Genomic DNA, 250,423 nt, shown 5'->3' with positions numbered 1-250,423 from the left:
CCCGAACCTGGGCAGGTAGGTTACTATACCAGTTATCCAAGTAGTCACTGGAGCACAGAAGGAGCTGTTGAAGTCAGGCATATAAGGGGGTTCAAATTGTCTCACTGTATTTTGGGGATGCCATCATTGTCCTCTGGTCCTAGTTGCTGACGTCCCTGGAGATAACTGAAGTTCCAATTCACAAAATAATTCCAATGGTTGAAATGATACTAAGAATGGGTTGCGATGACTTACACAGTATCCATAATTCTGATCCCAATCAGCATGAGCCTACACCCTTCATAGAAGACCAAGCTTGAATGATCGGGCTGGGATTTATGCACTTGATGTTCAGCAAGGTGCAATTCCCCCCATTCACGATCATCGTGAATCAAATCTACCTCCGGTAGACCCACATCAAGGTGGGGAAGACGTAACTCGTATCCGCGCCCATATTCCAATGACTGTGGCAGACTAAGAAGTTGTTCATAATTTATGACTTTTCTCACCATGAGCTTGTCTAGAAACACAGTCTCAAGTTAGTTCAATACTTATGTTTAAAATTACTGCAGCTTAATTACCTTGAAAAAAAAGAGCCCAGAACACCCGAACCCTGGAAGAGAGTTCCTGCTGCGTAATCATTTTTGTTCTCACCAACTCAGTCCCGTTGATACATATACCAACTTTGTGGCGTCAGTGATTCTTTATCAACCAATTTGGAGAAAGAACCTACGAGCCTGAGCAAGCCTACAGCTCATACCTATTCAATCGGCTCCAATTACCCCTTGATGCAAGTGTATGCTTAATACATACCGGAATATAAGTAGGCCAATACTCGCTCCCCCAAACTCCCATGGTATTCGGATAGGAACACTAAACCTTGGATGGCGGTGAGAGTAGGGCGCTCGCACACACCCTCCAAGAGCTGTTTCGCGCGGTTTGCAAACTGCTCACGCACATGCTTTGATCTTATTCTCGGGTCGTTTGAGAAAATTGTAGCAAGCGCCACCAACGCGCAGTGGAGAAATGGACTGTAGTACGGAGAATATTCGCCAGTTCTACAAGCAATTTCGATCTCGGGATCGGATACTAGCTCCAGCAACATATCACGCAGGAAAAGATCGGGCTCCAATGGATGAAGCCAGTGGGTGTGATACTTGAAGCAATTATAAAGGAGTGTGTCATGTTCTAAGCGAGTAAACTCAAAATCAGCATCAATCTTAGGAAGATACCGGTCCCATTTGCACTGCGCAGACATTTGAATATCCTTCGATTGGAATTCCAATGGAGTTGAAGGAATCTGTTGAAATGTGTACCGATAAATTAGCTCTGGGTGAGGCATTATTTTTCCTTTCAGAGGTATAGGTTCATCGGGGAATGTAGACCACATCGATGTAGGCCCGCTCGCACTGATATTTCCTTCTCGCATCTTCATATTCAAGCATGAGATAAGCTCAAGGTTTCATCAATGGTGCGCACCTTCAGGTGAGACCTTCGTGGGTACTGATCCTTACTATCATTCAGTGCCGTGGAGAGGCCGACGAAGGATGCTGTGCCCTGTTCTTTCTGGTTGGCACCTTCTCCTCTTTCACCTATGGGCTCAGCCCTAAGTCGAGCTACCTCTAATTCCAATTCTCGGATACGTATTCGTAGACTCTCTACCAGCTGCTTGGTAGCTGGACGCTGAGAGGCATCTTCTTGGCCCCAACTACACTTGATTTATATATGTTAATCAATGTGCGAGCAGAGGAATAATGAAGGAAAGAACTACCTCATATCCCTACGAAGGGTTACTGGACCCACCCTCTAAAGAAGCAAAACAGACGTACATAGAAAGAGCAAGCTCCACAAGTTGGATGTAATCCGTCACATTTACATCTGCGACGGCGACAATTGTTGCAGGCTATACTGGTATATGGCGCGCGCCGCTTGGATCCTGCCACGGAAGACGACATGATCGCAGCTCGAGGAATGGGGGTTCAAATCAGATAGCGATGATATAACATCAAGCAACACAGTGGGGTATCACAATTGCAAGCCACCGGTACTCTCGATTTTCGCCGCACCAACCCGTTCCCAATTGAAACAGACCACAAAAAACAGGATATAATAGGAAACCCTTAGATTTCAGGGAAGCAGATTTACTTCTTCGGAAATCTTTCGGAATGCTCCCCATGAATTTGCTCTACCTTGTATTCTCGTGTGCTGTCTACGTTGACGAACACATCGACACCCCTGGAGATTGACGATCGGTTCATGTGAGCCCAGAATTACTTCAATTAAACGGCAGCTTTGTTCTATAAGCCATAATTACTGATCAAAAGGCATTGATAAGTATTACAGTGCCTATGTAGCATGTACAAAAAAAAAAAAAAAAAAAAAAAAAAAAAAGTGCCTATGTAGCACGTATTGAAGAGGAAAGTGATCGTGCAACGATGACGTGCATGATGCACATCCGTCAAGTATGACACGTGATAATAGGAAAATACGAAATACAGTAAACGACGCATCCACCGCCCTCCATTGCTCACGATGCACCCTATATTAAAACAGTAACTCCCGCGCTAAGTGTGGCCAAAGTTTGCTCATAGCTCAACTGGTCATTCATATGGACGGTTTGGTAATGGGATAGCTTCCTGCAACGAGTGAAACCAAAGCTAAGTTAAGGCCTAAAGGTGGGGCAATTACAAAGTGGAGTAGTCGGTTATTAATAAATAATGTCATCATCCAGACTCTGACATGCTTGAGCTCCAAGTTGGATCAGCTTAGCTTTACACTTTACAGAAGCTATCCATGTCCGTATGGTGGGCCTGTTCAAACCATTTCATGATTACTGTTCGGGGTCTCACTGACCTATTTAAAAGCTTAAGCACCAGAAAATTATTCGGACAAATGGAAGGAATCGAAGTAGTTTCTGAGCATCTATCAATCTAGCATCGGGCTTCGTACTTGATTGATTCCGTGTAGAAACTACTGGGACCTATGTATTTCAGTAGCTCCCTCTTCTCAGTTGGTCTTGTAGAGTGATTCGCCCTGTTGGTATGTAGTTTCCGTTACTCGCCCGATAGAAATGTGTTTACAGGGTGGTGGTACACGCCAGTTAAGCGGAATACCCTGCTCTTCATGGACCGTACTCATTAATGCCTAACAACTTTATTGAACAATCTTTAAGGGTTTCTGAGATCAAACGCTTTATGTATAATACATCGCATACATCGATTCAGCTTATCCAAGTTGTATCAAAGAAGAGCTAGTGGAACTTGATTGATGTTCAGAGCGATATTCATACGTCCTGTTTGTAGGCCTGATGTCACTTCGTCAATATATTGAATATGTAACTGAAGCACCCTGTAGATCTAGTCAATTTCTGAGTGCCGGAAGGTGGGAATGCTGTAGAAGCCTTTTACACATTAGGCACGTAGGCAAGATCAATAAATAACCACAGGCGAGGTGTAAGTAGTAGAAAGAAGAAAAAGAAAAAGGCCAATAGATTTCGATCACAGAGGGTTGTTAACGTTGTTTCGACACCTAGCTTGTAGGTATGCATTTTAATAACAAATATTGAAATATAATAACAACTGCTCCGATACTCGGCACTTTGCTATTGCACATAGTGATCTCGGGAGCCAGCTCATTAAGATAAGTATCCATGAACTTAGCTATGATTCGTAGCGCAGTATGAAGCATGCTCAACCATATTAGCGAAGGCAATTAACATATAGCATAAACACAACGAGTTATTACAGTAAATCAAAACGAGAACAAACGAAGACTCCGCTGAAATTACGCTGAATCTCATCTTTATTCGCAGTGCATTTATGTGATAGTCTATGTCTGCTCGAACGATCTAGTTGTGTCCGAGTAAGTTCGAGGCATGTGCAAGCTATGCTGAGGCCGTCAAATCTCTCCACTCAAGATGCCTGATAGTCTTGGTCACTCAAGCACTCGACTAAAGGGAACTCTTTTGCTGCCGATCAATCGTGAGGAACCCGGAAATATACTAAAAGCTGCTTCGCACAGTCGTTTTCTGCCATTTCTTTTTGCGAGTGTTGCGATTGGGCAACTGTACGTCCATTTACTGAGTTACTCAATGAGTATAATATAATGCCCTCTGTTTGTAAAGTCCTACCGCTGGCCTCAATAATCCAAGCGTTCTGTCCACGCTGATTAATAGCCTTTCCGCTCCACTGAACTGGCGGTGGACATGTCTGCTGATGGAACCTGGTCATATATTGTTAGTTATAAACCCACTATCACGGATGGTTTTTTTGGACTTACCAACGGTCATAGAGCATCTTGTGAGGACTCATATTCGTCAGGGACTTAAAGGCGCTGAAGCAAGCTGGCAGTCTGATTGCTCCCATTCGCATACACCTATGTTTTATTCATAGTTGTGGTACCTCTCTAACGGTGGCGATCGGTGTCTTCACTGGACCCATGGGCAAGAATTCTCAAAATGACGGTGGCAAGCTTTAGGAGAGGCGAATTACGCAAACTTCAACGTTTGATGCATAGAACGGCGGAGAACGAGAAGAGTACAATACTGCTAAATACTACGTTTTGGAAGCTAGTCGCAAGCAAGTAAGCTCTTGGGCGCCTATAGTTGCCCCCAAAGCTGCGCGTATAGCATGATCGTTGGCGGAGAATGATGTCTGCTGTTGTCTGCTATTCGATGCTGATATTTGCTGTGGCACAATATACTAGGCTCAGGTTAGCTATCAACATAACCCATGGCGTACAGCCACGGAGTTTAGGAGCTTGGCTGTGTACAACAGACGTTCGTTCATTCCAAGAGTTTGCCGTCTTCCTGACAATTAAGCTTAATTAATTCCTCCAATACTTTCTAATAACCGCTGAGAATCCCAAAACCAAAACCACTTGATTAGGGGTGCTTTGCCACTTGATGCAACTATAGTACTGGGCCTCTTCGCTCCACTCGCTCTTGAACTGAATCTCCGCCGGAGTCTTCAAATATCTCTTGCTGGGCTATTCATTTAAACATATCACTTGACTTAGTGGGATCTGGCGTTGTCATATTTGACCTCTCCCGTTTAGATATGATTTTCTCTACGGGGCCCCGAAAATCTCGGGAGCGCTCCGGGACTCGCTTTTGTCGGCGAGCACTCCAGAGCGTCTGGTATGACCTTCGGAAGTACTTGTGGAGTGCTCCCAAGTGCTCGCCGAGCAATCCGGATCAGTCGGATCCTAACGAGGACGTTCCCAAAACCGGAGCACTCCAGAGCGCCCCGGAGTTTTTGAGGCCCCCGTAGAGTTGGCGAACGTTGGCGTCCCCATTGGATGCCAACCAATAACTTGAGACTCACCAGCACTTCTTTCTTCCAGAGAGGATATTACCACAAGAGTTTTCAGAGAGCTTCTGGTAATTGAATTACTGGGAACACTGTATGGGTACAGGGCACCTCGTTTTCAGAGCTGGCAGAATAGCCGGCATTTCAACTTTGTAAGCGGTACTCTCGTCCATGAGGCGATTGCTGCTTGGTTAGGAATAAGACTTACTGGTCTGAAGAAGCCGGCTTTACTTAGACTACACACGGCCACACCCTCCTATGAGTATACCTAGCTAAATGCATACAATTACATCCCGTGACCGGATTTTGTTCGTATAAAGCTTATAGCTAATATGTCATGCGCCTCTGAATTCTTGAAAGGTCAAATTTTGAATTTTACGAATGGCTTGTTTCAGTCGGAACATCGATATATCATTCACGAATCACAGTATTTAACTTGGCGCGAGCGCGGGAGTACAATAACATACGAATTGAACTGGGGGGTCGATTTATCACACATGAATAACCCATTTTTTTCTCAAGGCTAAATCCTAACATGTTATTGAAATCTGCCATCTACACAACTTATCCTAACACATGGGCATATATTATATAGTTGCGGCAATTCTGGTTTATTTGTACTCGAGTTCTCACGGCTCACGGCTTGTGCTCGCATGGCTCGGTTCCAGTGCCGGCCCCAGTACCGGTTCACCAGGAACCATCCAAACCCCAAATTCGCGCTTGGTCCAGCACGAGAAATGATGAAATCATCCGTCGATGATCCACAGTACTGCACCTCAACGGACTATTCGGTTACCTACCTTGATGTCTTGGTATTTAAATCACCGGCACTGAGCAATTAAGATACAAGGCTCTAATTTGAGAATCTTAGCGGTATAGGCTTGTGCTTCTGACCTACGATGAGTGTGCCTAAACTGAGCACCGGTCTCAACCACCGTGTCCAATTGAGAACAATGACGTTCACTTCTGGACCAAGAGTCTAGTCTATTAGACGAGTTATATATGATCATGCTGTGTCAAAACAACGAATAAGTATGGGAGATGGGCATGCTCCACACCCAGCCCAATGCTTGGGTACATTTATCATAAGATGTCAATAGAGGGCCATGTACGAGAACTCGTTCGCTTGAAATGAATATCCGATCTAGCAATTCAGTTGGTATTCAGGACCTTACGCCCTTAAATCGAGGCCATTAATGACGTATTTGGTGATCTGCAGATTGAAACGCCGGCTTCTTGAAGTCGAGCTGGCTAACAAGAACACAGCCAAGTCACCCTTGTGAGCTCACTCGCGTCGTCCCATGCGCGAGACAATTTATGTGGAATTTTAGCCCCCGAGGTTGCGTGTGCATTTATCTGACTAGGCCACCAATAATGCCAGCGTTACGATCTACAGGTCGAATCAATGAGTTAGTTGACTAGGGATTCAACTTCTTTCCCATATGCCGGCGGCTCGCGGCCTAGCCCTTGAGCGAAGGTCAGCCCTCGAGAATCGTGTTAGTATATGTGACAGCGTAAAAAGTCAATGGTAACCGATATACTGGTTCTGGCTTAATCGAAGTACCGACATGGCCTATCGAGATCAACAGATCACGGGCCACTAATAAATTTGATCACCGGTGTCCCAGGGACACTAACTTACCGATGGTCTCAATTGCTATTCCCGAGCATTAGATGCTCGCACACTCTGCGTAGTTTAACATCACGCCACGCTCAATCAGGCATAAAACGCCACACATGGCCGTGGAACCCATGCATATATCATTACTATTACTCATAGGATGGGTAACTTTTGTCCTGCTGCCCGCTAAAAACGTGTATTAATCTACACCTCAAACGCATGTAGTCGAAATAAATACCATGTTGACTCGTCCCGGCGACCGGCATACCTCAGGCCAACTGGACGCGAGTGAGCTTCGATCGCCGTGGGGTATGTTAGGCGTTGGAATATTGTGGAACCTGCGTTCCGGAATTTTCATCGGTCAACGCGACTATGTTATGAGTTCTAGGCAGAGTGTCTGTAAATATGTGTGGTATGTCAACGACTTAAAATATCCGGTTTCGGCAATATCGTCGGAATTTTACGTATAGCGTGTATTTTCAGCATAGATTCCACGCTCATGTCCGAAAATCCTTGATTGCTTTGGAGTAAAAGATTGATCAAGCTTCAACATCGACTGAATCGTAATTCTTTGTATTGGTCAGTTAGGTAGAGAATGTTCTTTTGAGTCAGATCTCCATAACGCACCTAACCTATAAATAAATTCAATGTTATAAACAATTCGGTCAAACACGGGCACATGCAATCGAGCCGGACGGGTGATGGGAATATGCCTGTGGCATGATACTGTCAATGAAACGTTCGAACTAATGCTTCCAGGCTGTCTCATCATTACTAGTAGCCGACGTATGCCGCGGAGTATCGAGTCGGCTTCTCGAAATAGAGCGTGACATTATCCATATTGTATGAGTCACTGTGTACACCACGCAGAAAGCCTTGTGATCACGCCGCCGTGCGGAAGTTCTCCTCGCAGCTAAATTGCACAGACAAGCCATTCGTATATGCCTAACATTTGATCGGTCCTCATAAAGTTCGCGCCCCTATTTCGTAGCTCCTGACTTTGATCTATATACGTATTTGCCCTAATCAGAAACAGGCAAGATAAAGTTCAACAACTACGAAACATCTGGAAAACAATCCACTCGGTATCTGGTTAGAATGCCCATATTCCAGTGAATGCCGTGCAACTGCACACACGTAACTTCAGCCGATGTCAACGTCTCCTAGCTTCCCAGCCCATGTCCAATCCACACTCGATTATTAGGCCCGCTTGTCAAACTCAGAGGTATCGGTGATGTCATGACGGCTGGATAGCCAAAACTGGATCCATTTGGGGAAGCGTCCAGGGGGGAGGGTTAAATCTGGGGATATACGCTTAGGCCCATGCGATTCGAAAAAGGTCCACTATAGACAGGGACGCGTGTGGGCCTGTCTTCGCAAATTTTGACAGATCTGACATCGATGTTTTGTGCAACATAATTCCACTTCTTCTGAATCAAGACCTGAGATTAGCCTTATTAGCTACAGCCGAGTATATGCGTATCGTCAGGGCCAAACGCACGTTTAAGTTATAGTTGTTGTGGATCATTTAACAACAAGCTCTGTGTAGGCGTCATAAACACATAAATTGCCAGGATACCCGATACCGGTCAAACATCCGACGTATTACGTTTCCCCAGGGTTTCTCAAGCGTATGATCCTTCAAGGGCTTCTTTCACCCCCACAGCGACCGCTCCGGGCAGATCGCAGGTTTTAACCTGAAGTAGTCCTCATTATACAACCTGAGCAGAAAGTCGATCTTCCCAATTCACACGCATGGATCAGGTGATGCAATCGTTAATTTTATACGAACTGTCATGTCGATGTATCGCCAGCTGAAGCGAGAGATGCTGTACATGGCCAAACAAGCGCTGATCGCTAGCTATAATGGGCTGATCATGATTGGGTTTCTTCAGAACTAAAGGCTAACAAAGACTTGTATATTTATGATACGTGGCAATCCATTCGAATGATATTAGGCAGTTTAAGTCGAGATACGTTGGGGGGGGCGATCGACGCGTGGCACATTTGCCCGTTCAGGACCGGGCCTAGCTCTTAAACTTGAACATCACCAAAGCGGACATGGGGTAATGCTGTTAAAATCTCGAAAGTTGTGCCGGACATTAAGGGGGAAGAGGTCCCAAGCGAGTTCCGAACGCGTAGCAGAGACAGGAGAAACGTCATGCGGGGTATTAGTAGGATTTAGAGACAGACACTGCGGACATGGGAAAAGTAATGACAGATCTATTAGAGGTACATGATGAGTGAATACACACGTGATACTCGTTAGCATGTGCGGGATATTGGACATGCTCGAAACTGATGTCAGATTGGGATATGATTAGAAAGTATAGTTACACTCCCGACGGAAACGTCAACCAGGGCTAATTGGGTGGCGTTTGCATGTGTAGGTATAATACGAATTAATGCAACTTCCGGTCAATGATATATGGGAGCGCGAGGCAAACGCAGGCTCGGATTGGCTAGTACCATATCCATGTGGGATGGCCATGTAGAATGACCGGACTTGAGGTGAGGCGAGTGCTCGAACGATCTGAAAAGTAACTGAAAATGCTCTGTTAGTGTCGTCTCGACACAAAGTAGAGAGTGGTGGTAAACGTAGGGGGTGTCAGGGGCGCTCAAGGTTTGGCACCTCTAGCTTGGGCACTGCTTGTGTTATAGAGTGTGGTTCCGAGCTCGACTGCGTTGAGGTGGGAACGGAATTTTGGGTAACTCCCTGAGGGTAGACCCTTTGCTCCACTAATTTGGTGGAGCCGGTGAATAATATGGAGGGCGAGGGATTGCTGGCATGCGGCAACACAACAGCGCCCGATCGTGACCAAGACGCGATCCCGACGCAGCGCAGAGGCCAAGGGAAGACTCAAAAGCTCGAGAAATTAGTATTCATCAAGCTTGTACTACACTCGCCCCTGCCCCCTTATGTTTGAGTATACCGAAGCCCAAGGACAACGTAGACCACCTATGCAGAGATCGTATACCTCGGGTGCACCCGCCAACTATGCTCTGTCATACCCAGACGGGCCCTCACACTCAAGGAGCAATAGTCTTGACGTGAGCTCCGGTTCGTGGCCTGCTCAATGGGAGCAATCCCAGGGCCCTTCCGGCTCAAGCTCGAGCGCATCCTGGCTCGGTAAGTACATAATCCCCCGGACACGGAAGTGACCCTCATCCACCATGCACGCAGTCTCTCCATCTAACGTCTTTACCCATCCCCGATCCGCGCCAACTTTTGACCCTGTCTCTCTCAACATCTCCTCACCACCCACCCCTGCCTCTAATGCCCCATCCGCCACCAGTCCTTCTCAAGAATTAGAACAGCTCAGGCAGCGAGCCCGTGAGCTCGAAATCATCAATCAGTTTGCGACCGCTCGGGTTGAGGAGCTTGAGAAGGAAAGGGCTCTATACCGCCAACGAGGCATCGATGGCACACCCCCTATAACCCCTGACCTTGCTGCCGAATGGGAAGCCCGCACCGAAGCGCGCAAACGACAATACTGCTCTCCCAACCGTGCTGGCAATGCCTGTAAGTATATCGATCTTTTCGGATCTGCCCCACCCGCCCCACTACCACCCCTATCTGCGCCACCCGAGAAAGCCCCTTTTACTGATATTTTCGGACAGTGTGTGCATGGCACGATTCACGGCGTGAGCGTCGCGCATACCCAGCGCGGATGGCACCACCGAACCGTAAGTCCAAATTTTGCGCCTTGAGGCTCGACAAAGTGTTGATTTGAGCGAAATTTGTTATAATCCTTCCATTTCGGCGGGAATGCTTCGGATCATATCTGGCAATCGGCGACATAATCGATGTGGAAACGAAACCTAATGCACCATAACCCCCTGTCCAGACCTCAACTGTGGGTGTACATTCAACGAGGCACTTTTCGAACAAGCTCTGGCCGCACACGGAGTCGGATCCTACTATCCTGGAGAGTCTGTTCGGTGAGTATTGCTCCACTTTTCAATGGGATACCCCTTTTCCACACGTGTCTCCCTTTCCCTGGAGGCGTATTTCCGTTTCGGTCGGCCATCTCAGCGTAGGCCTGTTCGCAATTTGAGATACCCGCTCTTCAATCATTCAACCACCTGGCATCTCTCCTATTTGCATGAACTTTAGCATATCTAGACGTTAAGATCATAGACTAACCCGATTTTCTACCTCAGCATGGACCCAGCCCTACGTACCCCCCTTCTCAAGCTGCTCGAATGGAGATACGGCTACCGAGACGGTGATTTCGATCGCGACCCCGTAACCGGACAGTGGATTACTCAGGCCAGAGAGGAGAAAAAAGAGTAGAGCATATCTGACGGGCTCTGACATCCTGGGAAGATGTAGGGTGGGAATATGGGACTGGGTGATAGTGGGGATCATGCGGGGTGGGGTGCAGAGGAACAAAACGAACTCGGGAGGGATTCGTGACGGGCGAAAATGAGCGGGGAGCGCACGGGCATTCCAGGAGACATTATCAGGGGAACGGGGGCGGGGCAATGGGTGAAGAAGGGACGCGATGTATTTTCATCCGGGGCGAAGATGCATCGTTTTGCCTAAGCGGGCAGTGAAGTTTGCGTTTGAGTTTGAGTTCAGGAGGGCCGGATGTTGTCATCAGGGAAGGAACGAAACGGGGGACTTCCTATCGGTGTGAAGATTTATTATATTTCTTTTTTTTTTACTTTCTGGTTATCAGCAGTTGGCACTGGAGGTGACCAGCTTGTACGCATGTATCGTGTGGTGTATTATCGGACATGTGTCGTGTTCTGTTCATCTTGTGGCCATAGTCAAGTGCTGTCTTGTTTTACTGTTCTTAAATGTATGTATGATCCTAGTGGAATGAACGTGTGGTGTACGCTACTTATCTGACAATAGTGAGAAGTCGCTTTCGTCTTATTCTCATCCTGGTCGAGGCACCTTGCGAATATGAATGCCTTGGAAACTACTGAAGGTAGTATTATAAGTTTGAGCAAACTAAGATCTGTGAGTGATGATCAAAGTATTGTAAAAAGGACACCTATTACCGGGTCAGACCCCCGAGATGGATGAACATTACGCTAGTATATATTTTTTCGTCGAGCCGGGTATATTTAAAGCATAGGCCATCCCCAATATAGTTCAATATGGTTGGAGTATCGACCACCCGAACGATTTTTTAGAACACAGGAGTGCATGAGCACGAGTTCGCAGGGGGTTACGTCGTGATTGTAGTGGACTAGGCCCCGATTGTAGCCTTGGTTGGTTGTTTATTTAGTTTTATAGTGCATCTAAGTAAATTGATAATGTAATCTCTCGGTTCCGAGCACCCCTTGCTTTTCAGGGACCAGGCTGTTTTGGTCGCAACTCCTACATCTCGAATACTTTGCGGCGTGCAGGGATCGAAAGAAACAACAGTGATTTAAAACCAAAGATTTATATACACATTTTATCGCCCAGTTATATTCCCAGCAGATTCGTACGACTGCATGGTCCCAGCTTACAAGCATTGGGAGTAGTAGTCGCCGTTCTTGACGCAAGTGTAAGGAGATTGGCAAACCTGAAAACAAACAATTTGTGAATTACTGTTTTATATATAAAAGAGATATCACTTACAGTCGGGCCGGTGTATCCGATACCGCCGCATTGACCCCAGTGAGGAACAGTGCCAGAAGAAGCGGTTGTAGTGGTCTGAAGGGTATAGTTAGAACGTTTTCTAGATACCAAAACCAAATTGAGTACTTACAGCAGGAGCGCTGGTGGTAGGGGTAGTGGGGGTACCGGTGGAGCCGCCGTAGGTAGAGCCAATATCACCAAACTTGATGTTCGAGAAGGTAACGGAAGCATTGGGGCTGTTCTTCTCAACATCGTCAGGAACACCAGAAGAGGTGGAGCAAGCGCCACGAGCAATCCCGGGAGTGTTGGTGTTGCCACCGACGGGGTAGTCGCTGTCGAGCCAGAGCATGTTGGCAGTATGATCGTCCCAGATGGACAAGACGAGGACGTGGCCTTTGGTGAAAGATTTGTCCATAGCGGAGAGACCACCCTTGTTCGCGAAGACATTCTCGTCATTGAAGGCGGTCTTCTGGGCAGCGCAGAACTTGTCGGTAATCGAATCGTAGGTGTCCATTCCGGCAACATTGGTCTTCGAGTTTTGGATGACCTTGCCATCTTGGACGTAGATGCGGCGGATCTCGGTCAGAGCACCGTTGGCAGTACCGTCAGAGGTGATGAATTGAGTAACAACGGTTATCTTCTTGTTGGTGTCGATGGTGAGACCCTTGCCGTAGAAAGACTTGTCGCCCATGCGGTAGGAGTTGAAGTCGCATCCGGGCTGGTCACAGATGCTCGAGCATTCGGAGCCAGTGCAGCGCGTCTGGCCGTTGGCAGAGCAGGGGTGAGGGGTGTATGCAGTGGCCATGGAGTTAGCCTCCCAGATATCCATCTCAGTGCAGCAGGTCCCGTAGCTACCAGTGCCCGAGTTGGGGTCATTAGGAGCGCCATTCCAGCCGACAACGTTCGCCTAAAGCCAAATTAGTTACTACTCGATTATGTTGTTTGGAGTTTTACACACCTCCCCGTTGATAAACTTGATGTCCTTGGGGCATTGAGCATCGCAGTAACCGGTTCCATACTTGGCGCCGGCCTTGTTGTTCGGGTACTTGGACATGCCACCATCGGCATCCATCTCGGAGAAGTAGAGAGCGCCGTTCAAACCACAGGGGAGGTTGGAAACATCGACATCGAAAGTGAACTCCTGGTTCTTGAGCTTGAATAACTCGTACTTGGTATCGTCAGAGGCCATGAGGTAAACACGAGATCCGACGTTGTTGCCGCTGGAGCCCTGGGTGACAAACTTGAGAGTCAAGGCATTGCCGGAGGTGGTGATACCATAGGTGCCAGAATAGTCAGCACCATCGACAGCGCAGTTCTTGGCGCAGGTAACGGCGTCGGTGCAAATGGAGGTATCCCACTTCTGGCCGGTATAGCAGTTGGTGTAACCGGTCGTTGTGTGAACCCAGCGCCAGTTGGCATCGAGCACGACCTTGCCGCTAGATTGAGTAACACAACCTCCGGACTTGGTGCATTTCTGCCAAGGAAGCGGGGGATGGACTTCAGCCTTGCTGGTGCCGACTTGCTGGGCCTTGACGGCTGCGAGATAGAGGGAGAGGAGAACGACCGCAGAGTACATTGTAGACTGAGATGCCAAAGAGTGAACCGATGTGGATTGAGTGTAAAGTGACAGTGTATTTATATAAATTTCTCTCGGTAAAAATGCGGCGTGTCCTGGCAAAGCCTTTTAGAGTACCGGAATAGTTACGCATAGTTCGACATTCATGGCCACTACGAGGACAACGGCAAATGTCACAGAAGAACCAACCCAAGAATAATGGCGGACATGGCGCCGAGGAGAGACCGAGTATATCATGCAAATTTCCACTCCGATAGAGATGATATAGCAGCCCAAGGATATCTTATTGGCTAGGCAAGAAATTATTAGCGATGCCAAGGTTCTTCAAGCTTCTGCTTCGGTCGAGAGTATAGACCATATCAAAGGCTCGCAAGTTTTTCCGAGTCTACTGGACTGTCACCTGAACAGGATGGCCACAGGCCGAACCTTCAGAACACATAGAGATATTTTCGTGCGAGTTGCTTGGCTACTGAAACTACGCGCGGTGGTGGTTTATTATGAGATGGCTTAAATTGGGCTGCCGCGGGGTATTTGGTAATCATCTTGATGCCCGAAATTTCCCGGAATAGGCATTCAGCTGACTCTCGAGAAGGCGTGTACCGAAGTGGACCTCCCTACAAGTCAAGCAATCGAACAAAATTGAAAAAATATCCAGGACAAATGTCGCTAGTTATAGCGGAGAAAAAAGAACTAGCATTTAGCATACGTTCTCGTTACACTCGCGTTTCGTTCTGGCTCATCCAAAATTGGCAGCGTTGTTGTTCATAGGCTAGGACAGCCTCTACCGAGCTAGCCGTGCCATTGCTGTTTCCTCTCACGTCCTCACTCATGACTACCCGACTGTTTCCCGCATATGGTGGCCATATCGGGGAATATGCCCGTTTGAATGTGGATGGATTACCTGCCCGCGAGAATGATGCCCAATATTGAATAATTTCTTCTGCTACTGGGACTTCAGTTGTGTTAAATGGGTGGAATGTCCCACCTCTGGTATTTTCTTTGTTAGTCAAGTGTGCATAACTATGTCACATATGCTACTTACGTTGCGCCGTTGAACATATAATATACATCAGAAGTATGGCCAACACCTCGCCAAGGATTCGCCGCAAAATCAACGGGGTTTGGAACATTGAACCTAAGACACAACGTAAGTTGAGTCACCAAACCTAACCCGGAAGTAAAAAAAAAAGGCTAAATTAATTACCGATATGAATATGCATTCTTGTGACCTGTCTTGACCGTTGCATTTACCCAATGTTGATCCCTAGTAAAATGGGAATCAATTCCTCAGAAAAAAATGATCAAGTACTCACATGCATCCCATAATGATGTCTTGCATAATTGTCCAAGCGCGATCATAGTTGTCTACAAATGGCGACCCTGAAGTACCCGGGGACGGATAAAGCTGCAAAGCCTTATCCAAAGTAGCATTTGTCTTTATCCGGTGTGCGTTAGTGGCCTTTATCAACACCATTGTTTGCACTTACCACATGCCGATAACGGTTCGTAACCGCCGTCCTAACATCCTCGTCGGTGTTTACATTCTTGGGATTCCCAGCAAAGTTTCTTCCATCATTGGTTGTATGCCCGCCGATAAGATCAATCCCACGGCGAAACTTTCCTTGGGTAATGAGACGTGACGGAAGATCCGGAATGAATCCGTTGGGTCCATCTATGGTAGGCGCAAGGTAGTTGTTCCGCACGCTATTGATGGATTTGATTAATTCTGAAAGAGGAGCGGCGCGTAAACAAGCCATAGCCTCGGTTCCCGAGGCCGGGCATCCGGCTGCGCTAGTAACATTGCCTACAGGTATGTCAGTTGAGCCAAACACCAAGGAATCTTTGAATACATACCGAAAATACCTTCCAGCTCATGGTTCAGTGGGAGGGGAAAGAGCCCTATTGATTGGGCAATGGCGCGCTTGAAGGGAACCTGCACCTTTCCTCCCCATGCAGTCGCTTGAAGCAGCACCGAAGCTCCACCTATAATGATATTGATTTGATTTGATTGTTGCATTTTAATTTATATATAACTTACCAGCTGATTCACCGGAGATGGTGACCTCATCAGGATCACCTCCAAACGCACTGATATGACGCTTAATCCAAAATAGCGCAGCCCGTTGATCCAGAAGTCCAGCGTTGGGCGTTCCATTGGCCCGTACAGCCGTTCCGTCCAGAAAGCCAAACAGATTTAAGCGGTAGTTCTGTTAGTAAAGTTCAGTCTTATTCTGTGCTAGCATGAAACCCGGCCACCTACAATCGAAATAGCTACAATATTCTGATCTTGAGTAACCCAATCGTACATGGGGAAGTCAGGTGAGCTCTGAAATTCTGTTAGTTAACTCAAGGCATTGACCGGCATTTTGTATCACACACCCCAGCATAAAATCCGCCTCCATGTATATAAAAAATTACTGGAAGCTTGGCACCGGCTTTAGCAGAAGTTGGTTTCCAAATATTTAAACTAAGGCAATCTAACAGAAATCCAAGAAAACGTCATGGCAACTGAAGCCTAGCTCGAGAAATATACCCACCTTCTACACCAAGCCCCTCTTTGGCGGGCTGCTGTACGCAAATAGGACCCCAAGATCTCGCGTCGATCACTGTTCGGCTCGGGTTGTATGTTTCATCCAGATCCTTTGGCGCACGAAATCGTAAGTCCCCAAGAGGTGGCTGGGCGTATCGAATTCCCCCAAAGAATGTGACGGTTGAATTTGGTTGACCGGTGGGTGAGGTAGAATTACCGGCATAGGCTGTATATCCTAGATCAATGACAGGTCCCAGTGAAGAAGTAAGATTGGCAACGGCCTCTTGAGCTCCGATGCTCCAAGCGCTTAAGGCTACCAAGAACGAAAAACTCCGCATTCTGGGGCTTCGAGTTCCTCAGTATCCATCCTGCCACTGGGCGAATATTTGACGTTTATATATTGCAGCTTTCCACGTCATTTAGCTAAGGAGGCGAGGAATTTGGTGCGGGTTATACGCTTAACGGGGATGCACCATGTGCAATCTTTCATGCACTTTGTTCGTGAAGCACCAGAAGGCATCCGTGAATAATGAATTGATGATCGATTTAGGTCAAATGGGCTGTTGATAGGTGTTCCCGGCATCAAACGTTCCGGGTCGTTCCAGCTTACACATGACCTTCGACCGAATATGAATATAGTACTTTGATACACGGTAGTATTTAGATATATGGAGGAAGAGGTGTGATAGCGCGTGTCGACGTTGAAACTGTACAATCCCAAGTCAGGTGACGTTCACAAGACGCGAACTTTGATCACGGCACCTTGAACTTACCTCAAACCCGTCCGACAATCAATACTCGGTAACCAAGCTGATACCGATCATTGTCCCGGAACTTCAACTTTTGGTGAGTTTACAAGAGGTCTTGAGTTCACGTTGATAATGGAATTCACTAATTCAGGTGAGGGAGTCTCCTATGTGATTATTATGCCATTTTCCCCATACATCAGACCATGGACCCATTTATTCATCAGCCCCAATTTCGCACAGTAATAATGCTATACCTCACTCTCTGAAACTATATACTGGCTGAATACTGATCGGTGAAAGCATGGCAAACAATATGCTTATTTCAAACCCTCGTTTCATTCAGACTCATCCAGAAGCTGCATCGTTCTTGTTCGTAAACCGGAATTTTCTCAACGAAGCTCGCTGTGTGATTTCCGCTCCCCCCAACATCCTCGCTCATAACTATCCGGCGATCGCCTATATAATCTGGCCACGCAGGAGAATAAGAGCGTTTAAACTTGGATGGGTTGCCCGAGCGTGTAAACGAGGTCCAGTACTGCATGATCTCCTGGGCTACTGGCGCCTGTGTAGTGTTAAAAGGGGCAAAGAATGGTGTTGATCCACTATCAATGCGAACATTAAATGAATACATGCACACTGAACCTTCAAATCAAGTACTTACGTCGCGCCATTAAATAGATAATACACATCAGAAGCGTGCATAACACCTTGCCACGGATTCACGGCCAGTGTAACTGGATTAGGTACGTTGAACCTGTTGTATTTGAGTTCAAAGCAAGAAGATTCAGTTGATTGCCGGGGCTTACCGGAATGCATATACGTTCTTACGCCCTAATGCCCTTGTTGCATTCGCCCAGTGCTGATCCCTTGTGGTTGAATGCGTGAGTTTTACGCTTATAGGAGCCAACCCTATCACCTACATGCATCCAAAAACAGTATCCTGCATTATCGACCACGCACGGTCGTAGTTGTCAACAAAGGGTGACCCGGGTACACTCGCCTCGGGATATAACTTCAAAACCTTCTCCAGAGTTGCATTTGTCTATCAAACTACGGTAAGTGATGTGAAAAGTTCGAGTCGATTGATCGTACCATGTGTCTGTAACGATTCAAAATTGCTGTGACAATATCTGCATCCGTTTTCACGTTCCTAGGATTTCCAGCGAAATTTCGTCCATCGTTTGTCATGTGTCCAGCGACAAGATCGACGTCATGGCGGAATTTGCCTTGGGCAATAAGACGCGATGGGAGGTCAGGGAGAAATCCGTTTGGACCATCAATAGTGGGCGCCAGAAAGTTTGTTCGAACATTATTAATAGACTTGATGAGCGTCGAAAGGGGGGCCTCTCGTAAACATCTCATTGCTTCAGAGCCCGAAGCAGGACATCCGGCAGCAGTGGTCACATTATCTTAGGGGCATAACAATCAGCAAAGAGTTTCAAATGAAATAGAGATGCTTACTGAAAACGCCCTCTATTTCACTATCCAGGGGAAGTGGGTATAACCCAATTGACTGAGCGATGGCACGTTTGAACGGAACCGGCGACTTTCCGCCCCAGGCTGTGGATTGAAGCACTACCGACGCGCCACCTACGTCGTGATCGACTCAGCCTTGACCAGAATAATAGGCCGTAGAGCTGCTTACCTGCTGATTCACCGGCGATGGTGACGTCGTTTGGATTTCCTCCGAACTTACTGATGTGGCGTTTGATCCAAAGCAACGCCGCTCGTTGGTCAAGGAGTCCAGCATTCGGGGTACCGTCAGCCCGTACAGCAAGTCCATCCAAGAATCCGAATAAGTGTAATCGATAGTTCTATAACCAATTGACTTAGAAAGGCTTTGTAATGCACATGTATGCGAATTCCATACCATGGAAACAGCGATAACGTTCTGATCCTGAGCCACCCAATCATACATAGGAAATTGAGGCGAACTCTACAATGCACATGTTAGATTCCGGCTCCCAGAAAAAAATTAATCATACATACCCCAAAAAAGAAACCACCACCATGAATATAGGCAACGACCGGGAGTTTGGCACCGGCTTTTGCAGAAGTTGGCTTCCAGATATTCAAGTTCAGGCAATCTAATCAACTAAACTCAATTAGAAAACAATATCAAACAGAATACAAATAAGCCAGCTTGCCTTCAGCTCCTACTCCCTCTGTTGCGGGCTGCTGTACGCAAGTAGGCCCCCAGGATCTTGCATCCACTACCGTTCTGTTAGGATTATATTGCTCATTAAGGTCTTTTGGGGCGCGGAATCTCAGGTCTCCGAGAGGTGGTTGCACGTAGGGAATACCGCCGAAGAAAGTCACCGAAGAGTTGGGCTGGCCTGCAGGAGAAGTAGTGTTACCAACATAGGCTGCATATCCAAGATCGACCACCGGGCCCAGCGAAGAGGCAAGGCCCAGGTCTTGGTTTGATACGCGGGCCCCCACACTAACAACACCTGCGGTGAACAAAAACACCAAGGAGCCCCACATCTTCACAGTCGGGGATCGACTGCGGTCGGACTAATCTCTCGTTGAATAAATACATTTGCCAGCAACTTGTGGAAGGGGCGTGAAAAAACATTAGATTTACGGAGTCGGGCGGTCCGCTCGTATTGATAAGCGGGATGACTAATTCGTGCTGGAGCCTACGTTTCCAAGGACTGATCGGAAGACAGCGCAAGCAACGTGTGGCCGACTCTGGTCAAGCGGGTTTTTGAGAGGGTTCTTCAAACCCATTAATTTCTCCGGGCCGGTTCAACACGTTTCGAAGTGCCTCTAGGAAGTGGAATATTGTCACTGGACTTGACCAGTATTGGAACAAGTTCCGACAAATCACCTTACATGAGACACTAGAAGAGGGTGTCTTTACTCATGAAACAAGCACGACCACGGGACACGCCCAGAGATGGACGTGCTGCGTGTCAAGTGCAGCGACTATAAATTGCGGCGGAAGAGGATGTACATCACAAGTAAAATGAAATGTACAGAAGTTTTGGAAAATGCGTGAGGAAACTAGAGACGACGACCACGGCGACCACCCTACAGTGTCTTGTCAGTAGAAGTTTAAATAAAATAAAAATGTATGCTAACCTTGCGACGAGTAGAGTCGGTGGGGACCGGAGTCACATCCTCGATACGACCAATGCGCATACCCGAACGAGCAAGGGCACGGAGAGCGGACTGAGCACCGGGCCCTGGAATTTATTACGTAAGCGAGATGTCGCGGTTTAATGCATAGATTTATATCAGCATACCAGGAGTCTTGGTTCCAGTTCCACCAGTAGCCCTAAGTTTGATGTGAAGGGCGGTGATGCCGACTTCCTTGCAGCGAGTGGCAACATCCTGGGCAGCCAACATGGCCGCGTAAGGAGAGGACTCGTCACGGTCGGCCTTGACCTTCATACCACCTATATTTCACTCAGTACAAAGTGCCCATAGAGCAAATTCAAAAATACTTGCCAGTCACACGAGTGACAGTTTCCTTTCCAGAGAGATCGGTAACATGGACAAAAGTGTCGTTGAAGCTGGCGTAGATGTGTGCAACACCGAAAACGAGCTCGCCCTCAGCGACTTGGGGACCCAAAGAGGCAACAGCCTCCTCCTTAGGCGCCTTTCCCTTCTTTGGTGGCTACATGGCAAGAATGTCAGTCTCGCATACAATCGGCTTGAGTCCATCCAAAACAATAATCATTCGTCCAACACATTCTTTGCGCAAATCTCAGAGCGATTTCACATCTATAGCTTCGTAGAGCTTGTATGAACTCTGCTCACCATTCTGACTGGTCTTGGACGAGAGTGGCGGAAAAGTAAGCCTTGAGGACGTTGACAACAACCAGAACACAGTTGGAAATCAACACAACTGCATCCGGTCCGGATTACATCAGCCAATAAGATAGCTGGGTAAGGACGCTATGTCAATTATTGAATGGAAACTATAGTGTTTTCTTTAGCGAGCACTCAATCCTATGATAGGATGTACAACAAACGAGTGCCAATAGGTCAGGAGTAGCCGATACATGAAGTACAAATGAGAATGAACATTCTACGTCTGGCTTGGGGTTCACATGCCATGCCCAAAGACCCGGTTTATATTTATTCGCCAATATGGTTGCCTCTAATACGTTCAATTCGTGCTTGATACATTCCCTTGTCGTTTCCTCTTTTTGGATCCGTATATTGTCACTTGCTGATCCACCACAGCCACATCAAGGAAGCCCAGACCCTCAGGTTCTCAGGTTCTCGGCATGGCCAAGTCATGAGATCACAGGAACTTTCTTAATCATAAAACATCCGAGCACGCGCTTTCGCGCAAAACTCGTTGTATTCATATGATAATCATACATATATTCCTTTGATAAATACATACAACCATCGTGCAAAATCGGGGTAAAAGTCAAGATACAATATTGATACAGAATGCCTATTCAAGTAGTCATGTCCACACGTGTTACGCCTAAGCACACGTCAGGCACAACCTCCTCACCGTCGAGCTTGGCACGACTAAGACGGCAAGAGGGGGATGGCATGGCGATAAAGACGCTTAGCGCGAGGGAGCCTGGGGGTGGGGCCGAGGGAGCTTGAATCGTAGGAGGAGATGGGTCTGGGTTTGTTACTGGTTGGGCTGTCGCCTCTGACCGCGTGGGCGATGAGACAGAGCTCATGAAATTCAACCGGGATCTCCTTGGAGCTGATCCCGGCTCAGTTGGAGGCATGGTCGACCTTTTCACTTGATCCTCGGCCTTTGGGATAAGTTTAGACGCGGCAATAGGCTACATTCCATCCAAAATCAACCGACTACCGACCAAATATCACGTTCGTTTCGACTTACGGTTATCTTTGTCCAATCAATCGTCCCTTTAGCTTTCTCATTCCCACTGAAACTGGGGCCCTTGCTCTCTGGATCCCCTAGGTAGACCTCGTACATTACCGGCCGTATTCTAAGTTTCTTCCTGCTAGAAGGTGTAAAATAGAGAGCGCCAGACGGTAAATTGCGGATCTCTTCGACGAGTGCTGGGTCAAGTCGGCCAGCGTCAAGCGCTCGTTGGACACGGGCAGCGAACCGTCTAAAAATATAACTTAGATAGGACCCAATATTTAGCAAAATTCCGAGGTCCTTGCCTTCGTCGAGAGTATGCCCTGGCAACAAAGATAAGTACGATGAAGCTAATCAAGCCCATGCCACCCAGGAATGAATATGTGTATATGCCTCTGCAAATTGGATTCAGCCAATGGTAGCTTAGAATTGGTCATTTAATTACCTGTTAGGTGGTGCCCATAATGGTTGAGTGGGGTTCGGATCGAAGCTGGGTGTGGGGACGGGGGTAGAGGTGGAGGAAGACATTGGGAGAATCGGCTGCCGATCGTCGCTCGCCAAGCAATGAATATACCAGCTCAGGCTGTACTAGAAGCCGCTGGGCGTCTAACTTAGATGAACCGAGGTTTTGCCGAATTATCTTTCCAACGGCCACGGTGCAGATCTGGGTCTTAGACTTCATGGTGTGCGTTAAAACTATTGTCATATTCCCAAGTCCTGAAAGCGATTTATGACTATTGTTACAGGCGATAAAGAAAGGAACCTCGGGGCAAATATCTCGACTACTGTACAATGTTAATAAAAACCGGTTGAAATTTTAGTGATCATGGGGACCTCCTAGATCGTATATTTTACTGCGCTCCAATCGTGGACCAGCCTCGATATGCGCTCCTGCAGACTACGACCGCACGTAGTGCACTCGACATGCGTACCCAATAGTGATACCATGTCTTGAATGTCGCCTGGATGATTTTGAGCAATCATGTAAGCCGATGCGAGAGTCCACGCGCGCAGGATGCCTTTTTGGGCATCGATACTACACCGAGTACTCTCTTCCGGTGGGTGAAGGTTTGGCAGAGGGAGAATAATCCTTCTCAAAGCATCTGCACGACCAAGATGAAGGACTTGAGGTATGTATAAGTAGGTATTGTTTTATCAGTGGGTAGAGTTTGGCTTACAAAACAAGCGCCTCAAGTAAATAGGGCCCATCTGCAACGCAAGATCGTCCGTGATTTGGTCGAGTGATATTCGAAGAGTCAATGCGCTGACAGACACAGCCAACGCCTCGAAGTAACACTGCGCTGCTACGGCGTACATGGATAATGAATCTACGGCCGCGGACTTGAGGAGCAGACCATACAGTTCTGAACGAGGGGATGCAATTGCGCTGGGATCACAACCGAGATTCACTAGAGTAGGGATTGTCTCACGAAGGGTATGGATCGAGGGGGAATATTCATGGATAGGGAAACGGTAGAGAGCTAGGAGCACCACGTTGAATATGTCTGAGGGTATATTCACCACCACAAGTCTAGGCTCAGAGCTGAAATGTGATTCACTCATAGGTTGGTTAGTATCGACCTCCTCAGCTGTACTGTACGAAGCACTATCGGCCAACAAACCACCAAAGCTATTAGTAGAATGCGAGAGGATAGTTGACTGATGGGCGTAGAAAAACACCTGATCCGGGGTTAAGAAGAGTACGTCTGCATCATGCATATCCCAAGAATCGAGATTGAAACGACTGGAGACAGACACAGGGCAGGACCCAAGTGGTGCGGTTCGCGAATTCGTTGACATTGTGGATCGTGGAGTGGAGGAGTGGTAGTATCATCCGCATGTCTTTATATGATGCCTAGCCCATAATCAGTGCGTGACGCTTACTGATTAAGTTCCATATTCGATCCGCTGCGCTCCCGGTAAATACGATGGTAAATCCGGCCGCATTCCGCTTCTCTCTTGCTAGATACAATGGATTATTTTCTAATTGCGAGCAGGCTGTCGACCCTTTCACCTCCCTGACAAAGTGAAGCCCAGCTACTTGTACATTACACCTGCAATCAGGCCTTAATAATACTGCAGCATTATTCTTCTCTACAAGAGGAGCAAAGCGCGTACATACAATTCAGCGATCCCCAATAACCCCACGATTCAGCCCGGCGTTGAGTACCTAAGCCGGAATTCATTCGGCCCCGACTGTGAGTCGTGGCACACCCAAATAAGTATCCACGTTTTGCGCCAGTAAGACTAGTTTACCTTAAGCGACAGTACGGTATGATTCACGAACTGAAATAGCCGAGATGTGGAATCGGCATTAGGCCGCGTGCCTGCTCCGACGCCGCTCCAATTGGCTACGGCTTGCGTCGGTCTGGATCTTCCCTCTTCCCCTACATAAATCAAGCATCGCTTCTCAGTCGGCATAGCTCCCATAACACGAGAAGAGATAAGAAAGCCACAAACCCATATGCTGCACAGCATGACACTTTCGAATTGACACACTTGAACGTGAGCTTGCGGATACCAATAAAAAGGCTCCGCTCCACGGCCCGAGTTGGTTTTTCAAACTTGTACCCTTTCGTACCGATCTGTAACGATCTAATGGCATTTTCAATACAACATTCGGCTGCGATCTCATTACTTATTGGTATCGACCTGTATGTAGCATTTGATGAATGGTAGCTTTTCGTTACGCTCAGTGTCTAGGTCCAATATTTGGAACTATCGTTTGAACTCTCCGTACAAGGTGCATGTATATTAGCTTCGTGAGCACGATGTAATATAAAGATTAATCAAACGACTTAATCCCACTGAATGACAATCCTTAAGTCACTTGTATTCGTAGTCAGAGCTAAGTAGATACTAGATTCTTTTGGGTATGAGCTCCTCAAAAGGAGACAAGTACTTTAGATGACCGAAACAATACACGAAACTCAGGTAGCTTGGTAATGTAACGGATAACTAATAGAAATGAAGGAATAATGACATAAAAATAGGTTACTTGTTCGTTAGAATGAACTGACTTAATTATATATATATTTAATATATGACTTCAACGAACCATTTGACTATGATTTTGAATCAAAAAACTAATACTCTCGTGGATTCGAATTCCCACCTGTACGTACGCATATGGCTCGTATACTCGGATAAAAGTTGTGGATAATTTTTCAGGATTCAGTTGGGTGGTGCTTTCTATTGGTTGTTCGGAACCGAAACTGGCCATGATTCGCTGCTATCGCCCAGTGCCCCATTGATTGGGCATCCCAAATTTGTAGGGATAGGGTAGCGTTTGAAGGAGGGATATCCTTGGTTAGGTTTACTATGCAAGATTTGATTTTTGGGGTCATGGTTGCATAGTTGAGAGCTGGGCCAATCGACATGGACTCTTTGGGAGCCAGTTACCTGATTGAGGCGCAGAAGCTTGTGGAGCATGCCAAATTTCCAATTGTTATGGGGCCGTCAACGTTGGTGGCCTTCCATGCCTTATGTTCTATCGGAGATGTAAGGTGGTGCGTGATTGTACTAAGCCATAGTTTACCACGAGCTCGAGTACTATCGTCCGCCGAGTTACCTACTACCGTACAGTATTATTCTAGCACCATTTGAGAAATTATCCAAAAATAGCTACTGGCATATATACAGCCAGCAGTAAAGGACGTAAGTGCAGGACTTGACGCCGTGGCTCGCGTATATTAAAATTTGGAATTGCAAATCTCAGAAGTGTTGGCACTGGTATGGTTTATTCGTGAACATATTTAACAAAATTGAAGTCAAGTATGTAAAAATACCATGATATACTATGTTAACACCCCAAATCAAACAAGCAACCAAATATCAATGCATATAACCGAATCACTGAGCTCGAGAGCCATGTACCAAAACTGAATTAGTTCGACTGACCTTGGTGCCATCCTAAACATAACTGTGAATTTGCAACTTCAGCTTGACCTAGTCCTGGTCCTACGACCGTGAACGGAGTGATTCAATAATAGCACAAGGGTATCATATGTCGATTGACCCAGACTTGGACCCAAGCCATCAGAGAAGCATACTAGCGGGTGATTCTGAACACCTGTATGTATTTGTACCATGGGAATTATTTCGGAAGTATTTCGCTGAGCACAACATAGACACTGACACGGAATTACTGAATTGACAAGTTTGTGCTCCGGCTTTACATGAAACTATGGTGATCAGTTTACCAGGCTGAGGTAAAGTCTGTTGGTGATCCAACATTTTTAGTTGTTCAAATACCCTAACAATACACATATACGGATACAAGGTTCAAAATAAAAGAAACAAAAGACCTAGTGATAACTAAAACTAAAATACAACCAATTCATTAAGCCCTGAGAAAGCTAAATCTATATCGTGCACTTTATTGCACTCCAGTCATGTACTAGCCTCGATATACGTTCCTGCAAGCTGCGATTGCAGTCCGAGCACCCAATTTGTGTGTTCAACAACGAAATCACTTCGTTTACACCTCCTAGATCATTTTGAGCGATAACGTACGCCGATGCAAGCGTCCAAGCTCGCTGGATGGATTTCTGAGATTGGGTGTCGCATTTAAGATTCGATTCAGGTGGATGAAGACTTGGCTGTGGAAGAACAATTCTTCTCAATGCAGCTTCTCGACCGAGGTGGAGAACTATGACTAGGAGTAAGTAGAAGCCCTGAAAAAATTGCTCAAAATCAACTCACAGAATATACGTTTCAAATAAACAGGGCCCATTTGCTGAGCGAGTTCTTCAGTGATCTCGTGTAGTGGTGTTCGAAGAGTCAGCGCACTGACGGATACGGCTAATGGCTCAAAGGAGCACTGCGCTGCTGAAGCGTACATAGGTAGCGGATCTGCGGCCGCGGACTTCAGGAGTAGTCCATATAACTCGGATCTGGTATGTGCAATCATGCTGGGGTCGATCCCGAGGCTCGCGAGGGCGTAAATTACTTCTCGGAGTGTTTGGCTCGAGGGCATAAACTCCTGTATAGAGAACTGATAAAGGGCTAAAAGTACAACATTGAAGACCTCCGAATAAATGTCCACTACAACAAGCTTGGGTTCGATGCTCAAGAACGAATCGACGTCGCTCATGGGCTGGGTAACATCGACTTCCTCGTTGTCGCACGCAGAATCTTCAGCCAGCAAACCACCAAAGTAATTGGTGGAGTATGATAGGAGTATAGACCGATGTGCGTAAAAGAATACCTGGTCCGGGGTTAAAAAGAGCACGTCCGCATCATGCATGTCCCAAGAGTCGAGGTTGAAACGACTGGAAATAGACACAGACTGTGAGTTGGGAGACGGAGTTTGAGATGTGTTTGACATGGCGGGAAACGTATTTTGAATTGACAGTTGACGATTGTTAGGCAGGTGTGGGTGTTTTATACAAGGGGAAACTCCAGAACATTGTGCAATGTGTTCCTGGACCCGTGTTCCGTTAAAATTGCGGTTGATTCATAAGTCACGTTTCTAAATATGTTAGATCAACCCCTCCCTCCACCTCGCAAGAATGACCCAACCCGAACGTCAAGTTTGTATGACGAGCTCTTGAGAGCAATGAGCAATCAAGAATAAGTGGGTGCATTTGAACACTTGTACATTTATCTTCACAGGAGGTGTACAATAATGCAAACTACCGGAGAGGACTTCTCTTATTAAAAATTACATGAGCTACAATATTATCCGGTTGGGAAATGACGTGATAGATAGTGTGCCATTCCGAGTGTTTCCCGTAGGCAAGGCCATTCGCTCGAAAGAAGTGGGCCCTAAATGACGGTCCCCCTGCTGGAAAACTTTCGGAGCTCGGTTGGTGTAGTGTCCCACGTTGGCCAGTAGTGCAAGTGTAAAAGAACTGTTATCAAAAGGACCAAACTACATTCCGAATCAATTCCGTTTTGAGCCCCATGTATGACGAAAGAGTTCGTGACCAAAGGGGTTCCCTGTCGCACGAGTGACATCACAACCTTTGAGTGTGAGCGCAATCAGAAATCTATATACCATGTAAAGCGCTTCGAAACAGGATGATGAACTGCGGCGCAATTGCAAGTTCAGTTACGCTCCTTTCTTTGGAAAAGGCGATTCTGTCTTTAGGTAGGATGAAGCGTTCTAAACCCCAACCTCGAAGTTCGCGCCTGCGATCTGGTAGTCTCTCGATGATGATAAGCTATTGGGGCACAACAGAGCAGCTTAGCTTCATCGCATGCGCGCATATAATCTACAAAAGGTGGAGCTTGCCACGTTATGAGTTTTATGGAGATCACCACGATCAGCATTGATATCTCGGAGCCGCATGAATTGACATCACAATCCGGGTCCGCAGCGTTCGAGATAGTTGTAGTACGGCATCCTGTCATCTCAAAATCTTGGTAGTTGACCTTAATCTTCCGCCAAGACAGTCAGGTGAGCCATTCGCATTTGGCTGGTAGCGTATGACTATACAGGCGTTGAGTAGATCAAAAATTGTTCCTCAACACTCGTTTGGTTCATAGGTTCATAATCCCGCTCACGTGCCTCTATGTAGTTCGATACCCAACCCTCCCTGCATTCACCCAAAACTCTGTGGGGCCACGCTCAACACACCATCCAAGCGGCCCCAAGTCGCATTCGGCGCAGCTCAGATACTTGATTCCTCCATCTCCTCCCACAGCGCGTGAAAACCCAATATTCTCGAACTGCATCGGGGAAGGCTTGACGAGCCACCAGCCTGTTGGCTCTTCCGGTAATGGAACTGGAAAGTCGGATTGGGGGAGTCGAAGATCTCTGGGTAGATCGTGGTTCTCTGAGCCGGAGTCCACACGCCTACGCCTCGCAAAAGGATCAAGCTCCCACATTGTGAGCGGGGGCAGGTGAGTTTGAAAGTGTTGTATCTGACGGATTGGTCCTCGTATGTCAAATTAATAAACGGGTCTTCAAATGACGCATATGCTCGCTGTCCAGATTTAGGACGCGTGGACTGTGATTGAAGTGCGGCTAATATAGTAGCCTGAGGGGGCTGGTCACGGTTGAAGTCTTTGCGCATTTCGAACCACGGGTCCTGGCCATGAACAACCGCACTGGGACCGACTTCCGCAAACCCCGCACGCGTATACAAGGGTTTTAGAGGCGCCTTGCATATCAAAAGCACTCGCGCAACGTCTAGTATCTTTTCCATTCGCTCGAGGTATTCTTGAAGAAGTTTGAGGGCTATACCGCGGCGATGATATGTGGATGCGACACAGACAGAGTGTATGCAAACGGACGAGGGCTTCGGCTCTGGTTCGTGTACCTCCATTGAATGGTGCGTGAGCGTCGGCGACGGGGAGAGCGTTGACACAATGAACCCGATGAGGGTGCGAGGATTGGGGAGATAGGCTCCCAGAAAGAAATTAGGCGCGACAGATTGGCGATACCTGGAAATAGGCTAGCCTGAGTGAGAGAGGCGGGGAAAATATAATCAATGTACTTCAACGCGTCAAGAGAAGCTGCTTCATCCAGAGGGTACCCTGAGTTCCAAACGTCGATATAAGTCTGTTGTAACTTGGTTTATGGCTCACCCGCCGCCTCAAGCTCATGAGCAGTCCCAATCTCATCTGCACGCACGAGGTCGAAGAAAAGATCGTCAGGGAGTCGGGACATGATGGTTGACAGTTGACTCGACAGGATACCGTCCTAATCCGGACAGAATCCATGAGAACCCTGAGTCACGGGGAATGCGGTGGAAATGCCCTTGTACTCGACGACGGCGACGACGGCGAAGGGACAATATTCCTGCGTTAGCGTCATATAACTTCTCTTCGATATATTCTCTTTCACGTATTATTCACGAAGCGCCACTTAGCGTTACCTGTGCCAATTGCGCAATCTCCTTGCGTGCGTAAGAGATATGTTGAATATTTACTTTTCGTTTTTTTGCTGATATTTTCTCCATTTTGATTGGTGTTGGATGTGCCCTACGACAGTCATAGGTCTGCCGCTTGATTACCGCCCACTGCGCGCCTCGAATTTCTCTTATCTCGGACCAGTCGCTCGTTATTCTTCAACTTTTCCCTCAACCACTAACTGCCCATCATGGCCTCTAACCCCACCGGTTCTCCTACTAACGAGACTGGCTTGCTCCCCAACGGCGATGAGAAGAACAGGTGTGTCAAATCTCGAATACCCGTCGAAAATTGAAACGAAATACTCAAAACAAATATTCAACATGGATTTCAGCGTCGTCATCAAGGTTGGCATGGTCGGCGATTCACAGATCGGAAAGACCAGTCTCATGGTCAAATATGTCGAGGGCAGCTTCGACGAGGACTACATCCAAACGCTGGGTATGTACCTATATCCCTTCTCTGATCTACGCTCACCCCCTCCAGGCGTTAACTTTATGGAGAAGACAATATCCGTCCGGAGAACAACTATCACATTTTCTATATGGGACTTGGGAGGTACATTGCTCGCTTGTTCTCCACAGACTTGTCCGTGTTTACCAGTTTACAGGTCAGCGAGAATTCGTGAACATGTTGCCGCTGGTGTGCAACGACGCGGTGGCTATTCTCTTCATGTTCGATCTTACCCGAAAGTCAACACTCAACTCGGTCAAGGAATGGTACCGGCAGGCAAGGGGCTTTAACAAGGTTTGTTTTGATTCGGTCTCTGATTCATCAGCCTCGACATTAACATCGCACCCACGTAGACGGCAATTCCATTCCTAATAGGAACTAAATTTGACACCTTCTCCACATTCCCGCGAGACGAACAGGAGGAAATCACAAAACAGGCGAAGCGATTTGCCAAAGCAATGCATGCCAGTCTGATCTTTTCGAGTACGAGCGCGAGCATTAATGTCCAAAAGATCTTCAAGATCGTGCTTGCCAAGGTAAGGCGAAACGATCTTCTTGCCTATCCTCTCATGTTCAAGTGCAATGTTTCTCTAGGCATTCGACTTAAAATGCGTGATACCAGAGATCGAAGGTGTCGGCGAACCCATATTACTCTATGTCGACGTTTAATTGTTGTTCCTTCCTCCTCCTCACCTCCTGGTTGCTGTGCGCCCACCCTCATACCTTTACTTATATCCACACACCATCTATTTGCCGTCAATTGTAGTTCAATCAACACCTCACCGCGGGACATTCCTTCGCATCCCATCTACCAATCTCCATCCGCCCACCTGCCCATGTAGTCTGGCCCTAGCTTTGCTGTGCACCTTTTTTTGTTCTCCTCTTTCTGCCCTAGTAGCGTTTGTGTTTTCAATATCTAGTCGAGTGTTCGATCAAGTTCAGTTGGAGTAATCGCTATTTACTTTACAAGAAAACTTCTTCGTCTTTTTCTCTCTTTCAGATTGACAAGTCTAGATTTCCACTCCGTAGCACAACATCTCGTCTTCTCTATTCTATAAACATAGCTCCACAATCGGAAAACAAAGCTGCCACAATGTTTTTGTTGACACGCGTCGAGGGTTGATTGTGTGGTCTTGTGGTGCACGGCGGATCATTAAAAATTGCAAATTAAGGAAGTTCATCATAAATGCAAGCCAAATTGCTGTTCGCAAGTCCGATGTGCGGTGAAGAGGCCTAAGGCTCCTAAGGTGAGCTTCGTGGGTGATCTTTCAATTGCCATACTTAGACGGGCATCAGCGGGTCTGGCCTATATGCAATTACATATATGATGCTATCCCTCTCCCACCTTTTCTACCCTCAAGTCCGGTTGTCAGACCATATCGATCCTGAGTTACTGTAACTCTGCTAAATTTTTTTACTCCGGAATAAATGCTCTTGATATTCATATCTACATTCGAAAGACGTATTGGACTTGCAACTAGTATAAGCGCCAACACGCTTAAACGCAAAACTGCCGATGTTTTTGTTCAAGTCGGTAGCATTGCCACACAGTTATAACGAAGAATAAGGTCGATATTGGCAAAAATTATGCCAAGTTCGAATCATGTATCCATATGTTTACCATGGTTCAGATTCTTCGTGAAATACTTGACAAGACGACAAGGTTGTGCTGGTAAGGTGCTCTTGGGGGGTGGCAGAGGATTAGCGTCGCCCGATGTGTTCATGTAGTTGCGGCATTCAAATCGAAGATAGTTTCATGAGGGCTTTCAATGCATTTTCTAGGACAGCCCTCGCTCCAGGGGTCCAATGATGGGATAATCAATGGTGTGTATTAGGGAAATAGTAACATATGTCCAGATCGCGGAAACTTTGTCAGAAAAGCTGTCCCGCGCAAGAGAAAACTATCGCCAGGTAACCCTAGTACTTAGCACCAATGTGATAGGCAACTGCACTCCGGCCAGGAATAGTCACGGTCAAGGATCCGTTGGCAATCGTAATCCTGTAGACGCGCATATAGTCAGCGAGGGTGTTTGATGCAACGCAATACGAGATACTGACTTTCCACCGGTACAACTACTTCCAGACTTCTTGCCAGTAATCACATCGCAGTAAGTAGCGCTCGGAAGCGAAGTCTTAAAAGTACGAGACCACTGCCAATCTTCGTTGTTGATAGCAACAAATCCGGCATTGCCTCGCCCGAACGCGATTTGCTGATTGGTGCCTTGCACCCAATCGTTCAGGTTGGTGCCATCGACTTTGTTGTAGAATTTGATCATTCCGGCGATTGGGGTCCAACGATGTTGGCATAACCAGCCATTGGCGCCGCCAGAGCCGTTGCAAGAGCCCCATGCTGAGGGAGCAGAGGTTCAGTCAGTAGAAGTGCAAATAACCTATTGTTTACCCTACCACCACTAGGAGCGCCAGCATTAGTGTCGTCAAATCCATAGCTCGACAAAATGGTCGGAGTACCGTAGGGGTAGGACAGCATGAAAACGTGAGCTAGAGCATAGGTGTTACTTGGCGACCTGTACGTGAGAGCATTGCCTCCCCGCTCTTGGTCGTGATTCGTGACGAAGACATTAGCCGAGCTAGATGCCAACCAGCCTAAACCAATCAAACTAGAACATTCAGTAAACCACTAGATTGTTTAGAGTAGTTACCTCGGTTCTCAATGCCACGAAGCCCGGCTATTCCTCCTCCGCTAAAAGCCGCCTTCAGGGCTTCCGGGTATCGAAATCTAACAACGGGCTGTGTTTGTACTAGGTAATTGGTGCATATAATCCACCTACTCTTGAACATCCCCTATATCAGTGTACATGCCGACCATGGATCCTCCTGTGTCCACGACCTCTTGGGAAATGTAAAGTGGCGGACGAGCAAGTTTACTCATGATTGCACGAATATCGTTTGGATGCATATCTATATAAAGGCGACGGTCAGACTCGAGAACAAGCTTGTGATCAATGGCCTACGCTTCGCCGCGTCAATGCGAAATCCATCGACCCCAAGGGAGAGCAAATCGTTTGAAAAGATAGCCAACTTGCTGCGCACGTATTCCGAACCGGTGTTTAGGCTACCTTTATATCAGCAATGCCCCCAAAAGTGGGTTAGAGACTACCCACTCAGCCAGGTTAACCAATTCACAATTCCAGTTTTGATCCCGGTTACCCCAGTCCTCTTTACCGTGTGTTTAGCCTATATCCGACTCTCCGTTTGTAGTAAACTTACGAATATCGTCATTGTTGGTCATCCCTACGACATGAAGTTAAGTTTCTTCTGGGTAGGGGGCCAGGTCATTAGAGGACTCACCACAATGATGAAAATCCTACATCTTGTTTGTGAATAAATAGAATCCACATTGGATGTCAAGGACTCACGTTCCAACTGTACAATCCAGGGTAGTTATAGTGGCTAAACTCTGGAAATTGTTTTGATTAGCTGATTGGTTTCGATGGCATGGCGCAGTAGAACGGGGCTTACGGGTTCCAGCGATGCCAACGCCTATTGAATACTATCAGCACGAGCGAAAGGTGCACTGTACTAGAAGGACAGAACAAACCATTGTCTACGCCAGACATGTGGTTCCAGATTACATCTTATAGGAGAGCAGGTGAGTTCGGTTAACCATATGGTAGCTCAATGAGCACGTACCGACGGAAACCTTCACGCCAGCATTTTTGCATCGGCCAACCATTTCCGCAAAGTCGGAACGTGATCCACGCTTTGACTGGATTTGATAGCTGACCACTTGATAATCTACCCACCACTGGTCTCCTCTTATGTGCTCTTGGGGCGGATTTACCTGAACAAACCCGACGCCAGCCGGACCAAGGAATTGCTCGCATTCAGCAGCAATGCTCTTCCAGTTCCAGCCAAACATTTGGACCGAAGCCTCTAAGCGAAAAAAGATTCGGGTGTTAGCCCGTGCAGAAGTATAACCGTGAGCTTACTCTTGTCATAATTCGGCGCACGTTTGTGCATTCGCAAACTTGAATGCGAATCGGAGCAGTTGCGAGCAGCATTGGCTGCGATAGCAAGGAATGTGAGTGAAATGAGAGAATTACGAATGGTCATTGTGCAAGAGAACGAACGGTGAAGTGAAAGAAAGAGGATAGAGGGAGGCGAATGTTGAACCACTCCTTTATAGAGATTGCCCAAGCCTCAGGTCCCTTCCTCGTTTTTGCTCGATGACAGCCATGTACGACAGTGCCTGACATTCAATTGACATGGAGCCGAGAACCGTGCCTGAGCTGAAAGACCGAATATGACGATGGGAAAAGTAAATGCGTGAATTAATCAGGTTTCTATACTACCACAACTGAAACATTGTTAAATGACATTGCTATATGGAGGACGGAATAAATGGGTCTTGATTATATAGAATAAGGGCGGGGCAAAAACGAAGCAGTTAGCTCTTGGCACCAGTGTGGTAGGCAAGCGCAGTGCGAGCGGGCACAGTCACAGTGAAAGAGCCGTTGGAGATTGTCACCCTGTAAATAGAAGTGCGTTCAGTTGGAAATAGTTGGTAACGAATTGAACCAAAACATGCTTACTTTCCGCCGGTGCAGTCACCACCACTTTTCCTACCGCTCACCACATCACAGTAGCTACCACTTGGGAGTGATGTCTGAAAAGTACGCGCCCACTCTCTGTCTTCGTTATTTATGGCTACAAAACCCGTGCTTCCGCGTCCGAATCCGATTTGCTGATTGGATTCTTGTACCCAATTGTTCAAGTCGGCAGTGCCAACTTGGTTGTAGAATCTGATCATACCAGCGATAGCATTCCAACGGTGTTGACATAGCCTAACGTGGGTTTTGTTAACGCTCTTAGCAAAAGCAACAGCTGGGGACGCACCAGCCATTAGAACCCCCGGCACCATTGCAGGTACCATATGCTGCAGTTGAAATCAATAAATCAAGTAAACTTGAAATATACACGACCACCTACCACCATTAGGAGCTCCCGCATTGCTATCATTGAATTCATAACTGGAAAGAATAGTTGGAGTGCCATAGGGATAGGACCTAATGACCTACGTGGTGAGACACCTTGGCAAAAAAGAACCCGTGCTGATAAAAATAGTGACCTACAACATGAAAACATGGGCTAACGTATACGTATTGCCTGACTTATAAGTCAATGCGCTACCCCCTCGCTCTTGGTCATGATTCGTCACAAAGACGTTGGCCGAATTGGATGGCAACCACCCTCGGTTCTCAATCCCACGAAGTCCGGCGATTCCATCTGATATGAATGCAGCCTTTAGTGCCTCTGGGTACCGGAATCTAGTTTAGGCTGGTGTTAGTATTGGGTGTATAGTGCATATACGATATCCATACTCTTGAACATCACCGATGTCGGTGTACATGCCAGCTAGAGACCCTTCAGTATCGACGATCTCCTGGGAAACATAGAGTGGTCGGCGGGAAAGTTTGCCCATAATCGCACGAATATCATCGGGGTGCATGTCTACATAGGCTGACTGAGATATGGGAAAAATTGGGGTGAACGATCTTACGCTTTGCCGCGTCAAGGCGTAATCCATCGACGCCAAGAGTGAGAAGGTCGTTCGTGAAGGCAGCAAGTTTGTCTTGCACATAAACTGATCTAGTATTCAAGCTATTCTACGACTTAGCACACATAAACACGTTGTAGTTTCAGACTCACTCGGCGAGATTGACCAATTCGCAGTTCCAAATCTGGTCACGATCGCCCCAGTTTTCTAAAGAGCCATTTAGCATCAATGCCTTTTGACTGCCCTGCCGAACCACTCACGGATGTCATCATTATTGGTCTTTCCTAATGAAGATAGCTCCATTAGTAGGCTATCAGTATATATCTTACAAACGTACCGCAATGGTGGAAATCCTGCGTAAGCTAGTCAATAAACGTATCAAGTGAGCTATGAAAGACTTACGTTCCAACTAAATAACCCAGGGTAGTTGTAGTGACTGAAGTCTGTGACACATCGATTTGAAGCGGTTCGCTAAGGCAAAGGTCTAAACTTACGAGTTCCAGCGTTACCAATACCTATAAAATGATCATGAGCACAGTCCAAAAAAGATACGCTTCTATCTTAGATATATTCACCATTCTCCACTCCGGCCATGTGATTCCATATCATATCTTTTGCTAGTGAGTGTACGTTTATAACCTGAATTGGATATGTACACACCAACCGAGACCTTTACGCCTACGCTTTTGCAACGACCAACCATTTCCGCAAAATCGGAGCGCGAACCACGCCTTGACTGAAGCTGATAGCTGACTGCCTGGTAGTCTACCCACCACTGGTCACCACTTAAATGTTCCTGGGGAGGATTGACTTGGACAAAGCCGACACCTGCTGGTCCCAGGAAGGATTCGCACTCAGCGGCGATACTCTTCCAGTTCCAGCCAAACATTTGTACCAAAACCTCTGGCAGATAGCAGAGTCCGAGAGTTAGATTGTAGCTCTTTCATGGACCTGGGTACACACTATTGTCATTATTCGGACTCCGTCTATGTATTCCCAAGGGCGCATCAGAGCCAGAGCAGTTACGAGTAGCATTCGCCGAGACAGCAAGGAGGGTAAGAGACGCGAGTGAAGTACGAGTGAACATCGAGAAAAAGAATGAAATGCAAAAGAATGATAAAACAAGCAAACAGACGTTGGGAGGACAGCCCGAACGCACCTTCGATATTATATACGCGATACGTCTGGACCCTTGGTTTCCTTTCAGAGACGGCGAATACACGTGACATCATTGAAACACGCGAGGATCGTTTGAATTAACTTCCGAAGAACTGTTTGTATGATACGTGCTTCTATGTTAACTGGGGGCTCAATTATTAAGGCCGAGCTACGCCATGAGAGCGAATGGACAAACCTATTATCTACGATCTATAATTCCCGGAGAACCGAGCATTCTTTCCGCAATGGTGAAATTACTCCCCTACTTAACTATCGGCCCTGTTTACTTTCCGTGACAAACCAAACTCGCTCTACCAAAAATCTATTAGGTGATGGCAGACGTTAGCCAGTCGTGCCTCCTTTCATTTGTGAACAATCTGACTCTGAACCATGGCCAAGAAGTAACGCTATTTTGACTGAATTTATAGAACAGATGCCTTCAAAGGAATCGTTGGGTACTCTCCTTCACTAAATAGCTCCTTTCTTCCTTTGGCACAGGGAGCTACAAAAGCACACATAAGCTAGACGACTTGAGTACTTCCAAGCTCAAAGTTGAATGATTTGGTAAGTGTGTATAGAACAGTTTCTAATGAAAACGTGCAGAAATAAAAATAAAAATAATAAATGAACGGAGGTTCGTTAGGCCCGATGAAACAGATTTTAAAGCCGTGCGCTGCATATGGGATTGGTAATCTAGTGAACACTTGAGACTTTATTATAGTGTATATCTATCAGTTTGCATGCATGCCCTGGGATCTGCGGGAAATTTTATCCCATAATGCTATTAACCAGCAGCAAAGACCCGAAGTCCTCGTTTCGTGGACTGAATCAGGGGGGATGAGGAAAGAAATAGGCGATGAGGATATATGCGCGCGAGACAGCCCGGGCACGGCGCAAGTGTGAACTGCACGTGTAAGCTCCGTACAACTCTATATACCAGTTCCGATAGGGATGTTGCTCCCTCTGATATAGTAATACAGATAAATACAATACTACGTTCTCTCATTATTTAGGCCTGACATCTGATCGCCCATATAGCGACGAGGATTGGAATATATTGATTAAGTATTAATACCCTAATATCTACTGTAAGCGAGTTCGAAATCAAACGCCATTGCCAGTGGAGTAACCAAAATGATGCGTAATTAGAGCAATGTAAGTAAATCAATACTTGGCGCCAGTATGGTAGCCAACTGCACTGCGACCGGGGATGGTCACGGTAAATGAGCCATTAGAGACTGCAACACTACGTTCGACAAACAAAAAAGAAATCAGTTAAATATGGATGGTAATGCGGCCAAAAGTGATCATCGTACCTTCCTCCAGTGCAGTTGTTGCCTTCCTTCTTCCCACTTGCCACGTCGCAGTAAGTACCGCTCGGGAGGGACGTCTGGAAAGTCGACGTCCACTCCCAATTCTCGTTGTTGATAGCAACAAACCCAACACTACCACGACCAAACGCGATTTGCTGGTTGGATCCTTGTGCCCAATTGGTCAAACCAGCGTTGCCAACTTGATTGTAGAACCCAATCATTCCGGCGATAGGAGTCCAGCGGTGTTGGCACAACCTGAGGTGGACCCTTTAGTGTTTTTCATAGCATAGTTTGTAAGAAAAACGCACCAGTTGTTCACCCCTCCCGCACCGTAGCAAGTTCCGTATGCTGGTTCCATCAATATTGATATGTATTATCTTATCATGCAGCTAAGTACCTACAGCCGTTTGGAGCACCCTCATTTTTGTCATTAAAAGTATAACTGGAAAGGATAGTTGGGGTGCCGTAGGGATAAGATCTAAAACCTTATCTAGTGAGACCAGATAAATAGGGGAAGTAATATTGTCCGACTCACAGCATAAAAACGTGAGCCAGAGTATAGGTATTGCTCGCCGATTTATACGAAAGGACAGCTCCGTCGTGTTCCTGATCATGGTTTGTCACAAAGACGTTGGCTAAGTTGGATGCCAACCACCCTATACCAATACTATCAGGATAGGTTCTGGTTGGATACAATGGTTACCCACCCCGATTTTCGATTCCTCTCAATCCTGCAATTCCGTTCCAATTAAATGCGTCCCTCAGCGCTTCAGAATAGCGGAACCTGAGACAAGGCCAATTAAGTATCGAGAAAATCTATATGCACGAATCTTTCGTACTCTTGGATATCACCGATACCAGTATACATGCCGACCATAGAGCCAGAGGTATCGACAATCTCTTGCGTGATATAGTCTGGTTTACGCGAGAGCCGGTTTATAACCTGGCCAATATCCCATGGATGAATATCTGTGATTGCTTAGCTCGTAGCTCTACTTATCATCTTAGATGCTCACGCTTCGCTGCATCCAAGCGCAACCCATCAACACCTAGGCTGAGTAAGTCGTTGGTGAATTCCGCAAGCTTGCCTTGGACGTATTCCGAGTTGGAGTTGAGACTGTGTGTGTGTTTGAGAGAATGAACTCTGTGACGGAAATTGACTCACTCTGCTAGGTTGGATAGTTCGCAGTTCCATATTTGCTCGGTATCGCCCCAGTTTTCTTAATAGGCAGTCAGCATATATATATCATCACCATGTGTCCCGCTTACGAATATCATCATTGTTGGTTAATCCTGTATGGAACACGAGTTCTGTAAATTCATGACCGTTGAAATACCGTCAAGCTACATACCGCAATGGTGGAAATCCTGTTTTATATCGGTGAGAACGCGGTCAATTCGTTGTTGCAGATACACTCACATTCCACTGATACAAGCCAGGGTAATTATAGTGGCTGAATTCTATATTGCAACTATTAGACCCGTAGTTGGGATGAGCTTAGGGCTATCTTACGAGTTCCAGCAGTCCCAACGCCTTTCAAAAAATTCAGCCATAATCAGAAAGCCTCACGGGAGTTCAACTAACCGTTGTCAACACCAGCCATATGATTCCATATGGTGTCTTGGGAAACATTAGCCAAGGTTCCATTTTGGAGTAGATTTGTCACATACCAACCATGACTTTTACACCCGCCCCTTTGCATTTGTTGATCATCCCCGCAAACTCAGCGCGTGACCCTCGCTTTGACTGGAGTTGATAACTGACTACCTGGTAATCCACCCACCATTGGTCGCCGGCTAGATGCTCTTGAGGAGGGTTGACCTGCACAAATCCGACACCGGTAGGGCCGAGAAACTGAACGCATTCATCTCCAATACTATTCCAGTTCCAGCCGAACATTTGTACGACGATCTCTGTAAACGGAGCTTTCAGCACGATGAGTTTGCACGGTTGTTGGAAAGGTATCCCACTTTTATCGCTATTTGGTGCACGTCGGTGCATTCGCTGGGCCGCATGCAAATGAGAGGAACGACGAGCCGCATTGGCTGATACGGCGAGCAACACCACAAAAGAAAGCGAAGTGCGCATCTTACAGAAAAATAAGGAGTGGAAAAAAATGAGTTGTTCGGGTAAGGAGTCGATGAGGGCGTGGCAACACGATGCCGGGTACTCTTAAGATCTTATATTTCCCGGTTCCCCCGGACCTGTTCTTTTCTAGCAATGACAAATTTACCCCATATGCAGCGGAGCTAGGAGGGGTCGCGTCTGTTAATTTTGAGAGCTTGAACTCCACGAGACATTTGAGACCTTGATGACGACGGCGTAGAGCAGACAGGCAAACTTTGAACTCGACTCTGGATCATATTCGCGTGCATAGGTAAAACAGTAACATAGAGAGACCGTAACATACGTCTCATCCACGAGAAGCTCCCAAGGCGCCCAGTCGGGGTTTGGTTCTTAGCCTGACGACTGATGTATAGTGTTTCGACGTGCATGATCATTATTGCATATTTGGCCGCTTATCAATCAAGCAACCAAACATAGTATATCCACGGTCAACTGTAAGCCACGGCAAGTTCGACTTGGACGAATTGGTAGCAGACGCACATAGAGCATCTGATAAGGCAATCCTAAGTATGCCCAACACCTCTTTTTTCTTCTCTGTTTTCTTCCAATAAGTGTATAAGGCTACGAGTACATATTCCGACAATACCATGAGTATCGCAAATCGGGTATCAGGTATAACAATTGACATTCGACACAGTATGCCCGCTCTCGCATACACCAGAATCTGGGTTATAAGCTGATATCCATTCCTATATTTGGTGAGCTATTCGAGGGAAAGAGGATACGTATGGAGGACAAATTATCCAAAAGTTGCTTACGTTTTTCGGGGCCGTGTGTGTGCTGGACTTTTACCTTTGATTGATTTGGGGAGTCATTTGCTACGAAATATCCACGTGACCTTCTTGTGGATCAACATGATGAGCACGGCCAGGATGCCCGAACTGAGACTATGGGATTGAATACGGGCGTAGCACCCCAACAAAGCCACTGTTCCCAACCACCATGTCCGACCCATTGGCAGTTCTACCTGGCGGAGAGATACCAAAAAGACTTTTGGCTGATGGCGAATCGGTCGAAGTAACCGGCTCTTCAAAATCGAGGTAAGTATGCTATATCATGCGTAGTGCTCGTGACCTATATTGTGTACAGGTCCAAGTATACCACCAAGCGCACTGATACCCACTACTACTGTTCTTGTAAGAAATTTCGCAACCTCTGCTTCTGGCGCATCTAATAAGTAATGGAACATTTATCCAGGTCCCGCCTGGAGAAATCAGGTCAGTAATCCGGTTAAACGCCAAGTTGATAGCCATTCTGAACGGGAAAATTCACTCAGAGTGGCGTCAAGGTAGAACTACGGACTTGCAAGCACTTGAAGGAGCTTTTGGGTGACGCATACGAGGTCGCGCGAACCTCGTCCAACAAACCTGCACCCAAACCGGCTGACAGGACCCAGAGCACAAAGAAAGCTAGTTTACCACCCAGCAGCAACTCATCCGCTCCTTCAGGGTGTTCAACACGATCTACACGCGCTAGTAAACGTAAATATTCCGACGATGAACCTGCCGAGGATCAGAAGAACGACGAGGACGTACCCCAAGCTTCCGCTGACAATGAGGACGCCGCGAACATCAACCAAGATACACCAGCCACAGATGCCGACGACCTTGCGGAAATCAACGGGATAAAACCAAAAGTGTACATGCGCGATGGAGAAGAGCGCGAAGCCAAGAGTCAAACCAGGTGAGTCACTCAAAGATAGGTCCGAATTCTCGAGATTAATTGGTATTAGCTCTTCCACCTACAAGATCAAGCGTACTTGGGATCATTACTACTGCACCTGCCCCGCATGGCGCAACCAAGGCGGCGTCCCTGTCAACGCCCGCTCATGCAAACATATTAAAAGTATTCTGGGAGAAGAGTATGAAGCAGCCCGTGCGAAACTCAAGAACCCCGATGGCTCCAACTCGCCTTCATGCAAGGACAGTCGGCCTTCCAAACGAGCCAAGAAGGATGGTGCAAATTCGAGTGGAAATGGAGGTGGCAGTACCAAGACCGTCCCTCAACTACTGCTGGCGGTCAAGTGGGATTTAGCAACGGGATGCGACCCCACTGGATGGTGGATGAGTGAAAAGTTAGATGGCGTTCGGTAAGAGATATTCATTCCAAACTGCAGCTCCCAATTAATGATTTTGTAGTGTTTACTATGACGGAAAGAAAATGTGGAGTCGGCTCGGCAATCCGTTCACACCCCCGCAGGAGTTTCTTGACCGTAAGTTTAATCCAATAGTTCCCAAACTCATATTAATTAAAACCCTAGGTCTTCCTAAGGATGTTACATTGGATGGAGAGGTAACCTTTTCACAGGGTTTGCATCGGTTCACATGTGCTAAACTTGGCATTCTACAGCTCTTCGGAGGGCGCGGGAAATTTCAGGACACAGTGTCAATCGTCAAGACTGCCAATTCTCCTCACTGGAAGAATATTACCTTCCAGGTATGCCCAATACTTCACTCTAGCTTCTACATAGTTCAACTTTTATTAGATATTCGACATCCCCTCCCGTGGGTCGGAGCCATTCGAAGAACGTGTTACCTATCTAAAGAAACACTTTCAAAACATTCCTCAAGTAAATGTCGTTGAACAGACCATGTGCAAGTCCAGGGATCATCTTCTGGAGACTCTCAAGGACGTGGAGCATGATGGAGGCGAAGGAGTTATGCTGCGCCAACCGGGAAGTGAATACGAGGGGAAACGCTCGTCTTCACTCCTTAAAGTCAAGGTGAGTCGGCGAGATTTTGGTTTCTAGCTTGTCTGAATACAGTCATCGTAGACGTTTTATGATGGAGAGGCCGAAGTGGTTGGGTACGAACCCGGCAAAGGCAAGCACAAAGGTGTGACAGGCGCCCTTAAATGCGTAATGGCATCTGGCAAGGTAATCGGCATTCGTTCATTATTAGTCAACGCTCCAACTAACCCCGAGGATTCAGAAATTTAGCGTTGGGTCAGGATTGACCGATAAACAACGCCGTGTACCGCCCAAAGTCGGGACCATTGTAACATATCGCTTCCAAGAACTGACTCGTGATGGAGTACCAAGGTGAGGAACAGTGTCGGGCGATTAGCACTGGTTTTCAACCTCTCTATTTAGGTTTCCCACATTTGTCGGTATTGCAATCGACAAGGACAAGCCCAGTGACCCTTCGGTCCCGGATAATCACATTATAGGAAGCAGTAATTGAATTCACCATGATCCGTGATATCAAATAATTGTATACCCCTTTGCCAATCGCATTCTGAGGCAATACCATTGTTTAATCGACTTGATCAGAATGAACGCCGAAGATTCAGAAGTGTGATATTTTTATTCAATACAAGGCTCAAGTCGTGATACTTGCCTCAAGATGTCTAGACCCACCAATAGACACCACATGCAGACTGCCTCCATCCAAATGCACAAGACGAGATACCTCGTGTGTTCAGCAATAAACCTTGTGGGTGCTTGACCTCTATTCGCAAAAAACTTGAAAAGAACTGAATTGTGCCAATGTAACTTGCAGAGCCTCGTATCTTTCGCAAAGGCTAAAAAACGACGCCTCGGCACACGCTCACCCACACAATCCAAGCGTCTAACTCTTACAGTCCCGATTACCGCGCAACGCGTCTATTTGAAATGATGATCAGGTCCAGCTGCTGTCAACAAACGCGTGTCTGTGACAACCGAGACCCCGAAAGCAATGGGGACCCTCCAAAAAAGCGGTGTGTGTGGCAGCTGTAGACCTGTTAATTAGACCTGCTGATACTCAGGACGGACCAGAACATTTTTCGGGGGATCCCCGAACCCCCAGAGTGATGTTCTCGCCAGGGTGTTTGTACGTACAAGTCATTGAATACACACTTCTGGACGCTACTTTAGAGACCAAGATCTGAATCGGCCCTAAAAATATACTACATGAGGTCTTGTGCCAAGGCATCATTGGGGGAACCAAGGGTGCATCACACCGCTCACCGTTAACCACGCATGTTCCATCAGGTTCAAGTCAATCTCGGCACAGACTCCCGTCAATTCATTTACCATCTTCCGATATAGCGCTAATCGATATGCACGGGCAGGTATCTAGAAGAACAAATGATCGCCGCGGGTACGCATAGATCTAGCCTATCGTGCGCATCGAGAGCCAAAACGTGTGTTTTGAAAGGTTCTAGTTACGACAACTTTGTGTATGCGTATGTATCCCACGCGTTCGAGAAGAGCGCTCGGCATTTCATGACGAATCAAGAATATGCCCTCGCCTGAACGACGTACTCCTTCTAGATCATGATGACTGATGATGCGCAGCTTGTGCTATACACCCTCTATTCAGTCCCTGCAATTGCATACACTTGCGCCTGTACCTTTTCCATATTCATTATGTTCAAACATATTCCCAGGAAAAAAGGATATAACGGATAAACTTATGAATAGAAGAAAAGGCTTTACATTCCAACTCTCGTGCATCTAGACGTCGAACATCTACACGTTGTAAAAATGCTCACATTGGACACGATGAACATATCAGGAAAGTATACCGAGAATATTGGACAAATAATTACCTTTGCCTCGTTGCGGAACCACGATCCTTACACCCGAAGAACGAGATCTAGATGATCTCGGCGAGATATCCGTCCAGAACGGGGGGTGAGGATGGATATTATAATACAATACAAACGTAAATTGGCAGCCTGATCGGGTCCGGCGCTTGTACTGCAAGTAGGTAGGACCCCAAATTGCGCAAGACGAAGGAGAAGAAAGCGGGGTAGAACTTGGGAATCCCAGTCTACATACAGTCGTGGATTCACGCAAGCCGAGAGGTCCTGGTCTCCAGTACCAAATGGGTTATGGGCCTTTTGTTTCTTACATGTCAAGAAGATACGAATCTGTTATGCGCAAGACAAAAAAAGTCGGCAGTTCTTGGAATGTACGCCCTTCGAATTCATGATGGTTTCCATTCCATTTATCTCCCCCCGCATAGATGATAATGGTACAATCCCCGAGCTAGGCCCGAGCTGAGTAAAGATAGATTCTATAAGGGAGATAAAAAGAACTTCGATAATAACACATGTGTGTGTATTGGACACACAAATTGCAACCTTGAAAGAACGGCATCGTTACGGCAAGGGGCTCGAAAATTTCGCGCGTGCTGTAGGGAAAAAAAACAGGCGTTGGGTCTCGAACTAACATATCCTGACTCCGGGTTGCTAAGTTCATATCCACAAAGTTTGCCGAACCATATAATGACAAGGTTCACAAAGACAGTCCCAGAAACAGAACAAAAAAAAAAAACAAATCAAGAAATGGGGCTGACTGTTCCGCCCAAGGAGTTTCCCAAATGAAATACATACCTACAACTCCCTCCTTCTCCCAAAAAGCAAACCCATTACATTGGGCAACCAAGCTGCCAATCCCGTCAGGCACAATTGTCGGTGACACGGGACACAACATCCGTCGTGCCACACGTGATCGCGTGGCCCCTGAGATGCCCCGGCACTCCCCAAAGTCCAGCCAAGCATATTGTGCTATTTTTGACAGGTATATGCAAAGCATCCATTTTGAAATGTATGCACAGATAGTCAGGGTAAACCACACCCGTCACGGAATGTTCGAACATTATATATAGCGCTGGATGTCGGCCGAGTTGGACGTTTCAATGTTTGAACGTTGAATAATAAAGTCTCTCGGTGCCGAATCAACATGAAACTGTCCATCTGGCCCCACTCTCATCAGGCAAAACATTTTCGCAGATTAGTCCGACGCATGAAACTCCGCTCGACACTCGCTTTGCCCAAACTAGCCCCACCCGCCCCTCAAGAAAAAAAAATGCCTCAAAAATGATACAATTTAAATGAACAACACTAACAGCCCATACAAAACAAAAAAATTCCCAAAAAGTGAATGCATAGGGGTAAACGAGAGGCGCGTCTCGAGTGGGTCAAATGTACATCGAGAGACAAGAAAAAAAGGGGACATGACATCAGAATGATACATCCCATACAGTGAAAGACATTGTCACTAAACCATCGTCAATAGTTCAAAAAGTTCCAAAAAACTGTCTTGTCCAAGGGACACGAGACTAGAGCGAAAGAGCGAAAACAGCCCCCAATGCACCAGCTACAACGCCCCATGCACCCAACTGCATACCCGGTCGTACACCAGCAGAAGACGACGACGACGTATTGGCTCCGCTAGTAGACTCGGGCCCTGCGCTCGAGGTCGGAGTCGTCTTGGGCGGAGGAGGCGGGGGCGCCGTCTGGTCCGATCCCAAAACAGGAGCCCACGCGGCAACAGCGGCCGAAGTCACATTGCTCGACGCGCCAGTATGGACCGTGGGCTCCGCACCACCGTACAGGCCGGAAGCGACGCGGGTCGTGTTGGACGCAAGAGTCCAGGTTAGACCGCCCATGACGTGCTTCATAAATGTGCTGTCCATCCACGTAGAGTTGTTGTGTCCCAGGGAAGAGTAGAACGAGCGACCGGGGACGCCTGGGCCGGGACCACCGGTTTTGATGACGGCGCCGGCAGCGTAGTCTTGGTACCACGCTGGATTGAGAGAATAAGATATTTGAAATATCATCAAAGGTCGAAGAAGGCTTACCGATTGGGTGAGGTTTTCCTTGGGCTGCTACGACATTGTTTTCTGGAAGCAGGATGTGTCAGTCGTGAGGAACGATGGAGAAGAGAACGGGGGGTGAGGGACATACCTTTGTACGTGGATTCGTCGACTGAAAACAGCAGTTTGGCACCCAGCTTGCGAGGATCAGTGGTGAAGCTGTAGACCTCTTCGTCAAACGTCCACCTGTCGGGTGTCGGGTTTGTAGCAGGATGACCAGTGGTCTCCTTGACAAACGTAGCGGTTTGGCGAGCAGGATGGTGATCAAATGTCGCTCCGAGAGATTGCGTCCATGGTGCCCATGGTTTTTCAAGATATGCGGCCGAGGCAGCATGAATGGCCGCATAATTGCCGCCCTTGGCTAAATAGTCTGCAAACGCAGTCTGACCCTGCGTATCGAATACTAGACCAAGTTAGGGGGGGTGTAATTAGGGGTGTAATAGCAATGCTCACTGTTGCCAGACGAATGGACAAACAAGAGGGCATCATACTGGGCCAAGTTGTCTGTACGAAACTTGGTCTGGTCCTCGGTTGCGTCGAACGAGATATTGTAGTATGGGGCCCATACTTGCAGTTGCTGGATGGCCGTTGGGATCGAGTCGTGTCGGAACCTGGAAGATGTGAGCCAAGGCATATAGAGGCACAATAGGGGCATACCCATCGGTGTAGGTGTACAGCAACACCTTGGCCAGCTTCGGGTTCTGGTAGTCAGTGCTCGACTCTTGGGCAGCGACGAAAGCGCCGAGAGCAAGGACAGCAGACACATGCAAGAACACCATTGTGGTCGTGGGGGTCGTAGGAAAGTGACAAACACAGGGGCAAACGAGTGGTCCGGTTAAATATCTTGAGTAAGAACGCCCAGGCAAATGAATGGATGGTCGTCGGTCCTTCAGAAACCAGAGAAAAGCATCTCCCCACAGAGACCCCCGACACTCCTCCGTATCCGATCAACTGGGTTGTCTCCACGAACCCGCACCCTTGATCGGCGACGATCCCTGATTGCAGCTTCCCCTGTTTGCTAAGCGCTTGCTCACTTGATACATCGCATACAACTGGGGACTCATTGCCAAGCATCGCTCTGGTATTTTTAGAACCGATGCGCTGCATTCCTAACCGCGCCTTATAAACCCTGACTTGTTCACCAGGCTAGCCCTGTCTGCTTCGCCATGCGCTCTTTTCTTGTTGCTCTGGGGTTCGTCGCATTTACCCATGGCCAATGTATTTCTCTTCTATTTTTCGAGTCTCCCCTTCTGACGTTGTTACAGACACGGCCACATACGATCCTACCAATCTGCCAGATACGACAGAAAAAGGCCAGATTGGAACAAACAAATGCAGTACCAAGGCCTCCCAGACTTCCTTGTGGTACGTTTTCCTTTACCCGCCCCTCGCTATTGGCTTACACCCGACTCGGCGCCAAGTCAAAACGTATACATCAACTCTGTTAATGGTAAGTCTTGGCTCCTGGTTCCATTCGGAAACCTAAACTCTCGTCAAATCGATTTGATAGACTTTTGTTTATGGGCACCTCCGTATACCGACGGACACAACTCTTCGGTCGGACAGGTCGAAGAGATCATGGTTGCCTGGTGTTTGAATGACGGATATGGAACGAGATTAATTCCAGACGGAACTATCACGGTTCGTTTTGTTCTTTTTTGTTCGTGATCCCTGTCGAGATCTGACATGCTGCTTGGTTTCGTTCCGGACATGCCACGGGGTGGCTTGTTTCGTCCTTGGCATCGCACTACTTTTTAATTACTAACATGGCACCATATTTAATACCGTTGTTTTTTTATTTTTATTTTTATTTTATTTTATTTTATTTCACCTAGGGCGCACACTTTGTCCAGACACCCGATTATGTGCAAGTCACAGGATGGGGCGATCTGACAAAATTGAATATTCCCAAGGGCGACTCGGGAGGTGAACTCGATCCACATGGCATGTCCCCTCTTTTACTTCCTCTTCATTCATCATGGTTCTAACACTATTGATATACATACAGGCGCAGATGGCCTAGGAAACCCACACGGCGGTCTAGTATTCGGGAAATCGTACGGCAAATGGCAGCAATACCATGAATGGACCGTATGTTCTCCATTTCCAAATATAACTTTTCACTTGGAGCTAATGCGAGATGCTAGAACTTTATGTCTTCTACGGACTTTTGCATACGCGCATGCAGAGACGACGGAAACGATCCTAAACACCACTGTAACCACATATACGACCTTCAAGGTTCGCCTTCTTATATCCCTTTTATTCCATTTACTCACCTTGCCTCGCATCTTCCCCTACTTTTTTTTTCCCACTCGCTCGTCCGCTTCCGTATGCCCACAACAGGCTGCGACTGGAACATACCCGCCAACTACACCCAAGGCGTGTTCGAAGACTGCCAAGGCGATACCGGTCTACCTATGGGCATCTACGGATCCTCGACCTTCCAACAGGGACAAGGTCCGACGCCTGCTGCGCATCCGATCCCACCGAGCAGCTCCTGCAAGTTTTATTCGAGCGTGAAGAATGCGGTTGCGGGCGTTACGCTTGCTCCGACGGTACCGACAGCGGCAGCGACAACAACGGTGGCTAGTGTTGTCCCTGGTTCGACAGCTACGAGTACGGCGGCGAGTTCGACTGGAGGAGCTGTTGGACGAGTCGGTTCCCTTGGTTGGACATGGGCAGGTATGATGTTTGTAGGCGTTGTAGGGGCTATGCTTGGTACAGTCTTTATTCTCTAGCTGGATCACATATAGTCTTGGGAAATTATGACTCGGACTCATTCTCACGACAGACAAAGACCCTTTTTTGAACTTTTTGAGTAAATTTCTTCATGTGCGTGTATTGGTCGTTTCGTATGTATGGCTCCAAATGATCGGTTGTGCAATGCTCTCGTTTCGCGTCCCGGGTATCGCTCGGCGTATTTGCGTTTGTTCTGGTCCGATATGGAGTAGTGGCTGTGTGTAAAATGTCCGATCACATGCACATCAAGTTTCTCAATTTTGTCTCGGCCGCGGCAGTGCGGGCGGTGCAATGCACATGGATTTTTCTTTCCCTACGCAACCGGGAATACCACCACGTATGTCAAGTATATACCGAAGACACGAAAAGGAAGAAATTCGTATGTACTGTGCCGCGGCCGGGTACTGGTACTGTGCATCAAAGAATTTGTTAGCCAGACACAAGCGCCCAAGCCCCGGAAAAATCATTTATTCTACAGATGGTGTTGATGTCGTCCGTTTCGGGGCGCTCGGATCGATCGCGAGTGGGAATGTCACCGGTACGGCGAGCGCTCTAGATATCCAGATTAGTAAATTAGATGCGCTCCGGGTCCGGCGGTGGTGGGATCATTATTACCAGGTTTGCATCGCATGAGTCGGATGCGCGCGTGGGTACAGGTTTGTCGCTTGGGTGGCGCCCGGTGACTCGTTTCTTGAGTGGAGTGGGAGGGAGGGAAGGTGAGGGATGAGTATAAAAAGGTGAACATATCGGAGCAGGTTGAGTATCATCATCCTCATCGTTCAGTGTTTTCTGATCTTTCGAGCTCTCACATTCTACTCATACTTTATAATGGCCGACTTTTTCACTTCTGCTTCCACCTTTGTCGCTCCCGTCGACAAGTCTGTCACTCGGAAGACCGAGGCCAACAGTGAGTCTTTTTTCCACTAATTATTTGTATCTGATTTTGAACTCTTGATTTAAAAGGCGCCGCTGGTATGACGAACCAGACTTCTGAGGCTACTCAATCGACCAAGACTTCGGGGTCGAACTTTTCAATGTGCGAGATTATCATGTAAAGGTAATGCGCTCCCGCTCCTACACTATTGGAGACGAATCTAACAGTTTACCCAGTTGCGAACCCGGCTGGCTCTTATTTATTCGCAAGCGTCCAGGGGGGGTTGGGACTTTTGAGATCGAGAATGAATCTAGAGTAATATGGCTTGGTGTATAAATTATCCTCATACGTACATGCTAGTAATGCCAATGGGTTGAATATTTTAGTTTTCGAGTGCAACCTATCTATCATGCTTTCATATAGTACTGTGCATATACTCGACGTGCATTATTATGTAGCCAAGTTTCCGCCCCAAAAAGCCATTCAACCGTATCGAAAGACCAAACTTATACGAAGATTAAACGGCAATTCTATCAGAGAACATTTATCCTAATATTCTGTTAGAGAGTAGGTACTCAAGGTTGTAACGAGAACCATAGGGCCACACATTTTGACTCAAGCCAACACTCCTCCACCGTCAATAACGATAACTTGGCCCGTAAGATAAGTGCGCTAGTGATACCAAATGTGTAGCTTTATACAAAGTAACTGGATCTGTATTACCTTCGCGGCGAAAATATATGCCTCGGCGGTTTCTTCGGGCGTCCCGACATGCCCGACAGGTAGTTTCTCTTCTTGAGATTTGAATAAACTATCTCGTGCTTCCGGCGAAAAGCTTGAGAAGAGTTAGGTGTCTGTTATTCCAGGGGCTCTAATAAGAAGAATGTCTTGCTGGGTGAACATGATGTATTGGATGCATTGACATACATGGTGTTCATACTTGAACAAGCCGAGTCAGTAACGCCGTTTGAAACGGCGAGGCGAGCGCTTAGGCTTACCGAATAGGTTTAAGATCAATCGCGCAACCCCCGAGTCGAGCTCTCGATCACACCCGCCAACCCATTTACCAAGCCTCACCCGGGATATGGCCAGTGATGAACATTACCGATAGTCATGACCATCGAGCCACCCGTCTTGATGAGGTTGTTCTTGTAGGCGTGTTGGGCTGGGTAACGGCAAGCTGGTTGGGATGTGCTCTTGCGAGCTTGTGCCATTGAGCTATTACCTACAATCATCACAGCCTAGTACCGTATCCGGACGCTACGTGTTACAATATCAAGCCATGAGCATGGTATGATAGAGTAAAACTGACTCACTCAAACTTAGCCTTCCAGCTATCGTCAATTTCAGTGTAAGAAAAATTAAGTTCATTCGCAAGGTCTCCAACTGTAGTAACCTGAGCCGACCAATGGTTCAGGGTATATCAAAACCATATAGCTCGAGGTTATACGGACACGGTATCTGGGATCTATTTCGTTTCAAACGAATTTTCATCATGTACGGAGCCAGCAAGGTGTCACAGCACGCACTTATTCATGTGGGGAGTCGCAATTCCTTACCTGCCTTTCCGTCCACATGTGACTCTGAACAATCCATTTACTGCCCCGCCTTTACGGAGGTGGACGCAGTTCTTTCTTTTCCTACCCGTCACTCCACTCTGTAGCTGGGAAGGATGACCGCCTACCCCGCGAGCGTCCCTTGTGTCTTGGTGCCCTAGTCTCTCCTACCAGCGATGCTAACGCACCCTTGACAGCCCCAACTTCTTACCGTATTCTTCCTAACTCACAGCACATTTCACTATACTTGCGTTATGCGCATACATGTATATATTCACTTACACACATATACATCGACTTCGTATTTATTTATTCCACCACCCCACCATTGTGATCCAACGACACAGATTAGAACATGTATGGCATTTACAAGTTGAGAAGCTTCATTTATTTTGGCATTACACATAACCGCTGCTCCGCTGTCTCGAGTACTCTTAATCCTTGGGCATGTTATCAATGACAAGTTGTTTATGTTCTTCAGATCGTGGGGACAGTTCAAACTCGAATGGTTTGAGTATGCTTCATGAGATGAGTATAGAAACAAAAGGATTGAAGGGTTGGTCTACAACTCACAGGGCAAGGTTATTATAGTCTCCCTCAATCTTGGGGGTGACTTCCCTTCCATCTGGGTCTACCTTGCGAGAGAAGGTAAAGGTTGTGAGCATCGAAGATATAAATAGGAAGAGAGATGCTTCGGCAAAGTGATTTCCAGGGCATTTACTAACAATGTATGGTGAATAGCGATGTACATCACCCATAATCAGATGCCTGATAAGTACTTACCGTCTCCCCCATCCGAAGTTTGGCAAAGCGGTCACGTTTGAATCAGCAAACCTCTCGGGGTCGAATACCTCAGGGTTGTTGTAGACAGTCTCATCGCGACTTAATGCCCTTTCAACAAAGTATGTAGTTAGCATCTATAGGTGCAAAGTGTGAAGTTTCGTCTTACCAAAGATTAACCGTCCTACGATTGGCAAGATTCAATGCATAGAGTTAACTATAATATAGGTCAAAGCTCCCTGACTTACACAATAGTCCCCTTTTGAATATCATATCCTCGGTAAACGTCGTCCTGGGAGCACTGATGTGGAGGTCCCCCTGTAATGCACCCAAGGATCAGGTTTATTTTTGTTTTTGTTTAAAAAAGTACAAATACATTGATTATCTTACCTGTTGGTGCTACAGGCAACCAGCGTATAACTTCAAGAATAAGTTGCTGGACGTAGGGTAGTTGGCCAGCATCAGCAAGTGTTGGTAATCTAGTTGCGTAGCCAATAACAGAGTCTATCTTGGCCTGTGCTTTTATTTGAGCCTCTGGGTGAGCCACCATGGCTGCAACAAAGCTCAAAAGAGCTGTCCCTGTCTGGTTATAGGTTTGCATGGGTGAGGATATATGTAAAATGTAGCACACAGGGAATGACTCACTGTGTCGGTACCACCTGTTTGATATTGGATTAGGTTAAACATATATAGCGTTCTGATAATAAATGTCGAGCAAAATATTTACCAACAAACAAGGTGTAACACAGTTCCTTTAGTTCCTTCTCTTGCTTGGCCGTGCATGATTCACCAGTAGATTCATTGTCATCCAGTAAGCATCCAAGAAATGAGTGCTCAAAATCTCCCTTTGCCTGAACGTAGCCTTGAATGAGACAATTGCTCTAATAATATAGTTGAGAGTTAGTGTGAATCTTTATACGTACATTCTGTTGTTTTGTCCATTCGTAGGGCGTGTTGATAGCTTTGACCTTTTGTTCTCTCCATTCCCGGGCGGTACGTTTCCAACCAGTTCCAGGAACCCAATCAGGAACGCTAGCAAGGATTGGGAACGCATTGACCCAAAAGTCTGTCCGTTCCATTTAGCTTATTAACCTGGGTTCAGAGCTTGTGGATGTTACTGACTGCTAATCATTACAGCATCAAGAAGATTGATTGAGGTTTGAAGGGCATTCACATAGATCAAATCTTGGTCATCTTTAGGACAATATCCGTAGGTCGACCTCAACATAGTTGACCCCAATCTACTGGATGGGTCTTTCACATTAGTATACAGATGTTTTGATTTCGGAAATCGGAAACTACTCAAAAGAAAAGTTGGTGTTTTAATTTTACAAAAAGGCCAGAGGCTCCCGACAGCTCAAGCAAGCCTCCAAGAAGCAAACATGCCTCGTCCTGCTGGAGGCCGCTGAAATGACTTACAGAACGTGGATTGAGCCAGTTTGTCATCCTCTGACGTTGACGGCGCCAAAGGTCATTGTACGGCAGCATCCCTGCAAATTCTGGCCAGTCAAGTCTGAAAAATGGGGTGAGCTTTTGTTGACATACATGGATAGCCCAAGTAAACGCTAACAGTGAACTCACAGTTCACGGTTGTTTACCATGGGGGCAGTGGTTTGGTTGGAATAAATAGCCAAACGTTTATCAAGAAGATCCAAAGCAGCTTGAGCAGAGTTGAGTATGATGACGGATTTCCCTATGATGTTCAGATAAATAATATCGCCTAAATGCGCATAAGTTTAGGCAAAAACATCAGAAAACACCAGAGCTCATAGATCTAACTATCATAGCGACATACTGCCCAGTTTTTTCCCCATCTCCAGGAAATTTATGTGGTCTAGGCCAGATGGGAGTGAGAGGGCATGCCCCACGACTGGTAGAGACCGGATTGAGGGTGGATGCCAAAGACTTCTACCAAAGCTCAAGTTTCCAAGAATGTAACGTTGTATTAAGACAAGAATCAAGAAGGAAACAGCAAGGCAAACAGCCATAAGGTTTGGTGCCATACTAGACAGATGGAGAGAGCTTGGGAGTGCAGTTAGGGAGACAAAGTGATGTATTTAAATACTGGCAGGTGGCATGCACTACTTGATATGCTCGCTTGGGTTCCGGGCACTAATTGGTTATCTAAGTACCGCTATGACCTCAATCTGATCAAAAGATGAGCAAGAACCAGTAACACAAACCGATTCAATGGTGATGATAAGTGGATCGGATCATGATTATTGCTTTTCGCATATATGGGCCTATAGGTATTGGCTTTTCATGCAATTTGCGCTTTAGCAGCACAACAAATTAATAAGGTTCCGCTTCTAGCCCCACCGTGTTGAGTTTGTATATATTGTGAATGAGTTGTTTGTGAGACTTTTGCACGTTTGTCACGTTGACAAAGCAGAATCCAACTTGGCGAGCCCTAGTTTTACTTAATACGCAACTACTACAGCTGGCTGCAGCAAATTCAGACCTGCAAGGTATTGTTTTGACAAGAGCACCATCTTGGATAGTGATACTAAGATTTTGTTATTGATCTACATACCTCATTTAATATAGGGGATTGTCTCCATTTCTCTTCAGAGAGCTTGTGGTGTGTCAGTATTGATTATCTGAGTGGACCACCCCAAATCTGGGAAGCTTGGGACAAAAGGTGAATTTAATTAGGTTACATGCATGGTTGGGCAGAGAGTGTTTCTTGAAGGATAATTCGATATGACGGTGCTCTTCCCTGGATGCCTTTTACCATACATCTCGATTGAATCCCTATGACATGTTGAATGTCATATCTGCAAATGGAAACAAGTCCACGTGGGTACATGCGGGTCCGGATGTTTTTGCTCATATCCTCCACATCATAAACCATGCAGACTTGAGAACTGAGCTGTGGATTAATGCAACTTGGGCGGATACACTAGTGAAATTTTAATGAAGGTCTCTTGGGTAGAGCGCACACCGCTACTAGACCCGCGCACATCCGTGCATACCAGTTTCCATCTCAAGTCATACTCAACAGTGCCCAGACTAGCTTTTAACCAACCTTGGGTTTTGAGTAGCGGGAAAATTCTTCTTTACCTTGCCCTATGTTTAACCTTATGTACTACTATTACTGGAAGGGAAGAGCAGTTATATCATATCATAGATTACTGCTCTTCACCACATGTTGTTATTCAATGATGTCAGCAACAGGCCTAGGCTACTCAGCCGGACACCAAAAAGTCTACCATACTTCCGGAACAATGGGAGATAAACACACACCACTTGGCCTGTTGCTCTTTCTGTATATGAGGTAAAAAAAGTTTTGCTATTGCTGATTGACTGATCTTCATGTTGCTTCTAATTCAAGAACAGGGCTAGCCAGCCCAGTAGCAAGTGTCCTGTATATATAATATTGCCTATAATATGTTCTTTCTGCAAGTGAATATGGTGAAGGTTGTGGGGTGGTTAGGTTTCACTGTACAAGGTTATAATGCTGAAAATCAGTGCATGTGTTTAAGTGAGAATTGAGCTGAAATCAAGATCAATACATACTGATTTTAGATATCAATTCTTTCATAGCCTGATTCATCTTTGTTACACCCTCTTGAATTATACCACCAGACTTGCGCTATTTTTCTAATATTTTTAGTATTTTTTCCAAACCTTGTATCTTTACCTTTTTGATCATGTGATCTTGCACTTATTATGCCAAGATGCCACGCCAAGATGCCGTGCCAAGGGCGCTTAGGAGAAATCCACACTTCTGTGCAGCCCGCAGCACTCTTCTCTTTCACACATGCACAGACCACATGTATTTACTTTGTTTTGACATATATACAGCAGGAAAATTGCTTGGAGACCCCAAGTCAATTTTACCTTGTCTCTCTCTACAGACAGGTCCCAGAAGTCCAGCTAAGTAGCTGGGATATCAGTAGTACACTGCTCACCTGCCTCAGATAGACCTATCACACCTCCCAGGCCTAAGGCCCCCTCCATTGACAGTAGATAGAAGTAGAATGCCTTAAGCATCAGCAGTTACAGTAGTATAGCCTAGACAGATCAATTAGTCAGATTGACCTTGTATTAGTTGCAGCCCCAAGCACCTGCCACTAGTGTGTACCCACCTTACAGTGGTGTACAACACCAAGAATCCATTAGTTGCCACCTTAAGCAGTTAGCCAGTAGTATAGCCTTACGTAGTTAGATCATTACTGTAGTAGTACAGCCTTAAGTGTCTGCCCACTAGCAAGTAGCCCACCTTACAGTGCAGTTACAACAATCTTGTGGCTGCAGTTAGTTAGCTAGTCACTGTAGGATAGCTTCCCACTGCCTTATGCAGTTGTCATAGACACACTCAATACCAGGGAATTTATTCCCATTTTCTCAAATTTAAACAAAGACAAACTGTTGTACACCACTGTAATGTGGGTACTTGCTAGTGGGGCGGGCGCTTGAGGCCATACTACTACAGACACTGCTTTCTAATCTACTTTCTAAGGCTATACTACTTCTGCTTATGGCAGTCTACTATTGCTAACTACTGTTGACAAAGGGGCCTGAGGCCTGGGAGGTGTGGTGAGTGAATAAGGAATAAGTGTGACTACTACTAGGGGGCCAGCTACTTAGCTGGCTGGGGTGCCTCCTCAATGGATATGAGACAAGGTAAAATCAACTTGGGGTCTCCAAGCAATTTTCCTGCTATATTTATAGACAAACTAACTAAGTACATGTGGTCTGTGCATGTGTGAAAAGAAGACTACATGTGAAAAAGGAAGCAAGCTGCGGGCTGTGCAGAAGCGTGGATTTCTCCTAAGCGCCCTTGGCACGGCATCTCAGCGCAGCACCTTGGCATAATAAGTGCCAAGATCATGTGATTAAAGAATAAAAGCTATTAAGTCCGTAAAAAATTGTTGTAGACACAATCAATACCAGGGGATTTATCCCCATTTTCTTGAATTTAAATGAAGACAAACGGACAACCTTTTCAATCATGTGACTTTGGCGCTTTATCATACGCTAAGCGCCAAGCCACATCCCCTTCCGCGCTTACCTCAGCACACGTAGCCACCTCCACCTGATGACATCACTATGACACGTCAGTGACACATATGCATGAGTAAGGCCAACTGCGGAGCAGGGTTCTTATTTGATACAGTATTTGATATGGTACATTTGTAATTAGCTAGCTTGTAGAATATATAAGGAGGCCAACCAACCATGGTAACACCCAGGTTGATTACCTCTTGTTGCATCTCCCAACTGTACAAGGGCCTTACTGCCCAGTAACTACTTAGATACACGCCTTAAGCATTGGATTCACTGTACTCACGTAGCTTGTCACCGCCTTATAGCGTGTGGACATTGTAGTTAGGTAGCTTGTTGTTGTAGGTAGTACCCTTGCCGCCTTAAGCGGTTCCTTACTCAGTCTTATACGGCCACAAGCGCCCGCTGCCTCAACGCCCCTTAAGGACGTCCAGGACACTAGGTAATCAACCTTAAGTTGGTTGCAAACTGTGCCCACCAAGCACACCCCACTCAGTCTCAACAAACAAGAAGGTCCCCTGTACTAGCACAAGGGAAATCACCTGATCGGGCTCGCCTTTTGCTATCAATAATCAAACTAGCGTTGGCCCCAGGTAGTACCAAATTGCTATAAGGCAGACAGATTCTAATCATCCGCGTACCACCGGTCACCGCACCCTTTGTCAGCAGAGCTAATCAGCAGATCCACCCGCTTGCAGAAAACCTGTTCCACATCACGCCTGTACATGGCAGTTGATTGGTCAATAAGGACTGTCCAACGCTAGGCGGTTGACGCAAGCTCTTAGCGCCAGCACAATAAAGCGCCCCATAAGTCCTGATACAGGCACTGTCCTAGACGTCTGTAAGGACGTTGAGGGTGCAGGCGCTTGTGGCCGGGTGACTATTACAATGAACCGCTTAAGGCGGTGGCGATGTACCCTACGACGACGGACTAACTAACTACGATGACCACACGCTGTAAGGCGGTGGCGAGCTACGTATGTACAGCGAGAACAACGCTTAAGGCGTGTAACTAAGTATCTTACTGGGCTGTAAGGCCCTTGTACAGTGTTGGGATGCAACAAGAGGTAATTGACCTGGGTGTTACCATGGTCGGTTGGCCTCCTTATATATTACAGAGCTAACTAATTACAAATACATTTATATGCAATACCGTATCAAATAAGAACCCCGTTCCGCAGTCGGCCTTACTCATGCATACGTGTCACTGACGTGTCATAGTGATGTCATCAGGTGGAGGTGGCTACGTATCCTGACTAAGCGCGGAAGGGGACGTGGCTCGGCGCTTAGCGTATGTTATAAGCGCCGAGATCACGTGATTGAAAATGTCGTCCGTTTGTCTTCGTTTAAAATCGAGAAAATGGGAATAAATTCCCTGGTATCAACTGTGTCTACGACACTGCCCCCCCTTAAGGGCCTTGGCAGCGCCGAGGGCCTTCTTTCTCATGTCTTCCTTGTATTTTTTCAAAATTTTCCCCGCATTTTTCAAGTTCTCTTGAGGTTCCCATGTGTTCTCCTCGGAGCCATAACCCTTCCATTTTACCCGGAAAAACCATTTCCCGTTGCGTTCTTCTGCATTGGTTATCCCTTCCACTTTGTATTCCTCCTCTCCGTCCACGGTGACCGGCGGTGGGCGATTTTCAAAGGCGCGCGTCTTGTCCCTTTTAACTTTTGATAGTAGACCCACGTAAAATACGTTATGAATGCGCATGGTTGGTGGGAGTTCAAGTCTGTACGCGCGATCAGAGATTTTTTCGGTGACTTTGAATGGCCCTAAGCGTTGTTCCGTTAGTTTTGAGCTTAGGGTCTTCAGATTGACATTTCTGGCGTCAAGCCATACTTCTTCTCCAATTTCAAACTCCGTTGGATTCCCGTCTTCCCCGGCTGTCATTCGTTGCTTAGATTGCCGGAGAGCAGACTCTACCTCGCTCCACTGTGCTTCCATAGTCTGGGCCAGATTGTCTGCTTCTGGGACGTCCGTTGGTACGTTGGAAGGCGTTAGGGTGGGTTCCCAACCATATAAGGCCTTGAAGGGAGTTTTGCCCGTGCTGCTATGTACGGCGTTGTTGTAGGCGAACTCCGCCATGGGAAGCCATTTGGTCCAGTCCCTTTGGTTCACCCCTGAGTATGCTCTAAGGAAATGTTCAATGGAAGGGTTCACCCGCTCCGTTTGGCCGTTGCTCTGAGGGTGGTAAGCCAATGAGAAGTGCGGGTCAATCCCCAGGCGTTTGTAAAGAGCCCGTAGGAATTTGTTATTAAAGACCCTTCCTCTATCCGATACTGTCTTTTCTGGCATTCCATGGCGTTTCCATACGTGTTCCAGGAATAACTCCGCTAGCTCGGGCGCTTTCAGTTTTTTGGAGCATTTGACAAAGATCCCGTACTTGGTGAAGCTATCTACTATGACCAGGATGGAGTCGTGGTTCCCATCCTTTGGTAAGTCTACAATCATATCATAGGAAAGGTGTTGCCATGGTCTAGATGGGAGTTTGAGCGGTTGCGGAGGGATCAAGGCGTATTTAGGTTTCCTGATCCGTTGACAAGTTTCACATGAATCCACGTGCCAATACGTGTCTGCGCGGATGCCCGGCCAATAGTAGTTACGCAATACTAGTTCCAGAGTTTGTTGCCTACCCGGGTGTCCAGCTAATGGGCTATCGTGGAAGATGCAAAGCAAATCTGTTCTCAGGGTACCAACATCTGGGACCACAATGCGCCCTTGGTAAAATAGCAGACCGGCCTCCATCTCGTAATCCTTGAATGCCTTTTTGATGGACGGGGGTGCCTTAGACTCATTTTGGAGGAATTGTAATATTTCCTCCAGGGATTCATCTTGGTCTAGGCTGACCTCGATTTGGCGCTGGAGTTCCTTCTCAGGGGTTACTAGTGCGATGTTGGCAAAGACAGGGTCGGGGAGCATAGTTTGACTGGCAGGTGGGATATCGGCATGATCCAATCGTTGTGAGAGCGCATCTGGCTTCCCTGATTGTTTCCCGGGGCGATAAACAATTTGGAAGTTGTATCCGGCTAGCAACAGGTGCCATCTGGCGTGCCGTCGGTTGAATGTACGGGATTCCTTCCAATACTCTAGGTTACGGTGATCCGTGAACACAGTGACAGGGTGCAGAGTTCCTTCCAGGAAAATACGCCAGTATTCAAAGGAACGGATGATTGCCAATAATTCCTTGTCGTGCGTGTTGTAGTTCTGTTCCGCCCCTTTGAATGATTCTGACAGGAATCCTAGGGGGTGTAGGCGACCGTCTTCCTGTCGTTGGCTCAATATGGATCCTAGTGCTGCGCCGGAAGCATCCGTTTCCAGGAAGTACAGTTTGGACGGGTCTGCATGGCAAAGGACCGGGGCGTTGGTGATGGCATCCTTTAGTCCTTGGAAGGCTTCCTGTTCCTTAGTGCCCCATTTCCATGGCGTGTCTTTCTTGACCAGGTTGTGCAGTGGCTGGGCCATGTGGCTAAAGTTGGCAACGAATTGACGGAGGAAGTTGGCAAACCCCAGGAATGACTGAACTTCTTTGACCTTGGCGGGTACTGGCCATTCCTGTACTGCCTGGATCTTGAGCTTATCCAGACTAAAACCCTTATCCAAGACAATGATTCCCAGGTACTCCACAGAAGTGACGTGGAATGTGCACTTTGATGCCTTACAGAACAGTTGATTATCTAGTAGCCGCTGCAGGACTTCATGGACGTGTTGCGTATGAGTTGCGTCATCCTTTGAGTAGATCAGGATGTCATCAAGGTAAATGATGACGCAAACGTCTAGTAGGTCTTTGAACAATTTGTTCATGAAGTGTTGGAAGGCAGCGGGGGCGTTTGTCAGGCCAAAGGTCATAACCAGGGATTTGTATAGGCCGTACTTGGTGCGGAAGGCGGTTTTCCATTCGTCCCCTTCCTTAACACGGACATTGTTGTATCCCCATCGCAAGTCCAATTTAGTGAAAACCTTGGCACCACGGAGCTGGGCCATCAGGTCATTGGGGCGGGGAAGTGGATAAACGTTCTTTTTTGTCCGGTTGTTGAGGCGGCGGTAATCAACGACCAATCGGCGGGATCCATCCTTCTTAGGGACAAACATGACGGGGGAACTGATTGAGGATTTGCTGGGTTGGATCTTCCCAGCTTTGAGCTCATCCCTGAGCCAGTCTTTGAGCGTGGCGGATTCGGCGTCAGTCATGCTGTATAATGGGGAGTTCAAGGGGCCTTCTTCCGTCAGCTCGATCCCAATGTCGTAATGCCAATGGGGCGGGAGCTTGTTGAATTCTTCCTCCCCAAATACCTTGGCGTATTGGTGGTACTTGGAGGGTACTCCTTCAAGGGGGTTCTGGTCAGCTTCTTCTTCCTCAGCAATGGCTACATGCTCTGGAGGCGCATGGGGGAAGGATAGGGTCCGTTGGTTCCAATCAATCTCTGGATTGTGGGCGTCCAACCATTTCAACCCTAAGATGGCGGCGTGAGATCCTGTGTTGCAAATGAGGAAGGACTCCGTTATACGTTTGCCATCAAAGGAAAAGGTTAGGTTAGCCTTTTTCCAGATTTTGCCAGCCTGGGGGCTCGACCCATCGAGCATGGTAACAGTACGGGGTGAAGGGAGGTCTATGAGCGGGAGGCGGAGTGATTCCGCGGTACGGGGGTGCATGAAGGATGAAGTGGTGCCTGAATCAATCAGGACTTCTAAGTAATCCGCTTGTTTCTCTGGTTTGATAGAAATTGTAAATAGGGGGGAGATTCTATTGTGGCTAATTGATATATTACAAATTTCCGAAACCAAGCCAGAGTCCTTGGGGTCCTTGCGCGCAGCAGCAGGCACCCTTACTCTTTTCCCGATTGGTACTTGGAGTCTTCGCCAACTTTGGCGGTTTCCTTGGCTTTCCCCTTGTCCTCAATAGGGGTAGCCTTCCAGCCCGTGCGGCATTCCGCGAACTTGTGACCCATTTTGCCGCATTTGATACAGGCGCCAGCGGCGCGGCGGCGATTGCGTTCTTCTTCCAACACAAAATTTGGGTCGTCGGAGAGTTTCTTTGAACCGGTCGTGGACTGGCCGGTACTCGTCCCCCTTGCGGGGTTGGATGGTCTGCTAGACTTATTATCCTTTGGCGGGTGGCTAGCGCGCTCTTCGCGGAGAGCGTTGTCAATGACGAGTGCTGCGTTTTGCAGCTCGAGGAGGGTACGGGGTCGGTGCTTGCGGGTGGCAATCTGGCAACTAACCTCCCAGTGGAGGCCGCGGGCAAACTGGCCTTGGAGGGCCACGTTGTTCCAGTCCAGTTCCATTGCTAAGGTCCTGAACTTCGTAATATAATCCGCGCATGTGCCGGATTGGGTGAGGGAGGTTATCTTCTGCTCGGCGGCCCTTGTGGCATCAGGGTCGCCAAATGCTGCCAGGAATTCCACCTTGAATCCTTTGACCGTTTGAATTATGGCCCGGTGTGAGCCGAGCTGGTCAAGGTGGGGGTGGGCCCAGGCCCCGGCGGAGTCCTTCATATTCATCAGGAGGAAGGATAATACCTCCTGATTGGTGGGGAACATCCGTGCATTGAGACGGGTCCAGGCCAACATCCGGGTCAGCCATTGCTTTGCCTCGCTCCCTATTTTGCCTGTGTAGGCGTCGGGGTGGTCAACCTTGACCGGAGCGGGATAGGCGGCGACTGGAGCCAGAGGTGGAGGGGCAGATGCTCCGATGGGGGATCGGAGACGCGGAGATGGAAGGGGAGAAGGGACTCGCGGAGGTATGGCCCTCTGGGGGGCTGGTTGGGCAAAGCTGGGAAGCCCCTTTGGTTGCTTGGGCCAGAAGGAGGGCCCACTAACCAATCCAATAGGCTCGATTTTTTGTAGGGGTCGTGGTGTTGCTTCCACAACCGGGGGCTTGGTCTCTGGGGTCCTTGGCCCATGGAGTTGGAGGCTTCAAAGCCCATCCTTGACAACATCGACGGTTTGGGAAATGTTTTCAACGTTGGTTTGGGTTTCGATCCCCGTTTCCTTGACTTCTTCAAGCTTCCGCTCGAGGTTCTCGACTTGGCTGAGGAGGCCAAGGAGGAGGTGGGTAACCCGCTCGAGGGAGACTTCCCCAAGTTCGATAGGGGTGGTTGTCAGAAGTCGGGATCCCAGGTCTCTTGGATCAAAAGGGGATTGGGCTTGAGAGGATGTCCGGGAACAGGTTGCCATGGTGGGAGCGGGGTAGGAGCGGCCAGCGTGAGAGGATGCCCGCGAGGATGAGCAAGTGGGAGTGCGGGATGTAATGGTGAAAATAGGGGGACTAGTAGGTGCCTGTGTCAGGACTTATGAGCGCTTTATTACTCGATTGCTAAGACCTTGCGTCAAACGACCTAGCGTTGAACAGTAGGAATTACTAATCACAGCCGTGGTTGGGCGTGATGTAGAACCCAATCTCTGCAAGCGGGTGTATCGGCTGTCTAGGTCCGCTGGTAAAAGGTGCGGCAACCAGGGTATGCGGGCAATAGGGAATTCCTGCCTTGTAGCAATTTGGTACTAGGAGGGGACGACGCTGGTTTGATTATTAACAGCAAAAGGCAATCCCGATCTCCGGTATTTCCCTTGTGCTAGTACAGGGTTCCTTCTCGTTGTTGGGCTGAGTGTGGTGGGTGCTGGTAGGCACGGTTTGCAACCGACTTAAGGTCGATTACCTAGTGTCCTAGACGTCTGTAAGGACGTCGAGGGTGCAGGCGCTTGTGGCCGGGTGACTATTACAATGAACCGCTTAAGGCGGTGGCGATGTACCCTACGACGACGGACTAACTAACTACAATGACCACACGCTGTAAGGCGGTGGCAAGCTACGTATGTACAGCAAGAACAACGCTTAAGGCGTGTAACTAAGTATCTTACTGGGCTGTAAGGCCCTTGTACAGTGTTGGGATGCGACAAGAGGTAATTGACCTGGGTGTTACCATGGTCGGTTGGCCTCCTTATATATTACAGAGCTAACTAATTACAAATACATTTATATGCAATACCGTATCAAATAAGAACCCCGTTCCGCAGTTGGCCTTACTCATGCATACGTGTCACTGACGTGTCATAGTGATGTCATCAGGTGGAGGTGGCTACGTATCCTGACTAAGCGCGGGAGGGGACGTGGCTCGGCGCTTAGCGTATGTTATAAGCGCCGAGATCACGTGATTGAAAATGTCGTCCGTTTGTCTTCGTTTAAAATCGAGAAAATGGGAATAAATTCCCTGGTATCAACTGTGTCTACGACAGGCACCCTTGGCTACACAGCCCCCATCTCCCCCATCTTGCCCACCATTACCTCCCGTACCCCCTCTCGCGCTTCCTCCCGCGCCTCCCAGCGCACTGCTTCCCACCAAGGCCGCTCATACCCCCATGAAATGGCAACCCGTTCCCGGAGTTCCGCTTGTCCCCAATCCCCTCTCAATCAAGGAGAGTTGGGACCCACTCTTCCGGCAACTGCCATTGAGTCAACAAGCCTTGAACCAGAGGTCTATGGGGAAGTCTCCCTCAGCCGAGCAATCTCCCTTATCCTGGGATTGCAAAACCAAGTCCTCCGGCTCAAGCGGGAACTCAAAGAAACCAAGGAAGCAACAAAGGAAGCCCAAGACTGGATGGGAGCAGTTGATCAAGCCCTCACTTGCATTGAGGCTAGGGGTGGAGTCCTGCACACACCAGAAGACCGGAAACCCCCGGCAGTTGAGGCCACGCCCAGGCCCTTACCAAAAACCAACCCTCTCCCAGCGCCTAGTGCGCCCCTTGTTGCCTGGGCCAACCCCACTAAAGCTCCCCCTGCCTTTGCTCAACCAACCCCAGTCCGGGCCCCCCCAAGAGGCTATACTCCCCCTCCGCCTTTGCCTATCCAACTCCGCTCCCCCCAAGTCCCACAACCAGTGGCCCCTGTAGCCGCTTATCAAGCCCCGGTCAAGGTGGACCACCCTGACGCCTATACAGGGAAGATAGGGAACAAAGCCCGCCAATGGCTCACGCGGATGTTGGCATGGGTACGTCTAAATCAACGGATGTTCCCCACGGATCAGGAGGTCCTGTTGTTCCTCCTAATGAACATGAAGGACGTAGCAGGAGCCCGGGCTCACCCCCACCTCGATCAACTCGGGTCCCACAGGGCCCTTATCCAAACAGTTGACAAGTTCAGGACGGAGTTTTTTGCTGCATTCGGGAATCCCAATGCCACGCAAGCCGCCGAGCGGCAAATTACACAACTTACTCAGACGGGGACCTGCGCTGAGTACATCACAAAGTTTAGGACCATTGCCATGGACCTAGACTGGAACAACGCTGCCCTTTGTGGGCAATTTGCACGTGGCCTCCACTGGGAGGTCAGCCGCCTCATTGCTACTCAAGAGCGGCGCCCTACAACACTCCTCAAGCTGCAGAACGCGGCTCTGGTCATCAATAACGCCCTCTGAGAAGAGCGCGCCAGCCACCCAAGGGGTAATAAGCCTGGCACCTCCACCACTACCCCCAACAGGGGGGCAAGTACCGGCCAACAGGCCACAAGACCAGGGCGCCTCTCCAGCAACCCCAACTTTGTCTCCAAGGAGGAACAAAACCGCCGCAGGGCTGAAGGCCTATGCATCAAGTGCGGCAAATTGGGCCACAAATTTGCGGAATGCCGCACTGGCTGGAAAGCCACGCCTAAGGAGGAAGGCGTCAAGAAAGAAGCCGCCAAGGTTGGCAAAGAGTCTGGACCCAAATTGGGAAAAGACTAAGGGGACCTGCTGCCGCGCGCAAGGACCCCAAGGACTCTGGCTTGTGTATCAAATTTTGTAATATATCTAGTAGTAAAATGTCACCACTCTTCACCATTTTGATCACACCAGAGAAAAAAGCGGAATCACTAGAAGTCCTGATAGACTCAGGCGCCACCTCATCTTTCCTCCACCCCCGTACCGCGGAAGCACTCCACCTCCCTCTCATAGATCTCCCTTCACCCCGCACCGTTACTATGCTTGATGGGTTGAGCCCCCAGGCTGGCAAAATTTGGAAGAAGGCTAACCTAACCTTCTCCTTTGATGGCAAACATATGACTGAGACCTTCTTAATTTGCAACACAGGGTCCCACGCCGCCATCTTGGGATTGAAATGGTTAGATGCCCATAATCCAGAGATCAATTGGAATCAACGCACCCTCTCCTTTCCCCATGCACCACCAGAACATGTAGCCATTGCTGAAGAGGAGGAAGCTGATCAAAACCCCCTCAAAGGAGTCCCTTCCAAATACCATCAATACGCCAAGGTATTTGGAGAGGAAGAGTTCAATAAGCTTCCCCTGCACCGGCATTATGACATTGGGATCAAGCTAACAGAAGAAGGCCCCTTGAACTCTCTGCTATATAGCATGACTGACGCCAAATCCGCCACGCTCAAAGATTGGCTCAGGGATGAACTCAAGGCAGGCAAGATCCGCCCCAGTAAATCTTCTATCAGTTCCCCCGTAATGTTCGTACCCAAAAAGGATGGTTCCCGCCGTTTGGTTGTTGATTATTGCCGCCTTAACAACTGCACCAAGAAGAACGTCTACCCGCTTCCCCATCCAGACAACCTCATGGCCCAGCTCTGCGGTGCCAAGGTCTTTACTAAGCTAGACTTACATTGGGGTTACAACAACGTATGGGTAAAAGAAGGTGACAAATGGAAGACTGCATTCCAAACTAAGTACAGCCTCTACAAATCCCTGGTTATGACCTTTGGCTTAACAAACGCCCCTGCCGCCTTTCAGCATTTCATGAACAAACTATTCAAGGATTTGCTGGATGTATGCGTCATCATTTACCTTGATGACATCCTGATATACTCTAAGGATGACGCATCACATACACAACACGTTCATGAGGTCCTGAAGCAACTAATGGAGAACCAACTGTTCTGCAAGGCATCCAAGTGCACGTTCCACGTCACCTCTGTGGAATACCTGGGAATCATTGTCTCAGATAAGGGTTTTAGCCTGGATAAGCTCAAAATCCAGGCGGTACAAGAATGGCCAGTACCTACTAAGGTTAAAGAAGTCCAATTGTTTCTAGGATTCGCCAACTTCCTTTGTTGTTTTGTTGCCAACTTTAGCCACATGGCTAGACCGTTACATAACTTGGTCAAGAAAGACACGCCGTGGAAGTGGGACACCAAGGAACAAGAAGCCTTCCAAGGATTAAAGGATGCCATTACCAACGCCCTGGTCCTTTGCCACGCTGATCCGTCCAAACCCTACTTCCTGGAAACAGATGCCTCCGGCGCAGCTCTAGGTTCCATACTCAGCCAACAACAGGAAGACGGCCGCTTGCACCCACTAGGGTTCCTATCAGAGTCCTTCAAAGGTGCTGAACAGAACTACAACACCCACAATAAGGAACTCCTTGCAATCATATGTTCCTTTGAGTACTGGCAGATCTTCTTAGAAGGAACCAAGCACCCAGTCACTGTGTTTACCGACCACCGCAACCTAGAATACTGGAAGGAATCCTGCACATTCAACCAACGCCATGCACAATGGCACTTACTCCTTGCCGGGTATAACTTCCAAATCATATACAGGCCAGGAAAACAATTGGGAAAACCAGATGCCCTGTCACAACAATTGGATCACGCAGACATTCCACCAGAACCCCAGTCCATGTTGCCAGGCCCAGTATTTGCCAACGTTGCCTTAGTTACACTGGAGAAAGAGCTACAACGCCAGATTGAGTCATCCCTGGACCAGGACAAATCACTGGAGGAAATCCTCCAGTTCCTACAAAACAAGTCCAAAGCACCCCCTTCTATCAAACGCGCGTTTAAAGATTACAAGATGGAGGCTGGTCTACTTTTCTACCAAGGACGGATTGTAGTCCCTGACGTTGGAACACTAAGGACGGACCTACTCCGCATCTTCCACAACAGTCCCTTGGCAGGACACCCGGGAAGACAGCGCACCCTGGAGTTGGTATCAAGGAGCTACTACTGGCCTGGCATCCGTGCTGACACCTACTGGCACGTGGATTCCTGCAAGACTTGTCAACGGATCAGGAAGCCCAAATACGCGTCCATTCCCCCTCAGCCTCTTGAACTCCCCGTCAGGCCCTGGCAGCACGTGTCTTACAACATGATAGTAGACCTCCCTAAGGACGGAAGCAACAACTCAATCCTAGTAATTGTCAACAGTTTCACAAAGTACGGGATATTTGTAAAATGCTCCAAGAAACTCAAGGCACCCAAGTTAGCGGAACTATTCCTGGAAAATGTGTGGAAATGCCATGGTATGCCAGAAAAGACCATATCCAACCAAGGGAGGGTCTTCAACAACAAATTCTTACGGGCTCTATACAAACACCTTGGCATTGACCCTCATTTTTCCTCTGCCTATCACCCCCAGAGCAACGGACAAACGGAACGCATCAACCCCTCTATTGAACATTTTCTCAGGGCTTACTTGGGGGTTAATCAAAGGTATTAGACCAGATGGCTCCCAATGGCAGAATTTGCGTACAACAATGCCGTACATAGCAGCACGGGCAAGACCCCTTTCAAAGCCTTGTATGGATGGGAACCTACATTAACCCCATCAAACGTACCAACGGATGTACCAGAAGCGGACGACCTGGCCCAAGCAATGGAGGCACAGTGGAAAGAAGTGGAGTTGGCGCTCCGGCAGTCTAAACAACGGATGATAGCCGGAGAGCAAGGAAACCCAACAGAATTTGGGATTGGAGAAGAAGTTTGGCTGGACGCCAAAAATGTCAACCTCAAAACCCTGAGTCCCAAGCTAACGGAACAACGCCTAGGACCATTCAAGGTTATTGAAAAAATCTCCGACCAAGCTTACTGCCTAGAACTCCCTCCAACAATGCAAATCCACAATGTCTTCTACGTAGGACTCCTATCTAAGGTCAAGAGGGACAAAAAACGCACCTTCAAGAATTGCCCTCCACCAGTCACCGTGGACGGAGAAGAAGAATACAAGGTGGAAGGGATAACCAATGCCAAAGAAAGGAATGGGAAGTGGTTTTTCCAAGTCAAATGGAAGGGGTATGGATCTGAAGAAAACACGTGGGAACCCCAAGAAAACTTAAAAAATGCGGAAAATTTTTTAGAAAAATACGAAAAAGATATGAAAAAGAAGGCCCTTGGCGCTGCCAAGGCCCTTAGAGGGGGGGCAGTGTTGTAGACACAATTGATACCAGGGGATTTATCCCCATTTTCTCGAATTTAAACAAAGACAAACAGACAACCTTTTCAATCACGTGACTTTGGCGCTTTATCATACGCTAAGCGCCAAGCCACGTCCCCTTCTGCGCTTACCTCAGCACACGTAGCCACCTCCACCTGATGACATCACTATGACACGTCAGTGACACATATGCATGAGTAAGGCCAACTGCGGAGCAGGGTTCTTATTTGATACAGTATTTGATATGGTACATTTGTAATTAGCTAGCTTGTAGAATATATAAGGAGGCCAACCAACCATGGTAACACCCAGGTTGATTACCTCTTGTTGCATCTCCCAACTGTACAAGGGCCTTACTGCCCAGTAACTACTTAGATACACGCCTTAAGCGTTGGATTCACTGTACTCACGTAGCTTGTCACCGCCTTATAGCGTGTGGACATTGTAGTTAGGTAGCTCGTTGTTGTAGGTAGTACCCTTGCCGCCTTAAGTGGTTCCTTACTCAGTCTTATACGGCCACAAGCGCCCGCTGCCTTGACGCCCCTTAAGGACATCCAGGACAAAAATGCTAAAAATAATAGAAAAATTGTCCAATTCCAATGGTATGATTCTTGGGGTTGTAACACAAACAGACAACATTTTCAATCACATGACTTTGGCACTTATACCATATCTGTCCTAGATGTAGTCTGGGACAGAGTGGGGGTTGGTGCTTGCAGCCAGCTAAGTACAGGTGTAAGTTGCTTAAGGCAACAAGGGGGATATCTATGGCAGCAAGCTACCTAACTATGACAACAAGACTGCTTAAGGCAGCAATGGGCTATCTAAGTATGGTGGCTAAGCTGCTTAAGGTGGTTGTCCTAGACGTCTGTTAGGACATCAAGGGGGTGGCGCTTGTGGCTGCAGAGTACAAGTATGAGAAAGTTGCTTAAGGCAACAACAAACCTAGCTACAGCAACAAGCAACTACCCTACAACAACAAGACTGCTTAAGGCAGTGACAAGCTATCTAAGTACAGTTGAGAAGCTGCTTAAGGCAGTGTAGGCTAACTAGTAATGAGACAACTTAGTAATTACTGGCTGTAAGGCCTTGTACACGAGTGGATGCAACAAGAGGTAATCAACCTGGGTGTTACCATGGTTGGTTGGCCTCCTTATATATTACAGAGGTGACTTAATTACAAATACAAATATGAAATTCCTAATCCAATAAGAACCCTGCTCCACAGTTGGCCTTACTCATGCATATGTGTCACTGATGTGTCATAGTGATGTCATCAGGTGGAGGTGGCTATGTATGATGAGATAAGCACAGAAGGAGATGTGGCTTGGCGCTTAGCATAAGATATAAGCGCCAAGGTCACGTGATTGAAAATGTAGTCCAATTAACTTTGTTTGAATCCAAGAAAATAGGAATAAATTCCCTGGGTATAAGTGTGTCTACAACAGTGGTGTACTAAGTAAACTAAGAAAGGTTACTGGGTGTAAGGCCCTTGTACAGTGATTGGTGTCCTAGATGTTGGTAAGGATGTCAAGGCAGCAGGTGCTTGTGGCCATATGTAACTAAGTGTAAACCACTTAAGGTGGTGGGTATGCTACCTACAACAACAATGAGCTATACTACAATGACCAAGGCTATAAGGGCAATGGCAGGCTATCTAAGTACAACCAAGAAGTTGCTTAAGGTGGTGTAAGCTATCTAGTGACTAGTGGTTACTGGGCTTAAGCCCCTTGTACAGTGTACAGATGCAACAAGAGGTAATCAACCTGGGTGTTACCATGGTTGGTTGGCCTCCTTATATATTCTAACAGATAGCTAATTACAAATTCATATGTGCAAAACTATAACCAATAAGAACCCTGCTCCAACTGCAGCCTTACTCATGCATGCATGTCACTGATGTGTCATGATGATGTCATTGGTGGAGGTGGCTACATATGATGAATAAGCACAGATGGGGACAAGGCTTGGCACTTAGTGTATGATATAAGTACCAAAGTCACATGATTGGAAAAGTTGTCTGTTTATCTTTGTTTAAAATTGAGAAAATGGGAATAAATTCCCTGGTATTGATTGTGTATACAACACTGCCCCTCTTTAAGGGCCTTGGCAGCACCAAGGGCCTTCTTTTTCATATCCTCCTTGCACTTTTTCAAAAAATTTCCTGCATTTTTCAGGTTCTCCCAGGGTTCCCATGTGTTCTCTTCCAGTCTGTATCCCTTCCATTTAACTCTAAAGAACCATTTTCCATTGTGTTCCTCTTCATCAGTAATGCCCTCAACCTCATATTCTTCCTTGCCATCAATGGTTTCTGGTGGGGGACAGCTTTTGAAGTTCTGGTTCTTGTCTCTTTTCACCTTGGAAAGTAATCCCATGTAAAATACATTGTGGATCTGCATGGACAGGGGCAATTCAAGACAGTATGCTCTATTGGAGACTTTCTCAATAACCTTAAACAGCCCAATTTGTTGTTCCATTAGTTTGGGACTCAGGGTCTTGAGTTTGATGTTTTTGGCATCTAGCCAAGCTTCTTCTCCAATCTCAAGTTCCTATGGTTCCCCTGTTTCCCCAGCAGTCATTTGTGCCTTTGATTGCCAGAGGGCAGATTCAACTTCCCTCCATTGAGCTTCCATTTGTGTGGCAAGGTCATTGGCTTCTGGTATGCTGGTGGGCACATTGCTTGGGGTTAGTGTAGGCTCCCATCCATACAGTGCCTTGAAGGGGGTTGTCATAAACAGAGGAAAATAGAACTAGCCAGAATTGAACCAGCTTGACCACTAAGACATAGAGGCCTATTATTTGTTGCACACCAACTGTAAGGTTGGGTGCTTGCTAGTGGGTGGGTGCTTAAGGCCATACTACTACACTGCAATCTAACTTATACTAGGCTAACTACTGAAATAACCACTTAAGGCAGCAACTAATGGTCTATCTACAATGATGAGGGGGCCTTAGGCCTGGAGGTGTGGTGAGTCTACTGAGTAGGGGTGAGTATGATACTTCTGACAATCCAGCTACTTAGCTGGATACTGTGACCTGTCTGTGATGAAAGACAAGATAAAATTGACTTGGGGTGTCCAAGCAATTTTCCTGTGGTTTATATAACATAGGAACTATCTACAGGGGGTCTGTGTGTGTGAGAGAAAGAAGAGTCTATGTGTTATGGATATGACATTTCTCCATTAATCTGTACTTATTTTATTAATTACACAAGTAATCTTACAGTAAACAAATGAGATAAAGATGCAAACTAAGGTTTTCAAGGTCCCTCTATCCAATAGTGACCTTCACAAAACCTATAAACCTCAGGAATACCCTCAATATGCGATGCCTTTTGCATATATGCTGTTTTCTCACTCATTTAAATATATATAAATTCAGCTGAGTAGATAAACAGTAACAAGTAATATTTCTCTTGTTTGTAGTATTTATTATTCAAGATTCTATCTTGTGGCTACACACAGAAATATTCAGGGTCCCCCCTGTTGCATAGGCAAGTGCTCCGGCGCTTAATCAGCCCTTAAGCGCCAACACACTAAATGCGCCTTTTCTCCATCACCCGGGCATCCCACACTGCCGAATTGCTTGCGCTTAGGTGCGCCTGTTCGTGCGCTCCAGAACGCTGGGTCAAACTCCCAAAACGGACAACATTTGGCAGAGTTATGCCCCATTTACTGTAAGTACCCAATGCAGCGGTATCTTACCTTTGGGACTGTTTACTCCAAGGATGAAACACTTAGCCTTGGGACATCTAAGGACCCACACAGGTAAATACTGCCTTGGGGCAAACATTGCCTTGGGGCAAATATTAGGATCTGTTGTTTGTTTACTATGTACCAAAGTATTGGCTCCCTCAAGTGTTTCAGTTGCCACATGTACCTCCTGTACCCCCTCTTGTTATCAATCATGTATATACTTGTTTGTGCGCCTTCTCAGGGTATAAAAGGACCCTGTGAAGACGCTTCTAATGGATCCACTTATCCATTTATCCACTCTTATATATTGACATACACACACAAGCCTTTAACAGCTTATCTGCGCATTTACTTTAGTGATTGACTCACTGTAAATAGCATAGGAGGTTATTTGGTGCACTAAGACCATAGGCCAGTCCCAACAGACACAGGGTAACCTATTAGTGTACTTACTGCAACCCTGTGCCCCTTGACTGTCACAGTTGTTGAGTTCAACATTGAGTATAGTGCAACAATACTGTAAGGATTGTTGTGTGTCCTAGACGTCTGTAAGGACGTCGAGGGTGTGGGCGCTTGTGGCCGTGTGACTAATAAAGTAAAACCGCTTAAGGCGGCGACGGGGTACCCTATGACGACGAACTAACCAACTACAGTGACCACACGCTATAAGGCAATGGCGGGCTATGTATGTACAGCAAGGACAACGCTTAAGGCGTGTATCTAAGTGGCTTACTGGGCTGTAAGTGTTGTACACCACTGTAAGGTGGGTACTTGCTAGTGAAGGTGGGCGCTTAAGGCCGTACTACTACAAGCACACGTATGTAACTAACTTATCTAAGGCTATACTACTAGCGCTTAAGGCGCTCTAATGCTATCTACTGCTGACGAAGGGGCCAGAGGCCTGGGAGGTGTGGTAGGTGAAGGTAGGGGGGTAACGTCAGCTGAACTTCTGGGGGCCGGTTACTTAACTGGCTGGGTCCTCCTCAATGAATATGAGACGAGGTAAAATCAACTTGGGATCTCCAAGCGATTTTCCTGCTGTATATATAGACAAAACTGCTAACTACATGTGGTCTGTGCGTGTGTGAATAGAAGCCTACATGTGAAAAGAGAAGCGTGCTGCGGGCTGCGCAGAAGCGTGGATTATTCCTAAGCGCCCTTGGCACGGCATCTCGGCGCGGCATCTCGGCATAATAAGCGCCGAGATCACGTGATCGAAAAATAAAAGATATCAGGTCCGTAAAAAATACTAAAAATATCAGAAAAATCGTAGGAATCTAGTGGTATATGTTAGGGGATTGTAACATTGCCCCCCCCTTAAAGGCTCTTGGCGGCGTCACAAGCCTTTCTAAGTCTAGCTTGGTTGAATTGCTTGATCTCTTCCTGGCTGTGTTCCAATAGTTCTTCTGGTTCCCAGGAATTGTCCTCCGGGCCATACCCTTTCCATTTATTAGATAAAACCATTTTCCTTGTTGTTGCTTAGAGTCAATGATTTGCTCAACCTCGTACTCCTCTTCCCCTTCTATTGTTTCAGGAGGGGGCCGGTCCGGAAATGGCTGACTTGGGGATTCGTGTGTTTTAGATAGTAGTCCTACGTAGAACACGTCATGAATTTTCAGAGTTTCCGGTAGCTTGAGGCGGTACGTGTGACTGGAGATTTTTTCAGTGACTTTGAACGGTCCTAGCTGTTTGGGATCTAGCTTGTTGGAGTTTGTTCTAAGTTCCACGTTTTTTCCGTCCAGCCAGACTTTTTCGCCCACAGAGTATTCTGGTACCACTCCTTTTGTGCCTGCCATGCGTTCCTTGGTCATTCTGAGTGATGACTCCGCTTCTTGCCATTCTCGTGCTAGGGTGTTGGCTACTTGGTCGGCTTCTGGGACGTTGGCAGGAACGTTAGATGGATTCATAACTGGGTTCCTTCCGTAAACCAGCTCAAAGGGGGTTTTTCCTGTAGCGGTATGCTTAGCGTTGTTGTAAGCGTACTCTGCTAATGGCAGCCATGTGGCCCAATCTGAGTGATCTGCAGCGACATAGGACCTGAGATAGAACTCAATGAACTGGTTCACTCTTTCCGTTTGTCCATCCGATTCTGGGTGATACGCTGACAAGAAGGCGGGTTTGACTCCTAGGCGTTGATACAGTGCCCTTAGGAATTTTCCTGTGAACGTTGTCCCTCGGTCTGAGACTGTTTTGACCGGTAATCCGTGAAGTTTCCACACATGGGTGATGAACAGATCTGCAAGGCCTTTGGCGGTAACTTTCTTGGAAGTGGGGATGAAGTGCCCAAACTTGGAAAATGAATCAATTACCACTAAGATAGCGTCGTGGCCCTGTGACTTGGGAAAACCAGTGATGAAGTTGTACAAGATGGTGTGGAATGGGAACGGGGGAACTTCCAAGGGTTTAAGAGCAATGACTGGTGCGTGGGCCCTTTGATTGGCTTGGCATACCGGGCAACATTCTACCCATTCTTTTGCAGACGACTTCATTCCTGGCCACCAGTAGTTCCTGCTGAGCAGTTCCAAGGTTTGTTGTTGCCCTGGGTGTCCCGCTAGCGGTGAGTCATGGTATTCCTTCAGAAGGCGCTCCTTCAGGGTTTCTGCGTCTGGGACAACTAGTTTTCCTTGGTACCAGAGGAGGTCTTCATCCCAATCATAATCTCTATAGGCCTTACGAATTGAGGGGGGAGCATTGTCCGCGTCTTCAGTGAGGAATTGGATAATGGGTTCCAGGGAAGGATCCTCTCTAAGTTTGGAGCGGATTTCCGTGACTATTTCTAGCTCCTCTTCTGATGTGTTGGCAAAGACCTCAGCCGGTAGCATAACTTCTGGTTCCTGGGTGGTTTCTACATAGTCTGCTCTCCTGGATAGGGCGTCTGGTTTCCCCAATTGTTTTCCTGGTCGATAATGGATCTCAAAATTGAAATCGCTCAGGAATATGCGCCATCTGGCGTGTCTTCGGTTGAAAGTCCTGGCCTGCATCCAGTATTCCAGGTTCCTGTGGTCTGTGAAGACCTGGATTGGCTTGTCTGTGGCTTCCAGGAATATTCTCCATTCTTCCAATGCCTTAATTATTGCCAGGAGTTCTTTATCGTGGGTGTCATAATTGGCTTCTGCTCCTGAGAATGACTTGGACATGTAGGCGATTGGGTGAAGGCGGTTATCTTCCCCTTGTTGGCTCAGGATAGCGCCCATGGCTACGCCTGATGCGTCCGTTTCTAGGTAATAGGGGAGATCTGGGTTCGAGTGGATTAGGACCGGGGAACGGGTGACTAGGGACTTTAATTCCTGAAAGGCTTCTTCCTCTTGGGTCTCCCAAGACCATGGGATTTCCTTTTTTGTGAGATTGTGGAGGGGGCGAGCCACGGAACTAAAGTTGGGGATGAATCGGCAAAGGTAGTTCACGAATCCTAGGAAGGCCTGGACCTGCTTGACTGTTTTAGGTTGGGGCCATGATGTAACAGCCTCGATCTTCTTCTGGTCCATGGAGAAGCCTGCAGGGGATATGACAATGCCAAGGTAATCGACTGTGGTGACGTGGAATTGACACTTAGAGAGCTTGCAGAACAACTGGTTTTTCATTAGTCTCAATAGGACTTCCCTAACGTGTTCTGGATGCTTCTTGGGGTCTTTGGAAAAGATGAGGATGTCATCCAAGTAAATCACCACTGTGACGTCAATGAGGTCTCTGAACAAGTCATTCATGAAATGTTGGAAGGCGGCCGGGGCGTTGGTGAGACCAAAGGGCATGACCAGGTACTTGAATAGCCCATACTTGGTCCTGAAGGCCGTCTTCCACTCATCTCCTTCCTTAATCCTGACGTTATTATAACCCCAACAAAGATCTAGTTTGGTAAACAGTTTTGCGTTCCTGAGCTTGGCCATCAGATCATCCTGTCTAGGGAGTGGGTAGACATTTTTCTGGGTGACATCATTTAACTTTCGGTAGTCCACAACCAGTTGTAGGGAACCATCTGCCTTCTTTACAAACATCACCGGGGCGCCTGCTGATGAAGTACTGGGGCGAATTTTGCCCGTGGCTAGTTCTTCATCAATATGTTGCTTCAGTGCTTTAGACTCCGCATCGGTCATGCCGTAGATTGGACCTGGCGTAAGTTTGGCATCTGGAGTGAGGTCAATTGATATATCGTACTCCCTATGTGGAGGGAGGACTTTGAACTCCTCTTTGCCAAACACTCTAGCAAACTCGTGGTACTGAGGGGGGAGTTCCGCCAAAGGGTCTGGGTCTGCTTCTTCCTCAGAGGCAATTTGAACTTGTTCGGGGAATGTGATAAGTCCTTGATGCCAATCAATGAGAGGGGATTCAGTTATGAGCCAAGTCATGCCAAGGATTGCCGAGGTATTGCCGATAGGACAGACAAGAAAAGGGATAGTGTGGGGATGGCCATTGGCCAAGACCGCGATTTGAACCTGGTGCCAAATGCGACCAGTCTGGGAAATAGTACCATCTAACATTCTCACAACTCGTGGATTTTCGAGTTGGGTTTTTGGGATTTTGTATTTTTCCACAATCGAGGGGGAAATGAAGTTCGACGTGGCTCCTGAGTCTATTAGGGTTTTCAAAGGTTCTGCCGGGAAGTTCTGGACATATAGATTGATGAATAGCAGTGGTTTTTTATTAGAATCCAGTCCTAGATTTACAAATTCGAATCTATCTATATTGTCCTTGTTAGTCGGGGGCTTGGCAGCAGTCCTTGACTTCAATCTTTTCCCAAACCCTCTTCTTCTGCCACCTTGACAACCTCCTTGATCGTGGCTTTCCAGCCGTTAGGGCACTGTTTGATTCCGTGACCCTTCTGACCGCATTTGACACAGAGACCGGATGCGCGGCAACGGTCCCTTTCCTCCGGGGTAACGTAGTTGGGATCCTCAGATAAGCGGACCCTGGTGGTAGTGGTGGAGGTAGAGGTGGTCGCGGTGACCGGGGTCTTGGTGGGAGCCTTCTTTGGACGGTTTTCCTCATTTTTGCGGCGGATATTGTCAATCTTTATGGACGCCGCAAAAATAGCTTTGAGTTCATTGGGGACGCTATCCTTGGTTGATAGCAGTTCCTTGACTTTCCAGTGGAGGCCTCGCGTGAACTGCGCAATATAGGCTTCCTCGTTCCAGTCTAATTCCGCCATGAGATTGCGGAACTCCGTGACGTACTCGGAGGTTGTGGTGGTTTGGGAGAGCGCCGCAATTTTCCTGGCGGCAGCCCTCTTGGCATCTGGATCATCAAACGCCTCCTTGAATTTGCCCGTTAGGGCCTGGATGGTGGTAGGAGGATTTCCCTTGCCCTTGATGATGGTTCCGATGATGGGGAGGGCCCAGTCGGCGGCCTTATCTGTCATGTGGTATAAAATCCATACCACCATCTGTTCCTCCTCATCAAACTGATCCCTGTGGAGGGTAACCCAAAGGAGCATCCGATCGAGCCATTGTGTGGCCTTCCTTCCCCTGGTGTCTCCCTTATAAGGGTTCGGTAACTCCATTTTGGGTTGTTTCACTGAAGACCCGGAGTCGAAGGGGGTGAGGGAACTGAGGGAGCGTTTAGGCGTTCCCATAGGCTCTTTTTTGGGGGCTCTTCTTGGCTCCTCTTCTTCCTTGGAGTCAAAACCTGTGCCTCTTGAAGGGCGGAAGGGGGCCTTGAGTCCAGGTCTAACCGTTCCTGGAGTGTGCGCTTCTCCCCCTGTATGAGTGGGGGGAGTGATAGGCCCAGTCAATGGGCCAGGCTTGGCTTGGGCTCCGCCCTGGTCCTTGTCTCCCACGAGGTCGTTAGTTTCCTTGCATATGGCTTTGAGCTCAGAGAGCTGTTGGCCTTGAGTGTGGATTTGGGCCTGCAAGGACCCAACTTGGCTGGTGAGGGATTGGATAGCCTTGAGGAGAGAGGCAAGGGTCGGCTCCAGTTCCATTCCGGGCAGGTGTTGCGGAGGGGGTGATGGGCCGCGAGAGGGTGGTTGGGAGCGGGCTGCCACGGAACGTTGACTGGAGCGGCTGGTAGGACGGGAGTAGGGGTGAGGGACGCCAGAGCGTGTGGATGGAATAATGGATACGGTGTGGGGAAGATAGGTGCCTGATACAGGACTTATGAGCGGTTTTTACACAGTATGTATACGCTAAACCCTTGCGTCAAATACCTAGCATTGAACAATCCCTACAACAAATCAACAGATCTGGCGATCGTGATATGAGCGGGTTTTTTGCAAGCGGGTACTTCAGCTGACTAGGGTCGCTAACTGCAGAGTTCCGGCAAAACTTGTGGTATGCGGGGGATTAGAACTCGTCTGCCTTGTAGCAATTTGGTACTACGTGGGGGTGGGGGATTTTTGATTATTATATCCCGCAAAGTAGCCCCGATCACGTGATTTCCCTTGTGCTAGTACAGGGAGTCTTCTCCTTGTTGATCAAGCCTACAAGCAAGTCAATTTTACAATGTCGTACACCACTGTAAGGTGGGTACTCGCTAGTGAAGGTGGGCGCTTAAGGCCGTACTACTACAAGCACACGTATGTAACTAACTTATCTAAGGCTATACTACTAGCGCTTAAGGCGCTCTAATGCTATCTACTGCTGACGAAGGGGCCAGAGGCCTGGGAGGTGTGGTAGGTGAAGGTAGGGGGGTAATGTCAGCTGAACTTCTGGGGGCCGGTTACTTAACTGGCTGGGTCCTCCTCAATGAATATGAGACGAGGTAAAATCAACTTGGGATCTCCAAGCGATTTTCCTGCTGTATATATAGACAAAACTGCTAACTACATGTGGTCTGTGCGTGTGTGAATAGAAGCCTACATGTGAAAAGAGAAGCGTGCTGCGGGCTGCGCAGAAGCGTGGATTATTCCTAAGCGCCCTTGGCACGGCATCTCGGCGCGGCATCTCGGCATAATAAGCGCCGAGATCACGTGATCGAAAAATAAAAGATATCAGGTCCGTAAAAATACTAAAAATATCAGAAAAATCGTAGGAATCTAGTGGTATATCTTAGGGGATTGTAACAGTAAGGCCCTTGTACAATGTAGGATGCGACAAGAGGTAATCGACCTGGGTGTTACCACGGTCGGTTGGCCTCCTTATATATTACAGAGCTATCTAATTACAAATACAACTATATGCAATACCGTATCAAATAAGAACCCCAATCCGCAGTCGGCCTTACTCATGCATACGTGTCACTGACGTGTCATAATGATGTCATCAGGTGGGGGTGGCTACGTATGCTGAGATAAGCGCAGATGGGGACGTGGCTTGGCGCTTAGCGTATGATGTCACGTGATTGAAAATGTTCTCCGATTGCCTTCATTTAAATTCGAGAAATTGGGAATAAATTCCCTGGTATCAATTGTGTCTACAACATTGTGATTGAGTGATTGTCCTGGACGTCCTTAAGGGGCGTCAAGGCAGCGGGTGCTTGTGGCCGTATAAGACTGAGTAAGGAACCACTTAAGGCGGCAAGGGTACTACCTACAACAACGAGCTACCTAACTACAATGTCCACACGCTATAAGGCGGTGACAAGCTACGTGAGTACAGTGAATCCAACGCTTAAGGCGTGTATCTAAGTAGTTACTGGGCAGTAAGGCCCTTGTACAGTTGGGAGATGCAACAAGAGGTAATCAACCTGGGTGTTACCATGGTTGGTTGGCCTCCTTATATATTCTACAAGCTAGCTAATTACAAATGTACCATATCAAATACTGTATCAAATAAGAACCCTGCTCCGCAGTTGGCCTTACTCATGCATATGTGTCACTGACGTGTCATAGTGATGTCATCAGGTGGAGGTGGCTACGTGTGCTGAGGTAAGCGCAGAAGGGGACGTGGCTTGGCGCTTAGCGTATGATAAAGCGCCAAAGTCACGTGATTGAAAAGGTTGTCTGTTTGTCTTTGTTTAAATTCGAGAAAATGGGGATAAATCCCCTGGTATCAATTGTGTCTACAACACTGCCCCCCCTCTAAGGGCCTTGGCAGCGCCAAGGGCCTTCTTTTTCATATCTTTTTCGTATTTTTCTAAAAAATTTTCCGCATTTTTTAAGTTTTCTTGGGGTTCCCACGTGTTTTCTTCAGATCCATACCCCTTCCATTTGACTTGGAAAAACCACTTCCCATTCCTTTCTTTGGCATTGGTTATCCCTTCCACCTTGTATTCTTCTTCTCCGTCCACGGTGACTGGTGGAGGGCAATTCTTGAAGGTGCGTTTTTTGTCCCTCTTGACCTTAGATAGGAGTCCTACGTAGAAGACATTGTGGATTTGCATTGTTGGAGGGAGTTCTAGGCAGTAAGCTTGGTCGGAGATTTTTTCAATAACCTTGAATGGTCCTAGGCGTTGTTCCGTTAGCTTGGGACTCAGGGTTTTGAGGTTGACATTTTTGGCGTCCAGCCAAACTTCTTCTCCAATCCCAAATTCTGTTGGGTTTCCTTGCTCTCCGGCTATCATCCGTTGTTTAGACTGCCGGAGCGCCAACTCCACTTCTTTCCACTGTGCCTCCATTGCTTGGGCCAGGTCGTCCGCTTCTGGTACATCCGTTGGTACGTTTGATGGGGTTAATGTAGGTTCCCATCCATACAAGGCTTTGAAAGGGGTCTTGCCCGTGCTGCTATGTACGGCATTGTTGTACGCAAATTCTGCCATTGGGAGCCATCTGGTCTAATACCTTTGATTAACCCCCAAGTAAGCCCTGAGAAAATGTTCAATAGAGGGGTTGATGCGTTCCGTTTGTCCGTTGCTCTGGGGGTGATAGGCAGAGGAAAAATGAGGGTCAATGCCAAGGTGTTTGTATAGAGCCCGTAAGAATTTGTTGTTGAAGACCCTCCCTTGGTTGGATATGGTCTTTTCTGGCATACCATGGCATTTCCACACATTTTCCAGGAATAGTTCCGCTAACTTGGGTGCCTTGAGTTTCTTGGAGCATTTTACAAATATCCCGTACTTTGTGAAACTGTTGACAATTACTAGGATTGAGTTGTTGCTTCCGTCCTTAGGGAGGTCTACTATCATGTTGTAAGACACGTGCTGCCAGGGCCTGACGGGGAGTTCAAGAGGCTGAGGGGGAATGGACGCGTATTTGGGCTTCCTGATCCGTTGACAAGTCTTGCAGGAATCCACGTGCCAGTAGGTGTCAGCACGGATGCCAGGCCAGTAGTAGCTCCTTGATACCAACTCCAGGGTGCGCTGTCTTCCCGGGTGTCCTGCCAAGGGACTGTTGTGGAAGATGCGGAGTAGGTCCGTCCTTAGTGTTCCAACGTCAGGGACTACAATCCGTCCTTGGTAGAAAAGTAGACCAGCCTCCATCTTGTAATCTTTAAACGCGCGTTTGATAGAAGGGGGTGCTTTGGACTTGTTTTGTAGGAACTGGAGGATTTCCTCCAGTGATTTGTCCTGGTCCAGGGATGACTCAATCTGGCGTTGTAGCTCTTTCTCCAGTGTAACTAAGGCAACGTTGGCAAATACTGGGCCTGGCAACATGGACTGGGGTTCTGGTGGAATGTCTGCGTGATCCAATTGTTGTGACAGGGCATCTGGTTTTCCCAATTGTTTTCCTGGCCTGTATATGATTTGGAAGTTATACCCGGCAAGGAGTAAGTGCCATTGTGCATGGCGTTGGTTGAATGTGCAGGATTCCTTCCAGTATTCTAGGTTGCGGTGGTCGGTAAACACAGTGACTGGGTGCTTGGTTCCTTCTAAGAAGATCTGCCAGTACTCAAAGGAACATATGATTGCAAGGAGTTCCTTATTGTGGGTGTTGTAGTTCTGTTCAGCACCTTTGAAGGACTCTGATAGGAACCCTAGTGGGTGCAAGCGGCCGTCTTCCTGTTGTTGGCTGAGTATGGAACCTAGAGCTGCGCCGGAGGCATCTGTTTCCAGGAAGTAGGGTTTGGACGGATCAGCGTGGCAAAGGACCAGGGCGTTGGTAATGGCATCCTTTAATCCTTGGAAGGCTTCTTGTTCCTTGGTGTCCCACTTCCACGGCGTGTCTTTCTTGACCAAGTTATGTAACGGTCTAGCCATGTGGCTAAAGTTGGCAACAAAACAACAAAGGAAGTTGGCGAATCCTAGAAACAATTGGACTTCTTTAACCTTAGTAGGTACTGGCCATTCTTGTACCGCCTGGATTTTGAGCTTATCCAGGCTAAAACCCTTATCTGAGACAATGATTCCCAGGTATTCCACAGAGGTGACGTGGAACGTGCACTTGGATGCCTTGCAGAACAGTTGGTTCTCCATTAGTTGCTTCAGGACCTCATGAACGTGTTGTGTATGTGATGCGTCATCCTTAGAGTATATCAGGATGTCATCAAGGTAAATGATGACGCATACATCCAGCAAATCCTTGAATAGTTTGTTCATGAAATGCTGAAAGGCGGCAGGGGCGTTTGTTAAGCCAAAGGTCATAACCAGGGATTTGTAGAGGCTGTACTTAGTTTGGAATGCAGTCTTCCATTTGTCACCTTCTTTTACCCATACGTTGTTGTAACCCCAATGTAAGTCTAGCTTAGTAAAGACCTTGGCACCGCAGAGCTGGGCCATGAGGTTGTCTGGATGGGGAAGCGGGTAGACGTTCTTCTTGGTGCAGTTGTTAAGGCGGCAATAATCAACAACCAAACGGCGGGAACCATCCTTTTTGGGTACGAACATTACGGGGGAACTGATAGAAGATTTACTGGGGCGGATCTTGCCTGCCTTGAGTTCATCCCTGAGCCAATCTTTGAGCGTGGCGGATTTGGCGTCAGTCATGCTATATAGCAGAGAGTTCAAGGGGCCTTCTTCTGTTAGCTTGATCCCAATGTCATAATGCCGGTGCAGGGGAAGCTTATTGAACTCTTCCTCTCCAAATACCTTGGCGTATTGATGGTATTTGGAAGGGACTCCTTTGAGGGGGTTTTGATCAGCTTCCTCCTCTTCAGCAATGGCTACATGTTCTGGTGGTGCATGGGGAAAGGAGAGGGTGCGTTGATTCCAATTGATCTCTGGATTATGGGCATCTAACCATTTCAATCCCAAGATGGCGGCGTGGGACCCTGTGTTGCAAATTAAGAAGGTCTCAGTCATATGTTTGCCATCAAAGGAGAAGGTTAGGTTAGCCTTCTTCCAAATTTTGCCAGCCTGGGGGCTCAACCCATCAAGCATAGTAACGGTGCGGGGTGAAGGGAGATCTATGAGAGGGAGGTGGAGTGCTTCCGCGGTACGGGGGTGGAGGAAAGATGAGGTGGCGCCTGAGTCTATCAGGACTTCTAGTGATTCCGCTTTTTTCTCTGGTGTGATCAAAATGGTGAAGAGTGGTGACATTTTACTACTAGATATATTACAAAATTTGATACACAAGCCAGAGTCCTTGGGGTCCTTGCGCGCGGCAGCAGGTCCCCTTAGTCTTTTCCCAATTTGGGTCCAGACTCTTTGCCAACCTTGGCGGCTTCTTTCTTGACGCCTTCCTCCTTAGGCGTGGCTTTCCAGCCAGTGCGGCATTCCGCAAATTTGTGGCCCAATTTGCCGCACTTGATGCATAGGCCTTCAGCCCTGCGGCGGTTTTGTTCCTCCTTGGAGACAAAGTTGGGGTTGCTGGAGAGGCGCCCTGGTCTTGTGGCCTGTTGGCCGGTACTTGCCCCCCTGTTGGGGGTAGTGGTGGAGGTGCCAGGCTTATTACCCCTTGGGTGGCTGGCGCGCTCTTCTCAGAGGGCGTTATTGATGACCAGAGCCGCGTTCTGCAGCTTGAGGAGTGTTGTAGGGCGCCGCTCTTGAGTAGCAATGAGGCGGCTGACCTCCCAGTGGAGGCCACGTGCAAATTGCCCACAAAGGGCAGCGTTGTTCCAGTCTAGGTCCATGGCAATGGTCCTAAACTTTGTGATGTACTCAGCGCAGGTCCCCGTCTGAGTAAGTTGTGTAATTTGCCGCTCGGCGGCTTGCGTGGCATTGGGATTCCCGAATGCAGCAAAAAACTCCGTCCTGAACTTGTCAACTGTTTGGATAAGGGCCCTGTGGGACCCGAGTTGATCGAGGTGGGGGTGAGCCCGGGCTCCTGCTACGTCCTTCATGTTCATTAGGAGGAACAACAGGACCTCCTGATCCGTGGGGAACATCCGTTGATTTAGACGTACCCATGCCAACATCCGCGTGAGCCATTGGCGGGCTTTGTTCCCTATCTTCCCTGTATAGGCGTCAGGGTGGTCCACCTTGACCGGGGCTTGATAAGCGGCTACAGGGGCCACTGGTTGTGGGACTTGGGGGGAGCGGAGTTGGATAGGCAAAGGCGGAGGGGGAGTATAGCCTCTTGGGGGGGCCCGGACTGGGGTTGGTTGAGCAAAGGCAGGGGGAGCTTTAGTGGGGTTGGCCCAGGCAACAAGGGGCGCACTAGGCGCTGGGAGAGGGTTGGTTTTTGGTAAGGGCCTGGGCGTGGCCTCAACTGCCGGGGGTTTCCGGTCTTCTGGTGTGTGCAGGACTCCACCCCTAGCCTCAATGCAAGTGAGGGCTTGATCAACTGCTCCCATCCAGTCTTGGGCTTCCTTTGTTGCTTCCTTGGTTTCTTTGAGTTCCCGCTTGAGCCGGAGGACTTGGTTTTGCAATCCCAGGATAAGGGAGATTGCTCGGCTGAGGGAGACTTCCCCATAGACCTCTGGTTCAAGGCTTGTTGACTCAATGGCAGTTGCCGGAAGAGTGGGTCCCAACTCTCCTTGATTGAGAGGGGATTGGGGACAAGCGGAACTCCGGGAACGGGTTGCCATTTCATGGGGGTATGAGCGGCCTTGGTGGGAAGCAGTGCGCTGGGAGGCGCGGGAGGAAGCGCGAGAGGGGGTACGGGAGGTAATGGTGGGCAAGATGGGGGAGATGGGGGCTGTGTAGCCAAGGGTGCCTGTATCAGGACTTATGGGGCGCTTTATTGTGCTGGCGCTAAGAGCTTGCGTCAACCGCCTAGCGTTGGACAGTCCTTATTGACCAATCAACTGCCATGTACAGGCGTGATGTGGAACAGGTTTTCTGCAAGCGGGTGGATCTGCTGATTAGCTCTGCTGACAAAGGGTGCGGTGACCGGTGGTACGCGGATGATTAGAATCTGTCTGCCTTATAGCAATTTGGTACTACCTGGGCCGACGCTAGTTTGATTATTGATAGCAAAAGGCGAGCCCGATCAGGTGATTTCCCTTGTGCTAGTACAGGGGACCTTCTTGTTTGTTGAGACTGAGTGGGGTGTGCTTGGTGGGCACAGTTTGCAACCAACTTAAGGTCAATTACCTAGTGTCCTGGACGTTGTTATGGATATGACATTTCTTCTTTAATCTGTACTTATTTTATTAATTACACTAGTAATCTCACAGTAAATAAATGAGATAAAGATGCGAACTAAGGTTTTCAAGGTCCCTCTATCCAATAGTGACCTTTACAAAACCTACAAAGCTCAGGAATGCCCTTAATATGCGATGCCTTTTGCATATATGCTGTTTTCTCACTCATTTAAATATATATAAATTCAGCTGAGTAGATAAACAGTAACAAGTAATATTTCTCTTGTTTGTAGTATTTATTATTCAAGATTCTATCTTGTGGCTACACACAGAAATATTCAGGGTCCCCCCTGTCGCATAGGCAAGTGCTCCGGCGCTTAATCAGCCCTTAAGCGCCGACGCACTAAATGCGCCTTTTCTCCATCACCCGGGCATCCCACACTGCCGAATCGCTTGCGCTTAGGTGCGCATGTTTGTGCGCTCCAGAACGCTGGGTCAAACTCCCAAAACGGACAACATTTGGCAGAGTTATGCCCCATTTACTGTAAGTACCCAATGCAGAGGTATCCTACCTTTGGGATTGTTTACTCCAAGGATGAAACACTTAGCCTTGGGACATCTAAGGACCCACACAGGTAAATAATGCCTTGGGGCAAACATTGCCTTGGGGCAAATATTAGGATCTATTGTTTGTTTACTATGTACCAAAGTATTGGCTCCCTCAAGTGTTTCAGTTGCCACATATACCTCCTGTACCCCCTCTTGGTATCAATCATGTATATACTTGTTTGTGCGCCTTCTCAGTGTATAAAAGGACCCTGTGAAGACGCTTCTAATGCATCCATTTATCCACTCTTATATATTGACATATACACACAAGCCTTTAACAGCTTATCTGCGCATTTACTTTAGTGATTGACTCACTGTAAATAGCATAGGAGGTTATTCGGCGCACTAAGACCATAGGCCAGTCCCAACAGACACAGGGTAACCTATTAGTGTACTTACTGCAACCCTGTGCCCCTTGACTGTCACAGTTGTTGAGTTCAACATTGAGTATAGTGCAACGATACTGTAAGGATTGTTGTGATTGAGTGATAGTGTTTCAATCCACCATAACCCCTATATTGTAGATAGCTTTATCTACAATATCTCATAAATCCTAGATATATTTTAGGTAAACCCCATAAGTCTTAAGTCTTACTTAAGCATATATAAGTCCTATACTTATTAGGCCAATCCCATAAATCCTGTACATTAGTCAGGTAACCCTCTTACTTAAGGTACTATCCCAGAGACCTTAAGTATACATACCCTTAGTCACTTAGGCTTAAGTAACATTAGTCTAAGGTACTACACATAACCAACCACCTGCACTTCATAGTTGCTAGACTATTTGTTAGGAGTTGTTATTCCTGATAACCTAGCCTATATTGTGCATATATTCTGTGCATATATTCTGATTCTTAATACTAGTTCTTAGTTATTCCCATATACATTTTGTATATAGTAATTCTTTCTTACTCCTGTACTTACACAACTCTTAACACTATGTGAAAGAGAAGTGTTGTAGACACACTCGATACCAGGGGATTTATTCCCATTTTCTTGGATTTAAACGAAGGCAAACGGACAACATTTTTGATCACGTGACTTTGGTGCTTATATCATACGCTAAGCGCCAAGCCACGTCCCCTTCCGCGCTTACCTCAGCACACGTAGCCACCTCCACCTGATGACATCACTATGACACGTCAGTGACACGTATGCATGAGTAAGGCCAACTGCGGAGCAGGGTTCTTATTGGATTGCATATTGGATATGATGTATTTGTAATTAGTCACTCTGTAGAATATATAAGGAGGCCAACCGACCATGGTAACACCCAGGTCAATTACCTCTTGTTGCATCTACCATTGTACAAGGACCTTAGGTCCAGTAAATACTTAGTTACTTAGTTTCAGGTTGCCTTAAGCAACTTCTTGGTTATACTTAGTTAGCTTGCCATTGCCCTTATAGGCTTGGTTGCCGTAGTATAGTTGGTTGTTGTTGTAGGTAGCTTGCCCACCGCCTTAAGCAGCTCTTACTTAGTCTTACCCAGCCGCAAGCGCCTGCCTCCTTGACGTCCTTATAGACGTCTAGGACACTAGGTAATTGACCTTAAGTTGGTTGCAAACCGTGCCCACCAAGCACACCCACTTAGCTACAACAAACAAGAAGACCCCCTGTACTAGCACAAGGGAAAACAGGTGATCGAGCTTGCCTTTTGCTGTCAATAATCAAACCAGCGTCAGCTCCACCTAGTACCAAATTGCTATAAGGCAGACGGGTTCTAATTGTCCGCATACCCACGGTTGCCGCACCTGTTACCAGCGACCTCAGACAGCAGATACACCCGCTTGCAGAGACAAGACCCTACATTACGCCCGCCCATGGCTGTAATTAGCGGCACTTACTGTCCAACGCTAGGTTGTTTGACGCAGAGGTTTAGCGTTTGCATAACAAAGCGCTCATAAGTCCTGATATAGGCACTACCTGGCTACACAGCCTGTCACCCTCTCCCATTCCACCATTCTCTCCCGCACTCCCACGCGCTCTTCTTTGCGGGCCTCTTCTCACGCTGGCCGCTCCTATCCCCAACCTTCCATGGCAACCCGCTCCAGGACAGCCTCTCAAGCCCAATCCCCCTTCGATCAGGGATACATGGAACCCACACTTCCGTCAGCCACCTCTGTTGAATATGGCAAGGTATCCCTCAAACGAGTCACACGGCTCCTCCTCGGCCTCCTTGGCCAAGTCAAACGCCTCAAGCAAGAAATTGCCAAAATCAAGGAAGCCGGAATCGAGACCTGGACAAACGTCAAAAACATCTCCCAAACCGTCAATGTTGTCAAGGATGGGCTTAGGTCCCTCCAGTCCCATGGTCCCCAAACACCCAAAGGGCCCCAAGCCAAAATTGTGGAAGAAACGCCACGCCCCTTACCAAAAACCGAGCCTGTTGGATTGGTTAGTGGGATCCCCTTCTGGTCAGAAGCACCCAAAGTCCTCCCCGGCCTGGCACAGCCAACCCCAAGAAGAGCCGCTCCCCCACAAGTCCCATCTCCCCCTCCGTCTCCGCGTCTCCAATCCCCAATTGGAACAACTGCCCCTCCACCTCTGGCTCCAGTCGCCGCCTATCCTGCTCCGGTCAAGGTTGACCACCCCAATGCCTACACAGGCAAAATAGGGAGCAAAGCCAAGCAATGGCTGACTCGGATGCTAGCCTGGACCCGCCTTAATTCACGGATGTTCCCTACCAATCAAGAGGTTCTCTCCTTCCTCTTGATGAACATGAAGGATTCCGCGGGAGCATGGGCCCACCCTCACCCCGACCAGCTTGGGTCACACCAAGCAATCATCCAAACGGTTGAGGGGTTCAAATTGGAGTTTTTGGCAGCATTTGGTGACCCTGACGCCACAAGGGCTGCCGAGCGGAAGATCACCACCCTTACCCAGTCCGGCACGTGCACAGACTATATCACAAAGTTCAGAACCCTTGCCATGGAACTGGACTGGAACGACGCGGCCCTCAGAGGTCAGTTTGCCCAAGGCCTCCATTGGGAGGTTAGCCGCCAAATTGCAACGCGCAAGACTCGCCCGCGTACCCTCCTCGAGCTGCAGAACGCAGCACTTGTCATCGACAATGCTCTCCGCAAAGAGCGAGCTAGCCACCCACCAAGGGATAATAAGCCTAGCAAATCATCCAACCCCGCAAGGGGGACAAGTACCGGCCAACCAAACACCGGTTCAAAGAGACTCTCCAATGACCCCAACTTTGTGTTGGAGGAAGAACGTAACCACCGCTGCGCCGCAGGCGCCTGCATCAAATGCGGCAAAATGGGCCATAAGTTTGCGGAATGCCGCACGGGCTGGAAGGCTACCCCTATTGAGGACAAGGGGAAAGCCAAGGAAACCGCCAAAATTGGCAAAGACTCTGAGTACCAATTGGGAAAAGAGTAAGGGTACCTGCTGCCGCGCGCAAGGACCCCAAGGACTCTGAGCTTGTTGAAATCTGTAATATATTGAATAGTAACAATAGAATATCCCCACTCTTCATGATTTCAATTAAGCCAGCAAAACAAGCGGAACATTTAGAAGTCCTGATAGACTCAGGCGCAACATCTTCTTTCCTCCACCCTTGTACTGCGGAATCACTCCGCCTTCCCCTCATAGATCTCTCTTCACCCCGCACTGTCACTATGCTCGATGGGTCAAGCCCCCAGGCCGGAAAAATCTGGAAGAAGGCTAACCTGACTTTCTCCCTTGATGGTAAAAAAATGACCAAGACCTTCCTCATATGCAACACAGGGTCTCACGCCGCCATCCTGGGATTGAAATGGTTGGACGCACACAACCCAGAGATTGATTGGAACGCGCAAACCCTCTCCTTTCCCCATACACCACCAGAACACGTGGCCATTGCTGAAGAGGAGGAAGCTGATCAAAACCCCCTAGAAGGAGTACCCCCAAAATACCATCAGTACGCCAAGGTATTTGGGGAGGAAGAATTCAACAAGCTTCCCCCACACCGGCATTACGACATTGGAATTGAACTCACCAAGGAAGGTCCCCTTAATTCGCTTCTCTATAGTATGACCAACGCTGAGTCCGCTATGCTCAAGGACTGGCTTAGGGACAAACTCAAGGCGGGCAAAATATGTCCTAGCAAGTCTTCCATCAGCTCCCCCGTGATGTTTGTCCCTAAAAAAGACAGTTCCCGTTGTTTAGTTGTTGACTACCGTCGCTTGAATAACCAGACAAAAAAGAACGTTTACCCGCTACCCCGTCCCAACAACCTCATGGCCCAGCTCCGCGGCGCCAAGGTATTCACCAAATTAGATCTAAGATGGGGTTACAACAACGTCCGCGTCAAAGAGGGGGACAAGTGGAAAACTGCCTTCCAAACAAAGTATGGCCTTCACGAGTCCCTGGTAATGACCTTTGGTTTAACAAATGCCCCTGCCGCCTTCCAGCACTTCATGAACGAACTGTTCAAGGATTTATTGGATGTATGCGTCATCATCTATCTTGATGACATCCTCATTTACTCTAAGGATGACGCTTCCCACACCCGGCACGTCCATGAAGTCTTACAGCGTCTTATGGAAAATCAACTATTCTGTAAGGCCTCAAAGTGCACCTTCCACGTGACATCTGTGGAATACCTGGGTATTATAGTCTCGGATAAAGGCTTCAGTTTGGATAAGCTCAAGATCCAGGCTGTCCAAGAATGGCCTACTCCTACCAAAGTCAAAGAGGTCCAATCATTCCTGGGATTTGCCAACTTCCTCCAACGATTTGTTGCCAATTTCAGCCACATGGCTAGGCCGTTACACAACCTAGTCAAGAAGGACACCCCTTGGAGATGGGATGCAAAGGAACAAGAAGCTTTCCAAGGGTTGAAGGACGCAATCACCAACGCCCCTGTCCTCTGCCACGCGGACCCTACCAAACCCTACTTCTTGGAGACAGACGCATCCGGCGCGGCCCTTGGTTCTATACTCAGTCAACGGCAGGAAGACGGTCGCCTACACCCCCTTGGCTTCCTCTCTGAATCATTCAAGGGAGCCAAGCAGAACTACAACACACACAATAAGGAGCTCCTAGCAATCATTTGCTCCTTTGAGTACTGGCGCATATTCCTGGAGGGAGCTCTACACCCCATCACCGTATTCACCAATCACCGTAACTTGGAATACTGGAAAGAATCTTGGACGTTCAACCGCCGCCATGCAAGATGGCACCTCTTACTGGCCAGATATAACTTCCAGATAGTGTACCGTCCCGGCAAACAATCCGGTAAACCCAATGCCCTGTCACAACGATCTGACCATGCGGACATTCCCCCTGCCAATCAGACAATGCTGCCTGACCCTGTATTTGCCAACGTTGCCCTAGTTACCCCCGAGAAGGAGCTCCAATGCCAGATTGAAGGCGCCCTTGACCAAGACGAATCGCTAGAGGAAATATTACAATTCCTCCAAAATGAGTCAAAGGCACCTCCGTCCATCAAACGCGCGTTCAAAGATTACAAAATGGAAGCGGGCCTACTCTTCTACCAAGGACAAATTGTGGTCCCTGACGTTGGAACGCTGAGGACGGAACTACTTTGTATCTTCCATGACAGCCCATTGGCTGGACACCCCGGGAGGCAGCAAACGTTGGAGTTAATCTGCAGGAATTACTATTGGCCCGGCATCCGCGCCGACACCTACTGGCACGTGGATTCCTGCAAAACCTGCCAACGTATTTGCAAACCTAAGTATGCTTTGATTCCTCCGCAACCCCTAGAACTCCCATCCAGACCCTGGCAACATATCTCCTATGACATGATAGTAGATCTGCCCAAGGACGGGAATTCCAACTCAATCCTGGTTATTGTCAACAGCTTCACTAAATACGGCATCTTCATCAAATGTTCAAAAAAATTGAAAGCGCCTGAACTAGCAGACCTATTCCTGGAAAATGTCTGGAAACGCCATGGTATGCCAGAGAAGACAATATTGGACAGGGGAAGGGTATTCAACAATAAATTCCTGAAAGCCCTGTACAAACGCTTAGGAATAGACCCCCACTACTCTTCAGCCTACCACCCCCAAAGTGATGGGCAGACAGAACAAGTAAACCCGTCCATCAAACACTTCCTAAGGGCATACTATGGCATCAACCAACGGGACTGGACAAAGTGGCTCCCCATGGCGGAATTTGCTTACAATAACGCCGTACACAGTAGCACCGGAAAAACTCCTTTCAAAGCCCTGTACGGATGGGAACCCACCTTAACCCCATCCAACGTACCAACAGATGTTCCAGAAGCAGACAACCTTGCCCAGACAATGGAGGCTCAATGGAAGGAGGTAGAATCTGCCTTACGGCAATCTAAGCAACGGATGGTAGCCGGAGAAGACAAAAACCCAATAGAATTTGAGATTGGAGAGGAAGCATGGCTGGACTCCAAGAACGTAAATCTCAAGACCCTGAGCCCTAAGTTAACCAAGCAACGCTTAGGGCCATTCAAAGTTACTGAGAAGATATCCGACCGCGCCTACCGACTTGAGCTACCCCCAACTATGCGTATCCACAACGTCTTCTATGTGGGACTCCTATCCAAGGTCAAAAGGGACAAAAAGCGCACCTTTGAAAATCGTCCCCCACCAGTCACCATAGACGGAGAAGAGGAATATGAAGTGGAAGGGATCACTGATGCCAAAGAAAGGAACGGAGAATGGTTTTTCCGAGTCAAATGGAAGGGTTATGGGTCAGAAGAAAACACATGGGAACCCCAAGAAAACTTAAAAAACGCCGAAAAAATTTAAGAAAAATACGAAAAAGACATGAGAAGGAAGGCCCTTGGCGCCGCCAAGGCCCTTAGAGGGGGGGCAGTGTCGTAGACACACTTGATACCAGGGGATTTATTCCCATTTTCTTGGATTTAAATGAAGGCAAATGGACAACATTTTCGATCACGTGACTTCGGCGCTTATATCATACGCTAAGCGCCAAGCCATGTCCCCTTCCGCGCTTACCTCAGCACACATAGCCACCTCCACCTGATGAAATCACTATGACACGTCAGTGACACGTATGCATGAGTAAGGCCGACTGCGGAGCGGGGTTCTTATTGGATTGCATATTGGATATGATGTATTTGTAATTAGTCACTCTGTAGAATATATAAGGAGGCCAACCGACCATGGTAACACCCAGGTTGATTACCTCTTGTTGCATCTACCATTGTACGAGGACCTTAGGTCCAGTAAATACTTAGTTACTTAGTTTCAGGTTGCCTTAAGCAACTTCTTGGTTATACTTAGTTAGCTTGCCATTGCCCTTATAGGCTTGGTTGCCGTAGTATAGTTGGTTGTTGTTGTAGGTAGCTTGCCCACCGCCTTAAGCAGCTCTTACTTAGTCTTACCCGGCCGCAAGCACCTGCCTCCTCAACGTCCTTACAGACGTCTAGGACAAGAAGTGTGCCACAGGCTGTGCAGAAGCATGGATTTGCAGTAAGTGCCCTTGGCACAGCATCTTGGCATAATAAGTGCCAAGATCACATGATTGAAAAATAAAAGATATAGAGTCTGTCAAAAATACTAGAAATATCAGAAAAATCCAGAGATTCCAGTGGTATATTTCAAGAGGGTGTAACATTATTCCTCTGCTGAAAACCCATGATTACACCTGCTACCCCCTAAATTTGGGCTTGGGCCAGCATGCAACCACTTGTACTGGTCATGTGACCATGTCCAGGACAGTTGTGCTACTGAACTGAAGTTGGGAATAAAGCAGTGGAGGTAGTTAACAAATCCAAAGAAGGCTTGTACCTGTTTGATGGTTCTGGACTGGGGCCATGATGTGACTGCCTTGATCTTTTTTTGTTCCATGGAGAAGCCAGCAGGGGATATGACAATGCCAAGGTAGTTGACTGTGGTGATGTGAAAGTAACATTTGGACAGTTTGCAGAATAGCTGGTTTCTCATGAGTCTCAACAAGACTTCTCTGACATGTGTGGGATGTTCTTCAGGTTTCTTGGAGAAGATCAGGATATTGTTCAAGTAAATAACCACTGTGATGTCTATCAGGTCCCTGAATAGATCATTCATGAAATGTTAGAATGCTGCAGGGGCATTGGTTAGACCAAAAGGCATTACTAGGTACTCAAAGAGGCCATATTTGGTTCTGAACACTGTTTTCCATTCATCACCTCCTTGATCCAGACACTGTTGTAACCCCAGCACAAGTCCAACTTTGTGAAGATCTTGGCATGTTGTAATTTAGCCATGAGGTCATCCTGTCTGGGGGGGGGGGGTAAATGCTCTTGTGGGTTACACTGTTCAATTTTTGATAATCCACAACCAGCCTTAGAGATCCATCAGCCTTTGTTATAGAGTAGGGTTTTAGGACTATGTAAATACATACAGAATATAAGAAAGTTATTAATAGATCAAGTATATATGGATATAAAAGGCAATGAGCTAGCTATATAAAGGTAGATTAGGGTAGTAATCAGGGTGATCCCTACACTTAACAAGTAATCAAGCAAGTACTGTAGATGTAGGTGGTTGGTTATGCTTATACCTATAGTATGAAAGTTAGTACTGAGTCTTAGTTACTTACTGTAATTCATATAGAGTTAATATCAATTTATTTGACTGAGATTGCACTCAGTTGAGGTGTATATGCCACTTTCAAGGCCTTAAACTCTCCCAACTGACTTACTCAAGAGGTTCATGGTTGCCCTAGAGTCTTTCCTAGCTACCCAGTGTCTGTTGGGACCTTGTTAGAGGCTATATGTGCCAAGAAACCTTACAGGTTAAGTTCAGTGAGCTTAAGAGGCTAAGAAAGCAAAATAAGACACTCTAAACTAAGTAATGAAGATCTAATAGATCTTCAAGTTCACACAAGGGGTAAGAATGGGATGAAAAGAAGGATAAAAGGAGGATGTATTCATAGGAACTCCCTCAGGGGCTTCATATACCCCAGAGGGAGAACAAATAACTATATACATGATGTACAAAAGAGGAAGTTACATGAGAGGTACAGTCTGAGCTATTTGATACATAAAGACCAATTAGTCCCAATAAGTCCTAGTGAGATAGACCCAAGGCTATTTATAGAATGTTCTAGAGCATACATGACTAAGTTACATTAGTGTGAATGCTAAAAATAATCTTGAGGCAAGGTAGGATCTCATAGAAAAAGCTAGAAACTTGAATGGTTAGTATCTCCATCAATTTAGCTCAGAATCAGACGATTCCTTTTTAGGAACTGAGATGCCGGAGCCTCCGACCTATTGGTATTTGTCCGCATAGTAATATGCCTATTTCCCGCCGAGATATCGGCGTCGGCGCGCCCCGCCAACCTTTGGCGCTTATTTGCAATGACTAAGCGCCAGCGCTTGCATGCTTACTTGCACTTGTTCTATGGTCTACAAGTACCGTTCCTACATATAAATGTATGATACAAAATATGCTATAAATCATAGAAATAATAGTATGACTACTTTGCATAATCAGACGTGTATATATGCAAGCGCCATGAGGAAATAAAGTATAAAAGGTCTTGTAGCGCTGCCAGTTTCCAAATATAGTAATATTCATGCCCATATTTGGATAGAGCAAGTATGATTACTCCAGTTTGCACTATTCACTATTGGCAATTAGGGGCGCATATGTCTAAATTAGTCATTCCATAACACAGACCACATGTATTTAGTCAGTTTGTCTTATATACAGCAGGGAAAATTGCTTGGAGACCCCAAGTTGATTTTACCATGTCTCATACTCATTGAGAAGGATAATCCCAGCCAGCTAAGTAGCTGGCCCCCCAGTAGTCATACTCATTACCCCCTTACCTTTACTCATCACACCTCCAGGGCTAAGCCCCCTTTGTCACCAGTAGTAATCAGTAGGGCACCTTAAGCGCTTGTTAGTATAGTAGTTAGCCTAGATAGTAGATTAGATAAGCAGTATTGTGTAGTAGTGCAGCCACAAGCGCCTGCCACCAGCAAGTACCCAACCTTACAGTTGGCATACAACATCAGGGCTGGAACCAGAGCCAACCCTTGTCACTCTCCTTGAGGCTATCACAGCCCTCTCAGCCACAGTTGGGTCCCTGCAGGACCAAATCAAATCCCACAACAAACAAATCACACGACTCCTTGCCATATGTAGGGAGACCAACAACTTGGTCAGCAATGGGGATCAAAAAGGAACCCAAGGCAAGCCTGGCCCACCAACTGGGCCTATCACTCCCCCCACTCATACAGGGGGAGAAGCCAACACTCCAGGCACAATTAGGCTGGGGCTCAGGGATCCCTTCCACCCAATTAGAAGCACAGTTGGTTACAACTCAGAGGAAGAACACCCCAGGGAGGAAAGGCCAAGAAAGATCAAAAAGGAGCCTTGCGGATTGACTGGGGATCTAAGGGCCCTCACCCCAGTCAGTTCAGGAGCAGACACCAAGTGCCCCAAGATGGAACTGCCAGACCCCTTCAAAGGGGACATAAGGGGACAAAAAGCAGTACAATGGCTTGATTGGATGTTGTTATGGGGTGCCCTCCACTGGGACCAATTTGAAGAAGACAAACAAATGATTGTCTGGATCCTCTACCACCTGGAGGACAAAGCTGCCAATTGGTCTCTACCCATCATTGCAACCATCATCAAGGGCAAGGCCAATGCCCCTACCATCATACCCTCCATGACAGCCTGCTTCAAGGAGGCTTTTGAGGACCCAGATGCCAAACAAGCCACTGCACAAAAAATAGCCACCCTCACCCAGACTGCCTCCACAGCAGAATATGTAACCAAGTTCCATAACCTCATTGCAGAACTAGACTGGAACAAGGAGACTTATATAGCCCAATTCACACACAGTCTTCATTGGAAGGTCAAAGAGCTCCTGTTGTAGACTGTTACACTCCCAAGAATTATACCATTAGAATTGGACGATTTTCCTATTATTTTTAGTATTTTTTACGGACTCTTTATCTTATGTTTTTCAATCACGTGATCTCAGCACTTATTATGCCAAGATGCCGCGCCAAGATGCCGTGCCAAGGGCGCTTAGGAGAAACCCACGCTTCTGCGCAGCCCGCAGCACGCTTCTCTTTTCATATGGACTCTTCCTTTCTCATGCGCATTGACCATGTACATACTTCTCACTTGTCTATATAAACAGCAGGAAAATTGCTTGGAGACTCCAAGTTGATTTTACCTTGTCTCATACTCATTGAGGAGGATTAGTCAGCCAGCTAAGTAGCCAGCCCCCAGTAGTTCTCAGACGCTTACCCCTTATTTCACTCATCACACCTCCCAGGCCTCAGGCCCCATTGTTGTCAGTTAGCAGTAGGTCACCTTACGTGACAGTAGTATAGCCTAGTTAGAGTAGATTACATAAGCCTTGCCTGTAGTAGTACGGCCGTAAGCGCCCCCTCTCACCAGCATGTATCCACCTTACAGTGGTGTACAACATAGACACACTTGATACCAGGGAATTTATTCCCATTTTCTCGAATTTAAACAAAGACAAACAATCAACATTCTCAATCACGTGATCTTGGCGCTTATATCACACGCTAAGCGCCAAGCCATGTCCCCATCTGCGCTTAAATCAGCACATGTAGCCACCTCCACCTATGACAACATCATGACACGTCAGTGACACGTATGCATGAGTAAGACTGACTGCGGAACAGGGTTCTTATTTGTCATAGACACAATTGATACCACAGAACTTATTCCAATTTTCTTGAATTTAAACAAAGTTGAACGGACAACCTTTTCAATCACGTGACATTGGTGCTTATACACCAAGCGTCAAGCCACATCCCTCCCACGCTTATTCAGCACATGTAGCCACCTCCACCTATGATGTCATCACAACACGTCAGTGACACGTATGCATGAGTAAGACCAACTGCGGAGCAGGGTTCTTATTGGATTACATATTTGACATACTGTATTTGTAATTAGCTGATACTTAGAATATATAAGGAGGCACACCAACCATGGTAACACCCAGGTTGATTACCTCTTGTTGCATCCTACATTGTACAAGGGCCTTACAGCCCAGCAACTCCTATTTAGCTACTAGTTCCACACCACCTTAAGCGGCCTCACCGTTGTACTTAGATAAGTTGCCACCGCCCTTATAGGCCTGGTCACCGTAGTATAGCTTGACCTTGTTGTAGGTAGCTTGCACACTGCCTTACGTGGTTCTTACTTGTATACACCCAGCCGCAAGCACCCTCCGCCTTGACGTCCTTACAGACGTCTAGGACATGATTTGATATGGTATTGCATATTATGTATTTGTAAATAGCTCACCCTTGTAATATATAAGGAGGCCAACCAACCATGGTAACACCCAGGTCAATTACCTCTTGTTGCATCCAAACACTGTACAAGGGCCTTATAGCCCAGTAACCACTTAGTAATACGCCTTAAGCGTTCTCACTGCTGTACTTAGGTAGCTTGCCAACGCCTTATAGCGTCTTGGCACTGTTGATAGTAGTTAGTACGTTGTAGGATAGAACTGCACCGCCTTAAGCAGTTTATTGTATTAGATACACAGCCGTAAGCGCCCGCATCCTCAATGTCCTTACAGACGTCTAGGACAGCTCCTCTCTACCAAGGATAACATCCCAGAAGAGCTTGAGGTCATCTTTGCTGCGGCTATCAAAATTGACAACACCCACTGCAAAAACAAGGAGAACCATCCAAAGAAGCAGTCAGCTAAGTCCTTGGCCACCATGGCCACCTCCACTGTCATAAACAGAGGAAAATAGAACTAGCCGGAATTGAACCAGCTTGACCACTAAGCCATAGAGCCCTATTATTCCTCTGCTGACAACCCATGATTACACCTGCTACCCCCCAAATTTGGGCTTGGGCCAGCATGCAACCACTTGTACTGGTCATGTGACCGTGTCCAGGACATCCACCACTACCACCAGGGTCCAACTCCTGGAGGACCCCAACTACGTCACACTGGAGGAAAGGGATTATTGGCAAGCCAACAGGTTGTGTGTCAAATGTGGCCAGAAGGGACATGGCATCAAACAATGCCCCAATGGCTGGAAGGCCACAATAAAAGAATCTGCCAAGGTTGGCCAGGACAAGTTGGAAAAAGAATAAGGCCAAGGATTACTGTCAAACCCTTGGTCTCAAAAATAGAATTGCATGTATCTGTCTCAGAATTTGTAAATATTGCTATGGACTCCAACAAAAAACCACTCTTATTTATAGACATGATACTGCGTGACTTTCCAATGGATCCCATCAAGACTCTCATTGATTTGGGTGCTACCTCCAATTTCATATCTCCTACTCTAGTAGAAAAATTAAAAATCCCAAAAACCCTACTCAAAAATCCATGGGTAGTGAGAATGTTAGATGGTACTATATCCCAGACTGGTCAAATTTGGCACCAGGTACAACTCACAGTTTTGGCCAATGGCCATCCCCACACTATCCCATTCCTTGTTTGCCCCATAGGCAACACCCTGGCAATCCTTGGCATGACTTGGTTAACAACAGAAGCTCCTCTCATCAATTGGCAACAGGGTCTAGTCACCTTCCCCAAACAAGTACAAATTGCCTCAGAAGAAGAAGCTGACCCAGACCCCTTGGCCAACCTTCCCCCACAGTATCACAAGTTTGCCAAGGTTTTTGGCAAAGAAGAATTCAAGGTCTTACCCCCCCATAGGGATTATGACATTTGTTACAATCTCCTTACCTATACCACCAGATTTGGATGATTTTTCTGTTATTTTTACTACTTTTTACAAAGTCAATATCTCATGTTTTGTAATCACGTGATCTTGGTGCTTACTATGCCAAGATGCTGCGCCACAATGCTGTGCTAAGGGTGCTTAGGAGAAATCCACGCTTCTGCGCAGCCCACAGCACACTTCTTATTTTCATTATGTACTTCCTTTCTCATGCACACAGACCATGTAGATAGTGCCCCTTTTGTCTATATATACAGCAGGAAAATTGCTTGGAGACACCAAGTTGATTTTACCTTGTCTCATACTCATTGAGGAGGATTTAGTCAGCCAGCTAAGTAGCCAGCCCCCAGTAGTTCTCAAACGCTCACCACTCCTCTTACTCATCACACCTCCCAGGCCTCAGGCCCCTTTGTTGTTAGATAACAGTAGGTCACCTTACGTGACAATAGTATAGCCTAGTTAGGAGTAGATACATAAGTCCTGCTTGTAGTAGTACGGCCCCAAGCGCCTGCTCCCACCAGCATGTACCCACCTCACAGTGGTGTACAACAACATTGCAATAGATCTTGTCCCTGATGCCAAACTTTCCCCTGGGCCAATCTATGGCATGACTGACACAGAATCCAAGGCGCTCAAGCAGCATATTGAGGAGGAATTAGCAACAGGCAAGATCCACCCTAGTACCTCCTTGGCAGGCGCTCCAGTTATGTTTGTAAAAAAGGCAGATGGTTCCCTCTGGTTGGTGGTTGACTACAGAAAGCTCAATGAGGTCACCCACAAGAATGTGTACCCACTCCCAAGGCAGGATGATTTAATGACTAAACTCAGACACACCAAGTTGTTCACCAAACTGGACCTGCATTGGGGATACAACAATGTACAGATCAAAGAAGATGATGAATGGAAAACAGCTTTCAGAACCAAGTATGGGCTATTTGAATACCTAGTAATGCCCTTTGGACTTACTAATGCACTGGCTGCTTTCCAACATTTCATGAACAACTTGTTCTGGGATCTCATTGACATAACAGTTGTAATCTACCTGGACAACATCCTCATCTTCTCAGAAAAGCCAGAAGAACACCCTAGCCATGTAAGGGAAGTCTTATCATGGCTGATGAAGAACCAGTTATTCTGCAAACTGTCAAAATGCCATTTTCATGTTACAACAGTTGACTACCTTGGCATTGTTATCTCCCCTGCTGGATTTTCTATGGACCAAAAGAAGATTGAAGCCATCACCTCATGGCCACAACCCAAGACAATTAAGCAGGTCCAAGCGTTCTTGGGATTTGTCAACTACCTCTGCTGCTTCATTCCCAACTTCAGCTCTGTTGCATGCCTGCTCCATAACCTCACCAAAAAGGAAACTGCATGGCCATGGGGGGACTCAGAAGAGGAAGCATTCCAGGAGTTAAAATCTCTTGTCACCAGGGCGCCAGTCCTAATTCATTCCAACCCTGAACTGCCTTACTACCTAGAAACAGACGCATCAGGAGTGGCAATGGGAGCCATACTTAGCCAGAGGGGCCTGGATAATTGATTACATCCTATTGCCTATATGTCCAAATCCTTTTCAGGAGCAGAAGCCAACTACAACACACATGATAAGGAACTCTTGGCAATTATCAAAGCCCTAGAAGAATGGCGTATCTTCTTGGAAGCAATGGATAGACCAGTACAGGTATTTACAGATCACTGGAACCTTGAGTACTGGATGCAGGCAAGGACCTTTAATTGTAGGCATGCTTGTTGGCGCATATTCCTGAGCAACTTCAACTTTGAAATCCACTATTGCCCAGGAAAACAGTCAGGAAAGCTGTTGTACACCACTGTAAGGTGGGTACACGCTAATGAAGGCGGGCGCTTAAGGCCGTACTACTACAAGCACACGTATGTAATATGACTATCTAGGCTATACTAGGTCCGCGTAAGGCAGCTATCTACTACTACTGATCTACTGACAAGGGGGCCTGAGGCCTGGGAGGTGTGGTAAGTTAAGGTAAGGGGATTACATCAGCTGAACTTCTGGAGCCTCCTCAATGGATATGAGACAAGGTAAAATCAACTTGGGGTTTCCAAGCAATTTCCCTGCTGTATATATAGACAAAACTACTAAGTACATGTGGTCTGTGCGTGTGTGAATAGAAGACTACATGTGAAAAGAGAAGTGTGCTGCAGGTTGCACAGAAGCATGGATTTCTCCTAAGCGCCCTTGGCACGGCATCTCAGCGCAGCATCTTGGCATAGTAAGCGCCGAGATCACGTGATCAAAAAAGTAAAGTTAATGAGTTCGTAAAAAATAGTAGAAATATCAGAAAAATTGGGCAAATCCAATGGTATAAGTTAGGAGGTTGTAACATTGCCCCCCCCTTAAAGGCTCTTGGCGGAGTCATGAGCCTTTTTGTTGTACACCACTGTAAGGTGGGTACTTGCTAGTGGGGGCAGGCGCTTACAGCTGTACTACTACACACAAGCTTATGTAATCTAATCTACCTAGGCTATACTACTGACGCGTAAGGCGTCCTACTGCTAACTACTGTTGACAAGGGGGCCTTAGGCCTGGGAGGTGTGGTAAGTGTGATAAGGGGTGATGCAACTACTGATAAGGGCCGGCTACTTAGCTGGCTGGAACTGTCCTCCTCAATGAGTATGAGACAAGGTAAAATCAACTTGGGGTCTCCAAGTGATTTCCCTGCTGTATATATAGACAAAGGTACTAATTACATGTGGTCTGTGTGTGTGTGAATAGAAGACTACATGTGAAAAGAGAAGCATGCTGCGGGCTGCGCAGAAGCGTAGATTTCTCCTAAGCGCCCTTGGCACGGCATCTTGGCGCGGTATCTTGGCATAATAAGCGCCGGGATCACGTGATCAAAAAAGTAAAGGTAAAGAGTCCGTAAAAAATAGTAGAAATATTAGAAAAATTGTGCAAATCTAATGGTATATGTAAGGAGGTTGTAACACTTTTTCAGTTGTGACTGGTTGAAGCAACAGATTTCTTCTTTGCTATGTTCTAACAGCTCTTCAGGTTCCCATGAGTTGTCTTCTGGGCCATATCCCTTCCATTTGATCAAATAGAACCACTTTCCTTGTTGTCTTTTGGAGTTGATGATTTGTTCAACCTCATATTCTTCCTCCCCTTCTATTGTTTCAGGAGGGGGGTGCTCCAGGAGCGGTTGACTTGGGGACTTGTGGACTTTGGATAGTAGCCCTACATAGAATACATTGTGTATCTTCAGGGTGTCAGGGAGTTCCAGGCGGTACGCGTGACTGGAGATTTTTTTGGTGACCTTGAAGGGTCCTAGTTGCTTGGGATCTAGTTTGTTGGAGTTTGAGCAGATCTCCACATTCTTTGCGTCTAGCCATACTTTTTCTCCAATGGAATATTCCAGGATCACTCCCCTTGTTCCTGCCATTTTCTCCTTTGTCATTCTCAGGGTAGATTCTGCTTCTTTCCATTCACAGGCCAAGGTGTCAGCTACAAGATTTGCTTCTGGTACATTTGCTGGGATGTTGGACAGGTTCATTACTGGGTTTCTTCTGTAAATCAGCTCAAATGGGGTTTTTCCTGTGGCAGCGTGCTTGGCATTGTTGTATGCGTATTCTGCTAGTGGTAACCATGTTGCCCAATCCAAGTGATCTGCTGCTACATATGACCTGAGGTAGAATTCTATGAGCTGGTTGACCCTTTCTGTTTGTCCATCCAATTCTGGGTGGTAGGCTGATGAGAAGGCTGGCTTGATCCCAAGGCGTTGGTACAGTGCCCTAAGGAATTTACCCGTAAACGTAGTTCCCCTGTCTGAGACGGTTTTCACTGGTAGGCCATGGAGTTTCCAGACGTGATTGACAAACAAATTTGCTAGCCCTTTTGCTGTGACCTTCTTGGAGGTAGGGAAAAAATGGCCAAACTTGGAAAACAAATCAATCACTACTAAGATAGCATTGTGTCCCTGGGATTTGGGGAACCCTGTGATGAAGTCATACAAGATTGTGTGGAAAGGGAATGGTGGGACTTCTAGGGGTTTAAGGGCAATGACCAGTGCATGGTCTTGTTGGTTGGCTTGGCATATTGGGCAGCATTCAACCCATTCTTTAGCAGAGGATTTCATTCCAGGCCACCAATAATTCCTGCTGACAAGTTCAAGCGTCCTTTGTTGACCTGGATGCCCTGCCAATGGGGAGTTGTGGAATTCCCTCAATAATTGTTCCTTGAGGGATTCTGAGTCCAGGACAACTAGTTTTCCGCAATACCACAGGAGATCTTCTTCCCAGTCATAATCTTGATAGGCTTTTTGGATAGAGGGAGGTGCGTTGTCTGCGTCTTCTGTCAGAAACTGGATAATAGGTTTGAGGGAGGGGTACTCTTTTAGTTTGTTCTGTATTTTTGTGACAATCTCCAGTTCCTCTTCCAATGTGTTGGCAAATACTTCAGCAGGTAGCATTATTTCTGGTTCCTGGGGGCTGTCAATGTAGTCTGATCTCCTGGACAACGCATCTGGTTTCCCTGACTGCTTTCCTGGGCGGTAGTGGATCTCAAAGTTGAAGTTGCTCAAGAATATGCACCATTGGGCGTGCCTGCGGTTGAATGTTTGTGCCTGCTGTCAGAGTCTGACCAATAAAGAATGGGATATATGCCTAAAGAGGCAGTGCTGGCTTTGGGGATAAGCAGAAGACTGCAACCAACACTTTAGATAGAGAGTTTACTTGCCAAATATGGCACAAGACCCCTTAGAGTAGAGCAGGAGAGTGGGGAGGGTAGTCAGTAGATTGACAGGAGGTCAAGTTCTGGTCTGAATGCCAGAACTCTCCCTTCATTATATACATCATACAGAACAAGGGAACTGTAAAGTACAAAGGAGAACAATGGAAGACATACTACAAAGGTATGGGTAACTAATGTCATGACCCATGCCTTTGCTGGCATGTCTCCTGACCAAGCCACCTACTAATAGGATACTCCACAGTCTTTAGAAGGCCGCATATACTCACATATATGCAGTCAGAACTGTCATTACTCTAAGGGCTCATGACTTAGAGACTGACAGTCCACCAGGGTCACATGACCTCCCCCCCTCCAGTCCTTTATCAAATACTATACTAAACTACTACGGATTTGAGGTGGGGGGGGGATGACATAATCTCTTCTATAATAATATATTATTCAGACCTTGCCCGCAGGCTCCCTTAACATTGGCCCGCAGCTAGGGGGGCAGGGGGAGTGCAACGTCCCCCAGCGACTTATATTATTGATATATCACTGTGCATCATATATACTATATATATCTTTGACAGTGGATATATATGGTAATAACCCCTCCAGATATGGGTTATGACAACTAAGAGAACAATAGAACAATGCAACTAAGGACATATGGTAACTAAGTAACCAGAGGACAAAGCTAACAGGCTAAACAAAGGGATCATTCACATTCCATGTTGATTGCTCTGCCAGGGGAGTCCTGCATGGCCTGTGGTCATGTTGGGAACATCCCCTGGTCCATATAATTCGTAAAATTTAGATAAAAAGATAATAGAATAATAGGGTATCTGTGTCCATGCCTCTTGGGTCATGACACCTGCATCCACTGTTCCAGATTCCAATGGTCTGTGAAAACTTGTATGGGTTTATCCGTTGCCTCCAAGAAGATTCTCCATTCTTCCAATGCCCTGATGATAGCCAGAAGCTCCTTGTTGTGGGTGTTGTAGTTTGCTTCCACTCCTGAGAATGATTTTGACATGTAGGCAATTGGGTGTAACCAGTTGTCTGGCCCTTGTTGGCTGAGTATAGCTCCCATTGCTACCCCTGATGCGTCCATTTCAAGGTAATAAGGAAGCATAGGGTTGGAATGGATCAGGACCAGGGATCTGGTAACCAGGGTTTTCAATTCATGGAACACTGTTTCTTCCAAATCACCCCATGACCAGGGGGTTTCCTTTTTGGTAAGATTGTGGAGGGGATGTGCCACGGAGCTGAAGTTTGGGATGAACCGCCAAAGGTAGTTGACAAAACCTAGGAAGGCCTGGACCTGTTTGACCGTTTTGGGTTGGGGCCACAAAGTGACTGCCTCAATCTTCTTTTGGTCCATTGAGAAGCCTGCAGGTGATATGACAATGCCAAGGTAATCAACCGTAGTGACGTGGAAGTGACATTTGGAGAGTTTGCAAAACAGCTGGTTCTTCATCAACCGTGATAGGACTTCCCTGACATGAGTAGGGTGGTCCTTGGGGTCTTCCAAGAAGATCAATATGTCATCCAAGTAGATGACCACGGTAACATCAATGAGGTCCCTAAACAAGTCATTCATGAAATGTTGGAAGGCGGCCGGGGCATTGGTGAGGCCAAATGGCATTACCAGTTACTCAAATAGCCCATATTTGGTCCTGAATGCCGTCTTCCATTCATCTCCTTCCTTGATTCTGACGTTGTTGTAACCCCAGCATAGATCTAGCTTTGTGAACAACTTTGCATGCCTGAGTTTAGCCATTAAGTTGTCTTGTCTTGGCAACAGGTAAATGTTCTTATGTGTTACGTCATTCAACTTTTGGTAATCCACAACCAGCCATAAGGAACCATCTGCCTTTTTAACAAACATAACTGGAGCACCTGCTGAGGAAGTACTGGGGCAGATCTTGCCTGTTGCTAGTTCTTCATCAATATTGTTACAACCTCCTTACATATACCATTAGACTCGCCAAATTTTTCTCTTATTTTTAGTATTTTTCTTGAAACCTTTAGCTTTTGTTTTTTAATCACGTGATCTCGGCGCTTATTATGCCAAGATGCCGCACCAAGATGCCGTGCCAAGGGCGCTTAGGAGGAATCCACGCTTCTGCGCAGCCCGCAGCAAACTTCTCTTTTCACATGTAGTCTTCTATTCACACACGCACAGACCATATGTACTTAGAAGTTTTATCTATATATACAGCAGGAAAATTGCTTGGAGACCCCAAGTCAATTTTACCTTGTCTCTATTCACTGAGGAGGAATTAGTCAGCCAGCTGTCATAAACAGAGGAAAATAGAACTAGCCGGAATTGAACCAGCTTGACCACTAAGCCATAGAGCCCTATTATTCCTCTGCTGACAACCCATGATTACACCTGCTACCCCCCAAATTTGGGCTTGGGCCAGCATGCAACCACTTGTACTGGTCATGTGACCGTGTCCAGGACACTGCCCCCCTTTTTTGGGTGGGCGGCGCCCCTGTGAAAAGTTTTTCCCATGGTGGGAATAGAACTGGTGTCCTTCCAAGTTCTACCAAGTGTCATAAACAGAGGAAAATAGAACTAGCCGGAATTGAACCAGCTTGACCACTAAGCCATAGAGCCCTATTATTCCTCTGCTGACAACCCATGATTACACCTGCTACCCCCCAAATTTGGGCTTGGGCCAGCATGCAACCACTTGTACTGGTCATGTGACCGTGTCCAGGACACCAGCTAAGTAGCCTGCCCCCAGCTATCTTCAGAAGTTAACCCCTTTACTTAACCCATCACACCTCCCAGGCCTCAGGCCCCTTTGTAGTAGTTAGACAGTAGAAGTCTGCCTTATAGTGGCTGTAGCATAGCCTAGTTAGTTAGATTACATAAGCTTGTAGTAGTACGGCCTCAAGCGCCCGCCTCCACCAGTGTGTGCCCACATTACAGTGGTGCACAACAAATATGTTGCTTTAGTGCCTTGGATTCTGCATTGGTCATGCCGTAAATTGGCCCTGGCGTAAGTTTGGCATCTGGAATAAGGTCTATGGAGATATCATACTCCCTGTGTGGAGGGAGGACCTTGAATTCTTCCTTGCCAAAGACCTTAGCAAACTCATGATATTGGTGAGGGAGGTTTGCTAAGGGATCCAAGTCAGCTTCTTCTTCTGAGGCAATTTGGATTTGTTCAGGGAAGGTGATAAGACCCTGTTGCCAGTCAATGAGTGGTGCTTCTGTTGTTAGCCAAGTCATGCCTAGTATTGCTGAGGTGTTGCCAATGGGACAGACTAGAAAGGGTATTGTGTGGGTATGGCCATTGGCCAAGACCGTGAGGTGAACCTTGTGCCAAATGCAACCAGTCTGGGAAATAGTACCATCTAACATTCTCACAACTTGTGGATTTTTGAGTTGGGATTTTGGGATTTTGAGTTTTTCAACAATTGTTGGGGAAATGAAGTTGGAGGTGGCGCCTGAGTCCACCAGGGTTTTTATTTTTTCTGTTGGGAAGTTGTGCAGATGTAGATCAATAAATAAAAGAGGCTTTTTATTAGAGTCTAAGGCCACAGATACAAATTCACAGTCCAATACATGCACATCTAATTGGGCCAGGGGCTTGACGGTAGTCCTTGGCCTCATTCTTTTCCCAATTCCTCTTCTGCTACCTTGGCAACCTCTTTGATGGTGGCCTTCCAGCCATTTGGACACTGCTTGATGCTGTGTCCCTTCTGCCCGCACTTGACGCATAACCCAGATGCGCGTTGGCAATCCCTTTCTTCCGGAGTGATGTAGTCAGGGTCCTCTGATAGATGGACCCGGGTGGTGGTGGTGGAAGTGGCCACAGTGGCCAGGGACTTGGCAGGTGCCTTTTTAGGGCGGTTCTCCTTGTTTTTGTGGCAAGTATTGTCTATCTTGATTGAAGCCGCAAAAATGGCTTTGAGTTCATTGGGAATGTTGTCCTTTGTTGACAACAGCTCCTTGACTTTCCAGTGGAGGCCTTGCATGAATTGCGCAATATAAGCTTCCTTGTTCCAGTCTAATTCCGCCATGAGGTTGCGGAACTCTGTGACGTACTTGGAGGTGGTAATGGTCTGGGAGAGTACTGCTATTTTTCTAGCAGCGGCCTGTTTGGCGTTGGGGTTGGCAAATGCCTCCTTGAATTTGGCCATTAAGGCCGGGATGGTGGTAGGAGGGTTACCCTTGCCCTTGATAATAGTCCCAATGATGGGGAGGGCCCAGTTGGCAGCCTTGTCTGTCATGTGGTACAGAATCCATACCACCATCTGTTCCTCTTCATCAAATTGGTCCCTGTGAAGGGCAACCCAAAGCAACATCTGATCTAGCCATTGCGTGGCCTTTTGTCCCCTTGTATCACCCTTATAAGGATCTGGGAGCTCCATCTTGGGTTGCTTTACTGAGGATCCTGCATCAAAGGGGGTAAGGGAACTAAGGGAGCGTTTAGGCGTACCCAGAGGCTCTTTTTTGGGGACCCTCCTTGGCTCTTCCTCATCTTTGGAGTTGAAACCTGTTCCTCTTGATGGCCAGAATGGGGCCTTGAGTCCAGGCCTAACCGTGCCTGGAGTGTGGGCTTCCCCCCCTGTGTTACACCCTCAAGAATTATACCATTGAATTCGCCTATTTTTTCTATTATTTTTAGTATTTTTTACGGACTCTCTATCTTTACTTTTTCGATCACGTGATCTCGGCGCTTACTATGCCGAGATGCCGCGCCAAGATGCCGTGCCAAGGGCGCTTAGGAGAAATCCACGCTTCTGCGCAGCCCGCAGCATGCTTCTCATTTGTCTTTTGTACTTCTTTCTCTCACGCGCACAGACCATGTAGATAGTGCACCTTGTCTATATATACAGCAGGGAAATTGACTGGGAACACCAAGTCAATTTTACCTTGTCTCATATTCATTGAGGAGGATCACCCAGCCAGCTAAGTAGCCGGCCCCCACTAGTTCTTAGACGTTAACCCCACTCCGCTCACCACACCTCCTAGGCCTAAGGCCCCATTGTCAGTAGTATAGTAGTAGAGGGTTACCTTACGTAACCATACCATAGCCTAGTAGTTAGTTTACAGACATGTTGCTTGTAGTAGTACGGCCTTAAGCGCCCGCCTCCACCAGCAAGTACCCACCTTACAGTGGTGTACGACATTGTAAAATCGACTTTTTGTAGGCTTGTTCGACAAGGAGAGGATCCCCTGTACTAGCACAAGGGAAATCACGTGATCAGGGCCACTTTGAGGGGTAGAATAGTCAAAAACCCCCCACCCTCACGTAGTACCAAATTGCTATAAGGCAGAAGGACTCTAATCCCCCGCATACCACGTGTTTTGCCGGAACACAGTAGTCAGCAACCTTAGTCAGCTGAAACACCCGCTTGTAGAAAACCTGCTCATATCACGATTGCCAGATCTGTTGATTTGTTGTAGGGACTATCCAACGCTAGGTGCTTGACGCAAAGGTTTAGCGCCCACACACTACACAAAAACCGCCCATAAGTCCTGATATAGGCACCACTTCCCCCACGCCGTTTCCAATATTCCCTCCACACGCTCTGGCGTCCCACACCCATACTCCCGTCCCTCCAGTTGCTCCTCTAGACGCTCCATTCCAACCAACTCCCTACCGCCCTCTCGCAGCGCATCTCCCCCTTCGCAAGACTTGCCAAGGATGGAACCGGAGCCGTCCCTTGCCGCTCTCCTTGAGGCTATCACAGCCCTCACAGCCACAGTCGGGTCCTTGCAGGACCAAATCAAATCCCAAGGCAAGCAAATCACACAGCTCACCGCCATATGCAAGGAAACCAACAACCTTGTTGGTGACAAGGACCAGGGCGGAGCCCAAACCAAGCCTGGCCCATCAACTGGGCCTGTCACCCCTCCTACCCACTCAGGAGGGGAAACCCACACTCCAGGCACGGTTAGGCCTGGGCTCAAGGCCCCTTTCTGCCCATCCAGAGGAACGGGCTTTGACTCAGAAGAAGAGGAAGAACCCAGGCAAGCCCCCAAGAGAGAGCCTTGCGACACGCCTAAGCGGAGCCTCAGCTCCCTTACCCCATTCAACTCAGGGTCCAGCGTGAAGCGACCCAAAATGGAGCTCCCCGACCCATACAAAGGGGATTCTAGGGGAAAGAAGGCAACCCAGTGGCTAGACCGCATGCTACTATGGGTTGCGCTTCATCAAGACCAGTTTGATGAAGAAGAACAAATGGTTGTGTGGATCCTATACCACATGACTGACAAGGCCGCCGACTGGGCTCTCCCTATCATAGGGACCATCATCAAGGGCGAGGGAAACCCTCCCACCACCATCCCAGCCTTAACGGCCAAATTCAAGGAAGCTTTTGCGGACCCAGATGCCAAACAAGCCGCCGCTAGGAAGATTGCCGCGCTTACTCAGACAACCACCACGTCTGAGTACGTCACCAAGTTCCGCAATCTTATGGCAGAACTTGACTGGAATACTGAGGCGTACATTGCCCAGTTCACGCGCAGTCTTCACTGGAAGGTGAAGGAACTCCTGTCCACCAAGGACAATATCCCAGACGACGACCTTGAGGCTATATTTGCTGCCTCTGTCAAAATAGACAACATTTGTAGGGAAAACAAGGAGAACCGTCCAAAGAAGGCACCTGCCAAGTCCCCGGCCACCGTGGCCACCACCTCCACTACCACTACTCAACGGGTCCAATTATCAGAGGATCCCAACTACGTTACCCCGGAGGAAAGGGACCGCCGCCGCGCGTCTGGCATTTGTGTCAAGTGCGGTCAAAAAGGGCATGGCATCAAACAGTGCCCTAACGGTTGGAAGGCAACTATCAAGGAGGTTGCCAAGGTAGCTGAAGAAGAGTCGGGAAAAGAATAAAGTCAAGGGCTGCTGCCAAGCCCCCAACCAAAATGGACAATTTAGATAGTGTTGAATTTGTATCTCTTGCTCTAGATTCAAATAAGAAACCCTTGTTATTTATTGATCTACACGTCCAAAAATTCCCGGCAGAACCCCTCAAGACCCTCATTGACTCAGGAGCCACCTCAAACTTTATCTCCCCTTCAATTGTGGAAAAATATAAAATTCCAAAAACCCAACTCGAAAATCCACAAGTTGTGAGAATGTTAGATGGTACTATCTCTCAGACTGGTTGCATTTGGCACCAGGTTCACCTCACCGTCTTGGCCAATGGCCACACCCACTCCATCCCTTTTCTTGTTTGCCCCATTGGCAACACCCCGGCAATCCTAGGCATGACATGGTTAACGGCAGAAGCTCCTCTTATTGATTGGCAACAGGGACTAGTCACATTCCCTGAACAAGTTCAAATTGCCTCCAAGGAAGAAGCGGACTCAGACCCTTTAGCAGACCTCCCCCCTCAGTACCATGAGTTTGCTAAGGTTTTTGGCAAAGAAGAATTTAAGGTCCTCCCTCCACATAGGGAGTATGACATCTCTATAGACCTTGTCCCAGACGCCAAACTGTCTCCTGGTGTTGTAAATTGGGGGAAAAGAGGTTGAGACTCTGGTGCTGAGCAGAGTCTGTGTTGGAAGATTTCCCAATTTCCAAGCTAAGTAAAGAAGTAGCTTCTTTAGGGTTCTCTGGGTCTAGCTATCTTGAATACAATCAACTACAGATATATCTTTTCTCAGTGTAAAGTGTCTTAGTAAGTATTTCTGTAAGAGCAAGAGTACTGGCTCAGGTTCCCTTTGGCAGAGATAGTTATGTAAGTTTCACTCCTAGTTGCAGGAACTAACTGGTTACTTAGTATATATCCTTCTTTAAGGATGATTGCCTTCTGTTCACTTAACCTAAGAACTCTGTATCAGGTCTACAACCTTTCCACACTATGGGTACTTGGGAGATCCACTTATACAAGTTTAAGTTATTTGAAATCTTGAGGCACAATATATCACACAATTGAGGGGGGCAAGCCCAAACCCAAGAGTGACAGTCAACAGTAACAGTGAGGTGGAGTAAAGTAAGGTGGGTGCCCTCCAAGGGTATGCAAGAGTCCCCTTTTATACCCTAGAGTGGCAAGGTTACTGAGTCATTCACCTAGTCAGAGTATGAATATGACTTGCTTAGGACTGTGCTTCCTAAGACTTTGATTGGTGGGTGGGAAGGCACAGATATGACTAGGATGGAATGTGACTGCTCTTGGGTTGAACTGCAATTAGTTAAAAAATAGAAACATCTAAATACATGACTCAGTCTATCAAGAAATGCTTGGCAGCCAATGAGCACTTAGAGTGAGTCATTAGTGTGAGTCATTCTGGTGGCAAGCAGAATGACTCATAAGCAGGATTTGCAGTGCCACTAGAAATTACTAGATAAGGAGAACCTTAGTAATCTCATGAGAGGTATGACTCAACTAAGCTAGGAATAAGGTTCATTTCCCAAGTTAGAGCTAGTCATGTGATGAGCTAGATGTAAAGATACAAATATAATGATTAGTAAGGTACTTGAGCCACATAGATAGAATCTTGTGAAGCTAATATCTCCATGAGATCTTATCGTATGAGCACGTGACAGGCAGCGTTAGAACGAGCGGAAGGAGCTCTATTGAACGATATGTAACACATACAGTCGATATGAGCGTTACATAGAGTAATGACAGAAATAATGGAAAATAGGAGTCAAATGGCCATTAAATCAGAAAGTCAGATATATACAGATTATTGTGGATGGTGAGCTGTGAATGCAAAATTGTGTGATACATAACACCTGGCCCCATATACAGCATGACCAACGCAGAATCAAAGGCGCTAAAACAACATATTGATGAGGAATTAGTGTCGTAGACACAGTTGATACCAGGGAATTTATTCCCATTTTCTTGATTTTAAACGAAGACAAACGGACGACATTTTCAGTCACGTGATCTCGGCGCTTATAACATACGCTAAAGCGCCGAGCCACGTCCCCTTCCGCGCTTAGTCAGCATACGTAGCCACCTCCACCTGATGACATCACTATGACACGTATGCATGAGTAAGGCCGACTGCGGAACGGGGTTCTTATTTGATACGGTATTGCATATGAATGTATTTGTAATTAGTTAGCTCTGTAATATATAAGGAGGCCAACCAACCATGGTAACACCCAGGTCAATTACCTCTTGTCGCACTCCACACATTGTACAAGGCCTTACAGCCGGTAACCACTTAGATACACGCCTTAAGCGTTGCCTTCACTGTACTTAGGTAGCTCGTCAACGCCTTACAGCGTCTTGTCGCCTTAGTTAGTTAGCTCGTCGTCGTAGGTAGACCCCTTGCCGCCTTATGTGGTTTACTTAGTTCTATACGGCCTCAAGCGCCCGCTACCTCGACGCCCCTTAAGGACGTCTAGGACAATTAGCAACGGGCAAGATCCGCCCTAGTACCTCCTCAGCAGGCGCCCCGGTCATGTTTGTAAAAAAGGCTGATGGATCTCTCCAACTAGTTGTTGATTACAGGAAGTTGAATGACGTAACCCACAAAAATGTCTATCCCCTTCCAAGACAGGACGACCTCATGGCCAAATTACGGCACGCAAAAATTTTCACAAAGCTTGACTTGCGCTGGGGTTACAATAACGTGCAAATTCAAGAAGGTGACGAATGGAAAACAGCTTTCAGAACCAAGTATGGGTTGTTTGAATACTTAGTAATGCCTTTTGGCCTCACCAACGCCCCAGCTGCTTTCCAACACTTTATGAACAACTTGTTCCGCAACCTTATTGACGTCACTGTTGTCATCTACCTGGACAATATCCTGATCTTCTCCAAAAATCCTAAGGACCACCCAACCCATGTCAAAGAGGTCCTATCCCGGCTAATGGAGAACCAACTGTTTTGCAAAATATCCAAGTGCCACTTCCACGTCACCACAGTGGATTACTTAGGAATTGTTATTTTGCCAGCAGGCTTCTCCATGGATCAGAAGAAAATTGAGGCTGTCACCACCTGGCCCACGCCCAGAACTGTCAAACAGGTCCAAGCCTTCCTAGGCTTTGTTAATTACCTCTGCCGTTTCATTCCTAATTTCAGTTCCGTTGCACGCCCTTTGCACAACCTTACGAGGAAAGAAAACACCTGGACATGGGGTACCCTAGAAGAAGAAGCATTTCAGGAACTGAAATCCCTTGTCACCCAGTCACCGGTCTTAGTACACTCCAATCCTGAACTTCCTTACTACCTGGAAACAGACGCATCCGGAGTAGCCATGGGAGCAGTTCTTAGCCAACAAGGGGAAGACAACCGCTTACACCCGGTGGCTTACATGTCAAAATCTTTCTCCGGCGCCAAAGCTAATTATGACACTCACAATAAGGAGCTCCTGGCCATAATCAAGGCATTAGAAGAATGGCGGATCTTCCTAGAAGCAACGGACAGACCAATCCAGGTTTTCACAGACCATAGAAACCTGGAATATTGGATGCAGGCACGGACGTTTAACAGAAGGCACGCGCGTTGGCAAATCTTCCTGAGCGACTTCAACTTTGAAATACACTATTGCCCAGGAAAACAGTCAGGCAAACCAGACGCCCTATCCAGGAGATCAGATTATGTTGACCACCCCCCAGAACCAGAAGTCATGCTCCCAGCGGAGGTCTTTGCCAATACCTTGGAAGAAGAAATGGAAGTCATCTCAGAAGTTTGGAATAAACTAAGGGAGGACCCTTCCTTGGAACCTATTATCCAATTCCTAACCAAGGATGCAGAGAGCGCCCCGCCCTCAATCAGGAAAGCGTATAGGGACTACGATTGGGAAGAAGATCTCCTGTGGTACCAAGGAAAATTAGTCATCCCAGATGCGGAGAACCTGAAGGAACAACTGCTACGGGAATTTCATGACTCCCCGCTAGCAGGCCACCCTGGCCAACAAAGAACCTTAGAGCTATTGAGCCGCAACTACTGGTGGCCAGGAATGAAGTCATCCGCTAAGGAATGGGTAGAATGTTGCCCCACCTGCCAAGCCAATTGACGCGCTCACAATCCAGTAATAGCCTTGAAGCCCTTAGATGTTCCCCCCTTCCCGTTCCATACCATCTCCTATGACTTTATCACGGGTTTCCCCAAGTCAGAAGGATATGATGCAATACTGGTGGTTATAGACTCATTCTCCAAATTTGGCCACTTCATCCCAACCACAAAAAAGGTGTTGGCTAAAGGTCTAGCTGATCTCTTTGTCACCCATATTTGGAAACTCCACGGACTCCCAGTTAGAACCATATTGGACCAAGGAACAACATTTACTGGGAAGTTCCTCAGAGCCCTTTACCAAAGGCTGGGAATCCAACCATCCTTCTCCTTGGCTTATCACCCTGAATCAGACGGACAGACCAAGCGCGTCAACCAGTTCATCAAGTTCTATCTAAGATCTTACGTAGCAGCAGACCACTTGGATTGGGTCAAATGGCTGCCACTTGCGGAATATGCTTACAACAATGCTAAGCACGCTGCAACCGGAAAGACCCCCTTTGAACTGATTTATGGAAGGAATCCCGTGATGAACCCGTCAACCGTACCAGCCAATGTACCAGAAGCGGACCTAGTAGCCAATACCCTGGCTCAGGAATGGCAGGAGGCAGAAGCAGCACTCAGAATGACTAAGGAAAGCATGGCAAGACCAAAAGGGATAATTCCGGAATACTCTGTGGGCGAGAAAGTATGGCTTGATGGAAAAAATGTAGGACTTAGGACGAACTCTAACAAACTGGACCCCAAGCAACTAGGTCCATTTGAAGTCACAGAAAAAATATCAAGTCACGCCTACCGCCTAAAACTCCCAGACACCCTGAAAATCCACAATGTATTCTATGTAGGATTGCTGTCCAAAGCACACAAGTCCCCCAGCCAACCATTCCCAGAAAGACCCCCTCCTGAAACAATAGAAGGGGAAGAAGAGTACAAGGTCAAACAAATCATTGACTCCAAGCAACAACGGGGAAAATGGTTCTACCTAATTAAATGGAAGGGTTATGGTCTGGAAGACAACTCCTGGGAACCAGAAGAACTCCTAGAACACAGCCAAGAAGAGATTCAACGCTTCAACAAGTCACAACTGAAAAAGGCTTGTGACTCCGCCAAGAGCCTTTAAGGGGGGGGCAATGTTACACCCTCAAGAATTATACCATTGAATTCGCCTATTTTTTCTATTATTTTTAGTATTTTTTACGGACTCTCTATCTTTACTTTTTCGATCACGTGATCTCGGCGCTTACTATGCCGAGATGCCGCGCCAAGATGCCGTGCCAAGGGCGCTTAGGAGAAATCCACGCTTCTGCGCAGCCCGCAGCATGCTTCTCATTTGTCTTTTGTACTTCTTTCTCTCACGCGCACAGACCATGTAGATAGTGCGCCTTGTCTATATATACAGCAGGGAAATTGACTGGGAACACCAAGTCAATTTTACCTTGTCTCATATTCATTGAGGAGGATCACCCAGCCAGCTAAGTAGCCGGCCCCCACTAGTTCTTAGACGTTAACCCCACTCTGCTCACCACACCTCCTAGGCCTAAGGCCCCATTGTCAGTAGTATAGTAGTAGAGGGTTACCTTACGTAACCATACCATAGCCTAGTAGTTAGTTTACAGACGTGTTGCTTGTAGTAGTACGGCCTTAAGCGCCCGCCTCCACCAGCAAGTACCCACCTTACAGTGGTGTACAACACCCTGTGTGGGTAGGAGGGGTGACAGGCCCAGTCAATGGGCCAGGCTGGGCTTGTCCTCCTTGATCCTTGTTGCCAAGGAGGTTGGCGGTTTCCTTGCATATGGCCTTGAGCTCAATGAGCTGCTGGCCTTGTGATTTGATTTGGTCCTGCAAGGACCCAACTGTGGCTGTGAGGGCTGTGACAGCCTCAAGGAGAGCGGCAATGGACAGCTCTGGTTCCATCCCTGGCAAGTCTTGCGGAGTGGGAGATGAGCTGCAAGAGGGCGGTTGGGAGTGGGTAGGAATGGAACAACAAGAGGAGCAACTAGAGGGACAGGAGTATGGGTGTGGGGCGCCAGAGCGTGTGGATGGAATAGTGGAGACGGCATGGGGGGTAGGGGTGCCTGATACAGGACTTATGAGTGGTTTTTGCGCAGTGTGTGGACGCTAAATCCTTGCGTAAAACACCTAGCGTTGAACAATCCCTACAGCAAATCAACAGATCTGGCAATCATGATACAAGCGGGTTTTTTGCAAGCGGGTGATTTGGCTGTCTAGGATTGCTAACTGCTGTGTTCTGGCAAAACACGTGGTATGCGGACAATTAGAGACTGTCCGCCTTATAGCAATTTGGTACTGGGTGGGACCAACAGCTGTTTGATTATTAAAGCTGAAAGGGGAGTCCAATCACCTGTTTTCCCTTGTGCTAGTACAGGAGTTCCTCTTGTTTGTTGATAAAGCCTACAGGAAGTTGATTTTACAATGTTGTACACCACTGTAAGGTGGGTACATGCTAATGAAGGCAGGCGCTTAAGGCCGTACTACTACAAGCACATGTATGTAATCTGACTATCTAGGCTATACTAGGTCCGCATAAGGCGGCTATCTACTACTACTGATCTACTGACAAGGGGGCCTGAGGCCTGGGAGGTGTGGTAAGTTAAGGTAAGGGGATTACATCAGCTGAACTTCTGGAGCCTCCTCAATGGATATGAGACAAGGTAAAATCAACTTGGGGTTTCCAAGCAATTTCCCTGCTGTATATATAGACAAAACTACTAAGTACATGTGGTCTGTGCATGTGTGAATAGAAGACTACATGTGAAAAGAGAAGTGTGCTGCAGGTTGCGCAGAAGCGTGGATTTCTCCTAAGCGCCCTTGGCACAGCATCTTGGCGCAGCATCTTGGCATAGTAAGCGCCGAGATCACGTGATCAAAAAAGTAAAGTTAATGAGTTCGTAAAAAATAGTAGAAATATCAGAAAAATTGGGCAAATCCAATGGTATAAGTTAGGAGGTTGTAACAAAAGCCCAACACCTTATCTAGATGCCCTGATTACATAGACATTCCCCAGGAACTGGAGATTGTTACAGAGATTTGTTCCAAGTTAAGGGAAGACCCATCCCTAGAACCCATCATCCAGTTTCTGACCAACAACATGGACAATGCCCCTGCTTCCATTCAAAAGGCGTATAGAGACTATGACTGGGAAGAGAACCTCCTTTGGTACCAGGGAAAGCTAGTAGTTCCAGATACAGAAGCATTGAAGGAACATCTCCTCAGAGAATTCCACAACTCTCCCCTAGCTGGCCACCCTGGGCAACAACAAACCCTTGAACTCTTGAGTTGTACTTACTGGTGGCCTGGCATGAAATCCTCTGCCAAAGAATGGGTGGAATGTTGCCCTACCTGTCAAGCCAACCAACAAGCCCATGCACCAGTAATCACCTTAAAACCCTTGGAAGTTCCCCCTTTCCCATTCCACACAATTTCCTATGACTTCATCACAGGATTCCCTAAGTCAGAGGGTTTTGATACCATACTAGTAATAATAGATTCCTTCTCCAAGTTCAGACACTTCATCTCCACCACAAAGAAGGTATCTGCAAAAGGGTTGGCAGAACTATTTATCAACCATGTTTGGAAACTCCATGGCTTACCTGTCAAAACTGTATTGGATAGAGGAACTATGTTCACCAGAAAATTCCTACAAGCCCTGTACCAACATCTAGGCATCAAACTGTCCTTTTCCTTGGCATACCACCCTGAGTCAGATGGTAAGACCAAATGGGTGAACCAATTCATAGAGTTCTACCTAAGATCTTACATTGCAGCAGATCACTCAGACTGGGCAAAATGGTTACCCCTGGCAGAATATGCATACAACAATGCCAAACATGCAGCCACAGGAAAATTGCCCTTTGAGCTAGTTTATAGCAGAAACCCCATGATGAACCCCTCACAAGTCCCAGCAAACATGCCAGAAGCAGACCAGGTTGCGGAAACCCTGGCAAGGGAATGGAAGGAAGCCAAAGCTGCCCTTAGGATGAGCAAGGAAAGAATGACCAGAAACAATGGAACATTACTGGAATACTCAGTTGGTGATAAAGTCTGGTTAGACAGGAAAAACATGGAGCTCAGGACCAATTCCAACAAACTGGACCCAAAGCGGTTGGGACCTTTTGAAGTCACAGAAAAGGTCTCCAGTCATGCCTACTGTCTAAAACTCCTGGAAACTTTGAAAATCCACAACATGTTCTATGTAGGGCTGCTATCAAAAAGCCACGTGTGTCATAAACAGAGGAAAATAGAACTAGCCGGAATTGAACCAGCTTGACCACTAAGCCATAGAGCCCTATTATTCCTCTGCTGACAACCCATGATTACACCTGCTACCCCCCAAATTTGGGCTTGGGCCAGCATGCAACCACTTGTACTGGTCATGTGACCATGTCCAGGACAACGTGTCACCAAGCCAACCTTATCCAGAAAGACCCCCCCCTGAAACAATAGAGGGAGAAGAAGAATACAAGGTGGAACAAATATTAGACTCCAAAAGAAAACAAGGCAAATGTTTCTATCTTATCAAATGGAAGGGATATGGGCCAGAGGATTACTCCTGGGAACCAGAAGAATTGTTGGAACATAGCCAGGACAAGATCAAGCACTTTAACCGGGCAAGACTCAAAAAGGCTCATGACGCTGCCAAGAGCCTTTAAGGGGGGGGCAATGTTACACCCTCTTGACATATACCATTGGATTTGCACCATTTTTTTAGATATTTTTACTATTTTTTTACAGACTTATTATCTTCACTTTTTTGATCACATGATCTTGGTGCTTACTATGCCAAGATACCGCGCCGAGATGCCATGCCAAGGGCGCTTAGAAGAAATCCACGCTTCTGCACAGCCTGCAGCACGCTTCTTATTTTACATGTAGTCTTCTACTCACACACGCACAGACCACATGTACTTAGAATCTTTGTCTATATATACAGCAGGAAAAATTGCTTGGAAACCCCAAGTTGATTTTACCTTGTCTCATATCCATTGAGAAGGAATCCCCAGCCAGCTGAGTAGCCAGCCCCTTAGTAGTTCAGATGCTCACCCCTTACTTTGACTCACCACACCTCCCAGGCCTAAGGCCCCCTTGTGAGTAGATAGTTGCCAGTAGGTTGCCTTAAGCAACGCTAGTATAGCCTTAGATTAGATTAGATAAGCAGTGTCCTGTAGTAATACGGCTGCAAGCACCTGCCCACTAGCAAGTAGCCCACCTTACAGTGCAGTTACAACAAAATCATAGAAATTATATTATAACCATTTTGCATGATCAAATGTGTATATATGCAAGCACAACAAGGAAATAAAGTATAAAAGGTCTTATAGCACTGCCAGTTTCCAAATATAGTAATGCTCATGCCCATATTTGGATAGAGCAAGTATGATTACTCTAGTTTGTACTGTCCTGGACACGGTCACATGACCAGTACAAGTGGTTGCATGCTGGCCCAAGCCCAAATTTGGGGGGTAGCAGGTGTAATCATGGGTTGTCAGCAGAGGAATAATAGGGCTCTATGGCTTAGTGGTCAAGCTGGTTCAATTCCGGCTAGTTCTATTTTCCTCTGTTTATGACACTTGGTAGAACTTGGAAGGACACCAGTTCTATTCCCACCATGGGAAAAACTTTTCACAGGGGCGCCGCCCACCCAAAAAAGGGGGGCAGTGTCCTGGACACGGTCACATGACCAGTACAAGTGGTTGCATGCTGGCCCAAGCCCAAATTTGGGGGGTAGCAGGTGTAATCATGGGTTGTCAGCAGAGGAATAATAGGGCTCTATGGCTTAGTGGTCAAGCTGGTTCAATTCCAGCTAGTTCTATTTTCCTCTGTTTATGACATGTACTATTCACTATTGGCAACTAGGGGCGCATATGTCTAAATTATTCATTCCATAACAATAGTTACCTTCCCCAAGCAAGCACAGATAGCTTTGGAAGTAGAAGCAGACCCTGACCCCTTGGCAGATCTTCCCAGCCAATATCATGAATTTGCCAAAGTCTTTGGAGAAGAGGAATTCAAGGTCTTGCCACCACATAGGGAATACAATATTGCCCTTGACCTACTACCTGATGCCAAGCTCTCCCCTGGTCCTATCTATGGCATGACCAATGCAGAATCCAAAGCTCTTAAACAGCACATTGACAAGGAATTAGCAACAGGCAAGATCTGCCCTAGCACCTCCTCTGCTGGAGTGCCAGTTATGTTTGTAAAGAAGGCAGACAGGTCCTTATGTCTAGTAGTGGACTACAGGAAGTTAAATGACATCACCCACAAGAATGTTTATCCACTCCCAAGGCAGGACAACCTCATGGCCAAGCTAAGGCATGCTAAGATCTCCACAAAGTTGGATTTACACTGGGGCTACAATAATGTCCAGATCAAAAAAGGAGATGAATGGAAGACAGCCTTCAGGACTAAGTATGGGCTATTTGAGTACTTAGTCATGCCCTTTGGCCTTAACAATGCACCAGCTGCTTTCCAGCACTTCATGAATGATCTATTCAGGGATCTGATTGATGTCACTGTGGTTATCTATTGGGACAACATCCTGATCTTCTTGGAGAGACTGGAGGAACACTCTAGCCACATAAGGGAAGTCCTATCCAGACTTATGAGGAACCAGTTGTTTTGCAAGTTGTCAAAATGTCATTTCCATGTCACAATGGTCAACTACTTAGGCATTGTCATATCCCTGGCTGGATTCTCTATGGACCAAAGGTGTCATAAACAGAGGAAAATAGAACTAGCTGGAATTGAACCAGCTTGACCACTAAGCCATAGAGCCCTATTATTCCTCTGCTGACAACCCATGATTACACCTGCTACCCCCCAAATTTGGGCTTGGGCCAGCATGCAACCACTTGTACTGGTCATGTGACTGTGTCCAGGACAAAAGGAAGATTGAGGCAGTCACATTGTGGCCTCAACCTAAGACCATCAAACAAGTCCAGGCCTTTCTTGGTTTTGTCAACTACCTATGCCATTTTATTCCCAACTTCAGCTCTGTGGTGTGTCCACTCCATAATCTCACCAGGAAGGAAACCCCTTGGTCATGGGGTAACCAAGAAGAAGTAGTGGTCCAAGAGTTGAAGTCCCTTGTCACCAAGAGCCTGGTGTTAGTACATTCCAACCCTGACCTGCCATACTATCTGGAAACAGATGTGTCAAGAGTAGCCATGGGAGCTATTGTTATAACCTCCTTACATATACCATTGGAATCGCCTCTTTTTTCTAATATTTTTACTATTTTTTACGGACTCAATATCTGTTGTTTTTCAGTCACGTGATCTCGGCGCTTATTATGCCGAGATGCCGCGCCGAGATGCCGTGCCAAGGGCGCTTAGGAGAAATCCACGCTTCTGCGCAGCCCGCAGCACACTTCTCATTTGTTATATGTACTTCTTTTCACACACACACAGACCATGTAAATAGTGTGCCTCCGTCTATATATACAGCAGGGAAATTGCTTGGAACCACCAAGTCGATTTTACCTTGTCTCTTATTCACTAGAGAGGGTAACCAGCCAGCTAAGTAGCCAGCCCCCAGTAGTAACAGTAACACTCACCCCTTTACTTGACCTACCACACCTCCAGGCCTCAGGCCCCATCGCCATCAGTAGTTAGTAGAAGACCGCCTTAAGCGGTATTAGTTAGCCTTAGATAAGTAGATTACATAAGCAGTGTCTGTAGTAGTTACGGCCTTAAAGCGCCCACCACTAGCAAGTACCCACCTTACAGTGGCGTACGACATTGTAAAATCAACTTTTGTAGGCTTGATCAACAATGAGAAGCGCCCCTGTACTAGCACGAGGGAAAATATCTGAACGGACTCCCCTTTCAACTAGAATAATCAAAAAGTCGTTGGTCCCAGATAGTACCAAATTGCTATAAGGCAGACGGTGTCTAATCGCCCGCATACCACGTGTTTTGCCAGAACACAGCAGATAGCAACCCTAGACAGCTGATCCACCCGCTTGCTAAAAACCCGCTCATATCACAATCGCCAGATCTGTTGATTTGTTGTAGGGATAGTTCAACGCTAGGTGTCTGACGCAAGGGTTTAGCGTTCACACTCTGCACAAAAACTGCCCATAAGTCCTGATATAGGCAACTTCACCCCCACGCCGTCTCAATCATTCCATCCACACGCTCTGGCGTCCCCCATCCCTATTCCCGTCCTACCAGCCGCTCCAGCCGCCGCTCCGTTCCATCCCATTCCCAACCACCCACTCGCAGCCCATCTCCCACTCCGCAAGACCTGCCAGGAATGGAACCGGAGCCAACCCTTAGCGCTCTCCTCGAGGCTATCACAGCCCTCACCACTCAAGTCGGGTCCCTCCAGGACCAAGTCAAGTCTCAAGGCAAGCAAATCACCCAGCTTATCGCCATATGCAAGGAGACCAACGACCTCGTTGGAGACAAGGATCAGGGCAGAGCCCAAACCAAGCCTGGCCCTTCGACTGGGCCTATTACCCCCCCTACCCACTCAGGAGGGGAAACCCACACTCCAGGCACGGTTAGGCCTGGACTCAAGGCCCCGTTCTGGCCCTCTAGAGGCACGGGTTTTGACTCTGAAGAGGAAGAGGAACCAAGGATCCCCAAAAAGGAGCCTCAAGGAACGCCTAGACAACACCTTGGGTCCCTTACCCCCTTTGATGCCAGGTCCAGCGTAAAAAGGCCCAAGATGGATCTCCCAGAACCCTATAAGGGAGATACAAGGGGACGTAAGGCCACCCAATGGCTTGACCGCATGATGCTCTGGGTCGCCCTCCACAGGGACCAATTCAATGAGGAGGAACAGATGGTTGTATGGATCCTCTACCATATGACCAATAAAGCTGCCGACTGGGCCCTTCCCATCATTGGAAACATCATTAAGGGCGAAGGAAACCCCCCCACCACCATCCAGGCCCTTACGGGCAAATTCAAAGAAGCCTTTGCCGATCCAGACGCAAAGAGAGCGGCCGCCAGGAAAATTGCCGCGTTGACTCAGACCACCACCACGTCTGAGTACGTCACAGAATTCCGCAACCTCATGGCGGAATTAGACTGGAACACTGAGGCGTACATTGCCCAGTTTACGCGCGGCCTTCACTGGAAGGTCAAGGAACTCCTGTCCACCAAGGACAATGTCCCTGACGACGACCTCAAGGCCATATTTGCCGCCTTGGTCAAAATTGATAACACTCGTCGGGAAAACAAGGAGAACCGCCCCAAAAAGGTTCCTGCCAAATCCCCGGTCACCGCGACCACCTCCTCCACCACTACCACAAGGGTCTGCCTATCCGAGGACCCCAATTACGTTACCCCGGAGGAAAGGGATTGTTGCCGCGCGTCGGGGCTATGTGTCAAGTGCGGGCAAAAGGGCCACGGTATCAAACAGTGCCCCAACGGTTGGAGGGCTACCATCAAGGAGACTGCCAAAATTGGTCAGGAAGAATCAGAAAAAGAGTAAGGCCAAGAGCTACCGTCAAGCCCTTGGTCTCTAACTTAGAATCACATGTATCTGTTTCGGAGTTTGTAAATATTGCAACAGACTCAAACAAAAAACCCCTACTCTTTTTAAACATGATACTGTGTGACTACCCGACGGACCCTATCAAAACCCTTATCGACTCTGGCGCCACTTCCAATTTCATATCCCCCGCATTAGTAGAAAAACTCAAAATCCCAAAAACCCTACTCGAAAATCCACGAGTAGTGAGGATGTTAGATGGTACAATATCTCAGACTGGTCGCATTTGGCACCAGGTTCAACTCGCGGTCTCGGCCAATGGCCATTTCCACCACATTCCCTTCCTTGTTTGCCCCATAGGCAACACCCCGGCTATCCTCGGCATGACATGGCTCACAGCAGAATCCCCCTTGATTGACTGGCAACAGGGACTTGTCACGTTTCCAGAACAGGTCCAAATAGCATCCGAAGAGGAGGCGGATATTAATCCTTTAGCAGACCTTCCCCCTCAATATCATGAGTTTGCTAAAGTCTTTGGCAAAGAAGAATTCAAGGTTCTCCCTCCTCACAGGGAGTATGACATCTCCATAGACCTTGTCCCAGATGCCAAACTATCCCCTGGTCCCATATACGGAATGACTGATGCAGAATCCAAGGCACTGAAACAACACATTGATGAGGAATTGGCAACAGGCAAGATCCGCCCTAGTACCTCATCCGCCGGCGCCCCAGTCATGTTTGTTAAAAAGGCGGATGGATCCCTCAGGCTAGTGGTAGATTATAGGAAGCTGAACAACGTGACCCACAAAAACGTGTACCCACTTCCCCGGCAAGATGATCTCATGGCAAAACTCAGGCACGCTAAGATCTTCACTAAACTGGACTTGCGCTGGGGCTACAACAACGTACGCATCAAGGAAGGAGATGAATGGAAGACGGCCTTCAGAACCAAATACGGTCTCTTCAAATACCTAGTCATGCCGTTTGGTCTCACCAATGCCCCTGCAGCGTTCCAGCACTTCATGAATGATCTATTCAGGGACCTCATTGACGTCACCATGATCATTTACTTAGATGATATACTGATCTTCTCCGAAGACCCCAAGAACCACCCAGCCCATGTGAGGGAAGTTCTGTCAAGGTTAATGAAAAATCAACTGTTCTGCAAATTGTCAAAGTGCCACTTCCACGTCACCACGGTTGACTACCTGGGTATTGTCATATCTCCTGCAGGCTTCTCAATGGATCAAAAGAAGATTGAGGCCGTCACAACCTGGCCTCAGCCCAAAACAGTCAAGCAGGTCCAAGCCTTCCTAGGGTTTGTTAACTACCTTAGGCGCTTCATCCCCAACTTCAGTTTGGTAGCACGCCCTCTTCACAATCTTACAAGGAAGGAAACCCCTTGGTCATGGGAAACCTCAGAGGAAGCCGCGTTCAAAGAATTAAAGGCATTGGTCACGCAATCCCCAGTCCTAATCCATTCCAACCCAGCGCTACCTTATTACCTGGAAACAGATGCATCAGGGGTAGCAATGGGGGCAATACTCAGCCAACGAGGACCAGACAACCGATTACACCCCATTGCTTACATGTCCAAGTCATTCTCAGGAGCAGAAGCTAATTACGACACGCACGATAAGGAGCTCCTGGCTATCATTAAAGCACTAGAGGAATGGAGGATATTCTTGGAAGCAACGGACAAACCGGTACAAGTCTTCACGGATCATAGGAATCTGGAGTATTGGATGCAGGCACGGACATTCAACCGCAGGCATGCCCAATGGCGTGTACTCTTGAGCGATTTCAACTTTGAAATCCACTATTGCCCAGGAAAGCAATCAGGGAAGCCGGACGCGTTGTCCAGAAGATCAGATTACGTAGACACGCCCCCAGAGCCAGAAGTCATGTTACCAGCAGAAGTCTTTGCCAATACCTCTGAGGAAGAAGTCAAAATTGTCACAGAAATTCGCTCCAGACTCAGGGAGGACCCATCCTTGGAACCCATCATCCAGTTTCTAACAGAGGACGCGGACAATGCACCTCCCTCCATTCGGAAAGCTTACAGAGACTACGACTGGGAGGAAGACCTACTATGGTATCAAGGGAAACTCGTGGTTCCAGACTCAGAGACCCTGAAGGAACGATTACTCAGGGAATTCCATGACTCCCCCCTAGCCGGCCATCTGGGCCAACAAAGGACCCTTGAACTTCTAAGCCGCAACTACTGGTGGCCAGGCATGAAATCATCCGCCAAAGAATGGGTAGAATGTTGCCCCACCTGCCAGGCTAATCAACGAGCCCACGCCCCGGTCATTGCCCTTAAACCTCTGGAAGTTCCCCCCTATCCGTTTCACACCATCTCCTATGACTTCATCACAGGTTTTCCAAAATCTAACGGTCACAACGCAGTCTTGGTAGTCATTGACTCCTTTTCCAAATTTGGGCATTTTATCCCAACCACCAAGAAGGTTACGTCCAAGGGTCTAGCGGAATTGTTCATCTCTCATGTGTGGAAACTACATGGACTACCAGTCAAGACAATATCAGACAGAGGAACCACGTTCACAGGGAAGTTCCTAAGGGCACTCTACCAACGCCTTGGTGTAAGACCATCCTTCTCGTCAGCCTACCACCCGGAGTCAGACGGTCAAACAGAGAGGGTGAACCAGTTCATTGAGTTCTACCTGAGATCGTACGTTGCGGCAGATCACTTGGACTGGGCTTCCTGGTTGCCACTAGCGGAATACGCATATAACAACGCTAAGCACTCCGCCACCGGGAAAACCCCATTTGAATTGGTATACGGGAGAAATCCAGTAATGAACCCATCCAACGTCCCTGCAAATGTACCAGAAGCCAATCACGTGGCTAACACCTTGGCACAAGAATGGAGAGAAGCGGAATCCGCCCTGAGGATGACAAAGGAAAAAATGGCAGGAACCAAGGGAGTGATCCCGGAATATTTCATTGGAGAGGAAGTCTGGCTAGACGCCAAGAACGTGGAGATACGTTCCAACTCCAACAAATTGGACCCCAAGCGCCTAGGACCCTTCAAGATCACCAAGAAAATCTCCAGCCACGCGTACCGCCTGGAACTCCCTGAGACCATGAAAATCCATGACGTATTCTATGTAGGATTACTGTCCAAAGTCCACAAATCCCCAAGCCAACCACTCCCAGACCAACCCCCTCCTGAAACAATAGAAGGGGAAGAAGAGTATGAAGTTGAACAAATCATTGACTCTAAACAACAAAAAGGGAAATGGTTTTATTTGATAAAATGGAAGGGATACGGTCCGGAAGACAATTTGTGGGAACCGGAGGAACTGCTGGAACACAGTCAGGAAGAGATCAAACGCTTCAACCAAGCTAGACTCAGAAAGGCTCGTGACGCCGCCAAGAGCCTTTAAGGGGGGGGCAATGTTATAACCTCCTTACATATACCATTGGAATCGCCTCTTTTTTCTAATATTTTTACTATTTTTTACGGACTCAATATCTGTTGTTTTTCAGTCACGTGATCTTGGCGCTTATTATGCCGAGATGCCGCGCCGAGATGCCGTGCCAAGGGCGCTTAGGAGAAATCCACGCTTCTGTGCAGCCCGCAGCACACTTCTCATTTGTTATATGTACTTCTTTTCACACGCGCACAGACCATGTAAATAGTGTGCCTCCGTCTATATATACAGCAGGGAAATCGCTTGGAACCACCAAGTTGATTTTACCTTGTCTCTTATTCACTAGAGAGGGTAACCAGCCAGCTAAGTAGCCGGCCCCCAGTAGTAACAGTAACACTCACCCCTTTACTTGACCTACCACACCTCCAGGCCTCAGGCCCCATCGCCATCAGTAGTTAGTAGAAGACCGCCTTAAGCGGTATTAGTTAGCCTTAGATAAGTAGATTACATAAGCAGTGTCTGTAGTAGTTACGGCCTTAAAGCGCCCACCACTAGCAAGTACCCACCTTACAGTGGCGTACAACAGCTATCCTCAGTCAACAAGGCCCAGACAATTACCTACACCCAATTGCCTATATGTCAAAATCATTTTCAGGAGCAGAAGCTAACTATAACACCCATGATAAGGAGCTTCTGGCAATCATCAAAGCATTAGAAGGATGGCAAATCTTCTTAGAGGCAATGGACAAGCCAATCCAAGTCTGTATGGATCTGTCAGAGCCAACAACTACCATAGGGTAAACCTAACAAGCTATTGCCTAATATAGGACTTATCAGCAAGTAGGGCCTAACAGAGCTCAGAGGCAATTGCCAGATAAGGGTAGGACAAGACCTATATAAAGTAAGAGTGCACTATGCTATAAAGATAGCAGGGCAAGGAACCTTTGACAGGGACTGGTATGCTCTCAGGCAATACTCTTAAGTGTATGTCTTAGGGTAGTAGATGTGGGATGGGGATAAGAGGTTGAGTTCTGAGGCTTAAGGCTCTCAGAACCCTCCTTATATATTCAACAGAGAAGGAGAAGAGTAATTACATGTACAAACATAACAACAAAGATAAGGTCACATGACCAGAGATAAGAAAGACATGATTAGATTACATAATAGTGCTCAGCGCCTAAATAGCATAAAGATGCATATATCCATAAATCTTTATGAAACTAGCGCATATATTCACTATTTCTTTGACTTAGTGGATTCTAAGGTGGTCATGCCTCTAGGGCATGACAACAGGGGCAATGCTTAAGGTGTTGTAGCTAAGTGGATTACTGGCTGTAAGGCCTTGTACAAGAGTGGAGTGCAACAAGAGGTAATCAACCTGGGTGTTACCATGGTTGGTTGGCCTCCTTATATATTCAGCAGGTAGATTATTTACAAATACACAATATCTAATATCTAATCCAATAAGAACCCTGCTCTGCAAGCAGCCTTACTCATGCATACATGTCACTGACATGTCATAGTGATGTCATCAAGTGGAGGTGGCTACATATGCTTGGTAAGCACAGATGGGGATGTGGCTCAGTGCTTAGCATATGATATAAGCACCAAGATCACATGATTGAAAATGTCCTTTGTTTGCCTTTGTTCAAAATCAAGAAAATAGGGAATAAATCTCTTGGTATATGTGTGTCTACAACAGTGACAATGAACAATGAATATTGAAAATTGGTGCATACCATTTTGCTTCTTTCTATGCCCCTATGGGCAATAGTTAGGCTTATGAGCCAACCCTTGTCAATTTTTGAGGTGCTGGAGGGATTTATTTTACGCAGTTGGGGGTATAAAACAATCTGTATGTGTCCTGGACACAGTCACATGACCAGTACAAGTGGTTGCATGCTGGCCCAAGCCCAAAATTTGGGGGGTAGCAGGTGTAATCATGGGTTGTCAGCAGAGGAATAATAGGGCTCTATGGCTTAGTTGTCATGACCCATGCCTTTGCTGGCATGTCTCCTGACCAAGCCACCTACTAATAGGATATCCCACAGTCTTTAGAAGGCCGCATATACTCACATACATGCAGTCAGAACTGTCATTACTCTGAGGGCTCATGACTTAGAGACTGACAGTCCACCAGGGTCACATGACCTCCCCCCCTGCAGTCCTTTATCAAATACTATACTAAACTACTATGGATTTGAGGTGGGGGGGGATGACATAATCTCTTTTATAATAATACAATATTCAGACCTTGCCTGCAGGCTCCCTTACCATTGGCCTGTGGCAAGGGGGGCAGGGGAGTGCAACATCCCCCAGCAACTTATATTATTAATATATCACTGTGCATCATATATGCTATATATATCTTTGACAGTGGATATATATGGTAATAACCTTTCCAGATATGGGTTATGACATTAGTGGTCAAGCTGGTTCAATTCTGGCTAGTTCTATTTTCCTCTGTTTATGACAGTATGAGTGTAGTTGTTGTAGACACATTTGATACCATAGAATTTATTCCAATTTTCTCAAATTTAAACAAGGATGAACAGAAGACATTTTTGATCATGTGATCTTGGCGCTTATATCATATGCTAAGCGCCAAGCCATGTCCCCATCCACACTTATTCAGCATACATAGCCACCTCCACTTGATGACATCATTATGACATGTCAGTGACATGTATGCATGAGTAAGGCTGTGTTATGGATATGACATTTCTTCTTTAATCTGTACTTATTTTATTAATTTCACTAGTAATCCTACAGTAAACAAATGAGATAAAGATGCGAACTAAGGTTTTCAAGGTCCCTCTATCCAATAGTGACCTTTACAAAACCTACAAACCTCTGGAATACCCTCAATATGCGATGCCTTTTGCATATATGCTGTTTTCTCACTCATTTAAATATATATAAATTCAGCTGAGTAGATAAACAGTAACAGGTAATATTTCTCTTGTTTGTAGTATTTATGATTCAAGATTCTATCTTGTGGCTACACACAGAAATATTCAGGGTCCCCCCTGTTGCATAGACAAGTGCTCCGGCGCTTAATCAGCCCTTAAGCGCCGACGCACTAAATGCGCCTTTTCTCCATCACCCGGGCATCCCACACTGCCGAATCACTTGCGCTTAGGTGCGCATGTTTGTGCGCTCCAGAACGCTGGGTCAAACTCCCAAAACGGACAACATTTGGCTGAGTTATGCCCCATTTACTGTAAGTACCCAATGCAGAGGTATCCTACCTTTGGGACTGTTTACTCCAAGGATGAAACACTTAGCCTTGGGACATCTAAGGACCCACACAGGTAAATACTGCCTTGGGGCAAACATTGCCTTGGGGCAAATATTAGGATCTGTTGTTTGTTTACTATGTACCAAAGTATTGGCTCCCTCAAGTGTTTCAGTTGCCACATGTACCTCCTGTACCCCCTCTTGGTATCAATCATGTATATACTTGTTTGTGCGCCTTCTCAGGGTATAAAAGGACCCTGTGAAGACGCTTCTAATGCATCCTACTTTTACTCTTATATATTGACATATACACACAAGCCTTTAACAGCTTATCTGCGCATTTACTTTAGTGATTGACTCACTGTAAATAGCATAGGAGGTTATTTGGCGCACTAAGACCATAGGCCAGTCCCAACAGACACAGGGTAACCTATTAGTGTACTTACTGCAACCCTGTGCCCCTTGACTGTCACAGTTGTTGAGTTCAACATTGAGTATAGTGCAACAGTACTGTAAGGATTGTTGTGATTGAGTGATAGTGTTTCAATCCACTATACCCCCTATATTGTAGATAGCTTCATCTACAATATCTCATAAATCCTAGATATATTTTAGGTAAACCCCATAAGTCTTAAGTCTTACTTAAGCATATATAAGTCCTATAATCATTGGGCGAATCCTATAAATCCTGTACATTAGTCAGGTAACCCTCTTACTTAAGGTACTATCCCAGAGACCTTAAGTATACATACCCTTAGTCACTTAGGCTTAAGTAACATTAGTCTAAGGTACTATACATAACCAACCACCTGCACTTCATAGTTGCTAGACTATTTGTTAGGAGTTGTTATTCCTGATAACCTAGCCTATATTGTGCATATATTCTGTGCATATATTCTGATTCATTATACTAGTTCTTAGTTATTCCCATATACATTTTGTATATAGTAATTCTTTCTTACTCCTGTACTTACACAACTCTTAACAGGCTGCTTGCAGAGCAGGGTTCTTATTGGATTAGGTATTGGATATATATTTGTAATTAGCTTGCACCTTGTAATATATAAGGAGGCCAACCAACCATGGTAACACCCAGGTTGATTACCTCTTGTTGCATCCCCCAACTGTATGAGGCCTTACAGCCAGTAACCACTAAGATACACACCTTAAGCATTGCCCTTACTGTATATACATAGTTTGCCAATGCCTTACAGCACTTGGCCATTGTAGTTAGTTAGTTTGTTATTGTAGGTAGCACTCCCACTGCCTTATGCAGTTTTCTTACTAGTCCATATGGCCACAAGTGCCTGCTACCTAGACAACCCTTAAGGATGTCTAGGACAGTAGTCAACTTAAAATTACTTTCAGCCAACAAAATGAATGCACAGAGCCCACCTGCTCCCCCAATGGATAGTTGGGCAACCTCTGGTCTGTGTCATGACCCAAGAGGCATGAACACAGATACTGTTACAACCCCCTAACTTATACCATTGGAATTGCACAATTTTTCTGTTATTTTTAGTATTTTTTACGGACTGGTTATCTTTTGTTTTTCGATCACGTGATCTCGGCGCTTATTTATGCCGAGATGCCGTGCCGAGATGCCGTGCCAAGGGCGCTTAGGAGAAATCCACGCTTCTGCGCAGCCCGCAGTACGCTTCTTATTTTCTACACTTCTATCTCTCACGCGCACAGACCATGTAGATAGAACGTTTTGTCTATATATACAGCAGGGAAATTGCTTGGAGACACCAAGTCGATTTTACCTCGTCTCTTACTCACTAGAGAAGGTAGCCAGCCAGCTGAGTAGCCGGCCCCTAAGTAGTTCCCAGACGCTCACCACCCCTTTACTCACCACACCTCCCAGGCCTAAGGCCCCTTTGCAGTAGTATAGAAGTAGTAGACCACCCTAAGCGGTATCAGTATAGCCTAGATAGTAGTTACATAAGCAGTGTCTGTAGTAGTACGGCCGTAAGCGCCCGCCCACTAGCGTGTACCCAACCTTACAGTTGGCGTACGACAGATACCCTATTATTCTATTATCTTTTTATCTAAATCTTACAAATTATATGGACCAGGGGATGTTCCCAACATGACCACAGGCCATGCAGGACTCCCCTGGCAGAGCAATCAACATGGAATGTGAATGGTCCCTTTGTTTAGCCTGTTAGCTTTGTCCTCTGGTTACTTAGTTACCATATGTCCTTAGTTGCATTGTTCTATTGTTCTCTTAGTTACCCATACCTTTGTAGTATGTCTTCCATTGTTCTCCTTTGTACTTTACAGTTCCCTTGTTCTGTATGATGTATATAATGAAGGGAGAGTTCTGGCATTCAGACCAGAACTTGACCTCCTGTCAATCTACTGACTACCCTCCCCACTCTCCTGCTCTACTCTAAGGGGTCTTGTGCCATATTTGGCAAGTAAACTCTCTATCTAAAGTGTTGGTTGCAGTCTTCTGCTTATCCCCAAAGCCAGCACTGCCTCTTTAGGCATATATCCCATTCTTTATTAGTCAGACTCTGACAGTCTGCAGCAAAACCCCCAAACTCCCTTGGCAAGTTGAACTACAAATGCTGCAATGACAGTGGGGCTTGTTCAATTGACTTTGCATGTTGAAGGAATCAATGAACACATTTGTTTCCACCAGAGCTGTCCTAGACATCCTGTGGGGCATTGAGGCAGCTGGTGCTTATGGCCATGTGGGTACAAGTGAGAAACTGCTTAAGGTGGTGGAGGTGCTACCTACAACAACTAACTATTTAACTACAGCAACCAATGCCTTAAGGGCATTGGTAAACTACCTAAGTGCAATGAGTGAGCCACTTAAGGTGGTGTAGACTATTATAAGTAGCTATACTAAGTGGTTCCTGGACTATAAGGTCCTTGTACACTGAGTGGATGCAATAAGAGGTAGTCAACCTGGGTGTTACCATGGTTGGTTGGTGTTGTAGACACACTTGATACCAGGGAATTTATTCCCATTTTCTCAATTTTAAACAAAGACAATTGGACAACATTTTCAATCACATGACTTTGGTGCTTGTATCATACGCTAAGCGCCAAGCCACGTCCCCATCCGCGCTTACCTCAGCACGCGTAGCCACCTCCACCTGATGACATCACTATGACACCTATGCATGAGTAAGGCCAACTGCAGATTGGGGTTCTTATTTGATGCAGTATTGCACATAGTTGTATTTGTAATTAGGTAGCTCTATAATATATAAGGAGGCCAACTAACCATGGTAACACCCAGGTTGATTACCTCTTGTTGCATCTCTAGCTTGTACAAGGCCTTAGGCCAGTAACTACTAAGTCATTACCTGTACTTGTTGCCTTAAGCAACTTTCTCATTGTAGATACATAGCTTGCCATTGTCACTAGGACCTTGGTTGTTGTACTTAGATAGTTAGTTGTTGTAGGTAGCCCCTTCACCGCCTTAAGCGGCCCACTCAGTCCATATGGCCACAAGCGCCCGCTACCTAGACGACCCTTAAGGACGTCTAGGACACTAGGTAATTGACCTTACGTTGGTTGCAAACCGTTCTGCACCCACCACTACTAAGTCTCAACCCCCAAGAAGGATACCTGTACTAGCACAAGCAAAAACACGTGATCAGACTCCCCTTTCAGCTGGAATAATCAAAGAGCTGTTGGTCCCATGTAGTAGCAAATTGCTATAAGGCAGGCTATCCCTATTGCCCGCATACCACCGGTCACCGCACCATTTGTCAGCAGAGTCAATCAGCAGATCCACCCGCTTGCAGAAAGCCCGCTCTACATCACGCCCGCTCATGGCTGTTGATTAGTTGAAGGGACTGTCCAACGCTAGGCGGTTGACGCAGACTCTTAGCGCCAGAACAATAAAGCACCCCATAAGTCCTGATATAGGCACCCTTGGCTACATAGCCCCCATCACTCCCAATCGCCCACCATTACCTTGCGTACTCCCACGCGCTCTTCTTCACGGGCCTCTTCTCACGCTGGCCGCTCCTACCCACAACCAACCATGGCTACCCGCTCCAGGACAGCCTCTTGAGCCCAATCCCCCTTTGATCAGGGATACATGGAACCCACACTTCTGTCAACCACCTCTGTTGAATATGGCAAGGTATCCCTTGAACAAGTCACACGGCTCCTCCTTGGCCTCCTTGGCCAAGTCAAACGCCTTGAGCAAGAAATTGCCAAAATTAAGGAAGCTGGAATCAAGACCCAGACAAACGTCAAAAACATCTCTCAAACCGTTGATGTTGTCAAGGATGGGCTTAGGTCCCTTCAATCCCATGGTCCCTGCACACCCAAAGGACCCCAAGCCAAGGTTGTGGAAGAAACGCCATGCCCCTTACCAAAAGCCAAGCCTATTGGATTGGCTAGTGGGGTCCCCTTCTGGTCAGAAGCACCCAAGGTCCTCCCCAGTTTGGCTCAGCCAACCCCAAGAAGAGTTGCTCCCCCGCAAGTCCCATCTCCCCCTCCATCTCCGCGTCTCCAATCCCCAATTGGGACAACTGCCCCTCCACCTCCGGCTCCAGTTGCCGCCTATCCCGCTCCAGTCAAGGTTGACCACCCCGATGCCTACACAGGCAAAATAGGGAGCAAAGCCAAGCAATGGCTGACTTGGATGTTAGCCTGGACCCGCCTCAATTTGCGGATGTTCCCCACCAATCAAGAGGTCCTCTCCTTCCTCTTGATGAACATGAAGGACTCTGCCGGAGCTTGGGCCCACCCACACCTTGACCAGCTTGGATCACACCAAGCTATCATCCAAACCGTTGAGGGATTTAAATTGGAATTCCTGGCAGCATTTGGCAACCCTGATGCCACAAGGGCCGCCGAGCAGAAAATCACCACCCTCACCCAGTCCAGCACATGCGCAGACTACATCACAAAGTTCAGGACCTTAGCTATGGAACTGGACTGGAATGACGCGGCCCTCCGAGGTCAGTTTGCCCAAGGCCTCCACTGGGAGGTCAGCCAACAGATAGCAACCCGCAAGCACCGCCCTTGTACACTCCTTGAGCTGCAAAATGCAGCACTTGTCATTGACAATGCTCTCCGCAAAGAGCGTGCTAGCCACCCGCCAAGGGACAGTAAGCCTAGCAAACCATCCAACCCCGCAAGGGGGACAAGTACCAGTCAGCCAACTACCGGATCAAGGAAGCTCTCCAACAACCCCAACTTTGTATTGGAGGAAGAGCAAAACCGCCGCCGCGCCGCTGGCGCCTGTATCAAATGCAGAAAAATGGGCCACAAGTTTGCGGAATGCCGCACGGGCTGGAAAGCCACCCCTATTGAGGACAAGGGGAAGGCTAAGGAAACCGCCAAAATTGGCAAAGACTCCAAGTACCAATTGGGAAAAGAGTAAGGGTACCTGCTGCCACGCGCAAGGACCCCAAGGACTCTGGGCTTATCAAAATTTGTAATATATCTGATAGTAACAATAGAATCTCTCCCCTCTTCACAATTTCAATTAAACCAGAGAAGCAAGCGGAACATTTAGAAGTCCTGATAGACTCAGGCGCCACATTGTCATTTCTCCACCCCTGTACCGCCAAGGCATTACGCCTACCTCTCATAGACCTCCCAACTCCCTGCACCGTTACTATGCTTGATGGGTCAAACCCCCAGGCTGGAAAGATTTGGAAGAAGGCTCATCTAACCTTCCTCATTGATGGCAAGCGCATGACGGAAACCTTCCTGATTTGCAACACCGGGACACATGCTGCCATCTTAGGGATCAAATGGTTGGAAACGCACAACCCCAAAATTGACTGGAGCTTACAAACTCTCTCCTTCCCTCACAACCTGCCGGAACACGTGGCCATTGCCAAGGAGGAAGAAGCTGACCCAAATCCCTTAGAAGGAGTACCCTCCAAGTACCATCAATATGCCAAGGTATTTGGAGAAGAAGAATTCAATAAGCTTCCTCCCCACAGGCACTATGATATTGGTATTGAACTCACAGAAGAGGGACCCCTCAACTTGCCTCTTTACAGCATGACTGACGCCAAGTCTATCACACTCAAGGACTGGCTCAGGGACAAATTAAAAGCTGGGAAGATCCGTCCCAGCAAATCCTCAATCAGCTCCCCTGTCATGTTTGTCCCTAAGAAGGATGGTTCCCGCCGCTTGGTTGTTGACTACCGTTGCCTCAACAACCGGACCCAAAAGAACGTTTACCCACTCCCCCATCCTGATGACCTAATGGCCCAGCTCCGTGGCGCCAAGGTCTTCACTAAATTGGACTTACAATGGGGATACAACAATGTCCGTGTTAAAGAAGGGGACAAGTGGAAGACCGCCTTCCGCACCAAGTACGGGCTATATGAGTCTCTGGTCATGACCTTTGGCCTGACAAACGCCCCTGCCGCCTTCCAACACTTCAAGAATGAACTGTTCAAAGACTTATTGGATGTATGCGTCATCATTTACCTTGATGACATCCTAATCTACTCCAAGGATGATGCATCTCACGCACAACATGTTCATGAGGTCCTGAAACGGTTAATGGACAACCAGCTGTTTTGTAAGGCATCAAAATGTACATTCCACGTCACCTTGGTAGAATACCTGGGGATCATTGTCTTGGATAAGGGGTTCAGTCTGGATAAGCTCAAAATCCAGGCAGTACAAGAATGGCCGGTACCCACCAAGGTAAAGGAAGTCCAATCATTCCTGGGATTTGCCAACTTCCTCCATTGGTTTGTTGCCAACTTTAGTCACCTGGCCAGACCATTGCACAATCTGGTTAAGAAGGATACAATCTGGAAATGGGATACCAAGGAACAGGAAGCCTTTCAGGGGCTGAAGGACGCCATCACCAACGCTCCGGTCCTCTGTCACGCTGACCCAACTAAACCATACTTCCTGGAAACAGATGCATCTGGCGCGGCCTTGGGTTCCATACTCAGCCAACGACAGGAAGACAGTCGCCTACACCCTCTTGGGTTTCTGTTGGAATCATTCAAAGGGGCAGAGCAGAACTATGACACCCACAACAAGGAGCTTCTTGCAATCATCCGCTCCTTTGAGTATTGGCGTATCTTCTTGGAAGGAACAGCTCACCCAATCACGGTCTTCACCAATCACCGGAACTTGGAATATTGGAAGGAATCCCAAATGTTCAACCGCCGCCATGCCAGATGGCACCTACTACTAGCCGGTTATAACTTCCAAATTGTGTACAGGCCCGGAAAACAATCAGGAAAGCCAGATGCCTTGTCATGACAAGCAGATCATGCGGATATCCCACCAGAACCCCAGTCCATGTTACCAGACCCGGTGTTTGCCAATATTGCCTTAGTTACACCAGAGAAGGAGTTGCAACAACAGATTGAGTCATCCCTAGATCAAGACGAGTCCCTGGAGGAAATCCTCCAATTCCTGCAGAACAAATCCAAGGCGCCCCCTTCCATCAAACGCGCATTTAAGGATTATGAAATGGAGGCTGGCCTACTCTTCTACCAAGGACGGATTGTGGTCCCTGACGTTGGGACGTTAAGGACAGATCTACTGCGCATATTTCATGACAGCCCCTTGGCAGGACATCCAGGAAGACAGCATACTCTAGAGTTGGTATCAAGGAGCTACTACTGGCCCGGTATCTGTGCTGATACATACTGGCATGTGGATTCCTGCGAGATATGCCAACGGATCAGGAAACCTAAATACGTGTCTATCCCCCCTCAGCCCCTTGAAGTCCCTGTTAGACCCTGGCAGCACGTGTCTTATGACATGATAGTAGACCTACCAAAGGAAGGGAGCAACAACTCAATCCTGGTAATTGTTGACAGCTTCACAAAGTACGGGATATTTGTAAAATGCTCCAAGAAACTCAAGGCACCCAAGTTAGCAGAACTATTCCTGGAAAATGTATGGAAGCGCCATGGCATGCCGGAAAAGACTATATCCGACAGAGGAAGAGTCTTCAACAACAAGTTCTTAAGGGCCCTGTATAAACGCCTTGGCATTGACCCACACTTCTCCTCCGCCTATCATCCCCAGAGTGACGGACAAACGGAACGCGTCAATCCCTCTATTGAACACTTCCTCAGGGCTTACTCAGGGGTAAATCAAAGGGACTGGACCAGATGGCTTCCAATGGCAGAGTTTGCGTACAACAATGCCGTACATAGCAGCACGGGCAAGACCCCTTTCAAGGCCTTGTATGGATGGGAACCCACCTTAACTCCATTGAATGTACCAACGGACGTGCCAGAAGCGGACGATCTTGCCCAGACAATGGAGGCTCAATGGAAGGAAGTAGAATTGGCACTCTGGCAATCTAAACAACAAATGATGGCCAGAGAAAGTGGAAGCCCAACAGAGTTTGAGATTGGAGAAGAAGCTTGGCTAGACGCCAAAAATGTCAACCTCAAAACCTTGAGTCCCAAGCTAACGGAACAATGCCTAGGGCCATTCAAGGTTATTGAGAAAATCTCTGACCAGGCTTACTGCCTAGAACTTCCCCCAACAATGCGGATCCACAACGTGTTCTATGTAGGACTCCTATCTAAGGTCAAAAGGGATAAGAAGCGCGCCTTTGAGAATTGCCCTTCACCAGTCACTGTGGACAGAGAAGAAGAATACAAGGTGGAAGGGATCACTGATGCCAAAGAGAGGAATGGGAAATGGTTTTTCCAAGTCAAATGGAAGGGGTACGGATCCAAGGAAAACACGTGGGAACCCCAAGAAAACTTAAAAAATGCCGAAAATTTTTTACAAAAATACGAAAAAGACATGAAAAAAAAGGCCCTTGGCGCTGCCAAGGCCCTTAGAGGGGGGCAGTGTTGTAGACACACTTGATACCAGGGAATTTATTCCCATTTTCTTGATTTTAAACAAAGACAATTGGACAACATTTTCAATCACGTGACTTTGGCGCTTATATCATACGCTAAGCGCCAAGCCACGTCCCCATCCGCGCTTACCTCAGCACGCGTAGCCACCTCCACCTGATGACATCACTATGACACGTATGCATGAGTAAGGCCAACTGCAGATTGGGGTTCTTATTTGATACAGTATTGCACATAGTTGTATTTGTAATTAGGTAGCTCTATAATATATAAGGAGGCCAACCAACCATGGTAACACCCAGGTTGATTACCTCTTGTTGCATCTCTAGCTTGTACAAGGCCTTAGGCCAGTAACTACTAAGTCATTACCTGTACTTGTTGCCTTAAGCAACTTTCTCATCATAGATACATAGCTTGCCATTGTCACTAGGACCTTGGTTGTTGTACTTAGATAGTTAGTTGTTGTAGGTAGCCCCTTCACCGCCTTAAGCGGCCCACTCAGTCCATACAGCCACAAGCGCCTGCTACCTAGACAACCCTTAAGGACATCTAGGACAGTTGGCCTCCTTATATATTACAAGGTGCAAGCTAATTACAAATATATGTATCCAATACCTAATCCAATAAGGACCCCACTCTGACTGTGGCCTTACTCATGCATACATGCCACTGACATGTCATAATGATGTCATCAAGTGGAGGTGGCTACATGTGCTGAGTAAACACAGATGGGGACATGGCTTGGCGCTTAGTGTATGATATAAGCACCAAAGTCACATGATTGAAAATGACCTTTGTATGTCTTTGTTTAAATTCAAGAAAATAGGGAATAAATCCCTTGGTATATGTGTGTCTACAACAAGAGCCACATATACAACCTTCAAATCAATGGTGCAATAAGATTGGGAACCTGTAATAATAATAGCTAATTGTCAGAACATACTCATTAGTAGTACATTTGGAACCCCTTTGTCTTGTCATAAACACTCACCCAGTTGTTACACTCTCTTAACATATACCATCAGGACTGCACAATTTTTCTCTTATTTTTAGTTTTTTTTACAAACACTATATCTTTTGTTTTTTGATCACATGACCTTGGTGCTTATTATGCCAAGATGCCATGCCAAGATGCCATGCCAAGGGTGCTTATTGTGGATCCACACTTCTGTGCAGCCTGCAGCATGCTTCTCTTTTCACATGTACACTTCTTTTCTCACAAGCACAGACCACATGTAGATAGCTCACCTTGTTATATATACAGCAGGAAAATTGCTTGGAGACCCCAAGTCAATTTTACCTTGTCTTTCATCACAGACAGGTCCCCAGAAGCCAGCTAAGTAGCTGGGACATCAGAAGTAGCTTACTCACACTGCACCAGTAGTTACACCATACCTCATTGGCCTAAGGCCCCCCACCATTGCCAGTAGTTAGTTAGTTGTTGCCTTAAGCAACCTAGATACAGTAGTTAGCCTTGTTAGTAGATTTACCCTGTTTAGTACAGCCTTAAGCACCTGCCATCAGCAAGTACCCAACCTTACAGTTGGTGTACAACACCAGTCTTGAGCCCTCTACTCTCAATTTTGGAACTACTGGCAGTAGTATGACCTGCCTTGCTAGCCATTTTTTCTGAGACCAATAACATTGTTTGCATAATTGGTGCTGGTGCCATGCTGAATATTTTGGCATCTTAAACCCCTCAGGGGTCCATGCACACTTCACTTTGCAACAACATTTGCAAAGTTTAGTATAATTGGCAGGCTAACAAAGAGCACCAATAAGACATAGACTAGGAGCAATAAATTCATACCATTTCTCAGGTCAAAGGTATTCATGAATTGGCCATGTAAAAAGCATCCTAAGGTCTTGTGGCAGTAGCTGGCAAGCTTAGGGGGGTATGATATTTTATTCCATTTACATGGTCCACTTTATTACATTTGAGGTCCATCTGCAAGTGTTCAAGATGTATGCAAGATGGCACATGATGTCCAGATGTATCAAGACATGCAATTGGATACATCTGGGGCGCATCTAATGGTATCCAAGATGGGGCTCTCCTCCCAGTGCTAGGACACCTGGGTGCCATACTGCTGTTAGTCAGCAACCAATTATCTTTTTTTGGAGGCATATAGGAGAGACAACCACTCAAAACAGCACAAATGTCAGATGACTAATGCTTCCCTGGCACTCAAGGAGCCTTGGCAAATATGGGGAGTCCCATATTGTGCTCCTGAGCACTCCCAAGCCTTTTGGGTTTTGGTTGAACAGTGGTTATTAAAGATGCTTACAAATACAGTGTCACATGGTACAGGGGAAAGTTGGGAAGTGGGGAAGTGGTTGATGCCCTAACCATACAGTGTGCTATTGGACAAATTCAAGACAACAAGCATTGGTGGATCATTGATAGGAGTTTGGATTTGGCACACTTGGATTTTGTATGAGGTATATAATTGGTATTAATATGATTTTGACCTAGTTTACACTTGCTACGTGCTGGATGAGCAATTGCCTGGAAATCCGAACCCCTCAAATAAGCCCGACCCCCGACGAACAATGTAAATCCGACCCCCGGCCACAAATCCGGCCCCTTCAAAAATGTCCGACCCCTAACAAATCCAAGAACCCGACCCCCGAGCAGAAATCTGACCCCTCGAGAAATTCCGACCCCTGGGGATTACAGACGTCCAGCCCTCGAGGGGGTTCAGATTCAAAAACCCGAATCCCAGTCGAAATAACCCCTCGGCGCCGGGGTCCGATTTTTCCTAGTGTCCGACCCCCGGGGTCGAACTCTCCGTACCTTTTGGGTACACGGTGTTTTTGAGGGGGTTTATCACCGTTTGACCAATAGGATGACTGGGATCCCGGTCTCAGTCGCCTTGATTTGAGCTCATCAACGAGCATAGAACGAAAATCTACTGTACTAGTCAACAGTCCCGATTGTATGGAATAGGTGATCACCGAACCACGTGTAATCTGTACTCAAGCAACCAAGTGTCTAATACCTGATTTCAGATTGATCTACAAATAACTGCAATGCACGTCGTGATATGAACACGTCATGCTCAGCTCTTGAGATTGGACACTACCTGATGCTCTTCCCAATGATGTCACAAGGACAAACTTGAAATTCAAGCACCCTGATCGCTCGTCCCCCTGTTGCTCATCTTGTAAGGCTCACATGACTCTACTCTCTAGTGTAGTGTTACATTTAGACGCTTGGATTTTGCTATATAAAGGACATAATTAGTTTTGTAAACACCAATTAAGCAATAATACCACTCTATCACACTGTTCCGCGCCATCATGTCAAGCATATCTACGTTACACCAGACTGAGCGCAGCTTGCTCCCACCCAGCATTATTATTCCAGACACTGTTGGCCATACCCGCGATATTTTTGCACTCAAACTCAACCCCCACCACGAAGAGGCCGAGGCTGGATCTCTTGCTTGGTTTGATAACTATGGTGTGCTTCCCTAGCCTACTCCTAAGAGTAGCCCGCAACTGACCTTGCTTTAGACCTTCATGCTGGCCCGCATCGGGAAGAATTTCTCAGTGCTCGTTACTGCCTTCTAGCGTCATACTGTTACCCAGATGCTGATTTGGGGCACCTTCGTCCGGTCATGGACTTCATCATATGGCTGGTGGCTGTAAGTTTCTTATATCTAACATTATATGTCTCCTCATCATGTACATGTGGGCCTACTTAGTATGACGATATGGCAGACGATGGAGAGTTCTGTGACAGCATTGAGGCGTTGAAGCATGCCTTTGGTATAACTTTGAAATTCCTTCGCAATCCCGATGCTCCTCATCCAAATCTAAAATACCTTGCTGCACTTAAAAGGTAGCCTTTTTCCTGCGGATAGGTGTGCTATGCTCATAAGATATCCTGTTCAGCTTTTACAACCGCATGCGAGAGAACGGAAACCCCGCAGCTCTCTGTCGCTTTGTCGAAGGTGCAGAAGGCTACATGCAGGCTGCATTGCAAGATACTATGAACCGGGCCGCCGGTAAGGTGCTCACTATCGATGAGTACATCCATCTGCGCGCTGAGTCTTCGGGAGTGAAGTGGGCATATGGTACCTTGTCTTACTTATATTATTGGCAGCGTTCTAATTGAGGATGCTATTTATAGCCGCACTTGAATATGCTCATGAGATAGAGCTCCCAAACAAGGTGCACGAAGACCCGATTGTTTCGGAGCTGGCTCTAGCAGGGAATCAAATTTTAACTTGGTCGAACGACATTTATTCGTTCTCGGTTAGTATTATTATAGGATTCTCACTCTATAGAGGAACTAATATCGAGCGCGCTCAGCTTGAACAAGCCAAGGGATATACTCATAATATTCTGTTTGTCATCATGTGGAACAAACAGGTCGATTTACAGGCCGCAGTCGATTTTGTTGAAAGAATGATTCAGAAGCGAGTCAAAGAATATATTGATGCCAAGGCGTTGCTCCCGTCTTTTGGCCCGGAGATCGACCATCAGGTTGCGAAATACATCCAAGGTATCGAGCATTGCATACAGGCCAATATTAGCTGGTCCCTGATGTCACCTCGTGAGTCTTTATTTTGGCTTCTATTTTGGCTACCTATCATTTACCGTCCGAGAATAGGATATTTCGGCGCAGATTTCGAGAAGGTGAAAGAGACTAGAATTGTCAATCTCATGGCCCCTATTATCTCTACCAACAAAAGGTCAACTGGTGTTAAGGAAGTGGAACCAATGGAGCCAATCGCCCCTACCATTGCAGTGGCTGCAGGGGAGTAGGCAGACGAGGCTGGCAGCTGACGTTGTAAATATGCATTAAAATCTTATCTGGTCTGAAGTGTTGCTTGGTTGAACAGCAGGTTCGCGAATGCAATCTCATGCACCCAAAGTTTTACTCGCAAAGGGAATGACAAACCCTCAACTAGGCTAGGCACGCTCGCGTGATACGTATATAATAACGATGTATGAGACTATAAGGACACTGACTACAAATAGAACAATCCGGAAAAGGCGGCGGACCCCCGCAGCTACAAAGCAGTGAGGGTGGACCAAGAATGCCAACTGCGTGTTAGCTCAGCGAGGCTCGTAAGCGTGTGGTTCAAGCTATACTCAACAATTGGTGTGGCTGGTGGAGAAGACGAGCGCGTATTCCCGGACTAATAATACAAGTATATAATAGGCGCAGCACTTCACCCGGATTGTTTCTGGAGCTAAGCTGGCTGGCTGGACTTAGGAAAGGGTTAGGTTGGGCCCAGATAAGATAATGATTAGGCCCAGACCGGGTGAGTGGCCAGGTAAGACGGGTGTTAAGGGTCTTGGTTTGTAATGGTCAACCACCAGATATACAAGTCCATGTAAAAATATGCTAGCATATCGCTCTTATGAAATGAAAGCGAAGCTAGGGACGGGACGAAAGGCTAACCGTTCGTGGCGACCCCTAAGCTCACTGTGGTGCCAATCTATTATCATGCGCCCAGCTGGGTTCGTATTTACCAACTTGAGTGCTAGCTCGGTAGTACTCCACCAGAGACGCCCACTAGGAAGACTCTAGATCTTCTAGCTGTATTCACCTAAAGTGGCTCACGGGAAAGCTCGAAACTCTTACTGAAGTATGATTGCCGCCCGAAGTATTGAGGTAAAGGATTCATATCAAGCAAATGAATGAATGATCATGCATACAGCCTATCATTCGTTGTTTGCTCGGGCTCAAATAGCGATCGACCGCGGGTGTACGCTTCTGCCTGACGCCGAGAGCGAAAATTACGATAAATGCGCATTTTCTCGTCTACGTATGGTAAACTATACCATACTAGCAGATCGCCTTGGGATGTTTATGTGTCAGTCAAACTTGGCCTCGGGTCGGTGTAGCAGCAGGTAAGGAGTGGTATTATTACGTAGGTAGGAGGAAGCGCTGATTAATGGTACCGAGAACGGAGAGAGATGGGGGAGGGGAGGGGCGGAGGGGGGGTACGCCGAACCGGAGTGCCACCGGGGACGCGTCACCGAGCGAGGCGGGCGGACGGACAAACCAGGTCGTATGTGAGTAGACGCGTGTGCCGGTCGGACTTACAGAAAAAACAGGGATTTAGGGTGACTTCTGCTGAGAGCATAACGAGCTTGCAGTCCGCAGTGTGGCTGAGGGGAATAAGATGCGAAAGCGCCGTATCTTGATACTATAAACAATATGCAAATACAGAACAAGGGTGAATGGTGTCGGTACATAACCCGGCCTGATCTGCCTAGTATCAGTCTCGCGGCCTTCAAGGACTCCGTCGCAAAATTCCACTCAATAAAATAAGTGGGGTCTGAGCCAAAGACAAAGAAGAAATTTTTTGAACGTGCGTACAAATGAGCATCGATCTCAGAGAGCTAAGGAGTCTATTGCCAACTGCTCGCAGGCGGTCGCGATGCGTAGGCGGGAATGCACTATTAGTTTCCTGTCACGTGCAAACCTTTTTTTTAATTCACGTGCAAACCAACTGGCAAGCACTAATCTAGCTACAAAGCCATGTATAGTACGCTTTTCATAAGTTGAAATCGATACATACATTCTTCACCAGCTTTGCACGGAACTGAAAACCTGATCATGTCAATTTGCTCTGGTTGGCGAGAGTGTGCATTTATGATAATTTTCGCCAGGCAGATGACAGTTAATTTTGGTGTACTGTATTGGGGAGGCACCGCCACATCCGGTCTCGGCCACCTTATGGACGTCCGACCGGGCGCTTGAGACCACCATGACGTGCCGAACCCCCGAGATAGACAAAATCACAGACCTGTGCCCACCCATAGTAAAGGGATACCCCGGCAGTCCCTATTTGTATCCACCTCTCAATTCTATCCTCTGTAGATCTTGACTCTAGTCTCCAAAACGCTCTAAACAAATTTAAATCCCGAATAACGTCAGAATGGGTGCCTTCATATCTCGGTCTCGACGGCGACAGTATACTACAGGCAGTCACAACATGCTGTATTCTCCAGAGGCGCCTTCATATTTTGAAGTTTTGCACAAGGGAAAGAGAGTTGAATCCGGGTTTACAAATGGGGAGGCCTCGGGATCTCAGAATCTATCTGTACGAGCCTTGGTGGAGTCTTCCTGTCCAAGCTTAACGCAGGACTACAAGCCCACTTGGTGGTTGCCTGGGTGAGTATACAAGTCCATTACCTCAATTTGACGGAAGAGTTTAACAGAATATTACTCAGTGGTCATTTACAGACTGCATTCTGTGTAGCCGGCGACTTTACTAAAGTAGATGAGATTCTATACGAACGGTAAGTGTTGGGTTATTTGCTCATTCATTTCGGAGTTCATCATTTTCCTTAAAAGGACCTTACTTTCCATACCGGATGGTGGTACTCTGTGAGTGTTGAGATATACTTCCGGCGTCCTAATATTCTCAATGGCTTACCAGAGGCTTGGACTTTACGCCCCGAACACAAGACTTGGAGCTCCCGCCTGAAACACCAATCGTTGTGGTCCTGCACGGGCTCTCAGGAGGTAATGGAGCTAACTCACAACAACCCTGATCGTTACTCAACACAGGCACAGGTTCGCACGAGTCCTACGTAAGGTCTATTTTGTCGCAGGTCTGCGCCTCACCCGCCAATGGCGGACTCGGCTACCGTGCGGTTGTAGTAAACTTCCGTGGATGTGAGTCACGCAAACATATCGTTGACGTCAGAAATTTATGTTATCTAGGTGCTGGTGTTCCATTGACTTCCCCACAGTTTTATTCGGCTGGACATACGGAGGACATTCGGATCGCATTGTCTTACATACAGAAAACGTACCCGCGGGCCAGGTTGACAGGGCTTGGATTTTCTTTGGGCGCAAACGTGCTTGTTCGCTATCTTGGCGAAGAAGGCGAGAAGAGTCGATTAGATGCAGGATGCGCGCTTGGTTGTGTGAGTCCGCATGCGCACTTTCCTGAATTAGCGATTAATTATCGGTATAGCCGTGGAACTTGGTCGATAACAGTAAGAAGTAAGCCGATAGATGCGTCATAGGATCTATTGACTAATCTTGGTAATATAGTCTGGAAGGATCATTCTTCTATCGAAATGTCTACTCCAGAGCAATGGGGGGAAACCTCCTCAAACTGCTCTCGCGGCACTTGAAGACGCTGGCTAAACTACCACCGTCACGTCTCACTCCGCATATTCCAAAAGCATTCAGCCTCAGAAGTCCCACATTGAAACAAGTTGATGCGCATTTAACGATCATTGCCGGCGGTCACTCACCACCCTTTCCGTTTCCTTCGCCCGACGAATACTACGAGTGGGCTCGGAGCGATACACACGTAGGGATGGTCAGAGTGCCTCTTTTGGCCATCAACGCGGCGGACGATCCAATTGTGCGGACGCTTCCCGTCGAGGCTGCGTTGCAAAGCAAATGCGTAGTGCTGGCTGTGACACCCAAAGGAGGACACCTTGGATGGTTCGAAGGCGGATCACCGTTTAGAAGGACCAGACCTCCACCACGCTGGATAAGAAAGCCTGTGTCAGAGTGGATACAAGGAACTTGTGAAGTACTAACTTCGCGGCGAGAAGTCAGCAGTGAATGGGTAGAGGACGAGAATGGCTTCACTGTGGAACGCGAGAAGAGGCACATTGGCTTTAGGGTTCATGCCTTACACGAGACGGTTATTGGTACTGCAGACGAGGCTCAGGGTGGGCTCCAGGGACTATAGAGCGCCGCAGACATATATACTAGAAACACAGTGTCTCGTTACTGCAATCGGGTTAATTGATGTACGACCAATATGTAGAGACACGTGAGATATTTGAAAATGCAACGCATGTTGTGTCAACCCTGACGTCCCACAAATAAACAATTGACCTGGCTGGCTCACCATCGTTGGGAGACTCCACATCCAGGGGGAGTGGCCGCGATAAATTCTGAAAATTGGTCGCGCTATATTATGACGATTTAAGCAACTTTCTTTGACAACAATACGCGCCATACCCTGACCAGGCCTCTACCTCGTGGTGCTGTCTTTTTCGCCTCGCCCCCAGTTTGCCTCACGTACCCTGCACCGCAAAAAACATTAGTAATTGGCTGGCTGTGCCATACTCTACACGACGTATTCGTTGGGACCACCATCACGCTCGCACACCTGTACACGAGCCAAATTATTGCGAATCGATCTTGCGCTGGACCGCTTAATCTGTATCTTTGATTCAAGTGGCGGGTCATGCTAAAAGTCATCTCTTCGTCCGCATGCGACGTTTGCTTTGTTGAGTATGGCGATGACAACCCCCCGTATTGTATCCCGTGTGGTAAGCGATAAATTCATAGTGTTATTTTGTTTGTTTTTCTGACAGATACATTATTTTTCCTCCGATTTTTTTTCACTCCATTTCACTAAACGAATGATGTTTATATTATGGATGGGTTGGATAGGTCACGTATCGTGCAAGTCATGTCTGGATAGTATGATCGCTGCCGACCGCAGTGGGTCGGGCTCTGCACGGTGCGCCTTTTGTCGAAGCCTATTCGAACAATCAGGTGTTCGCAGGCTCCACGTCGACTTGGGCGCCGTTCCCTCCGAGGTCGGAAGCTGCGATGGTAGTGAAACGGTCAACGGTGATGCTGAGGATGAGACTCGTTCACTTGCTCGTGAGGCAGATAGATTGGCTGCCGCCGTTGCCAACGCCGTCTTTGAACAAGACGAGGAGAAAATCAAATCGACGTCTACAGAGGGGCGACAATGGATATCGGCGCAAAGCCAGGTTAATCGAACGGCTCGAGTACGTTCATCTTTTCATTGTTTTCGCTATGAGGGCTGGACTGACTTTTAGGTTTGCCTGGATTAGTACCCGGTATTAAGGGCGCTAACACAATTAGCAGTTGGTAATATGCAAAATTATCATGCCTGTCAACAATTGGAGCAGAAGCTACTCGATTCGCGGGCAAATGTGTCTCAACTCATGGAAAGGATTCAAACGCTAGCGGACGTAGATCAACGTGATCGTCAAAACTTCGAGTACGTAGTTCTAGTATCTTCGTTGGGATGATGTTGGATGATTCTAAACGGTTTGGTGCAGGAAAGTGGGCTCCCTTTATTTCGATCCCACGTGGGGAATCCCTCAACTAATTTGATAATTATAGATTCGGTTATTGGAGCAGGAGCGTGACGACCTCAGAGCGACACTAATGACCACGGAAAGGTCACTCCGAACCACCACTTCTTCTTTAGCAGACGCAACAGCTTCCTTAGCTGAATCCGACACTGCTCTCGCCGCGGCCAAAGTCGAGCTCGAAGCGCGAGAATCGATCCGGACCGAGCTGGAAACGCTCAAGGCCGAATTGGAGGCGGCTCAGGCATCCCGAGAGGAATACAAAGCGTCGTTGAACAAGTCGAAGAAGGAGCTTGCAAGTGTGAAGCACGAGTTGAAGCAGCTTAGAGCCGATCAAGACCATGCTGCCCCCCATACGTTAAAGGAAAACGCTGCTGCAGACACTTCCGCTGCGAGTGCGAGCGTGCCCGAGAAACTGAGTCGCCGGAGGTCGCGCAAATTGTCGCATTCTGCGCCCAAGGCCCCAGGTGAGGATGGGTTGAAGAAGTTGGATGGTGCTCGACCGAAGAAATCTCGGCATCCGACAAATGGAGATCAGACGGAAGACGAACGGAAAGAGCCTGGCGATCACGCGACCGATGACCTTTTGAAGACGGGAGAACACACCAAGTCAAAGGGCCACTCGAAAGACAAAGAGCGGAAGGAGCGTGGGAGGGAGAGGCATCGCGGGAAGGATCATGGGGAAGGAAAGCAAAAGGACAAGGGAGATGACGATCGACCACCCCCCGACTCAGAGGTACTAGGAGACAGCCAGCCCAACGGATCCGATTCTAAACACTTGGGCGAAAAATCTCACAAGTCCAGCAAATCCAAGAAGAAATTGCACGTTACCCCGACCGACGACTTGCATCCGCTGGAACGCTCTGCGTCAGCCCCTCCAGGGACCGAGGCTGAGGACTTCGAGATGCTCAAAGTCTCGACAGAATCGCTTCCTCAATCCAAGGCCGAATTGTCCAAATCATCGGACCCACCGTCGCCACACGCAGGAGGCGGATCAGGATCCAAGGGCATGTCACCCCCGCCTACTACGGCTCCTCGTCGCGGGCTGGTCGAAACTCTTGCAAAAGGCCGCGACGGTCCAGCAATGCGAGTTTTGCGCAGAGCGATGGGTCGAAAGCAACCTTCGAACACAACCAACGACCTGGGTTCTGCGTCAACAGTCGTGAATATGAAACCAGCTCCTGGAGCCTCCCCTTCTGGCTCTTCTTCGTCAAGCCCACCATCTGCTTCCCAGGCCGCGGATCCTGCGTTCGCCCCGCATGCTCAGGCTTCGGGTGAATCTGCCCAAGCTCCTCGGACGACTGCGTATTCCACTTATCCTCTACCAAGCATGGAGAATATTGCAGGATTTGGAATCCCGGGCGTGGTACATGAAATGTCTCATGGACCATCGTTTGGTGCTTATGCTCACGGAGATGCCACCCGACGGTTCACGGACACCATATCGCGTGGCCGCGGACAGCCTGCTCCTGCCCCTGGCCCACGAACCTCTGAGGACCGAGGAAGTGATGGATACGACCGCGAGTGTACCTGGCCGTACGAGTCATGGGACCAGAGTCGATCAAGAGGCAAAGGGCGGGATCGCGAGGACAGGCATGAGCGTAAGCGCTCGGGACATCGACGCAACTTTTCGAACGAATGGCACGGAGAGGAAGGCGTGGCTCCCATCAGGCATTATGTACCTGCCGACGACCTACCTGGGATGAGTCGCCATGGGTTCGGTGAGATTCCGTATGGCGAATCTCCTCCCTCATACCCCCCACTATACGAACAATTTATGGACGCACTGCCTCCCAAGGCATCGTTCGCCAACTTACGAGGGATGAAATAGGTTGGGTTAAATATTATGCAACAATTCTTTATTGGTTAGGGATGGGTCGTTTTCGTTTTGAATCATACATTTCCAACCTGACTTGCACACGAACTAATTTAGTCAAGGCTCAGAGCAGCATAGATTGTGGCTGCCTTTTTTATATCCAAGGTTTCATTTTACCTGTTACTATTCCTACTTGCTTGCTCTGGTTGGTCGTCGATACGTGTTGTTTTTATTTACTTCATTTGATTAATCGTACATGGAAAATGATATCACGATACTTGATGACTCGACTATTTACCTGGGTTATGATCATTCCAAGCTTGTCTCGACCACCACCACCCTTGCACCGCTTTAGTGTGTTTGACTCATACCCAACTAGGTGACTCGAACGGGGGTCCCATCTGTATAAATTGTTCACTTCTGGCGGCTCTGACCCGGTCAATCCACACTTGTGCTCCCCTCTTGTCTGCCCTCGGGTTCATAGTTGGCTCTCGTCGGCGATCTCGATTTCCATCCTTAAACCATAGCTATTCTCTTGGTATGGCGCCGTCGCGTTACGAAGGCCGCGAGTCCGACGATATTAAAGATGACGTTGATGAAGTCAAGATTGACAAATTAAACCTGTCTGATACTGACGAAGTTATCCCTCCTTCTCAACCTGACGACTCTGCTCTGATTCGACAACTTCGATCTCTCGCCAAAAAACAGCCCAAACTGATTCGGGGAAAGAAGTATACCATAGCCGGCCAGTCTATCGAGTTGACAAGTTGGAAGATGACTGAGTGGATGTATACCAAGTCGCCATGTCCGTTTCCGACGCTTGCTCGCGGCTTATTTACACGCTGGGTCCCTGCGAGAGGGCATGAGAATGACCCCGAGGGAGCACCTGGAGCTGGAAAAGATCAGATCGTGGTGAGGGGATACGATAAGTTTTTCAATATGAACGAAGTCAAATGGAATACTGTGAGTATGCTCGAATTACACTTGTTTGCTTCGTTCGTCTCATGAAATTCTCAGTGGGAGGCCCTGGAGATCCACACGACCTCTCCATACACTCTCACTCTCAAAAGTAACGGATGCATCATTTTTATGGCGGCCCTAACGCCTACCGAGCTCATCGTAACTTCGAAACACGCCCTAGGAGATATCGAAGGCGCATCGGTGAGCCATGCGCAGAAAGGAGAAGAATGGCTAGAGAAACATCTTAAAAGTGTGGGAAAGACAAGGAAGGATTTTGCCAAGACACTGTTTGACCGGAACCTGACTGCAGTTGCGGAGGTGAGTAGCGCGCTCCGTCATGTGGTTGTCGGCTCATTTTTGGCCGGCTTAGCTCTGCGATGATTCTTTCGAAGAGCATGTTCTTCCATATCCCAAGGACAAGACAGGCCTGCATCTCCATGGCCTCAACGAACGACGAGTAGAATTCAGCACGCTTGGAAATGATGAAGTTGTTGCGTTTGCTGAAGAATGGGGATTTATCGCAACACCAGCCATCACATTCGATACTATTGAAGAAGTGAAGAAATTTACAGACAGCATTGCCAAAACTGGAACATGGCATGGAGAAGCTGTGGAAGGGTTTGTCGTGCGAACTGCAGTTTCTGATAGACCACCTGCGCTCGTCCAAGCATATCGTGGTACCAGGGGAGAACGAATTACCGACAAGAAAGAACAATCTACCCCACCTCCGTATTCGCCTGGATCTACATTCTTCTTCAAGATCAAGTTCGAGGAGCCTTACTTGATGTATCGTGAATGGCGAGAGCTCACCAAGAAAATGCTCGCTGCTGAAAATAAGGGGCAACTACGGGCGGCTCAGCTACCCAGCCATATGCTACGTCGTCCGGAAACTCGTGCATACCACCATTGGGTAGAAGACCAAATCCGCCATAATCCAAAATCGCTCGCTGGATTCAATGAAGGCCACGGGATTATTGCTGCACGGGAGCGATTCCTTGAATGGTGTAAAACTCCCGAAGGGAAGGACGTTCTAAAAAAAGAGGGCAATAAGTCAAGCTTGGAAAATGGTATACCTTACAACGGTTCTCATAAGACGATCCTTGTGCCGGTTGCTATTCCTGGAAGCGGTAAGCGCATACAACTATCCCGATCATCCTTTGCCTAACATGGGCCAGGAAAAACGGCGGTAGCAGTTGCACTTCAGCACATTTACGGGTTTGGGCACACTCAGAGCGATGACGTGAAACAGAAAAAAACCGGACCTCAATTTGTTAAAAACGTGTTGGAGTTGTTCAGGAATCACGACGTTGTGTTTGCTGACAGGTAAGTGATAGGAAATCTTAGTTACATGAACGGTCACTTACAATTGGCTCTGACAGAAACAATCATCTCCGTCATCTACGCGATAGCCTAAAATACGATTTCAAGGGAAAATATCGTGAAAAGGGACATATCATTGCACTTCAATGGGTATTTAGCGATACCCCCAAAGTGATCAGCGACATCTGTTCCGACCGTGTCGTAGCTCGTGGTGACAATCATCAATCCTTGCACGCAGATAAACAAGAGAGTCATCGAGGCGTAATTAGCCAATTTTTCAACTCATTCGAGGAAGTAGAAGCTGAAGAGGTAGATGATATAATAGACATGGAATATACCGATACTCTCGAGCAGGCTGTCAAACGGGCGATCTCAGGTATCTCTCCGATCCTTGACTTGGAAATTCCTGACGACAAGAAGATCAACGAAGCCTGTGCTATCGCTCGGTCTTACACAGTCAAGTCAACAGGAGCAAAGAAAGCCGCCCCAAAGCCACCTCGATATTTTGCTCTGGTTCCAGATATCAATGTCGAAAAGTTGATTGGCAACTATTTCGAGGAAGAGGATGCACCAGACTCCGGGGCAAAAATGTGGTCAGATCTTGTTAGCAACAAGCGGGTCGCTGATCGTCCGCACGTCACTTTAATTCACGTCAAGGAGAAGCAAGACTCGGTGTCACTCTGGGAACGTTGCTTGGCACTACAAAAGTCTGCTGGAGAAATCGAACCGACGTTCAGAGTGACGTTCAATAACATTATTTGGAATAACGATGTCATGGCGCTTTCCGTCTCCAGGATTGAAATGCATCGAGAATTTGAGGACGTGCACCGTCAACTGGCCGAGGAGGTCGTCGAAACTATACCCGAGAGTATTACGAACCGACTGCACCTCACTATTGGGACACGAGACGACAGTATCAATCCCTTTGAAGCTGCATCGATGGTTGCTGATTGGAAGAGAGGCGTAAACTCAAGTGCACAAAGTGTTTTATTGAGAGAATGTGTTGTAGAAGCCAAGTTCCTTGGAAGATACAGCTGAAAATGTACCACTGAACGAAAATTGAAACCATGAAATGTATACGAGCGCATATATTTTGACAATAGGGTCGTACTAATGAATCCCTCTTTTCAACATGGTAGCCCCTCAGCTTGTATCTTCTCGACGCGACTTTCCTCGTAATATTTATAATTTATTGGCAAACTATAATACGACATTAGCTTCGGAATTATTAGAACCCTATGTATGGCCTTCCCGCAGAGCTTCACGTGATAAGGGTTCCGCATATAGACAGCTCGAGGGAATTCGGCCTTTCCCAGGCAGGCTGTTGCAACGTGGGCACTTTCTGATGTCACTATAAATTTATTGGATCAGATTAGCCACCTCATTCCCCACCCCGCCACCTCATCACAATTTGAGACTCCCATTGTCCTACAGAATCATCATCGGGGTATGAAACATTGTAAGAAAAGGCGAGTGCATGTCTTCTATTTCCAGTATTTTGGCTAAGCAACTCCGCCTCCATACTTCGTCTCGATCGATTATTAACGGGTAGATCCCAACCCATGGTTGCAAACCCAAATACATACGGTGGTAAGTTACTCGTATATAATAGCGCATGCACTGTCACAAATTAACCGGAAATTTGTCACAGTAATTTCGAACCCTGAACCCATTTGGAGTTGTGAGGGCCTGCCTCTTGAGTCCTGCAGTGGGTGGTCACACTGTATCTGAGGAGTGTTGTTTCTCATACTCACACTGATCCACAACAAGTGGATGTCGACTCTGAATATGGCGGAAGGGACAACAACATAATTGCTCGTCCAAACAAACGTCAAAAACGTGCCAATGCAACTATGACAGACCTCCCGGTCGAGTTATTGATAGAGGTAGCATAGTATATTTCTCTGAAATTATACGTCGTCGCTCAATACCTACGTCTCAGATCTGCCGACATGTTTGGCCCGGAGACCTGCTTTCTCTTTCCTGGACGTGCAAATCACTCCGGAGTTGTTTCATGTCTAAGTCACGCAAATCTCTTTGGCAGGATGTTCTGAAGAATATCCAGAATCTGCCCCCTTGTCCTCCGGGTTTTACGGAGCCTCAATACTCTCAGGTTCTTTTCTCGGGTTGTTGTACCGTAAGCAAACTACGGATACAAGCAATATTCTCTGCTGATCGTGATGCTCAATCTTTGTTAGGCTTGTGGGACCACGAAGAAACCTCAGATGGATCTAATCCTCCTTGTAAGACTTTGCGCCTCTTGCCAAAAGCAACGGTGGGGAAACTCTACCTTGATAGATTTCCAGCGAACGTACTAATATGTTTGAAGCCTTGTGAATCTAGTTAATACGCAAGAAGTACCTGTTAATATCCGCGAATACCTCCATAAATCTAATGGCAAGTGGTAACACATTCGAGGCCTGGAAAACAACTCAGGTTCACTCCACTAGTGTTTGGGAAAGGCAAACGGGGACAACTTCCAGATGCCTGCGTTTTGAAATCCAACGTGGCTGAAGTTATCAAAGCATTCGAGAGGGTAAAGTTTGAAGGTGATCGTGCAGTAGAGGACTTGCAGAAACAAATTATGGCGATAGTATTGGAGCGGAGGAAGGTACGCTTCCACGAACATAGTACCCAAATTAGCAAGTTGGCATACGCAATATTCTCCTTTTTAGCAATCTGAAAGGATCATTCGTGCGCTTGAGCTCTTTGAAAACGCAATCGCTTGGGAAAGAAAGACGAATCAAATGGAGCGAAAAGAAGAGTACGTAGGGTATCTAGCTCGTAGTTTTTATATATGTCCTATTTCTAACGGTACGACCTTGGCTTCTAGGATCCAGCGTAGGTGCATCGATAGTTTTCAAATTGTGCAGGAGGATCTTCATTTTCCCTGGGATTCTCCGTGGCGCCAGGAATGGTGTAAGATACTTAACAAGCGCAACTTTCTGTCTAACGATGGTGAGCACAAATGATGCTCACCTAACAGAGTTGCTGAGTAGCGGTGAAATAGAGTGGCGAACCATCCGTCCGAAGTTACAAAAACTTTTGGAAAGCAATCGCCGATTTCGGCTTGCGAAGGAGGAAGAAACCTGCCGTCTGATTCAGCCAAATTATCAAGACCAAAAAATCCTGTGCGTTTTCGTTGACCCAGTTGCAGAAACCCTTTACGGTGTTGATGGGATTTCCGTATTGATCTAAGTCTTGTCATATCGAACACAATGTATACGTGTATTTTACCGTATGGAAAGTCTATCTGAGCTTGATATAGCATTTGGATCTTAAATTATGACCTGTGAGGTTATGCGAATTAACATTAATGGGGTAAAAACATAATGGGAAAAGAGACCTATCGTGGCCCCAGAATACAGTAGGGATCCCCAGACTGTACTCGAGTTGCCCTTCGAGTACGTATGGTATTGCTCCGCCAGTACGCTTCTGAATCCTGTGGATCTGCAAACCTCTAACTTCTGAGCGTCCCGATATTTCTGAAGAGCCTGTACTCCAGATCAACATTGGAATAGGCAAGAACCCACCAGGAACATGACCTGGCTCGATTCCATTCATGAGACGCGTGAACACCTTAATTGCATGTTCTATATGTGGACTATCAGAGCGGACGCCATAAAGACTCTTGGTTATACGCTCAGATGTTCCAAATATATCATGTTCCCAGGTAATACGCCATATAAAGACAGACATACATCGCCTGAAACCAACACTCCTGCACAACTACTCGCCCGATTTTCACCTCTGGATCAGTTTGACTCGGTTGGAATAATTTCTACGCCCGACAGACCACTTCCAACCTAGGACTAACGCCGAACCGAGAGCCAGCTCCTCGTGACAATGACGACATGACCAAGCTTACGTGAAGGTGTAAACGATATTTAAGCCACTTTATATACTTGATACTCGCGAGAAGTATCAAAAAGACGATATTCCCAGAAGCAAGGCACCCTGTATGCTTCAACACTGACCTTCGTGTATTTAGTATACTAGAATTACAAAACATATATAAAATCCTCGTTCTGAAGGTCTGTTAGATCGTTGAACGCCTGGTCATTCAAGCGTCTCTTTGTGCCCTCGCTCTCATCACCGTCAGACTTCTCGTTCTCCTTAGCAGCCTGTCTCGCATGTTTTGAATCTTCCAATGAAGTGTCTATGACCTCTGCTTTTTTCCCGGCGCGCCGACGGGCTGAAGCATGTTGTTTGTTCAAGAAAGCCAGATAGAGCGCAGTGACACTGTCGGAAATCCAATTAACTCGAAAAGTAAGACTAAATTAATATGGACTTACGGTGTCAAAACTGCTAGAATTATCCAACAGATGAGACTAGATAGGTGAGGGTCATATATGAGTAAATAGTCAGGTGCGGGTTCTGAGGCTACTTGCTTGGCAATGAGTCCACGATGGTAGTATGGTGCATCGGTCGTCTTGTAGAGCAAAGGTCCAACAATCTGTAATCATTGATTAATATCCAGTGGGACACCTGCTCGCAAATACTCACATTTCCGGCGCATTGAGCAACGTAGATAAGGCCTGTAGTCTTGCTCGTTAGTTCAGTTGAAATTGAATCGCAGACATCACTCACCTGTAGTGCATGTCTTCTTTGTGTGACCTGCCGTGTTTTGCGAGGCCCAAGAGTAAAGCATGGGTTGGATACCAGTGAAAAACGATAGCTGTTACAATCGGACACTTTAAGGATGTTGCGACTGTACGAGCGCACGAACTTACAACGTAATAGCATCCTAATAACTCGTTTCTAAGCTCTGGTTCGCGGCCCAAGACGTACAGCGCCGAGGCTCCAGCGATAGGGGGAAGAGTAAGGAAAAAGAGGACCGGCCACTTGAGTTTAAGTTTTGTGCGATTGCAGCGATCCAAGAGTGATTATGACTTGGAACGCGCCGAATGGGCTCTATGAACATCATGAGACATATTCTGTATCAAATCTAGGTGCCCAGACTCACGTTTAATAAAACTGTGGCCATCATGGTAATAAACGTAAATACTGAGAGGGTCTATAAGGTTAGAACAACATACTGGTATGGAACTGAAATATGGTTAGCCGCACCATACCTGATTACCAGTACACTAGCGACTTACTTGACTGAACCCGAAACCATTGATAATCAGTGGTCCGAAAGTGCTAATACCCCCTGACGGCAGCCTGAAGTCAAGTTTCAGCAGTTGTACAATTAGCGTAGATTATTCACCTACGCGCATACAAACTGCAGCGCCAACCAAAGATAGGTCTTCGGGTCTGTAAAACTTCCCGAACCTGTCCCCACTCCCAACTCTTAGATTCAGTCCCTGAAAAAGGCCGTGTGGGTGATAAGCTGGTTACCAGTGTCAATGGACCGACCTTGGTTGTTCGCACGTAGTCTTTCTAGGGCAATCACCTTCTCTTCCTGTGACAGGAACTTCGCAGTTGAAGGAGAGTCGGGAAGAACGAAGCTGGTCGGAATCATTGGTTGAAGCTTGAATTATTCTCGATCAAGACAACTCACTATACTACGGGAGAGCACACTAGAGTTAAGAGGCCAATAAACTGGAACCACATCCGTTAGGTAAACGCTGTATTCTCTTGAGCTACAAACTCACCAAAAATATTGTCTGTATAGCAATCAAACAGCGTCCGGGATCGTTGTTCTTATAAAAGACTTACTTGATATGGCTTGAGTGAGCCATGAATGTGCCCGATTCCAAATGCAATCAGAGATCCGAACTAATGAAGGCTAAATTCAGAGACATTTTTTTATAATAATCTATGTTAATGGTACACACCATACTTGTCACTCCATTCATGGCCATCCAAAGACTAAGTCGCATGGTTTGTTCTCTACGTCTCCACCACTACCAATGGGTTCAGAATTTGATAACAGGTGCTGAAATTGGGCATAGCACTGACCATCTGAGTGATCGTAATGAAGCACGGTGCTGGGAGTAAGTTTCAGGAACGACGTTCTCTAAGATAAAAATCACAACCAACCGACGGTAGCCTCAAATATTCCCAGAAAAACCGAGTCGCAATCAAGCCACTAAAATTATGTGCGGCAGCCGTCGAAGCAACAATAACCCCCCACATAAAAACATTGAAAAACACTATGACTAGTTCAGCTAATTACCAGTGAGGTGATGAATAAATACACTTACAATATTTTCCCACCGGTAGCTTCACGAGAAAATACGACGAGACAGGCTGCCAGATAAGCTGGGCCACATAAACAATTGAGCCCAACCAGCTATACTGGGACCCGACCAGGTTGGTATCGGAAACGATCCCGAAAACTGAGGTGTAAGAAAGGGATGATCTAAATACTTGCGAATCAGATCCGCGAAACCAGTTGGCATAAATGATACCCACTTATCGAGCTGCTGGAGAAAGTACACCATGAGCATGACCTATGTGATCGAATTAGTTGTGGACCAATAAGCGCATGACAATACTTTACCGGCACAAGCCAACGGTCAACCTTGCGCAGCACCGCAGCATCTTGTTCAGGGGATATCTCCACTGGAGTGTCAGATGCACCAAGAATAGCAAGTGCGGCGTCTCCGTGACCGCCTGTCGATTTTCTTGGCCTACTTGTACTAGGAGCAGCCTCATCGTGGACGACGGGGCTATGTTCAATCTCAATTACTTCTTGCTTCTCACCAACAACCGACTCCTGCGAGGGGTTCGATGATTGGACATAGCGGACGATCAGTGACTCTTGTGGGGTAGTCGTAGGAGCGGTGCGTCTCCCCACACTTTAGTCGAGGCTAATAAGCACGAAAGCAGTATACCAGGCCGGCTATTTGTACAACTATAGCCTTTGAAATATAAGGAAAACGGACCCGTTTGTGTGCTTCCTTGCCCAATGCAAACTCGCTTGGAGTCGGGCCCAAATTTACACAGGATGCACGGCAAATTCACCGTTTTTCCCTATCTGGAATTGGCCGTTGAATGTCGATCTACTATCCTCGGGCATAGTTTACAAGGCTTGAAATTATAGCGTTTTGTAGCATAGTGGATGTTTATCGACCTTGTGCGATTTGATTAACAATAGTAACAGATCCTGGGCTGCAGTTAGTCATCGGGGTTGACTTGTGTCCAATCCCCCTTTGCGATCACCTTACGTCATGATCATACACTTCTGGCGCTTAGTCTAAGAATGAGAAGCATAGCCGCCATTCACCCACAATAGACTTACGACTAGGCCTCTCGTTTCTAAGGATATTGGATTTAAATGTCTCGCTACATAAAAAGTGCAACTCTCTTTTTATACTTATCTCTAAATGATGGCTCCAACCCCAAACAATAGACCGGCATAATTCACAATACAAATTTACCGTGTCAACATCATTAGAAGCTCAATGCACTTTCCCCATCGATCAGCCAACTCCGTTTGCTCACCGGACCATATCCCGGAGTTCCTGATTCTTCGGGCCGCCTTATCCCGTCCCTGGCGGATAGAAGAGGATTTATCTGAAGAAATAGCTTCAAGTCGGTTCCTGACCAGTCGCCGATATCCTCACTCGTTCGTCATGTCGAATTTAGACGAAACTTCTAGACCTCTCGGTGGTCGCGTCGCATTGGTAGGCACCGGCTCTCGCGCTGCGATGTTTGTGCGCGGCATTGTATCCCGGCCGCATTCCCAAGTTGTAGCCATATGCGAGCCAAATTCGGTGCGCGCCAACTATTACAACGAGCTGTTGGTACAGCTTGGCGCCCCGAAAGTACCTATTTATACTCCTGATCGTTTTAAAGAGATGTTATCGAAAGAAGGGGTAGAAACTCTCGTGGTCACTTGTGTGGACGCGTTGCATGATGTATATATCGTTCCCGCATTGGAGGCTGGGGGTATGTATTCTTCCAACATTGCAATAATGATATTTATCTTATATTCACCCGACAGTCCGTGTTCTCACCGAGAAGCCGATGACAACTGATGTAGACAAGTGCCGGAGAATCCTCGAGACTGTCCAACGCACGGGCCAGCACTTGACAGTAACATTCAACTATCGGTGGGTCGTTCAACTTGATAATTAATCCAGTGGATTCAAATGTTCTCTAGGTACAACCCGGTCCACGAACTCGTGAAGCGGACTATTGCCGAGGGGAAGATAGGAAAAGGTAGATCTTCCTGATTTTGCCAATAAGACCAAAGCGGATCTGACCGCGTCATAGTCCTTTCGGTACACTTTGAATGGCTTCTGGATACTGTTCATGGAGCCGATTACTTTAGACGATGGCACCGACAAAAGACCAACTCCGGGGGTTTGATGGTTCACAAGTCAGGACATCACTTTGATCTCGTAAATTGGTGGATTGATGCCCACCCCGTGACTGTTGCTGGGATGGGAAGATTAGCTTTCTATGGCGACAAGGCCGGAAAGGAGCATGGTTGGGCAAAGGACTATGTACGAGCACGAGGAGAATCGGCAGCGAAGGATGACCCCTTTGCCATCATCCTGGAAGATGACGAAACATTGAAGAAGATTTATGCCGACGCTGAGGGGGAAGATGGATATCATCGTGATCAGAATGTAGGTCAAAATGATATATTATCCCGTATTACTCGCTGACGCATTTGGGGAAGGTGTTCGCCCCAGGTATTGGCATTGAAGATGATATGGCCGTATTGGTGCAGTATAATACAGGTGCCACACTATCATATCATCTGGTAAGGTGACAAATATACTGGTATCTAACTTGGGGCTAACACAGTCTACCTAGACCGCGTACTCGCCCTGGGAGGTGGGCTTACTTTAACTCTCAAAGCGATAGCCAACTCATGATAATATTAGGGGTATCGAGTCATGTTTAATGGCTCGCATGGCCGCTTGGAACTCGAGGTTGTCGAATCCACCCACCGCACAGCTTCCGATCCTTTAACCACCGGCGGGCAAATCCATGGCACCGCCGCTCTACCTAACCCGGGCCACGCGAGCGTCAAAGTGCAGCGCCTCTGGGAGCCAGCTCAAGTAATTCCTGTTGAATATGAACACGGGGATCACGGAGGAGGCGACAAGCGCATGCTCAATGTCTTGTTTGGACCTTTGCCGGGCGAGACTTTCGACACTGGAGACGCCTCGAAACAGTCAGCAGACGAGAGGGATGGGACGTACGCACTTGCAGTTGGGCTCATGGCCAATGAGAGCTTCAAAACCGGGAAGTTTGTCACATTCGAGAGCCTGGGGCTGGGTATTTGACCAAATAGTACATATGCACCTACTCATATAATAACTAAATACTCTTGAAATATGCAGGATTGAATGATCTGGCGGTAATAAAGAGCAGCATTATGCCTTGAACCGTTTGAAATCAGTCAGAGACGATCATTTATCTTAAATGGGTTCTACGGACTATTACGGATCCCGTGAAGCCACCTCTGTACGATGATAAGACATTCATAAATAAGTTATCTGACAGAGCACCATACTTTTGGTATTGATCAACACAAAGCGCATACATCTACCCTCTACCAATATAATTTATCTTATACGTTTTCATAACCATTAAAATGACCAAATTCCCGAAATTCTGCCCTAGAAGCACCATTCCGCAAAATGGATTCGGGGCATAAAGCCAGCAGTGGTTAACCTCTCGTAGCTATATCTTATTCAGGGTTTTATGACCACACTTAATCGGTTCAATTTGAATGATGACTTGACTGCCATTATTATCTCAGGCGTTGACAGAAAAAAAAGCATGGTTGCTATGAACGGGTTCCATAAGCAACCACAGCACCGGATGACCAGATAGTACCAGATTACTTACTCGGCATTGTAAACTGCGTTGATGGGGCTAGATTGAGCGAGATCTAAAGATTCGTGCTGACCGTAGGCATAGTCTCGAGTACTGAGTACGTTTGTAAGTATATTGTACTTCATGTGAAACAGACTGGGAACTAGACCTACCCTAGGATTTTGGAAAAGTGGGTGCCCTCATGAATGATGGTATCGGCCTTAGAGCCAGGGCCAGTGGCAGGTGCCTTGTTACAAGGTTAATGATTATCCTTCAAGTAAATACTAATGGCTCACATTCCAAAAGTATTCGCATAGGTAGACTACCCCATATTTATTGGGATAGACGTATGCATAAAGTCTTGGGTCTGAGCAAGTAGCACAGTCATACGTCCAGTTATTGGGTGAAGTAAGAAGGCGCTACTCTGGAGTAAGAGATCTATACATACTGGGTTCAAATATCTACTTACAGAAAAGCTACCCAAGACCTTATTGTATCGACCATTTCCAAATGTTCCGAACCAGCGGGTATAGCGAGCTGAACCAGAAGGGTTGAGCTTCAGGTGAGTATGAGACTCGCGAGCGTAGCTTTGGGCAAAGTAGATAGCACTTGTAATCTCAGCCTGTTGTTGTATTGAACAACCGGTGTAAGATGCCCGTTTGTTCATAAGGGATGGTACATCGTGCTTAATAGAAGCGAGCTTTCCCTATAGCATAGTGCGCATTTGAGTATCGATCAGCGCCACGCATAAAATATTATACGTACCAGGATAGTGACTTCAGCTGTAACAATTTTGGCATACAGGGCTGTAAGTGAGCTATTGGCCTCAATGACACTGAAGTAATTGGCAGCATCTACTGTGTATAATCCAGCGCCTGTAGAAGTCAGGTTATAGACGCCGGCAACTGCATCGACTGTGAGCTATAAATGGTCTAGTACATTCAGGATTACTCACGACTATGCTCTATTGTGATCGACTCTCCAGGACTGAGCTCCACGGTAGAATCTGGGCGTCCACTTCTGGCGTCCGTCTGAGGATGATAACGTACCCTGATGCCATTGAACTCGGCACGAGTGCCCTTGCTGTCCACTACCGCAAATTTCTCAGTCGGCAGGTCCGAGAGAGGAGAACGAGGGTCGCGTAGCAAGCGCAGAGTCTCTGAACCAGTGTTAGATATGATTGTAGCAACATCAAAGTTGTCCACATCAGTAATGGTAGCGCTCGGGGCGACGATCTTGAGTGACAGAGAGCGATCAGCATGCGCAGAAATCGAGGCGTACAAGATGAGAATAATATAAGTAAACATTACTGCAAGTTAAACTCAGGAGGGATGTGTCAGTGAATAACCGAATGCACACCCCCATGCATCTCCTATAGTTATAGGACTTGCTGTGTGTTTGGTTCTCAATGTACTGATATAACACGGAGCCAGGTGACGTAAGTGCAAGTGAAACGAAAAAGAAACTTTCGAAAAGCGGATCGTAGTTGATGGTCTGCGGAAGGTCCATATGTGCTTTAGCATACATCTTGAGAAGACGTGTACTAGAATGCCTGGCTTCGTGTTATGGCATGGCTCAAAGGATCGGTGGGAGACTCTGTTATTTTTGGCTATTAAGTCTCGAAGAATTCCGGGGAAAACAAAGACTAGGCCGTAATTTCCTACAGAGTCAGGCGTGAATTGTAACCAAACTTCCGTGAAGCCGGGCCCATCGCAGCCCCAATTACATAAGTGTGGCGCTCTTATCTCAGGCTATCATCTATTCAACACTGGAGAAGAATATCCGCATTGCCTAAAGAGTAAGACGCTTTGGGGGAGGTCAGGAGATTCCAAACAATATACTAATGCGTGCGAAGGCCATACCTGCACTGAAAGGCGCCGGAGTATATATAAGTTCCTGCCGTGACCTTACAACTCATCCGGGGCTCCCAGCCAAAGCCCCATGTACACCTTTTGTTTTTGCTTCCATGCTCTAGAATAGCGACCTTAACAGTTATTAAAATTGCGATCATAAAGCTCCGGGCAAGGGACTTGATTCGACCTGCAGGTGGTTCGAACGCCAAACCCCGATAGTTGTGTGCGTGGCATCAAGGAAATAAGAGTGTCCCGATATACGAGAAGTTGACTCCACTATCAATCCTAATCAATTTCTTAAACATTAACTAAGAAGCAAGCGTGATTAACCTTGCTAGAATTTAGATCCGTAAACAATCACGAACTAACCCACGTAAGATCTTAAGAATACAACCTACCTGGCTTTGTAACCTAGATCAGCTATTTGGACCCAACTAAGACCTATGTACGGGTTAACCGAATCTTTAGGTAAAGTCATTGATACCAAAACGGCCATGATAGTTGTCTATTTTATATGATAGGGAATATGTTCACTCGAGGTTATTTGTAGATTATAATTGAGACAATGTTTCTGTTCATTTGATCTTACTGTGAGTCGATCTGAAAGCCTAAATGGGTATGTGTGTATCATCCACAGGCTGGCAACAAGATTACCAGCTTGTGCTCAAATCCGTGTTGTTGTTTTTTTCACTCCGTTACGTACAATCGGTAGACACGGAAAAGATGGGAGCAGTGGCCTATGGAAATGCACGTTTTAATATGGTCTTATGATCGGAGATCTTTCTAAGGTTGTTAGGAGTTACACACTGGCTATAACCAATTAATAACTGATAAAGCCAAAATACTCACTTGACTTTAAGAAATTACAAGTATGTTGGATTCAAATAATAATTAACTACCTTGAACTCCTAAGACTCCAAACACCACGCATATAACCTATGAACTTCATCGCAACATCGACCCAAGCGTGCCAACATGTATATGGAGGTTTGTGGCGTGTAAATCAATCGATCGCGATCTGGAGCACAGTTAGGTGAAAAGGTTGATTGTTGCAGTCACGGCACTACACCATTGGATTTATGTCTGCTTGCGGACAGGTTTATGACCCTCCACTTTGCAGTGTGTGAGCGCTTGGTCCAAAGACGGTCTTGTTGTGGGAAGTCACACTATCACGTGACCGTTTTCGATGTGTATGCGTCCTTTGCTTGGTAGTTGGGGGCTTGCTTCTTTATATATATTCGAGCTCATATTGTACCCATTACTTAGCTTTTGTTCAAAAATTTCCGAAGTACACTCTTGTTATTTCTCTCGTATAGCGTCTGTTCCCATCACTTGTGTATGCTCAGTTCGCTCGTTCTCTGTTTAGCGCGTCCCATCCTCTCCCTTTGTGTGCTCACAACAAATCTAGGTCGGTTTCAGCTCCTATTGTTAGTATGACTAGGATAAAAACACTACTTGAACGAGATGTAAATGCTGTTGTTAATCAATTGAGTACGTATTCGTCAATGTTGGCCCTTGTCGCCAAGAGTCCACTGTCAAAGAATGACGTTGCTTACTCATCTCAGGGTACCGTGCTATGTCAACGATTGCAATGTGACTTCTGCCTCGTCATTCTCTGGGTCTTGAGCTTTGTACCATCCTTGTCTTATTTGTCTTTTGTTGTTCTGCATCTAATTGCTAAATTGAGGGATTTCTACACCTATGTCCTCGTTTTCTAGCCCTGTTAAACCAGGCCAGCCTCCACCGGAATCCCCTACTGCCTCTCAAAACGTGGACGCTGCTCGCTCCCTCAAAATCACATGTGAAATTGATAGTAACTCTTTCATCAAAACTTATATCGGGTACACACCAAAGGTCAATCTTAAATGGTCTCTGGACCAACGGCTCCTGATTAGCAAAATTCAACAATCACCTTCAGGCGCAGAAGCATCACTGTGTACTGGTGCCACTCTACTCCTACTTTTGCTCAACTCGATTAGCCTCCAAGTTGTGGACGCGATCACGATGGACGCCAAGGCACCTGCTCTCGTATTTCGAGCCAGTCACAACGAACAGATATTGAATCCCATTACGACGATGCAACTAAGTCCTGACATTTTTTTTACTACGCAGTGATCATGACACTCTTGGAAATATCGCTGGCAAATCCAGAGCACATAAAACACCCACCTCCAAGTTGATGTTTGGTAGATTCTAGTAATCCCTCTTCCAGTGAATCTCCAGTGACGTGGTGTGGCGTAGTTGCGGACGGAGATATTGAAGCGAAGAAAGATACTCGATATCAGCCACCAAACCATCTGCTGAGCCATTCACAACTTCATCCAGAACTGTCGGCCGTGCTTGGATTTGCTACGCGTTCCGGTGGATACAATTTCGTATATCATGGCGCAAGCGTAGTTCACTGTTCACCACACTTTACATGGGAGCCTGGTCCAATTTACGCTTTTGTGACCTGGCTCTATATGGAGCCCTTTTGTGGCCCCTCCCAGCGTATTTGGAGCTTCCAGGAAGGCATACCAACATATATCACTAATATTCGGGGCAATATTTTTATCACAGAATGCTGACGAACGGATTCTGGACCTGGCCAACGGAGGTTCACTTCGTTTGCAACTCATGTATTGACGGCAGCGGTCTGGTCTATGAAAGACTTTTGGCGAGATATGCGCCGGCGCTATTTTGAGAGCTCGCTCTACGAACTAGCTTACTAAGATCACCACCTCCAGAAGCCATGGAAGCTCAGGAGTGCGGCTGCACGCTAGATTCAAATGGGAAGGAGATTAGGGCCAGTGCTCTTGAGTCAGGTCCGGGCGGGAAACCGGTGGTAGAGAGATACAAGATGCGGGTTCTTACACCTGACGTCGGTCGGCCCCTGGGCGAGGTCCGTTCTCTTGACCAATTTCTGCGCGTAATGTATGATGCATGCGTCGGTAAGTCCGTGTATTATTTTGTGCATCGATTGTGCACGTTGACAGGTTATAAATAGTACAACGAAATATCTATTGCGAATCCCGGATCCTACACCGAGACATTAGTGACAACAATGTCATGATTGCGCCGGACGACCCCGAATTCTATGAGCGATGCGCAGAGGGATATAATCGTGTCAAATACATTAACCAAGTATTAAGTGGCAACGAGTGAGTTTCGGCTACATTGTCTCTGTATGAATTCTTATTCTCTATGACAGTAAAGTTCCACCCAGGCCAGCCTGTCTTGTGATTGACTTGGGTAACGGGGCGCTTGTAGAGCCTTATTGTAGAGATCGGGAAGTACTAGCGGAGAGAATTGTGCGTGCCATCACTCAAGTGTAGGGTCTTTTATAACAAATTTGAACAGGGCACTCCTAAGTTTATGGCCCGCTCCGTCTCTCGTGGCGAGCCTTTAGCTTTTCGCAAGCATCGAGGAGAGCTCTCCCAGATGCCGAAACTCCAAGGGCGGGCTCTTGAAGTGTACCAATTGGTTCACGGGATGCAATACGAAGAGTTCAACCAATCACTTGACAAAAGTTGTTGTCCAACCAGTGATCCTGGTATAAAGTTTACGCACCAACTTTTCCATGATGCCGAATCAACTTTTTGGATAATCGCGTGGAACCTTGCTCGCTCCGTTGGACCAAATTATCAGCCAGAGAAGGAGTGGACCTCTGAGCTTAGCACTTTCATATCGGCGTTGGGCAGCCATTACCCTTCTCGTGACCTTCCGGACCCCCGAATCGCGCTCGACCCATCTCTCAAATGTTGGTCAAGAATTCTCCATTCTGATCTGGCCAACATAGCATCTATGCTCTCCCAGATGCATGAATATATCGAGCCAGAATGGGCATACCGGAATGGACTCAGCGCCGAACATGCGCACGAAGCATTAATGCGCTTGTTGTTAACGGAGATCATCCGGATCGAAGATCATCCTGAGAGCGATCTCCCCCTGTTCATAGGAGCCCGTTCATTACCCGTCAAGCTTGTTCACCACTCGTCTTCGCAAAAATCCAAAACTTCCTCTTTTCTCTCTTACCATAGCCGTCAGAAATATCCTGAAGTACGTCTTTGTAGCACCCTCAGCCCCCCAGAAAAAATTCTGTGTCTGTTTTGTCTCGCGAACCGCGATCTCTGAGCTCAAAAAAAGAGAAGCCGCTCGCGAACTGGGGAAGAAGAGGAGTCTGACCTCGTGCCTCTGTAGTTTACGGCTGGTTCAGTTGATGCTAGGGCATGATGAGTCGCATCGCGATGAGATGTGGGCCAAACCACAAAATATTGAGTGAGGTACAACTATCTATTTTTTGAAGGCCCCCTTATATACGACTAATCATGTCAATCGCGAGGGGGCCCATCTTACGCCTTCATAGGTGACATAGCACCCTACGACTTCTCTTGTTCACTGGTGATCTAATAATGTTTAATGCTAGCAAAACTTTTTCTATACAGCAAGTCGCGGGTATGAAATATGTAGATGATTGTTGATAAATGTGGGGTTTCCTCCTATACTAGGTAGAATAAGTGACCGAATTTAGATTGTTTGCGGTGCGAGTACCGCCGCCTATATAATTTGGCACGGTTGGATTCAGTACCTGCCGCGGTAAAATAGCTGTAGATAACAATTGGGTGCTTAATCCAGGTCGCATAAAGGTTGCAATCGAGCTACAGATGTATGACATGAGAGATAAGAGCTATGAGAAGTCTCGGGCTGCGAACCGGTGCCTATACGGTACTTTAAGTTATACTGAGCGGGAAATCTCTAGTAAAGTAGTTCGGCAAGGCTAAAATGGCCACACCATGCACGTCCTGATTCCCGCCCTCTATGATAGCGAGGTAGCAGGTTGGCCTCTGCCGGCACAGGTTAAATTTACAACACTTTGGCCGTATATTTAACACAACGCATAGGCTTTAATTGATTTTGAACAGTAGTGTATATCATGAAGCATGGTATTTCGTACTCAGGCATCTTAGGATTTCCAAACACGTGTTTCACGCGAAAGCGAATATGCCCCGAAAATAAGGAGACCGCCAACCATACCATACTTAGATACTTTGACGAATAACCCTTGATTATGAACCAGCTCGAACGAATAAGAGTAATGCTTCCCCAATCATCTCGAGTCTTTATAGCCTTATAGGCGCCAAGAGCTCGGCGCGACAGGGAGCAATCCCTTGGTTTGCGATCCATGCGTACTTTTTTTATAACCCTCTTCCTCACATCGAGACCCCTCAAACGCAAGCAAAGTAATTTCTTATCCCATGGAACTGCATATTCGAATTGGCCGGCGAATTTCAGCCTAAAAAATTGGATTTAACCCACGGCTGCACGCCCATCACTCTCAACCACACCAGTATTTACGCGGCAATAATGCATCAGGCACAAGCTGACCCAACCCACTTGACTCATCCATTAGCCACGCTACATGCCGGGGGAGATCAAAGACGAGGGCATTTCTACGATCAACAGTGATACTAGATTCAGCACGAAACCGCAAATCAATATGCTCTGTACTTCCCCCGGATAGGACACATATCGCCCCAGGTAAATCAAAGTGATAAATGAAACATTTATCGCCTGCCTAATGAATTCGGAACGAGTGAAGCTGATATCAACACGTTTCTGCCTCGATAGATTTATTTAGAGTAGTTGGTGTAGTTGAATGAGAATCTCACACACCGCTTCGCCCAGTGGTGGTCTGACAGCTCATATTCATATATCAACCAAAATGCCAGCTGCACGTTAATTTCTCGCCTAGGCAACTCCCCGCACTTGAGCTTAAACTTGGTCGTCATGTCGTGACATCATAATCACCCCCACCTCCTGGGGCGGTAAGAATATCCAATCGGGCAGGAGCAGCGATAGAAACATCGCTGATCAGGTGGCTAATCAGACAGGGGGAGCATATCGGAGCGGAGCGAGGAGCCAGAGAGGAATAGCTCCCAAGATGAGCGGCCTAGTTGACATACAGAGATAAGCTTGAAAGAAGAGCAGTGATCCGCCAGCACCAACGTGACAAGAACAATAAAGAAAGAAAAATAAACAGGACAAACTCCAAAGGTCGAATATATCGAGTATTGAGGTCTGGTCAACCCGGCAAGAAGCCTCCAACAAAACGCAAAGAACGGACCTAGTCTCATCCGGCCCGAGCAAACCGACAGCGTTAACAAACCTAAACCTCTGATCGCGTTCTAGTGCGCCAGTCTTGGTCTACGCACAATGCAGGGCCACAGACGTTTTGATAAATTACACTCGGTCGGTCGGTGAGGGATATCAAGTTCCCGGATGTATGTACGTACAAGTGTTTGTCACGACTCGAGTTGGGCAGTAGTGGAGTGACACGCATTACACTTAGCTCCAACCTATACCCAATCTCGGCCCTCCGTTCTCCGCTCCCGGTCGTGAATGTACACGTACCACTATATGTACCTAATCCATAGAACATTCTAGGCACTAGCGCCATTTTGAGGGATTTGTGGTACGGTGAAAAATCGCTCAAGGGGAACTGTCCCGGTAAGGCAACCAGTGGAACCTTCCAACACAGATCATCCCTCCCCCACACACCGTCTCTCTATCCACCTATCCACAACAAGTAAAGATCAACGAAACCGAGAGAATACATCCAATCCTCTAGGAACGCGCACCAAAAAAAAAGGTGGCGCGCGTCTTTTTGCCCTGCCGTCGATCACGGTAGGGTGAGTGGAGCCTGTTTGATCTTCCTGGGCAGTTTCGGGTCCCTTTCAAGTGGCGCTGCTATGTAGTGGGAGGTGATTGGCGGGAGGCGAGGGAGGAGTGAAGGGGGTATTTCGGATCAAGTGGAATGAGGGATTTCGAACTAACTCAATACAAACGATTGAGGCTGATTAGTGTAAAATGCTCAAGACGGGCGTCTGTTTTAATAAATAAATAAAATAAATAAAAAGAGAGACTGGAAGAGAAAGCTAACATGTGACGAAAAACGCCAAGATATACTATTCAGCCAACCGGTACCAAGACTTCCAACGGACGTACGGAGGCTGGAATGTGAGCGCCACCCCTCGGTCTGTGGCCACCCACCGACAAGTAGGCAACTTCTACAACTGAGCTACTCTGTACGATTTGATTGATCCGAACAAGGAAGGTACGGTCAATCAAGCTTGCTATTCCCTTTTCCCTCCACTTCTACTTCTACTTCTTTTTCTTCTTCTTCTTCAGCTCACCCTGCAGATCAAGATGCGTGCGTGTATGCTTTCCTGTCCTTCGATTTACGATGCAGATCGAGCATGATTCTTGTCGTATCGCCTGTTCAGGCAAAACAAACCTCGCGGATAAGTTTCGGAGAAATGCCCAGGAGACGAGGGGGGTGGGGATACAATCAACACGGGACAAGTCAATTTGTGCCGAAAGGCGCGCGGGCCGAGAAATACCACGCCGGGAAGTTCCAAGCACAAGTTCCACCTCGGCGCCGGTCAAGAACCCACACGACGTTGGGACGTTGGATATAATAACATAGTCCAATCAAAGTATGGAGCGGGATAGGATGTACACGTTATTGAGATTAAAAATGGATGAATCGGCGCTCTCAAGTGTCGAGGTAATCTGCCGCGCTTAGCCTAGTGTTGACAGTCAGCACGAGAACGGGGAGACGGGTCAATTACGTATTCGGAATATGGACGGAAAGTAGGGGAGGAGTGGGCGGGTCGATCAGGGATTATCGGATAAGGCGCGTGGGATCGTTTAAAACCGATAGTAGTGTAAATGGTCATGACGAAGAGGCGCGCGGTAAAAATGACCAGCAAATGGACATGCAAAAATGACTGCCTGGGAAAAAAGGTGTGCATTGCAGAAAATGCGCGCGTTGAAAAAAAAGGGAGCCGTACAGCTTAACGGAGACGGGCGCGATGATGAATAGGAATAGATGCGCATAGAACCATGTGGTGGATTGACTGCAGGAGTGGGGATGGGGAATAGACCAGTAGAGTACCCCACGAACGTGTGCCTGGAACAACCATGGGTAGATATCAAGCGTACTCGAGAATACCCCGAGCCATGCACGGCAAGAATACAAATGGCGCGTATAGGATGTTCCAGGAGCACGAACAGGATACGTGTAGAGAATACAAATACCGCGTATAGATCGTCGCAAGGGTCCGAAGACTAGGGGCTGGCCTCTAGCGCATAGGAAAGAAGAGAATAGATATAGAAAAATAGGGTGTATATAGAATACAACCCCAATAGGCATAGGAATCATGATCGCAAAGGGTACAGAGATCATGCTTCCCAAGGGGCAGAAATAACCCCCAAAGATAAGGAGGCATACAGTTCATAAAAGGGGGGAAGAGACACAAGAGCTAGGGAAGAAATGACTCACACTTCCAATACAATCTCTGGTGGAATCCGCTTGGAGAAATCAGGAATGTCTTGAGCCTTGGTCGTGTCCTTGTAGAGGTACCTGAAGTTGAGGTATTCAACTACTTTTTCGACTACGGCTGCACTGTGTTGGGCAAAGAGTTGTTCGACCGGGGGTCATGGGAGTCGAAGGTTTTGTAAAAATAGAGTGGGCGTAGATAATGATTGTTGTGAAGCGTGTTAAATTAAATAGGAGTGCGGGCCGAGGCGATACGCCAGAGTTTTGGCGCGGGCGTCGGTGATAATATGCCCGAATTTGGTTATCCATGTGTCCCCCATTATGTGTAAGCGTAGAAGAGTTAGTAAAGCGCAGCAGCCTCGGTCCCGGGCTGAGAAGAACGCACCGGTATGCCAACGAGATTGTCTTTGAGTGGGCTTCTGTGAATCCGAGGGAGTCTGTACAAAAGTTAGAGGTGAGAGGGAAACGGGGGGAAGACAAGTGTAGTGGGACAGACCGTCGACCATATCCTTGAGCGTCCCACTGCACTCGACGGCACGCTTGTCTAGCAAGAAGGAGAAGCCATCTTCCGAAGTTATTCGGACCCAAACAATCTCTTGGTCCTTGCGCACGGCATCAATAAAACAAACCCCGTTGATCACACCCCACACACACAACACTCACAGTCATCGCTCGTTGCAAATCCCTGTATAATTTGCAATAGGCGACTTTGGCGCCGACCCGCGGATCGGAGTGAAGCGTGTGGGACGCAAGTCGTGTTATTTCTCGTCTGCCCAGGAGTGGATGGTTCTGGGACTCGAGTGACCCTCGAATTGTTTTTCTGTTCCTTTTTGTGTGTTTTTCTTTCTGGCTATAACGACTGAACGACCCGTACGAACTTGATTGATACCCTGTTTGCGATAACGATGGGTGTGTGTTCGTGTTTCCCATTGCCTTGCCCCTCGCTGTTGACGCCGTTCCCCCCCCCCCTTCCCAGGCCACACTGAGCAATGGAGAATCACTATGCTTGGGGATGGAGGAGTGGGAAAGACTGCCTTGGCTGTGCAGGTAATTGCCACTGCTATTGATTTGCTTTGTATGCCGCTCACACTGGGTGTCTGCTGCAGTACACGATGAACAGTTTTATAGGTGGGTATCTATCGTTCTGTTCTCTGGCTTCATGCTGACTTGTTTTGCAGAGGTGCGATCCAATGGCCATATGGCATGGCCCGGAGCTGACTGTGTACGTAGACATACGATCCCACCATCGAAGATGCCTTTCGCCACTCGGTCATTGTCGACGACGAGATGACATATCTCGAGATTGTCGACACAGCAGGCCAAGGTCGGTTCACTTGCCATATATTCTCTGATATGTGCTGACATACTCCACAGAGGAGTATGCAACACTGCGGGACCAATGGATCCGAGAAGGGGAAGGGTTCATACTCGTCTACTCGATTGCCTCGCGCCGTTCGTACGACAGGATAAAAACGTTTCAAGACTCGATTGTCCGAGTCAAGCGCGGTGCTCGTCCCGTATTCATGCTCGTCGGTAACAAGTCCGACAAGACAGGCGAGCGAGAGGTGTCCAAGGAAGAGGCTCTCACTCTCAGTCAGTCCATTCCCCCATTTCCCACCGCACATTTACTAATGACCCGATCCACTAGGCCGATCATGGGGCTGTCCATTCATGGAAACGAGCGCCAAAACAGCACACAATGTCGAACGCATGTTCAGCGATACGATTCGTACACTCAGGCAAGCACGCGATGGCGACAGTTATAACCGTCCGAAACCTTCGGCTACGGGTGGTGGTGGTGGCGGTGGTGGCGGCCAGGCTGAACGACGCAGGCGGCGGTGCGTTATTTTCTAGCTCTGGTTTCTTTCTTTTCTCTTTTTCTGTTCTCTGGTGAGTTGCACCACCGCCATTGTCCGCTTTGGTCGAGCTCACTTCCACTTCTCCTCCTCCCCTGCTAATGATCGACTAGTCTCATACAACAATACCCAATATTCATCCCTCTTTTGTTTTGTGTTTATTCAACGTTCATCTTACGCCGTTTTGCCCGTTTTGTTTCTTTTGATTGCAATGGGTCGATAAGCAACTTGCTACATACAACAACAACGCAATTTTTTTGTCTGATTTACGGGTGTGTTTGAGCTATGGTTGTGTGTGAGAGTTGTGTTCCATTCGAGTCATGATTACATTCACGAGCCACGAGTCACATTCGAACCAAGGTCCCACGCCCACGTTCAACGACCCCCCCCCCGATAGGCAGCCACGATCAGACCCGGAACAAGTTACAAGTGGCTTGGACTTGGCGCTTGTGAACGCAATGCAGCGCACACACGCAATCACAGCACGTATGCACACCGGTACGGAACCTCCAACCTTGGGCATCCCTCGGACCTCACTCGATTCGTACCGAGCTCGTGAGCTCGCTTAACGTTAATCATGATCGTGCGATTCCCAGTCACGTGCATCAACGCCACTCGCGCTTATTAGCCCGGGGAAGAGATAAGGTCTGTCCCTGGCCATACGCATATGGGCTGCACGATTGTCATTGGAAGACTTGTAAATCATAGTGTTTTAGTCTCCCAAGCCTGGGGATGCACGAGGAATGTTCCTCGTTCCACGTCCTTCGATCTCGGCGAGGAATATGACATTATCAGTCATATATATCCAACATTTCATTTTAAAGTTGACGCCCAAAACATGATTTAGCCATGCAAATTGATCCCCTTCCCTGGCCCTTCATTCTATACGCCATCACATAATGTTATTGACTGTGATACAGTTGCTCACGCAATCCCATGCAACGCTCACGGCATGCCCCAGGCCAAAAAAATCCGAGAACCAGAACGATGATGTATATCGATGACATCACACCCGGTCGCGAGACTAAAATAGGTTTATGGAGCTATGATTGTACGTCATATGTATGTTCACAGTAGGGTGTATAAGAAGGGGGCGCGCCAAGACGAGATACAGAACAGACCCATAACTCAAACAATTCGAATATACACACCCGCATTTATCTAATCTAATCCAACACAACTTGCAATAATGTCCGAACCAACCGTCACATCCACCTCTTCGACGCACACCGCCCCCGTCTCGACCCACAACCAAACCCAAACCCAAACCCAGACTCAAACCTACAACCAAAACCAAAATGAGAACCAGGACCAGACAAAACCGCACCCGCACAGCGTAGCGCACGAAGAAATCCCGCCCGAGTCGCGTCCCGTCGGGTCTGAGGAACACGGCACGACCGGGCCAAACGATCCTCCTCCGGGCGCCGCAGAGGGCGAGATGTATCCTCCCCAGAAGCATGCGGGCAAGGTTGGGTACGGGCCTCATTATGCCGAAGTGCATGGAAAGGAGACTGTATGTCCATTCATTTTTATTTTTATCTTTATTTTTGGAATGGAAACTGATGTTACTTGGGGGGCTTGGATAGGGTCTTGGGGCCAAGTTGACGGGGATGAAAGAGCAACTTAAGGGTATGGTTACGTAACCATGAGCTCGAGCAAAAGGGCAAGGAAAGGCGTACGGGAGAGTTGGCTGCTAAACAACACGCCGATGTACGTTTGTCCTCATTTCTTTTCTTTTTCACAACATGACTGAATCGACTATTGTCCAACAATAGGACGACGCAAAGAACCCATTCCAGCACCCAGAAGAAGCAGAAGCAGAAGGAAGACCAAGGAGCCTGTCAACCCAAGTACTGCAGGAGCAGGAGACGCAGACCTCGCACGAGGGGCCGAGCTCAAGCCCGGTGCGAACAAGACGGATACCCAGGGCGGACCGGTTGAGGAGAAGATCCCAAGCTCGGCTGTTACCCCCTCGGCCGAGGTCGAGAACGACTCGACTTTCCCGCGCACGCATGATACGACCAAGGCTGCTTCTCATGACCCTGCCGCGAACAAGTCTCACGATGCGACTGGTAGGACCGGGGCGGGCCTCACGACTGGACAAGACGAGACGATTCATCATTAATTTCGATTAATTAGTTTGTGTGTAATTGTACTGTATCTATAGGAAGAAACAGGAGAATGTAAATTGTGAACATCTATAGTCTACCATCCAAGATAGTGTGATTGGTATGACTGTTTTGCTGATAGTCACTCGAACTATTGCGAATATACCTCAATCGTACATATTTGTTGTGCCTTGTTGATCTGTCAACTTTAAATTATACGTATTGGAGATGGCAATTGCACGTATATCTGTTCCGTACGTGGCTATATGCGCGCCTTTCGTCTACCCCTGAGTGAGGGTCTTCCAATCTCGAAAGTACCCAACCCTGGTGTCTTAGAACACCATAATTTCCTCCTTTTACACTTTAGGCTTCAATTCTGAATACATTCGAGCTCATTACCTGGGCATCCGCTCTGATCTTGAAGGCTATCAATGTCTTGCTTTTGAGCTATATGTAATGCCACTTAGGACCGAGCCACTTTCTGACCTTGTTTGATACAACTACCCGAAAATAGTGTACTTGGTAGGAATCGTTCTACTCCTCGCCAGGATCATTTCCATATGAGCGTTTCAAATCTTAAAGGCTAATCACTGATTCGGAGTGGCCACCCTATTATGGGGCATACCGGAATAAATGAACCCTCCGCGCATATACGCGCAAGGGATATCGATATGAGAGGCGATCAAGCAGTTTTGAGACCCTTTGTATGATATTAGATTAACTTTTAGGGAAATACTTTGTGGGACGGAGATTCTTCGCAGTTCACCCCGAGTCTGCCTTCAATATCATCGTGTTCTTCCTCATCGTGTAGTAGAGTTGGCTAATGGAGCGACTTGCAGGCTGGTATCACCCTCAGACTACGGAGAATTGCTACAAAAATGGATCTTTTCTTCTCGAATATAATTGCTTGTCTACTTGGGTGCAGACTTTGCGAATGTATTTAATCACTCATGCTTGAACCGATGTAACCTACGACGCAGCAAACTGTATCCGGTCTTGATACCTTACCACACCCTGGGAGTCTTAGTTCAACATATTCTTTTGTTATGAGTCCCTGCTTCAATCTTTCTGTTAATTAGATTGTATGCATATCTAACCCTTGAGCTTAATCTCATCAATTGGATAATATCATATATTCGTAAGCGCGTTCACTCTACTTTCCCCAACTTTTAACCCCTGCAGAACATAAAAGCATCATGATCGGTATTAAAATACCAACGGCATTCGCATTGCTAGCAAGTTTAACAAAGGAGGGTCACCTAGCGGCAACGTTCTCCAGAACAATATTCCGGTCTGTTCGTTATTCCTCCGCAGCGGTCCTAATATTTCACGGCAGCTATCAGATTCATTGCATAAATTTCACCCACATATATAGTGTGCTAAATGTGCTGGATCGATTCTGGTGGAAACCCCAGAAATTCATGTGAGAACTCATTATCGTGCATGGATTAACAGAGGGAGCCCCAAAAGTGCTAAAAGTTCACGTCTCGTATGCGTCCTGATTTCGGCAAGTATTTCCGACGGGTATATAAACCGAGAATCCGCAGCCAGATTACTCAAAGAGACGGCCTGGGGATGACGAATAATGGTATCAGCTGGTCGAATTTTGCCGTCACCCCGCACACAACGTGTGGGTTTTAGTGTCTGGGAATTCAACGCCCTTGGATTTAACCGTGTGGAACCGGTATTTGGTCAGTCAGATTCGCTTGATGTACATCCACCAAGTGTTTCGATCAAGCCAATTGCGAGCTCCCGGAAAACATGAATGCGCCTGTTATAGCAATTGCGATATCGATATTAGAGAGCGACACTACTATTTAATAATGCAGCCGAAAAGTAGCGGTACTCAACTCTTAATACCAAGTACACTCACAAGCATGGGCCCTGAAATCGGTACTATTTCATTCACAATCTGCCGGTTTCTGCACTCACCCAGTACTCATTAAACCAACGAGAGCATATTTTTGCATGACTGACCTCTACCCCACGACCATGTGCAACCTCGGTGACTCGTTCAATATATCACTATGTACATGTTCATCAAGAATGGCAATTACTTTATCTTTTTTGGCTCATGTGAAATGAGGTCTAGGATCTCTGGGGAGGAAAGACTTGGTCCAACTAAATTTTGGGTTAACGGAGTGCCGATATGCGTGAATAGATGGACACTTGCCTTGGGGCACCAAAGCCCAATGCTCATTGGCTCAATATCCGGACACCCAATTCCGTCACCATATCGTCCTCCGATCAGGCCAGGCTCAGGATACATGATTTTTATATAACCTTCATTTTCTACTTCAACTGTGATCCACTTTTCTGTCCCCATAGGCTCGGACAACGGAGGTTGAAGCACTCGGTATCGAGTAACGCACGCGGAAAGCTGGATAGGTTGAAGGGGATTCTGGGCAAGTAACGTGAAGGTACCAACGGGCTCGGAACATGGATCTGGGCTGAACTCTGGCGTGGGCGAGTCCGATAGAGACGGGTAGACGGATACGAGTGTTGGCGAGAGTGGGTCGGAAGGGGCTTCGCGTATAAATTCAAATCGTGCGAGGTGCTTGGGTGTGTTCCCTGCGCATACCGTAAACCTTATAAAATGGAAAGTTAAGAGATATGATCATACGTACAAATGCGACGACCTAGAGGTACAAGCACCAGATAAGAATATAGATACGAGGGAAGGCCAGGTAGAAGACTTACCATTGGTTAGTGGAGCAAATGACGAAACATATATTCGAGTGATTGACCGACCTGACACGGACGAATCTCCAGATTTATAGCTCATTTGCCCAGGTACGTAAATAAGCTCATCGTAGGGTCCTTTTTGGTAACATGAAGATTGATAAATGGTATATAACTTGGTCACTCACCCACAGGTGATTCATGATACCGAATTAATTGAATCGCGCCTGGCCTAAGGATTCTTGCTTAGCCTAATGACAGATCTCACTTGTTTGGATGCATACCCTCCCTCGTAGGTAGCTTGAAAATCTTGTAACCTAATGCTCTCGTGGTTATCCAGTGCACCTTTAGGTAAAGCTTTTGTCTGCCAAGGTAGAGGTGCTGCTGTCAAAATCCACCACGACTCTGCTTGAGGTCTCCACGGAGGAAGATAATCAGGGAAACCATCGGGAGCGGGTTTATCAGTAGGGATCGGACAAGGAACTACGGCCTACTCCAGTAAGTATCATAATAAAAGTACCAATTTATAGAGAGTCCGAAGCGTACCGGCTCGCTACTGACGACCATAGTTGAGTATAAATTTGAGCTGAAGCGACGTTAGACTGTGTGGTGGAGGGATGAGGTATGTCGCTCGTATCTTGTCACCTGGGCTTTAAGTCCAAGCGATGATAAAACTCACGTTCGGGACAATCGGACAGGGAAAGATATTAAGGGGCAAGCATCGTGTCTGGCAGGGTTATGTTCCTTGCCTAGAAATCCTTGTGCTCCTGATCGGCTAATACAGATAATGAAGCGCATACATGGCTGTACCTTATTCCAAACTTTGTCAACGGCGTTACGAGTAACCTTGTTACAAACGTATGATCCTCCTGTTATACTACCAGTGTCGAGCCATGTACATTGTATCATACCATTCCCAACCGAGCTTCCAGTTTTATGGCTGTGGTTTCTGCTCCACCATTTATGTTTGAGGAGGATTCGACCGAATCGATATACCAGCGCGTGATATAATACCACACCCCTGGATGCCGATATCATGTGCTCTTCGTTTGACGTTCATGGTTGCATCTTTGTTTGTTGATGGCATACGGTATCTATAAACCTACACAGATTGACGTGCATGATAATCAATTTGAGTTCTTTGAGGGTCTGCAAGGCTCGGCTCTCGGATGTGAATGCTTGTGAACTGCTCTGCTGTGGTTCTATATCATTAAATGCATTGTTCTTCGAATAAATCTAATCGAATACAAGTCCGAATTAATGTTATGAATCATATGCCCTTTTTTTTTGCTTGTGTGATTGGGGAAAGAGGTATTTTCCATATCTGACGTACGCCGATAAATTCCCAAGTATTGACACTATCAGGGTAGACCATCAACTCGCGATTCGCCACGTCGAACTTGATGCTGCTGCGATAGGACCAAACGCCCTCATTGTGCTAGGTAGGAGCTAAGCCACACCCTTCGCTCGGGCCCTCTTATCCGCACACTTCCAAAGCGCCCCGGATAGGAAGGGTAATTGGCGCTGCTAATATGCCACAGGATTGTATGCTTGATTATTGCAGCATTTCAAAGAGGCACTGGTGGAGATTGAGCTAGGCTCAACACCGTTGGCACATGTCTTTCGCATCTGTATCCGTTGATTAGCATGATTACGGGCCATAGTTCGATCTATACTCACCTACTCTACCTGCATCCGATCCCGAGTGATGTCCTTACACCTCAGAAGGTGAGTTCAGGTGGGTTTACATACATAGTAATTGGGAGGGCTCCCGCACCAGCATTATGACCCTGAAATCAAAGTGCCCTGAAGTATTGAAGAAACTCTAACTATTAACTTGCCCATTCAAACTACATGAAGGGACCCTTCCACTCATATTAGTCATTGCTACAACATGACATCCTTGTTAGATGCAAGAAGCTTATGTTGACTAATCGTGTGTAACAATGCTTATATACAATTCATCGCTTGGGTCCTTCCTCCCAGCTCCCATTCTGAAATCGCTCGCTAATTGGTGCTCAGCCCGAGTTCAACAATACGCTTACATTACAAGCAAAATTATATACTCATTTCCATGACACATGTTTAATTGATTGATTGTGGCATTCACACCCCTACTTTGTCTTCTTGGACTCATTGGATGTGGGGTCCAAGATTCTGCGAGGGGAAACTGAATTTCCACCTAATCTCAAATTAACAACTTGTAACCCTTTTGAAACAGCACAAAAGCTCACCTTGGGCCACCACAACCCAATACTCATTGGTTGTAAATCCGGAAACCCGATCCCATCGCCGTAGCGCCCTCTCTCCAACCTGGTTCAGGATACATGACTTGTGCTTGACCAGCGTAACCAGGATTGACCATACACCATTTCTCAGTCCCGACTGGATCGGTCAGCGGAGGTTGAATCAGACGTGCATCAAGTATTGCACGAGGAATACGTGATAGATTCAAGGGGAACTTAGGCAAGTATCGTGATGGGACGACGCGTGTCCGGAATATTGGATCGGGGCTGAAATCTGGAGTAGGTGAGTCGGATAAGGATGGATAGACGGATATGACAGTTGGCGAGAGAGGGTCAGAGGGAGTTTCGGGTGTAAATTCGAATCTCGCAAGGTGTTTGGGAATGTTCCCTGCTCGACGGCTTAGTAACAAGTGGGTAATACACCCCTTGGCTAATACGTACAGTTACGACGGCCTAGACGTACGGGTTATTTGGAATAAGAAATGTTAATTATGAATTGGAATCAAGAACTTGCCATTTACAACCGAGGCGAATGACGAAACATAGATCCGAGTGATCGACAGACCTGACATCGACGAACCTCCAATTTTGTAATTCATTTGGCCAGGCACGTAAAGTAGCTCGTCGTATGGACCTACATAAAACAATCAAGCTCTGTAGATAGCGAGTGGTTTGTGTGCTCACCTACGGGCGATGAATGGTACCGAATCAACTGAATTGTACCCAAGCTGATTACCAGTATTAGCACCATTAAGTTAAACATACAGATCAGTCCTTCAATACATACCCTCCTTGGAAAGTAGCTTGTAATTCCTGAAATTTATCAATCTCTCCAGTGTCCAGTGCCCCTCTGGGTAGTTCCTTTGCGTGCCAGGGCAAAGGTATCGTCGGAAGGATCCACCATGCTTCAGCCTGAAGTGTCCACGGCGGAAGAGACTCGGTAACCCCGTCAGGAATGGGCTTGCTGGTTGGGATCACTGTCGCAGTCTGCGACGAACAATGTGTTAAATATAGTTAAGTGCGATTGATACGAGTTGGGAAACTCACATTGTCTTCGCTCATGGCTAACGATAAACTCAGTTCTTAAATTTCAGAATAGCTATTATCGTCGCTGGGAGAACCAAAGTATGTATAGTATGTGGTTGAGCCAGAGACCGAGGCCGCTGAAGTAATGGACCCGCTCCAGCAACTTCAGGTTCGACGTAATGACATAAGGCGCTATCTCCCTGGTCCCTATATGGGACAATCTAGGAATAACTAAGAAAGACATCAGAAAGATCTGATAAATGTGCCAGCTGTGCCCTTCACACCATCTGACGGCAAGGCCGGCTGGGCACGGCTACGGTTCCAAGATTAAATGATAACAGGCCAAACCTTGAGCAATACTAGTACGTTATATTTAGACATTCTTTTCATGAGTTGTGGAATGTAATCTGACTCTACTGGGTGATCCAACCGAGCGCCTAGAGCATTACGAAATGAGATCTGGGCTCGTCGAGGGTTTGGTTCCACTCGCCCAGACCCATACTTAGACAAACCCAACGACGTTGGCCGAACGGCACACGACATCGTAAAGGCCTGCTTTCTGGACAAAAATAGGCTTGGTCCGAAGAGCGCCTATGCCCAAAACGGCAAACTCTATCGTTGAAAGCCATCCACAACTATCCGAGCCTCCTAGTTGCGTTTCTGAAGACCTGCGCACTACTTGAAATCGATTCGAAGCTAATTTACCGAGAAATTACGCTCCAAGTCTCCAAATAGTCCAAATGATTTCATCTGATAAATGACAGGGCTACCTTTTTGTCAACCTTGACATCGGTACAGTGGTCAGTAATCTACGCCATGCTTCCCGCGTGCACGAGTGCGCTTTATTTCAGGCGATTACCAAATGATTTGCCGAAGACTCCACCCAACCCAATCTCCCTTGCAGACCCCCACATGCTTTGAAATACTGTGCGTGTATCTTGGTATGAATCGGGCGCGGCTCCCTGTGTAGGATGGAGAGCAAGGTTTGAAATTGAAACTGGGCGTACGAAATCAAATAAACGACTTGCCAATTATTGGTAGCAAGCAAAGTGGATCTGGCCGAGACTGCGACTCCGGCAAGGTAGGGAGTTATCTACGGTATTTGCAAGAAAGGGCTAGGACGAAGATGCTTCTCTATGGGGTTGACTATGTTTGGTCCAAGGCTAGGTACCCCTGCTATTGACCCTAGGTTCAATTATTTTGGATGAAACGCCGACTGCGGACGTCATCGGATACAATGTATGGTCGTTAGGAGATACAAACCAAAACGATCCAGATTTATCCAGCGACAAATACATAGTGATGGGCATACGCAGCAAACTGGTTAAATCTTTTTGGCACTATATTGAAGCTTTGGTGTTGATCAAGTGATTGTCGTGTAATAAGTTACCGTGGGGACAAATTCGCGGATAGGGAGAGGCTGGCCAACGGTATATTGAGTGGGAACCATGGGTCTCTCGCTGTGTGACCGCCACGCTGATGAGACTCGGAATACGGAAGCATATGTGTGCACGGTAATCCTGCAATCTCCTGCCCATTGGGCCACACATCGCTAGGGATAATCGTTGATCGAAGAAGTTTAGCGCACGCACACGAGCGGATGAAACAAATCAGATTGCACCAAGGCCTATGACGATTTGAATTCGTCAGCATTTTATCTATAGCAATGGCTACCATACTCTCTGCCGGCCTTCCCTGCATTTTTAGTACGTGGACTATGGGCTCGGTCGCCGTCCGAAGCAGAAGCTGATTGCGATAGGGATATGATTCTTGGAGTAGATCACGTAGAGCCGCGCGCCACCGTAGGAACAATTGGGGAGGCCAAGGCGCTCGTCAGCTTGGCTAAGCGCCGGGTACGAGTTGAAATTTGTACACGGTTGCAACTCGACCACACAAAAACATCACGCGTATACCGTTGGCAATGGGATGGTTGCCAATTATCGTAGGACTGAAACTCAGGATGGGCTGAAAACAATAATTTCGCAGATTTTAAGTTACAAAAAAGGCGGAGTCCGAGTCAAGGGAGGAACACGTCAACAACCAGTTAAAACTTGCGGGTTACAAAGTCGGTTTTGGTACAACATTGAGTGGTATTGATGTCGTACGGAACTGAGGATAGCTGAAGGCTGACGCGGTCGTGTATACCGTCGCTCCAAACGGCTCAGAAATAAATGCATGAGGTCAAAAGAGTATTATAAACATATAAGTGGCCGGGGAACACCCCTTTGAACAGGATGTACCACCGAGCCAGGGGGCGCTCGAACGGAACACATGGCTTAAAAGCAGAAAGGAAAAGTCGTGACTGAGAAAAAAAGGAGCGCTCGTTTCGTCTCAGTAGGGGGCCCTATCCGCCGGGTTGGGGAGGATGGATGATTGTTGCTTTGGGACGTTGAACGCAAAAGTTGGAATAGGGCCCTGATCCCGCTCTATAATCGAGCGGAGTACTTCAGTACCTTGGTTCTGCGCGTTGACCGGGCGGGGGATATCTGTATGAGTAACGATCAGCATGAGTTATTGTGTTGCATGGGGGAAAATGCCCTACGTGCCGAGGTGTCCGTAAGGGGAAGGTGGTCGGACACCGCCAGGTCCGGGAGGCGGGGGCGGGTGATGTTGAGGGTTGGGCGGCCATTCGGAAGGTTGCATCGGGGGCGGCCACGCACCTGCGGAGGGAGAGCGGCCATGTTGAGCGCCGGGCGATAATGGCGGGGGAGGAGAGCCCGCAGGCATATTGGGATCTGAAGCTGGATCTGGAACGGTCAAATCGATACCCAATGAAGTTGCTAACGGAGCCGTACCCGTGGCCGCATCAGGCTGGCCCCGACGGGGTGGCTCTCGTCCGGTAGGCCCTCCCTAGTGGTTGTCTGTCGCTCGGGGGGAGAGCAAGCATTTGTCTGAGGCGGGCATTCTCGGCTTCTAAAACATCAATGCGCTCTTCAAGTGCTGCCAAGTGTTGTTTCCTACGGGCTCTGAAAGCACGTTGGACTTCGCGAGCGCGCGATGGCGGAAGGTTGTCGTTGCGCTTCCGGCCGCGAGAGGACATGGTAGGAGCCGAGGTGGGAGGATTGACACCCGCCTCGGAAGATGGAGGAGTCGGATTGTTGGAAATTTTGGCGGATGTGAATGGATCGTTTTAAGTGTGTGCTGCATTTGGAGGGCGTATTAGATTAGAAGAGTGGTATGGTATGTGGGCTAGTAGGCAGGGAGGGAAGAAGTGCTTACTAGAATGAGTCAAGGTGGCACGCACGATGGTAGTCGAACGAGCCCCGGTGGATGTGTCACGCAGTTCCTATGGCACACCAAGGGACACTCGGGTTTTAGTATTCGAAGAAGGTGAGACGAGACAAAACACGAGTGTCGGTTACAGGTGTAGGTTAGGTAACTCAAACTCACAAGATTGGGTTGCCCTCACGAATTTGAGCAATTGGCGTTTTCAGGGACTTGACAATCCAGTTGCTAGCGCTGTAGAATCAGTATCAGAGGATGGGAATGCAAATACTGGTATTTGCTTACCTCGTTCAACGACTCAAACTATCAAAGATGGCAAGATTGATCGCCTAAGTCGATTTCGTGCAGTAGTGGGAGATGATGGCCGAGTTTGCAAAGGGCGAGGGTCAGACGCTTTTATGGGAGGTATGGGGAGAAGAGCCCACCTTTGTTGTTTCGAGGTCAGTCCACAGCCGTTCTCCCAGCCAAGGTTGAAAAGCCAACTTCGGTTGCCAATCACAATTTGAAAATTTCGGCACATCAATCATGTGACTTCCGGGTGGATAAGGAAGATCAGATCCCGCGGAAAGGGCTTCCGTATGCCTTTGACGTTGGACAGGTCTAGCAATCGCCGATTTGCCTGGCACTCCAGCAAGTCCTATAGGGCATCTATCCCGAACTAGTTGCAAAAAATCACACGTTAGGACGTAAACGCGGAACCGAGAGCCTATGGGGCTGGACATGCGCGCGCTTCCGCTAATTGGAAATAGACCCGCAGCCACTTATGTCCATGGACGCGCAGTTTCTCACAGGGCACTTTATTACCGCCGATTGCTTCATAGCGAACCAAGCCCAGACATTCTTGCTGATAGCAGTCGCTATATCGAATAGGATGCCAGCAGTACAAAATGGCGCTCAAGTCGGCCTCGGCCTTCCGGTCCTTGTTTTGTACGGTACACAGTAATATATATAAGCTGACGTTGGGTCATATGTCGCCACTGCCTCCGAGGCACCCGAACTAGGCAGGTCCCTTGTACATGTATGCGCTATTGACAGCCCGCCCCGCTCTTCTATTACTTTCCGCGCCAATCCCGTGTCATTCCTCCACTTGTTGGCCAGTAGGAAAGTAGGGTTGAGGTATTGTTCTACCTCCCAACATTGAGGTATTTCCAACTCTAACTTTACCGGCATGCCGACATCCTCTGTGAAAGAATTTTCCCCACCAATAGGGGTCTCATATCCGATCAAGCTTTATGCTTCAATCTTTGGGGCTGATGGCTCGTGAACTCAGGAGTAAACACACAGATGTTCAATCTGCTCGTTTTTGTTTATGGCGGGGCATCTGGTACGCGCTCGGACTCGCGTGCACACACATGTATTGGGAAAGTGATTCGACAGGTCGGTTTTTACCCACGCTCGCATGCGGTAAGCCCCTATCTGAGATTGAATAGAAACTGTCGGTGGGTTGTGTGGCCGGTGCTCCTATTACTTGGCCTAACCATTAATTAGTACGTTTCGGTCCATATCATACAATGGGTCTCCCAGTGCCGATCAGATGCCCGCTCGTTCTTCAGCACCTGCACCGTATTCGTACCTGGTTCGTGATGCGTTCTGTGGTAAAGACATTTATGGTATAGATTATGTAATGTTCGGTGTGGATGAAACTCGATCGCCCTAGTGACCACCATGGTCCTCCACTACCAGCAAGCACTCGTGCAACTCAAGTATGCCTCGGACGACGCAATGAATTCAATAATATCCACTATGCAGCGTGGTTGGGTATCTTGAAAGCACTCCATTGCGCCAATCGTCACTTTTTGAATTCATGAAGTCTTGGCTCAAGGGGAGGGTATCGGATAATCTATCTGGACTGCTTATGGAGTGACGGAGGTATTTTATGTGAGTCGCTGGCTTTGTCAGCACAAGAGTGAGTGATTTTCTCGTACCCCACTTGTTCTCCACGCACTACCACGATATTTGCCTGATAAGATCCATTCTTAGGCAACAACTAACGTCTTATAACGTCACACCAAGCCGACGAGCCTATTCTTTGAAGGCATGAGTGACGGTTCGCAACCGCTACGCGCGCGTGACTTTTCCCGGTTAAAGCAACGACAACCAGAGGTTGTAGTGACTCCTCCGTCAGTTATACAGTCTAGTAGCCCTGGAGGGAAAGTTGATTTCCTCGAGCCAGAGTAAGTTTTTACTGGTTTGGACCGATCTCTTCGTTCACTGATCGACCGATTTACTTTGGACTCGTATTTCCACAGTTCGGCAACACAAATGGCAAACAAGCACGAAAACCACGTGAGTAATCGGCACAGGAGGGGCGTTTTACGATCTACTGACGAGCCGGCGGTAGTTTGTTGGTGGATTAGCACCCATAGATCCCGTGCGTGTGCACACTGCCCTTTGCAATTGTTTTCTCTGACTAATTTTCCACATTCAGTTCGCTCATCCCCCTAGATTCTTTCCCTCCTTATTCAACGCCATCCTTGCGACTGCGTTATTCCGGTGCTGGAATCTAATACTCTTATTTGCTGGCTGGGCAACGTGTGTTTGTTTGATCAGCGCTAAAGTACGCGACCTAGGCATATCGTCCACCTTGCTCACTGTGTAAGCTTGCTGACATTATGCACCACACCCGAGGCTAACGTCTTGGATTAGTTTCGGTACCATACTAGGTTTCGTGATCTCGGTAAGTCGATATGCCCGGTCAGTACGGTAGCGCCTATTGACATGAATTTGAAGTACCGCACGTCGTCCTCATTTGAGCGTTACAACGAGGGTAGGAGACTGTGGTCCACCATTGTCCTAGCTAGTCGAACCTTTTCCCGTACGGTAAGCACCCTTTGATCATCCGGATCATCTCCGCAGTTGTCTGAAGTTGGGGGGCAGTCTGGTTCCATGTTCCAGATACACCCTCGACCGCAACCCCTGAAACTGCCGTCGAGGCACGAGCACGCAATATAATAGAGAAACGCACTGCTATCAACCTAATCGAAGCTTTCAGCGTCGCGGTTAAACATTACCTCCGAGGAGAGGAAGGGATCTACTATGAGGATCTGTACCATCTGGTCAAATTTCTGCCTGCATACTCGCTTCCGGCGGGTATGCCTAACCAGCGAGTGAAATCACGGACCTCGGCCGAAATCACAGAAGCGACGGGGGACGATCAGCAAGAGCGGGGTTCGTGGGGTGGTTCAACTTCGACTCAACTCCCGACTACGAACAAGGATGGCCGGACCTCGTTTCAATTACCAGCTGCGACTGAGAAAGATATGTCAGGTCCCACTAGCCCCGGGCTAGGACGTGGATCCACAACGCGGCGTAGTGGAACAAGTTATCGCCGGATTAGCGGACCTCATGGAGCTGTAGATTTGGCACCTGCAAGTAATCCTCCCAAGTGGGGCGCGTTCGACGTGTGGCCTCTATCGTTGCTGGTCAAGGTTCTGACTAAAAAGGGCAAGAACGTAAGCGGGAAAAAAGCTGCGAAGGAACGAGCAAAACAACACGTTATCTCGCATAACATTCCTTTGGAGATCACGCTTTACTTGGTATGCGAGGCTGGTTTGTGCAGTATGCTGGTGCTTACAACATTTTAGAGTTCATATATCTCGGCTTTGCAACAGCGCAAGGTCGTTGACGTCCCTACTATCAGTAAGCAATCTAGGCATCCTCCATCAGAGGCGAGACTAATGCGTGGCCTAGACACTCTGCTCCTCGGGCTCAATCAGCTAGTTGACTCATTGAGTGGTTTGGAACGAATTCTCACCACCCCAATCCCGTTCTCGTAAGTATTTTACAATCTGCAACCCTCTCCTCTGCCATAGAAACCAAATAATATTCAGTTATGGCGTGCATTTGTGGACCGTCTGTCTTCTCTACGTCTTTTTCTTGGTGAGGAGTTTCTTGTAGCTTGACTGTGTATTAGGTGCTAACCTTGACCTTATAGCCCTTCCAATTGTGGCCCACACTGAGATGGGTAACTATCCCGGCTACTTCTATCGCGGTAAGTTTTAAAATCGCTGCTCGCATTCAAGCTCATGAATCGTATGCTACGCATAGGCTTTCTTGTTTTTCGGGTTCATCGTGGCGGGGGAAGAGATCGAGAGTAAGTGGCTTCACCAATTACATTAGTTCATACACTTACCAAGAATACGATTGTACTTGTAATTGCAGATCCATTCGGTATGTGCTAGTGTTCTTGATGTTGAACATCATTGACTTGAATTGCATTGGTATCATAGGGTACGACAAGGTCAGTTGCTATAATTTAAATCTGTGGGATGCTATCTCAAATCGGATATACAGAATGATCTCAATCTCGACCATTTCTGTCGCAACATTATCCACGCCGAATTAATGGCCATTACTAGCGTGCCAGTTCCAGATCCCAAGAGTGGGCATTCGTCAGAGAAAACGACTGCGTCTTTGGCACTGAGGGTCCAATCCGTTCACCAGAAGAATGGGTAAAAGTAGGCGAACGGGCAATGCGACAAGAGCTAGAACGAGGTCTATACTAGCAGCCTTGATAGTAGTATGAAAGACGAAGCGCTTTCAGCAGCTGGGCTGCCACACTCTCCTTGCTTTGGGTTTTCGTGTTATCTCGTGTTTTCGATATATTTGTTTTTATTGTAGAGCTACTCCGCGTATTATTCAATGGACATTGTTGATTTGTATGGGATTGCCGAGGTGAAGTCAATGGTTCTCACATGGTTCACTGCTGCGGATTCTAAGAAGGTGTGCCATAAGTACCCGTTTCACTATGGGGAATATCGCGAACGTGAGTTGAGACAACAGGCCAGCTGTCAGCACACGTTAGCTGCCTCCATATGGTCGGAAGTAACATGTAGCACATGCACTGTGCCAAGAATTGATGATTATGAAAGGTATTCTGGCGGATATCTGCAGAAGTGTCTATCAGACCGGCTAAATCAAAGAAGTGATTCCCGGACCCGCTATCATTCGGAAGACGATGCTAGTTCCAATTAAAGTATGTATATGCTGATGTAACTTATTGATTATGGAAATATCGAACTTTGGCCTAATGACAATACGTTATTAATAACTTCGACAGGAACATCCTTTTATTGCAACACTCGGCTCGATGGATTCTCATTCCGCTATCCAACTTGATACACCTAATTCTTGGGTTCTTCACATTCAGAACGCATGCAACAGGTGAATTCTCACTTGATAAACAGGTCAGCTGAAAGCTGAAGAGGCGTACAAAAGCACTGAGTTTCACAATTCAGGGAGGCATCCAAGTTAGTCTCATAGGCACGGCTCTCCCTTGGCTCATTCGCTCACAATGTTTGTTGCAACTGCTTTCATCTTGTCTACCGCGCTACTTGCGTCTGCCGAACGCTCCTTGTCTCTCAAGGTTGCCACTCCCTCTGCTGAGATCACCGATGTCGACAACTTCCGCGTCGCTGCCACCGTCTCCAACACCGGATCTGAGACTCTCCGCCTGCTCCGCGACCCTCGGTCTCCTCTCTCCACCTGGGCTACTGAGAGCTTTGGTGTGGTGAACAACAGGGGCACGTGCTGCGTTCAGCGGTGTGAAGGTACGATACAGCCCTCAGGCTGTTGCCAAGGCCGGACGTGCGGAGTCGTTCGTGGAGCTGAAGCCTGGGGAGTCGGTGACTGTCGAGCATGACCGTAAGTTGTGCCACTGAGAGACGAAATATGGAATCTAATATCACAACTGGACAGTCGCTGGGTGTACAACCTGACGTCTACTGGTGTCGGCGCATACACTGTGGATGCTGCAAACCTGTTCCGCGTTGTTGAGGCGGACAGCTCGCTGACTGACATCTACGCTGATGTCGTTGCTGCCGAAGTCAAGGTTCAAGTAAGTTAGCTCCAAATTATTAATTGAGCTTGGTATTAAACTTGATGTTCGCCCAAAAGGGCAAGCTTGCTTCTTTCAAGAATGCGGCTGTTGCTCCTCCCGTATCCCGCATGAGCAAGCGTGCGACCTATTCGAGCTGCTCCTCCACTCGTCAAACCCAGATTGCGAGCGCTATTACTTCCTCTGCTTCCTATGCCACTGATTCATACAACCATCTAACTTCCAACCCGTCTGGTTCAACTCGCTATACTCGCTGGTTTGGAACCTGGTCAAGCAGCCGGTACAGCCTTGCTCTCAACAGTTTCTCCGTAGGTGTAACTTAGAATATCTCTGTGTCTCGTATCTCATCCGATTTTTTATAGCGCCTACGCACATATCCTGCCGGTTGGGCGTACGACTGCACTTGCACTGACGCTGATACCTACGCATATGTTTACCCAAGCCGTTACGGCACAGTTTATCTCTGTGGCTATTTCTGGACTGTGAGCTAACGTTCTGAATATGCCGCCTCTTTGGATCAACTAACACTATGGCCAGGCCCCCGCCACCGGCGCCGGATCTCGTGCTGATACTATCATTCATGAGGGCACTCATTTCACCCAAGTCTTGGGGTAAGTTTTAATTTTGTATAATTCGTCGCATGACTTACAAAATACCATCTATTATAGCACTGATGATTATGCATACGGCCAATCCGCTTGCCTCTCGCTTGCCTCTTCCAACCCCACTAATGCGGTCTACAACGCCGAGTAAGTTTTAACTATTTTGGATTAATTGCACTCTCCCTCTAATAGTGATATCCAGTAACCATGCATTCTTCTCCGTCAATGCATAATGTCGATCAGGTCAATGGACTTATAGTTGTCAAGGCGAAAAAATATACACGGCAGTAGCGGCTCTTAAGCTTGCTTTTTTGTATGAACAGCTATATTTACTTTAAAATAGAATTTCAATGTCGAATTCACGGAGCCTGCGCGCATGCTAGAAATCGTTGGCACATTGGTGAAAAGATATCAAAGGTACTTTTCGAGAGGTGCCGTTATTCACTCCAGAGTTAGCGTCTTCCCTTATTATGACGACTGTGTAACACGTACAATTGAAAGGCTGCCAGTCAGTTCTGTACTCTATTTAAGTGGCTTTGGTTTGGTTTGAGTTAAACCATTTAATCCACTGGCACTCAGGATATTTGGCTGTACCAAAATAATTGCCGTCATCAATATCACGTTGCATACATGAATGCATAGTTATGAGACCGTTCCGCTATAGCTAATGTAGTACAGCACCTTTTGCTACGATTTGTTGCAAAATGCTTGCGCAAATATGTTAACCCATGCCGCCATTGACCTATGATCGTACATCATGATGTTCAGAAGAAGCGCTCCACGATCATGATTTTGTTGCCGATCCGTGACTGGGAGGGTGATATCCCGCAAGGTTTGATAATCAAAGATCCGGAGCTGGCACTTTGTTCTTTCAAAGAAGATGCGTGTCGAATTGGCTGGATCAAAGAGCGAGTCTTCATAGTAGCTGTCTACAATCACCTTGACACTACATTCTTGAAGAGCAATAAATTGGTTTAACTGAATATTCGACATTAGCGAGGTGTTCAATAAGACAAAAATGATAGCCTTGTGTCTTGGTATCACGAGATTTATCGCTTTATGGAGCATATTCGTGTTAATTTGAGTAAAAGAAGGCCCACGCTGAAAATGTGGTTATGCACAGAGTCTCTAATCGTGGCCAATTTGGTTGACTCGTCTGAGGTAGGTGGCTCGTTTTGTGCAATATTTCTACTATGAAGTAGGGTGGGGGATTCCCAAGGCGGTCGACATGCGCATTCTCGTGAGATTTCCGGAAATTATAATACAGTTGACTTGGGTCTGAATAGCCATCAATTCTCAGGGCACTTTAACCGCAGTTATCTTTCTGACCGCCCAAGCTAGTCAATGTCAGCCAGGGTTACAGTAATGATGCTTATACTTTGAGCTGGATAGAGTAATAAAAGTCAAGTGAAGTGCATGGAGATAAAGGACTCGGAGATAAACGTCTAATACATGACTGGGCGTAAATGTGTTCTGTCTATAGATTTTCTCGTAGAGGAAAGCTCTTGTCTTCACCGCCAAAATATTACTATACATATCAAAGCGGACGAAGCTTCTGTGCATACGCACGGGCAATCTGCAGCATCGCCTTCGAATTCGTTTGCGGATTTCAAGTTTGCATATGCCGTTGACAATGCCGAACAACTAATATTGTCTTTCGTGCTTGATTAGTATCGGCGAACCAGAAGCTTAGTAGCCACGTGTAAACTCTTGACGCTTTGCGTGGATCCAAGAGACATTGCTACTATTGATGCGGGTGTCCAGTTGAAGGAAAAGGGAATATATGCGCACGCCGATTTTATTCGGCCGAAGCTTACGATCGCATTGGGGGTCACACGTGTAGTGTTTTGATGATAAATTAGAATAATTAAATCCAGGGTTTTGTCGTCCAGAATTTATGTGTCAGAAGTTCGATTCGAATCGGTGGCCACGAGTGGTGTGCGAAGACCCAGAACTTCGCGTTGTGCATTCCACCCTTTGTCAGTTCGCATAGATAACTAGTATTGGTCGTAGTGGTGACATGCATGGTTCTCATTCCGTCTTGTGGCATTATAATCAATTTGAATACTTGCAGCCAACATAATTGATGTTTCGTTGACTATAAATAATCTCAGTTACATGAGAGCTCGATTACGTCATCCTACCTTGATTAATTTTCATTCGGGCGACGACCGAATAACATACATTGCATTCTTAAATTACTTACGCTGGTACGGCACTATAGTACGCCCGCGACCACATTGCCCACGACTTTATCGCACACGAACCCAGCGCGGCCATGCGCACAGCAGCCGCTTAGCAATCTGCCAAGGCTTCTCTAGCTTGGTCAACGAAAGAACTTCCCGGCAAGCGTGGTGCGCAAGAACTGACGATTCTGAACTTCGAAGCTGACTTTAATCAGTATAATGCCTCAGCCAGTCGATAAGTGACTTTACTGCCATATGCTTGCACTATGACTTCCTTGATCGAATTGCGTCTCATCGACGTCTGCTACTCACTACATGTGGTACTCCTGGCGGCCGACAAGCCGACGTGTGATGGTGCTGAGGACTAGAAATATGGGCTTGTGTTCGGTGTAAGACCTCAGTGAACTGGTTATTCTCTCTTGTTTCAATATGCTCGCCGCCGCCGCCTTTGTTCTGTCTACTGCACTCCTTGCGTCTGCTGAACGCTCCTTGTCTCTCAAGGTTGCCACTCCCTCTGCTGAGATCACCGATGTCGACAACTTCCGCGTCGCTGCCACCGTCTCCAACACTGGATCTGAGACTCTCCGCCTGCTCCGCGACCCTCGGTCTCCTCTCTCCACCTGGGCTACTGAGAGCTTTGGTGTGGTGAACAACAGGGGGGCACGTGCTGCGTTCAGCGGTGTCAAGGTGCGATACAGCCCTCAGGCCGTTGCGAAGGCCGGACGTGCAGAGTCGTTCGTGGAGCTGAAGCCCGGGGAGTCGGTGACTGTCGAGCATGACCGTAAGTGGTATCACTGAGAGACGAAATATGGAATCTAACATCACAACTGGACAGTCGCTGGTGTGTACAACCTGACGTCTACTGGTGTCGGCGCATACACTGTGGATGCTGCGAACCTGTTCCGCGTTGTTGAGGCGGACAGCTCGCTGACTGACATCTACGCTGATGTCGTTGCTGCCGAAGTCAAGGTCCAGGTACGTATCCTCTATAGTTAGCACATTATAAACATATTAAACTGAACTCAAATCCGCAGGGCAAGCTCGCCTCCTTCAAGAACGCTGCTGTCCAGCCCGCCGTTTCTCGCATGAGCAAGCGCGCTTCCTACACCGGCTGCTCCTCCACTCAACAAAGCCAGATCTCGAGTGCTATCAGCTCTGGCCAAAGCTATGCCAGCAGCTCCTACAGCCACTTGACCTCCAACCCCTCCGGATCCACCCGCTACACTCGCTGGTTCGGAACCTTTTCCACCAGCCGCTACAACGCCGTCCTCAACAGCTTCTCTGTAAGTTTCAATTTTGCCCATCTTGTAAAACTCTTGACTAAAGTTTTATATAGCGCCTCCGTACCTACCCCAACGGATGGACTTACAACTGCAACACCTGCAGCGACCCTGATACCTATGCCTATGTTTACCCCAGTCGCTACGGCACTGTCTACCTCTGCGGATACTTCTGGAGCGTAAGTAGATTAGTTAAATCCAGCCGTCTAGCGATGATTGACGTTTTGGTCAGGCCCCTGCTACTGGTGCTGGCTCTCGCGCTGACACCATCATCCATGAGGGAACTCACTTCACCCAGGTCCTCGGGTAAGGCCAATTCCAATCAGACAGATATTGCAACATACTCACGAACGGATTGATATCTTCAGCACTGATGACTACGTCTATGGTCAATCTGGATGCTTGTCCCTCGCCAAATCCAACCCTACCAACGCTGTCTACAACGCCGAGTAAGTCGCAGCTATTGTACTCGTCCCATATACAACCGTTATTGACTCGATGTTCTAGCAACCACGCTTTCTTCTCTGTCAACGCATAAGTGGAATCTTTTCCCCTGTCGATGTATTAGTAAAAGTATCTGTGCTTGAGTCTTGTCGCATGTACACACTTGAACGCAGATAGGAATTGAAATTTGTTTCTTGAATTGCTTTTAGGTACTTTGGTATGCCTTCTCAACTAAACACGCCAGTATCCATTACGAGTGCTTGTCAATTGACCGAGATATTCCATGGTTAAATGCGATTTATGCCAGAAGGCAGAATCCTTGCGAACAATCCTCCTGGTATGAGTGATGGGGTGTCCGTGATTGGATCCATGTAACAGCTTCACGGCCACATATGAATCGGTTGGGGTTAAGGTTTTATGTAGTAAACAAATGTAATCATATAAAATTACGGCCGCGTATAAAGCCAGGTTCTCAAGAAATTGGTTTCTGCTGAACGCCTTGAGATTTCTCCAATAAGGACAGGTGCCTGAAACACAGCCTCAGTACAATGGGAGCCTTCCGGGAGTTCTCCTGGAGAAATCCATGTCTCTACAAGGAAAATCTCCTGGTGATCAGTACCTTTGGAGTGACCTTGCGCTTATCGATTGAATGAAACTTGGATTTTTATGACATACGAGGTGCTCTTCAATGACCCTAAACTGGCAAATACCCCGAATATCATTTTTAATCATTTAAAATTGGTATAAAAGGTGGATGCAAGCTCTCTGCGGATCTGGTGTGCTGTTCGTTACCACTTCCCTTCATATAGTCACATTGACCAATTCTTCCATGGTGCCAGCTTGGCCATCTTTCGTCAAATGGCAATGTTGGATATCTTTCATTCGGCTGCTGTGTAGCTTTACTATGATTGGATTCGTTATTCTGCGCATCACTATTGATCAGGACCGTTTTGGAGGTCGATATCTTGCTACCCACGTAATCTGGCTTGGTAGGCCTTTCTAAATAGTTGAGAATCCATCACCCCACATACTTACCTGGCATATTGGTGCTATCTACATCACATCCAGTGTTTTGGACATTACTTGCCCTCAACGATATTTTTATGTTAGTATTTCTACAAGCTTAGTTGGCCCTATCCGATTAAACTGTGAACTTTAATTTAGCTTAACGGTTGACTTGGCACGAGTAAACACGTATCTGGGTTGTATTGCTGTGCAATCTGGAAATAATGCCACCTTTCTCATTCTGGGCTTGGTTCTTTGTCCTATAGGTAAATTTAATATTTTCTCAGGCGGTCAATGGATGATATCTAATGATTTTATATACAGCTCTGCAGGAGTGGTTCCGGCGTTTTGGTACTTTAGTATTGCCATTATCCATCCCATCTGTGGTTGCTGGTATCTCTACCTTGTTTCTTTTGGGCATTATTCTGTGGCCGGTGTCAGTGCTTCGCTCTCGCCTGCCCATGAAGGACATCTGGAGGATCGACACCAAGGATGCATTCCAAGGTTTACTCCCGTCACAGAGCAGACCAAATCACTTGAGTATGTTTGGACATCCCCGCAACGCTCAATTCAGGAAGCGTTTCGTTCAGTCAGTAGCAAAAACTGGCAGAGGCATCAAAGGAGTTATCGCCACAATACTCTTTCGTCGAATCAGGTATGTTCAGTCTCTTTCGAACGCTGTGTTAGAAGCGGTACTTGATGCCAAACAGACCGGTGGAGACTCGAATGTACGCGTTCGCTCGCAACATATTCTCAGTGGTTGCAATATTTCTTCTTCTATCTCAAGCCATCATTTCACTCCTCCGAGCAGAGGACCAGATTAGTACACGCATTACCTCGTATGATTGTGGGAAATTTCCAAAGTATTCAACTTCTTATGACGATGTGAAAGTGCTTGTGGTGGGTATCTTTCAATAGTATTCATAAGCTACTCACACAACCTCTCATAAAGGAGTATGGTGGATCGAACAGAAGTTTGTTTCCGGGGCTTAGTGTTGGGGCTAGTAAAGATGAATTCTCCAGTAAGTACACTAAACATATACGACATGCTATAAAAGATAAACATTTATTGTTTTGTGTTATATATTCAAGCCCCAAACAATTGTACAGTGGAAGATTCCAAGCCGCTACATAACCCCAAATACAGTAATAGTACTTTAGAACTTTTCAATTGTTCTGCTATACCGGACGGACGTAAGTGTGCCACAGTCTTATGTGTCCAATCAAGAAATAATTAGTGCTGTTGATATCAGTCTTTCATATTGAAGTCAAATGGAACAGTGGATTAACGCTCCAAAAAAATGATATGCCATTTATCTGGCTACTGAAGTCCAAAGAGCTATCATCGAACTTTAGCTATCCAGAGGCAAACGCTGCACGTCGACTTCTTGCTGGCTGGGCTCTTCGCCCAGGGTCTCATGTTCAAGCAGAAGCAAAACTGATTACTAGAAGGTTAATAACGTCTTCAGTTCTGAGGGATATCTTCTTCAAAGCATCAGTAAGTGTCAACAATGACCCCTTGGCGTTGGTCATGAAAAGGTTTAACCCAGTGCTAGCGATACGATTTCATATCTTTGTTCCCAATTAGTGAGAGTGTGTTTATGTTATCAAACTTCACGTAGCCTCATATTTCTAGACGAAGTCGGCTCCTCCCCTACAGCAACGCGAGTCTTGCCAGAGCAACAATTCGTACAACTCCACGGTCCGGCTTCATGCACTTCCAGACTCAAAAAGACCTGCCGGATCCTGAATTGCCACATCGTGATGTGGAAAAGTGTGATTTTATCGAAGACTATAGATCGGGCACCGTGTTTGACGTAATAGGCTCGGTTGGTGGTTTGTTCGCGCTACTGCACGCTGTACACGTATTACTTTTCGGTAGACCGTTGCTTTGGGGTCTGACAGGTTGGCCCCGTCCCATAGTTAAACTACCGCCACCTCACAGTACAACATATATAGGGGCCAAGCTTATCACGCCATTTGGATTAATCGGAAGATACAGTTCAGCGAGCTTCAAGAGTCGCCTAAGAAGGGAGTACCATGAATCACCTAACGAGGACGGCGCTGGAACAATACAGATAGTCAAGTTCCTGCGGGATTTCGTGATTGATTTTGGACCTGCGGAGTTGGACCGGGATGAACACTCCTCAGACGAGCACATGAATTCTAACTCGATCACCGACAACGAAGGTACAACTTCTGCGCAAATGTAAGTGGGTGCACCTTGATGTATACGAAAATAGGCAATAATATTCGTCTATAGTCCATTGATGAATGTGGAATCCGACACGACCAAGACTCAACAGAAGGAGAACGAAGTGAATGGGAAAGTAGATACCAGGTACAATCGCGCGGATAGCATTGTGTAGTTACTGTTGATTATACTGTGTGCTTCTTTTATTCATGGTCTGATTTGTGGGATCAGTTTCATAAAGAAAGCCTCAACCCGAATCCGTTTACTGAAGTCCAGCTGAGTACTAATTAAAGCAAAGTGCAAGAAGTGTTTCTCGGGGCAATGATATATATTGTGGCAGTTGGCTAGCGAGCCATATACCAACTGCCTAAATAGTCCCGGCCTCCTTTACTCGAACCCACAAACCCCCCTGGTTTATACGAGCAAGGCCAACAATCAAAATAAAAGAAAAACATCACAGCGATCCAAACTCACGTGAGAATACAGAGTTAAATGCGCTCTTGGCCAGATTTTTTCTGTGGCTCGACGACCAGGTTCCTTGGTCCATGATGTAGGAGGATGAGATTCAAGAGGTTGGGCATCGGGAGCGAGTGAGATTTGGTCTACACTCTGAAGTAGACGGGTCAAGAAGAATGAGATTTCACTTTGGAGATGACTCGTAAGCTATGATTTAAAGGGATAAGAACAGGGGGCATACTTGTATGCGAATTGTTGGCCAAGGCACTGTAAACATTCATCAGCAACATCCAGGTACTTTGGTATAGGAGTCGCTCACGATGCGGGGCCCAGCATTGAAAGGTAAGAAAATAAAGGGGTTGGGTAGCACGTATTTCTTGTACCGGTCGTCCAACCACCGTTCAGGATCAAACGTCTCGGCATCGTCCTATAATTGTATTTCAGAAAAAAAATAATCAATGTTGAATAACAAATGAGCACTTACGCCCCAAAGGTCTTTCCTCGTATGCATAAATAATACCGAATATATCACCCTTTGAGAGCTTTAGTATGATGTATGGGTAAACAAGAGCTTTCCTACTCACGCAGCACCAGCAGGGATGAAGTATGCTTCCCACCAGACTTGAAAACTGTTGGACTGACACATTCACGTTGGTTGAGCGGAACGGGAGGGTAGAGCCTGAGGATTTCGTTGATAACGGCTCGGAGATACTTCATATCTCTAAAGCTATCCAAAGTTGGGTATGAACTGGTACCAACGTGGTCGAGAACCTCGGCGCGCAGCTTGGAGAGGACGTGTGGATTGGTAGCAAGCATATAGCACGCAAAAGTCAGAGTGCTGGCCGTCTGATTTGGTATGAGTGGAGAGTGTATTATAGAGTAATTGAAGTAACGAACCGTGTCTCTTCCAGCGACCATGATGTTAAACAACTCATCCTTGATCAACTTCTCGTCTATTCCGAATAATCAGATCCTGAATTTTGTAGACGAGATCAATAGACTTGCCATCCGTCAACTTTACCAAGTGGTCTATCAGCGTTTCCCGCTCTTCGTCTTCCTCCAAAGCGCCCTTCTTTTTCAGACTCAACTTGGCCTCAAGGATAGGCTTTATGAACGCATCAATGACACGCATATCCCTTCTTGTCCGATCCGAAAAGAACTCCATATACGGCCACAGAGCGCCATACGAAAAACGGACCACAGCCTGGGCCTGAACACTCGTAAACGCCGCCGAGAACGTGTTCCCTTCTGTTTCTTTCACATGCGGTACAGGTAGAGGCTGCTCCAACGACCTGACATTAATGCCAAACAGGAACTCAGAAGCCGAGTCCAGGGTGAATTTGGATACCAGGTCTTGAAAGTCCACTGCATCGGGCTGAGATAGTAATTTGGCAATGGCAGCGTCCGAGTGTCGAGCGAAAAGTTCGAAATGTGTGATTCGCTCTCGAGAAAAGTATGGTCGAGTCATGTTACGGTGGAATTTCCACATTTCACCTGTCGTGGGTAAACGTTAACTAAGACCATAAGGAAATGCGAAATGATTTACCATCTACGTTGAATACACCTTCGCCAAGAAGACTGAATATTTTTTCGTGATTTGAATGGCCTAGGAGAGGATTAGATTCTTTGATAGTTAACAAGATAGGTATGCGGAACATACCTTTGACAAAGTTGGCAAAGTCAGTACTGAGCATGGCTTTGACATGTTCCGGTTCATTAGTGAAAATCTGGGCAATTGAAGTATCAGATACTTTGTCTTCCCAATGATCTATCCGACCTACGAAATCTTCCCCAAACAAGGTTAGATTGAAGATATTTCCGATGCTATCCAAAAATGGAGCCATCGCGTCATTTACGTATCCTATCAGGAGGCACATCAGTATGGTTCTAACAACTATCAAGGCACATACCATGCTCGCGAGCCTCATTGGCAAATGGAATGAAATCAATGTTCCAAGGCAACTTGAACTTGACTTGAGGGACTTCAATAACGTCCGGTCCCAATTGACAGCGGTCTTGATTCCTTCGATATGATTTGATGCCCCTATCTGAGAGTTTGTATATAAGCCAGAGAGCCGCTGCCAGTGCTGGCCTAGAAACATTATCTTGGAGCATCCGTGAATGTTCTACCCCAAGAGTAGCGAGCGCCCATATGAGAACATGCGGGAAGACTAGGCGAGGCAAGCGTCGAAGGACGATCGAAGTACCAGCACCCCAGTAAGTAGATCGCGAGCTCATGCTTATCAAAGAATATTGCTGCAGAAGAAGAGTGAGGTTAGAAGGCTTTGGCGGAGGCTCGATTTATAGCCAAGTTGTGATGCAAAATGACTTGATCTCATGAAAAGGGCCCAGATAGACAAGTTCTCCATGAGGGCCATGGTCCTCAGTTGACCAGTAGGGTGCAGCGAGATGCTCCGTTTATTCCCGCCCGGTCTACGGCGACAGGTAATACAATGTGATAGCTTGGCTGATTTCCTTTGCCTGAGAGCGCGCGAAATCGCGCCTATAGTCTAAGCCAAGAGAGTCCAGGATGTAGTTGTTTAAGTTCTCCCCGGTGGTGGATCGGGTGGCACTCGAAGGCCAGAAAGCTGTTCTCCAGTCTCAGGAACGTTCGCCAATTGGTCTGATATCCAGCGCGCTGGTCCCCAGAGGCGGTGCACCCACTGCTTGTCGTCCATTACCTAAGCAAGCCTCGGTGAATTACCCGTTTCGTGTTGAAATTTACGTTCACTACGCGCTCTGGCATGACCCCTTGTGAAATCCATGCGGATGCTGATGCAAACAGAAATTCACTACTGTCCAGCCACATGTACAATAAATGACAGTAATTAATTATACACCTCGACCAACGCTGGTATGCGCGGTCTCACGATCGCTTCAACCAACCAGCAGGCCTATGTTGCCAAGTCTACAGCTGTCTACTGGCTTACCCATTGTTATTTCTTATAAGAAAATTTATGAGCAAGTTTACACTTGCTTTCATTCCACTCTGGGCACCTACCAATCACTTCTCCACCTCGACGTTCTCTCGCAACCGGCCAGCCACTGGGGGCTTGAAATGTTCTTGGGTTGTCTCGTGCTCCACGCGTTCTGTGCAAATCGGAAAGAATGTGGCGTGCAATCGGAGAAACGGTGACCTCCAGCCTGCTAACGTATTTTTATGCCTCGCTTGGCCTCAAAAATGACGCGTCGAAGCCGGTAGAAGCGCGCGCAACGCATCCATGCGCTCAGGGTCCAGGCGCATAGGATTGATCGCGATCCGCCAGCCAAAATAAGACCCGAGCTGGCTCAGTCAAAAAATGATCACCAGCCTCTTCTCTACTTATTGTAATCTGGAGTCTTCTTCAGTTCAACATGCATATTGATATTTCTCGCCGACCCAATCACAAAGGTCCTGCCTTTTTCTACGCATTTAGCTATGCGGACCGCTCAGACTGGACGCTCTATGCCATTGGCGTAGTTGGTGCGTTAATATCTGGGGCTGGGCTCCCGATGTAAGTTTTAAAGTCAAGTACCTGGCTTGTTTGGTTAATATTCATCCAAAATAGTATGGACCTTGCGTATGGATATTGGACGACTGCCCTAACTGCGTCTGACACGACGCCCCCATCGCTTCGTAAGACAACTAATACTATGGCGGCCATCTGCCTAAGTATCGGAGTTTTACAATTCATTACGGGAACAATCTTCCTAAGTTGCTGTGAGCTCAAGTCCTAGTTTGGCTGTACTTGGACTCAACTAAATCCATATCGCAGTTACGATTGCTTCGGGTCGCACGACAGACAAACTCCGTAGAGCATACCTTGACTCAGTTATACATCAAGATGCCGAGTTCTTTGAGAAAGTTGGTCCCGGCGAGGTGGGGACCCGAATGGTCAAGGATGTCGGAACGGTCAAAGCTGCGACCGGGGAGAAACTGGGATTCATGGTCTGGGCGTAAGTGCTGTATCTGAAGTGTACAACTCGTGAAAGCTAATGCTTATATTTCGGCACCACTACGCTCATCGTTGCTCGTAAGTACTACTCTACATATGCTCATCGCTTGTTCTAACACCTTGCAGTAATCATGGCTTTCTCCAAAGCCGCTCATTTCGCTGGCGTCATAGTCGGAGTAGTCCCTCTCGCATTTATCCTTTTCGTTAGCGTTGGCTACTTGGCTGCAAAGGCCGACTCTCGATTGCTGGACCTCGAAGGCCAATCTGGAACATTGCTCGAGCAAATTCTTGGCAGCGTCCGAGTAGTGCAGTCCTTCGCGGCGGAATCGTTTCTGGTCAAAAAATACGATGAATACCTGACTGCGGTATGTATAATCGTAGACTATTTACAAATCAACTAAAGTCATGGCACATAGCTCCAACGACTCGGGAAATGGCGTTCGATTGTTCGCGGATTGGAATTAAGTATTTCGTACTGTGTCCTTAATTTAACATATAGCGTCGCTTGTAAGTGACTCCCTTGAATCCGATCTATACAATCTCATAAGAGGATCAGTTTGGTACGGCAGCAAGCTCATCGTCCGAGAGAATCTTGAGGTTGGATTAATGTAAGGTTTGAAGCATTATTCAAACGTCCTATGATTCTGAAATAGAAACCTATAGGTTCACTGTGTTCTGGAATATGTTCAACGGTGAGAATTCGAGCGCATACAGTCGCATCGTTCTAATCTAGATCAATGTTCACTAGCCATCTTTGCCATTTCCAACATCCTGCCGCATATATCCGCCATTCGAGACTCTGTCCACATCTCCGCTCGCCTTCGTGCCGAAATCGAGCGTGTGCCTGTCATTGACGTTCGGAATCCTGGTGGTGTCAAATTGTGGGACAACCAATCTGCGGAGAAAACGGCTGTCCAGATCGAAGTCCAGAACCTCACGTTCTCGTATCCTTCTCGCCCTGACCATAAAACATTGGATAATGTGAGCTTCGTCTTGGAGGCCGGAAAGGTTACCGCGCTTGTTGGAGGTAAGTGCATGCCCAAACCAATAAAAATCCGGGAGCTTACCTATTTTTTTGATCACAAGCATCCGGTTCTGGAAAGGTATGGGTTCAAGTAGTTACCTTAGAATAATTATACTCATATACGGAACAGTCAACAATTGCGTCGCTCCTACTCCGTTATTACGACCCGTCATCTTTCGACAACGAAAAATCGACTGGGCGCATCCTTTTGGCCGGACACGATATCCGCGACCTCAACCTTTCTTGGCTACGTTCTCAAATTGGTGTTATTGCTCAGGACCCTCAACTCTTCACCGCCACAATTTTTGACAATGTCGCGTACGGTTTGAGTGGCACTCCATGGGAATTGCCTACATCCGAGATGGAGCCCAAATACGCTGAACGAATGGCGGATGTTAGGAACCGAGTCGAGCAAGCCTGAAACAGGCACAAGCATGGGATTTCGTACGTAAGCTGCCGTCTGGGATGGACACTCGTATCAAAGGAGGGAGGACGGGGGTGTTATCCGGGGGCCAGAGGCAACGGATCGCTGCGGCGCGTGCGTTGATTCGGAAGCCAAGAATTCTTCTTCTCGACGAAGGTGAGTGTGGCACAAGGATGAATGGATATATTCTAACATTAGAACGATGCAGGAACTTCGGCTCTTGACTCAGAGACGGAACAACGTCTGATGGCGGCGATTCACGAGGAACAGGCACAGAGTGGGATGACGACAATGTAAATGACATTATTGGCCATCGTTATTAATATACTAACAATAGTCAAAGTTTGATAGCTCACCGCCTTTCATCCATTCAAAATGCTGATAGAATCATTGCGATGTCTAATGGGCGCGTAGCTGAGCAGGGTACATATAACGAACTAATAGTGATTATTGCTGCGAGTACACTTTGAATAAGCTACTTATGTCATTCTAGGAGATTGGAGGTGTTTTCAGCACCCTCGTCAAGCATCAATCGTCCGCTGGCCAAATAACTTCTAGTTCAGAAACCTCAATAGTACCCGTTCCTGTTCGCCCACAGGAGCCAGTCAAAAACACTTCCGCCAAATTTAATACCCCCCAGATCCCATTGTATCGCCATGTATCAATCGTGTCGGGAACCCAGACGATCGTAGATGATTCATTAGAACAGGGTCTCCTGGCCAAAGAAAGCAAGGCACCAACTCTAACTTCCCGTTTTATTCGCCTCTTGGCTCAATATGGTTTATGGATTGCGATGGGAATTTTCGGCTCGATATGCATGTCAGTAGTAAAGCAGTATCATCAGAGCTAGAGCTGATAATTTTACAGCGGTGCCTCGTTCCCTATAGCCGCCTGGCTTGTTGGTAAGCGTCCAGGGTTTAATTGGATAAAAACCTTTCGCTGACCTATATGCGAAGGATTCGTACTCGAAAGCCTGAGTATCCACGATGACGACAACCGGCTATTGCGAGAAGCTAGGGCTTGGTCAATGTGGTTCCTTGTACTATCTATGGTCAACATCCTTTCTAGTTTCGTCGCTGGCTTCTTTTTATCCATGGGTGGGGATCGGATCGACAGAAGGCTTCGCTTGACAGCTCTAAAGTCTCTTCTCAGACAGGCAAGTGAGCAACTAAACTTCCCCGGGATTCTGGTAACACTTCAAGTAGGAAATAGGATTTTTCGATCAGGAAGAGAATGCATCGGGGAGTCTAACTGCTGGGATCGCATCTAAGGCAGGTCATGTGTCAGCAGCAATCGGTCTTGTGTGGCAGCAGCTCATAACATCCAGCGGAAAGTGAGTACATTATTCGTTTATGAATATTCATTTACCAAATATTCCTTAAAGCTTCATTGGCGCATTCGTTCTTGGGATCGTCCGTGAGTTGGAATTATACTCTTTCCGAGGTTTTAATTGACTAACTTTGTGACAGTATCCTGGAGGCTTACTTTTGCTAGCTATGCGCCAGTTCCTCTGATTCTCATAGCGCATACTACAATATTGCGCTTTTAGAAAAGTATGAACATAGCATTCAGAAGCCCCTCGATGATGCGTCTGCGTTCGCAAGTGAAAATGTGGATGCGATCAAAGTGAGTGCTTGTAAAGCTGCATAAACATGACGCTAAACATTGCGATAGACGGTGGCTGCCTTGGGTCGGGAGAACGTGATAATGGAAATTTTCGACAAGTCCTCGAATCAAAAGTCTGTGAAGACGAAATATCTCTGGGGCGGTGCGTTGGGTTTTGGATTTGGGATGGGAAGTACCCTTATACTATGCTCCGTTGTGATGGTGAGTACTCCCCGGAAATAAGTAACTGGATCAGCGACCCAATGATTAGCATATAGTGGTGGGGTGTAGAACTGTACCTCACACAGCGCATTGGCTTATCAAACCTATACGCAACGTTCGAAGCGGTTTTCATCGGATGTGAGTACCTTTATCTTCACATTTTCACTATTTGTTGAACCCCTTCTCAATCAGCTGTTGCGGCGAGCCGGTTGTTTACATATGTGCCTGATATGGCAAGGATGATTCAAGGCTTCCGGGCTATTTGTAACTGGGAGGACAGGCAACCAGAAGTAGCATCATTGGGTCTAACCAACGCGCCTCTTCGCAACGTTAAAGGAACTATTACATTCAATGATTGCACCCTGCAGTATTCATCTAGACCAAAGCCTGCAATCGACAATCTGACCCTAACCATTCCCGCTGGCAAATCTGTAGCTTTTTGCGGTTAGCTTATTTGAGAGACTAAGATGGTTGAAAGTTGACTTTTGGAATAGGTTCATCGGGTAGTGGGAAGAGTAGCATCATTTCAATGATATCCAGATTCTATGATCCGAGCCTAGGGACGATCTGTCTCGATGGTCGCGATATCCGTACTATCCCTCTGGAGGAATATCGTAGCCACATCGCATTGGTGGCACAAGATGCAGTGTTATACGAAGTAAGCAATTTGGTTTATTTAAAATATTTAATACAACTTGGCAAATTAGGGGACATTCCGAGAAAACATTACCTTGGGCCAATCCCCGGTCTCCCAAGAGGCAATAGAGCGCGCATGTCATGATGCAAATATACTCGGATTCATACAATCACTGCCTCAAGGATTCGATACACCAGTTGGATCCAAGGGCTCTCAGATGAGCGGGGGCCAACGACAAGTAGGTGTTTATTGGGCTATATATGTAATAGAACTGATAATGCTCGTAGCGTGTTTGTATCGGTATGTTAGGTTGCTGTTCTGATCGATTTTTGCTATACCAATACTACAATAGCTCGTGCATTGCTCCGAAATCCAAGCATTCTCTTGGTGAGTCAAATTTGAATGTCGAGTATGTGCGCGCTTAATGATTTACTCACTGGGTTTCCAGCTCGACGAAGCGACCTCAGTAAGTACAGTCATCAGAGCCTTACTTTCAGCATAACAACAGTTGTCCTATTAGGCACTGGACGCTGAGTCTGAGCGATCTGTCCAAGCGGCATTAGAACAAGCATCAAGGGGACGAACAACTATCTCAATCGCGCACCGACTATCCACCATTCAGAATGCAGACATAATACACGTTGTGGAGGATGGTCGTATCGTCGAAAGTGGGAACCATGCCGATCTGCTAGCTCTCAAGGGTCGTTATGTTGACGTGAGTAGATTATGTCACTTAATTTCGTCCAATAGTTCGCTTATAGTCTGAACTGTAGCTTGTTAAGTCACAGCTCTAGATTCCCAGCATTAGCCTGTTTGCGCCATCGCCTATTCGACTTTCGTTATTTAATTTTGAGCTGCGTGTTAATCATCTTAGACCTACCACAATATAAATAGGGTCGGATATGTATTATGATAGATTTAATTGCATACAACTTTCTCAGCCGCCCTGGTACGATTGACTCGATTATTATGATCAACCCACGTTACAGATTTACTATCCATATATCCACTTCTCTTTATTTTATAATAGTTACATAAAGCCTAGGTGGATAGACAGATGACAACGCATCGCTCAATGGTAAGTCTGGCTTATGGGTGGGCGGCCCACACCGGGTTTCATGAGCTTGCGGAGTGGTAGATAATAGAATTGAAAATAAACAACACGTAAAGTCATTCTGAAGCGCTTGGTTTGCGCGAGGCCGAATGGTAGAGGTCGAGCACAAGTCGACACGGGGTGAACCGCCAGTCACGTGGCTCGCTTTCATGCTGTGGCTAGGTCATTGTCTTGGGTCTACACAAACTTCGTGGAAGAAAGCCCAGATTTATTCGAATAGAATCAAATGATATATTCACCTGTAGGGTGAGAAAAGGTGGCTTTATATATTCTATTGACCAAGCGCAAGAAACACCAAAACCAGCGCGATCACGTGGAGCGTGCACAGATGATACGCGCAGGCGCTCGGGTGCTGAAGCAGCCATTGGGCACAAGAACTTGTCGCTGGTATAAGAGTGGGTATACCTTGGGCGGCGAGATCTCAGGGTTGAAGCGTGCAAACGAAACAAAAGAAGAGTTACTCTTCAATTATGAAATACGCATTATTGACTGCTTGATCCATTGTCTTACTACATCTACCCTCGTTATCTCAGGGTGCTAACCGCACCATGTATCCCATGTGAGCGCCAACCCCGCACATGCTATTGAACGTGGTCGAAATGCAGCACGCCTAAGCCTCACTTCTTCCTCAGCTGTGCAAGTTGCTCATCTTCAATCTTTCCTGGTACTGGATTCGATTTGGAGCGGTGACCAATGCTGCTCATCCATAGCCTCAGTGGATTGAAGTATAAAAGCCGTTAGCCGCCTCTAGCATTTCTGTAATACCTCCTACGGCTGGCAGCTTCCAAACTTTCCAAACTTCCGTCAAGTAGGGCTTGTGGCTTGAACAAAAAGTTGTCCTACTTTAATCAATACTGGTTTTCATTGTAGAGTGAAAGATTCGGGTTTGTGAGCCAACTATCCGATTATCTGTTCACATCAACATTAATAACTCATCTACGTATAGCTATACCAAGTTCACTCATGACCTTGTCGAAATATCTCTCTGAGCGAGTCTCTTGGGACCCTCCCCTTGCAATAAAACTGCCACAATTAGCCATCCCATCCATTTTTTGCCGAGCACCACGGGCGGCTGGCCACGCTAAATCTCGAGTAGCTCATGTGGATGATTCATCAACCGAAATCACAGTCATATCTTATCCCCCAGGTCCCACGAAAAGCCGCCGAATTAAGCTACGTACATATATGCGTCAAATATCGAGGTTGTTTACTCGTCGTACAAAACCACAAGAAGAAACAGTATCTGAACCTGCTCAGGTCAAACCAGACATCTTCAATCATGACATGCTAGCCATTCATTCTATATTTCAACTACCTAGATCAACCTCTTCTCTTACCACGCCTTCTTCATCACCTACATCATACATATCACCCACGTTGGACCCTGTCATGTTCTCGCAATTACAGGTTGATCGTGCTATTCGTGTTGAACAAGATGCAGCTTATAAGAAGACACAGGATCTTGATCGGGGCGTCTAGAGAAACTTCGTGAAGAGAGGATACGGGACGAAGATCTACGGCAAAAGCATGCTGAACAAGAAGAGCAAGAGAAAAATCGGGAATACCTAGAAGCTGTACGTAGGCGCACCCAAAATGATTGGAGGCGATGGGCGCGTAGGGCGCTTGTTCCCACATCCCAAGGCAGGGACACAGTTGAATTTGCTGTGAGACTACATTGCGGGCAGCGCCGTGTTGGCAGACTGCCTCCAGATGCTTCTGCGGAGATGGTTTACTTGCTCGTAGAAACACTTCTCATACCGCCATCATTTACCCTGAAGATGATCCTGAGCTTCCACCAGAAGGATACGAACACCACTGGGAGTTTAGGCTCGCGACTACCCATGCACGTTTTGTTCTACCAAATGACGCCCACTTGAAACTTTATGAGCTTGATATCATGAAGAAAGGTGTGCTGTTCATTGTGGAGGAAGTTGTGGACCATAATCGGCAACCGGAGGGAATGTTAAGGGAGGCCTAAATTCGTGGAGCGTATATGCTGTCCCAATGCTTCATTATTTTTTCAATAGCGAACATGATACAGGAACCCAATTCCTATATGTAATATGAGATTTATCAAATATGTATTGCCTTTCATGATGAGGATCAAGAATAATTATCCATGGAACTTGTATCTAGTGGCACTTGGATAATTGGCTATAGTACACACTCTAACTATAGAGTTTTACCAAATTATAAGTGGGCCTGGACTGGGCGCATTAAGGGCGCGGGACTGAAATCAAGGGGTGTACCAATAACCCAACATATTCCTTCTGTCCCCCAAATAGGCAATACGCCCTCGTGCTAGCGGACTATTACTATGAAAATAAATCATGATAACCATTCATCAAAACGACCACCCCCAGAAAAGAAGCGGATACACCAAAAGCCGGGCTTCAGAAACGGATAGGTAGTTTGAATGGAAATTATTCGTTCGCGGTATGTAACAAAAATTGTTCTCGGAGGAATCAATAAAGAAAAAAGTCCACGCTCAAGCAATGGTACACCAATGTCCGAAAGTAATTTTATTGTCCCATATCATTAGAAAAGTACGAAGCAAATCCCCAAAATAATCAAGCCAAAGGAGCTTTTGCCGAATGAGTTTGAGCATTGTTCTTGGATCCTACCGAGGAAGAAGAGGAAGAGGACCCATGAATAGGGGTCGCTGTAGACGAGGTCGATAGAGTTCCTGAGCTGCTAACATCCAAGGTACCGGTGCTAGCAGGACTGGTCTTGTTACTGCTTGTCTCGATATATGCCTCGGAAAGAGGTTTCCTAAGGCAAGTTACGATATTCTTGAGCTGGAACCCGCGAGCGAGAGCATCGGGGATGATGTAGCCGGTAGCAATATCGACTGTTTGTTGGTAGAGATCATGGGACAAGACAATAAATCCGGTATTGAGGGTGCTAGCTTTGGAAAGAATTGTTTCGAAGGACGACAAGACTACCTCGGCGGAGAGGCCACCTGGAACATGCCAGTCGTTGGTATCGAAATCGCCTCCACCGGCACTGGTCCAAATGATTGGTGTCAGGCCCATTGCCTTGGAGATTGCCCGCACACGATCATCGAGATCACCGTAAGGAGGTCGCATAGTGTTTGGAGTTACTCCAGTGATTTCCTTGATCGCTTTCTTGGTCCAACCCAACTCGGCGATAATTTGTTCCGTTGACAAGGTGGTTAGGGATGGATGAGACCATGTATGTACGGAGAGTTGGTGGCCGCCCATGTACTGTGTCTGAAGTATTTCAGGACGGGAGATAGCGCGAGACCCGACAATGAAGAAAGTGGATTTCAGCTTCTGCTGGTCCAGGTATTGAAGGAGATTAGGAGTATAAGGTGATGGCCCATCGTCGAACGAGAGACCCCAGGTTTCTGGAATTGAATTGAATAAATATTGACGACTAACGGCGAGATATTTTACTCACTTTGGTCAGGACAGGTAGTGATATCTGTGTCACGAGAGCATCCACCACAAGTCCACCAGCATGTTCCGCTTGCACTCGCATTGGCGACAGCAGCAGCATTGGAGGGGTCACTGCATCCTAAATATCACGGATTAGTAACCGTACATCTCAAAGCTCGAGAATAGCATACCTCCAGGTTGTGTTGGCGCGAACCCTGGAATGACTACCCCAGAGTTTTGGACTTCCTTGATCCATTGTTGTACCTCGGGACTATTGATAGGGGGAACTTGATCAAGAGCAGGGTAGTTGGATGGAATGATAGCGCTATAATGCGATTTAGTAAGGATAACGTATGTAATGTAGAATACGAACGGGTAGGTAATGCTGGTGCTCCACTGACTGGGGGAGTAGCGCCAGCCGTATAAGTGGTGTCCAAAGGGACAGTCGCCTGTGTAGGCATACTAGCATAGATGGAAGCAATGGGATCGCGGTTGGGTTGGTAGACGCGAGTGTAACAGAACCTGATTGGAAAAATGAGCACAAGAATCAACAAGATGGTGATCGACTTACCCGAAGCTGTCGAGGATGCTTGGCGTGGGATATTATGGGCCATGGCCAAGCCACCAAGGCAGAGCAAATACATCTCAGGACCCCTCATAACGAATGACAAAAGTGTGTGGTTGAGGGAGGAAAAAATAGGTGAACCAGAGATAACAGAGAGAGATCGGAGTCACTGGTTATATGTGGACGAGGCTGAGATTATTTATAGCAGCCGGATTACTATACTTGCACCCAGGGCGATGCCGGGGCTAAGTTTAAGTACGATTATCAAACCCTCGTGACGTTGCGTGGGTAACATTAACCAATGACCTGTAGCAGAACCACAAGGTTGCGTAAATGAGCGTGGATGTTTGGTCGATCATATGAACAAGTGAATAGCCTGTGTCGGTTAGCGGTAGCGCGACCCATATCTCCTATTTTTGGTGTCGCTTTACCCGGCAAATAATTCGAATCAGAACCACGGTATACCAAACTATGGCCTGAGATATCGTGTTTGGAGGCTCCACGACATAAATGCCGTGTTCAATTTGGCGCGCACTGCAATAGCTGGTCATCCCGGTGATGGCTATACAAAACCACGGGTTACAATATCTGGGTTATAAGCAACTATATCAATTCAATTCTACAAATTTGTTAAGCAAGTAAGACATGCACCACCTCTCACCTTAAATACGATACAAATACCCAAATCGAGGCGAAAGAAACATATAACATTAATGCATGCTCCGCACACTATTAAGCCTAGTCACCAAAGACAACAAAGTCACGTTTTCACTCGAAGCATAAAACGACACCACATCCAAATGGACCTATTTCCAATATTATTACCAACTCGTCACACACCACGGAGGGGGGAGGGGAGGAGACTCTCACCTTGAAAGAATGATTGAAATTCTGTTCGAATCGATTTAAAAACGACCATTCTTTCTTCATATCCACGGGCCTCGCTGCCGGTTCTCCATTGGCCTCTTGTTCCAGTGCAGTCAGGACGTCTCGCGCAGAACGAGTAAACGACGAGGCGTATTGGGCGAACATGGAAATCGTAACTAATAAATTAGAGTAGACCTACGATGCAGATGTATGTGAGATCGATCAAAATATGGTGATCGGCAGGGAAAGCCTAGGGCAAAAACGTACCCTAAGAAGCTTCGCGCTGGTAAGCATACATTCCTTGAGGCACGTATCCAAAAAGTCGACGTGGTCCCTTAGTACTTGGTCAACAGTCGATACGCGTTCCAGTCGTTTCTCCAGCGCCTTCCAATTGGGCTCCAACACTTCAAATGTCGCAAACGCGAGTATTTGTTGGACAAAGGCCAGCATGCGGGCGCGGAGAAGGAACACCCTTCGACGCCAGCGCTCGAAATCGGCATGGAGCGCCGTAGGGTAGTGGGAAGTGTGAGGATGATTGGGGTTGGGAATGGTGTTGGGTAATGAACTCTGAGCACCTGGGTTATTGGGGTGGGCGGAAGAGGGGCCCGAGTGGTGGCTTGCACGGCTTTCGGATCGACTGACGGATCGACTTTCTAGTCCCGAACCAGCGCGAGTGATTACAGGGTGGCGCCAAGCCCCAAGCATCTGTTCGACCCACATCCCTCCGAGCATCTGTTCGACATGTTTCAAATGTATAGGAACTAATATGATATCAGCTTTACTCCAAAAGCCCCATCGACCCCGACTTACCGAAACAAAAGTTGATACCGTAAAATCGTTTTCCGGGATATAACCAAAGACAACGGGAACGGCACAGTATAATCCAACGTAAGATGATCAGCGCAGGCGCGGGCTTTTTCTTCTTCTCCTTATCCCGTCCTTGCCGTCTTTTGGCTTACTCCTCGACCGAGACGCCGCAAACTGTTCGTCGTTCCCGTCTCCGCCCGTATCGTCAATCGCCCCGCTCACGCTCACGACCTTGAGAAGCCACTCGTAGAGTCCGGACGAAGCCATGCTGATCTTTACGTCCTCACGAAACGAAGGTGCGTCGCCATGTTTCGGTGGTCGAGAGTTGGTGCCGACGCCCCGACTCCGGACACTACCGCAGCTGAACCGAAACTTGTTGGTTCTTCGGGACCGCTGATCGCCAGCTCGAGTAGACTCTGAAGTTTGACTAGGTTGGCGCTCTTGGGGGTTTACGTAGTTCGAGATGGGCCAGATCCAGAAAATGAGTGAGAAAGGACGAGCGAGGCAGGAAGAAGTAATACTTGAGGGATCTGTCCGCGTGTAAAATTCAGAACAAACCCTGCATTAGGATAGGAAACTGACCGGAGCCTAGGCACCAGCATTTGATCCTCCATTAAAACTCGAAGTAGCGTCCTGTTCGCATACGTATACGCCTCTTCCACGCTCTTGTAAAACGGGGGAGTGTCCATCGCACCATCAGTCGAACCGGTCGTGTCGCCGTCATTCGAGGCCGAATCCTTGGGTTTGGCCTTGTCCGAAGTCGAGCCCCTGGGCTTACGGTTACTCGCTCGGGAGGCGGCACGTTCCGTTCCCTCTTCATCGCCTTCCGAGTCTTTCGCGATCCCCTTGGCTCTATCTTCGAGTTCTTTGAGGCCAATCCTCACTCCGGCCGCGTCTCCTCCCCACTCGCGAACGACGTTGAGATACTTCCCGGCAAGTAGGACCTTGTGTTTCCATCCTTCCAACGAAGGAGGGACACAAGCCCCTCCTGGAAGACGACCCCCTGGTACACGAGGTCGAGGGACTAGCGCTGAAGGAGGAGGGGGAGCGGATAAGACGGACTGGCCGGTGCTGGCAGCTGTGGAAGGATGCGGGGCGTGAGAGCCGTCACGAAGCTACATAACAACCGCAACGTCATTTAATGTGTTGAACTTGGTCAGTGTGTTAAATAATCCTTACCGTGTACCTTCTCTCCCAATATTCATCCGTATAATCTTCGCGGGTCCCTCTGCCTCCCTTTACTCCCTCGCCAGCACCAACCCTCGCGCGAACAAAGAATTCTCCGTGCGGGTCGTGAAGAGTTCCGTGGTGAGTCCATGTCCTCAGAATCTGAGCATAGGGGGCCGATGCAGCAGTCAATAATTTGCGCAAAAGAGCCGACGCAGGGGGATCTCTAGAAACGGAAAAATGTCAACGAATATCAAATGAATAATTTAGGTAGTCCGAGAACCAACCGGGATAGTCTGACAAGCTACTCACCCACTCATGGCCACCCATCTATCCCAAAGTATCCCAAGGACCTCTCCGCCTTGAACATTGCCCGCTCTCAACGCCAACGCCAACCCCATTAAGACGGCCTTGACTCCGCCCAGCCCTAATTCTTCGTTCTTCTTGCGCTCTTCTTCGTCCTCTTCCTCGTCAGACGCCGCAGACGACGAGGGACTGAGGGAAGCGGTGGGAGGAGATATTATATCGTCCGCGACGGAATGGATGAGCGACAGTGTGCGCATGACCGGGTGCACATGGAACCATAGCTGTTGTAGAGAGAACGCCGGCGAGGTATGAAAGAGATGTTCCAATTGGGTGATTAGGGTTGTATAGTCCTGTTATACTGGTCAGCTACTAGAGCAGTGGGTTCATCGCAGATAATACCTTTAGCACGGATCGGACAGCAGCACAGAGCGCGTGGCAAACAGATCCAAACTCGATATGAGCACGAGCCTCGACGAAACCAACGCAAGAGCAGTAGTGGTGGTCGCTAGTGGTAGCATCCTGCCCACCAGATCTCTCAGCGCAGGATCGAGTCCAGAATCGACAGTAAATTGAGCGGTTCTCTGGTCCAGTTCTCGCAATGTATGTCCCATCGATGCCTAATAGCACGGAGAGCAGATCCTCAAGTATGATAGCCTCTTGCACCTCGAGCGGCATATCACGCAAGGGAGGAGCTCTCTCGCGCTCATTGTTGGTTGGCTTTTGCACTCGCGAGTTGAGCGGCGCATGCACAAACGATGTTTCGGCCGTAAACGACGCGTCTTGGGCTCCTGCATCCTGTTAGGTCGCCAGTTATTCGACTTGGGCCCAACTTACGAGTGTCGCCTGAGCGCTATAACAAATAAGCAGAAATTAACTAGAGCTTAGGACTAGCTTACTTTATTATACGTGTGAGATGATATACTTGGACGCGAAGCCGGTCGAGTATATCGCACGCTCATCGCTCCTGGTCGTTGTCATTTGAGAGACTAGACGTTCTCGATTATGTAATAATAATTATGGCGATCAATCCGTTTTTGGCAGGTCCATTTGCCTTCTAACAGTCGAATCCTGGTAAATTGTCCCAAATACTAACATTCGTCCGAGCGGGATAAGGACATGCTTTTCTCACTCACCATTCAACCATTTTCCCAATCGGGCAACTTTTAGATATCGTCTTCATTTCATATTCACGAATAGTGCCTACCCTTGCTGTTCACTCTGTTACATTGAGAGGTAATACCACTCACCGTGATTGGCTCCGACGTACTGCTCTAACAAATCAAACTCTAACTCACGATCTTCGTTATTAGAGTACATTGTTCACAGCGAGTCAGAATCGATTTATGAATACCTACTCTGTAGTGGATGATCAAGTAATGAAAAGCACATAGCATTTGTGCATTTTGCCCTGTTTTTTACTAGTATCTTGCACATGCCTGTTTAACATTCAGCTTCACCTCACTACACACGAATGGATCAATAAATGCGACGCTTTGATGAAATTGTTTCGTTCCTTTTCACTATCTCCGACGTTCGTTTATAGCCATTCTATTACACTCACAGACTCAATGTGAATCTATCTAGTAGTTAATAAAGTACAAATCCATAGTAACATGCAAGTACTTTACAAAATGCGTAGCATTCCAATAAACCTTCATATTGCATTCAGCTGAAAGAATACAAACCCGAGCGAGTCGATATGCGCTCTCGAACAGCTTGACCCAGATGAAAGCAATTATAAGTACTAGAGTCTGAAAACTACTCCAGAGCAAGCACTCGAATAGCTTGTACCTTGTACACTTGCACCTACTCGGACAACTTGAGATATCACTATAACCATGTCTTCTAATCATATCTGGAAACTTCGACCCGACCCTACCAAGAACAACTGGCTCGAGAAGCTTTACGAATGGCGCGACCGTTTCGGGGATCTGTCGAGTGGGAAATCACCATGTCCAAGAACGAGAATAACAATCTTCCATACGGCAGTTCCAATAAGTAAGTTATACGCTATGGTGATATGGACTAGCTTCCAACTTACCTTTTTGCTCCTCGCTCAGTTCGAGGTATCCGGATGGCTGACTGTACTGGTTCTGGGTCCTCAAAGAAGGCCGCTATGAACGAGGCTTCCCAGAAGTTGAGCGATCAGGACAAACTGGTATGTTACTACTGAGCCCTTGAACTGTTAAAACTAAGGAATGTTTGTAGACGCGTTGATATGGGGTCATCGCCCATTATTCACTCCGGAAATATCTCTTCAGTGACTTTAATATTTTTACGACAACACTACAACCAACCGACTAAACTTACCTCCTGATATTTATACGCATACATACACACGCATGGCGTTTCTGATCCGACTGCTATACTCCCTGTGATATACTCGCTGTTTAATCAAACGTCTTATTTAAGAACCCATACTTCTTCATCCCACTAGCGTTTTATTGTTACTAGTGCATACATCCAAGGAAATTCCACACACCACCCATACAGCAGTAAATTTAGAGTTGCTTGGAAAGCGCAGTCACTGCATCCTTTTCCGCCTGAGTCGCACCAACAGCATTCTATCCAAACCGATCATCAGTCAGAAACAAACAATAAAAGAAAACACGCGTTCGGACCTTGAGAACTTTGCCCAACTGGTGTTCGACCGTATCGGTGGCTCCAAGCTTGGCTCCCTGCGCGGTACGAACACGTGCAATCTGGAACTGCAAGAAGAATTTGGTTCCCTTTAACTTCCCAAAACGTTAGATCCGGTAGACTGTGAGAAACAGGATATCAGTTGTTGATCAGTACTGAAATAGTTGGGACGTACTCGACGCCGGCTTCCATGGCCAGATAAGTGTTAAGCTGGTTTTGAAGTGTTGCAAGATTGGCAGTCGCAGGGTCGCGGGGGTCTTGAAAGTATCCCTACGGTATATTCAAGTGACTGTTTTTATACATATTCTCGATAACCACTTACAGAGCAAACCAACCGGGCTCTTTGAGAGGATTGGAAATCAATGCTCGAGAAAGAGATCCCTCCCGAAGTCACATCGGGAACACCCCCAGTATTGGCAATGGTTTTTGTGCCGCATGTAACTTGGCCTATAGATGCGAACGTGTTTAAATTCGAGTCTGGTAGGTTTAATTTAACTTACTTGCAAGGGCAGAAACGCCAGAAGAGACCTCGGCTGGGAGGGCAGTTTTTCCCACGAGGAAGCAGGCAGACTGGCGACGGTGAACCGTGGGGGCAGCGGCAACTAACCCCAAGAAACGATGATCAATCACGAGAAGCGCGAGAATGTCTTTTGGAAACGTACCCAAACTGATGAGGAGAGATAAAACAGTGATACGCTTGACGAATCCGAACATGGTATCAATTCTAAATATACGCTTTTGCACGAGGTTGTGTGGGAAAATGTGTAAACAAAGTAACCCTCAGGGCCTGAAAGAACGTCGAGTCCGAATGAATGAAGTTGGGGAACCGGCCCAAAGATTCAAAGAAATTTCAGAAAGAGGATCAACCAAAAGTGGGATAGGTTTTCAGATGCTGAAGGTGTGGTTTATATATGGGACATCTCGTCATCGTCCCTCGTGGCCATCATCGTTGGTTGGGAAGGAGGATCCGTCGGCATGACCACTGCCCCTGAGAAGCTCGAGCAAGGGGAGAATCGTAAGCAGGCCAAAAGACGATCCATGTGGACTATCCCATTATTTTCCAATATAGGTATAATCTCTTGCCAAAAGGGCGTTTTGCTGCCGAGGTAGACCTTGGCTCCTAGTTATCAGAGCACTAAGCTGGGGATAACCAAAATTAGAGGGTAACGTGCTGAAGAAGAGATTGAGTAGCTGCACCGTGGCCTTGACTCGCTCATGGTACAGTGGAGCCGCCGAAATCTTAAACTTACTGTTAAAGCCATGAGGTGTTGTTTCTCTAGCTAATCTGGTGACACAGTGAGTAACATTCCTTATACTAAGGGAGCAAATCAACATATTATTGAGTGACATCGGACTGGGGGTCTTCGACGATTGGGGCAATGCGTGCGCAAACCAGAGAGAAACACCACTTTAATCTCGGATATCAATAGAATGAGTCCTCGGAGACAACGTGCAGTCACGTGCTCCGCAGATCAACCTGTCAAAGCTGGAAGACGATAACCAACGGGATCCACTTCAGTGATGCAATGCGCAGTAACACATGTTGTCAGCCTGACAAAGGCGATGTGTTTTCTTAGCATCGACCACCGGCTGGTTTGCTCTTAAAATACGTTCTCTCGTTCTGCACTCTCCTCATCCTCCCCTTGACAATCGTAACCAAGAACACAACCTATTGGCTCCGATTGTTAACTTATCTTACTACTCTGATTACCGAGTCTTAAACGATGCTCGCATCTCTGTTAACTGCTGCAATTTTGGGGCTGCCACTTGCTGCGCAAGCGGCGACGTACACCATTGCTCAGAATCATTCCGGGGCGAACTTGTAAGTCTAAAGTCTGACATTTACGGCTTGGTTCCTCACGGGCGTATAGCTTCGACGGCTGGGTGTTCACCGAAGGTATCGACGCGACTACCGTTGGGAACGTTTTGTAAGCTAATTTAACCACGCCAAGCCCATTGATTGTTGAACAAAGACTATTCAGGTACCAATCTCGTGAAGCAGCTCTCCAGCAAAAACTGGCATATGTCGATGGCAATGGTCATGCCATTATCAAGGTCTGTCCCCTTGCTCTTTTACATACTTATTAACCAATTGAAATTATGTTTCTATTTTTAGGTGGACAACACAACTGTGGGAACGGGTGACACATATGGTCGAGCTTCGATCAAGATCAACAGTACCGCCAGTTTTGGGAAGGGTAGCCTCGTCATTATGGATGCCAATCATCTTCCTTACGGAGTAAGCTTTCAATTACCTGGGTATCCGAAATTTACATTTCTGACATGTGAGGCGTAAAGTGTTCTGTCTGGCCTGCTTACTGGTCACAGGGAAGCCCAGCTTCGGAGTGGCCGAAATATGGCGAGATTGATATAATCGAAAATGTAAACTTGGCAACGGTCAATCAGATGGCACTGCATACGACACAAGGATGTACACTCGCAAGCGGCACAGAGGTCACTGGAAAGATTATATCCAACGACTGCTTTAATGGCACAAATGGAAATCAAGGGTGCATCGTCCAAGGAGCGACCGATGCGTCTTACGGAGCCGGATTCGCGGGGTATGTCACTTGCATTGGTATTATCCTTTTATGTGGGCAATACATTAACCGTTTTCTCAGGGTTGGCGGTGGAGTGTACGCTCTCGAATGGTCATCAGAAGGCAATGGACTCAGGATTTGGTTCTTTCAACGTGGTTCAATCCCCAGTGACATGGCCAGCTCAAGTCCAAACCCCAACAACTGGGGAACACCCACCGCCGCGTGGCCTGAAAGTGGCTGTAACACCTCCCAGTTCTTTGGTCCACAGACACTTATTCTTGTATGTATCATTTTTCATCGTTCTGATGTAGTGCTAACGGGGGATAAATTAGGATATCACGCTCTGTGGGAATTTTGCCGGAGCCCCTTCCACTTTCCAGGCCACTTGCTCCGGAGTATGCACAGATTTAATCAAGACACCATCGAACTACAATGATGCATATTTTGATATCAACTATCTTCGTGTTTTCTCCGAGTAGGTGATTACACTTGCGGCTCACCTTTATTGACTGACGGATTCCTCTAGTGGCACATCTGGATCCAATTCTGGGCCGACTCTAACAGCGACAACTTCCACGGCTACTTCTACTTCGGCCGGTTCAAACGGTCCCAGTACTACTACTAACGGCGCAACGTCTATGCTGGCCTTGGGTCTTGGCAGCATGATCTTTATCGCAGCTGTTGCTGGCCTCAGTATTGCTTGATAAACTCAATGGTCACTACTTAGAAGGATAGACAAAATCTTATGTTTTCTCAAATCTCATACTTAGAATTGTACGGACCCTTTTTATTTCCTGGCGAATGTAGCCTGTGGCTCATGTATCCATGGTGTATGCTCATTAATTGTCAATTGTATTAATTTGTGACCATCCTTGCCCACCGCATTTCAAATCAGTATGAGCAATAGCACCTTGGCGCATATTGTCATACTGAAAGCGGTATAACAATATACCCTCGATTGGCCATGGCATACGAAAATGGCTCAAGGCTTCGGGCCAAACTCTGGGGCCTGCTTTTAAGCCACTTGTTTGTTACTATTTACACAATAGGTAAGGGGCCCAACCCTCATCCATCTTTAACCATGTTCTTCGCTATTGTGAGAAGTTGTTTCTTTCAGCTGGGCTAATCGGCAGTGCAATCTCCTGGTTCAGACACACCTTCATACTGTATGGACCCTGAGTATCTCTGACAGCTAGTACCGGGTAACTCCCACGACGTCCTAGATCTATTAGTTACTGCCCAAAATAAATGGGTTCGCCATCGACAACGTCATCCGAGCTTAGTAGGCGCCGCTCACCTATAGCTAGTCAAGTTGAACACTATACCATGGTTCAGATACTCCGCATTTCTCTTTGTAACTTGGAAATAACATTTGACTACTTTGCGAAGCTTCATTTTGAAATCATTCGCATTCCATGACGAAATTTGGTGCTTCTCGGGCCGTGCAGAGAACACCCCGACCTGCCAGAGTGTAGCTTACGGACTCAGTACTGAGTCATAGCTCATCCTTTTGCTACTGGTAATTGGCACAGTCCCCATATACGTGGTCTGGTCTTTCGTTAGGCACCTTGATTCCTGCTTAAACTTAATATTCAAAAATAGACTCGTACTCATCCAAGCTGACTGGATACTTTTTAGGCTTTAGGTTAAGTGCGATGTACTCCCATTTCGGTTATCCGGGCCCCGAATTGACTCCGGATGACGCTTCGCATTGACCATGGGTTATACCCGCGAGTCGCCAATTTCCAGTATGTGCAGTATATAAAGGATACTGGAAGGACTTATCCCCTACACCAACCGATCCCTACAAGCATGTCCAGCTTTGACAATATTGTCGCGTTTCTATCTTCTCATGAATACGAGACGAGTTCTGCTCTCTTGTATTCCCCATTGCTTCTTGTCGGTCTTGCTGGTGCTGCCGGGGCTTACCGTAAAGTCCATACTAATCGGGTAGACTCCTCGTCCATCCCTCCATCTCCGCCCAAACACTGGCTCTGGGGCAACAAAGAGATTATGGGGAAGCCGTATCGACACGTCCTCCTTGGAACTAAATACAAACATGAGCTTGGTATGTTGTATTGTCTGACATTCCACAAACAGAGAACTAACTGAATTTTTAGGTGATATCATTAGTACTACAACATTAACGAACACTACTATCTATCTCAACACTATAGAACTGGCAACGGAATTTCTTGAAAAGCATACATCAGTGACTTCCGATCGTCCACGCGATGTTATGAGCCAGGATATGTGAGTAATGTCATCCTGGATTCAAAGGATTACTCTCATGATTGCGTTTCTAGCTTGGGATGGGCCACTTCTGCAGCTTTCCGCAACCACGATGAGACGCATAAAAAAATGCGTCGAGTACTGGCCTCTGCGCTCCATCCAACAGCTGCTCGTTCATACGGACCACAACATGTTGAGACAACTCTCGATCTTCTTCGTGAAGTCGCTTCCGACCCGACTTTGTTTATGGAATCAACCAATAATGCTGTCGCAACTTTCGCAATTAGACTTGCGTATGGGTATACTCCCAAGGCACAAAAAGATCCAATACTTCCTTTGGCTCAAGAGTCCATCCGTTACCTTGGAATTTCAGTCAGTAACTATTGGCTGGTCAACGACTTCCCCCTGTGTAAGGTGTATTCGTCTTTTTTCGCATCACATCTTGATTGTTTTTGATTTCGTCCAGTGAAACACATACCAAGTTGGCTCCCGGGGGCAGAGTTCCAGAGAATTGGCGAGAAAGGGTACAGATTGCGCAAAAGCTACGCAGATACCATGTTCAATGTGGTACAAGAGCAAGTTGTAAGTTGATAAAGGTGGTTTAGTGACCAAATTCTCACACTTGATTGGGCTGAAAATCCAGGTTCAGGGGCGTGTAGAGCAACCGTCGTATGTTTCTGGCCTACTTGAATCGAAAGGTGGCGCGAATGCAAACGATGATGATATCTACCTTATTAAATATACGGGAGCATCGATTTTCTCAGGTGAGTTCCATATACAGAAATAGATAAAGTTGCTTGCTGAACCACAATTCTACTCATTTGTTCAGCTGGAGCGTCGACAGTCAGTCATACAGTATTGCGCACAATTATTCAGAAGCTTACTTATTTTATTTTACCAGACTGCAGCCGTCGTCAAATCATTCTTTCTGATGGCATGTCTATATCCAGAGGCTGTAAAGCGGGCACAAGCAGAGATCGATTCAGTAGTTGGGAGAGAGAGAATCCCGGGACTACCCGATAGGTCGGATCTTCCCTATACCGAGGCACTTGTGCAAGAGGTTATGAGAATGTGCCCCCCTGCTCCATTGGGTGCGTACATCGCTTTGTTTTTTCAACCAATCTAACCAAGCTGGTATTTCAAGGTTTGTCCCACCTGGTTACTGAAGAGTTCGAATTCCATGGCTACCGAATCCCAAAAGGCGCATCCGTAAATGGAAACATTTGGTCAGTACAAAAGGAGCTCTAGAGTCAACAAGCTTGACTCATAACAATCATAGGGCAATGCTTCGCGATCCAAACCATTTTGTTTCCCCGCATACATTCGACCCGGCTCGCTTCATGGGTCCTAACCCGGAGCCTGACCCCCGGAAATATATATTTGGGTTCGGTCGTCGAGTCTGCCCCGGTCTGCATGTTGCCAATAACAGTTCGTGGGTGATGTGCGCCGGGTTATTATCCGTGTTCAACTTCCAGCCGGGACCACAATTAGCAGCTAAGGTTGCAAGCCTAGGCGGAAGGGAGTCCGAGAAATTGTATGAGTTGACCGAGCCGTATGGACCTGGGTAAGCATGCTCTATTAATTATCGTAATATGATATTCAGTTTAACATCGTGCCTTATAGCGACCCACTACCGTTTGATTGCGAGCTGAAGCCCCGAGATGCAGCGGCAATATCCTTATTGGAAAATTCCGACTGATAATAAAACCCGCTTTCTCCGCTAGTCTATGAGTCATCGAAACTACTGTTTGTGTAATTGGGACATCATTAATAACATATGTGGATATACATTCTCAGCCAAGAGTATAGGCCCGATCGCCCATTGAATAAGCGTATGTTCTGCATGCCAACTCTGTTGTAAGATACTGAGTTCAGCAAATCCTCCAAAGGCGTCCTTGCTCGATATGATTACCTCAGAGAAGAAATGATCTTATACTCATATTAGCTTCCACTTGACTGTCTTCACCACTGTGTGGCGGCGGATTTGAAAATTGCGCGATGACAACACCTATCACCGACTTTACCACACCTGAATCAAATCGGCCCCGCTCCGGAAATGTTAATTAATGAATGAATCGGTCAAACAGTCTATCTTTTGATCGGCATGATTTCGGTAAGATGTGGCTCTCAAGTCAGAGTGGTGCCGGGAATTACGGTATGCGTCTTGTGCCTGAGTACTTTCGATTCTGAAATTGAAGGATCGCCGTGGATCTCAAGGCCTGGAAGTTTAGGTAAAGCACACCTATGGTGTGTTCTCGATGCGTGGTCACCAATTTGATATGGTAATTTTCGGTGGGCTACATTTATATGTCTTCGCAGTCGTTTCCGTCGATACCACTACATCATCGCCAGCGAACCCTATACAACTACCTCATGCACCGTGCATCCCAAAAATAAAGCCCTTTGTAAAATTCACGGACGGATGAGCTTTTCACAAGGCGCTGGTCCTCGAAGTTGGTTACTGGCACCAAATCTGTGTTTCGACCAGGTCGAGCCTTGACATAGTTTGGTTGAAGAGGTTCGCTCATGTCATAAGAGCCAATGCTAAAATTTGTTGCCAGGATGGTCCGGACATATGATGTCTCGACTTTTAGGCTTATTTGGTTCAATTACCGCGCGGTTAACTCAAGGGGTAGTTGGCATTTTGGTAAAGCTTGATGGTAGCTTGATGGTATTATCATGGGAACATCACAAAGCAGCAACTTGAAAACAATCGGACGTGAGTCTGCAGTACGATATGACAGCTCGTTTGAGCTATTTCGCAATGTGTACGTCATGGCCAGAACTCACATTTGTATACAGAACTGTTGGCCGTGCTCGCGGCAAACAGGATGGCCAGTGTCCGATTGAGACGGAGCCTTAATTAAACTTCCATTCTCATGCACGAGTTCCTCCGCAATCGGCCCACCGATTTTTCAAAGAAATAATTTCTACAAGTAAAGTCGGGTGTTAGTTGTCTCAACGAACTATCACATGTGCCAACCAAGGCACGCCGCCAAGTCAACGTCTAATTTTGCACTGAAACTATTTGGGATAAATTTTCATTTTGTCCACGGCAACCAAGCATCGTGTGAGCCGGGAGCCGGAGCACATGGCTCGACTTCTTTACCCGCAAGAGACGTCATTACGCCCTACCGGTTCCGGTTAGAAGCACACAATTTTGATGCGGGCGGCAAACTCGGACTCTACTACCATCATCACTTGGACAATCTACTCTGGGGGCTTTTACACTGTGCACTGTACTCAATAGAAATCAATGAACGGGAATGAATGTTGAAATACCCTGTTGGGGAATGCCATACAGTCTCGCAATTTTGGGAGTGGAGGTGGGGCACGCACCGGCTCGGACCGGATACCTTTTTTGTTAGTTGAGACTTGGGTAGAAGACATGTTCCCTATGCTTCTCCAGCTTCAATTCCCGTCGCTATTTGATATATCTCTATGTTCACCTGCCTCAATGATCAGAAGTACTGGTGGCGACCAATGGCTGCCCGCGATGTAAGCGGACATATGACCACCACCAATTTCTGGATGGGGACACTGGCCTGGTGTGGCCAGGAACACGGTCGTTCGGCAAACCCATCCTGCCCTTCTCCAGTTCGCACTTGGATACAATATAAATAATCCGTTCACTAGGCGGTGAGACTTCGAGCCTTCTTCCTCCCCCAGCTCTCGCCCCGCGAACCAGCAAGCGCCATGGGTAAAGGTGTACGTTATCTGTGGCACTGTCATCCCCCGCTTGGGGCTCCGTGCTTAGCAGCTGACACATATGTTCGTCTAGTACTCTCCCCGCATTGCGGCGAACCCGTACATCGTTGGTTCCTTCGCATGCATCGGTGGTGGTCTATTCGGTCTGGACATCTCGTCCATGTCCGGGGTTTTGTCCAACCCCAGCTATCTCCGCGTTTTCAACCACCCCGACAGTAATGCTCAGGGTGCAATGGTCGCTAGCATGCCAGCAGGTATGCTCATCGCAGCCTACTTCATATCCGGGTACTGACCGGCCACCAGGTTCTCTCTTTGGTGCATTGACGGTGTCCTGGTTGGCCGATAAGATTGGCCGAAAGCGAGTCATTCAAATTTCTGGTCTCGTTTGGGTTGTCGGTTCGATCTTACAGTGCGCTGCGGTGGTATGTAAATTTTATCGATATGGAAGAGTTGTAACTGAATTAGACCCATAGAACCGTGGTATGCTCGTTGTTGGCCGTATCATCTCTGGTTTCGCTGTGAGTTGAGCTTACTCTTACCAATGGGCTGCGTTCTTATCGTGAATCATCCGACCTAGATTGGTCTTGCTTCGTCGACCGTGCCCCTCTACCAATCGGAAATCACTCCTCCGGCTATCCGTGGTCGCATGGTCTCTCTGCAACAGTGGGCTATCACTTGGGGAATGTACGTCGACACTTCGTTCTGCGCAGACTCATACTGATCATCTTGCAGTCTGATCCAGTACTTTATCCAGTTCGGCTGCTCTTACATCGATGGCGTTGCTTCTTTCCGCATTCCCTGGGGTCTCCAGCTTATACCTGGTCTGATCCTCTCAATCGGCATGACGTGGTTCCCAGAGTCTCCTCGATGGCTCATGGACCACGACCGGTACGACGAAGCACTGGAGGTGCTGTCCGACGTTCACGGGCACGGAGATCCCAACGCCGAGCTTGTGCAGCTAGAGTACAACGAGATCAGGGAGGCAGTAGAGTTTGAGCGTAAAGAAGGAGCCAAGAAATGGTCAGACTTGTTGAGGCCGGGTGTATTCCGTCGCGTGGTACTGGGAACGTCGCTGCAGATGTGGTCTCAGCTTACGGGTATGAAGTAAGTGCCTATGTTTTATGTTTACAATTTCTGTAAACCTGACAACTCGGGCAGCGTGATGATGTACTATGTTGTATACGTGTTCGAAGGTGCTGGTATCGTTGGTCGTCGCGGCAACCTGATCGCATCGTCGGTACAGTACGTCCTGAACGTGGTTGCGACCATCCCTGCGATCATCTTCATCGACAAGTGGGGTCGTCGCCCAATGCTTCTGATCGGTCTCGCATTCATGTCGTTCTGGCTGTTCCTTGTCGGTGGTCTTCAGGGCGGATACGGAAACTGGGGAACCTCGACCACGGGTGACCGTGTATGGGTGATCGAGGGACACGATAGCGTAACAAAGGGGATCATCGTGTGCTCGTACCTGTTTGTGTGCTCGTTTGCGATTACTATGGGACCTGTGTCATGGACGTACCCCGCAGAGATCTTCCCGCTGCGTGTGCGTGCCAAGGGTCAATCGTTGTCGACGGCCACGAACTGGATCTTCAATTTTGCGCTTGCATGGGCCGTCCTCCTGGTTTCGCTACGATCGTGAGTGGCAGCCTATGAATGATTGGCCGCAGGTTTCTAACTGGTCTTTTCAGTCGTACAAGACATACTTTATCTTTGCGACCTTCAACGCCGCTGCGTTTATCCATGTGCTGTTCATGTACCCGGAGACCAAGGGACGTACTCTGGAGGAGATCGAAGAGATCTTTGCCCAGGGCCACACGTTTGCCGCCTGGAAGATCAAGAACGACGTGGGCCACAGGACCCTTGCCCAGGTCAAGGGCGCCACCCAGGTAAGCAAAGAGGGCATTTACATATATTCTATATCAAACTGACGAATGTCGCTTTATTTTAGCACGAGCAATCGAGCGACGAGAAGATTGCGCATGTTCACGACGAGAAGGCGCATGTCTGAGCTTGTTTATGATCCCTATTTCTCTCGAGTTCCTGTCATGTGTTTGTGATGTACGAGATTTTTGGAGATATGTTTGTATTCCGGTACTACGAAAATCAATTTGGCCTTTATATTACTCAGCATTACATGTGGGTCACTTGGGCTTGTATGTCTCGCCTCGAGTGGTGTGGATAAACGTATGGCAAGCCTTGCCAGGCTCGTCTCCCATGATCTCTTGCATCTGCTTAAGCGAAAGCTCGCAGAACTCGCGCAGACTTCCCACCCGATTCATGATGCTCCGGTAGTTCTTCTGAGTAACCCCTGGAAGAGCGCGTAGCATATCTTCGGCCAGTTGGTTCACCGCCGCGTTCTCTTCTTCTCCTTCATTGGCACCAATTGTGACTGCTACTTGTGGATCTGGTTCTTTGTTATTCTTTTTGAACTCTGTAAATATGTCGCTGTGGCATAGGGAGAGGACGACCAGATAATGCGCAGCTTGGGAAATGCGAGAGTGAGAAGCACGAGCTTGGATTGAATGTCCCAGTCATCGATCTCTGGTGTGTTTGGACCTGCCCTGTCCTTTTTCGTGCAGAGACGCGTGTGTCTTGGAAAGCCTGGTTAATCGTTCAGATAAAAGGGCGGGGTAGGCCACCGTCCTTATCCATACCTGAAGCGTAAAAGATTTGTTCTCTTCAAATTCGATCAGCAGTACTGGTTGCTTGTAGTATGCTGTCATCATCTCGCATTGCGTGTATCTGCGATGAATCGTTATTTTTAATCAGTCTATTATTGGATGCATGCACTTTCAACTCACAGACGACCAGATGTAAAGCTGCTGACCAGGTCGGGTACACTCTTCCGCTCAACAACGATATCGGGCGTAAGGATATAATCTCCCACGGTGAGGGTGGCTGGCACGACCTGAATTTGGGTAAGGTGAAGAATAGAAGGTAGCGTCGATCGAAACTCTCGCATGTCAACCACGACCTTGGATATCGTTAGTTGGCACTGTGAGTACCACAGCTTGCAGCTTACCCGAGGAGGTTCATTATTAATGTCTCGAAGACCGCCGCCAGCGATACGGGAGCTGATAGTGCGAATCACAGAGTCATTGGGGTCGTAGCCCTGTCGGGGATCCTCTATTGTCAGAACCATGCTCTATGAATGTGACAACATCAATTCATGTGAACAATTGTGACCCGAGCATACATACCCCCTTCTCCTTTATCAGTGCTTCAAACGCATCTTTTTCTCTTCGTTGGCCGGCAAGAAACTTGTGCTCTTCCACCGTTTTGCTATATGTCATAAAGTACACTCGCACCGCAAGTCCAGGACTAGCGCTTCGATACACCTAGTTAATGTTAGTATGGGGCCTTCCAAGCTATAATTCAATCGTGTTACCTCGACACGGCGAATGAAATCCAGGTTCGGCTCCATCATCACGATATATCTTGGCCTAATCTCTGACAGCAGTTGGTCGTCGCCATCGTCGCCATACGTTCGAACCAGCACCGTATGCTCATCTTCGAGTAAACCGTACTCATCCTCCTCCCCTTCTCTCAATTGTGAGCGTTCAGCGGCAAGCAGGGTTTCCAATGCTTGGGCGTTTGATAGCATAGACCCTGTCGCATCTAGCCCCTGTTGAGTTGCCAAGCTGTGACTAGGTTGAGGCAAGACACTATATGGAAAATTTCAATAAGCACTCACAACTCTGCAACTTCATCCGCCTCAGCGGCGATGATCCCTTGTCCAGCAATCGCACTGTCTTCCTCCTTTTTAACCCCACTTCGACCGGCGGCCGCACCCGTTGTTCCGGCCCCTCTCACCCGCCTTCTACGACTCGCGGCCTCGGCTCGGGCGGTATCCTTTTTGCGCATAGCTTCGGAAATTGGGTTCGGTTCGCTCGAGCTCACGCTCGTGTTTGTAGAGGCCCCGGGCGTAGGCTTAGTAGTTTGTTTGGTCTCAGATAGTTCGCGCTTCCAGTATACATATCCCTTCAGTCGATTCATAAGCATATTTCGGCCGGGATGCTCGGAGTCTTGATCCATATTACCCAAATACTCTCGAACCAGGGTGGCCGACCGGTTGTCGGATAACATCACAAGCGTGGTGTTGGTCCCAGGTGCTGTGCTAAGTCGTAGGTTAAAATCATAAATTGTGATATAGTTTTTACTCACAATGGTTCATCGAGTTTGCGATAATACTCTCATCAATCTCCTTCAGCACATCTGCCAACAACTTCCACTTTGGCAATTCCTCCAGTACAGGCTCCATGGTATGTGGCAACCAAGCTGGTCTCTTGTCATCAACCTTTTTCCGCGAGCCGGTACCACGTCCTTCGAGCTCATCCAGCAATGCAAATTCCTCATCCATTGCAGCCTCGTCCCTAAGCCTTTGCTGGTGTTCTGAAGCTATATTCACATAACACCGTCTCCTCGCACTCGTCAATAGCACATTCGCCGCGTCCGTGTACAGCCATGGACTCTGGTTCGCTCGTTTCTGTCCCTTGCCACCTGTGTTGGCTTCCGAGTTCGAGGCGACAATTGTTTCAAGATACGCGTGCAGCGCCACGCAATCGTATGAAAGCAGGAAGACCAACAACGAGCGCAAAGTTCCAAGATCGTTCACTAACTGTTTAGTCGCCGGTCGAACTCTATGCCAAACCGGGGCAAGCGCCCGGCGAACGATTGCGTCGAAGTGGCGGAAGTACGCAGACTCCACGTTAATATCTTCCAGATCTAGCTAGAGCCAGGTGTCAATTTCGGAAGACCCATAGATGTGCTATAGACACACCGTACTATTCGTACGCTTGATTTCTTGAAGCGTAGCTGTCATGCACTGTACCAGCGAGATATGAATCTCTTCCATTGCTGGGGTCATGCTCGGAAAGATCTCCACCACGTCTGCCCTCCTACGCTCCAATGATTTGTTCACCTCTTCGTGGAACCTGATACGCAATTATACTTTTCTCAGCATCTCAAGCCACCGATATACGACCAACCGAGGATAGATGTGAACCTTGCGCAGATGCAGCTCTTTCATGATCGTCTTCAGAGGTGACATCCCGTACGTGAACTGTTCGGGCTGGTCTGAAAACGCTTTGATAAAGCCCTCCTTCAAATCTGTGTCAGTAGTTAGAGTGAGTGAGGTATTGTTCGCCTACTGCGTTTGAGTCTCGATACAGTCTCATGATGAACGCCTCCAAACTCAACTGTGAGCACCTACCAGTGGCGTCAGTCATCTGCAGGGCTCGTGTATACGGTACCGTACTTTTCAGCATGCATCACCACGATCCCAGTGACCTTCTCTGTTGGTATGTCTTTTTTCAGCATATCCACTACTAGGATTCGTGAAGTGACACAGACAAGACCCCCACGGTTGTACAACTCTGTTCTGCGCTTTCGGTCTGTATCAACCAAACTATGAACTCGACCGATACCATGCTCACCTCGCCTTGCTTCCCATCTCGTAGTCAACGATGCGTAGTCCTGGATGACGTGCGCCCATAACGCCTAGCTGCTCTCCTATGGCCGTATCTTCATCAGGGTCGCAGTTTATGAGGAGAACTAGGCTTCCAGAGTTGTCGTAGATTCTGAGCAGCGAGCACACGAGCCTCCTCAGGCCCAGGCCACGCGCAATAATAATCAGGTCAGAGTTGGTTGGATTGAGACATTCGGCAAGTATGGTGTTTTGGTAGGGTAAGAGATCCAGGGGTTTTTCCGAAGGAGCCATGGTGGTGTCGAACCAGCCGAGGCCCGAAGATGCTGAACTGCGGGCGAGGCAACAGTCAGTTGTGAATCTCAGCGGCCTGTAAGAGGGTTGAAAAGTTGGGTCTCAACAGCATAAAATGAGGGTACGAGATTATTGCTTTGGCTAACTTATACTGGTGATGGCCGATTACAAAGTCTACTTGCCTTGTGATGCCGACGTCAGATGACATACTGTAGTCCCACCGCGCGCCAAATAACACCAAACAGCTGCACGCGAGCCTTGTGGTCTTGGGGTGTGCTTGGGCCGTCTTGCAGTCGTCCATTTTTGTTTGCATCCACATACAGTCCTAACGCCATAGTTTTGGCACAATACTCATGTCTGCTTCAGATAGCGCCCAACTGGGCCTCAACATTCTATGTATCGGTAAGAGAGTGCATCTGTCACTTCTATACAAGCACCACCATCTCATATGTTGACCTTAGATGGTGGCGGAGTACGAGGCCTGTCAGCTCTTGTCTTGCTGCAAGAGATCATGCACAGGATACAACATCTCGAGGGTCTTCAGTCTCCACCAGAGCCACACAAATACTTCGACCTCATTGCTGGCAGTGGCACAGGCGCGTAAGTAGCAGGACCAGTCCTATTGGGCGCTTGTGGTTAACCGATTCTGTCTCGCATATATAGTATTCAGGCATGCATGCTCGGAAGGATGTGCATGTCAGTCAAGTCAGCCATTGAGTCGTACGAGAGCTTCACAAAAGAGGTGTATTCCGACAAGAAGTGGATGGGGTCTGAGTCGTTCAAGGCGACCACACTCAAGGAATCGCTCAGAAAGCTTGTACAGCGGGCGACAGGTAATCCAGACCAGCCAATGCAGGAGGCGATAGTCAGCAGCGGATGCAAAACGTGAGGTGCCAGCGTGAAATTGGGTTCGTGCTGACACGATGGCGCAGTCTGGTGTTTGCCATGTCAAACCACACCGTCAGAAGCAACACCCCTATCGCCTTCAGGTCCTATCCTGTCAGCGCTCTCCAGGGCCCGCAATGCTCAATCTGGGAGACGCTGTGTGCTACAATGGCATACCCAGGACTATTCAAGCCGTTCGAGATCGATGGACCACCAAAGTGGTCATTCACTGGCGCTGATCTGAGCTGCAGTAATCCCCTTGGCCATGTACTGACCGAAGTGAAGACCCTGTACAAAGACCGACATGTGGCATCGATCGTTAGTGTTGGTACCGGACATGTGGACACAATACAAGACACAAATGCATGGAGAGTGCCCTGGTCACCACCGACGGCTGCGCTCGTGGCGATGAGAAGTATTGCGGCTAACAACGAAAGGGTAGCGGAGGAGATGGCGAAGCGCTTCAGCTCGGTAGAGAACGTATACTTTCGACTGAGTGTCGACCAAGGAACACAGGGCGTGGGTATGGTCAAGTGGGAGCAGCTAAACGAAGTAGCAGAACATACACAAGCATACATGAGGTTGAGTGAAATCGATCAGAGGATCGATCAAGTGACAAAGGCGGTCCGTGCAAAGGGTAATAGAGTGGGGACTGTGCACATCGGTACGAGAGTGATATGATTTGCTGTAGCGTATGATCTAACTATGGGAGTTAACGCCTGTAGATGGAGGAGTTCCGATCATAAAAGCACCGAAACTTACAATAGACGGGACCTGTCCTGCGCCGACTGCTAACTATACGGGGTGTGAAACAAAGATTCTGTCGATCAAGTCATGCGTTCTTAGCCGTGACTCCGTAGAGCGCAGCGTGTGCATAGTGCATGGGCTTGGTGGCGCAGGAAAGACGCAGCTTGTACTCAAGGTGATCGAGAGAACGCGTGAAGAATGGGATGATGTGATCTACATCGACGCCAGCACTCGCGACTCGATCGAAGCCAACTTGCAAGGCGTTTCGACAACCAGAAAAGTAGGAGATACGCATATACATACGCTTCGATGGCTGGAGTCACGCCATGACCGGTGGCTGCTCGTATTTGACAACGCAGACGATCCAACCCTTCGACTTCGCGACTACTTTCCTGGAGGCAGTCATGGTAGTATCATCGTCACCACTCGACTGTACGGTATGACTGTGCTCGCACATGGAGTTGATTCAAAGTGTCACGTGTTAAGTATGGACCCGGATGATGCACTCCTATTGCTGTTGAGATCGGCGCAAAAGCAAGAACAAGAGCTATCAATTGCGGAGACTGAAAGCGCCAAGGCGCTACTCGAGGTACTTTATAGTATAAAACATGGCGTAGGATGCTCATAAAGTATGACTCAGGATATCGGCAACCTTGCACTTGCCATCGTACATGCCGGATCGTTCATCGGACAGACACCTCACATGACGTTCATCAAGTACCGAGCCTTGCTAGCACAGAAACAACGTCAGACTCTCGAAGCGTACAATAATCTTCCACTGGCAGTTAAAACCGACAGCTATGAACAGACTGTCTACACAGTGTGGCGAATGTGCTATGAACGGCTGGGATCAAAGGCTCAAGAGTTACTATGGCTAATGGCATATATGCACCACTCTGGTATCGACTTAGACATCTTTCGACGAGCATCCTCTAACCTCGCATCTCGCAAACCCACGATTCCGACAACACAGGTCGAGGATGCGTCACGAGAACTGATCGAGAGGTTCCTGAGTTATTTCATGAATGAAAGTGGATCCTGGGACGAGCTTGCGTTCACGCAGGTGGTGAACGAGATATCATCTCATTCACTCCTTGGATTTGACCAGACGAGCGGGACCTATCGAATGCATGTACTTGTGCAGGACTGGGCTTGCACAGTCATACACCCCGAAGATAGACCGGTAGCTGAGTGTACTCGGGCGCTGCTTTCGCTATCTATTCCGTATGATCATGGCCTGGAGTCGATCGAATTCAGACGAAGTTTAGGGCTACATGTGAACAAATTGCAATCAAGTGGAACGGACGGAGCTGGAGTAAGTCATAGCAGGGCGTTCGCTGAAGTATATAGAGAAAGGGGGCAATGGGGTAAAGCGGAGCAACTGCAAAAGCAACTACGTGAGAGGAGTAAGCAGGTGCTTGGCGACAGGCATCCCGACACACTGAAAAGCATGAACAACCTTGCGATCACTTACCGAGACCTCGGACGACTGGAGGAGGCGCGAGCGCTGCAGGTCGAGGTGCTAGATGCAACGAAGCAAGTGCTCGGCGACAGGCATCCCGACACACTGGGAAGCATGAACAACCTTGCTCTCACTTACCGAGACCTCGGACGACTGGAGGAGGCGCGAGCGCTGCAGGTCGAGGTGCTAGATGCAAGGAAGCAAGTGCTCGGCGACAGGCATCCCGACACACTGACAAGCATGAGCAACCTTGCTCTCACTTACGGAGACCTCGGACGACTGGAGGAGGCGCGAGCGCTGCAGGTCGAGGAGCTAGATGCAACGAAGCAAGTGCTCGGCGACAGGCATCCCGACACACTGACAAGCATGAGCAACCTTGCTCTCACTTACGGAGACCACGGACGACTGGAGGAGGCGCGAGCGCTGCAGGTCGAGGTGCTAGATGCAAGGAAGCAAGTGCTCGGCGACAGGCATCCCGACACACTGACAAGCATGAACAACCTTGCGGGCACTTACCGAGACCTCGGACGACTGGAGGAGGCGCGAGCGCTGCAGGTCGAGGTGCTAGATGCATACAAGCAAGTGCTCGGCGACAGGCATCCCGACACACTGGGAAGCATGAACAACCTTGCTCTCACTTACCGAGACCTCGGACGACTGGAGGAGGCGCGAGCGCTGCAGGTCGAGGTGCTAGATGCAAGGAAGCAAGTGCTCGGCGACAGGCATCCCGACACACTGACAAGCATGAACAACCTTGCGGGCACTTACCGAGACCTCGGACGACTGGAGGAGGCGCGAGCGCTGCAGGTCGAGGTGCTAGATGCAAGGAAGCAAGTGCTCGGCGACAGGCATCCCGACACACTGGGAAGCATGAACAACCTTGCTCTCACTTACCGAGACCTCGGACGACTGGAGGAGGCGCGAGCGCTGCAGGTCGAGGAGCTAGATGCAACGAAGCAAGTGCTCGGCGACAGGCATCCCGACACACTGGGAAGCATGAACAACCTTGCTCTCACTTACGGAGACCTCGGACGACTGGAGGAGGCGCGAGCGCTGCAGGTCGAGGTGCTAGATGCAAGGAAGCAAGTGCTCGGCGACAGGCATCCCGACACACTGACAAGCATGAGCAACCTTGCTCTCACTTACGGAGACCACGGACGACTGGAGGAGGCGCGAGCGCTGCAGGTCGAGGTGCTAGATGCAAGGAAGCAAGTGCTCGGCGACAGGCATCCCGACACACTGGGAAGCATGAACAACCTTGCTCTCACTTACCGAGACCTCGGACGACTGGAGGAGGCGCGAGCGCTGCAGGTCGAGGTGCTAGATGCAAGGAAGCAAGTGCTCGGCGACAGGCATCCCGACACACTGAGAAGCATGAACAACCTTGCTCTCACTTACCGAGACCTCGGACGACTGGAGGAGGCGCGAGCGCTGCAGGTCGAGGTGCTAGATGCATACAAGCAAGTGCTCGGCGACAAGCATCCCCACACACTGAACAGCATGAACAACCTAGCTCACACTTATCTACGCCTTTCCCGACTACACGATGCACAGGCACTCTTTATCAAAGCCTTCGAAGGGCGCGAGGATACACTAGGTGTTCACCATCGCGATACCCTCTCCACCATGTCCAGCCTTGCTAGCACATACCTCGATCTTGGGCTCTGGGAAGACGCCGAAAAGCTGCACATGAACACAGACATCTACTCCCAAACGTTTGGCGAAGATCACAACGGGACTAAGTTCGCATACGAACAGATCGAGAGGATTCGGACTTGTCGGGAACAGCATGTAGGGAGCTCAAGCCTGCAGTGAATTGGGTCAGTAGTGTTCATGAGTTCTGACCAACCGGTTTGCTGAGCAAAGTTGTGCTTTATCAGGAACTACAAGTCTAAACTAAGTACTGGCTCGAGTCGCACGAGGAGGGTTGTGAGATGCAGTATAGGTTAACAACCATGAATATGAATGGTCTTTATGTATCTCCAATGACCCGATTGTCTGGGGGAGTTTATAGCCGATGATTCTTGTGGAATATTGGATATTGGATAGTTCTCTATATATAATACAGTCCTGTTATTGGCCATTTATACTAGGTGCCGACTAGGGCCGCATCAACAATCAGCCGCCATTGTTACGCCAATAAACAAAGGGCGCACAACTTATCTCAGCTGCTCCTTATCTAGACCACGATGCATAGAAGTAGGACGCCAATGCAACGACGTGACATAGCCAACGGCAGATAGTGTAATGGACTAGTCCGAGATTCAGGTTGAGATTCAGGTCAAGGACGAGGTTACTTGGCTTTCATTTCCGTGATATATTGCTCCTGAACTTATTTAACGACGAGCCTGTGCAAGCGGCATGGGCTAATCACAGTTCTTATCTAGTAATGAGACATTACGCTATTGAGTAGACTAGCAAGTGGACAGAGCTTGATGGAGAGGAGGGAAGGATACACGTGAATCGATAAAGTCCTAATGTATTCTTGTTTATGTCATATCTCGGGGTACAAAGCAGAACATGCCACTTGTGATTTCCCGCGTACCTTGAAATGGATAGATGTTTCTGGAAAACATAGTCGGCTATTTCGTAGTCCCAGATGAGTTTCAAACTGAATCTAATTGGCTGAGAAAGTAAGCCCAAAACTCATCGCAAATTAATTACGACAGGCACTGCGTGGAGCCACAGATTTTGATGGTGTGAAAACGAACGGAAAACATCTTGTTTGCCGGTCGTTTTCTGGTTGTTTCCTCGAATTTGCAAAATATAGAAAATGACGGCAAAACGGTTCCTATTCCGAGTGTTTTCGATTCGTGAAATAACCGTGCACGTGAGGTTGAGCGCTTACTCTCTTATATTGATTGTATATTTGCCATATTGGGATTCTGCCGGCCGGATGGTGTCTCATGTACAATAGGTGAATAGAGCATCGTAAATACATTTTTGTTGAATTACCCCTATAGCTAAGTGCAACACCCTTTGTTTGCTTCCACACAATCCTCAAATTGTACATATACAATAGTCTCTACTATAACAGGATCAGCATATATTTAGGTGTTTAAACATTATTGTGCGTACCTTAGACTTGTTTTATCCACTTTTGATGTTTGTTGATACTAGATCAAACTCCTATGTCAGTTCATTGTGCGGAAAACTATCGAGATGCCCTCCAAGTAACATACCTAGTACATGCCTGAATTACCAATGCCGGCACTGGCGCCTGCGGCGCTCCCCAGTACAAAGAGCAAAGGACCGGGGAGCATTGGCCCCCCTGCCGCTGGGGCACCCTCTAAGGACCTAACCCTGCATGTTTGTCAACGCAATGCAATTGTAACCAAGGAGTTTTCATTGGTCAACTCACGTTTGAAGACTGCTGAACGTGAGATTGAGACCCAGCCACTCACAATTATCAAACTTCAAAGCCAAGATGAAGAGTCAAAGACAGAACGCAAGGAATTTGCTCTTCAATTAAACGCCACTCAAGCTCAGACTGTTACAATCCCCCAAATTATACCACTAGACTTGCCTGATTTTTCTGATATTTTTACTATTTTTTACGAACTCTGTATCTTCACTTTTTTTGATCACGTGATCTCGGCGCTTACTATGCCGAGATGCCGCGCCGAGATGCCGTGCCAAGGACGCTTAGGAGAAATCCACGCTTCTGCGCAGCCCGCAGCACGCTTCTCTTTTCACATGTAGGCTTCCATTCACACACGCACAGACCACATGTAGTTAGTAGAATTGTCTATATATACAGCAGGAGAATCGCTTGGAGACCCCAAGTTGATTTTACCTTGTCTCATACCATTGAGGAGGAGCATTACCAGCCAGCTAAGTAGCCGGCCCCCAGTAGTTCAGAAGTTAACCCCGCTTATTGCGCTCACCACACCTCCTGGGCTAAGCCCCCTTTGCCAGTAGATAGTAGAGCGTTGCCTTACGCAACCAGTAGTATAGCCTTAGATACAGTAGATTAGATAAGCAGTGTTGTAGTAGATACGGCCTTAAGCGCCCACCACTAGCGAGTACCCACATTACCGTGGTGTACGACATTGTAAAATCGACTTGCTGTAGGCTTTTGATCGACAACGAGAGGACTCCCAGTACTAGCACAAGGGAAATAACCGTGATCGGGGCCACCTTGCGGAGCATAATAATCAAAAGCTCCCCACCCCCACGTAGTACCGACTTGCTATAAGGCTGACAAGCTCTGATCGCCCGCATACCCCGAGTTTCGCCGGAACTCCGTAGTCAGCGACCCTAGACCGCTGAAATACCCGCTTGCTGAAAACCCGCTCATATCACGACTGCCAGGTCTGTTGATTTGTTGTAGGGACAGTCCAACGCTAGGTACTAGACGCAAGGGTTTAGCGTTAGTATACTACAGAAAAACCGCTCATAAGTCCTGTCACAGGCACCTTCCCCCACACCATTTCCACAATTCCCTCCACTTGCTCTGGAGTCCCACACCCATACCCCCGTCCCTCTAGCCGTTCCTCCCGTCGTTCCATTCCAACCTATTCCCAACCACCCTCTTGCAGCACATCTCCCACTCCGCGAGACTTGCCAAGGATGGAACCGGAGCCGTCCCTTGCCGCTCTCCTCGAGGCTGTCACAGCCCTCACAGCCACAGTCGGGTCCCTACAGGACCAAATCAGATCACAAGGCCAACAGCTCACTGAGCTCAAGGCCATATGCAAGGAGACTGCCGACTTACTTGGCGACAAGGACCAAGGAACCCAAGCCCAGCCTAGCACATTGGTTGGGCCTGTCACTCCCCCCACTCATACAGGGGGAGAAACGCACACTCCAGGAACGGTTAGGCCTGGACTCAAGGCCCCCTTCCGCCCATCAAGAGGAACGGGCTTTGACTCAGAAGAAGAGGAAGAACCCAGGCGAGTCCCCAAAAGGGAGCCTCGCGACACGCCTAAACAGAGCCTCAGCTCCCTCACCCCATTTGACTCAGGGTCCAGCGTAAAGCGGCCCAAAATGGAGCTCCCCAACCCATACAAGGGGGACTCTAGGGGAAGAAAGGCAACACAGTGGCTAGACCGCATGCTACTGTGGGTCGCGCTTCATCGAGACCAATTCGATGAAGAAGAACAAATGGTTGTGTGGATCCTCTACCACATGACCGACAAGGCTGCCGACTGGGCTCTCCCTATCATAGGGACAATCATCAAGGGCGAGGGAAACCCCCCAACCACCATTCAGGCCTTAACGGCTAAATTCAAGGAAGCCTTTGCTGATCCAGACGCAAAGAGAGCGGCCGCCAGGAAGATTGCCGCGTTGACTCAGACCACCACCACGTCTGAGTATGTCACAGAATTCCGCAACCTCATGGCGGAACTTGACTGGAATACTGAGGCATACATTGCCCAGTTCACGCAAGGCCTTCACTGGAAGGTCAAGGAACTCCTGTCCACCAAGGACAACGTCCCCAACGATGACCTTGAGGCCATATTTGCCGCCTCGGTCAAAATTGACAACACTCGTCGGGAGAACAAGGAGAACCAACCCAAGAAGCTTCCTGCCAAGTCCCCGGTCACCGCGACCACCTCCACCACCACCACTAGGGTTCGCTTATCCGAGGACCCCAATTATGTCACACCGGAGGAAAGGGACCGTCGCCGCGCGTCTGGCCTGTGTGTCAAATGCGGACAAAAAGGGCATGGAATCAAACAGTGCCCCAACGGCTGGAAAGCCACGATCAAGGAGGTTGTCAAGGTAGCAGAAGAAGAGGGTTTGGGAAAAGATTGAAGTCAAGGACTGCTGCCAAGCCCCCAACTAACAAGGACAATATAGATAGACTCGAATTTGTAAATTTAGGACTGGATTCCAATAAAAAACCACTGCTCTTCATTGATCTATATGTCCAGAACTTCCCGGCAGAACCTTTGAAAACCCTAATAGACTCAGGAGCCACGTCAAATTTCATTTCTCCCTTGATTGTGGAAAAATACAAAATCCCAAAAACCCAACTCAAAAATCCACGAGTTGTGAGAATGTTAGATGGTACCATTTCCCAGACTGGTCGCATTTGGCACCAGGTCCACATCACGGTTTCGGCCAATGGCCACACCCACTCCATACCCTTTCTTGTTTGCCCCATCAGCAACACCCCGGCAATCCTTGGCATGACTTGGTTAACGGCAGAAGCTCCCCTTATTGACTGGCAGCAGGGACTAATCACCTTCCCTGAACAAGCACAGATTGCCTCTGAGGAAGAAGCAGACCCAGATCCTTTAGCAGACCTCCCCCCTCAGTACCACGAGTTTGCTAAAGTTTTTGGCAAAGAAGAATTTAAGGTCCTACCCCCTCATAGGGAATACGATATTGCAATAGACCTTGTTCCTGATGCCAAACTCTCCCCAGGACCAATTTACGGAATGACCGACGCAGAATCAAGAGCACTAAAGCAGCATATTGATGAAGAACTGGCCACGGGCAAAATTTGTCCTAGTACCTCTTCTGCTGGCGCCCCCGTTATGTTTGTCAAAAAGGCGGATGGATCCCTTAGATTGGTGGTTGATTACAGGAAGTTGAATGATGTCACCCATAAAAATGTCTACCCACTTCCCAGGCAAGACAACCTCATGGCCAAGTTGAGGCATGCCAAGATATTCACCAAACTGGATCTACGCTGGGGATATAACAACGTCCGAATTAAGGAAGGAGATGAATGGAAGACGGCGTTTAGAACAAAGTACGGGCTATTTGAATACCTGGTGATGCCCTTTGGCCTTACCAACGCCCCAGCCGCCTTTCAACACTTTATGAACAACCTGTTCAGGGATCTGATTGACGTCACAGTGGTGATTTACCTGGATGATATTCTCATTTTCTCAGAAAACCCAGAAGACCACCCAGCCCATGTCAGAGAAGTACTGTCTCAACTTATGAAGAATCAGCTCTTTTGTAAATTGTCAAAATGTCACTTCCACGTCACTACGGTCAATTATCTTGGCATCGTTATATCCCCATCAGGCTTCTCCATGGATCAGAAGAAGGTAGAGGCAGTTACATCATGGCCTCAACCCAGAACGGTCAAGCAGGTCCAGGCTTTCTTGGGCTTTGTTAACTACCTCTGACGGTTCATCCCCAACTTCAGCTCAGTAGCACGCCCTCTGCACAACCTTACCAGAAAGGAAACCCCCTGGTCATGGGGCAACCTAGAGGAAGCAGCATTTCAGGAGTTAAAGGTTCTTGTTACCAAGTCGCCAGCTCTCATCCATTCCAACCCAGAACTCCCCTATTATCTTGAGACCAACGCCTCAGGGGTTGCAATGGGAGCCATTCTTAGTCAGCAGGGCTCAGATAACCAACTACATCCAATTGCCTACATGTCAAAATCGTTCTCGGGGGCAGAAGCCAACTATGACACCCATGATAAAGAACTTCTGGCTATCATCAAGGCATTGGAAGAATGGAGAATTTTCCTAGAAGCAACGGATAAACCAATCCAGGTGTTCACGGATCATCAAAACCTGGAATACTGGATGCAGGCACAAACCTTTAACCGTAGACACGCGCGATGGCGCATCTTCCTGAGCGACTTCAATTTTGAGATCCACTATTGCCCAGGAAAGCAGTCGGGAAAACCAGATGCCTTATCTAGACGGTTGGACTATATTGATGCACCCCAGGAACCGGAAATCATGCTACCCGCCAAAGTCTTTGCCAACACTTCAGAAGAAGAACTGGAAATAGTCACGGAAGTACGCTCAAAATTAAGGGAAGACCCCTCCCTTGAGCCAATCATACAGTTTCTGACAGAAGATGCGGACAATGCACCCCCCTCAATCCAAAAAGCCTATCAAGACTATGACTGGGAAGAAGAGCTATTATGGTACCGCGGAAAATTAGTTGTCCCAGACTCGGAACCCCTCAAGGAACGGATATTGAAGGAATTCCATGACTCCCCGCTGGCAGGACACCCAGGACAGCAAAGGACGCTCAAACTTATCAGCAGATCCTATTGGTGGCCCGGAATGAAATCCGCAGCCAAAGAATGGGTCGAGTGTTGTCCGACTTGCCAAGCAAACCGCCGCGCCCGCGTCCCTACCATTGCGCTAAAACCCTTGGAAGTTCCCCCCTTTCCTTTCCACACAATATCCTACAATTTCATCACGGGATTCCCCAAATCTAATGGGCACAATGCAATTCTGGTGGTAATTGATTCCTTCTCCAAGTTTGGTCATTTTATCCCAACCACAAAAAAGGTCACGGCCAAAGGACTAGCGGACCTATTCATTACCCACGTTTGGAAGTCACATGGATTACCGGTCAGAACAGTCTCAGACCGCGGGACAACGTTCACAGGGAAATTCCTAAGAGCTCTATACCAACGCCTTGGGATCAAGCCCTCATTCTCATCGGCCTACCATCCAGAGTCAGACGGTCAAACAGAAAGGGTGAATCAGTTCATTGAGTTCTACCTGAGATCATACGTAGCAGCAGACCATTTGGACTGGGCCTCCTGGTTGCCATTAGCGGAATACGCGTACAACAACGCTAAACACTCCGCCACCGGGAAAACCCTGTTTGAGTTGGTTTATGGAAGGAACCCGGTCATGAATCCTTCCAACGTCCCAGCAAACGTACCAGAAGCTGACAACGTGGCTGACACTCTGGCACAAGAATGGAAGGAAGCAGAATCCGCCCTGAGAATGACAAAGGAAAAAATGGCAGGAACCAAGGGAGTGACCCCGGAATATTCCATCGGAGAAAAAGTTTGGCTAGACGCTAAAAATGTGGAGATACGTTCTAACTCCAACAAACTGGACCCAAGACGCCTAGGCCCTTTCAAAATCACCAAAAAAATCTCCAGCCATGCGTATTGCCTGGAACTCCCTGCAACCATGAAAATCCATGACGTATTCTATGTAGGGTTACTGTCCAAAGTCCACGAGTCCCCAAGCCAACCACTTCCGGAACGCCCTCCTCCTGAAACAATAGAAGGAGAGGAAGAATACGAAGTAGAGCAAATTATTGACTCTAAAAGACAACGTGGAAAGTGGTTCTACCTGATCAAATGGAAAGGATATGGCCCAGAAGACAACTCATGGGAACCAGAAGAGCTACTGGAACACAGCCAAGAAGAGATAAAGCAATTCAACCAAGCTAGACTCAGAAAGGCTCGTGACGCCGCCAAGAGCCTTTAAGGGGGGGGCAATGTTACAATCCCCCAAATTATACCACTAGACTCGCCTGATTTTTCTGATATTTTTACTATTTTTTACAAACTCTGTATCTTCACTTTTTTTGATCACGTGATCTCGGCGCTTACTATGCCGAGATGCCGCGCCGAGATGCCGTGCCAAGGACGCTTAGGAGAAATCCACGCTTCTGCGCAGCCCGCAGCACACTTCTCTTTTCACATGTAGGCTTCCATTCACACACGCACAGACCACATGTAGTTAGTAGAATTGTCTATATATACAGCAGGAGAATCGCTTGGAGACCCCAAGTCGATTTTACCTTGTCTCATACCATTGAGGAGGAGCATTACCAGCCAGCTAAGTAGCCGGCCCCCAGTAGTTCAGAAGTTAACCCCGCTTATTGCGCTCACCACACCTCCTGGGCTAAGCCCCCTTTGCCAGTAGATAGTAGAGCGTTGCCTTACGCAACCAGTAGTATAGCCTTAGATACAGTAGATTAGATAAGCAGTGTTGTAGTAGATACGGCCTTAAGCGCCCACCACTAGCAAGTACCCACATTACCGTGGTGTACGACACAGACCAACCATCTTCAGAGCCTACTCTCTACGTATCTGAAGTTGCAGGGGGTTCCAACCAGCAATCTAGGAGGTGCATCCACAGTGTCAAAGCTCATCGTCGGCAATGTCAAAGCATTGAGCGTAGAGGACTCCCGTAAATTAACGGTAAATCATTTAGTTTGCAAGAACATTTGGAAGCTTACCTTTTGATAGGAAATCATGAATGAATCTCTTGCAACCTTGAATAGGGTGAAGAAATTCAGTCCAAAGGACCACAGTCAATATCCTCAAGTGTCAAAGTCTCATATGGAATGGCAGGCTTGCCTTTCTGAATCCCCTTGTCCCAGACGTTCAAGGGTGGGGCCGCATCAACATTGGCCTGAAACTCAGCTTGATAAGCAATACGAGCTTGTAAGGCCTTCTCAATAGTTTGGTGTTGATGCCAGGCCGAGTATTTGAGTAAACTGCAGCCCTTAGGCTTCTTCCTACAAGGCGTACACCTGCACTCCTGGTAAATTTTGTTATTTGCGGGCTAGATTTAGCCTCGTTATGTATTCAGATCTTTAACAAGAACAAGCACATGCATACCATCTGCACTTAGTGCCGTTAGATTATTGAAGCCGTGTCTTGTGTGATAGAAAACTATCAAACTATTGTGGTGCGTCGACTTAGGGCATTTTCTCGTGGCTTAATCACTGATCATCTCATCATATAATCATTTTGTTGTCGTTTCACACTTGTTCTCTGATGTTTCGCCAAGTGTAAAATGTATGCGAAATGATTAGTCATACAAAACAACCGGAAAACGACGGTATCGTCCGAAAACAGATTGTTTTGCCGTTGTTTCCACACCATCAAAATCTGCGTCTCCACGCAGTGAGGGCTGGATTGCGCCACATCGAAGATTGACCATGGGTGATCGAGGACGACGACGATCGTTTGAATTTGCGATAGTAATTATGATGCACTTCCCTACATTTTCCGACAGAAAACCAAGGCATATGACTAAGGCACAAGGAAGTAGACTGGGAGAGTGAAGGAGCATTGTGAGTACCAGGGTCATTTCATTCATTGTATATACAATCGCAAACCCTGCCCGTGCCTCCGCGTAGAGGTCTAATGGTGGATAGCCGCATTGCTTTTTGAGCTCAAGCTGGTCGCGGAATAGGTGAATCATAGGAATGGCTTACATCTCATGCACATGAAAAAGATGATACACGGGCGTGTTTATCTGTTAGCCTCTAGCTACCCGGGGGACGAAAATGGCGGCCAAGTTACTGCACCTCAGATATAATTATGATGCTGTCTATAAGATGAGGTCGTGTCGGGGTAGGAGCATGGCACACCTGTCCCTTTTGATAACACTGTCAGCTTGTGTGAATTGGTGAGGTGGCTCCGTTTTGACAAAATGCAGCGTCGTGCTCGAATCAGTACAACTCAGTGATATATGTGGGTCATATATAG

General features: G+C 47.4%; 70 protein-coding genes across 70 annotated transcripts; 40 read left to right on the top strand and 30 right to left on the bottom strand.

Moving 5' to 3' along the window:
• Window positions 1-3,890: 3,890 nt before the first annotated feature.
• Window positions 3,891-4,289, bottom strand: RhiXN_05769 (uncharacterized protein; the record flags this gene model as incomplete). The annotated part of the gene is made up of 4 exons (XM_043325585.1): window positions 3,891-3,946; window positions 3,998-4,057; window positions 4,109-4,200; window positions 4,258-4,289. 4 exons carry the CDS (start codon window positions 4,287-4,289, stop codon window positions 3,891-3,893), a joined length of 240 nt encoding a protein of 79 aa, XP_043181017.1.
• A 5,539-nt stretch (window positions 4,290-9,828) lies between these two features.
• RhiXN_05768 (uncharacterized protein) lies at window positions 9,829-11,206 on the top strand (the record flags this gene model as incomplete). Its single annotated transcript, XM_043325584.1, has 5 exons — window positions 9,829-10,039; window positions 10,094-10,432; window positions 10,531-10,596; window positions 10,758-10,851; window positions 11,074-11,206. 5 exons carry the CDS (start codon window positions 9,829-9,831, stop codon window positions 11,204-11,206), a joined length of 843 nt encoding a protein of 280 aa, XP_043181016.1.
• Window positions 11,207-12,374: 1,168 nt separating this feature from the next.
• RhiXN_05767 (beta-1,4-D-glucan cellobiohydrolase) lies at window positions 12,375-14,066 on the bottom strand (the record flags this gene model as incomplete). The annotated part of the gene is made up of 4 exons (XM_043325583.1): window positions 12,375-12,434; window positions 12,491-12,565; window positions 12,621-13,397; window positions 13,449-14,066. 4 exons carry the CDS (start codon window positions 14,064-14,066, stop codon window positions 12,375-12,377), a joined length of 1,530 nt encoding a protein of 509 aa, XP_043181015.1.
• Window positions 14,067-14,779: 713 nt separating this feature from the next.
• RhiXN_05766 (beta-1,4-D-glucan cellobiohydrolase) lies at window positions 14,780-19,832 on the bottom strand (the record flags this gene model as incomplete). The annotated part of the gene is made up of 21 exons (XM_043325582.1): window positions 14,780-15,053; window positions 15,109-15,201; window positions 15,271-15,330; window positions 15,380-15,501; window positions 15,554-15,870; window positions 15,921-16,049; window positions 16,105-16,273; window positions 16,327-16,392; window positions 16,446-16,543; window positions 16,604-16,909; window positions 17,207-17,303; window positions 17,674-17,947; window positions 18,007-18,099; window positions 18,152-18,211; window positions 18,266-18,387; window positions 18,438-18,754; window positions 18,807-18,935; window positions 18,991-19,159; window positions 19,216-19,281; window positions 19,335-19,406; window positions 19,470-19,832. The coding sequence occupies 21 exons, from the start codon at window positions 19,830-19,832 to the stop codon at window positions 14,780-14,782; spliced, it is 3,396 nt and encodes a 1,131-aa protein (XP_043181014.1).
• Window positions 19,833-20,354: 522 nt separating this feature from the next.
• RhiXN_05765 (ribosomal protein S11) lies at window positions 20,355-23,955 on the bottom strand (the record flags this gene model as incomplete). The annotated part of the gene is made up of 8 exons (XM_043325581.1): window positions 20,355-20,381; window positions 20,433-20,536; window positions 20,597-20,749; window positions 20,811-20,970; window positions 21,806-22,111; window positions 22,171-22,478; window positions 23,088-23,279; window positions 23,334-23,955. The coding sequence occupies 8 exons, from the start codon at window positions 23,953-23,955 to the stop codon at window positions 20,355-20,357; spliced, it is 1,872 nt and encodes a 623-aa protein (XP_043181013.1).
• A 2,592-nt stretch (window positions 23,956-26,547) lies between these two features.
• Window positions 26,548-27,484, bottom strand: RhiXN_05764 (uncharacterized protein; the record flags this gene model as incomplete). Its single annotated transcript, XM_043325580.1, has 3 exons — window positions 26,548-26,580; window positions 26,631-26,806; window positions 26,860-27,484. 3 exons carry the CDS (start codon window positions 27,482-27,484, stop codon window positions 26,548-26,550), a joined length of 834 nt encoding a protein of 277 aa, XP_043181012.1.
• A 1,288-nt stretch (window positions 27,485-28,772) lies between these two features.
• RhiXN_05763 (GNAT family acetyltransferase) lies at window positions 28,773-29,773 on the bottom strand (the record flags this gene model as incomplete). The annotated part of the gene is made up of 3 exons (XM_043325579.1): window positions 28,773-29,547; window positions 29,601-29,640; window positions 29,692-29,773. 3 exons carry the CDS (start codon window positions 29,771-29,773, stop codon window positions 28,773-28,775), a joined length of 897 nt encoding a protein of 298 aa, XP_043181011.1.
• Window positions 29,774-30,205: 432 nt separating this feature from the next.
• On the top strand, window positions 30,206-31,137 carry RhiXN_05762 (small monomeric GTPase RhbA; the record flags this gene model as incomplete). The annotated part of the gene is made up of 6 exons (XM_043325578.1): window positions 30,206-30,276; window positions 30,350-30,456; window positions 30,502-30,573; window positions 30,626-30,762; window positions 30,822-31,004; window positions 31,063-31,137. 6 exons carry the CDS (start codon window positions 30,206-30,208, stop codon window positions 31,135-31,137), a joined length of 645 nt encoding a protein of 214 aa, XP_043181010.1.
• A 1,248-nt stretch (window positions 31,138-32,385) lies between these two features.
• Window positions 32,386-34,542, bottom strand: RhiXN_05761 (alpha-amylase; the record flags this gene model as incomplete). Its single annotated transcript, XM_043325577.1, has 14 exons — window positions 32,386-32,467; window positions 32,527-32,818; window positions 32,875-33,072; window positions 33,129-33,205; window positions 33,258-33,387; window positions 33,441-33,541; window positions 33,591-33,645; window positions 33,697-33,720; window positions 33,778-33,793; window positions 33,846-33,886; window positions 33,949-33,969; window positions 34,028-34,063; window positions 34,120-34,362; window positions 34,419-34,542. 14 exons carry the CDS (start codon window positions 34,540-34,542, stop codon window positions 32,386-32,388), a joined length of 1,440 nt encoding a protein of 479 aa, XP_043181009.1.
• A 334-nt stretch (window positions 34,543-34,876) lies between these two features.
• RhiXN_05760 (alpha-amylase) lies at window positions 34,877-37,073 on the bottom strand (the record flags this gene model as incomplete). The annotated part of the gene is made up of 15 exons (XM_043325576.1): window positions 34,877-34,958; window positions 35,022-35,273; window positions 35,326-35,365; window positions 35,419-35,495; window positions 35,562-35,756; window positions 35,811-35,940; window positions 35,990-36,078; window positions 36,139-36,193; window positions 36,247-36,270; window positions 36,324-36,339; window positions 36,389-36,429; window positions 36,481-36,501; window positions 36,562-36,597; window positions 36,647-36,889; window positions 36,950-37,073. The coding sequence occupies 15 exons, from the start codon at window positions 37,071-37,073 to the stop codon at window positions 34,877-34,879; spliced, it is 1,425 nt and encodes a 474-aa protein (XP_043181008.1).
• A 1,235-nt stretch (window positions 37,074-38,308) lies between these two features.
• RhiXN_05759 (alpha-amylase) lies at window positions 38,309-40,546 on the bottom strand (the record flags this gene model as incomplete). Its single annotated transcript, XM_043325575.1, has 15 exons — window positions 38,309-38,390; window positions 38,461-38,712; window positions 38,766-38,805; window positions 38,859-38,935; window positions 38,993-39,113; window positions 39,165-39,241; window positions 39,297-39,426; window positions 39,474-39,574; window positions 39,623-39,677; window positions 39,727-39,750; window positions 39,810-39,825; window positions 39,878-39,918; window positions 39,971-39,991; window positions 40,043-40,078; window positions 40,129-40,546. 15 exons carry the CDS (start codon window positions 40,544-40,546, stop codon window positions 38,309-38,311), a joined length of 1,491 nt encoding a protein of 496 aa, XP_043181007.1.
• A 981-nt stretch (window positions 40,547-41,527) lies between these two features.
• On the top strand, window positions 41,528-43,767 carry RhiXN_05758 (ATP-dependent DNA ligase; the record flags this gene model as incomplete). Its single annotated transcript, XM_043325574.1, has 12 exons — window positions 41,528-41,625; window positions 41,675-41,721; window positions 41,783-41,802; window positions 41,862-42,268; window positions 42,318-42,674; window positions 42,724-42,797; window positions 42,846-42,877; window positions 42,935-43,021; window positions 43,071-43,307; window positions 43,359-43,460; window positions 43,516-43,625; window positions 43,677-43,767. 12 exons carry the CDS (start codon window positions 41,528-41,530, stop codon window positions 43,765-43,767), a joined length of 1,662 nt encoding a protein of 553 aa, XP_043181006.1.
• A 2,868-nt stretch (window positions 43,768-46,635) lies between these two features.
• RhiXN_05757 (uncharacterized protein) lies at window positions 46,636-47,951 on the bottom strand (the record flags this gene model as incomplete). Its single annotated transcript, XM_043325573.1, has 5 exons — window positions 46,636-47,102; window positions 47,158-47,199; window positions 47,264-47,575; window positions 47,626-47,783; window positions 47,830-47,951. The coding sequence occupies 5 exons, from the start codon at window positions 47,949-47,951 to the stop codon at window positions 46,636-46,638; spliced, it is 1,101 nt and encodes a 366-aa protein (XP_043181005.1).
• Window positions 47,952-48,338: 387 nt separating this feature from the next.
• On the top strand, window positions 48,339-49,913 carry RhiXN_05756 (uncharacterized protein; the record flags this gene model as incomplete). Its single annotated transcript, XM_043325572.1, has 6 exons — window positions 48,339-48,364; window positions 48,438-48,622; window positions 48,683-48,813; window positions 49,008-49,098; window positions 49,181-49,263; window positions 49,320-49,913. The coding sequence occupies 6 exons, from the start codon at window positions 48,339-48,341 to the stop codon at window positions 49,911-49,913; spliced, it is 1,110 nt and encodes a 369-aa protein (XP_043181004.1).
• Window positions 49,914-50,742: 829 nt separating this feature from the next.
• On the top strand, window positions 50,743-50,969 carry RhiXN_05755 (uncharacterized protein; the record flags this gene model as incomplete). Its single annotated transcript, XM_043325571.1, has 2 exons — window positions 50,743-50,821; window positions 50,878-50,969. 2 exons carry the CDS (start codon window positions 50,743-50,745, stop codon window positions 50,967-50,969), a joined length of 171 nt encoding a protein of 56 aa, XP_043181003.1.
• A 434-nt stretch (window positions 50,970-51,403) lies between these two features.
• RhiXN_05754 (Enoyl-(Acyl carrier protein) reductase) lies at window positions 51,404-52,002 on the bottom strand (the record flags this gene model as incomplete). Its single annotated transcript, XM_043325570.1, has 3 exons — window positions 51,404-51,460; window positions 51,512-51,623; window positions 51,866-52,002. 3 exons carry the CDS (start codon window positions 52,000-52,002, stop codon window positions 51,404-51,406), a joined length of 306 nt encoding a protein of 101 aa, XP_043181002.1.
• Window positions 52,003-52,778: 776 nt separating this feature from the next.
• On the bottom strand, window positions 52,779-54,352 carry RhiXN_05753 (cytochrome P450 family protein; the record flags this gene model as incomplete). Its single annotated transcript, XM_043325569.1, has 10 exons — window positions 52,779-52,863; window positions 52,918-53,064; window positions 53,128-53,235; window positions 53,294-53,308; window positions 53,373-53,442; window positions 53,515-53,707; window positions 53,770-53,783; window positions 53,852-54,005; window positions 54,048-54,190; window positions 54,247-54,352. 10 exons carry the CDS (start codon window positions 54,350-54,352, stop codon window positions 52,779-52,781), a joined length of 1,035 nt encoding a protein of 344 aa, XP_043181001.1.
• Window positions 54,353-59,515: 5,163 nt separating this feature from the next.
• On the bottom strand, window positions 59,516-64,308 carry RhiXN_05752 (Retrotransposable element Tf2 protein; the record flags this gene model as incomplete). The annotated part of the gene is made up of 3 exons (XM_043325568.1): window positions 59,516-62,885; window positions 62,963-64,008; window positions 64,066-64,308. 3 exons carry the CDS (start codon window positions 64,306-64,308, stop codon window positions 59,516-59,518), a joined length of 4,659 nt encoding a protein of 1,552 aa, XP_043181000.1.
• A 1,016-nt stretch (window positions 64,309-65,324) lies between these two features.
• Window positions 65,325-66,845, top strand: RhiXN_05751 (Retrotransposon gag protein; the record flags this gene model as incomplete). Its single annotated transcript, XM_043325567.1, has 2 exons — window positions 65,325-66,521; window positions 66,576-66,845. The coding sequence occupies 2 exons, from the start codon at window positions 65,325-65,327 to the stop codon at window positions 66,843-66,845; spliced, it is 1,467 nt and encodes a 488-aa protein (XP_043180999.1).
• Window positions 66,846-66,922: 77 nt separating this feature from the next.
• RhiXN_05750 (Retrotransposable element Tf2 protein) lies at window positions 66,923-70,273 on the top strand (the record flags this gene model as incomplete). Its single annotated transcript, XM_043325566.1, has 2 exons — window positions 66,923-69,555; window positions 69,613-70,273. 2 exons carry the CDS (start codon window positions 66,923-66,925, stop codon window positions 70,271-70,273), a joined length of 3,294 nt encoding a protein of 1,097 aa, XP_043180998.1.
• Window positions 70,274-72,300: 2,027 nt separating this feature from the next.
• RhiXN_05749 (uncharacterized protein) lies at window positions 72,301-73,008 on the bottom strand (the record flags this gene model as incomplete). The annotated part of the gene is made up of 2 exons (XM_043325565.1): window positions 72,301-72,825; window positions 72,889-73,008. 2 exons carry the CDS (start codon window positions 73,006-73,008, stop codon window positions 72,301-72,303), a joined length of 645 nt encoding a protein of 214 aa, XP_043180997.1.
• A 2,280-nt stretch (window positions 73,009-75,288) lies between these two features.
• Window positions 75,289-80,117, bottom strand: RhiXN_05748 (Retrotransposable element Tf2 protein; the record flags this gene model as incomplete). The annotated part of the gene is made up of 4 exons (XM_043325564.1): window positions 75,289-75,377; window positions 75,410-78,646; window positions 78,709-80,046; window positions 80,111-80,117. 4 exons carry the CDS (start codon window positions 80,115-80,117, stop codon window positions 75,289-75,291), a joined length of 4,671 nt encoding a protein of 1,556 aa, XP_043180996.1.
• Window positions 80,118-81,903: 1,786 nt separating this feature from the next.
• RhiXN_05747 (Retrotransposable element Tf2 protein) lies at window positions 81,904-85,254 on the bottom strand (the record flags this gene model as incomplete). Its single annotated transcript, XM_043325563.1, has 2 exons — window positions 81,904-82,564; window positions 82,622-85,254. The coding sequence occupies 2 exons, from the start codon at window positions 85,252-85,254 to the stop codon at window positions 81,904-81,906; spliced, it is 3,294 nt and encodes a 1,097-aa protein (XP_043180995.1).
• A 77-nt stretch (window positions 85,255-85,331) lies between these two features.
• On the bottom strand, window positions 85,332-86,684 carry RhiXN_05746 (Retrotransposable element Tf2 protein; the record flags this gene model as incomplete). Its single annotated transcript, XM_043325562.1, has 2 exons — window positions 85,332-85,601; window positions 85,656-86,684. The coding sequence occupies 2 exons, from the start codon at window positions 86,682-86,684 to the stop codon at window positions 85,332-85,334; spliced, it is 1,299 nt and encodes a 432-aa protein (XP_043180994.1).
• A 3,144-nt stretch (window positions 86,685-89,828) lies between these two features.
• Window positions 89,829-94,537, top strand: RhiXN_05745 (Retrotransposable element Tf2 protein; the record flags this gene model as incomplete). The annotated part of the gene is made up of 2 exons (XM_043325561.1): window positions 89,829-91,177; window positions 91,261-94,537. The coding sequence occupies 2 exons, from the start codon at window positions 89,829-89,831 to the stop codon at window positions 94,535-94,537; spliced, it is 4,626 nt and encodes a 1,541-aa protein (XP_043180993.1).
• A 2,454-nt stretch (window positions 94,538-96,991) lies between these two features.
• RhiXN_05744 (Retrotransposon gag protein) lies at window positions 96,992-98,630 on the top strand (the record flags this gene model as incomplete). The annotated part of the gene is made up of 2 exons (XM_043325560.1): window positions 96,992-97,014; window positions 97,745-98,630. 2 exons carry the CDS (start codon window positions 96,992-96,994, stop codon window positions 98,628-98,630), a joined length of 909 nt encoding a protein of 302 aa, XP_043180992.1.
• A 681-nt stretch (window positions 98,631-99,311) lies between these two features.
• On the top strand, window positions 99,312-100,858 carry RhiXN_05743 (Retrotransposon-derived protein PEG10; the record flags this gene model as incomplete). The annotated part of the gene is made up of 3 exons (XM_043325559.1): window positions 99,312-99,375; window positions 100,337-100,488; window positions 100,550-100,858. 3 exons carry the CDS (start codon window positions 99,312-99,314, stop codon window positions 100,856-100,858), a joined length of 525 nt encoding a protein of 174 aa, XP_043180991.1.
• A 134-nt stretch (window positions 100,859-100,992) lies between these two features.
• On the top strand, window positions 100,993-101,481 carry RhiXN_05742 (Retrotransposable element Tf2 protein; the record flags this gene model as incomplete). The annotated part of the gene is made up of 1 exon (XM_043325558.1): window positions 100,993-101,481. The coding sequence occupies one exon, from the start codon at window positions 100,993-100,995 to the stop codon at window positions 101,479-101,481; it is 489 nt and encodes a 162-aa protein (XP_043180990.1).
• Window positions 101,482-102,061: 580 nt separating this feature from the next.
• RhiXN_05741 (Retrotransposable element Tf2 protein) lies at window positions 102,062-102,997 on the top strand (the record flags this gene model as incomplete). The annotated part of the gene is made up of 1 exon (XM_043325557.1): window positions 102,062-102,997. The coding sequence occupies one exon, from the start codon at window positions 102,062-102,064 to the stop codon at window positions 102,995-102,997; it is 936 nt and encodes a 311-aa protein (XP_043180989.1).
• Window positions 102,998-104,372: 1,375 nt separating this feature from the next.
• RhiXN_05740 (Retrotransposable element Tf2 protein) lies at window positions 104,373-107,807 on the bottom strand (the record flags this gene model as incomplete). Its single annotated transcript, XM_043325556.1, has 2 exons — window positions 104,373-106,055; window positions 107,034-107,807. The coding sequence occupies 2 exons, from the start codon at window positions 107,805-107,807 to the stop codon at window positions 104,373-104,375; spliced, it is 2,457 nt and encodes an 818-aa protein (XP_043180988.1).
• A 1,290-nt stretch (window positions 107,808-109,097) lies between these two features.
• Window positions 109,098-111,313, bottom strand: RhiXN_05739 (Retrotransposable element Tf2 protein; the record flags this gene model as incomplete). The annotated part of the gene is made up of 3 exons (XM_043325555.1): window positions 109,098-109,766; window positions 109,817-110,717; window positions 111,294-111,313. The coding sequence occupies 3 exons, from the start codon at window positions 111,311-111,313 to the stop codon at window positions 109,098-109,100; spliced, it is 1,590 nt and encodes a 529-aa protein (XP_043180987.1).
• Window positions 111,314-111,831: 518 nt separating this feature from the next.
• Window positions 111,832-113,025, top strand: RhiXN_05738 (Retrotransposon-derived protein PEG10; the record flags this gene model as incomplete). The annotated part of the gene is made up of 1 exon (XM_043325554.1): window positions 111,832-113,025. The coding sequence occupies one exon, from the start codon at window positions 111,832-111,834 to the stop codon at window positions 113,023-113,025; it is 1,194 nt and encodes a 397-aa protein (XP_043180986.1).
• Window positions 113,026-113,057: 32 nt separating this feature from the next.
• RhiXN_05737 (Transposon Ty3-G Gag-Pol polyprotein) lies at window positions 113,058-113,669 on the top strand (the record flags this gene model as incomplete). Its single annotated transcript, XM_043325553.1, has 1 exon — window positions 113,058-113,669. One exon carries the CDS (start codon window positions 113,058-113,060, stop codon window positions 113,667-113,669), a length of 612 nt encoding a protein of 203 aa, XP_043180985.1.
• A 1,887-nt stretch (window positions 113,670-115,556) lies between these two features.
• RhiXN_05736 (Retrotransposable element Tf2 protein) lies at window positions 115,557-118,232 on the top strand (the record flags this gene model as incomplete). The annotated part of the gene is made up of 2 exons (XM_043325552.1): window positions 115,557-117,090; window positions 117,139-118,232. 2 exons carry the CDS (start codon window positions 115,557-115,559, stop codon window positions 118,230-118,232), a joined length of 2,628 nt encoding a protein of 875 aa, XP_043180984.1.
• A 554-nt stretch (window positions 118,233-118,786) lies between these two features.
• RhiXN_05735 (uncharacterized protein) lies at window positions 118,787-119,172 on the bottom strand (the record flags this gene model as incomplete). The annotated part of the gene is made up of 2 exons (XM_043325551.1): window positions 118,787-119,108; window positions 119,168-119,172. The coding sequence occupies 2 exons, from the start codon at window positions 119,170-119,172 to the stop codon at window positions 118,787-118,789; spliced, it is 327 nt and encodes a 108-aa protein (XP_043180983.1).
• Window positions 119,173-120,221: 1,049 nt separating this feature from the next.
• RhiXN_05734 (Retrotransposable element Tf2 protein) lies at window positions 120,222-121,782 on the top strand (the record flags this gene model as incomplete). The annotated part of the gene is made up of 2 exons (XM_043325550.1): window positions 120,222-121,349; window positions 121,522-121,782. The coding sequence occupies 2 exons, from the start codon at window positions 120,222-120,224 to the stop codon at window positions 121,780-121,782; spliced, it is 1,389 nt and encodes a 462-aa protein (XP_043180982.1).
• A 1,173-nt stretch (window positions 121,783-122,955) lies between these two features.
• RhiXN_05733 (Retrotransposon-derived protein PEG10) lies at window positions 122,956-126,577 on the top strand (the record flags this gene model as incomplete). The annotated part of the gene is made up of 3 exons (XM_043325549.1): window positions 122,956-122,962; window positions 123,025-123,841; window positions 125,230-126,577. 3 exons carry the CDS (start codon window positions 122,956-122,958, stop codon window positions 126,575-126,577), a joined length of 2,172 nt encoding a protein of 723 aa, XP_043180981.1.
• Window positions 126,578-126,690: 113 nt separating this feature from the next.
• Window positions 126,691-129,987, top strand: RhiXN_05732 (Reverse transcriptase (RNA-dependent DNA polymerase); the record flags this gene model as incomplete). The annotated part of the gene is made up of 1 exon (XM_043325548.1): window positions 126,691-129,987. One exon carries the CDS (start codon window positions 126,691-126,693, stop codon window positions 129,985-129,987), a length of 3,297 nt encoding a protein of 1,098 aa, XP_043180980.1.
• Window positions 129,988-137,284: 7,297 nt separating this feature from the next.
• RhiXN_05731 (Retrotransposable element Tf2 protein) lies at window positions 137,285-140,442 on the top strand (the record flags this gene model as incomplete). The annotated part of the gene is made up of 2 exons (XM_043325547.1): window positions 137,285-138,576; window positions 138,660-140,442. The coding sequence occupies 2 exons, from the start codon at window positions 137,285-137,287 to the stop codon at window positions 140,440-140,442; spliced, it is 3,075 nt and encodes a 1,024-aa protein (XP_043180979.1).
• Window positions 140,443-140,481: 39 nt separating this feature from the next.
• RhiXN_05730 (Retrotransposable element Tf2 protein) lies at window positions 140,482-142,020 on the top strand (the record flags this gene model as incomplete). The annotated part of the gene is made up of 1 exon (XM_043325546.1): window positions 140,482-142,020. The coding sequence occupies one exon, from the start codon at window positions 140,482-140,484 to the stop codon at window positions 142,018-142,020; it is 1,539 nt and encodes a 512-aa protein (XP_043180978.1).
• Window positions 142,021-145,316: 3,296 nt separating this feature from the next.
• RhiXN_05729 (terpene synthase) lies at window positions 145,317-146,789 on the top strand (the record flags this gene model as incomplete). The annotated part of the gene is made up of 7 exons (XM_043325545.1): window positions 145,317-145,479; window positions 145,533-145,663; window positions 145,724-145,860; window positions 145,914-146,095; window positions 146,152-146,276; window positions 146,334-146,577; window positions 146,635-146,789. 7 exons carry the CDS (start codon window positions 145,317-145,319, stop codon window positions 146,787-146,789), a joined length of 1,137 nt encoding a protein of 378 aa, XP_043180977.1.
• Window positions 146,790-148,918: 2,129 nt separating this feature from the next.
• Window positions 148,919-150,700, top strand: RhiXN_05728 (alpha/beta hydrolase family protein; the record flags this gene model as incomplete). Its single annotated transcript, XM_043325544.1, has 8 exons — window positions 148,919-149,154; window positions 149,202-149,282; window positions 149,338-149,370; window positions 149,423-149,508; window positions 149,560-149,661; window positions 149,710-149,915; window positions 149,966-149,994; window positions 150,046-150,700. 8 exons carry the CDS (start codon window positions 148,919-148,921, stop codon window positions 150,698-150,700), a joined length of 1,428 nt encoding a protein of 475 aa, XP_043180976.1.
• Window positions 150,701-151,445: 745 nt separating this feature from the next.
• Window positions 151,446-153,921, top strand: RhiXN_05727 (uncharacterized protein; the record flags this gene model as incomplete). The annotated part of the gene is made up of 3 exons (XM_043325543.1): window positions 151,446-151,760; window positions 151,827-151,967; window positions 152,122-153,921. 3 exons carry the CDS (start codon window positions 151,446-151,448, stop codon window positions 153,919-153,921), a joined length of 2,256 nt encoding a protein of 751 aa, XP_043180975.1.
• A 525-nt stretch (window positions 153,922-154,446) lies between these two features.
• RhiXN_05726 (tRNA ligase) lies at window positions 154,447-159,384 on the top strand (the record flags this gene model as incomplete). Its single annotated transcript, XM_043325542.1, has 11 exons — window positions 154,447-154,869; window positions 154,924-155,184; window positions 155,237-155,993; window positions 156,042-156,189; window positions 156,246-157,159; window positions 157,957-158,072; window positions 158,129-158,429; window positions 158,637-158,797; window positions 158,862-158,950; window positions 159,020-159,144; window positions 159,197-159,384. 11 exons carry the CDS (start codon window positions 154,447-154,449, stop codon window positions 159,382-159,384), a joined length of 3,483 nt encoding a protein of 1,160 aa, XP_043180974.1.
• Window positions 159,385-160,187: 803 nt separating this feature from the next.
• Window positions 160,188-163,156, bottom strand: RhiXN_05725 (major facilitator superfamily transporter; the record flags this gene model as incomplete). Its single annotated transcript, XM_043325541.1, has 22 exons — window positions 160,188-160,428; window positions 160,482-160,642; window positions 160,693-160,724; window positions 160,777-160,864; window positions 160,920-161,030; window positions 161,080-161,100; window positions 161,153-161,163; window positions 161,226-161,235; window positions 161,289-161,352; window positions 161,403-161,413; window positions 161,464-161,495; window positions 161,548-161,639; window positions 161,693-161,733; window positions 161,787-161,798; window positions 161,851-161,910; window positions 161,970-162,038; window positions 162,094-162,122; window positions 162,171-162,287; window positions 162,339-162,496; window positions 162,550-162,587; window positions 162,638-162,935; window positions 163,080-163,156. The coding sequence occupies 22 exons, from the start codon at window positions 163,154-163,156 to the stop codon at window positions 160,188-160,190; spliced, it is 1,773 nt and encodes a 590-aa protein (XP_043180973.1).
• Window positions 163,157-163,712: 556 nt separating this feature from the next.
• RhiXN_05724 (oxidoreductase yteT) lies at window positions 163,713-165,380 on the top strand (the record flags this gene model as incomplete). The annotated part of the gene is made up of 7 exons (XM_043325540.1): window positions 163,713-164,028; window positions 164,084-164,192; window positions 164,243-164,301; window positions 164,356-164,714; window positions 164,768-164,851; window positions 164,905-164,925; window positions 164,976-165,380. 7 exons carry the CDS (start codon window positions 163,713-163,715, stop codon window positions 165,378-165,380), a joined length of 1,353 nt encoding a protein of 450 aa, XP_043180972.1.
• Window positions 165,381-165,944: 564 nt separating this feature from the next.
• RhiXN_05723 (peptidyl-Lys metalloendopeptidase) lies at window positions 165,945-167,222 on the bottom strand (the record flags this gene model as incomplete). The annotated part of the gene is made up of 6 exons (XM_043325539.1): window positions 165,945-166,029; window positions 166,089-166,162; window positions 166,212-166,334; window positions 166,385-166,621; window positions 166,681-166,820; window positions 166,871-167,222. The coding sequence occupies 6 exons, from the start codon at window positions 167,220-167,222 to the stop codon at window positions 165,945-165,947; spliced, it is 1,011 nt and encodes a 336-aa protein (XP_043180971.1).
• Window positions 167,223-169,469: 2,247 nt separating this feature from the next.
• On the top strand, window positions 169,470-169,883 carry RhiXN_05722 (uncharacterized protein; the record flags this gene model as incomplete). The annotated part of the gene is made up of 1 exon (XM_043325538.1): window positions 169,470-169,883. One exon carries the CDS (start codon window positions 169,470-169,472, stop codon window positions 169,881-169,883), a length of 414 nt encoding a protein of 137 aa, XP_043180970.1.
• A 616-nt stretch (window positions 169,884-170,499) lies between these two features.
• On the top strand, window positions 170,500-171,980 carry RhiXN_05721 (uncharacterized protein; the record flags this gene model as incomplete). The annotated part of the gene is made up of 5 exons (XM_043325537.1): window positions 170,500-170,698; window positions 170,755-170,908; window positions 170,959-171,058; window positions 171,108-171,806; window positions 171,948-171,980. The coding sequence occupies 5 exons, from the start codon at window positions 170,500-170,502 to the stop codon at window positions 171,978-171,980; spliced, it is 1,185 nt and encodes a 394-aa protein (XP_043180969.1).
• Window positions 171,981-176,087: 4,107 nt separating this feature from the next.
• On the bottom strand, window positions 176,088-176,757 carry RhiXN_05720 (Skp1 family; the record flags this gene model as incomplete). The annotated part of the gene is made up of 4 exons (XM_043325536.1): window positions 176,088-176,214; window positions 176,474-176,525; window positions 176,585-176,690; window positions 176,743-176,757. 4 exons carry the CDS (start codon window positions 176,755-176,757, stop codon window positions 176,088-176,090), a joined length of 300 nt encoding a protein of 99 aa, XP_043180968.1.
• Window positions 176,758-177,077: 320 nt separating this feature from the next.
• On the top strand, window positions 177,078-177,942 carry RhiXN_05719 (Ras family small GTPase; the record flags this gene model as incomplete). Its single annotated transcript, XM_043325535.1, has 5 exons — window positions 177,078-177,135; window positions 177,195-177,268; window positions 177,319-177,412; window positions 177,463-177,681; window positions 177,737-177,942. The coding sequence occupies 5 exons, from the start codon at window positions 177,078-177,080 to the stop codon at window positions 177,940-177,942; spliced, it is 651 nt and encodes a 216-aa protein (XP_043180967.1).
• Window positions 177,943-179,133: 1,191 nt separating this feature from the next.
• Window positions 179,134-180,069, top strand: RhiXN_05718 (uncharacterized protein; the record flags this gene model as incomplete). The annotated part of the gene is made up of 3 exons (XM_043325534.1): window positions 179,134-179,457; window positions 179,531-179,573; window positions 179,720-180,069. 3 exons carry the CDS (start codon window positions 179,134-179,136, stop codon window positions 180,067-180,069), a joined length of 717 nt encoding a protein of 238 aa, XP_043180966.1.
• Window positions 180,070-182,105: 2,036 nt separating this feature from the next.
• Window positions 182,106-183,301, bottom strand: RhiXN_05717 (uncharacterized protein; the record flags this gene model as incomplete). Its single annotated transcript, XM_043325533.1, has 6 exons — window positions 182,106-182,623; window positions 182,680-182,691; window positions 182,753-182,872; window positions 182,923-182,966; window positions 183,019-183,224; window positions 183,281-183,301. 6 exons carry the CDS (start codon window positions 183,299-183,301, stop codon window positions 182,106-182,108), a joined length of 921 nt encoding a protein of 306 aa, XP_043180965.1.
• Window positions 183,302-184,991: 1,690 nt separating this feature from the next.
• Window positions 184,992-186,042, bottom strand: RhiXN_05716 (uncharacterized protein; the record flags this gene model as incomplete). The annotated part of the gene is made up of 6 exons (XM_043325532.1): window positions 184,992-185,368; window positions 185,422-185,433; window positions 185,561-185,614; window positions 185,665-185,708; window positions 185,768-185,967; window positions 186,028-186,042. 6 exons carry the CDS (start codon window positions 186,040-186,042, stop codon window positions 184,992-184,994), a joined length of 702 nt encoding a protein of 233 aa, XP_043180964.1.
• Window positions 186,043-188,337: 2,295 nt separating this feature from the next.
• RhiXN_05715 (uncharacterized protein) lies at window positions 188,338-189,046 on the bottom strand (the record flags this gene model as incomplete). The annotated part of the gene is made up of 4 exons (XM_043325531.1): window positions 188,338-188,492; window positions 188,549-188,747; window positions 188,802-188,911; window positions 188,968-189,046. 4 exons carry the CDS (start codon window positions 189,044-189,046, stop codon window positions 188,338-188,340), a joined length of 543 nt encoding a protein of 180 aa, XP_043180963.1.
• Window positions 189,047-191,268: 2,222 nt separating this feature from the next.
• Window positions 191,269-193,686, top strand: RhiXN_05714 (bestrophin protein; the record flags this gene model as incomplete). The annotated part of the gene is made up of 15 exons (XM_043325530.1): window positions 191,269-191,405; window positions 191,481-191,517; window positions 191,573-191,602; window positions 191,660-191,826; window positions 191,878-191,908; window positions 191,962-192,046; window positions 192,109-192,767; window positions 192,816-192,870; window positions 192,922-193,003; window positions 193,062-193,110; window positions 193,166-193,222; window positions 193,279-193,324; window positions 193,393-193,401; window positions 193,461-193,471; window positions 193,525-193,686. 15 exons carry the CDS (start codon window positions 191,269-191,271, stop codon window positions 193,684-193,686), a joined length of 1,617 nt encoding a protein of 538 aa, XP_043180962.1.
• Window positions 193,687-194,524: 838 nt separating this feature from the next.
• On the top strand, window positions 194,525-195,902 carry RhiXN_05713 (peptidyl-Lys metalloendopeptidase; the record flags this gene model as incomplete). Its single annotated transcript, XM_043325529.1, has 8 exons — window positions 194,525-194,740; window positions 194,799-194,878; window positions 194,929-195,067; window positions 195,127-195,375; window positions 195,430-195,549; window positions 195,605-195,678; window positions 195,736-195,816; window positions 195,872-195,902. The coding sequence occupies 8 exons, from the start codon at window positions 194,525-194,527 to the stop codon at window positions 195,900-195,902; spliced, it is 990 nt and encodes a 329-aa protein (XP_043180961.1).
• A 2,382-nt stretch (window positions 195,903-198,284) lies between these two features.
• Window positions 198,285-199,673, top strand: RhiXN_05712 (peptidyl-Lys metalloendopeptidase; the record flags this gene model as incomplete). The annotated part of the gene is made up of 7 exons (XM_043325528.1): window positions 198,285-198,636; window positions 198,691-198,830; window positions 198,890-199,138; window positions 199,192-199,314; window positions 199,368-199,441; window positions 199,504-199,584; window positions 199,643-199,673. 7 exons carry the CDS (start codon window positions 198,285-198,287, stop codon window positions 199,671-199,673), a joined length of 1,050 nt encoding a protein of 349 aa, XP_043180960.1.
• Window positions 199,674-201,890: 2,217 nt separating this feature from the next.
• RhiXN_05711 (deuterolysin metalloprotease (M35) family containing protein) lies at window positions 201,891-202,953 on the top strand (the record flags this gene model as incomplete). The annotated part of the gene is made up of 4 exons (XM_043325527.1): window positions 201,891-202,082; window positions 202,207-202,489; window positions 202,544-202,793; window positions 202,848-202,953. 4 exons carry the CDS (start codon window positions 201,891-201,893, stop codon window positions 202,951-202,953), a joined length of 831 nt encoding a protein of 276 aa, XP_043180959.1.
• Window positions 202,954-203,145: 192 nt separating this feature from the next.
• RhiXN_05710 (cytochrome P450 family protein) lies at window positions 203,146-205,472 on the bottom strand (the record flags this gene model as incomplete). Its single annotated transcript, XM_043325526.1, has 13 exons — window positions 203,146-203,187; window positions 203,253-203,421; window positions 203,476-203,501; window positions 203,554-203,661; window positions 203,719-203,767; window positions 203,819-203,855; window positions 203,885-204,080; window positions 204,132-204,179; window positions 204,256-204,728; window positions 204,781-204,840; window positions 204,895-204,961; window positions 205,016-205,095; window positions 205,145-205,472. 13 exons carry the CDS (start codon window positions 205,470-205,472, stop codon window positions 203,146-203,148), a joined length of 1,683 nt encoding a protein of 560 aa, XP_043180958.1.
• Window positions 205,473-206,588: 1,116 nt separating this feature from the next.
• Window positions 206,589-214,173, top strand: RhiXN_05709 (ABC transporter; the record flags this gene model as incomplete). Its single annotated transcript, XM_043325525.1, has 31 exons — window positions 206,589-206,728; window positions 206,783-206,934; window positions 206,990-207,170; window positions 207,378-207,534; window positions 207,586-207,676; window positions 207,726-207,777; window positions 207,833-207,861; window positions 207,918-208,196; window positions 208,256-208,272; window positions 208,324-208,587; window positions 208,620-208,773; window positions 208,826-208,910; window positions 208,961-209,060; window positions 209,111-209,436; window positions 209,485-209,519; window positions 209,574-209,777; window positions 209,830-209,950; window positions 210,002-210,033; window positions 210,167-210,243; window positions 210,292-210,444; window positions 210,501-210,582; window positions 210,637-210,888; window positions 210,939-211,102; window positions 211,152-211,319; window positions 211,369-211,381; window positions 211,434-211,468; window positions 211,530-211,547; window positions 211,602-211,796; window positions 213,453-213,618; window positions 213,675-213,809; window positions 213,881-214,173. 31 exons carry the CDS (start codon window positions 206,589-206,591, stop codon window positions 214,171-214,173), a joined length of 4,170 nt encoding a protein of 1,389 aa, XP_043180957.1.
• Window positions 214,174-214,765: 592 nt separating this feature from the next.
• Window positions 214,766-220,267, bottom strand: RhiXN_05708 (chitin deacetylase; the record flags this gene model as incomplete). Its single annotated transcript, XM_043325524.1, has 14 exons — window positions 214,766-215,565; window positions 215,619-215,735; window positions 215,788-215,921; window positions 215,966-216,118; window positions 217,078-217,223; window positions 217,296-217,789; window positions 217,988-218,251; window positions 218,289-218,365; window positions 218,418-218,950; window positions 219,015-219,228; window positions 219,315-219,658; window positions 219,708-220,096; window positions 220,143-220,158; window positions 220,205-220,267. 14 exons carry the CDS (start codon window positions 220,265-220,267, stop codon window positions 214,766-214,768), a joined length of 3,744 nt encoding a protein of 1,247 aa, XP_043180956.1.
• Window positions 220,268-221,146: 879 nt separating this feature from the next.
• Window positions 221,147-221,525, top strand: RhiXN_05707 (uncharacterized protein; the record flags this gene model as incomplete). Its single annotated transcript, XM_043325523.1, has 3 exons — window positions 221,147-221,306; window positions 221,369-221,466; window positions 221,517-221,525. The coding sequence occupies 3 exons, from the start codon at window positions 221,147-221,149 to the stop codon at window positions 221,523-221,525; spliced, it is 267 nt and encodes an 88-aa protein (XP_043180955.1).
• A 284-nt stretch (window positions 221,526-221,809) lies between these two features.
• On the bottom strand, window positions 221,810-222,662 carry RhiXN_05706 (uncharacterized protein; the record flags this gene model as incomplete). The annotated part of the gene is made up of 6 exons (XM_043325522.1): window positions 221,810-221,872; window positions 221,930-222,037; window positions 222,105-222,218; window positions 222,271-222,395; window positions 222,449-222,550; window positions 222,611-222,662. 6 exons carry the CDS (start codon window positions 222,660-222,662, stop codon window positions 221,810-221,812), a joined length of 564 nt encoding a protein of 187 aa, XP_043180954.1.
• Window positions 222,663-223,672: 1,010 nt separating this feature from the next.
• Window positions 223,673-225,192, top strand: RhiXN_05705 (glycoside hydrolase family 16 protein; the record flags this gene model as incomplete). The annotated part of the gene is made up of 8 exons (XM_043325521.1): window positions 223,673-223,770; window positions 223,820-223,876; window positions 223,931-224,003; window positions 224,065-224,187; window positions 224,247-224,509; window positions 224,570-224,768; window positions 224,821-224,963; window positions 225,015-225,192. The coding sequence occupies 8 exons, from the start codon at window positions 223,673-223,675 to the stop codon at window positions 225,190-225,192; spliced, it is 1,134 nt and encodes a 377-aa protein (XP_043180953.1).
• A 994-nt stretch (window positions 225,193-226,186) lies between these two features.
• On the top strand, window positions 226,187-228,419 carry RhiXN_05704 (cytochrome P450 family protein; the record flags this gene model as incomplete). Its single annotated transcript, XM_043325520.1, has 10 exons — window positions 226,187-226,556; window positions 226,609-226,741; window positions 226,795-227,129; window positions 227,187-227,302; window positions 227,364-227,484; window positions 227,550-227,563; window positions 227,622-227,811; window positions 227,865-227,946; window positions 228,000-228,284; window positions 228,344-228,419. 10 exons carry the CDS (start codon window positions 226,187-226,189, stop codon window positions 228,417-228,419), a joined length of 1,722 nt encoding a protein of 573 aa, XP_043180952.1.
• Window positions 228,420-230,203: 1,784 nt separating this feature from the next.
• On the top strand, window positions 230,204-232,436 carry RhiXN_05703 (Sugar (and other) transporter; the record flags this gene model as incomplete). Its single annotated transcript, XM_043325519.1, has 11 exons — window positions 230,204-230,317; window positions 230,357-230,428; window positions 230,502-230,682; window positions 230,732-230,850; window positions 230,902-230,946; window positions 231,006-231,112; window positions 231,161-231,532; window positions 231,587-231,898; window positions 231,955-232,063; window positions 232,117-232,314; window positions 232,377-232,436. 11 exons carry the CDS (start codon window positions 230,204-230,206, stop codon window positions 232,434-232,436), a joined length of 1,689 nt encoding a protein of 562 aa, XP_043180951.1.
• Window positions 232,437-232,569: 133 nt separating this feature from the next.
• Window positions 232,570-236,147, bottom strand: RhiXN_05702 (DNA excision repair protein ERCC-4; the record flags this gene model as incomplete). The annotated part of the gene is made up of 14 exons (XM_043325518.1): window positions 232,570-232,873; window positions 232,938-233,029; window positions 233,083-233,170; window positions 233,230-233,402; window positions 233,451-233,573; window positions 233,629-233,766; window positions 233,817-234,069; window positions 234,123-234,540; window positions 234,593-235,157; window positions 235,209-235,362; window positions 235,417-235,529; window positions 235,579-235,636; window positions 235,686-235,808; window positions 235,864-236,147. The coding sequence occupies 14 exons, from the start codon at window positions 236,145-236,147 to the stop codon at window positions 232,570-232,572; spliced, it is 2,886 nt and encodes a 961-aa protein (XP_043180950.1).
• A 353-nt stretch (window positions 236,148-236,500) lies between these two features.
• RhiXN_05701 (nephrocystin-3 protein) lies at window positions 236,501-241,056 on the top strand (the record flags this gene model as incomplete). The annotated part of the gene is made up of 6 exons (XM_043325517.1): window positions 236,501-236,549; window positions 236,609-236,747; window positions 236,811-237,032; window positions 237,080-237,696; window positions 237,758-238,368; window positions 238,420-241,056. The coding sequence occupies 6 exons, from the start codon at window positions 236,501-236,503 to the stop codon at window positions 241,054-241,056; spliced, it is 4,275 nt and encodes a 1,424-aa protein (XP_043180949.1).
• A 1,389-nt stretch (window positions 241,057-242,445) lies between these two features.
• RhiXN_05700 (Retrotransposable element Tf2 protein) lies at window positions 242,446-248,405 on the top strand (the record flags this gene model as incomplete). Its single annotated transcript, XM_043325516.1, has 4 exons — window positions 242,446-242,806; window positions 243,656-244,984; window positions 245,047-246,317; window positions 246,390-248,405. 4 exons carry the CDS (start codon window positions 242,446-242,448, stop codon window positions 248,403-248,405), a joined length of 4,977 nt encoding a protein of 1,658 aa, XP_043180948.1.
• Window positions 248,406-250,423: the final 2,018 nt, after the last annotated feature.

Source organism: Rhizoctonia solani, chromosome 6, assembly GCF_016906535.1.
Source record: "Rhizoctonia solani chromosome 6, complete sequence".
Lineage (NCBI taxonomy): Eukaryota > Fungi > Basidiomycota > Agaricomycetes > Cantharellales > Ceratobasidiaceae > Rhizoctonia > Rhizoctonia solani.
The sequence above is the reverse complement of the archived record's forward strand: the minus strand, read 5'-3'. Positions and strand labels throughout refer to the sequence as shown.